The sequence below is a fragment of the Diadema antillarum genome, unplaced genomic scaffold (genome assembly GCF_040938485.1).
Source record: "Diadema antillarum isolate AM-2024a unplaced genomic scaffold, OU_Dant_1.0 seq00000094_RagTag, whole genome shotgun sequence".
Classification (NCBI taxonomy): Eukaryota; Metazoa; Echinodermata; class Echinoidea; order Diadematoida; family Diadematidae; genus Diadema; species Diadema antillarum.
Genome location: NW_027271183.1, coordinates 212,402 through 500,759, shown reverse-complemented (window position 1 = coordinate 500,759; position 288,358 = coordinate 212,402). Strand labels below are relative to the sequence as shown.

Below are 288,358 nucleotides of genomic sequence, written 5' to 3'. Positions count from 1 at the left end.
GATTAGCTCAGAAAGTGCTGCACCTATCAATTTCAAAATTATATCATATATGTATCATGTCACAAAGACGACAGATCTAATAAAATCATAGTGATCAGTCGACCGTGACGTCACTATGACGTCATTATATGAAAACACATTCTCATTAATATCTCATTAATGGAACGGAATTTTTGAATGAAATTTACGTCACATATATTTCATGTCAAGCGGATTCTACCCATATTCTCAAAAATCATCTACACCTTAAGACGTGCGCGTACGCGCGCGTTGAAATATTTGTATGCTCAAATCGAGCTCAGAATTTTTTTGCATCCGTTTCAGACCATTTGCAGCATTTTTTGAAAAATTGAAAAAAATGGACGGACGCGTACGCGCGCGCGCATATACGCACGCACAGCTCATATGCAATATAAATTTCTCAGTTTTTCACACGGATCGGATGTTTAAAATGTCAAGGAATAATTCTACCAAGTTTCAAGTCAATCCGACTCAATATGACATCATACGGGCCAGTCAAAGTTGAAATTCCGCGCGCGCGTCAATGGCGATATACAGTGCAACTATGCCAAAAAAACCGCCAATTATAAATCCGAATTTACTTGTCAGAATGGACGGTGACCCCCCATTTTCTTTACATATTCTGAAAGCTAATGAGTTGTACATGTCATTTCATGCGGTGGCAATGCTGGCAAAATGATTAAAAGATATCAAATTTCTTTAAAAATTAAAAAAAGCAAATTTTCAAAATGACATCATCAAATTTCAAGTTCATTCGAGCGTATCTCACTAACCCTTTGCTAATTTTCACCGAGATTTCAGTATGTTGTAGCTTATGAAATGCTCTTTCATTAATGTAATAACAACATTTTGATTGGATGACAGCATCACCTCGTAAAAATGGATTGAAAGTAATCTTGTCAAATTTGACCAGTTTACGTGTTATCTCTATGGGAATGCAGTTTTTCTGGAAATGAAAATTGACATGACTATCCTTATCGAGCACTAGCTCCCTTACCCTTCGGTGAATTTCTCCCAGATTTTAATATGTTGTAGCTGAGATTTTACGCTACCGTAAGTGTGCCCTTCGTTTTTTCATACGATGTCAGGATCACGTCAAAAAATTTGGTTGAAATTAAAGCTTATCTTTGATGTATTGAGATATTTCTTTTTTTCTGCAACTTTCTTTGCAATAACTCAAGAAAAACAGCCCCTATCTCCCCCATATTTTGCACATGTTTAGTTCATGTCACGTGCATTATTTCATAAAATAACAACTACTTGATCGGACACCATCTTGGGTATGTAAATTAGGGTCAAAGGTCATAGATGTTTCATCCTGTGTCTTGGTGAATACATGTCCTATCTTTCCGATATTTTGCACACGCAAAGACCAAGTTACAAGAATCATTTCACAAAATAACCACTTTTTGCTCAGATGCCATCTTGTCTGTGCAAATTGGGGTCAAAGGTCATAGGTACTTTTTTCTGTATCTTCGTTATGACGTGTTATCTCTATGGGAGGGAAATTTTTTTAATGTGAAAATTGACATGGTTGTCTTTATCGAGCACTAGCTCTCTCACCCTTCGGTGAATTTCTCCCAGATTGTAATATGTTGTAGCTAAGACTTTGCGCTATCGCCAGTGTGCCTTCCTTTTTTCATACAATGTCGCGATCACGTTAAAAAACTTGGTTGAAATTAAAGCTTATCTTCTATGTATTGAGATATTGCTTTCATTCTGCAACTTTCTTTGCTATAACTTAAGAAAAACAGCCCCTATCACCCCAAATTTTGCACATGTTAAGTTCATGTCACGTACATTATTTCATAAAATAACAACTACTTGATCGGACACCATCTTGGGTATGTAATTTAGGGTCAAAGGTAAAAAATGTTTCATCTTGTATCTTGGTGAATACCTGTCCTATCTTTCCCATATTTTGCACACGTATAGACGATGTCGCGAGAATCATTTCACAAAATAACCACTTTTTCCTCAGATGCCATTTTGGGAGTGTAAAGGTGGGTTAAAGGCCACATGTATTTGTTGCTGCATCATCGCTATCTAGTGTATACAGAATTAGTACCAAAGATGGCAGACATGACTCCCTTTTCTAAATGATAATCCAAACATCACACGGCCAATGTCTCTAAACACAGATGAAACCTGTATGGTCATGCCTATTGCGATCAGGACTCGAATCATTGATAAAAAAAAATCGGATCACCTTAATTTGTCAGTAATGACAAATTACAATCTCTAGTCTCTTTTTGTTTTCATAGCTGTAAATTACATTCTCAGGGAATCAGTTGACACCATTGAGGAGAAGGAACTCGACATGAATCCTGGGAAGTCATTAATCGCGACAAGCACAAAATCAAGGGCAGGGCAGTTAGGGCATGTATAGAGATAATATCATATACCCTAGATGTTTAATGTATTACAGATCTTGATTAAGCATATGATATTGCACTGCCAGGTATATAGACTTTTTTAAGAATGCTCATTGGACTTGCTAACCTCTTTTTGGAATGCTTCTGCTAAGGTTGGTCCTCGTATTGCGCCGTCAGATTCCTGCTAGTAACGCGTGGCTGTAGCGTATCGATCGCATGTTGTGTCCATTACACACTGTTTGCTGGCGAACGCAGATTCAGCCAGCTCGGAGCGGGTATACGTCACTCCTCTCGTATCAATGATAAAAAGCCTTGATACAATCTGCTCGGCATGGGAGTTAGGAGAGGGATGAAATTAATGGTATATACATGTTATCTCCCCCGGCACTGTGAGATTACTGACAAGAAAAAAAAGGCTTCGGGTATTTTGCTGATGATTGACGGCATCTTGATCTCGAAGGAGTAGCCTCATGGTGGCCAAGTCAGTCAGGGCATTCATTTTTTATGCAAGGTTTTTTTATTTCATTTTTTTTTAATTTTCATAGTGAGTATGCTGCTTTTAAGATCAAGAATACACCAGTTTCGTCCTGTTATTTGACAACACTATAAGAAATGCTTGATTGTAGCTATAGATAAATGGTTATTCGCGTTTCATTTTTATGCCGTTTTTTTTAAATTTCATTTCCAACAATGCAATGCCCCCCTACTGATAACTAGGCCCCGTATAAACAACAAGAGCAATTTTTCAAAGTCTGCTAATGTACAGCGTATTTGTGCTGTATAGCAGGAATTTTCACATCACACAAGCAGCAGATCGCATTGTGAATGAATTTTATCAGAGACGTTTGTAAGCACAAGAAATATAATGTAATGTTTTCAGAGGACGACACACTGCTGATCTTTCAGAAGCTTCATCTTCTTTTCACTGAGACAGAATCTAGAGAAGATGTGAAATAAGGGAGTAACTATTCTGAAAACAGACAGGTAAACAAATAAACAAACAAATAAAGAAACAAACAAACAAAGCTGCAAGCCCGGCGAAGAAAGACAAAGCTCGTATTTCGCATAAGCTCACACGCTTTTTCACCAAGCCTCAGCAAACATGGAAAACCGAAGATACCTCTGCTATACTAGGGTGTTTGTTGTTTCCCTCCCTTTCTTGCTCACTTCCCTTCTTCTCATTCCTGTATTATAGGGCATTTGAGACACTTCATACGGGCTCGGGGCTTCCGATAAAATCCTCGTTTATCCTCAATGCTGAGGCGTGTCTCCTTGATGACTTCGAGAAAGCGAGCTCGTATTTGTTTTTGTTTTGTTTTTGTTTTTGTTTTTTGTTTTTGCAACCGTTAAGCGCACCCCACCAACACACCCGAAGCGAAACGAACTATAATGTCCGGAGCATCAAAAGGTATCATCATTTTTCATCGGAGCCAATTAAGATCGAGAGAGAGAAAAAAAATGTGTTGCAGGGAGAGGAGGAGGAAGAGGAAGAATATTTGCTTTTACCTCCTGCTGGTTCTTGGGTGGTTTTTTTTTTTTGCTGGTCTTCGCGTAATCACCCTGCTCTAGTTGATCAATGCCTGTCAGCAGCACGACGATCTCTTACGGGTTCGCAGTGGAAGGTGACGCGCTGTCGTCCAAGGCAGCTCTGACTACAGTTCGCAAGGTGTTTATCGTGCATTCGCGATGGAGGATAACATTGATGGAATATCGCCACTAGCATCTCTCTCTTCCTTACAATCTCTCCTCTCTCTCTCTCTCTCTCTCTCTCTCTGAGAGAAACTCTCTCGCACCTACTTATCTATCAGTCGAAACAACTCATCCACAGGGCGAGTTTACGTCAGTCCGAGCACAATGCCCTGCGTCACCGGAGCCGGTCGATAGGGGGCTGAGGCGCGGAAGACACGTATCAAGCTAAATCGCCAAACAGGTAAGTCGCATCCTTGAGGGGCCGGACAACAACGGATGATCAGATTGCGACGGGATTGGGGTTGCCATGACAACGCAAAGCGCGCCCCGCATGGATTGACATTTTCCGATGAGTCGTTATTCACTGCGGACGAAGCAGCGCGTCCTACTTTTACCTGGAAAGGTGACAAGTAGCATAAATTCAAAGACAAGACGCGGGTGAAAAATTGATCTGACATTTTCTCTACCCCGCTTATACTATAGGATATAAACATTCTGTGTTTTACCAGGGCGACTTTCTAATCTTCAAAAATGTGCGTGGATTTCCAAAGGAGCACAAAGTACCTGACCACATTTAACTTTTACGTATACATTATACGTTATAAACGTCGACTATCGAATTCGCTGTTTTCTCCTGATAGTCGGAGAACATAAAGTTTTAACTTTTCTTTAGTCCTAATATATGTATGTATATATATATATATATATATATATATATATATATATATATGTATATATATATATATATATATATATATATATATATATATATATATATATATCTTTACCCGCATGTATATCATATCTTTGATCCTATCCCTCATTAAATAAATCCAGGTACCGTGTAAAGTACCGTGTACCGTGTGAACATCTTGCGATTGAGGTGATGATTGACGTGTCATCAATCTATGAAACTGATCAATAATTACTCACTCGGCCGTTTCTCCAGAAAACATAGTACAGTAGTTGACACCATATATGCTTGAATGTATTTTGTCATGATATCATGCTGGTACAATGAGTTAGTTTTCTCTCGAAAAAATAGTCGAAAAGAAAATAATCGCGACATTTCAAATTGGTGGGTCATCGTTCGCCTTTAATTGGAAAAAAAAAATCACCATCTGACCTGTGGAAGAAAACACAAACACACAGACAGACAGACACACACACACACAGGCACACACACACACACACAAACAGAGGAGAGGGAGATAAAGAAGAGAAGAAAAAAAAAGAGCCAGAAACTTATTTCTCGCACCGCTGTTGGCAATTTTTTTTTCACATACTAATTGCTTGTAGCATTCGTCCAGCGTTGAGCAGCAACGGCAGAAATACCGATGTTTTGAATTACCAGAAAACGCCACTGATAACCCATCTAGGTCTATTCCTAGCACAATGCCATGATTAGAAAAAAAATGAAAAAGAAAGTTATTTTTGAAGAACCGTTGCTAATGAGACTTCGGCTGATCAACTTCAGACATCAGCTGGTCCGATAAAAACCAGGTCTGTCGATACTCGCTGTTCCCAAAATTGACAATGAACGACTTATTTGTCTGCGACATATCTCTCTGCCTGCAGTGTCCTTTCATTTAGCCTAATGATTGTTTTTTTTCTTTTCCACTTGTTTACGTCAATTTTACTTGTATATATAAATATATATATATATATATATATATATATATATATATATACACACTAGATGATATATATAGAAAATGACTGTTTTTCATAATTTCCTTATCTTTTCTGCAACACATGTGATATTCTAATTTCTTGACCAAATATAGGCTACAAAATTCCTTAATGTTATTTTTCAGGCAAAAATTTAAGTCATATTCCTTTGTTTTTTTAACATGTATTGGCTTTCTAAAAATACTAACAACTATTTCCATGCAAAGGAAAACACCGTTACGAAATGACCAATGTTTTCAAACAGTTTACAGGACAAAGTTTGTTTACACTCTGGTCAGTATGTTGTTGCATTTCAAGAAAATAATGGAATAAAGCCAACAAACAATAATAGCATTGGTATATATAATTTTCAAAATGTTTTGAATATGAATAATGCAATGATTCTTCCACACCTCACTTTTTTTAAAGGACAAGTTAACCTAAATATATATTTGAAATTAGTGAATGCAGCAAAAATTTCTAGCATATAGTTCAAGGGCACTTGACTTGCCTCTTTCAGAAAGCAGGGGGAATAATATACCCTTAACATAATTATATCACTAACAAGTCGAGAGAATGCGTACTTTTCCAAAAAAAAAAATGAAGTATTGTGGAATTCTCTTTACATTTTCTTTAAATCGATACTACTAATAATGTGACATAAAAAAACAACAACTAGTATTCTTCACATCCAGCGATGGCGGCACTGAAACTTTAAAATTAATATCTTTTGCATGGATTGTCCGATTTTACTCAAAACTTTCATTGATTTGTTCTACTAATATTGCTGCATTCACTCAATGCACACATGCATTCGGGTGAACATGTCCTTCTGACAGAGTACAGACGTCAATGACCAGAGGTTTTCTTGCAGGACCTGCAGCTTTTGAAAATGTTTCTGCTGCTCTGATTGGAAAGATATTGCACAGAAAAAAGGGGGTTTGTTTCTCTGCCACAGACGACGAGATTGAAAAATACAAATCGTCACGCAGAATTTCCTGAAGGATGAGATGGGAGGGGAAGGAAATTGAAGAAGGAATTGATCGATAAAGATTAATGGACGACCAAGAACGATATATAGCCTTGCTTTGTAGACAGCGGAAAGTGGCGTTCGCCATTGACAATGTCTAATGCGATCAGAATGCGATTGTTATCAATGTGAATAGACATCGACAGAGAAAAATGAGAGAGGGGAAGAGCTAGAGAGATGGGGGGGGGGGGGGGAGACTGAGAGATATACAGTGGGAAAGAGAGTGAGAGATCGAGGGAGGGAGAGGGAGATATGGAGGACATAAGACATAATTGGAGGTATATAGCCAAGGAAGAATCGAATTTTCGCGAGATACTAGTACATGGACATGTCGGGAAGGAGAATCTCATAGGCTTTTACTTTGTGCATACCAAGCATGTCAAGGACGCATTGAATGACAGGAAAAGCATCGGATGCCCCCAGCGAGATTAGATTTCATCACATGCGATTCATATAACCATCCCTTTTTCTTGGTTTGTTTGTTGCTTTTTTCTTGTTGTTTCCTCTCTTTTTTTGAATTTGCAGAAGGATGTAATTTCATTTCGTTTCATTCCATTTACTTCAGGATTTCCAAGAAATAAGCAATATCCCTGAAGCATCTGATGAAAATTGTTTTTTTTGTGTTCGACAATGTGTTTGATATTAACGACTCAAATGTGCCACAATTGTGATCGTTTCAATGGGCAAAATACGCAAAACCTGGTCTGTTATCTTGTTACCAGCCAGTGTTAGGTTTTAAAGCTTTTTTTCATATATCGATTTAAACTTGGCCTGAAGTAATCGATGGACTGTCCTTTTTAGATGTTATGAAGAACAGAAATAATGCTCTGAAGAACTATGTTTATAACAGTATGTCAGAGTCTATCAAGAGCATTTGATACAGTCACGACGGATTCTGCAAGAACTGATATTTTCTCCCGTATCAGGGCAATTACCCCCCCCCCCCCCCCGCTATAAATACTGGTTAGTGAAAAGGTTAGAATGGAGATTAGGGTTAGGGTTAGGTTTAGGGTAAACGTTTGGGTTAGGGTTAGGTTTAGGGTTAGCGTTTGGATTAGGGTTAGGATTAGGTTCAGGATCAGGCTTAGTGTTGGGGTCAGTGGAAGGGTCTGGGGCAATTGCCCTGGGGTAATTGCCCAGGGGGCAATTGCCCTAGACCCGTTTTCTCCTCAAATGTCAGATGATCCATGGTGATTGCAGTCGAGGAAGCAGAAAGATATAGTGACTTCTTGAAACATAAAATAATAGTTAAAGACATGCAGCTCATCGCCGTCCTTTTCCTGTCGTTGATCAGATTATTTTTCTACATCATTCAGCATGCGCAAGTCTTTTGATATGTATCGAGAAGGAGTAGGCCCTTAATGTTTCTCATACAAAGAGTAACACTTTTCCAAATGAGACTAAATCATGACGGTCCTCAATGATAACAACAACAACAACAACAAACTGTAATTATACCCTAGCCCGAAATTTTACCAATTTGAAGGCTAATGTGACTATGTATAGTTACGACTGTCACAAATTAAGAGTCTTGCTTAGTTGTTAATTTTGTTAATTTTGTTTTGTTTTGTTTCATTGCATTTTCAACATATATGATATTAATAATGCTGATAATAATGATAATCATAATAGCAATAAAAATGATAATAATGAGGATAATAATAACAATAATGATAATAATGATGATAAACTGGCACTTATATAACGCATAATCAATTAAAAACTGCTCTATGTGTTTTACATACGGTTCTACAATATCGTTACATTACAATAAAAATAAGTATGTCTTTAGGTTTCTTTTGAAAGATTCTTTGAATGCAAATATACTAATGATACAACAATGCAATGGAAAACAAACAATATATGAACAGTAATACAATTTTGTATATGTCAAGACAAGTACAGACGCACGTTTACGTCAATGATATCTCACGCCCTTTTTTCCGTTTTCTGTTTTTTTTTAATACTGTTGACTCTATAATATGATACAGGAAGTGCTTGTAGCAATTACCAATACTTTTTTCACATTTCAATCATGACTTTCTTAGAAACATCTTATTAACAAAGTATTGGGTTAGGTACGAGGTGAGTCACGTCGCGCAGCTCGAGGAAAAAGGGTAAGCAGTTATCTGTATTTTGAAATGAAATGTCGAACCTACTGTTTGTTGATTAGACAGTTTATTGTTCTTCGGGTGATTCTTGTTATTCAAAGGCTCGTTCATCCGAAGTTTGATAAGGTCCGTAATTCCGATGGTTCTTTATTTAAAAAGACACAAATACCGTATGCAAAGGTGTTCATGAATCAAAATATGAATGGGCTTTGCATTTCAAAATTTGTGGTGTTATTCCAAGGGTTCGTTATTCCGAAGGTTTGTTAGTCCGACCATGAAATGGGGTTCGTTATTTCGAAGGTTCCTTAATCCGAAAATATTTTAAAATAAATTCAATAAGGTTCGTTAATCCGAAAATGAAGGGAAGGTGCGCAGTAACGAACCCTGGGAATTACGAACCTTATTTCGGCTTCAAATTAGCAAACATTCGGAATATCGAACATTATGTCATTTTCGGGATTCCGAACCTCCGGATTAACGAATCTTCGGAATAACGAACTTTCTGATTGACGAACCTTCGGACTTTTGGAAAAAGAACTGTAACCGTTTCTTCGAATGTATATAAAACATGATGACTCGCCATTGCGTCATCATGCGGTAGATTGTCACAAGCCTACTGAACAAAGTTGCTGAATCGATAATGAAATCAAAGTTGAGAAGCGGCATTGTCAAAGAATTCAATGCTATTGCATCTAAAACTCATACGAATTCTTGCTACATCTGCATGCCAAGAAAAAAAAAATGTTTTAAGATGATCGCATCACTCGGCGGAAGACAAGACATAATCGATTTTCAATTTCAATGAATCAGAATTATTATGCTAAAAAAGTATTGGTAAAATATTGCATGTTAAACTGTACTGATGAGGGTTTCGAATCTACAGCGAATAAGTTACCATCTTTCGCGGGAGACCGCAGAACCCCAAGCAAAATGAGGCTAATCTACGCTAAAACAACACTATTCGCTGAAAAGTAAAGTTTTAATATACAGAATGCTTATTAGAAGAGTGGTATGGTTTTTTGTTTGTTTTCATTTTCTATCAAACATAAAAGATGGATGGACACCTATATTCAGTTGCATTCGCTGTCGCTGGTCTTCCATGGAATCTAGTCGTTTTTGTATATGGGGCGACCCACTTCAGCTACTTCTACATCAATAATTTTCCAAAGCACACAATGGCTGATATGCACGAGTCATTTCGAAGCGCTGTTCATTATACATGATTTCACACATGCAGCAAATTTATGCAGACAATTTGCAACGAAGTGCCGCGTGGCTGCCGCTTTTAATGCTGCTTTTAGCTGTGGCTTTATCAATCCTTACGGCAGATAGTTTGGCTCAGGGAATGAACTCTGACCCCTGGCGTCATTTCCTCATCACCACCTAATCAATCACTCACCATTTCCCGCGGGAGGGGGGTCCTCTTCTTTCCTGTTTTCTTTTTTTCTTCCGTGGAGTGTGCATTAATTACTCGCAGGTCTCGATTAGGAGAACTTCATCGCATCCGGGTAACCTGCAAGATGGGTTGACTAGCCATTTTATCGCTCTTTTCGCCGCGCTCGTTTCCATTTCTTCGTCAAGCGCCATTTTCATTACGAGCTCTGCAAGCGGTGCGCGAGCAATTTAGGCGTTAATACGCCCCGATTCATCCAATTGTCTACACTCATTAAGAGAGAATGGGAATGGGGTGGCAAGAGTCAGAGGTAAGGGGGGAGCGAAGGTTGAGTTTAAGAGGGAATTATTAACACCCGTCTGTCTACTCGTTCTGACACCATTGAAACACTTGATCGCAAGAGTTCTTTTTTTTGGGGGGGGGGGGGGACCGTCTCCACCATCCTCGGGATGCTATCAATATTATGATGTCATTCACGAAAGAGAACCAACTAGTTACTCAAAGAGAAAACCGGACCCGTATGCCCAGACGGGTAAGTCACGCGTTGTGAATAGACAGAGAAATCATATCATGATTAGCAATATGCAGAGACACGCAAAGCTAGATGCATGAACGGATTAGCGAAAGGGGGAAGAGAAATATACAGGGATAGATGCAAAGACTGATGCATGGAAAAGTTCCTGTTCAGTGTATATCTTATTTACTTGCTTTCTACTGAGGCAAAACGATTTTTTCTTTTCTGGTAAAAAAAAGAAATGGCATTCCCCGTTGTAAATGAAGTGAAAGCATCATTAATTTTAACGTGTACTGTGTATCTTGTCTATCCGTTTATGCCATTTGCGTGTTTTCCTAGCTCTTAAACTACGCCGAGTTCTATTTATATGATAGATGATGCAAAACCACTGATAACTGTCATTAAACTTTCATACAAAATGTTCATGAAAAAAAAGAAGCAAACAAAACGAAACGAAACGAAACACAGCATAGCGAATGTACACTTTCTTCGCGTTAGTCATGCAACGGCATGTACACCCCAAGAATACTGATGCATGGTTCCACAATGATACGGAGTTAAAAGATCAAAGTTAAACAAAACGGACATATTTATGATCCTTTACAGAACAGTGACAGGACACATTAACATTTGGGAGAAATCTTCCTGTCGTACGCATGTCATGAAGTCACATATACCATAATGCACACAAACACATACACACAAATACACACACACACACACAAATACACACACACACACACACACACACACACACACACACACACACACACACACACACGCATACATACACAAACCCACAAGCATAAGCGCACACACACATATCTAAACATTGCTTAACATACAAGTAAAACTATTGTAACTTTGATTAATCGCCGATCATTGGATAGTAAGGGAGGAGACATTAGTGATATTTTACAAGGCTACTTTTTCTCCCTCTTTGGACTTCGCACATTAACATTTACAAGCAGAGACGGAAGCCCAAACACTCTTGCATTATACACAACCCGGATACACAAACAAAATAAAACGCATCCATCGGACTGTACGCTCTAGGGCCTACATACGACAACGCATAAAAGCGCATCACACTGTTTTTTAGCTGCAGCCACAGGCGAAGACGCCGTAAGCGATGGAAGAGATAAAGTCACGTGATCCACTTCATCCCACCTCCCATTTAGTTTGTCTTCTGTTCATTTCGGGGCGCCACGCGGAAAGATAGCGCCAAAACCACCGCACCATCTTTTCACCACAACATCCTGGAAACCGTCTGGTTTTATCAGGACAGATCATGTTTCGTAATTAGCGGCCAATGGCTCAATCCCTAAACCAGGCCTTAGCCGCCCCACAGGAGAAAATTGCGCCGCTTGTGCGAGTCGCTGACACCTGATACGACTTAGCACATGGCTTTGCCATCGGGGGAACTCGTGAGCATTCAGTAAGTTGTTCCCGATGGTGATGGCCAGACAATTTTGATGACAACAGGAACAAGTGATTATCGTTCACTCCGTGACATAATTATCATGCCCCTCAAATTATATTCTTTGTGAGGAACGAGGTTGAAGGGTTATAATTCAAATTAATTTGTGCTCACCATCGTAGAGAGGGGATATTCCGTGACTTATCGCGGCTAGGAAGGCAAATTTAAGAATGGCCGTGAACATGACACCAGGAAAGAATATTAGATTAAGATAATTTCTCCTTCATTGACTTCGCTTTTGAGCTTCATAAAAAACTTATTAACATGGACTGAATGCACCTATATTTTTCTTATGCATCGATATTATAGTTCCTGCCGGGAGACGTGTACACAAGCGGCTTTACCCCAACTATAATACAGCGCTCAACACTAACTTTCCCCCTCTTTTTTCTTCAAGGTCACCTTTTTTGAATAAAGAATATATATATATATATATATATATATATATATATATATATATATATATACATATATATACATTTATATTTATATTTATATTTCTTTCATTCATAATGGTCACATTCGTTTAATCATGAGATATATTGAGAACTTGGAGAGAAAACTTAAAGAATATATATATATACATACATATATGTTATATACTTTTATAATAATATTGCTTAAATTACGTTGCTTTGATACATCAACAGTGCGCGATGAAGTAATTGCATTTTATAGGAGTGTGATGATATTGATATATTAAGAAGTATTCATGTAGTTATGTTAACGCCATCAGTGATGAGCTATGACGGTATTAAAGATAAAGATAAAGAAGAAGAGACATGAAAACAGCGTTTGCCGCAACGGCAGAAGTACAAGTAGTGGCACAGTAGTAGTTCGCATTGTCAGATATGCGAACTCTGTTACAACAATCGGGTAACGTGTATAGAGCATGCTGACTTGTATGATTGTCGCCTATACCTTCAACCGCACTTATAGCCAAAGTTATGATAATTGAACATTCCGTATGATATTAGATTGCCCTCCCCCCTAACACAAGAATACTCTAATAACAATAACGATGATTATAGTAGTGATAATGCAAAGGCATTGTTTGCCACTTTTACCGGTAGATAAGACTATAGTTTCTCAGAACAATCTTGACCCCAGGCCATCGAGGAAGGGCGATGCTTGTGAATGAACAGATTTCTGAAGTATCTCCGTATTCCCAAAGGGGAGATTGACGGAAACAGGACGAACACATAACCCGAGGGAGGGTTAAGCATTGTTGAAGAGCATTTTCTCTCTCCCCCCCCCCTTTTTCTCACAAAGTGAACGTGAGTTAAACTGTAATGCTTCAAGAAGACGAAGCGACAGAGTGAGAGAAAGAGAGAGAGAGATAATATGTTACAGTCAGAAATATATATAAGCATATGTATATACAATATATACAATATATACAATATATAGGCCTACATAAGAGAGAGAAAGGGAGAGATAGAAATATATAAAGACATATATACGTGTTTCCATACATAACAATAAATCTCTTTATATATATATATATATATATATATATATACATTATATATATGAATATCTCTCTCTTATTTTTATGTAGAGAGAGAGGGAGAGAGAGAGAAATATATAAGGAAATATATGCACAAATATATATTCATATTTGTTAAATCTCTCTCTCTCTCTAATGTACGTATATATATATAGTGTTATATATAGAGAGAGAGAGAAAGAGAGAGAGAGACAGACAGACAGATAGACAAACAGAGACAGAGATAGATAGATAGAGAGAGGTGGAGGGGGAGGGAGAAGGAGAGGGGGAAAGCGACGGGGGAGAGAGGGGAGATTGGGGAGAGAGATTGAGAACCAGAAGAATGAGAAAAACACATACCAGGAGCGCCCTAAGATCAGGTGCGTGTTCTCTATTTCAGAGTTTAATTGGATAGATGTCGAATAATTTGGCTTACGTGAAGGTCACAGGGGGAAAAAAAGGTAAGAAGGAACTAACTGAATGAGTGTGAGCGTCCTCTCATACTTCTCCAGATCAGAAGAGAACACACACGCTGATAAATGTAGATTTTCATCGCAACTCCGTTTAACGACTACTTCGTGACATTTAAATGTCAATAGAGTCTCAGCGCCCTCATTCCCATGTGTAAGGAGATAAAGCTTGGTTTCAGGCAAAAGCATCATCATCAGTTTCTTAGGGCAAAACTTGTTTGATTATGTTAGATATTTGAACAACAGCTACACAGACAGAAAGACAGAGAGAAGGGGGTTAAGGCGATGCTGCGAAGAAAACTCGCCCACGCTCTCCAAAGAAAAGTATCAAAGATTTTGCGCTGAGGGATCAAACCGAACCAACCCTGTTTGTGAGGGTAAAGATGTCGACAACCCCGTTTGCGCCATAGGCCTGGGCCGAGGCGCACATCAGGCTAGCATTCACTTGCGAGGATCAACCCCGCAACGTGGATCTTCTGATCATGGAAGCGATAACCAAGAATTTTTGAGCCTTTACTACCGTAAAAACAAAACTCAAACCTGGCTGATCTAATATTTGTTCTGAAAATAATAGCAATGTCACTAAAAACAGCAGGTGACGGTGAATGCTTTGAAGAAAAAGATCCCTCCTGAAATTGTCGAAAGGCAAATTCCAGCATTGACCATGGTTGATGCTTTACATTTTCCCTCTAACTTGGTTGCGCTTGTCATTATCCATAACTATACCATACCTACTTCTAAGAGCTGGCATGTTTTCCAAACAACACTCAGATTTGTGAGCACGCAATCGAACATAAGTACTGCAAGCAAAAGAGCCCGTTATGACGTGATTACCGGAAAGGGATTTCTGTGGTTCAGTCTCGGCTGAGCCGTGGAGCGGCCGAGATTACCCCCAGAAGTGGTCCCAGCTGGGCCACAGCTCGGCATCGCGTTGCTGTTTACGCCAACTTGTCCTGAGCCGCCTTAAGGGCTTTTTACACTTGTAAAATTTTGCTTAGCCCCGGACCAACGGTGGGGCTAAGGGGGGGGGGGGGGGGGGGCCTTAGCCCCACCGTTGGTACGGGACTATCCTTAGCCCACTTTCTGTTTACACTCGTTTTTGCCAAAGTGGGCTAGCCCCACTGATAGTACGGTACTATCTGGCCCTGCAAAATAGCAGGGGTTAGCACCGCAATTGCGGTGCCAAGCAAGTGAGTGTAAACAGAACGAAAAAATAATCCTGGGCTAAGCGACGGAGACGAAGTCCGACCCTCACTGACCAATCAGAAACGAGGTGATCAAGTGCTGCCGGTGCGTGCGTGTACGTGTACAGTACACAGCGTAATTATGAATATTCATGTGGTTTGGAAAGTCCGGGGCTAAGAAATACGAGTGTAAAAGGGTCAATTTTCTCCTTAGCCCCGGACAAGAGATAGTACGGGACTAATTGGTGAGTGTAAAAAGCTGAAAAAATTGGTACGGGACTAACGATAGTCCTGGGTCAGAGAAAGTCCGGGGTTAAGAAACACAAGTGTAAAAAGCCCTTTATAGACCCAGCTTTGATATACTCCAAAGATGCATCAAATTCTGATGGGCAACGTAATAATCATAAAGGACCCCGCTGACCCAAATGACTGCGGCATCATAGTCGGAGGATGCTTTAAGTACCTCTGAGTTTCTCCCGATCCTGCACTAAATAATCAAACAGCTCTATAAACACACACGTGCACACACACCTACACACACACACACACACACACACACACACACACACACATGCATATATGTGTATAGAGACAGACAGACAGACAGACAGACAGACAGACAGACAGACAGACAGACAGACAGACAGACAGACAGAGAAGGAAACAGCATGAGAGGACTTTATGGGAAGCCCTGTCAAACATTTCTTCGAAGACCCATCAAGAGCATATAGAATTGTAGATATTGATACTCTTTATGCTCCATGCATGAACTGATATGAGGTGTGAGAGGGTGTGGTTGACCCACCTGCCCCGCACCCCTCTTCTCATTTTCTCTGGTTCTTATCCTTTCCATTTCCATTTCTCCTGCTGATGAAAATATTCTACCTACTAGTATGATTTCTGTTTTTTTTTATTTCAACCTGTTTGGTCTCTTACTTTCTGTTAGCAGGGCAATGTAAACATACGCTATTAAAAAAAAAATCTAACCATAATTTCTTTTTCAAAAAGTTATTTTCCCACACTTGCACTATGACTGATTACAATTAAATGATTAGAATTTCTATCTATTCACATTCTTGTTGCTAACTTACTTATAATCAGCAAAACTGAGTTAATCATTAGGCCTACTTGCTTAATTATTTCAGTCGGTTTGCAATTCACATTGATTTTCCCACGCCGATAAAAATAATGCGTCAAATGAAAAAATAAACTTGCTGTCGTTGCATTTGTTAAAACTATGTCAGGAGCTAATATCTTCCCTCCAGCATTTCACGAAGTTGAGCTGGCACATTATAGAGATCACAGTGTTGTTAATATAATTATTTATTTTCATTTTATTATTGATATTGTTAGTTGGTTATTTTCATTATTCATGTTATTATTTGTATTGTTCTTACATATACGAGCGTATTACTATTGTTATCATTATTCTCATTATCATCGTCAGAATTATCAACATGATGATGATGATGCAGATAATTATCATCATATTATTATCACAATCATCATCATCATCATCATCGTCATCATCATCATCATTATCATCATTATATCTTTATCAGAATCATCGACAACATAACTGTTGTCAGTCCTCACCTCTTCTGTACTCTTACTAGTTTTACCACTTTTATCTCGTTGAAGTATTACTTTGTACTATCATTAATGATCGATATATGCATTCATCCTCCTGTTTGATTATTTTCCGCACATGCAAAAAAAAAAAAACCGTGTATCTTCATGTTTTTCTGTTATCTTCTTTTCTCTAAAAGAATATATTCACATCAGACATCAGTCCATTTCGCCATCAAGTCATGAATTTAATAAATTATGACCCAACATCTAGACATATAGACTACAAATAAAAAATTGTTGTCAAGATAGTGGAGGCTATTAACTATATGCCCGTTGGTTGTGAATGCAATCTGATTCCAGAGTCAAAGAAATGTGACATTATCATTCTTTATTTCGCTGTTATTTCCCTTGGGTAATGGAACATGACGAGTATACGTATCACTTCTTATGTTTGTGCGCCATGCACATTTTCTTTAATAGTTCTCTTGCGTCAGATTGAGGATCATATATCTACTCCCAAGAAAATAATGTAATGTTCTCTGAACATGAAGAGTATATTTCACTCTTTAAAGTTAAAACATATCACTACTTATGTTTGTTAGCCACCATGCGCATTTTCTTGAATCGTTCTCTGGCGTCATGATTGAGGGTTATATTATCTACCCCAAGAAAATAAGGTAATGTTCTTTAAACATCATTATCTCTCTCTCTCTCTCTCTCTCTCTCTCTCTCTCTGTCCTCTCCTACGCCCACTCAAGCATGAGGAAACATAAACACGAGTTTTATCTCAGACACGCTTTACACGTTTCTTCCCCCTCCTACCTCCCCATCCATCTCCCATAAATTGACACAATGATGAAGCATGTGGGGGAAAAAAGGAGCAGAAGACTTCTTACTGCCTCGATTTTTTTTCTTTTTTTTTTCTCGCAATAATGCTTTCTATCATGATGCACCCGTTGAGTTTCTCTTCTGGAGAAGTGTGTTGAGGCCCGCCCGAGGTCTCCAGAATGATTTGAAAGTAAGAAACTATAATGTTAAATATCGTTGTAAGTTTAAGCACGAACCATTTTTGTCTTCTTTGTCTTTTGGCTTTATGCAACGCTTAAAGTATCGCGAACATTGAATTTAATATTCAGACCATGTCTTACCTGATAGTTTTCACATTTCATTAGTTTGATGTCCTCACTTTTAAAAAGGGCGACTACAGTTCTTAGCCTACCTCTGATAACATAATAATTAAAGATGTTATGTCTGATTACAGTTTATATCAACGCATCTGTGTGGGCGTGTCGGGGTCTACAGTGTGGTGTCCCCATCACGCCCATGGGCGGCGAGGATACAGTACAACTGGGGTTAAGACACTTCTGCAAAGATCTTTATCTGTATATGCTGCTCTCAATAAGACAGGTGAACCCGACTGCTATGAATAGACAGCTTGACTTACCTTTAAGCCGGATGTAGAGTGATTAATTTGAAGCAGCCAGCCGAAAGTATGCGATGTATATGTTTCCCCCGCTGGAGCGGAATAATGATGAACAAACGGTAGAGTGTGAAATCCTACCATGTTAAAAACATATGGAGCGTTGGCAAATGCAACTGCGCGCATTTGGGGAGTGGAGTCACGAGTCTTATGGTCATTATGCTTCCTCTCTATTTGTGTTTTCGGTTCTCTTTTTTTTCCTACATTATTTTGTAAAACTCAAATAACCAACGCAACGAAGAAAATTAAATGATACCTCAGTGACACAGAAAATGATATGAAATTTACGCCAGCAAAATGATATTGTTTACGTAGAATGTTATATAATTGTTTATTCATTTATTTGTCCATGTGTTCATTCTTATTTCGTGATTTATTGACTTGTTTGTTTAGTTTTATTTATATCTATTTAATGAAATGATATTGTTTACCTAGAATGTTAGTAATTGTTTTTCTATTCATTATTTCATTTATTTGTTCATGTATTCATTCTTATTTACTGAATTACTTACTTGTTTGTTTAGTTTTATTTATATTTATTTAATCATTCATTTGTTTATTTATTTTCTGCTTTCATGTCTCTTCCTTGGGGGGATATGAGGATTAATGTCCTTGGAGTGGACCGTGGTCTGAGCAAAATCGAGTCTAATCCATCAGATTAATGAGAATAACTTGAAATGAGATGGTGGCTGAAAAGTGCAAAGCGGTCCCTCTGGAGCCCTTGAGTCCGAAGGACTTTGTGAAGGAGGCAAAAGTGGGTGCGGCCAGAGGAAGATGAGGAGGTAGAGTTTGTGTGGAGGATGATGGTGGTGATGAACGGAGGAAAGGTGCCAAAGAGGGGGGAGGGGGGAAGGAGGGGGAAATGAATGAATGAATGAATGAATAACTGAATGAATAAATGAACGTACGTACACTGACGTATGAATGAATAAATGAATGAATGAATGAATGAATGAATGAATGAATGAATAAATGAATGAATAAATGGATGAATGAATGAATGAATGAATAACTGAATGAATGAATGCATTTATGACCAAATTTCATTGAAACATACTTTTGATAAATAACAATGATTATACATCTTGATAAAGGGTGCTAACAGATAACATATGCAAATCGAGATGCTTAAGGTGAAGATGCCGATTCTTGTCTCTGACAATGGTTTATACAAGACTGCCGGTGCACCGTGGTTAATTGGTTAGTAAAGATGTGATGAGACTCTACACCTTTAGGTGTCGATGTCAATTCTGGGTAATTGTGCTAGAGGAGGGCTTTAAATTTTGTGGTACATGAGTAACAGAATTGGTGAGAATGTGAGACCAAATTCAACTCGCGGGTCTGATGGTTGATTCATCCTTTTGGGATACGAAAATTTCAGCAAAATTGTCTCTCTCTACTATTTTTTTTTTCAAAATCTGCATACCTAGTTGTGTTTGAGTTAAAAGTAATAGAATGACTTTTAGCTTTTGAAATGCAGCGTCAAAACTTATGGTGCAACGTTTGATATCGAAGAAAAAACCCACTATATCATTATATGCCGAAGTCTTCACGGTCCCTATTGTTACATAATTATGATAAATACTGCCTTTACCTGAGATTTTAAAATGTAGATTATATTTGATATATAGATATATATCACTTCTCCTGCAGTATAATTCTCAGCAATCACTCTTAACATCTGTAAACTTTTTCATTTTAATTGTAGTTATACATGGATGAAAATTTTCTGATTAAATCGAAATCGAGACAAATCTAAAATATCCAAATCTTTCTCCCAGCTTATCAGCTTCACTGGATCGTGGCAGAACAGTAATCAGTAACATAACATAGCATAAATTATCATCACTATACTGCTTCGAAAGATGTACAGAATAATGTTTGGGCGCGGTTTGGCTTTGATAGAGACGACTCTCCTGTTTTATTCACAAGCATGATTGATGATGATGATGAGGTTTTCCAGTCAGCCATTGCTGGGCAACATAATTATCATGCTCTCCGTTGCTCTCTGGCACAATGGAAGAGATAAAAAGGAGGTATAATCCGTGGTGAGAAAGACGACATTGTTCCAGTCAAAGAAAAGCGCGGGAATGCCAGATTCAACATGGATGAATGGTGACCGCAACATCAAACCATTTACTTACGGAAGAAAGATAGAGATAGAGATAGAGAGGGGGGGGGGGTAGGGAGAGAGCAAAGGAAAGAAAAAGAAGGAGAACTCTAGCATACACACACAGAAGCAAAAGCATAAAGATATGCATACGGCAGTAAACAGACGCACACACATAATTCATATATACACTTGAACGTGCGTATAACAAGAGTGAGGGAGGATATTAGATGAGAAATGAAGTACACGATTTGCTAAAAGAAGCTGTGCATGGTAAAAGGAGAAAAGGGAACCTTTGATAGAGAGAGGAAGAGAGGGAGGAGGAGAATAAAAAATGAAATCAAATTAAAATTGAAGCACATTATGCCATGAAAAATTGCTCTTCCACTGAATGAAGTCATGAATACCTGGCCTGAAAGATTAAAAAAAAAAACTCAAATCTAATGACAGAAATACAGAGAGAAAGACAGAGAGAATGGGAGACAGAGAGAGAGAGAGAGAGAGAGAGAGAGAGAATCAGATAGAGGGGGAGAGAGACAGCGAGAGAGAGAAAAGAGAAATATATCCAACCTTGATTTCTCCCTCTTTCTCGTTCATTCTCTGCTCATATTTCTCATCTTCTTCCGCATAGTATTTTGATAATAATGTGTATTAAAGATATTATTTACCATTTGCGGATGAAACAAAGAACCAGCTTTAGTGTTTCAAAATAGTTCTAAAATTTGAGTTAGGGATAGAAACAACCAATGTAAAAATGTTAATCAGTATGATCAAAGTTATTGTTAAATATACAAAATATGAACAATACTGATAATAAAATTGTTTCTAGAATTAACTGAATACAGTTATGATTCATTTAGAAACAGAGTGATTTTTTCTTACATTTTAGGCTTTATAGGAAACGTTTACATGGTGGGATGTTTTGTGATACAACTGACGCTTATCAAATGTGATAACTCAAGCATTTTTTTAATCGCTGCTCCCAATGTTAAACAGTACCTTTAACTAATAGTCATACAGATAAAAAGACCATGAAAGGTGGAAGGAAAAGAGAAAGAGAGAGAGGGGGAGATAAAGAAAGAGAGAGTGAGAAGGGAAGGAAAGAGAGAGAGAAAGGCCGAAGTGAGTGAGGCTGGACGTTGATGTGAGAGCCCACTGGGAAATTACCTAAAATGGATACCTGTTAATGGTGAGGTGCATGAGGGCAGTTAGAGGGGAACAAATTAATGGACCTGATAGGAACACTAGCTTTCCTCGAGAATTATTTTGAGGCACACTCGTGTTCACGCATCATCAGCAACAGTAATGTGAGATTCAGACATGTTTCAAATCACGTTATACTCTTGTATGTGTATGTGTATGTGTATGTGTGTGTGTGTGTGTGTGTGTGCGTGTGTGTGTGCGTGTATGAGATTTGCGTATGTATAATATTTCATGAAATTACCCTGAAAAAAAATGACATGCCGATAAAAACGCCAGCAACAGCAACACCATTTATTTCTTTAGCTCTTTGTTTCATTAAGCAACCGTATGATCTGATATGAGTTAAAAAGAGAACACCGAAATCAAACAAAAATAACAAAAAGATCAAAAGGGATTGTAAGAGACATAGGGATAGTAAGTATAACAGATATAGAAACACATTTATACATACACATGCATGCATACTCGTAGACACATACATAATCATATCTATCAAATTATGTGTGCTTCATATGCGTATAAACATGTACATGATAATGTATACATACGTTAATGTATGATATCGTGTGGTATAATATATACACTTATATGAATATATAAACATGCAAATATATATATTAATTCATATATGTTTATACGTTTTTATCCATTTTTGTAACCTATTCATTCACAGAGAGAAACGGAAATGTTTAACTCAGTTTCCCTTCATACTATTTTGTGTAACCATGAAGATGAAAGGGTGCCTGGGTTATGCGTTGATTTTTTTTAACAATCAGAGAATGGCAGCCGGGCTCATAGAAGATATCCAAAAAACCTTATACGTAAGCTCGTGCTATTACCCTTTAGCCTGTGTATCATAATTAAATTCAGTTACCACGTGCATTGCGTGACTCGTGGAAGTTTGGCGTCAACAGCCCCTAAGACAATAGAAAGGAAAATATTGCCATACATCACGGTATACACTGGTTCTCCTCTCCAGTTTAATGGGAAATTACTTGAAAGAGTTAGGCTCCTGATGAGAAATTGTGTCTTTGCAATGCAAGGCCTAATGCCCCGAGAATGAGTGTTTAATGAGGTAGGGGCGCCTTTTGATTAGAGGGTTGACGTTAACAACACGGCGAAGGGCAGTCACCGTAAACTGCATCGTGCGTGTCATCTTCGTGACACGAATGGGATTCATCACCGTGGATTCAATTTATTGCAGTTTAACCCTCTGCCTGCCATAGTAACTTCCTCTCCGTAGGTATTTGTGTGAAATATGAGCACATTTGACGCGTTGGCGCATAAAAGCTAAAGGAAGGAGGAGATCCCCGGTGTCTAGATTACGTTGCCACACCATAAAATGTTCTGGTATAAAGGCCGCTTGATTGTAAAACCGTGCGACATGGAATGATCTCATTATTCGCACCTCCCTGACACGAATAATCTTACACGAAAATGCCATCAATCAGGATGACGTGTCAACATTCACAATGTTACACACACACATACATGCGCGCGTACACACACACACACACACACACATATATATATATATATATATATATACAGAGTATTGATGTAAGTTGTCCACATGTTGGTGTACTAATATTATCAAAAATAAAACTGAAACCCAATTCATGCTGTAAACAGCAACAGTTTGTTTTGGCACATAAATTTTCGAGCGAAAAAAAAGAAAGTTGCTCGAAAATGTGTGTGCCGAAATAAACTGTTGGTGATTACCGCATGAACTTGGTTTCATATATCTATCTATCTATAATGATAATAATGATAATAATATATATATATATATATTATATATATATATATATATATATATATATATATATATATATATATATATATTGAGTAGGTTGTCCACGTGTTGGCAAGATAACAAAATAAGAAACAAAAGTGGAACAAAGTTCATGCTGTATTCACCAGAGCGCATCCTTGTAACACGGTTGCAATATATTGTTATGGCTTAATTTTTGTTATTGTTCTCTCAGTATCAACACTGAGAAAGGACGTCGAGACGCCTCGAAAATGTGTGTGCAGATATAAACCGTTGGTGAATGCAGCATGAACTTTGTTCCAGTTTTGTTTCTTATTATATATATATATATATATATATATATTATATATATATATATATACTTCAAATGAAGAGAAAGAATTAGGGATCAACCGGTCCGATAATTATCTTCAGAAGATGTGAACTGATTATGTGAAATTTGTAACTATAAGCAGATGCTCTGAAGTAGGAATTTATTTGTTGTTGTTTTTTTAATTTGCAATAGTTAAGAGTATCGCATCTAAGTGCAAGTGCGTGCTTGATCAATCTATTTTTAAACCTAAGAGCAATAAATCTTTGACATAAGACATGCCGTCTTCGTGGAAGTTGCATAATATATATCTTTTTTTGTAGTCAAGCTGGTCTACTATAGAAAATCCAGACTTTTGGGTGGGATGGCAAGTATGTTGAAATACAACAATCTTAATTTGGGTGTGCGCCGGTTGATTCAAAGTAAGCACTGTTCTTCGACATGAAAAGGTCTGATACCAAATTTCATACTTAATCTTAAAGTACCGTACTTAACAATTAAACTTAATTATTCATCAATTACAATAAAAATGTAACTTCAACGTATACAAACATGTAGATGTATGCATATATATATTAGCATAATATTCAAGTATTTATAGGTGTTGATATGTACCTATATGTGATATGTTATATACATGTGGGATATATATATGTGTGTGTGTGTATGTGTATACAAACGTGTGAACTGTTAAGATATAATATGTGTCAGTTCCAAATGTTTGTATTATTGCTAAAAAAAAAACTTCACGTTTCGTTCACTCTCTCGTATCAAGGTAGTCATTATGCTAACCATCAAGCCACCAGTTATACCAGTCGTCTTTGTGACTGTACTAGTCTAATTGAATAGCAAGAGTATGTCACCGACATTCTTACATGCACATTCAAGGTTTCTTCGCGTCCGTGTTTCGACAAACGCATTGCTTTTGCGCATCAGAAGTCACTCCCGGCTCGTCCAAGAAACGGAAACGCGCACTTGCGGCTTTGTCACAACACACTCCTCATGAAGGCGAGTCCATTTGTATTATGCTTATATCCTTTGTCTAGCGTTATAATTAAATACGGCTACAGCCCCATTCGACCCCTTACATGAAATGGAACAGCGTGCTCCCGGTTTGCACTTTGTGTTCGCGCGCCACTTGATACTCGCGCTGCAGAGCGAAATTGGTCGCACTTAAGAGAAGCTTGCGAATATACATTTGCCTTTGTAACTGAAACGGGCACGTACGAGTGGTGCTCCCCTTCTAACAGTTCAAAACGATGGTTATCGTCATACTGCATTTTGTAGCGAGCTTGGTGTGTACCGTACCACTGTGCATCATTTTGACGCCGGAGTATACGTATATACTTTGGAAGTGGCGGCTTTGTTTTTATTGTATGCAGCAGAAACGCTACTGTTGCTCCACTCTTCGTTCCGTGCTATGATTACGAGGGAAGTGGGTTGGCCTTATTCTGGGCAGCCTTGAGTGCTCTCGGTTGGACTTTCGTGCTGTGGATTTGCTCTGTTGGATTCAGCGTCAAAAGTGGTGAGTAGATACGCATTATTTGGCCTTGCTGGGATACATTATGCTTTCAGCGACAACTGCCTTTGCCTGCAAAACTCACCGGTAATGCATTCGCCTCCCTCCCCCTTCTCTCTGGACGTCGCTCACGAAAACCCGGCTTTTCTTCACTATCGATATGCTGTGTTGATAATAATTCATGTGCTTTGCCGGCTCATGTACTTCTTCCGACTAAAGACGGATTATCAAATGTCTTTACTGAATAAACGCTGGGATGCCATTTCAGACATGGAAACTAACATAAGTAATCTGTAGCACAAAAACAAAATCGAACGAGCCTTAATATCTAAGTATAATAACGCTCATTGTTCCATGAATTTACTCTAATATTGATCATCATCATTGTTATTACTGCTTTGCGTTCGTCAAATTGTTTTTTTTTCTTATCTTAATATTAAATTTCGTTTATCAACGTTTATCAACGTCACAATGTTTATCGTACAACGTTACAACGTTTATCAACGTTTAACAACGTTACAATGTTTATCGTTACAACGTTACAACGTTTATCAACGTTATCAACGTTACAATGTTTATCTGTAACAACGTTACAACGTTTATCAACGTTTATCAACGTTACAATGTTTATCGTTACAACGTTACAACGTTACAACGTTTATCAACGTTACAATGTACTCATGTATATGATAGGTCAAAGGTCCAGTTCTATGCATCTGTGACCATACAGTGTATCTATCCTTTGATAAACGTATAAAATAATGAAAATGAGATTGATGTATGTTTAAGACTGCCTTTTTATACAGAGGTAGATGCATTTCCGGTACTAACAATATTGACCGGGTGTCTTGTAATAACTTAACACGTGATCACGTCTCCTCGACCGTTTCCTGATTATGCTATACTCGACGGTGTTTCCGTGTCACTTGATTGGATGTTCGTGACATGGACTGCCTCCTTATCTTCACATGTGTTTTTTATGTTTGTATTTTGTCTACTGTTATCTCATAGGGATTATACGTACGTGTGAGTGCGTGCGTTTCCGTCTAATATACTTCATTTCGCGCGTCATTTTTATTAGAATGCGTATTGCGTCTTCCATCGATCGTTCCGTGAGTTTCGCTCCTGCATTTGTGTTGTTGTTGTGGTTGTTGTTGTTGTTGTTGTTGTTGTTGTTTAGTTTTGGTTTTCTTGTACGAAGAGACGAGAGGGGTGGCCGATGTGTGGGCAATATGTGAAACATTAATTTATAAGCGTGTGAAAGTTGTACATCCCTGCGTATAATGACTTTCATCTCAAAGGAGCGATAACTGAGGAGGACGGAAAGCAATAAAAGATACTGCGAGAAATAAACAAAAAGAGACAGAAATATATATATATAAATATATATATATATATATATATATATAAGAGTGAGAGAAAAGGCTGATTAGGAGAGAGAGGACGTGGAGAATGATAAAATGAAATGTATAATGAGAGAGGGGGATAAAGAGAGAATTAGAAAAGGGGCGGGGTTAAGAAAGAGGAAGATTACAGTTGACAGATAATGAGAGGGAGAGATACACGGAAAAAAATACTTTGCCGAATCTTTGAATTGGTTCTATCTCTGTTTTGTTTTGCTTTTGTGCAGAGCAAAGTGTCTGCTATCTTTTGATTCTCCCCCTGCCCGAAGCCCCCTCAATCTATCCATTTCTTTTAGCCAAGTCACTCCGCGTTAATGTCGACCGGGGGCCCTGCTACCCGCCATTCTCTCTCACTGTATTAACCTTGGACGAGATATCGTGATTTCATTAGTGCGCAGTCGTGCGTCTCCGAGAACCCGGATATTCATTCCATTGGCCATTATATTCATTTGGTGGGTGCATCCATCATTAATAATGTTTTCTCTCGCACCAATCCCATTAATTCACCGCGTGCTATATTGATATTTCGTAATCAATTGGGACTCAATCCACGTATCAATCACGCGAGACGAGGTGGTGTCACAATGTACGAGAAGTTCACATTTCCGTGACATTTTTTTTTCTTCTGGTTCATCGCTATATTTTATGTATCTGAACACACACACGCGCACATACATTAGACAAACAATTAACACGGAAAGCATTTGGCACGATATTAACCATGCCTCAAGGTTACGGGTTAGTGATAAATATTGCTCTAACGAGCATTTAAACAGTCTGGTTAAAAGCGTGACGCCAAGAGAAAAGCGAACTGCATGATGGTAAAAGCGATTTGTTTCGTTTCAACTTTGTTTTTTTGTATTATGTTATGTTATGTTAAAATTGTATATGTTATGTCATGATCGATTGTATATGTTATGTCAAGTGCATAGAGAATTTTGTTAATTATCATGTGCTTTATAAATGTGAATTATTATTATTATTGTATTTCAGGGCAAAACTTGTTTCATTCATCTCTACTCACTAATTTACTACTGATCTACAACTAATTTTGCCCCATCCCACAAAAATGATAAATTGTTCATGCAATTTGCTTTATATTTTCTGTTTATCACTATACAACGTTAGGCATTATATACATATATATATATATATATATATATATATATATATATATATATATAAATTATATATATATATACATATATATATGTGTGTGTGTGTGTGTTTCTGTCTGTCTGTTTGTGTATGAGTATGACAGTGTGTGAGTTGAAGGGGTAAACGTCGATTTTTTTTATTTTTTCTGTGTATAGTTTCGTCGCCAATGTGCTCGACAAAGTGCAATTTTCGCGATAAAAATCTTTGCTCTCTTTCAATCAATTAGTTCTGCCTCCGCCAAGATACACTGAGCGTGGACAACGGTCGTGACAGTGTATGTGCACGCGCTCGTCTGTTGATAAAGTGTTGTTCGATGTCTTTAGCAGCTCTCTCTGTAGGGTCCACATATTATTGTGTGTCAGAGTGTGCGTGAGCTTCTATCGCGGGATTGTGTGTGTGTGTGTGTGTGTGTGCGTGTGTGTGTGTGTGTGTGTGTGTGTGTGCCTGATTGCATGCGGTGTGTATCCATCTGTGAACGACAGTCTGGAAAATTTCAGTATGGGCCGGTTGCCACGGCAACTGAAGGGCGCATTTGAAAACGTGACCATAGGCTGCCAAGGAAGTGACCAAAGCAAAACAGCATGATCTTATATCGGTGCGGCGCGGTTTTACTAGTATGTGTACTTCTGCTGATTGCAACGCTCATAAAAGATGTAAGTACTTAAAGTGCATCGATCTTGTTCCCATGGGAACGATGAGGGATCCCTCCTGGTTTCGAGGAAAGACATTTCCAAAGAATAAACGTGTAGGTGCTTGTTTGGCAGGCAATTGCAAGGAAGCGTTTCGAAATTTCAAGGTACTGTTCGTACTTCCTGTCACGTAGTGATAGGCCAACATTTTGTAACGACGATTCATAACATTTCAAATGCTACATTGTGAAAACACTTATTTTTTTCTCTTAAATCAATGTCTTGATAATGTGATAAAAAAGGTTACGGTTGATTTATTCTCATGATATGATTCAACAGACTGTCTCGTATCCGCCCCTTGTTGTTTCATATTTTCACATTCCAAATTAATCCATATTTTCAAAGTTATTAATAATGGAGATGGTAGCGGCGATTGTGACATCTGCGACAAGATAGAACGAACAACTATTTTGGCATTGGGCGAGGAATGTATGGAGGGCAGGTGTTTTTGTGCTTTTGTTTCAAAGTCAATATTATCGTTAGGAAAAAAACGCAATAGATAAACCTAATAATTTCTTTGCTTTTCTTCAAGACATTACTTGTCTGCTTGTAGGTGAAAATATCACTCTCTGTCTCAATGTCATTATGTACATAGATATATACATGGACACACACGTATGTTACTCAGCATGTAATATATGAATGTATATGAATGTATATATCATTATAAATATATATATATATATATATATATATATATATATATATATATATAGTATACTATGAATATATAGTATATATATCATATATATATGTATATATATATATTTTTTTCAAATAACATGTTTTTGTAATGCCTATATCTACGTTTGTATAGCACATAGACATATATTTTTGTGTGTCTGTGTGTCTGCGATTGCTATAACGATGCCAAGAGGGTGGACAATTTTAATGCCAAATTGCTGCAGACGATCTGGTCCGTGAAGGTTCCATTGCTTAACTGCTGCCTGCTAGAATAACTCCCTCTCCTCCCCGCCCCCCTCCAAAAAAAAAAAAAAAAGAGAAAAAGAAAAGTGATTACCGGATCTCTCTGAAAGGTCGATACGGAAACGAATCGCATGTCGCTTGGCGCGTGGAAACAAAAATGATCTCCTTTTATGTTTCTATTAATCACCCGTAACATTAATCCAAAACGAGCAGGCAAGCTCGTTTACCTTACCGTTGCTTACAGCCTTATGGTAGTTGACAAGCAATCACTGATGGGCGATCAACTGAAAAACATATTTATCACTGGCAAAAATTGCACATCAAGATACATCATTAACTTCCTTATCACTTTAGCGTATTTAGCACTTTGGATAGAATAGTTTCTAATGAAGCGGTGGGGGTTTTTTACGCGACAAGAAAAAATAAAAGGACACTTCTCTTTCGCGATCAGAAATGACGTCTGAAAAATAGTGGCTGATCAGGACTACAATAACGCAACTAGCCAAGTTCGCATCATTCTTCGTATTACATTATTTGAGGCGAGCCTTCTATACGTAAGCTTGATACATCAATTAAATTACAGTTAATGCGCGAAAGCCTGCCAATCTAGCCTATTTGGGTGGTAACGAAAGAGAAGCCCTCCAGCTATCCGCCGATATTGTTCACTGTACTATATTCTTGTGAACTTGCACGCGTATTTACTTCCATTGGCCTGGGAAATCAGTCGATATAGATTGTCGGATTTTGCCACGATATTTCATGTGCTGTTTAGATCAAGCAAAGCTGTGTGCCTTGAAGATATCACTCATGGGTAGCGATTACTAAATGGGAACAATGAAGATATATGCCTACCATACATTATGTGAAGCTACTTGATGATTCGTTTGTATCTGTGTATATTTTCATACACCAGAAATACACACCGACAAACACATACAAGCAAACAAACACATGCACACATAATTACGTGCGTATGTTTTCATTTCATTTCATTTATTAAGTTTCCACAAAAATTACACTTGTAGAATTACATCGATTGATTAAGAAATAGTAGGAAATACGAAAAAAAAAGATGTAATTCAACTTTACATGGCTACTACTTCACAAGTGCCAACTATGGAGAGCACAATGTTAGTTGTGAGGAAAGAACTCGATCCATCGGTACCAAATTGTGTTGGCAAATGATATGTATGACTGAGAACATTAACTTGAAAGACAACTACACTGACAAGATGTACTTTCCAAGTCTGTCTCGAAGCGGGGGGGGGGGGGGGGGGGCTTGAAATGGTATCATGAACGAACATTGGCACGTTTGTTTTTAGGGTTTCCTCTAACCTTTTTTATTGTCCATAACCTTTAACATGGCCCCGTGTCCGATTTTTTTTTTGGTCATCCAAACAAAGGCCAACCCACACAATTCACTTTTCTCTCTTCACTTTCAAGACATACATGGTCTGTTGCTGCGAGCTATATATGCCGAATATGAACATGAATAATGGACTGTGTGGGTTAGCCTTTGTGGGAGCGACCAAGTCATTGGACACGTTATTGACCATGAAACGTTAGAGGAAACACTAAGCACAAACCTACAGTCGCGCAGGCTTTCCTGTTTATTTGACTACTTTCATGGACAGATGTCATCCACTTCAAGAAGACGTTTAACGTTCCGTCATGATACCAGTCAAATTTCGAAAAATTACAACCTGACATAATTGTTGTCTTTAAAGTTAATGTGTTCAGTCATGCCTGACAGTTGTTGACACAATAATAGGTAGAGACCAGAAGAAGAGTTCTCTTTTCCTTACAGCCACCATTGAGCTCTTCATAGTTGACAATCATGAAATGGTAGCCCTTTTAAAGTTGGATTATATATATATATATATATATATATATATATATATATATATATATATATTCCAACTTTAAAAGGGCTACTATATATGTATATATATGTATATATATATGAACATATGCAATACGAATATATATATATATATATATATATATATATATATAATACGTACTACATATATTCATCACATAATATCATTTCACTCCCTCCCCCCCCCCCCCCAGCTACAATAGATTTCTCAAGATATTTAAGAAAAAATATTGTTTTGAATAATGAAGTACTATATTACTCATTGATATGTTGCTGGGCTTTGTTTTGTTTTGTTTTGTTTTGTTCTTTAAGTTGGATTATTTGTATATATATACATACATATATATATATATATATATATATATATATATATATATATTCGTACTGCATATATTCATCACATGATATTGTTTCACTCCCCCCCCCCCCCCCCAGCTACAATAGATTTCTCAAGATATTTGAGAAAAGATATTATTTTGACTAATGAAGTACTATATTACTCATTGATATGTTGCTGGGTTTTTGTTTTTTTGTTTGTTTCTTATAGGAGTATGCCATGTCATAAGAATAACGTGAAATACTAATCCCAACCCTGATATGTCTTTATTAATCTTCTTGACGTGTTTTTTTTTGTGTGTGTTTTGTGTCTTGTTTTGTTTTTTGTTTTGTGTGTGTGTGTTATTTTATTCATTCCTTTATTTATTTTCTTAGCAGACTACACTTCGTTATTTGGCCCCGTCCAGCACTCCCACGTATACGGGAAGTTCAGGTCAAGCTCGCACGATAAATGTCATTCGTCATATATACATCAGCTAAGGATGTTACTCCCATCCATCTAAAAACTGTACGAAAAAATAAAACAGATAATAACAAAAAAACAAAACAAAACAGAGGTTCAACGCCCACTACTCTCCTCGCGCTTGCATTAATCATTATCTGATCTCGATAGATGCCGGTCGCAGGCGGCGCCCTATGCTTTCGAACCCCGGCCGCTGTCACGAGCGGTTATCGCGTTAAAAGATCAGGGCTTTTAGAAATAAAACACGTCGTCTCTTCTTTGTCTCTGCTTGCTTTCGCACCGAAATAAACGTGATACGGGGGCCACAAAAATAGATGTCTCTAACGTGACCTTTTCACTACCATTTTCATCTCAGCACTCCGAATGTATGCTGTTTGGTGATAACAGATCAGCCCTTCTTGCCCCTGTGAATAGTACAATTCCACGCCACACGCTCCAGTAGAGAAAAATCAGACATAAAGAATGACAAATGTTTCACCTAAATCGAAAGCAAAATAAGAATGCTATGTATGGAGTGTTTTAGATTTCCGATGTTTTCACGATTCAATCTTTAGTAACAAACGTAATAATATTGAAGTTGAGAGAGTTGATGATGTCATCATTAAAACACTCTCTGATAAGCCAGTTCAGGGTTAGCTCATGAGCACATTGGTACGTATGACCTTTCTTTTTTCTCAGTCGGTTAGGGGCACTTTACACTTATTTCTAGAGCGACATAATGCATTACTTTACTTAACAATTTATGAGATTCATCGATCCTGTTCAAGCAAAGAATGAACTTGCGTATATAGACCAGATGACCAGAATGATCCGTTATATATCAAGACTTGGGAAACATCTTTTTCATGACTTCCACTGAAAAATCATAACCCGCACTAAATGAATGTCCTCATATTATTTTCACAGTAAGCCATGGAATATATCCTCCTCATCGCATCGATATCAGCCGCATTTACCCTCGGTGTCGTCATCGGGGCCCTGGTGTGCGCCTGCTACGTGCGGAGGCCGAGGCGACCTGTGCGAGGCGAAGAGAGCTGCAGCAGCGAGGCGGACGTCGAGCCCGCGGCTTTCCTTCCTTCGCTTCCCACGCCGGAGGATGAAGGCTTCCATTCCCTGCGCGGGCAAAAGAGGGCGTCCTTCAGGCGACTGGACGCGTCTCTTGACGGGTACATTCTTATATTTGGTATTAGTTTGTTACATGTTTGTTTGTTTGTTTATTTGTATGTATCTGTAATGGCACAAGCGAGTGTTAATACCTTTTTTCGCCATATTTTATTTATTTATTTTTTTTATTTGGCAGGTATAGCAAAAATTGTAAGACTGTAAATCCGCAAGATAAAAAAAACCAAAAAAAAAAAAAAAAACAAGTTTTCTTAATACGGGTAAGTTGGACAAAATGGAAATTATATTAAAAAAATTGTATAACTTACAGTCACACGCTAATATTTAGGGTAGGTTGTTTGCCAACACCTGGAAATCGATGGTTACCGATTGCACACCAAGTCGCAAAACAGAAACAAAATGGTACCATGGTTGGTTACCCTGACGATAAATCGATCGGTATGTCCGTCGGCGTACAACCGTTCGCACGATTTCTCTCTTTCTTTCTTTCTTTTTTTTTGTATGAAATTACACTCATTTCCTGCAAAATTCTGAAGTCACAACACACTATACCCTTAGGGTGAGCACATTCTCGTAAAGCTGTGAGTTAATGCCAATCGCGGTTCTTCGTGTTCTTCGCATTTAATGGAACAATGGCCACAGAACGAGCGTATTATGGCTGTTTGTCTCAACTTGCCACACTCTATGTCTGCCAGAAGGAAACCCACGTGCATAATTATTATCACGTTGAGGTCTCATTACTGAAGACACTTCCACCTGCGACCTGAGATGGCTCTGTATTTGTATGTTGCACCAGCATTTAAAGTAAAATGTCAACTTTTAATCGAACCCCAAAATAAAGAAAATCACATTCACACACACGTACACACACACACACACACACACACACACACACACACACACACACACACACACACACACACACACACACACACACACACACACAAAAGAGAGAGAGAGAGAGAGAGAAAGAGAATATAGTGAAAATTTAATTCAGATTGAGCTGTTGAGCATGAACTAAGAATATTGTCCGCAAACAGAGAAATAGGTTTTAATCATAATTATTGTCAACAATGATAAATATGCAAATCAAATGAAAGGATAATGAATGTGTAGTGATAATAATAATAAGGTCTTATTTACCCAGGGTAGCCTCCTGTACCCTAGTGTTGCCAGGTACCCATTATACACCTGGGTCAAGAGGGACATAGTAGGTAAAAACATCTTGTCCAAGGACGTAAACTCTGGGCGGGATTCGAACTCGGGTCCTCCGATCGTGAGTCGGGAGTCGCATCCACTATGCCGCAGCGCCTATCTGAACAGCTTCACTATCTGTTCTAAATCAATATTTCTCTTAATCAATAATTCAGTAATTATAACCACATCCCTTAATAAAGTCATCGTTGTAAAATTGCGACAACGCAAAAGCAATATTCATTGAAAATAATGTACCCACTTCTTACATTCTCGTCACACAACGACAGTTTATGCAGATTTGTGTCCAAGCGATTAGGGAGAATGTTATCAATATCTATGTTCTGGAAGACTGTTTTGAAATTTTAAACCATTCGATAGCTGTTTTAGTGTTCTCATGGACCTCATGAAACCTTCACCATACAATTTACTGTTTCCACTTTCACTGTACTGGCAGTGACCTGTGGAAGTTAAGTTGAACATTGTGTAGAATTTCGTTTTAACGTATTTGGCACGGTAGGATGACCTGACACCAAACTACATTACCCAGCAGTTGCAGGTTTTCACCCACGTCGAAGATGTGATGGTGTTTTTGAGGCAGTCTTCGGACTGACAGACTGATTTGGTCTTTTTAGGGGTCTTTTGTTTGTTTGTTTGTTTGTTCGATAAAATCGTTCCATTGTTGATTATGTGTTATCTTAGCGTTTTTTGCAGTTTGTTTCTGATATTTAAACCTTCGATCTCGTGCTCATCTTTTCCCAGATCGGAATCGACCACGTCATCGTCCGCGCCTCCCCTGTCACCTTATCCAGCGAGCTTCACAATACCCCGAGGTGAGCTGCAGTTCCTGATAAACCCTCCTACGACCATTAAATCGACATGCCAATGTCGTTGCTAGCAAACAGACGGTCGATGGTATTACTAGAGTTAAAAGTTGGCCAACAAGTGTATTGTGGTTCAGTAACACCGATCATAATGTATGTGTAGACGCTCCTATTTTTCTCTCAGTTTTGGCGGGCATTTATAGTTGTCATCAAAAATGATAATGTTGGGTTCACTGTTAGCATTTTGATAAATGTTTTTGTGTTTGTGTTTGTGTTTGTTTTTGTTTTGCAAGTGATCATACACAGCAAATGCAGCGTTTAAAACATGATTAAATGTGATACAGGACCCTGATGTATTAAATCTTAATGAATGAAATATAATGGATGACGAACATCGCTAAAGGAACAAATAAAACGGATAATCCGGTAAGATATGTGTCACACTGGACACCTTGTGCCTTTCAATACCATGGCAAATTAAGAAAATACAATATCCAAACACTGCTTTGCTGGTCCACAAGAGTTTTGTTTAGTTTCATTCTTGAGAATGCGATAAATTTACTGTGCACTCAGACAAAAACTAAAGCCCCACCATTTTTCTGTGACTGAGCTTGTAGAAACATCAGTAATAGAATAGAATGAGTTAACCTCCCATGCACAAACACAACTAAAATCCGACAGCATACCTGTTTTCAGAGGTTCAGGAAAAGTAAATAGATACATCGGTTATGTCCGTAATTACCTTACTCGGCAAACCTTACAACACATAAACAGTGCTTTTGTGCTATTGCTGCGCAACACAGGTCGGCTGTTAGACATATCTAATGGGAGTGACATTTCTGAATTATGAACGAAACATTAAGTTCGACACCTACTTAACGAAGAAAATGAGAGGCAAGTACTTAACAAGTGAATGGCGAAGGCGCATTATAAGTACGTATCATGACGTGGAAGGTGACAAATCACGTATCTTGTTCACGCAAACGTCAACGTATACGCGTAAATCTGCGCTTGGGGCAGACTACAGATGAACCGAGCACGTTGTTTACAACGTGCATTCTAATGGTATTCCCTAAGCAGATTTCAAAGCAGCCGAGATCATTTATTCATCTTTCCCTCGCCCCCTCTCTCCTCCCGCTCTCTCCTTCTCTCGACTTCTGCCCCGACTCACGACAGCTACGTCGTCGGTGCTCAGCGATTCCAGCGTGTCTCTGGAAAAACCTCAGGTGCCGGTTAGTCCGAGGACGCCCTCTATGAGCAGAAAACTCGACCCCGCCCAGCTGGACCCGAGTTCCCACATGTACAAAGAGATCACGGTAAGGCGGATTTTCGTCCTTGCTCTTGTTGCTGTTGTTGCTGTTGTTGTTGTTGTTGTTCTTGTTGCTGGTGCTGTTGTTGTTGTTGCTGCTGCTGCTGTTGTTGTTGTTGGTGGTGGTGGTATTGTTGTCGTTGTTGTTGTCGTTGTTGTTGTCGTTGTTGTTGTTGTTGTTGTCGTCGTCGTCGTCGTCATTGTTGTTGTTGTTGTTGTTGTTGTTGTTGTTGTTGTTGGGGTCGGTGTATTTTGTCTTAGTTGGGCCTACTGTTGCAGGGTTTGTTTGGTTTTTTTTCGTTGCTGTTGAAAACGTTGGTTTTATGTTTTGGTTTTGGTTTCGATGAAGATAATCTACACTTCGGAGAGATACAGAAAGCAGTCTCTTTATTATCCGGACACATTGCATCTTCAGATTTCATTTATTTTTCTGACCTGGACGAAATGACTGCTGTTAACATCATTTCGCTTTAATACTATTTTGTTTATTGTTTTTCACTACCACACTCAATGAAACAGAGCAAATTGGCGCATATTCCTGTTTATACTGACGTTGTATTCACAAATTTAGATTAATTCTACAAACGATTGCTATCAAACACTGACCAATGCAAAATCTGGAGGAAGATCAATAATAGATATAAAAATATTCTTTCATCCCAGTCACAGAAAAGGAAAGTCTCGCAAGAGGGACCCACGCTGGGCGTCATGAACTTCTCGCTCAAGTACAACGCGGAGATGGGTCTGCTCACCGTGCGTCTCATCCAGGCCCGTAATCTGCAGCCCCGCGACTTCAGCGGGACGGCCGACCCGTACTGCAAGGTGTTCGTCACCCCGTGGGCTACCAAGACGCTACAAAGCAAGGTAAAATGGAGTGGGTATATCATTTCTCTGATACCTTATAATTATTGTACCTTGGAAGAGAAACTGAAGGCACGGTGATATACTGGATAAAGTGTACTTGATACAGTCAATATACTTATCGGAAATCGACTCTGCAATGGTATGCCCCATGTTTTTGAACAACATATCCCTGAAATAGTAGGCCTATATGGTAGGATCGAGATGGTATATTGTACGAACTGGATAGGATTCGAACCAACACTTCCTGTTCTGAGGCCAGAGCCTTATCCACAATCCTGCAGTGCTTCCAAGGTCTTTCGCTGTCTTCGTCAGCACTTCCCGTCCCCCTCTCTCTTTTTTCTCTAAATGATTCACTGTTTTTGTTTATTTTTTTTTTCTTTACTCTCGCCCACAGGTCCATCGAAAAACTGTTTACCCGGAGTTTCGGGAGAGCTTCGTTTTTGACATTCCCGAGGCGGACATCCATCGGCAGACGGTTCGCGTCCACATCTACGACTACGACCAGTTCTCGCGGGACGAGTGCATCGGAGTGGTGGACTTACCGCTGACCCACGTGAACCTGAGTGAGAAGCTGGAAGTGTGGAAGGGCATCCGGGCCCCGCCCTCCGTTCGCGGATCTCAGGTAGCAGCTCATGACTCGATGATGTGATCGTAATTGTGATACTTGATTTTGCCTAATATACACATATAGACTATCTAACTCTCTATCTATTCTATCTATCTATCTATCTATCTATCTATCTATCTATCTATCTACTGTATCTATGTATCTATCTATCCTTCTATCTATTTATCCTTCTATCTATGATAAGTAAATATATACATTAAGGGTGTGTGGTATGTGTATGTGTGTGTTTGTGTGCGTGGAGAGAAAGAGAATCACATTATAATTAGAATTTTCTTCCTCAAGTCACATAAAAAATATGTCACCACGTAAATGTAAATACAGTTACCACGTAAAAAAAAATGTAAATATGAAACATACATTCTTTGTGTGTGTGCGTTGTGTGTATGTGCGTGTTTGCGTTCGTGGAAAGAAAGAGAATTACATTATAATCATAACATACAGCAATGGTTTGTATAAAACAGTGAACGCATTCCTGTTTCTCGTAAAATCGGACTAAAATTTGAGATATAAACCAAAACGAGAGCAAAAGATCACTTTTCCTCCTAAAGTCACATGAAAATGATTTCACCACGTACTAAAGGAGATTGATAATCTTCATGTGACTACATTTTTCGCAAAAGCTCACATAAGCAGTGCCTTTACTAAACAATGAACTAAGTACAGACCTGGCATTTGCGCGTTTGTATGTGTGTATGTGGCTAGGCCTATCTATCTCTGTATCTGCATGTCTATCTATGTATGTATGCATGTATGTATATATGTATGTATGTATGTATGTATGTATGTATGTATCTATCTATCTATCTCTCTATCTATCTACTATGTATGTATGTATGTATGTATGTATGTATCTATCTATCTATCTCTCTATCTATCTACTATGTATGTATGTATGTATCTCTCTATCTACTATGTATGTATGTATGTATGTATGTATCTATCTATCTATCTCTCCATCTACTATGTATGTATGTATGTATGCATGTATCTATCTCTCTATCTACCATGTAAGTATGAATGTATGTATCTATCTCTCTATCTATCTACTATGTATGTATGTATGTATGTATTTATCTATCTATCTCTCTTTCTATCTATTCACCTATCCATCTATCCATTTATCTCTGTAACCAGGGGCTAGTCCAGGAGCTAGGAGACCTCATGTTCTCTCTGTCCTACCTGCCTAGTGCCGAGCGCCTAACGGTCGTCGTGATGAAGGCTAGGAACCTACCTACCGTCAACTCGGCTGAAGGAAAACAGACTGCAGGTTCGCTTTAACTCTTTCTGAGTCAATGGGTCATACAATGTGCACAATTTTTACACACAAATATGGGGCAGGTGATATGATGTGGCAAGCACAGGGTTAAACTGACATTTCAGTTGCAAACTTTGGTCGCTCATCTGTTTGTTTGTTGTTTAAATTCAATCTACGTCGAGTTAGTTTGTTATTATATTTCAAAGCCATAGTTATGATTTTATCGTCGCTATGATACGACATAGGCCTACATTGTAGGGACCTATATCATTTGCATTTACTTAATTAGTGGTGTCATTTTTTGGTTATCATTATTGTTATGCGTATTGCTTTTAACATCATTATCGTCGTAATAATAAACATATTGTTACTTGCTTAATGAGCCTTCTGTTATTCGTCTAGTTTGAAAGTGACCTCCTTTTTAATAATATTCTATATTTTTCTTTGTTGTTGTGTTTTTTATCTAAATCGGAGTCAAGAATACATACGATGATATCTTATATGATCATTTTGCGGATTGTTACTTTTGAGGAGATACAACTTTACATCTTTTTCAAACTACGCTATATTCACATCTGCGTAAGACTTTCCACTGGTTAGCCTGGGCGCCTCTTTCACCATTTCACTCGTGTGATTTAAAACCTCTCAGCTGACCCGTACGTGAAGGTCTCCATCTTTTACGTCAGTAAGCGGCTGAAGAAGAAGAAGACATCGACCAAGCACGCCACCCGCCAGCCCGTCTTCAACGAGGCTCTCGTCTTCAACCTCGACACCGACTTCCTAAAGCACCTCCGCATCGAATTCCAAGTTATCCACGAGAATCGATTCGGCCCCAATGAGGTAACTAAAAATGATTTTTAGTTTTTATTTAAGATATACTCAGGGTCAGTCAGGGAAAATCAAAAATATGAATTGACGAGTACTTCGAGAAACTATTGGCGAAGTCAGTGACCACGGACAGGCTTTGTATATGTCAGCAAAATATCCATGGCGAAAAAAGAAAAAATGACTATATGGCAGAAGGCACGTAGACCAAACGGCGATGAACATTGAAATTGTTGCTTCAATTTTTGTTATCATTTCATTCTCTCCTTATCCCCTATTCTGCAATATTTTCAAACAGTCATTCTGAATATTTCCCCAGAGTTACAGTTATTGTATGACCAAACGACCCTATTTACTCCTGACGGTAATATAATGTCTATTACTGAACCTGCCTGTCTCTTTCTTTACACCTTGTTTATTTTCATTTAAGGACACACCCCACATTTGCATTCCCTTTATCCTCCAAGGACAAGTAAAGAAGTAATGACGATAGAAACAAACGGAAAGAGTACAAAGCAAAGACACAAACGGACAAAAAACCCAGACTAATTGTTGATAAATGTATGAAATACGCTTTTGAATGTTATTGCAGATCTTGGGTCGAGTGGTGGTCGGGCCGGAAGTAGAAGGGGAGGAGCTGGCACACTGGACAGACATGATGCGCTCTGGTAGCAAACCCGTTGCCAGGTGGCACCGCTTGATGCCCTGAATGGGGCGGAGTCAGTGCAGATTGGAGCTAGGGACGGACCACGCCCCCTACCTCTATCTCTCTCTCTCTCTATCTATCCCCCTCTCGGAAGCTTTTGTCTGCACATGTGCGACGGGTACAAAACAAAACAACAAATCATCGAGATTCATGCGCGTTGTGATTGGCACATCGTTCCTGTCGTCTGTTCTGCACTCCGTTCTGGTTATTTGGCGGGAAATGAGTCAGAATTTCGGACTATGATGGAGACTTTATAAGAGGAAAAAAGGGAAACATGACACTAAAAAGCGATTGATACCTTCACTGAGCACGGAAATGATCACTTTAGGGTCGGACTATTTTGAGCATGAATGATGAACGATTGTGAATCGGGATGCTGTGATATGTCAAAAACTGATTAAGAAACATTAGTGAGTGACGTACCATGGAAGTTCACCAACCATCAAGTCAAAAAGAAAAAGTTCTCAAACAGTGAGATAAAGGAATATTTGTGATCTGAACAGTTGCATCGAATTCGTTCGTGCTGGATTGCAACAAGAAAGCTGCAAAGCCTGGAGTATTCCATCATGTTGCGATTGACTAATATTGTGTGGGCAAATACGAGCGCTTCAAACCATCTCGGGAATGAATGAATGCCCTCATCCTCGAGAAAACAAATGCAAAACGGACACAGACTTGGAAAAGAAAAATGACAGTATAGTAAAAGTGTGAAGTCAGATTCCAGTTAGCATTCAAATTAAAAGGTTCATCGTTTCAATTGAAAAGTAAAAAAAGAAAGAAGTGATGGTGTCTGTTTAAGAGAGCTGTGCTATTTTCTGCACGCGGACTTGCACGATGCAGATCGAAGTGTGTTTACTGGATACTACGCATTGCCGGGGGTGGCGATACCAAAAGAAACAAGAAATGTGTTTCGTGAAGTGATGTACTTGAAAGAAATGATGTATTGACACAAACGGTTGTAATTTGTCACAAGGCAATCAAATCGAGTGCTGTTATAATCACAGTCTGAGAGGGAATCGAGAGAAAAATCTATTGACGTATGGAAAATTTGCTGCCGTGATGCACTTCTGTTGTTTTGTGTTTCCTACAATCCAAGTAAAACGGCATCACGCCACTTAACTTATCATTGATGGTTATGGAGATTCCATTTCATTGTTTTGTTTGTTTGTTTGGGTTTTTTTTTTTCTTTTCAATGACCTTTCGCACGTGGCAAAGACTGACGGTCTTCCTCTATTATGGGAGAATTCAACGAAGCCACACCCATGTAGAAACTTAACATTTGCACGGAGTACGAAGCGCTACGAGTCTATTACGAGGTGAATTGGTAATGCATGGGTTAGAATTACAATTCAATGAACGAAAGAACCATTGACTCAGGCGCTACTTAGAAAGTATTATACATTTACGTGAATACATGTGAATAGCTGAATGACGGATATAAGGATATCCGTAACATCATAATACTGCGAGTCGGAAGTCCGCAAAAGGAAGTGAAGATGTCGTGCTTTGAATCAGGATTACGAACGGAATGTATAACATTTCACTACACGCATAAACAAGATGAATGTCTATTCTCAAACACATAAAGACACACACACACATACATGCATCGCATACACACACAAGCACATGATACACGGAAAGGTACTTGTACAGCACAACAAAAAAACAAAACAAAACAAAAAACAACAGGCCATTGCTTTAGTTTGTTATTTCTGCATCACCCAGTGCATTCTTAAAGTTCTTCTGAGAAAATGATGGAAAAGCTGAGTGAATATGCTCAAATTTAGCCGCATTTTTATTCCCTCTGCGTCATTCAGATCCCTTGCCTATCTCCGGAATCGTAAAACATGCATGATTTACGTTGTCATGTTTTTTTTTTAAATTATTGACCACGCTTGATACCACACCAAGCCAAGGCGTAAAACTATTGCTGGAAGATAATCTGAGGGAGGTGAGGTAGCGTGAAGTGAATTAACGCCTCTAAAGGAGAAATCAGTGTAATTTTGTCATTTTTATTTTGAGCTTTCGACTGTGTAAAAGACGTGCCTGTCGACTACCATTTAATCTAAGAATGGAATAAAAAAAGAGTTTCAAAGAAAACCGATATCTTTCTCGTCTATGTGATTTTATGGGGATCAGCAAAACACTGGCCATTCTGCTAAAATGAAGCGATATCTGATTTTACTTGATGAGCAGAAATATCTGAGGAATAAAAGCGTTTCTACATAAGAAATCATACAAATTACCAGTGCAGTCCCTCGAGAGAAATGCACTTTTATACCATGATTATTTGTTTTTCATTTCTTAAAATCGTACAAGCGGAATAGAAGCATTTTACATGAAAAAAAAAGAAAAATACCAGCAAAGTCTGTCGAGAAAAAATACACTATTGTACCATGCTTGCTTGTTTTTATTTTCGTAATATTAAAACGTTTTCATTGATAAAGTTAAAAGCTTGAAATATATGGCTTACTCATGATCATAGGTATACGGCAACAGACTCAGCACAATGTTTTCCTCTTTTTTTTTTCAAGGGATTGGTGTTTTATAATGTAATTCAAGCACAAAGCAGCTTTCATAAAATAAACATGAATTGTACATAATGGTTATTATCAAAAGTACAACTGTTGATGTATTTGCGTCTGTCTGTATGTGTGAGTGTATTGTGTGTGTAGACAATGTTTATTATCTGTGTCTTAGTAAGTCTGCATGTGTTTTCGGGGGTGACACAACATGTGCTCCGGCGGCAATTGCTCCGGTCTTATTTTCTTCAAAGACTTAGGGTTAGGGTTGTGGATTTGGTTTCAGGTTTAGTTTGATGTGAAGATTAGGGGTTAGGGGTTAGTTTTATGTTTGTGGATAGAATTTATATTTAGCTTAGCGTGCAGATATTTTCATGAGAGCAATTCTTGCAGGAGGATATGTCATAGAACCGTTTTTTTTTTGGGGGGGGGGGGTCCGTTGTGGCTCAGTGGATAACACCACGGATTAAAGATCACGAAGTTCCTGGTTCGAGACCATGGCTGGAGCGGTTGCGCCTCGGGGAAGGCATTTTATGCTTATTACCCAGTTTTTCGAAAGGGACTAAAGCCGTAACGTCAGTCCCCTTGGTTGCTTGCTTACAAGCGTTTACACGAATAGTGGTCACGTGAAACAAATCAATTCAACTTAGGTCAACAACCGTTCCTGCTGTTAGCCCTGCCGGAATATATTCAACACCGTAAGTTCTGAATGTGCGTGTAAATCATCATCAGTTTATTTCAAAATTTCACGAAAGCAGGTGTATGTGTGTGTGCCTGTGTGTGTGTGTGTGTGTGTGTGTGTGTGTGTGTGTGTGTGTGTGTGTGCGTGTGTGTGTGTGTGTGTGTGTGTGTGTGTGTGTGTGTGTGTGTGAAGGAGAAGGAGATCACGGCGCTATCTACACAGATACATTATTGGGAATGACAACCATGAATGATCTTGATGAATGAAATTAGATATGGCAGTCGATGATTTTGATAAAATATTTCTATATTGGTGATTTAATTGGAACAAAACGTACTATACACGCATGCGGAAAAATCAGGTTACATGCATGGTACCACGTGATTAACACAAGCAACAAGCAGATATTCCTTACAGCGCCTTGGTGGTTTACCAGAATTCATGCATGATTTCGACTGCTTTTCACCACTTATCCTAAAAATAGCCAAAGATAGTTATTAAACCTCTCCATTGCGTAGCTTAAAAGCGCATTTACATACATGTACGTGGGTTAACATTTTATCTCATTTCCCTATGTATGGATAAAACCAAAAATCAATTGGAAATTGTTTTCGGGTAAGGGAGTACACATGTGCCCTATTATTTCTCTAAATTCTCAATGTATTTCCATCGATTCCTATTTGAGGGGAGACACCCTAATGAAATAACACTACAAATATCCATCCTCTTCTCAGAAACAACACGCACTCTCTGTCAATCATTTATAGAAACTTATTTAACTGGAAAGCATCTTTAATTCACCAGAGGAAAATTGTAAATGACCTCATACGAGAGACTCGTCGCGACATTTACACATTAATTTCAAGTCCATACTCTGCCGAAAACCTACCACAAGCAACAAGAAACAATCGTTACGGGGAGGGGGCGGGGAATCAGATGCTAACTCTGGATCAAGCTTGAGTAAAGAAATCATGTCGATTTTGAGCCACTTCCTTGAGTAGAACAGTCTCACCTAGAGAAGGTGTCAATTTTGATTTATTTCGGTGGGTTACTAAGCTCGACTGGAGAAGAAAGCCTTCTTTGCCATGGACAGCAGGCCTATAACGTTTGTCCGAAATCGCGGCATAGTGGCAATGTAGAGCAACGGGTTAATGGCCGAGTTAAGCCAAACGAGGTCGCTGAGCCGCTGGAACGTTGCGTAGTCTGCACATCCGTTCTCACTGAATGTATTGCACAGATTGACTAACGTGTAAGGCAGCCAGCAGACGGAGAATACGAACACAACGAGGCCCAGTGTGAACGCAGCTCGGCGAATTTTGGCGCCTTCGCGGTTTATGTGAATGCAGGTAGATTTCGTTTGAGACGGCGCCGCGTGGCCAGAAGATCTCTCAGACAACGCCGGTCTTTCGGCCGGGTCCGCTCCATCCCGGCGTCCTTCCGCTGAGCCGTCGTGGCCAGCGGCAACTTGACTGTGGTTCTGCAAATCATGTGCTAGTAGCGTACTGTGGTGTCTCACCCGAATACCGTGGTTAATACTAGAACCAAACAATCGTGAGCCATTTGACTTAAAACGTATCATGCAGTCATTACTGCTGCCACCAGTAGTCTGCTTGTTCGTACTGACAATTTCAGATCTTTGTGATTCATCAGTGTCGATCCCATTCGAAGAACAGTCGCTCCTCTCACGATCCCGTTTCTCTCGATCCAATCGCCCGAAGGTTTCAATCATCGACTTGGTATAGTGATTCAAGAGCTAATTGCCGCGCAGCAAGACTGTAGTTAATCTAAGACGACGTCCGTTGACTGAAGATACAGCATCAAGTTCTCTCCCTCGGATTGAATTTTGCTGTGGCTCCCAAGCAAACATCATTCCAAGATGGTTTCGAAAGAATTCTGTTTCAGTTAGATTTGTACAAATCTGAAGCAAAGAAGAATCGGTGATCTTTCCTGGAGTATCTATCCTCGTGGTGGATGACTGGTGGACACTGAAAAACTGCCCAAGATGTTGCCCGAATGTCATAAACTCCCGGGTAATGACAAGTAGAAATAAGCGCCAACGACGAATATCAATGGTTAATGGACGATGCACGGACGCCATTTATCGATTTCTCAGTCATTCCTATTACATACGCAATTTCGTATTACACCATAATACGAACAGGACAGTAAAGAGAAGACGTGCTTTTAGAATATTTGCACAATCTCAAGTCGTCTGCAACGATGACATCGCTAATTTTTGTACCCGCCAATCATCTGATTGTCTTTTGTGCATTGGGTCAGGTATTGCACAAATAGATTTTGAAGATTTTCCTGCATGAAATTTAAAGACGCAGTTTATATCAACTACATCAAATTCAATTCGTATTGAACAATTGAATGGGCTTATATTCTTTACTAAAAGTACTATATAAAATATAGAACCTGTGACGTATGTATAGGCGCCTATTTAATTAGATCTGTATGTCCATTCCATTCACCTCACATTTTTTCTCTATATCCTTCCAATAGCCACGTATTATGCCAACTGCCTGTCATGAATAAACCTGCTTTTGACTACACAGGATCGGAGTGCCTAAATTGTATGTCCAGTTGGTAATGGACTGACTCGCCGAATACAAAGTGCAATGGGCTTCCGTTTCCGACCTATCAACACCCATCACCCGTCACTGGCTAAAAACATGTCAGAATTTTTAACTTCTGGAGCAAGATGCCCAGTAGATTTGAGGCAGAGCGCCCTTCTCGTAATGGTTACCGGATTTTCAAAAAGCCAGTTCACAGTTAGCAACACTTACTTAGACTGATCTCTGTAAGAGATCAGAGGTTAGCAATGATCTGTTGCACAATGATCTCTGAACCACAAAACATGGACTAATATATATATATATTAATATTTAGAAGAGCAGTTGATGAAAGAAAAGGAGACAGTGGTAATTTACACGTATAGGCCTCTAAGCACTGGCTGCCTGAAGAGTTTGGATCATTAACTTTGGTTGAAGAGAATATGAGCACGCGGCATTCACCCCTATACATTCCGATATGAGTCCACGTAGTTCATTTGACGGGAAGACTTATTCAGTTTTTTCAAATACTTCAGTCGCAAGTCACTTTATCTGCACATGCTCAGATTGCAACTGTGAACTGCCTTTTTGGCGAGTGTCTTGTCTATCAGGATTACGAAGCACTGAAGATATTTCATCGGCAAACCCACAGAATTCACCGTGACAACATCCTTCTTGTGTTAGGCTTCCCATGACGTATGTTGAAACGTACAGCAAAATATATAGTGTGACAACGCATACGAAGTGACGGTAGGGCCGAAATGAAAATGGCGTTATCACGAAAAGTTCGTAATAAAGGTCGCTGCTACTTTCGCGACTGCTCGCGTATTCGTTACCCAACAGATTTCCGTGCGACGTTTAAATATGACAACGTGGGGACGAACACAACCCTATTCAAAACAGGAAGAACGTATGATTTTAATTGAAGACAATAGCGCCACAGAGATCACTTCAAAAGTCAGCGAATTTCAAGGTTTAGATAGTGATGTAGGTACACTGTATATAAACATATAGTGCTCTCACACAAAATAACTGGATTGGTTCCGCAGCGCTTTACAAAATGCAGTGGCAGGTTATCTTATTACCCGTTGAGGACGAGTTCCGAGTATACTTGGACAAGTGTCTACGGAAAATGCGCGTTGTAGCAAAATCAGCCCGTCCTCAATGGGTTAGATAAAGTGAACTTCATCTCAATATCTAAGTTACCATTATTGAATGAAGTGCAGTAAAAAAAAATAGAAATGTAGCGGTTTTATCTATGTACATCTCCATCATAATAAGGAAAGTTGTGGAATTTTGAAGGTAAACATGCATGTTTTCACTGCCAAGCGAGTAAAAAGTAGCAACCATGTTATACAAAATATGATGGAATGATGTCACAGTCTTCAAAGGGCATTATCTATGATTTGCAGATGAAAAAACAAAACAAACAGCTTTAGTGCTTCAAAGTAGTTCTAAAATGTGAGTTATGGATAAAACAACCAATGCAAAAATGTAAATCAGTTCAATCAATGTTAACTATTGTTAGATATACAAAATGTGAACAATAGTTGTAATGAAATTGTTTCTAGAGTAAACCGTCTACAATTAGAGTTTATTGAGAAAAATAGTAATATCTCCTTATATTTTAGGCTTGTTGCGAAATTTTTATATGGTATAGGATGTTTTGTGATACAGCTGACCTACACATATGCATCATATATATTATGTGAAAACTAGAACATTTTTAAAATCACTGCACCCATAATGGTGGACAATATACAAGGGTCTTATTGAGTAATACATCACAAAATTATTTCCTAAATTCCCCTATTTGACATGAAGAAAAGAAAGCTCACATCCTTTATATCTTAGTAATATTTATTGGGTTGCAGTGTGTTGCAATGAGTAATTCAACAGTTTTTATAGGGGGCTAGAGTTCAGGGGCAATATTTGAAAGCATGCTGATTCCACGGCTTGGGGTATTGTCGTCTGTTGTTCATGTTTTGTGTGCATTATACTGAAACGAGCAGTGTCGCCTATTGTTGAGCGAAGACCGTGTCGTAAAAGAGTGATAAATTTGAGAATCGAGTGCAGAGAATCCATAGTGGGTCTTGATTATGATGACACATCTTGAATGTTCTTTGGGGTCACGTTTTGTAAGAGTGAAGGGAGCAAAACTGCAACTCCATACACGCACCCTATTTTTTATTCACCCCACCTTGCAATGAAAGTGATTTGTGACGATAAGCAAACCATATGTATTTTTGAGGCCGTCATCAAAGTCAAGCTTCTGCTTAATATACAGTCTCCTACATTTTGTTCCTAATCATTAGATTTAAGAATTAACGATATTCCATTTGTTCGTGTATGACTAAATTTAAGTATATTACACTATATGATTGGTATATGATCATATATAATTTATACTTTCTTTTTTCCAATGAATGATTAATTTGGAGAATTGTTTGTTACGTTATATATTTACTTTGTGAAAATGCAGAAATCAAATCAAATCAAATCAAATCAAGATATTTCCTGCTGTAGTATACTCTTCATGTACCGGTACTATGCGCTCTGATATGATCATCATGTATTACATATATATATATATATATATATATATGATATTCGCACTGTCATCCCTGAAGAAGAGGAAGGATCCTCGAAAATTCGGATTATTCATTAAGTCAAGATTGGCTATTAATGCATTCCCTGCATTCCTCTGTTGTGACTTTATTATTGCTATATATATATATATATATATATATATATATATATATATATATGAATAACAGCAATAGGTTTCTGCTCGGAGTCCAAGAAAGTATTAATTCACAACAGTAGTTCATATGAAAACTCCGTCAAAACTACGTCTCTCAAGGAGTTTTCATATGAACTATATATATATGCTACAAAACAATAATGAAACACACTGACAGATTACTATATAGGATTCACAATCAGAATAGCATATCTGAAAATTCGTCGGTTAAGTCTCGTGAGTCTGGAACCTGGTCCAATTAACTGAAAGTTATTCATACAAAACAATGATAATTTAGGTATTTACTATGATTTTTCTTCTTTCGATTTTGTTATCATCTTTTCTCACTCATATCTCCAGCATCTACCTCTCATAAACACAACCAACACAGTTTCGATGATGCTTCGTTGATGAAGCTGCATGATGACAATTTTAAGAGCAGCCAAAGCTTCGATATTTCAATAATAACATGAAATTGGTAATAACCATTTATTAATTTAGGGCAACATCAGTTCAATCAAGAGGAAACATGGTACTGATAATCACGAGCATAAAATTATAGATTATGACCTCATCATAAACAGGCATCGCAGCAATTATCATGATACTTATACGGTTCAAAATGGTGGGATTCGCAACACTATATTATCATAACCAAGACTGTTATCATTCCTGTGTTTATCATTATCATTAGCATTGATATTTTTTTGTGAAGGCGACCTAATACATAGATCGCGTAGCCTATGTAATTTTTTATACAGTGTGCGATGAAATGACATAGCTTTCTTGTTTCTTTGCTGTTGCTTTTATTTTTGTTACACACCAAATGCGTCTGATTGTATTTGTAATTTTGTTCACATCAGCATAGAGATCCGTGCTTATAACTTCCCTATATTACACGACCATGAGCAATGTGTAAAGCTGTACTATTATTCTGCAATGTACAACGCTGACTCATTCTTTCTTGCCTTGTATAAGTAATAAGAAAAAGGGTTCATTGTTCCTAAGGGTCGTTAATCCGAAAATATGGTTCGTTCATTATATGAAAAAAAAAGTTCTTTGTTCCGAAAACGAAAAATTGAAAGGTTCGTAATTCAGAAGGTTCGTTTTAAAGACGCACCTTTTTTACATTTTCGGATAAACGACCCTTATGTCATTTTCTGATTCACAAACAAGTTTGGCTTTTCAGCACGTCTCCTCCATTTCCTGCAACTTTAATTTTAATTCAATTCCATCTGCTTATGTGATGCGTATAGTATTGTTAATTTCACGTATCTTTCTGTGTTGCTACATTGTATTGATATGTATTGTGTTACTACATTGTATTGATATTGTGTTATTTTGTGCATGTAAACGTTTTACGTTGTTGGAAATGAAATAAATGAAATGAAATGAAACCTTTGGAATAACGAACATCACCCTTGACGAGGGGAATTGTGGCATAAGGCATCGGTTCATGGATAATAGTAAACAATGCATTAGCCCACAAACCACTTGGCGGCCAGGTAGAGTCTACAAAAATACATTACATTCAGGCATCAAAATTACAGTACAGTATCTCCACGTGTAGATTCATTAAAAAAAAAGTAATGTCAGAGTGAGGTGGTGGAAATTTTTGTGTGTTTCGTTCGAAAATGCTGCATACGTCTCAAGAAAACAAAGTGGCAAGAAAGAAAAAAAAATCATTTCCTGAAATGATACAAGCCTAACACTAAAAACTGTAGGCCATTCGCGTAGATCCCAATAAGCCCAAATTAGAAGAAGTCGTGTAGAAAGAATAATCACATCATTTCATATAACTCGTAGTGTGCCTATAATGTGAGAGAGTAAACCTGGTAAATATACATGTGTGGTTTTTTTTTGAGCGTGTGTTTTTCCCCCGATTCAACTGCTTGAACACTCTACAAGAAATTATAGGAAAGGACAATTGGAAAATAGGAAAGTGGAAGACTGTCAGTTCTCAAAGCCAAACACTAAAGTGGATTCATCGACAACTTTGCATAAAACGGCCCTATCAATACAATACTAACTTGTCCAATTTACGACTACAGCTGAGATTCTACAGAATGAATTATGTACAATGCAACTTTCCCTGCACAAACGAAGGAACTAATGAAGGCAATGTTGCAGAGCTACCAAAACCAGAACAATGCATAAAATCAACCTAACGGAATATAATACTGTAAGCTAGTATACTTCTGCTACATCTTCTACGTAGAGTCTCGTTATTGGCACATTTTCACCTTTTTTTTTTCTTTTATTCGAGCCAATCTAAATGTATTTATCTCTGGAATTTCATTTTCGGTGCTTACTGTCAAGATTTTTTTCTTTTTTTATCCATGCTTAATTCCAATCAATGAGCAATATAGAGCGAAGAAGGCTTGGAAAAACTCCTATTTTGTGTGGAAGCTATTTTCTTCTGTAGCGTCATGGTTTAATACAGAAGTTTCGCTGTTCACAAAACTGGACGATAAGTATACATAATATAGCGAAAACACCTAATTCTTTCATTTTCACACAGTCTTTGGTTCACGGGGGCTTTTGCATCAACACGATTGAGATGTGTTACATCGGAGTGACCTCAGCATTTTGAATACGTGTACCCATTAAACAATGAAAGACAATGAGTGTTGGTAACACCACGGACCTACGTAGATCCATGGTAACACATAATGTTGCAGTTATATCGTTTCGGTTTCCTTTGTAACAAAACACCTATTCATTGAGACGCATGTCACGACATTATGGTATATACGAGAATCTCATTAATGCGCAAGTCCAAGCGAAACATTTCCTCGAGATCTCACTGACCCATTGAACCAGGAAGTGTTATTGGTGAAACAAAAACAGCGAATAGGCTGTGCAATACAAACGTAAAGGATTTGTAAAAAAAAAAAAAAAAAAGTTACAACTGAAAAAATATAAATTCTCAAGATATCAATGTCAGAAGGAGATACATCACCTGATCATATACCTAACTTGCAGATTGAAAGAAGAAAAAATATTTTATAGACACGTTTGATTTCAGTGACCGTAGATGGTAGGTTAATAGACATTTTCATGACAATACATTCCTTTGTGAGTCATGTAAATTTGATTACTGACACATACGCCTATACTTGTCATCAGCTCAAGGCACACACACACACACACACACTATGTGAGGAACTATGCATATAATATACATCAATATCCACTTTAGTTTGATCATCTTCTTCCTATCCATTTAGCTCGTGACAGCATAAAGACAATTAATAACGTATTTCGAAAAAAAAATCACTAAAACTTCAATTGTACAATAGTCGTGACGTCACGGCCGTTTGAGGGCGCTCTACAGGGAGCTTACTGTGGTAGGTATGAAAGACGAGGCTCCTCTAACGCGTGACAGGCGTCCTTTAATGGCGAGTTGTTGTCGAAATTTACCTCGGATGCAAGCGACCGCCCTCAAGGATCCAGTGAATGCTCGTTATGACGTCATCGTACCTCTGACAATTTGTTCATAAATAATCCCACATGTTCTTTGTTTCTGTGCTAGCTTATTGTCTCAAAGAGCCTGAGCATCTCCTTAGTTTCCGTGCGGCGATAACTCCCCGTTACTACTGCTGATGTCGCTTCCTTCTTCGGGTTCGAGGTGTTGCCTCGGAGCTGAAATCAGAAGGGAGACAATTTATTATACCACAATTTTGATCTGGTCTATGAATATTGGGCTCGTTGGTTATGATTACACATACATTCCTCGTCACAAATCAGGGGCTTTACAACGTATTTCATGAAAAAGGTCCTGTATATAATACACGTATGCAAATACAAGTATTGCTGCAATGGCAAGTGTCATGGTAATAACAAGAATCCCGCTTTCTGATTGGCTGTTGCATGAAGACGTTGCTATTCTCTCAAGAGTTGCTATCTTAACGCCTTTTTTAAAATGAACCCTGACTTTTTAGAGAAAGCATGGTATACGAAGGGCACATAGGCGAAAGTAACAGGAGGATATCTCATTGATGTTTCTGAGGTTATATCGCAGTATAGATGATCATTCTTTTTTTTATATTGGTGTCGTTTCTTTGTTTTTTTTTCTTGTTTGCTTTGAGATATAACCGTGATGATTCCCTTGTTCCGCCCAACATCATTAGCAAACTAGATTGTAACCATGGTAACGGTGCCCTGGACAAACCTGGAAAGCCTTGTGACTCAAAGAGGAGTCGGGGGTCGACAGGGGGAAGCACGGTCTCCGGCGCGTGGTTCGGTGAGGCCCCCATCGGTGACGCCCCACGGAAGCAATCGTCGTCGTGGGCGTTGACTGACTCGTCCTCATCGACGTCGTAGTCGAAAGGACGGTAGTTCACAGCTCCATTGGCATCTGTTCGAAGTGCATTTTTGCGTAATTACAGCGACTCCTATTACAAATCACTGCCTTTTCGCATCAAACTGTCACTGCATGGTAAAGTCGCTCACGTTTACTGACAATACTGACTTTCATGACTGACTGACCGATGACTGACAAGAATTATTAAGCATTACCTATAATAATTGAAAAGTAAATATCCGGGTTACGCCGGTGATTAGCTTGTCTTTGCACATGCAGGTCCGCGTAAGATTGCAGAGTTTGTGATTTCACACGAGATGAAATGAAAATACATGTAAAAGAATACCAGTTATAATTTTCGTAATGAAGTTTTTCATTCTCCTTCTTGATGCACGGACACCATTTTTCTGTTGTATGGAGTTGCATCCCTTTATCAAGAATGTTACAACATATTGTTGTGGTTTTATAAGGTATAAATCAACAACAAAGACGAATTTCTTTGAGTCCTGCGTCATTCATATCAAAGTATTCTTCATTCGATTCCAGAATTCTTAGATACCCCTGAACTGCAATTCTTAATCAAGCACATTTGGTTTTATCTGAATTATCATATAAATATATATACAAACACTCAGCAAAATAGAAAAAAAGAAGAAAGTAAACACTTTTTCGAGTTCATATTTTTCATAGAAGATTTTGATGAAAATCAAAATATATGCACGTACCATATTCAAGATAATTCAATTGGCTATCAAGCTAGTGGGTTAATACAAAGAGAAACTTTAAGCATGAGTGAACACATTCATTTGGCAATGCCCTTCAAGATAACAAAGACGACAAAAAGCCAGTTTAAAAAAGGGTGTGTACAGTTCTGGTCGAGGTGAGGATTTAGCTTTTAATTTTTTGCGAGATATTCAGAAACCACTCTATGAGATGTCAAAGAGCATGCAATTCTAAGGGGTATCAAAAGTTTATTTGATGAAAATCTGTTTTGAAATGGCTAAGATATTCAAGAACAAGATGAAACAAAGAGATCCTAATAAAAGGCGTGGCCTGTCGCCTTTTATTATTATCACTTTTTTTATATCTCAGCCATTTGAAAACCAATTTTCATCAAATAAACGTTGAATCCGTCTTAAAATTACATGCTCTTTCGTATTTCATAAGAGGTTTCTCATTATCTCACTAAAGAATGTTCAAAACATGAATCCCCAACTCAACCAATATTGTACAGTCCCTTTAACACAATGAGAGACATGAATGAAATAGCAAAAACAAGTTTGTGTTCTCTTTATCTCTTTATAATCCCAAACAAAAGCAAGGTGGGAAACTAAAGGTGGAAAATACGATTTTTTTTTTGTCAGCTTAAACTTCAAACGACACAGGGAGTAATGGCATAAAGATGATTAATTAAGCAGAATTTCTTTATTTCACTCTTTTTATTTAGTAATTTAAGTTTTTATGAGATAAAATTAAGAACCAAATATTTAATACAATTTTCCTTATTTGAAACAAATTGACATTTCTACCACTTTTTTTATATTCCTTCTTCTTTATTTCATTTGAATTTGGGTTTGACCAAAGATTCTTCATTTTTCTCCCTTGTTTTTGGCCTTTATTGATATTTTGGGCTTCAAAGATGACTGTTATAGAGATCAAAGGTTTATTTTTGCAACTTAGTTCATGTATCTAATCGTGTTACATTTGTCTTTTGTTGTTATTGTTATATGGAAGAGCACTTACGCATGAATGACTACTTGCAATTTTTTGCAATTTTTGCATTTTTTTTAACTTTTGTGCCTTGGAAGAGAAAAACAAAGGTTTTCACTCATGCGTAAAGTTTCCCTTTTAATTGACCTACCAAGCTGATAGTCAATTAAATTACCTTCAATATGATATCTAATACATTAAGTTTTAGCCAAATATTCTATGAGAAATATAAACTTGAAAAAGTTTTAACTTTCTTCCGTTTTTGCTGAGTGTGATATATACAGGAGATTGCAGTCATATATATTCAAATAGGCCCCTACTTCTTGTTCTCCCTTTTTTTAAATTTCTCAATTACTCACGTTCAAGCGGGAATGTCTGGCATGCGTCGGCGAGTCTACTGAACACGAACTGTTCCACGCGATTCTGCAGCAATGAGTCTAGGAAGGCCGCCACAGCATCCGGGCCTTTGATCATCAGCTGATCTATAAAACTTTATATCAAAAAGCAAGAGAAAACATTTTTTCTTTCTTTTCAAAGAAAGGAACGAAAAAAAGATCCCGTCCTGCGCATGCGTATAAAACACAAAACACGGGAATGTACAACGTGACTCATGATGCATTCATGCACGGCGTACGCATTCAACAAAGATACACTATGGTCCACATGGCGGTTTGAATCGAAAGTACGGAAACTGAGGCGAGTGGCGAGAAGCAACTTGTTAAATCTCGTCCATTGTACGCACTTTGATAATAATATTCTTTATATAGGATGACAAGGCTTGAAGGCGACATTCCCGCTTCCCTGATAGCCTTGGCGCTTATCAAGGGCGGGAAAGCAGAAAGGAATCTCATTAAATCCTCGCCAAATGGCCAAATGCGCCGTTGTGTTTCAAATCTGACAATATGGTATTCATATACTAGTAGGCGGGTAATAACGTGATATGCCTTATTGCCTTCTCGCCCTGAACAAAGCGACTTCTAGCGAGTTCCGAGAAGTGACCTTACAGTAATTTTCCGATTTTTCACTTAAAATGATGTCGCCATTTAAAGTTGTTTGCCTTTCCCAAATGGCGACGAGGAAAAGACTACCCCCCCCCCCACACACACACACTTTAAATAGTATTAAATATAAAAAGGAATCTTTTCACTGTAAAACAAATACATATACTGTACTCTATTATCAATAGATTAAAGCAGTTCGCCGCAACTGACGCATTGGAAGGTTCCTTATTATACACTGCAATATTGTGTCGGCATTTGAACATGTTGAAACTCTAATGTATCATTGATCTCAAACTTTTTAATCATCGTCTTAATTTGAATCTAGAATGAATCTAGAAAAACGTGATACAGTCTATTGGACAAATTCTTCGCACTTGAATGGCTGCAAACTCTAGCTTTTCATGGGAAGACAAAAGGCTAATATTTCTCAAACAAAACAATGTTTTGGGGTTGAATAACGGGAAGAACGAAATTGATGTCACGTCCAGAAATGAAATGCGAAATAAGAGGGTTGACTCATTTCCTTGCACACTACATAACTCTACGCCGTTATACAACGCAAACGTCGGTTCTCTAGACACACATAATGCTTGTGTGGATAGATATACAACGTAATCTACGGCTCTCTGAAGACATTATATGCTTACTCACATGTGGATATATAAAGCCTGTAACGGAACCGAAAATCAAAATCTCCGTCAAGGACCATGACATGGTTTCGTCAGCTAAACACTGACCGCCAAAAATAGTAATTTCGTGGAAATGCCTCTCTCATATATCCTTCCGATCCATGATACACCGGTCCACGGAAATTATACCATTTCATTCTATAAAATGGCCTCGCATCCTTGCAAGCCGAAGTGATGTTTTGTAGGCATAAACATTTCCCTGTTTTCCCATCATAATAATTTTATTCAAACAAAGCGGTGCAAGACATAAATAAACTAGCAAATTGGTGATATTAAATGAGACATTGTATCGTGCACTGCACGTGATTCTCCCTTTTCATTTACTACACAACAATTTCTCTCCGAGGGGAAAAAAAGACTTATAGCATTAAAAAGAGCTATCATCTCTAATGCTCTGGTTTAAAAAAAAAGGAAGAAGACTTTTTACAGGAAGACGAAATGCCTACTTATCCCAGTTCCCCGTCCCCCCCCCCCCAAAAAAAAAAGAAGAAAAAGATTGCATGGTGGCAAATTATGCATCTAGAAACTACAGAAAATAAACTCCCAGGTCCCTGGTTCGAAGCCCTTATTGGTAGCAGCGTTCTACGCCCTAAACAAGGTAGGTCTACTTCACTTTATCCTCATTGCCAAATCCTTCGGAGGGGACTACAAGTCGTCGATGCCGTGTTACTTTTTGAACATTGCTTGTTGATGTTAGCAGTTACGAAGACCTAAAACAATCAAGTTCATGAAACTCAAGTCTACAACAATTCACTACAAAACATAGTTTATGTCACAGTGCATGCATGACTGTTACACTGTGACATCGATGATGTCATCATGTGATTCCCAAATTCAACCAATCACAGATCGTGTTATACAAAACGTCACTAATGGTTTATTTATTTCATGCCTACGGGTGAAACCAACCAATCCAAACACCACAGTCTTGTTCTCACCAGTTTACTTTGTCTTCTGACGTCACATTATGCTTGATGAGTTCCACGGTTCTGAGGTCGAAGTGGCGCTTACTTCTGAGGTATGAAAAATGGCGACCAGGATCGAGATGTTTACAAAGGAATGGTCGATTCGCCTCCAGAACCTGTGGAGATATAAAGAAGATTAAAAAATGGAAAAACTGATACAACGAATCTGATAATATTCTGATTATCATCTCCATCAATACTTTTTCCCTTTTCTTCCATCATACTCTGTATAATATTACTTTAATTGAATATGGGGTGGTTGTCATCTTTATAATTATTATCATTCCTAACTTTCACAAAACAACGATAATAATAACAATTATAACAATAATAACAACAATAATAATACTAGCCATTATCACTATGATCAGAATCACTACCACGATAAAAATTATAAATATACAACGTTTACATCGTTCAAGGAGATATATCATTACATGACAGTATTGAGTATCTAGTACACATGTACATGCTAGACACATGATTGGATGCAGAAGTAGAGCTTGTACAGATAAAAACCACTATAGCCTGAAAACAGGACAGTGAGCACATGCACGAGATATTCTTAAATCAAGTCTCATTCACAATGAAATTCAGTAGACTGCATGGCAGAAACGTGTATATACGTGTTTAATACTTTACATATTTTCTTGCCAAGTATACATAACGACAAGAAGTTCAGAAATTACCGAGTACAGACTAAAATATTATGTAAAGATATACATATCTCTGACACAACAGCTGTAACTAAATACGCCTATAAAACTGTAGAGATTGAGAAAATTAGCGAAACTTGACGATTTCACACCTCAACCTTATGTATGTAACCTTGGTATGTACTATTGTGTGTTACTATTGTTACCGTGTTGCAGTGTACTTCATACCTGTCATATGACATGTAATACGCAATGAGACTGTGTGCACTTCCGCACTGGAAATTAACATGTCCGCACTTGTACGGCGCGCACGGCTGTAATGGGTTTTCGCGTATTCATTCCGGAGCTCATACACACCTGCTCAATACGCACGCACGTTGTACTAAGTACAAAATAAACTAGGACTGAGTTAATAGATGCGCGCTAGCTGCTTTGTAAATTGATAACTCATAACTTACGTAAGTGATAACATTAAACTTTGAAAAAAAAATCGATTCCCTTGGACATTCTCGCAATTTATGTTTACGTGCGGAGGTTGCGAAACTGTGGATGTGAGAACTAACAACTGCCAGCGCCCTACTAACGGAACCGGCAAAACAAAAACAAAAACAAGAGGAGTGGACTTCCTGTCACACACTGCTCTCTAACGTTTTCATCGCCCTTCCCTCCATTTCCGCGGATGCAACCTGAACCCATTTATTTTTGTTTCTGTTTTTGCAGTTTCGTGTCCTCTTCCGCTACACCACTTAGGCCCTTACATTTCTATAAAAAATCATGATCCAAAAAATAAATCTTTCCGGTTCATTATTTACATTTAGAGCCTATATGTTTCCTTATGTAATCAAATTATTATGAACATGTATCCCTGATCTTAATAGAATATGACACTTCCAAGTCACTTACAAAATAATATTCATTCTTCATAATAATCTCATATCAAAATAAACTTGTGTTTTCTGATGAAAGATTAGCAGCTTGGTGTCGAAGCTTTGGACATGAATCTTTTGTTATATTTTAGCAATGTTGGGCGTTTTCATATTCCTGGGATTAAGTTATAAACATCATTAAATTTTACTTTCACTTGAAAGACCGTTACTAATTTTTTTTCTACTAAAAATCTAAACGATTACCTGAATTCAACAGACTTAAGAAATCCAATTCAATTATGTTGTAGATGAATATAGCTTTACATCACTTGCATTCCCTTATCATAATTAGTATTACCTCTAAAACTAGCGAACAAATCTAGGGCCTACATGCATATACCTGAATATTTGAGAATATACATATATGTACAATATATTATGTATATATCCAACTCATACAGGCACATGGATATCCCCAAATAAGGACAGACAAACAAAATCGCACATACACACGCCATCAACTGACTTAAAAGTCCTGCATTTGAGTGGGAAGAAAAGGGCAAGCACTGAAAGATGACGGAAAGAAGAAGACGATGACTTTTACGCCAGTCCGTGGCCCGAACTGTGAAAGGATGTAAAAATATCATCTGCACTTCATTCCGGAAGTTGTTGAAGTTATGTTGTATTATAAAATGATCAAGGGAGAAAGCTATGTGTCCCAAATGGAACTTATATCCCATCACTTGCCACCCCCTCCCAGTATACACACATGCATAATTGCAAAATTTGACGGGCGGTTGATACCCCGACAATATTTTCATCCTCGCTCTAAAATGAAACAATCAAGAGTATAAGTGAACCTTTGACAGCAGTATTGGTGGAGATGAGGATTGGGCTTTTAACTTTTTGCGCGATACCAAGAAGACACTTATGAAATAGTACAGAGCATACCATTCAGAGGAATTCAAAGTTTATTTGATGAAAATCGGGTTTGGAATGACTGAAACATCCAAAAACAAAGTAAAACAAAGCAATCGTAATAAAGTGTGGGTCCCACACTTATTAGAATCGCTCTGTTTTGGATATCTCCGCCATTTCAAAACCAATTTTCATCACATAAAAGTACAAAAAATGTTAGAAATCTGAAATTAGGTCTCAACCAAAACTATACGATCCCTTTAATCAAAACAATGATCAGTGGAAAAGAATTCGTGATTAAAGTGTAGGCCCTATGTCATACTCCCGATTAGCTGAGGGAGGGGAATATGTATAACCATGGAGCTACAACACGAAGCTCCGTGGTATAATATCGCAAATAATACAATGCGTTTATTTGTTAACCCTTTCACACGTACAGTGCACGGTATATTGATAGGGGTAAAGACCTGCAAGAGTTGGGCCTATACTATTATGTTCGTGCAAACATGGGAAACGAAAATGGAGGCCATTCAAATATGGAACTCTTTTTTCCGAGTTAGACACCCCGGGTCACTATTATCCAATACTGCCTACTCCACCAGTTTGAAAATACGTTGGTATAATGATTATATTATTGTATATGACATTATTTATGCGTGGGAACATATGAAGAGTTTGTTCGCAAAAACCGATAAGTCCATTTTTGAAGATTTTGAAGTACGGTCTCTGTCATAAAGTACAAAATAGTACCTTTAAAATGATATATTCTTCACTACATATAAAGGTACATTTTTGAAGTTATGGTCAAAAGAAGCAAAAATTTTCTTATTATTCTTTTTGTTTTTCTTGACCTTTAATTGCAAATATCTCCATTTGGCAAATATGGACTTATCGGTTTTTGCAAACAAACTCTTTATAATTAATAGCAACGTCAGAACCGAACATCAGCGGCACTGATGTCGATAGTTTGTTTATTGGTAGTGTATAGTATAGTAGTACATGCAGTAGTAGTATAGTAGTAGTAATACTGTAGTAGTAGTTGTAGTAGTTGTAGTAGTAGTAGTAGTAGTAGTAGTAATAGTAGTAGTAGTAGTAGTAGTAGTAGCAGCAGTAGTAGTAGACCTAAATAGTAGCAGCAGAAAGCAGCAGACGTACTTATTCGGGGGTTTTCCTGTATTACATCGCCTGCTACGTAACACGTCCGTAATCATGAGCAGAGGACATGCAGACATTACACGCGAAGGCACTATTATGTGAGATCGGTGGGAGAACACTCGATCACATTGTCCAAGATTGTACAAGAATATAACATTGTACATGTACAAAGATGATCGACCCGTGATGGCTAGTGTGTGTGCGGGGCTGTGATTCTGATTGCATTTACTATCACAGCGCTCTTATCTCATTGCATTCCAGTTTAATCAGAGTTGCTAAAGTACAAAGATCCCCACAATCGAATGACATTAAATGCAAATATGAATGCCTATGAAAGAACACACACCGTAGATATTTACATGAATCAATAAGCTATGGCCCGTGAAGTTAAATCCTTCGTCTCTACTCTGTGATAGTACAACAGAAAGATGTACGTGTACATGATGGCAGTATATCTGCTAACTATACACAGCCCAGTCGCTGTACATGGTACGTCGCATAGCGTAACAGCGTCTGGTCGGGCTATATATCTGCATGCTTCTACACCCCTACAGACTGACCTCTTCGTACACTCGCTGCCGCTCATCGGGCCCAAGCTGGGCTATGCCCGGGGACATTCTCGGTGTTGGTTCCTGCAACCTGTGCCGCTGACGTGTGTGTGACTCTGGAACGATTCCGCTTCTTGATGGCGTACCCCTGTGGTGACCTAATCTGTTACTGTAGTTTGTGCTGCTCAGCGACGTCGGCCGAGATCTGTTCGTCTGCCGTGAAGGAAAAGAATTCATAGACATTGGGCATCGAGGGAGTGGAAAAGCAAACAGTGTAGAAAACTTAATATCTTGTTGTTAACAAGTCTCTGCCAAACTTCCGCTTTCGATGTTTTCACGCTTGTAATGTGGACTAGTGCTGACGTCACCTGCGGGAGGTGGCGTTGAGTGTCAATACATTTAAGTTAGTCTCTTCTTTCCCAGCGGCGCACATTGCAGAAATTACCGCACGCTCAGTACTACATTAATGATTATGATAGATCAGTTATTAGAAGGATAAAATTTTCGTCAAATATCTAGTCACAGTACACACATCGACTGTAGTTTTTCACGAAGCAAATGTTTACACTGCACAAATATGACATTGTAACATCGCACTCTGTAAGAAATAGTCTTCTGCAATAAGACTAGCAATTCCCGTTTGCCAAGATGAGCACAGTACTGATCGATGCTCGTCGGGGGATTTCCCGTTCATGGGATTGGTGGGTTGGATGAGGGGAGAGGGCGGGCGGGCATGTGCCGTGTCACTGGGGCGCGCTTTTTTTCTTTCTTTCTCTTTTTTTTTTCCCCCGTCGGGCCTTATCGTGAACAAAGCGCAAAATAGTGTACGGTTAGGACCCCTAAGCAAATCATTCCCATGAATGGACAATTCGTAATTGAGGTATAAAACTATATCAACCTGTTGGTAGAAAACATTGCGCAATGGCTGTGTACAAGGTAAAACTACTGGTTTTCCCTCCCTGAAAAGACATGTCTCACGTCTGCGTTGCGGAGTATATTTACCAAAGTAATGCTCTAATTAATCTTCTTTCGCAGTAAAACCAGATACATACAGTTTACTGACTGTGTTAATTCTAAATGCCAGAAATATGACACGGGATTTCGGTTTCGCTTCCAGTACAAATTTGAGACTCAAAAAAGTACTATAATATAAACAAATCATCAACGTTTCCAAGATAAATACATTTTTTTTTCCATCAGCATGTCAGTATAAAGGAGTCGCCAACCAATGAGCATGATGAACACTATATAATATAAGCACTGTGTTGAGAACATTACGGCTCAATAGATATCAGACCTGTATGTTGGGATGTACGTGTAATGGACCACGAAGGTTTAATTCTACAATGTTAAAGTTAAATTGTGTTATAAAGAGTGAAATTAAAACAGCAACATTGTACAGGATTCATCAAAATCGAACTTTGAATTGAAAAAAAAAGAAAGAAAGATCAATTTAGCCGGTGATGATGTCAAATCATGTCTTTCTGCACACAAAACTGTCAGAACGTGCGATGTTCTGGTCGATTTACCATCTATCGCTATCAACATTTCCTCAAAACATGGCGAACTTTGACCTTCCATAACTACAGTGCGTATATATAAAAAAGTAATCCAACTTCGGAGGGCTACTCATTGTCAGCTATGGAGAGCACAATGTTAATTATGAGGAAAGAAGAACTCTTCCTCTTTTAGTTTATACCTAATAATGTTGACAAATGTCATGCATGACTGAGCACATGAACTTTAAAGACAACAATGACAAATCGCACTTTTTCCACGTTTTAGTGTCACATGAAGGAACAATGAATGTCTCACTGAATGGATAAGATCTGTTAATGAAAGCGACAAAATATATAGGCGAGCTTGCACGACTGCAGGTTTGTGTCTACTTGGTCTATGGTTTGTGCTTATAGGGTTTCTTCTAACATTTTATTGTCCATAACCTTTCACATGGTTACCTGTCGATAACTTGGTCACTCCCACAAAGGTCAACCAACACACTTCATTTTTCCTATTCATATTCAACACATAATAGTTCGCAGCGACATGTATTACTGTATTATGTCTTGGATATGAAAAGAGTAAAATGGATAATGGGTTAAGTATTTGTTTGAGTGACCAAGTTATCGACAACGTGGCCACGTTGAAGGTTATGGACCATAAAAGGTTAGAAGAAACCCTTGAATCACAAACTCGAAGTTGTGCTAGCTAGCCTCTTAATTTGACCGCTTTCACTGACAGATCTCATCCATTCATGGAGATTTTCATTGTTCCTTTGCGATAGCACTCAAACTTGGAAAAAGTGCAATTTGTCATGTAGTTAATGTACTCAGTCATGCATGACATGACTGATTGATATAATCTATTTATTACAAAAGAAGGTTCTTCGTATTATTTGATATACACATTGTACCAACTTTTATCAAGTTCACACACCAATCCCTTGCTTAAAAGATAATAAGGTTCTAAACATTCATGATTTATATGATTTTCAATTAGGATAGTTTATGCATATATCTAATTATAATGAACTTCCGAAAATATTATCTGATGAATAGTTACCCAACAAGACAGTCTAACTCACTGCATTTACCTTTGAATAGAACATTATCTGCTAACACAATGTTGACATTCACAAGTCCTAAACTCTGGCATTCATTGGACACAAGTTTAAAAGAAATATCTACGTTGAGTCATTTTAAGAAGCAATTTAGGAATAAACTAACATTATAAACAAGATATTCTGTTTAAATTGATAAATCCTCCTGCTATAGATATTCTCTCCTCTCTCCATCTCTTCTAATTTCTCCTCTCATCTCGCCTTATTTCATCTATTCCCTCTACTTCATATCCTCCCCTCTTATCTCTCACTCTCTCTTAATTGCGGAGCTTCAGTTTTAGTTATTGTTGTGGTTCTGCCATTCCAATTATATTCTGTTTATTTTCATATGTGTCTCATAATGATGACATTCGATTTTTTTTTCTATTTTTTTATCATTATTTTATTTTTCGGGGGACTAAGTAATACAAGCCGTGCTTTTGATTTAGTTTCGGCCAATTTGGTTCTTTTGACACCAAGTGTTGCAAGTGATGTTATATAAGTAGGCCCTGCATGTATTATTGTTTCAATTATTTTTGTACCAAAAAATTGACAACGTATTACATCATAGTAATAGTTCAAATAATCAGCGTAACTTAGTTACGCTATAGTTTCATACGTTTGGGAACTCAAAGTGGATATAGATTCAAATCAATCAACCAATCAATTTGTTGATATAATTAGATATTAATGGAAAGAGGAAGAGTTGCCTATTTCTAACAACCAATATTACGCTCTCCATTGGTAACAATAATGAAATAGTAGCCCTCCAAATTTGGATTACTTTTTTTTTTTGATACGCACTGTAGGGCCTATTACTTTTCTTTTTTTAATACGCACTGTAGATCGCTATTCTGTGTGCTTGCCTGTAAGTTACAGATTAAAGAGACATTACAGACGATTCATATAGTTTTACATCATGTATTACATAGATCGACAGTGCCTTATATAGATTTTGTGGAATTTATTGTGGTCCTTGAGCAGAGAAACCAAAATCATGTTATGAATTTACATCCTATTGTGAATTTTACAAACATTCTTATCCCTTGTCCCAATCACTAGAAACTTTGTACCCAGCATAACCAATACCCAGGATAACCAATATATATGTTCAAATGCGTGTACAAGTCTGAAAATCATCCGGAAGTCTACTTTAAAGCCAAGGTGAACAGGATACAATGAAAATGGACTAAGATCGTAGTTGCAAACAGACTATGCTGCAAACAAGCAAACGCAGCATTACCTGTATAATAATGTATGACCATATTTGTATTTTTGTATTTGTATTTATTGCTTTTCATCCTTTCGAGTTCAAAGTCATCATGCAGAGACGGCAAAATGATGTTACGCGTACATATTTAATTGCCCTACACGTGAAAAGATCATCATTCAATGTTATTGCTAGCATCATTGTAATAATCTTTACCATTGAATTTTGTTTCACACTAATAAGTCAATTACAAATGCACGTTTTACCGTAATTCAGTGTACTCTGTCCATCTGATGTAACTTTTTTGATAATTTTTCCCCATGTTCCACAATTCCATATGATTTTAAGTTTTGATGCATGTTTTCGTTTCCTTGGCTATGTCATGGCTCCAGTTGAAATTGGGTTATTCATTGAATTTACTTTTGTGTGTGCATGTGTGTGTGTATGTCATCCATCCTTGCATATTTACAGCATACGAAACCGGTCTTGCAAGTCTCTCTCCGTTGATTCTTTGTAGATAAAATGTGCAGACATTTTACCTTCCTCTCGTGTTAATCGGTCATCAAGATATTATTTGTTTTTGGTTTGTGTGTTTGTTCTTGGCTAGCTACATGGTACAGCTCGAGGTATCATTGACAGTGTCAGGAGGAAGTGTCATGAAACATTGATCAAGACGTACAAAAATGCCGTTATGGGGTCGCTCATGTACGCACTTGCAATGGCGGATCCAGAGGGGGCCCACCCCTCTTTAATTTTGGTTAAAACAAAAGAAATAAAAAGAAAAAAAAAAGGGGGGATGCGTGTGCCCCCCTCTAATTCTGCAAAGGCACCTCCCCTTGATGGAATTCCTGGATCTGTCCCTGCACTTGTATGTTCACTATAATGTGCAACTTTATTTACATCATTGTGGAGGTCGGTACGGTGCAATGTGAGAGTGCCTGGTTGTAGCACACTGCGGCAGCTGCTACTGTCAAGTGTGTATGTCGAGTTCACAGTCATGTCCTTTTCTTGGCAATATATATACATGTACATAAAGAATTTGACTGCAAAACTATATAGGAAACCCCATTCTTGTTAATTTTTGATATTTTCAATTCATGATTAAAGCTGTTAAAATCAAGAAATATAGATAGAAAATATGGGATATTCTAAATCATATTTTCAATCATATTTCTTGTTATGTAACATGTGAGGCATGGCTGAAAATTTTGTATTGCTCTATGTGATGCTGGACTTACACATGTACTTAAAATGTTTAGAAATGGCACTTATGCAATTTTTTGGATTGAACTCTTCACATGTGTAATGTGACCTTTTGCAGCAAGGGTGGGCAAAACATGATATCAAGCACACAGTCTGAAAATACTTACTTGCCTGTGCAATATACATGTAGGAAATTATATGTGTCTGCTGGGTGGATGGAGCACAAGACATTCAGGATTTGAAGCTTATTTGACAATGCCTATACACACTGTTCTGTATTTACTAATACACACACACACACACACAAACACACACACACACATGTCAATACATTTATATATCTATATCTATATCTATCTATCTATCTATCTCTCCATTTATCTATATATCTATATAGACGGAAACATAGATTGATATGTCCATGTACATGTATATCATATTATATACATTGTATATGAATATGTAAGAAATGCCTCTCTTTAGGGTGTATCCTCCAAAACACAAGGGGAAAAACACACCAAAAATTTTCTGACAATTTTTTTTGGGCTACATTTATACTGTTTCAGATCCAAGTCAAGAGGGGTATACAGTAGCAATCATACAATATAAAATATGTCGTACAAGAGATTCCGATCTTGATGTCTCTTCTTTAAAAACAAATGAACAAACAAACAAACAAAACAGCAAATGGGGCAGTAATGAGAAACTACAGTGTACATCAACATGAAATTGCCAGCGATTGGTAAGGACCTTCACTGCTTAGTAATGCCATCTTCTGCACAACTCTGACTTGTGAGGGCGCACTCACTACGTGCAATCTTCATGATAACAGAGTTTTTAGGAGTTTGTCAAGACTCTTCACACAGACACTGCTTCAGGACTGTATTACATACAGAAGAAAAAAAAATAGTTAACAAAATGTAAGGAAATATTGTATTGGCACAAGCTTCTAATAGTGAGTATCCTCTGGGAGGCTTCATATACATGGTTTACTTTAACCCTTATGTCCTTTGAGTGCCAATTGGTATACAGAAAACTCAACTCGAACTGCATTGTATACAATGTCCAAAGTTCCTGGCACAGAATGGGTTAAATCTTGAATAATAGGATGAGTCTGATGATGACAAATGAGTACACAACGTCACAGATCTCTGAACAACTGCTTCTACATAACAAAAATACAGACAGACATACAGTATTTACAGACATATCTTGAGTGTAGGCTACCAAGATGTGACCAATTGTGCAATACATGTATCTCTCAACATGATCAATTTTACTTCATTGCTCATGTATACAGCTTTATAAACACAGTACAATTCACAAACCTCCCTTGGGTACAGCACAGACAGATGGCTGTAATGAACAAAGTTTCAAAATTACGATCAAAAGTGGCATTTGACAAGTGAAATCGGGGAACTGGGAAGAGCAACCTTCCACATGCTCCTTGACGTTAATCTGAACAGCATCACTGAAAGTTGTCTACGGTTTGGGAAAGAGCAAAAGTCATTACCACATTCTCTATGTGAACCTGTCAAAACATATGGTGTTGGAGATGCATCATTCCATTCATGTTATACACTAGGAAATATGAGAATCACATAAAAAGTGTGGGCTTGAATAAAACTGTGTTGCTGCAAAACATCTCCTTCACGATACTGAGTCTTCGAAATTATACTCTTCACATTTCACAGGACCTGTGTGATACAAGATAAAAATTGCCTGTGGTCTGCATAACAGAATGAGGCAGCAAAATGGCTGAACTACAACTTAATGACAGCATAACTGGCAAAGATCAAGAAATAAAATCTGCAGCATATTCCTAGATCACATAACAAATTATTACCACTTATTTGGCATTGAAAAAAAAGGTTGAATAAAAGCAAACTTCATCGGCTAAATCCACAAATACAATGTGCTGCTCATTTCATGAAGTACTGTATACGCCATGTTTTTAGCAAGTCTAATTTTTTTGTGAATCGGAACTTCCAAACAATTTTGTAAGTGGTTAAATTCACGATTATGAGTACAGTACTGAATGGAGAAATGTTTGCGTGCACGTCACATTCATGTCAGGGTGAGAGTTGACTTTTCTGTGTGTTTTTGAATTCGGAAATAGCACCCAACTCAAGAAAATCATGAAAAAGAAACATACTGTATTAGGCATAAGTAGCATTCCTTTTCTTTTGCTATATATCTGAAAGTGCACTACCAAGTTGCAAATTGTGATCTAGCTTGCGAGAAGTAATGAAGTTAACGTCAATGCATAATCAAACATATGATTCTATCAATATCATAAAAGCAACACACTATACCGCCATCTCTTTTCAAAGGGATAGCACACAATTACTGCAACAATTCCAAATTGAAAACGCGAGATGCATAATGTGGAAGTAACTGGAGTGAAATAAGTCACTCAAGGAAATGTCAACTACATTGTATACGGAATAATTTTCCTCATATCGCATCTCAATTTGCTATGCATTTTTGATATGACTGCCAAATAAAATTTCTTGTGTGTAGCAGGTTTTTTTTTTGTCTGTTATTTTTTTTTCGTAGGACTGTACAGAACTTTGTTAAAAGTATTTTCCCATTGATCAAAACTGCTAATCAAAATTTGAGAAGTAAAATATTATTCCCTGTTGTACATTGATACTAGAATGTAATCTATCTACAAAATAGCAAATTTAATCAAGAAATCGTTACGAAATGTAAAACAGACCACCATAACACACTTTGTACATTATGTCTTCCTTTCAGACATTTTTTGCACAGGTGCAATCTGGAAATTCAATAACCTGATGTATATCTGCCGCAAAATGTTCGAACTGGAATGAGAGAGTTTTGGAAAGAAAGCATGCCATGTTCTTTGGGGGGAAAAGGCGACCTACAGGAAGCAGATTTAACCATTTTGACCCACTTAAACCGAAATTCTGTAAAACCGATAGAGTATATATATGTGGCATACCAGGTTCCCCTGAGCAAAAGATTCATGACAACCAACTGTGATGATAGCCTTTGTTTTGACATAACCTTGTCACCCAGACACTTCATCCACAACACTAAAATCTTCCCCGAAGTCGAGTAACTCGTCGTCACTGATGTCCCCCTCAAGGGATTCCCGATCGCTGAGAACCCCTGATGGAGGAATAGTAGCATGGCTCTTTGCAGGTGGTGCCTTAGGCGGGGATCTCTGCACCCGAGAACTCTCTCTTGACGATCGACCTGTGGGAATTCGTCCAGGAGAAGCACCTCCGAGCGATCTTCTTGGAGGAGAAGCACTTCCATGCGAACCTCTCGCCGGAGAAGGACTTCCATGAGATTGCCGCATGGAAGAAAATCTTCCCGGAGATCTTCTTTCTGGACCTCTACGCACGGGGGATTTCCTTGATGAAGGTTTCCTTGCTGGTAAATGCCTATCGGGCGATTTCCTTGCCGGAAAATTTGATCTCGGTGGAGGAGACACCGATATGTCTGACCTTGACTCAAAAGGTGGAGGAGATCTGGACTGGAAAGGTGGAGGCCATTCACCCGGGCAACTCTCAGGCATCTCTCTGTCATGTGCATCTTCCGATCTGCGATTGCCACGCCTCCTACCACGCCTTCTGCGTGGCCGGTCATTAGTCCATCCCATGTCAAGGTCCTCTTGTTCTGGTGGCATCCTGGTGTCTGCTCTGGGAGGCAAACCCTCCTTGTAAGCCTTGGCTCTCCTCCGAGCAGCCCCACTAGTTTTCGAGAAATAACTCCTGTTATGGCCAGTGTCTTCCCTGTTGTTGGAGCGACTGTCCAAGGGCGGTCCATCCATGACCTCTGGATAAACCTCTCCTTCCCTGTAACGTCTGGAGAAATAGGCTCTTTCCTCCTCCTCTGCTGCATGCCTCTCAAGCTCTGCCTGCATCTGCTTCTCCTTCAGCATCTCATCCTGGAGGCGCTTGCCCACCAGGAAGAGTTTCTCCTCCTCCCGCTGCATCTCCAGCATCTGTTGTCGCATCATCTCCTCCTCGGCCCTCAGCTGCTCCTTGAGGATCTGCTCTTTCTTCAGCCGTTCCTCCTCAGCCCTGAGGAGCTCCTGCTTGATCTTCTCCCTCTCCCGCTCTTGCTCCTTCTTCTCCTTCTCGGCTTGGACCAACTGCATCTCTTCCTTCTTTAGGCGGTCAATCTTTCGCTGCTCCTCCTTCATCCGTGCCTCCAGCATTTCCATCTCCTTGATTTTCGCGGCCTTCTCCCGTTCCTTTTCCAGCTTATCTTGGAGTTCTCTCTCCATGCGCTCCTTCTCCTGCCGCCGCCTCTCTTCTTCCACTGCAGCCTCCTGCTCTGCAAGGAGCTCTGCCTGTGGGTTTGTGGCGTGCTGAATCTGCTCCTTTAGCAGCTCCTCCGTCAGTCGCTTGTCCCGAGGTCGGTCGGGGAGCAGCACCGCACGCAGCTGCTGCTCGTCAGGCATTCCTGGCAGCTGCGGCACTTGCAAACTTTCTACAAGCGCTCCTGGTTGCAGAGGAAGTGCTCCCTGTAACAGCGGCTGGCTGTGAGAAGCCTCTGTAGACACTTCTCTCTTAGTGCTCGAGTCATTAAAGACTTTAACGAGCAAACCTACATAAAATAGACACAAAAAAAAAGGCAGTGAATATCAGCATAAATGAAACGGCAAGGAACATGCGACTCACCCTTTCCACTCATAAAATAGGATGCAGCTTCCAAAGAAATATACACAACATACAAGTCTGCATCAATTCTGATTTCTGTTTTGTTATCCCTTCTTAAATGATCATTAACTTGCATATTTTTTAATGAATTGTGGCTCCCATTTTCATATTTTTGAAGACCGAACTGTAAGTTGCACAAGACTTTTCTGTTATCAAATTATCATATGAACCTGCAATGTTACCTCTCGTTAGTTAAAAAAAACAAACAATGAGTCATTAAATACTATGAAACAAATAACAAAACTCAAATACATCTTCCAGATACCAATCTTCTTCAATATCAGCAGATGACAAGGGCAAGTTTGGTTCTATGTATAGTAAAAAAAAAAAATTACCTTTATTTCCTTTGGCTGCCTTTGATGCTTGGTGCTGCTGCAGCAAAGAGTCATGCTTCAACCGCGTCTATAGAGAGAGACAGACAAAACATTGTATTTATGTCGCCAACTAATTACTCATTACTCTTTACAAAGTTGGATTCAAATTTTCAGCATACATTTGCCATGCCCTTTCATTTCATAAGAAACTGGTTTGACTTCATTCTGAACATTTTCAAATGATATGATTTTTTTTTTTTTTACGGCAAAGAGGAATTGGTTGAAAATGAGTGCTCACGTGTACAGACATGGAAGGTACATGACTCAACTTACACACATGAAAAAAAAATGTATCTAGCCACAGACTAATAAGCATAATTGAGATAGAAATGTTAATGTCAAAATATTGCTTTTACAGGCTTCTGGGGTGTCTAGACCCTACCTTCGCACAGATCTTTATTTATAATTGGGGTTGGGGGGGGGGGGGGAGCCAAGTTCTACAATGGTGAATTCCCACTACTATCTAGTTGTTGTAATCATGATCATATGAGCGGACATGTAATTGCACTATAAGGTTGCCATGGATCACAGGACAAACTCACACAGGAAAAACAAGGAACATATCAACATGAATATCAGAGATAAGCAGATGATAGTTATAAGAATTATAGAATATCATCATGAACTGGCAATACCAGTCAGGATAACACACAATTTAGACAAGGTAACAATATTTGATCCTCACATCCTTCCACTGGTTTTGACACAAAATATTTACACAAAGCATTTTCCCAGTAAGTTAGTAGCATTCACACAAATTCATTATTGCTATTTCCTAAAATAGTTTCAACAATGAAGCCACACAGTACTGCTGAAGTTGGTCACAAGTTGCAGGTTTGTTTGTCTGTTTGTTTGTTTTTCCGGATTAATGCGCTTAGAAACATCAGTATTAAGCTGTAAAGTGTTATTCATTATCATAATCATTCACCATTTTGCTCGCACATATGGGAGTGCAAAAAGTACATGCAATGAAGTATAACTGCATTGAGTTTCATTCTGTGGCAGATTACTGCCTGCTGCGCACGGGGCACGAACAAAGATAATCGCTTTGATTTACACATCTTTGCACGACATTGCAATACAAAGCTGTTTTAGTAGGGGAGGGGTTGGGGGAGTTCACAGACCCATTTTATGAAAAAGGGCATGTCTGTTTCATTTGAGGTCTAGGGCAATTACCCCCTGGGCAAGCACCCCGGACCCTTCCCCTGGCCCTAATCCTAACCCTAACCCTAACCCAAACTCCTAACACTACACCTAACCCTAACCCTAATCTTTACTCTAACCTTACCGCGTACCAGTTTTTAGCCAGGGGGTAATTGCCCTTTGAGGGTAATTGCCCGGATATGTTCAGCTGAGATGTGGTACACTCTAGGGTATTCCCAATGTTGTACTTGTTGCTGTAAACACCCTCACATGCACCACATCTCTACGAACATACTCTTACCTCTCCATTATATGTATACGAGGATTAATTTTAATACTCAAGTGATTTTCCATGAAAATGTTATCATTCATCATAATTTGCCTTAAACAAACAGATATTGCGTAAGTGTATCTTTGTGGGTAAGCTAGTGAAAAACTTGTGAAGTGACAAAGAGGGCCACATTAAAGGGAACCAAAACCCAAAGAGAAATGTAGATTGAGTGAAAGCAGCATCATCAGTAGAACACATCAGTGAAAGTTTGAGGAAAATCGGACAATAGATGCAAAAGTTAAAAATTTTTAAAGGTTTGGTGTTGGAACCGCTGGATGAGGAGACTACTAGAGATTATGACGTATGTGTGGACAACAATATAAAGAAAATATAAAGGGAATTCCACAAAAATTCACTTTTCTAGCATAATGAAAGAGCACTTGACTGACTGCTTTCAGAAAGCAGGGGGAGTAATTGCTACCCTTAACATATGTCAGTATCAAGTTGATGGAATGTGTAATTTTCATGAAAAATGAATTTTTGAGGAATTCCCATTATATTTTCTTTATATTGTTGTCCACACATACGTCATAATCTCTAGTAGTCTTCTCATCCAGCGGTTCCAACGCCAAAACTTTAAAATTTCATAACTTTTGCATCGATCGTCCGATTTTCCTCAAACTTTCACTGATGTGTTCTACTAATGTTGCTGCTTTCATTCAATCCACATTTCTCTTTGGGTTTTGGTTTCCTTTAACAGCAGCAACGATACTCACAAAAGACTTGTTGATGTGTTTGTTGCTCTTGCAGTGCATATCGTAGGCAAGCCGCCTGGTGTTGAAAAACTTGGAGCAGACCTTGCAGAAGAAGCCAGTCACTGGAATAATGTACTGGGCTCCTGTACAGGGGTTTACAAAACATGACACAACTTCTGTGGATATACCACTCAAAAGAGTGCAGGCCGAAGATTCACTAACATATTTTTAAAATTTTCATTCAACCCCAACTGCATATTTTGGACAATGGACAAGAAATATGCACATACAGCAATCCTGCTTTTTTAAAACCTTTGCCACATATACAACATCTTCCTACAAACTTGCTGTCCTAAATGAGCTCTAAAACTCACTGTTACCCTAGTTTATAGAGGAATCAGTATATCAAAATCAAACCTACAATGCATTCATTAACCACCTGGGGAGAATTTCAGCCAAACACCTTCCAGCATATGTATGCAAAATCTAACAACAATAAAAATACCTCCTTCTACCAAATATCAATCTATATGCCCTAATTAGAGGGGAAAAGTGTGAATAAAGGGTCACAATATATTCATGGATGCAAGTACTATGAAAGAGGTTAAAGCCTGCCTCACTTTGAGTTTAGCAAACTTCTATGTTCATATACTGCTGTCTATTATTAAAATCATACTCTTCACATACGGGGAATTCTGATATTCAACGCTATCATAAACAATGTGTAGCAAAGAAGAGAGGCTTTAATATGGCAATGTTGTTTTGTACAAAATTGTGTGTATACAAGAATCAGTCTTACTTTGTATTTTGAGATTGCTTTTGTATTCTTGTTTGTATTGTTTTTTTCACTTTCTGATATGGTGGTATAGAAACCAAAGCTAAATTTCAGCCTTGTCCAACCCTACAATAAACACTGGGCATCAGCCTTGTCCAACCCTACAATAAACACTGGGCAATGCTGTTGCCCTTCATTACAGAGACCCAAAGGCAATACAGCGGGGGCACGATCCTCATCCTAGGGTGTTGCTACAAACTCACCAATCACTTTGTCGGAATCAACAGACTCTTTGCTCACACTGGGCTGTAGAGCAGGGTCCAAACCAGCACTAGGATCAGGTTCTACACCTCCTGATGGACTCAACTGACCATCACTGCTTCTACTGCCAAATAAAAGGTGGAAGTGAGCGTAAGGATAAAAGAGAAGGGAAAAGAGAACACAGGGTGAAAAGGAGATCGGGACAGAAGAAAGTGGAGATGAGGAAGGCAGAGGTGATGAAGGAAGGTAAGCAGAATGAGCAATGCAAATTAAAAGTTTGAAATCTATATTTGCAGTGGAAAATAACACCTACATGTAACATGCTTCTGAATACCTTCACTCAAAGTCCATGACAAATGACATGCATGCACCTTACAGTCACCAGAAATGTGACGAAAGAAAACATAGTAGAAAGGGTGTTCAGATAGAACATCAGGTATATTCTATAGAAGAATGTGAATTAAAAGGCACTGCAATGTACATACCAAATGCTCACATATATCACTGAAATAATAATACGGACATATGGATCAAGCTGTACTTAATTCAAAAAGATAGTGAGCCACCTGTATAATCAGAGTAATAAATCCTGGCAAAAAAAATACAGGAAACACAACTTTTGAACAATTGTGCTAAATAATGAATGACATGACCACAATGAAGTCTAAAAGATGTATAAACCAGCCTACAATTTTGCAGACAATGCATCAATTATCCAAGGCTAAAGTCTATTGGAAATGGTAAAGCAATACAAAAAAAGCTGTTTAATTAAATGGGTGACCAACGATCATCCTGTGATACTTTGCTTAATTCACTCCTGCAATGATGAATGATTAAAACACATACTGTATGAAAAAGCATTCAAAACATTTCCAGACAAATTGAAACACACATTTATACTACTCGAGAGATGTTGGCATGCCGAGTTTACACTTCCACACAGTCTTCTCAGTTGTTTTCACATTGCAAAGAAATTGTCACATTTGAATGGAGAAGGAGGTTAAGTGAGCATGAGATGAAGAAACTTCAACATTCTACAAGCATGGGAGGCAATTCTCAACAGTCTCCTAGCTGTTATTACAGTTCTAGAAGAAAAGATATAGGTATTTTTTCTGCTCTACATCACATAGATCACTGAATTGACATATAAGTTCTTTGGACAATGTGACATCTCTTCTGCTTTTATCTCACTTTTTTTTTAAACAGCTGCTGAGAGATTAAAGTACCTCTCGAGATGAGAAGAATGAAATAATACCGGAGTCCATGTTTATGAAAAAGCATTATACACATCATTTGAATGTTGTTTTATTGTACTTGTTTTGTCAGGTACAATTAGAAGTCTACACATAAACAATCAATTAGCCTCTACCCTTCAATGTATGTTAAGAAATTACTGTAAAGTGGATATTTTTGTGCTTAGCCAGGGTCAGAAGACTTTCGTGTGTTTTCAATTTCGCCGAATCAAGACATCACGCACAAGAACATATGGCAAGCAAAAATATTCTTGTGCTTTTATTTTCGCGCTAGTTTCTGGTTGCACAAAATGCGCGAAAATTTCCACTTTTACAGTAATGATATTTGCAGCAAATGCAAAAAATGGCCATGCCCCACAAATTAATCCTTTGAGTGGAATGAACATAACTGGTCTCTGCTATGTAGAAGAAAGTTTTTTTTTTTTTTTTTTTTTGGGGGGGGGGAGAGTAAGTTAGAGGTTGTTGTTTCTTTCTTTTCATTGGTCTTTATTTTGCTGTTGTTATTGCTATTTTTTGAGGGGAAGGGGATATTCCTTTTTGCTTCGATTTGTTTCTCTTTTATTCTCCTTTGTTTGCTAGTTCTCATACGTATCTAGCTTGATAACTAAGTTCAGACAGCAAGGCTGAGACAGTCCTCCATTCCAAGGCATCTGCATCCAATCCAGTCCAGGGGGCCCACTTTCTAGATGATGTTTGCAATTATCATAAACTGCAACAATTGCTTTTACGATGACAGCAGCGAGGAATCACATTGTCAGTTGTGAGAATTTCAGTCAGGTTTGCAATGACTGTTACTACAGGTATTGCATTTGAGATAATTGCAAACCTCTTGAGGAAACAGGCCACAGCCGCTATAAAGCATATGTAGGTAATGCTTCTCTAGCAAGCATCCACTGTCTCCAGTACTGCTTCCCTGGGTAATACCATTACAGACGTCATCAGAGGTGATTCGTTTTTCGCACAAGCACTAGCTTAGACCACAATATTTCATTCTGTGGTAAAGAGGAGACACCCAGATCATATTCTCCCAGTCCTCAAATAACATACTCGATAACAAAGAGCATGTCTGTACATATAGGGGACTAGGCTCAGTGCTTGAAGAATGCACCTCGGAGGTGCAAGCTTGTTGGTTCAATTCCTGAGGAGATAAGCTGGTGCCAGAATTTTGCCACACGTTGGCAAGACTGCTCTGCTCTCCCATAAAAGTGGAAGGCAGTCATTGCGGCAAAGGCAAGTCATGTATCAACCGAAGGAGGAGGAGAGGGAGAAATGGAGAAAGAAGAGGAAAAGGTAGTGTTCACACCAGTTTATTTGTTCATCAACATACAACTGACGACTGACCAATTGCAGGACTCACATTGAGAGACTGACCTTTGTCTCATTCTTCAAAGATGTAACACATACAAATGTAAGTGCATAAGTAAAAAATTTCAGGTCATTCTCCTACAATGCAAGGGGCATGCCCTAATGGTTAAAACACTTCAACAGTATTCTCATTTTCCTCTCCCATTCTCTGCAATATCTCAACGAATGACTAAACAGTCATACCTGGCGAGTTCAGGATGCCTATGCTTTTTCCCCTCTCCTTCATCTTGTTACCGTTCTCAAGAATGCTCTGTCTTTTTCTTCCACTGTCACTTTGCAACAACAAAGTGTGACCATATGTCCAATTCTAGCACAGTGTATTGCTTTCCTCCCTCCGTCTCACAGCCGCCGTTCTAAAGCATACTATTGCCACGACCAAATGGACATCAACCCGCTGAGGGCAGGCTGATTTTGCTACAACATGCATTTCCAATACACACTTGCCCGAGTATACTCAGGACTCGTCTTCAGCAGGTTAACATGCTTATGGCCAAGCATTTCATGAAGCATAAATATAGGACTTCAGTATTCAAGATGTGACTCGCTACCATCACAAGGATCTGGCAACATGCTGAATTCACTGAGAAAAAAAAAAAGTTGTTGGTCCAGGAAAGGTGAGGCTTACAAAGGCACATAGTATGCAGAAGGATGGCTCTGATAATCCTTGGAAGGCTTCTGGCAAGTAGTGATATCATCAGCACTGCAGGAGATAACATCACAAGAGTGCATCCAGCATGCTAGCAAGTATGCACATGAGGTTCAGAAGCACTTTGCATCTTTCCCTCACTGCAAGATTAGAATTTCACAAAGTGCACTGATGCCTGGCATGGTTGGTATGGAACAGCGAAGGCAGAGAGGCGCCCCAGTCAAACTTTCTGAGGATCCTCACCCCAGAAGATGAGCCACGCCAATGTTCCTCACCATCATACCATTCCTTCCCCGTTGCGGGCAAAAAGACAAAGCAAAGCCCACTACCATCTCACAGATGGAACATTAGAGTGGTGGCCAAGAGTGTGATAAGAGTCATCACTGACACACCTACAAGTGTAGATGATTCCACTTTACAACACTCTGTATAGAGCAAGGTGAAAACTGCAGTGACGTGTTTGTATACTTCACACAACTCCGAAGGAAACAGGTGAACGATTTCGACTCCAAGACTTTCCTCCTGGTGTTTTGTGGTGTTTTGTGGTGGTCCACAGTCCGCAGACACATTGTTCATCACAAAAACATAGTGAATAAGAAATACAAAACAGCAATGTAAAACCATTTTGCAGCACTTTGCAGAATATTTTGAGCCATGAACATTCACTCATCTATTGAGGCATGTTGGGAAAGCATCTTTCTTCTTTTAATTTCTGTTTATTTCACTCTTTGGACAAGGCTTCTCAGCTGGTTTCATTCCCCTGGAATGTGTGAAGACACAAGATCGACTGTGAAGATCACAGATTAGTTGCCCACGTCTGGTACACCAGACATGTTCACAGAGTATGCGCTGATGACCTCAGCTACATTCTGCCAAGATATTTAAAATATCATCATTGAATGGCTCAACATTTCAGCTTGAGTACTGGTAAAGCAGCGACGCAAAGATGTGGCTGCATGCCAGCGTACACCCATCAAACTTCACAGTGGTTCCATAGAGTAACTACGGAGAGAGCAGAGCTCGATGCTATTAAATCTCAAAACAGGAAGTGTTTCTACATTCTCTCGTCCAGATATAAAAAAGATACACTTGTATTCAAACTTCAGGGGGGCTCCTTGCAGAATCAGGGTGACTTGGCATCCCTGCAGCAACATGATCTTCAGGAAATAGTCTAGGATACTGGGAGTCACTTTACAAGGGTTCCCAAATAGGTGACTGTAATATATGCATCTCAGTTGGAATATGACAATTTTGATTACATCCCTAACTCATCCTAACAAACAAGACAGAAAAAAAAGGACCAAGAAATATCACTCTCCACTCATGAGTGATTCCTTGAATTGAGATCTCAAGGGACAGGTTCCATACTGTCAAAAGGGTCGTCAAAATACATACTAAGGCAAGCAGGGCAGGGACAGTCTATGCCTTCTGCCTCATTCTTCAATCCTATGACCCTAATTGAGACACAACGACTTCAGTCTTTCTGTTTTCCCCTCACCAACTGTCTTCTGGAATTCTTGATCCAAGAAGCCCTTGGGGGTGCACCTTACATTGGTATGGTATTCTCAACTTTGTGTATTCTTCGCATGCTGGCAGAGAGAAAAGTTATGAACTGAAGAACACACACAAAATATGAGAACTCTAATGCCTTCTTTCACTCAACACTAAATTCACGCCAGTTAGATACTGTAAAACCAAAAATGTTTGCATGCATTTTAATTCTACAAATTTTGTGAGAACCAAGATTCGTGAAAAAATGCATGTGAAAGTTCTTGTCTAGACTATATGCACTGAATGCCAGGGGCAATTCGTGAAAAGTTCCATGCCGCAAAAAAAGTCACTGGCACCAACTCGCAAAAATTTCATGCTGCAAATATTTCTGGTTTCACAGTAGCTGAAATTGGAAAACTGTAACAATAAACAAAACACAAAAACAATCAAGAGCTGTCAACATGCACTCTACATTATAATACATCTTTCCTATCATCTTCTGCTCTCAGAAATTGAAAACAAAAAAATCTTTTTTAGAACTGCATACTATTCTGCTTTGAATCACAATGAAAGTGCTGCCACACACAAAAGTTTTCTATTTCACATTGATCTTGCACTCATCTGCATTCTTATAAATTATTATTTTATTCAATATATATTGGAAAGTATTGCCATAGTTCTTCACCTTTTAACACCCATGCAGGTATGATAGCAAACTTATCCTTCTAGGAGAGTTTAAAAAAACCCAACAAAACAAACAGAGATTCGATGCAAACTTGCTTAACTTTTGATTAGCGAGCCAAGAACTTTTCTTGAACAGCTCTTGGTCCATACTTACTTCATCCTGGACAAATCTCCTTGGGGCAGAGTTGAGTCAGTCAAAGGGCCTAGCAAGCTCTGACTGGACAAGCTTCCCCCAAAGGTCAGACTGGAGGAAGTGCCCACGACATTCTGACTGGACGGAGCGTCTGACAGAAATGGTATTGTGGGGCTTGAAAAGAGCTGACCAGCTGAGAATGGATCGGCCAAGGCAGCTGCAGAGAACTGATCCAGTGGTGTTTCAGAGAAACTCTCACCGATCATGCCCGCTGCGCTGCGTGGTTCGGTCTGGGCACCAAGGTGTGGCAGATCACCTCCAGGGAGAGAGAACAAGTTCCCCTCCTCGTGTCGGGAGGCAGCACCTCCTACCTGCTCCAACAGCTGCCTGTGAAGTGTATGCTCTGCGCTCTGGCCACGCTCGCCGTATAGCTGGGTGTTAAGAGAGGTATGCACATGCAGATGTAAAAGAAGCATGTTCCCTTTTTTCTAACCATGACTCAGTTCTATCTGATATCACAGGCTTAGATTTGTTTGAGGTACAAAGACCATTATGTGGGGAATGATAAAGAGATGAAAACTTGCAGTCATGTAAAAATGAAAACTTCTTTGCACTTTAGTAAATGAATTTGGATGACAAGATACGATTAGGAAATCATATGGCTATCTTATCACGGAATAAAATTCATTCATATGCCTTCTGGTGTATCTCAAACTTGCTTTTAAAACTAGGTGCAATATACATGTACATAAACCATAAACCATAAACCATGGTACCAGGAATGCTCTGATCGAGGTATCAATCTCACCTTCTCCTGGTCTCGAGAGCGGCTGCTCATGAAAAACTGGTCCTGGTTTATAGGGTAGCCACCATCTTCTGCAATACGACGCTCCATGTGCGCAACAGCTGGAGCAGTCTGCTTCCGCATATCTGTATCAGACCCTCCCTGGAATAACTCGAGATCAAGGAGAGAAGGGATGCTAGTGCCCTGCTGGGTATTTCCTGCACTATCTTCAGCATCATCTAAATCCATGGGTTGCTCAGACAGATCATCAAAACCACCAGAGACCTGTTCCTCACGTCTCTTGTGGTGCTCCTGCGGAGGTCTCTGAGCCGACTGTCGTGCACGGTTCCACCTGTCATCAACTGATCGCTGTATCTCAGATCTTGGGCGCTCTCCCGTGGCATCTCTCTCCATGCGGGGAATCTTGGGCACCTGTGAGGATGATCCATGCCTTCCAAAGACGTATTCCTCCCACTTATCTTGGGCCTCCGTGTCTCGACTCTTCTTCTGATCAGGCCTCAATACATCATGCCCTCCAGAATATTGTTGCTCATGTTGGAATGACTGATCCCAGCTCACAGTAGCTCCACCGCTGCCTCTGCGATCGTCGTCCCTGCCTTTATCCTCAAGTTTCGACCAATCTCTTTGGACTGGGCTTCTCCGTCTATAATTGCGCCAGGACCGATTTCTTTGCCGACGAGACGTTCCTGAATTTTGCCTGATTACTTCCGTGGCCCTTTCCGCCACCTCCATTTTTCTCTTCTTCTCTTCATCCATTTTCCTCTCTTCCTCCACTCTCTTCGCCCTCTCCTCTTCCAATTTTCTCTTCCTGTCGAAAAACTTCTTTCTCTCAGAACGTTTTGTGTCCTTTTTCAGATAGTTGATTGATGCTAAAGAGTCCCACAAGCTCTCATTTGCTTTCTGCTCTTTACTTGGAGGCTGCTCAGAACTGGCTGGCTGCTCGGTACTCTGGGCCTCCTGCCCTTTGCGGCCCCTGTTTCTCTTGGGCTTGCCCCTCTGCTTTTGATTCCCTTGGCTGTTCAGCCCTCCAGGCTCCTTCCCTACCTTCCCTGGTGGAGGAGCACTGGACACCGGAGTGACTGACTGTGGGTCCGGCTCCCTATTCGAGCTGTCAGTCCGAGAGGAATCTTTCTTACGGTTTCGAGGGTATCTCTTGTAATCCCACTCACGAGATCCTAGTGAAGATTCCCTTCTATCTCTGTCTTCCTCCCCTGGCGGCAGTGGCTGCTTGTTCCTGGAGCCAAACTGAAAGTCAAGGGCAGAATTACATGATTGAAGTCAGACATTCCACCATGAACTTCGCTCAACAGCAACAAGCATCAGTTCACGCATAGCTTACCAATCTCCACGCGCCTACACTGATGCAAACTTGGAGGATAACAGAAAAGAAACAGACCATGTACAAATTTGTATGACATGGCTGAGAAATTGAATGGGGACATGGGCACTCCATGACATACACAAATACAGTGATGCATCTGGTTCCACTATTTTCCGGGGGGGGGGGGGGGGGGGGGGGGGGTAATTCTGCTACGTTCACTGTCTACCAACGTGATCCTTCATACATGACTGGAAAAGGAACATCATAGGGTTTGATTCCAGCTACCCAACAGGTTGCTGGGTTGAAAAGCTGGAAGAACTGAAGAAAGCAATAATGCAGAAGATGATGATGGAACATTCTTCAGGTCGCACTTGCAGTATCATTTGCTGTGTTGATGGATTAGCATGTAAAAAGTTAGAATGTGTAGAACTACAACATTTCTACAAGTGTATATTGAGTGTAGCATGAACAACGACAACAACAAAACAAAACAAACACAAATAGAAGCAAAACATGAAATAATCCAGAATGCTCTGGAGGGATTTTTGTCCTTCGATGGGTTCATTCAATTGCTTTTGAAAAAACCTGCAATAAACACAAATAAAAGACAATATGAAAGACAATGCAAATACATGGACACATGGACACATACACACACACACACACACATATAAACATTCTTGGCAGTTCTGCTTGTCTCTGGAGGCTCAGATCATCCTCCTTTTTGAAATCTTGTCATCAGCTTGAGTAAAAGCTCTAAATGGTAAGAGAGAAAACACAACACAAAACAAAGTCATGACTAACTAGATATATCGCTACGGCGACTGATATGCCTCCGCCATAATGCATGGTTCTCCTAATAGGTCTATAGTACAATGTCTTGACAATGTGTGATGACAGTTTCACACAATTGGCAAAATATTAAAATGACAGGTTTGCCACAAATGTGCTGAATGTTCACTTTCCTAGAACTAGGTTCAATTGGATGAATGATTAAAATGTCAGAGTGCAGGTATTTGGGGAACTGATGATATTTATTTGACTTTTGACCCTTTTATAAGTTTATGCATTGAGTAATTTTCAAGGTATTGAGAAAAAGTATAATTTCAGTATCAAATGGGAAAATAGCATTATCTAAACCTGGCCTTTGACCTTTGACCTCACAGTTCCAAAGAGAATCACTGTTAGGTTGAACATGCATAAATATGTAAGTTTCATGATGATACCTTGAGTTACTTTTGAGATATGGAGGAAAAAGTGCAATTTAGCACTTTCACTTGACCTTTGACCTTTTGGCAAGAAACTTCCCACAGAATATATGCAGTATTGGGTAATACATGTATACAGCAAGTTTAAAAAAAAAAAAACCTTCAGGCATTGCATAAATATAAGGAAAGTGGTGATATTTGAGGAGTTGACCTTGACCTTTGACCCCCTGACCTTTGAATCATGACCCCCAACTTCCCTAGATAATCACTGCCCGTTGGAACAAGCATAATACTAAGTTCCATGAAGATACCTTGAACCATTTGCGAGATATGGAGAAAAACATGAATTTTCAACCTTGTTTTTCACAAAATAACCTGTGACCTTTGACCTTTGACCCCGTGACCCTAAAATCCAAACAAAGTATTATCCCCCGGGATATACCCTCATACCAAGTTTGATGTAAAACAACCACACGGTTCTTGAGATATCGACAAAACCAAAACGGGACGGACGGACGGACGGACGGACGGACGACCCGAAAACATAATGCCTCCGGCCACTTCGTTGGCGGAGGCATAAAAAGAACCTGGTCCTGCTGTTCATCAAATCATGGTTACAGTGTCACAAATCTAGATCTAGGGAAGGAATGACAGAACAATTTTTCACATGTGAGATACCATCTTTGAGTCACTTTTTTTTTTGAGAGAGAGAAAAAAAAAATAAAATTCAGCTCAACATAACTTATGTCTTATCAATTATCACAGTTATGAAATCTTCCCACAAGCACTGATGATGTGATGAGCAGATCCTATTCCTGGTAGCACTGTGACAAACAATATTTAAATCCAGGGTTCCCTATCATACAAATTGTACCCTTGACGGACGAGCACCAACATCAGCCTTCAAAGCACTTAAAGGGATCGTATAGTTTTGGTTGAGACTTAATTTCAGGTTTTTATCATTTCTTGGTGAGATAGTGAGAAATCTCTTATGAAATATGAAAGACCATGTAATTTCAAGAGGGATTCAATGTTTATTTGATGAAAATTGGTTTTGAAATGGCTGAGATATCCAAAACAGAGCGATCCTAAAGAAGTGTGGGACCCACATTTTATTAGGATCGTTTTGTTTTACTTTGTTTTTGGATGTTTCAGCTATTCCAAACCCGGTTTTTATCAAATAAACTTTGAAATCCTCTTAAAATGGTATGCTCTGTACTATTTCATGTGTTTTCTTGGTATCTCGTAAAAAAGTTAAAGCCCAATTTTCATCTCTACCAATACTGTACCTTCCCTTCAATGAAATGGGACAGAATTTGCAGGCACAGGTCAAGTCTTCCTACGCTGCAAAGCTAATGTTCTGCATCATAATAATATGTGTCCAAATGACTTTGTTTTCACAGAATTTATAAATATTGTACATTATTTAGTGAACCAAGGATACATGTTGAGCCTGATGACATACAATATACAGATATGTGCAAGCCACACACACACATAGAAAAAAGATGGTTTAATATAAAAACAAGCTCAATTTTTTTTCAGCACTTGCTCAGTAAGTCCAGCAGTCCAGGTTTTTTTTTTTTTTTTAATTTTCATATTCATTCATTGCATACATACATGCATGTATGACAGTTTGATTTGTTGTTTTTTTATGACTTCATGTCATCAGAAAAACTTCTGGATAACCAATATGACCTGATTCAGAAATAGCTTTGCAGATTTTCGCTCATACAATTATAGATTGTACCAGACATACGAATATGTCAAAAAGTGTTAAGCAAGGACTTAATACTGACAAGAAAACAAGAGAAAGTTTGTATAAAGGACTACAATTCCTATTCTCACATGAGTACCTTGTCAGTGTATCATCTTCTTTGAAGGAGTATATTCTATACTTGCTATGCTAGCACACTTCAAGAGCCCTGATATTAAAGAACAAGTTCACCTTCATAGACATGTGGGTTGAGTGAATGCAGCAACATTAGTAGAACACATCAATGAGAGTTTGAGGAAAATCAGACTATCCATTCAAAAGTTATGAATTTTTGAAGTTTCTGCTCTGTCGCGGCTGGATGAGAAGACTACTATAGCTTGTGATGTCATATGAGTACAACTATATAAAGAAAGTAAAAAGAAAATTCAAGATATTCTCACTTTTCTCACATAATAAAAGAACACTTGACTTTTCTCTTTCAGAAGTCAGGGGGAATAATATTACCCCTAACATAAGTCAGTAACAAGTCGAGGAAATGTGCACTTTATTCAAAAAGTCAAGTTTTGTGAAATTCTCTTTTTATCTTCCTTATATCGTACGCATGTGACATCATACACTGTAGTAGTCTTCTCCTCTAGCAGTGATTGCACAGATATTCTAAAAATTCATAACTTTTGAACGGATTGTCGGATTTTCCCCAAACTTTCACTGATGTGTTCTACTAACATTGCTGCCTTTACTCAATCCACATGTATATGAAGGTGAACTTGTCCTTTAAAGGTAGGGAATCCCATTTGCATGCCTTAAATGAAGAGTTGTATAAATACAGTGGTATGTTGAAGAGAGCATCATTTTAGAAACTCCCATAAAGTATTGAAAGTGGAAGGTAACATTTAGTACTTTTTATTGACCGTTAGATTTTGAATTGAATTTTTTTTCGGGGCTCACCGTAAATTCCAGTACCTTACTAGGCTACCTTTGCAGACCCATGCACTGCATGTGTGTCCATCATGTATATTTTGTGAAGAAAGTTCATCAAAACTTACAAACATTTCTATATACATTCTTGCCACACACTCTATATGTTATTACATCAGCTCTTACACATTTAGATTTGTGTTTATGGATAAATAATACAGAAGACTGCAACAAAAAGGCTTAAGTGTGGCTGACACACAGAACTACTGAGTAGTTGAGTTTTGTGCATTATTCAAATTGTAGATAACTGTTGACTTCCAAGTTTCTCAGCAGTGGCCTAAATAAGTCCCCTGAGGTTCATATTTAATGTTTTGCTGCATTTTTGGAGGTCTGTAAAAGGTATCCCCTACCTTTAATGTCTCCCTACAGCTGTATAATGCACTCTGAGAGTGAGAGGTAGAGAAGAGAACAAGGGAAAGAGATTGGCATGCCAATCGGTCAGGCTCGTGCCATCTGATACAATGTCCTCAAATTGGCAATGCAGGGTGATGACAAACCCAACTGGACAATGAAGACGGGGGCGACAGGGATTTGTCGTGTCATCACCTAGCCAGCGTTGTCCAGGTCGATTACAATGAAAATGTGTGGTAATTGCCGAACCAGTGAGACGCATGTAGCAATGGGAGGGCATTGGGGTAGGGAAGTGAACACTTGTTCAGTAGCGGAATATTCCTAACAGCTCGAAATCTCATACAAATGTAGCTCTTCATGCAAATTGAAGTCACTAATGAAGTACTTACAAAAGTCTTTTGCTCTTCATCAATGAGAGAATGGACTCAATATAGGGCTGCCAACAGTCACACAACCAAATTTGAGGGGGGGGGGGGGGTTCAGAGCAAAGAGATACTTCAGTGTCATAGGCATTTCAATGGACAAATATAATTCCTAAATCAGGGAAATTCTGATATTCTCTTAAATCCAGACATGAGTGACTTTTTCAGGGATACGTCCTGCAGAATGAGGGAGACTGAGCAGCTCTGTTCACCTTAACAAAGTTGCATTTTGAACTACAATAATATCATGTAATTCAAGTACAGTACATTTATATGTTTTATGTACAGGGCAATGTTCTCTATGATATCAACCAGTTATGCTGCTCAGATTGTACTGCCAAACTTTAATCTCAAAGGCACTGTTTACAAGCAATGTTTACAGTTCGAAATATCTGAGCTGTGTGGTCGTACAGTACATGCTTCTAGAGTCTCTGACATGCATTGTAGGGTTGGATAAACTCAGTTTATCAATATATTCAACATTTTCCTTAGACACTGTTCCTAGAATAAACAATTTTGTTGATGATCTACAGGCTTGATATTTGTCCATGGTTCTTTGATAGTGACAGCATAATTGCAAAAACTTTTCCTTGTACTTTTATAATACCTGCCTATGGGCAGATACATACAATGTACTGTAACTACATGTATCAAAACATGTTTTTATCATGCACTGTAACATTCAAAGCATAGCTCGGATACATACATGTAGATCCAAAGTGAATGGCATATGCTATTAAAAACACTTAAGTAACCCTGTAAAACCATGAAGTTTTGTATGCATACATTAAACTTTCGCGAATTTCGCGAGCCAAGATTCACGAAAGTAAAAAGCAATTGAAAGGTTTTGTCTACACTTGTAATGAATTGAACGCCAGTGACAATTGAAATGAATTAAACTGAATGCAAGTGACAAGTTTCATGCCGAGAAAAAAGCTGTTAACACCAATGCGCAAATGTTTTATGCCGTAAATATTTCTGGTTTCACAGTACACAATGAAATTCAAGACATTATTATCAGGTAAGGAGGTTGACATTTGCAAAGCATGTTCCATGAATGTCTAATAATGGACTATCCACCTTCACTATTAAAAGATGTTCTTATCGTTTTTGTTTTTGTTTTTGTTTTTTGTTTTGTTTTGTTTTGTTTTGTTTTGTGTGGGTTTTTTTGTGTGTGTGTGTTTTTGTTTTTTGTTTTTTTTTTTTTTTTTTTTTTTTTTTTTTTTTTGGGGGGGGGGGGGGGGGTTTCAGCTCTGTTATGTTTCTGTTCTCTCTCATTTCCTCACTTTCACCTCCAATCAGCTCCCCCGGTGGGAGAGATGGAAAGAGGGCTGGGAATGTCCAGGCATTAATGTCAAGGAGGTTCCACAGAGCTACAATTTGTGATCTCAGAGCTGATTGTGAGATCAATGCATCACAATAGGCAAGATAATTTCCTAAATCAGGGAGGCCTAGTATTTATTCTTTTGCCTGAACATGATAAAATATTTCTATTTCTTTTACTTTTAGGAGTTTAATGCAAAATCAGAGAATCTTGACAGTTCTTGTGGATAGCATTTACTCAACAAAAAAGGAAAACAAGAATATGATGCTTGGCAAGTGCAAAGATGGAAACAGAACTACTTCAAATATTCAAAACAACCACTCAATAGGACAAATGGACAGATAAGAGGTAGTCAAAGGAAAAAGGAGATCTCAGTGAGACATGTATCCTCAAATTACGTAATGTACATGTATGTATGTCATCAGTCCCCTTTGCTCAAAGAAACACATAAGGGCAATTCCGCGGTTAGTAACGTTACATTTTAGGGACATTCTCATGATTTAGATTAGACTCATTTCTCTATCTATGTCGACTCAAGCGAGTTGTCGACTTATGCGATGTCGACTTAAGCGAGGTTAACTGTAGTTTAAGTCATATGACATTAACTCAAATAATACAGTGTATTAGTTGAATTCATGTTAATTCAAGTCTAGAGACATGGATTTTTTTTTTTTCTTTTAGACCAGTTGAATGTCTAATCTCTGCATTGTTCTGAAAACAAAAGTCTGTTCGCTGTACCTGAAGCGTAATTAACCCCGACAAACCATTGTATGATAATTTCAAATTGGGACAGGAAATTTGAAGCGATGGCCTCAATTGTTTTTAACACTACTTTCCACACAAAATGCTGTGCTGGCTCACAGATTCCATCAATTGCCCCTTCCCATGGGAAGTGGTTAAAAAACAAAAAAATCGCTCAATGTGCACCTTGTGAGCCTTCTGTAGTGATGCGAATGCTGTAGACCCCCCCCCCCCCAACATTTCCCGCCACGATTCTGCAACGCGCAAAGATTTTGCCGCATCGTCTCATGACTTTTTTCATTGAAGTCTCCCGCATATTTTGAGACCAAATTTGCAACGTCCGGGTACACCATTCTGCAGTTATGTAATGTTTTGCATAAATGCATGTCGACCTGAAAACAGCTCAAATTCATGATATCGTGTGCAAATCCAATGCAAATTAAGTTTTTTCGTTAATTTGATATTAATTACATTGTTTCAACCTTTGACCAGTGAAATTAATCAATTGTAATGTCGATAAGCTTGAAAAAGTGCCTGCAACAAATTTTGGCAAAAAAACCAATAGAAAACAAAAGGTAAAAAACATTAAAATACATAAGAAATTAACAAAACAATAAAAAACAAAAGAAACTGATTTTGATTTTGCTATTTTTTTTGCAAGAAAATTGTTTGATGTGTCTTGAGGAACTCTTACACAAAATTTTAGCAATCCTTCAGTCTTTTTTATCGAGCTATCTAGGTGAAAATATGATTTCATGCGCAAATTTGCATAATTAATTTACTAAAAAAAGAAGCCAATATCTTTTTACTGTATGACCACGTAATCTTGTAATTGACATCTGGCTCTATCATCAGGTAAAATTTTGCCAGACCAGGACCTGTCCATTGGAGTCTTATTCACTTATTTCATGGTTAGTAACGTTACAATACACACAGGCTGTGGTTAGTAACGTTACGTGGTTAGTAACGTTACACATTTTGACTGCTGTTATTTCTAACTTCTATAATGATTAGTAATACTTATTTCTATATTTCAGTTAGTCATTGGACACAGCAGGAAAAATTGAAATATTATCATTCATAGACACTTTATACTCTCTGGAGGTAAATAATTTCACTTTTTGGTTAGTAACGTTACATGACTGTCCAATGGTTGGGGAAATGCACACGTTTGCATTTCGAAGACATGTAAGTTGATTTTACTTAATCTATCCATGAAAGCACTGCATTGCCGCTATGAATTCAATATTTGTGGCTAGAAAATGGCATTTAACTTGACAAGCTATCTTCTTTGCCATTATGGAGATTTTGCTGATGAAATTCAATCTGAAAGATTACTTGTTCAAAATTGGTGAATTCAATACCTAAAACTATCAAGATACCCTGAAAAATAGTTTTTCCTGAATTATCAATGTGTTCTTTCTGAAGTCAAACACAAAAATCCAAGGAAAAAACCAAATTGAAATTTTATGGTCATGTCCCTCTAACTGCGGAATTGCCCATAAGGACAGGGACAGTCCCCTATCACTACAGTATATCAAAAAAAAAAAAAAAAAAAAACAATTTTTCTGGAGAGAATTATGAATTTGCTCATTGATAATACCATTCAATGTCATATCATTACAATCTTAACATCACAATACACAATTTCTTGCCACTGGAAAATCAGAAAAGTCTTTCCCTGTAGACTGAAGTTTGTATTATGTGCATACATAGAATACTTTCACAATATAAAAGTACTGAAAACTCACATTCTATTCCATCTTGTACTCACATTGAAACTTGTCCTCGCAGCCAGAAAGAAATATTCCAGCCACATCCTAGCTCCATGTGGCACTTTCAAAACTTCCAGGGGAGTTGCCCGACATTACGCAGTTCCACAGAGTTTTCACTGTCACCATTGTATGCGATTGTGTAAAAAGGTGTGTGGTGTGTGTGTGTGTGTGTGTGTGTGTGTGTGTGTGTTCGCACATTGGAGTTGTTTGTGTATATCATGTGAATAAGATATAAAGAGACAGAGATGATAACAAAAAGAAAAGAGGGTGACAGAGAGAGAGATGGAGAAGGAAGAGAGAGAGAAGATGAATAAAAGAAGAAAAGGAGAGGGAGAGAAGGCAGATGGTGAGCGTGCTACTGAGAGTGCAACTCCATGCGTACTGGAGGAGTATAAAGTGTGATGCAGAAAGTGTATGTCTTATTTGCCCAATGGGAATAGGATGGATGGTGCTTGGGGTGGGGTGACAGTCAACGGACATGGGAGGGGCAGAGATCGGCTGTGGTAAGGGTATCTGTGTTCATGTACGTGTTTCATTAGACCAACTCTCAAAACAATGAGAGGAATGCAGGACCAGTCGCAGTAGATGGGCTGATGTTTGTCGGTACAGTAATTACTAGCCCCTGAACCTTGCGTTTCCATCTGTTTGGACAAGAGCCATATTACACTCCAACGAAATGATATTACGTGAGGTTCAGTACATCTGTGGTGCTACAACTATGACAGATATGAAGTTTGTCTCACTGCATGAGAATGTGGAATGGTTAACTAATATTTTCAAAATGTACAATGTATGTGTACCTATGCTCTGTCAAACCATGGAGGTTGCACCTGACAGCGAAAACATTTGCCTTTAGGAAGGCTGTTCACACATATCTTAAACAAAAACTCACCCATTTAGGTACACTATGCAAAACTGATTCCAAGCAGTAAACTGTACACAATTTAAAATGAATAGCTTGTAATACTACACAGTATAGGGAAGAGGAGAAAAAGAGAAGAAAAGAGAATTTCAACAATTAAACTAGCTGATATTGATATAGTGCCTTTTCTACTGGATACATTTCTTAACTAACCAACTGTATTGTAAGAGCACTGTGGTAACAGCGAAGCTTACCATTATCTTTAGCATAACTTATGACCTAATCCAACTTGTTCGTGCTATCCCATTGTACTGTGACCTACACTACACATACACATCCTGACCCCCACACCCTGTCTTGAACTGTCATATTTTACCCTTGGAATTATTCTGATGCATGGAATGATCATTCTCATGGGCACACATCTAATGTTATCGCAATGCATTCACACATGCAGACTGACTGACAGCCTTATTGATACAGGAAAGCAACTTTGATAAGCTACGATACCTCCAAGTATGGATCCTACATGTTGAAGACTATTAAAGGGATCGTATAATTTTGGTTGAGACCTAATTTCAGGTTTCTGACATTATCTGGTGAGATAATGAGAAACCTCGTATGATATATGAAAGAGCATGTGATTCCATGAGGAATTCAACATTTATTTGATGAAAATTGGTTTTGAAATGGCTGAGATATCCAAAACAGAGCGATTCTAATAATGTCTGGGACCCACACTTTAGTACGATCGCTTTGTTTTACTTTGTTTTTGGACGTTTCAGTCATTCCAAACCCGATTTTCATCAAATAAACTTTGAATTCCTCTTAAAATGGAATGCTCTGTACTATTTCATAAGTGTTTTCTAGGTATCTTGCAAAAACTTAAAAGCCAAATTCTCATCTCCACCAATACTGTACTATCCCTTTGATACAATTATACTGGAGGAAGGTAGAGTATGGAGGAGAGGCGGAGATGTGATCCCTGTCCACTCGAACTAGTATCCTCCTCCTCCTATACGTTCTAGACAAATGGTGAGCGAGTGCTTTTCAAGAGAAGACGCCCTGCTGCGCACTGCTGATGAGACTAATGATCGACTGGGAATCCACTATTCGTGTCGTCATTATTCATCTTTCGACAGCCATCAGGCAAGATATTTCTAGTGCCAAAATGCACCCCACCTATTCAAAGGGGATCCAGTTGCCATGAGGGGGCGGCAATACGCAATGAAGATGTTTGGATGTGGAACACATCTGAAACTAATTTGGCATCATGCAATATCAAATCTTCCTTTACAAATCAAGAATGACTAGTATAATATCCATCGATAGCTGGCTGGAGAATATCCCTTTTGTACTACTGGTCCTAATTATGTCATCAAATTGATACACTATATCTTTATAAAGACTGCCATCTTGGCCAGTTTGAGGAACATTCTAACAAATCAATGATGCACAACAAAATGTGGCAATCGGGTCATTGGATACACCATTCTCTCCCCCCCCCCCCTTTTTTTCTCTCGCTCTCCCTCTCCATATCTTCCTCTCCACTCCTCTCTTTCTCTCCCCCTCGTTCACTCTATCCAAGTATCCCCAAGTCTGTCTGTCCACATGTCTTTCCTAATCCCTCCATATCCTATCTCTATTCCTCCCTTTTCTCCCTCCTCTCACTTTCCACTCTTCGTTGGCTAGTATAATCCCTATGATACAGTGCCGAGGTTCTCCGTGCAGAATGATCACATGGCTAGATAGATGACAGACAGTTCATGAACCATCTACCAATCCATATTAGGCTGTCTTACATGTCAACTTCAAGTAGGCCTATACTCTTGATGCTCTACCCTTCGACCCTTTCTGTGCCATGAATTTGGACAGTGTGTAATTCATAATGCTTCATGGGATTTTCTGAGCCAGTCTGCACTAAAAGCACACACAGGGTTAAGCACTTTCCATGCATTAACCCATTACACAAAGCAACTGCATATGCATTTTTGTGGTCTTGGTGCAGTTACTGGTTATAACAATTCTTTTAATTTAGTGTTATTGTTTCACAAGGCAAAGTTCATACCTCCCTTTTATTTGAGCTCCTTTGTTCATAGATGATTGCTTGTTTTAGTCACAGAATTGTCAAAAGTCACTTAATGCATTCCATACTGAATTCTGAAACCCTCATAGGCGTAATACACAGGCCACCAGGTTACTGTATGAACGGGTTGACTGCTAAATATTCTCAAATTGGCAAGACATTCTACAAGACATTTGATATAACTTATTATAAGACTAACATATTCCCATTTCTCTCTCAGAGTAATTCAGAGCTGCTGATTGAAACATGACACAATGGTTATTTCTGCAGCATCCCCCGCCCCTAGGGACTTGATTAGGTAAAGCATATATTGCAGGACACTGTGAAGCTCATTTACCAGGTTGCCCATGGTCAAAGCCCACAGTTGGACAAGTAAAACAGGGATGGTCACTTGCCCTACTAAAAGTAGTGACCCTTGCCTGAATGCCCACAAGGGCAAAGGGGGGGGGGGGATTATCTTTGTAGTGCTCAGGAGAAAACAAGCTACATCTCTTTACATTTACTGTCAAATCGACGGCAAGAATGGCCAGCTCTGGTCCTTGTCCATGATTATCTTAAAAACCATAATAGGTATTGTAAACACATACACAACAGCTGATAACCACTACAGCTCCTGCTTATTTATCAGCGTTCAGACCTATTTTGGGGGCAGCCTCTCATCATGTAGCAATGGGTTAGTTAGAATCTGGCTGTAAGTACTTCACCTTCCCCACGACATCAGCAGGGTGCTGGGTCTTGAAATTCTTCACACTTTGCAGCGGCGCAATTGGGTCATTCCATGGGGTTGGGCCTGCTCTAGATTTTCATGTTGTGCAGGGAATAAAAGTCATATTCTGAAAATTTTATCAAATAATTGCTTGTGGTTTGTGGTTATTCTTGGAGAGAGATGTGTGAAGAATTATTTGATGAATAAAAAACAAGCCTGTGTACAAATTTATTTTGTCTGTGACTGTTTCATTGTTGATGTCTCATGGTTTTTTTGTGGTACCAGTTGTGACAAAAATATATGCCATTTTCATGGCAATGTAATACAGAAATACACAACCTTTCAGCATTATGCCTATCATAATTAAGAGAGGCAAGGTGACTTCTACAAAGACTATAAGGCACATAAACATGTGTCACAAAATAAGAACACCAGAGCATCTTGAAGCAACCTCATACCGATGTTACAAACGAAGTCCGCGGCGATTTTTGTTGTAACATCGGTATTGCATGGTTTTACATACACTTATAATCATAATATGATCAGAAACTTGATTTCTATAATTAGACTCATATTTTAGGAGTATTACTGTCCAAAAATTAGCATCAAAAAGCTCCAAATAAAAGAGAAAACACAGAACATATTACCGTACTTCCGTCCGAAGTCCGGCCTCTTCGTGTAACATCGGATAAGAAAGTCGCGCTCGCGACAAAAAGAAGAGCTACTAACTTCAGCAATCGTATTTACGTCACTGGCAGTACTTCCCCAACGGCAGGAAGACCACTTACAGCCCGTTCACACCTACCTGGACGGCGCAAGACCCGTTTTTCTGCTGTAGTCCGTGTTACATCGGTACGTGAATTTCGATGTTTCCGATCGGGAATTTCAATGTTTCCGATGTCAATCAGTAAGCTTGTACGCTATTTTACGAAGTAAATAACTTTTGTCACATTTTGTAAACTGTATTGGAGGAAAAAAACGATATTAAAACCACTAAACTGGCCAAATATACGGTGGACGATGATGCCGTTAACACGCTGTAGTCCCACATACTGAGATATTTGTTACTTGTTCATGTTCGTAATTGTGATCGCCAAATTTCCCCTTTTATGCCCGTCTCTGCAAAAGGAGCATGTGTTCCTCTCTTAGAAAACCGTACAAAAGTATGTCCAGTGTATCTTCACGGCAATATAACATTATTTTACCTCCCGATTCTTGTGAATTTTGGACCTTACTTATGTCATTCGTATCTACCAAGTAGATGTGCTGAACGTTAGTACGGTACTATGAAGTTGGAATACGTAGACGTCCAGACTGCGTCTGAGCTAAAGAAAGAGTTTGCCCAATTTTGTTGTTGATATTTTGGGAATTAAGAGCTGTCAGATTCTTTCTCTTGAACAGATTTACAATGACAGTGTTTTCCTTTCAAGATTTCACTGACCTGTTAAGAGTGTTAGATGGCTTTACGGTGCTCTGATGAAGCAGTACATGGGTTCACTGTGTCCATTCCACGTTCACCCACTGTAAAGTCTCAAAGCTAAAATGCCAGTTTCGTATTCATTTTGGGTAGGTAATTGGTAGGAAATAGTTCCATATGTACCGCAATCAAAATTGGCATAATATTGGTCTATCCTATCCTAAAAAGAGGGCAAAAATTTTGAATTTGATGGGGATTGAGTACCGTAAAAAAAAAGGGGGGGCCTAGAATTTTGTTTGAGGTCTATTTGGAATAGGACCGTAACCGTAAACCTAACCCTATCCCTAACCCTAGCCATGACACTGGGGGCAGCGCCCTGCCCTTGGCCTTGCTAGCTTACATAGATGTGAAAAAAAAGATTAGCGTAGAATATGAAAATGATTTTTTACATGCTATATTATTATTAATATCATTAACATTACTGCTGTACATCATTTTAAGCGTAACCCATATTTTTTTTTTTTTTTTTTTTTTTTTTTTGGTGGATGGTACACATGGAACTGTAGCCAACTGGTATGACAAGAGGTAGAAAGGTAAGCAAAATTGTCCAAATTATTTAATTCCATTCATATACACAGATACATCAACAGGAATATAAAGAGTACACAGACACAAATTTTCTGTTAATTCTTTCATTTTATTTCTCTTCACACCTTTTGTCCAGTTTGTCGATGAATCTGCCATGGATCCTCCTCTGCCGCCGCTACGTGATTAAACTACGTGAAAGAGTGAAAAGGGCACAGCCACAGCACTCCACAAACAGAGAGAGGAAGCTGACAAAGCAACACCAAAGAAGAGCGAACATAACAAACTAGACAAAAAGAAAACTGCACGGAGGGAAAATGGACATCGTAGAAAAGAGCAGAAATTAACTTCAAACGTAGAACATGGAGAAGACAAGAAAACTTGTATGATTTCTCTTTATTAGTTTTCATAGTTGAGTTGACAGTTGATGAAGTTGTTAGTCAGAGTATATAAGGTCAAATTGTGTAAGGCTCGACATCATTCTTCTTCTTCTTATTAAGTCTACCTTCTTTCATACCAGAGTTACAAAGAATTGAAGTCTGTGTAACATAGGTATTGTTCCAAAGGTATACAGCAGGTATAATTCCAAAGAACTGTTACATTAGTGTTATTCATGGGAACATACATAAAGTCTATGTGTGTAGGTTTTAACATCTGACACCACAACAAAGGAAATCAGTTGATATGTCGTAATGTACCTATGTTACGAAGACATACTGTCCGTGTAACATAGGTAGTATACTGTGGACAAGGTTGTAGTACGAAAACCCCTGATGATAACAATAAAATCATGTTTTCACTTGAATGTCCATACAACTCACTTGCTTCGACTGTAGTTTTTTAAAGAATATTGTTATTGTGTCACTCTTGAGGAAAAAGTTAAACCTTTGCTTAAAATTGTAAATGGTTCGTAGAAAAAACATATTAATGAAAGTGTCTTGCAGTTGATATCAGAATGGACAATCTTACTAATAATGATCTCATGTGCCTGTCAGATAACATGTTGATGTGTTATGGTGGAAAAAAACTGGGATATGTTCATTGTTATCATTTCAGAACACAAAATTATTGAGGATGTCACAAAATGAAGTCCATGTAACGTAGGTATTTGTCATACCTGTTTACCCATGCTGACTGAAAGTGTGCGAAGTAATAAACAGATTTCTAGTGGAATAAGTTGAAGAATGGGAGTAACAAATCAGGGGGAAAAAGAAAATTTCAATTTACCCAACTTGAATTTTCAACTTGTATGTCACAATTTCAGTCCCAACCCCATGGAATTACCCAATTACAAACACACTGAATAAACTGGACTACGTGGTGTTTGACCTATTTACACTGTGTGAGGCTAATATGCTAAGGAGAATCTCTACATGCCCATGAAGAAACTATTCAAAAATTTCCCAACATCCGTCATTACCAGCATGTATACAGTCTGACCCCTTTACCAGGAGGAGGATTCTAATGCTAACTGCTCATTGTGCATTTATAAGCAACTGCCGTGTATTCTATTTTTTTTAAAAGATATTGTGGTTCATAACATTTTATCCATTGTATACAAAGATACATGCACATCCAGATATTCATTTTGTTTATGCCCCCTCAGTTTACTCCATATCCAAATTTGCAAAAAAAAATTCTATGAATGGCTCTATTGCCACAGGCAGATGTCACACAGTTGACCACTGGATAGCCTTGTTTCCAGACATCAATACTCATTCATCAAAACTGACCATTCATCACACCAATAGCTTAATACACACTCTAATGCACAAAGATGAACTTCGGCTAGATGAAAGGGAAGAAAAAAAAATGACCTCGGAGAACTTGCACAAACTGCAGATAATATGAATGCATTATACTCTAATATCATTGTTAATTGTCAAATGCAGGATGTGATGTGATGTTCAAAGGAATCACAGGTCTTAATGCAATGTTCATATTTAAATACAAACATCTTGAGGAAAACAAATCAACAAGTCTGAATGCAGACTATCCAGTAAAGCCGGGCTGTCCAGTCCAAGCTAGGGCTATTTCAAGTATTCTCAATAGGAAGGAAAGAGATACGTTGCCATACTGTATCTACCATGTCATTAGAGAAGTATCACTTCTATCTACATGTAATTAGCAATTTTGCAGTCATTTTTGTGCCATGAAGGGGGGGGGGGGGGGGGGATGCCCCGATTTTAACTCAAAGACAAAACATTTGTATTCATGGTCCATTGAAAATATCAGATGACAACCTTCCCTGGAACAACAAGGCTCAAAACTAACTTTTTCTTTTGGTGGCTCGACAACGGGATTTGGGGGTCCATTTGGACCACCAAAACATATCTTTTCTTAAAAAGTAGTGGCCCAACATCTAATTCTGGTGGTCCTGGGCCACCGTTAATGCCGAGTAGTGAACAAGCAACCAAAGTTGTGAAGGCAAAGTTGGGCAGTGAGAGATTAAAACAAGACGGGAGCAGACAGGCAGATTGCCCCCAGCTTGACTGATGAACAACTGGTCAGGGCCAGAGAATGGCATGCCTTTAAATGTCATGCCAACAAACTCTGCTTTCTGCTGCCTCGGGAGGGGAGCGAGAGAGAGAGGAAAATGGGTGGGTTGATGGTGGAACCTTGTCTATCTAGGAATGATTTATCTCTTGTTTGTATCACAACTCTGTAATAAGCTGTGCAAGTTTGTAAGCGTTATCAGCATCAAAGCAGGGGGGATTACATTATATCATGGGGGAAATTAGTAGACGGTCGAGTTGTAGTGTGTGCAGTAAATCATTCAGTACAGCCAGACAACAATTATCCAGAGGAAAAAAAAAATAAAAAAAGGTCATATCTTCCAGCAGGAGATTAATGATGTTCCAATTAGCTGACCCTGGGGTAGGTCTGTACAAATTTTCAATATGACAAAGTTGACAGCTAGTAATACCCAAATTATCATATTATACGTAGTCATGTAATGAGTGCATGGGCCTGTGCATTCTATGTGTACACGGCAATAGAAAGACACATACTATGTGTAGATGTATACACGTACTTCTTCTTTTCTGTTATGTGTTAATTTAAAGGACAAGTTCACCTTCATAAACATAAGGATTTAGAAAATGCAACAATATTAGTAGAACACATCGGTGAAAGTTTGAGGAAAATTGGACAATCGATGCAAAAGTTATGAATTTTTAAAATTTTTGTGTTGGAACCGCTGGATGAGAAGACTACTACAGCTTGTGAGTCATATGCGTACAACAATATAAAGAAAATGAAAAAGAAAATTCAAAATATTTCACTTTTTTCGCATAATAAAAGAGCACTTGACTTGCCTCTTTCAAAAGACAGGGGGAATAATATTACCCATAACATTTGTCGGTAACGAGTCAGGGGAATGTGTACTTTTTTCAAAAGATGGAATTTTGTGAAATTCTCTTTATATTTTCCTTATATTGTTGTACGCATGTGACATCTAAGTTTTTCATACACTGCAGTAGTCTTCTCATCCAGCGGTTACTGCACAAAAACTTCAAAAATTTATAACTTTTGAACGGATTGTCTGATTTTCCTCAAACTTTCAATGATGTGTTCTACTAATATTGCTACATTCTCTCAATCCTTATGTTTATGAAGGTGAACTTGTCCTTTAATGAGAAGGACCAACAAGGCTTTTCTGTTTTTACTTTGTCATTTTTGCATTGTCTCAAATGCACATAAAAGGTGCTGGTCATGCTCAGTATCCCTTGACTGAAACAAAGTCACAGGAGACATTTATAATTGCAGCAAGAGATAGCATTTGAGTAGCCACACACAACAGGGGGCATTTCTACCTCACAACGTGCACATTCCCTGTGCTATCGTAATGAGCGCCTGATTGACATCTAATGAAGATGAAGCACGCATTTATTACAGATGCAAAAGTCAATGCACAGTACCAAATACTATTTTATGAACCATACACTCAAAAACTACAAGTACAGTTTTTCCTACATTCTCTTTCTCTCTCTCAGGTCAACGCAATCTCCTGGCTCACTCGCTCAATAGAGACTTGAGACACTATAGTGATGAAGGACTGCCCATGCCACTGTGTAGCAAGCCATAGAGATCAAAGAGTAGTAATACCAACTGAATTAATGTTTATTCAACTAAGAAAATTCATGAGGTAGCTTATGTGGTGATCAAATGTTTTAAAGCTACCACTGCATCTAAGGTTAGGAAAAGAAATTATCAAAGATACTGTAAAACCTGTAAATTTTACAAGGGTGTGATTTTTGTGAATAATTTGAATCAATGTTGGGCCACGAATTTAACAACACACAAAAATATTGCCACATGCATGCTAGGGTATGTATGAGTATCTTGTGCACTTATGATTGTCTTGGTGTCAAATCGTGAAAGGACATCTCAAAAAAATGTCTATGACCTCCTCATTCACAAAAATATCTGCACACAAAAATAATGTCCTCTGCTTTTACAGTATACAGTAACATACAGACAGAATTTCATACAGACAGAATTTCATATGTCACAAATTCATTTTTCTTGGAAAGGGACATCACTTGATCAAACTCTACTGGAAGACATGAAAGAAAATATTTGCATCAACACATCTCTACAAAGAGTTGAGGGAATGCATGACAGTTTAAAACCCCTTTACCCCCTTTAAATGTTTTATGATTGGATAATGATCCAGCGCCATGCCGACACATGCCGCCGTGGTCAATGAACTTCCTTGGGTGAGCCAAACTTTGTACTATTACTGGGACCAGGGGCACTGCCCTCCAAATATGCAAGGCAAGATAGTCTCAAACATCTGATAATGATTTCAGCAGAGTGTTTTTGACATTAGATCCAGAATAACCTAGTTAACCTACTGCCGATGGGAACCCGGTTAGCTGGGACTTTGGAATCCTGCATGTTATGGGTTCATACAGCATATATACAAACATGGATGTCAGAAATATTATATGATATCATGTCTTTCCATAACAAAACATAATTTCTTAAAAAAAAAAAAAAAAAAAAATGTGTGCAATTCTTCGGCTGCGTCTCATTTATTATCTTCCCTCCTGGAACACAATGTACTTCAAATCCTACAGTAAAAAAAAAAAAAAGAAGAAAGAAAAAAGAAAAAAAAAGGAAAAAAAAGAGGAACTGCATTCTCGAATCCCTCTTAGCCAGCAGCTTCATATACCAGTACGAAAACACACAGAAAGGCTCCACTGAGTTAATCTTGACTGTGAGCATACATGCACCTATATCTGATGTGGAGAGGAAGGGTTGGAGCTTAAAGCGTTATTAAAAACAGAATTATAAGGTAGGAAGGTACACTGTAGGTAGGTAAGTGGGAAGACCCACTGTAAATTTCAAACAGGTTTCCCTGCATTCATGGTACTGGCTCTCCCTTACAGCTGTTGGCTAGAAAATCTGTTCCATGGAAAAAAAAAGAAAAGAAAAAAGGCCATAGAGGGAAAAAAAAAAGAAAAAAAAAATCTGTGGCTAAGAATGGGATGGTAAATTCATGTGACAAATGTTTCCATTCAATATTGATATCTTCATTGTGTGCAATGAGAGCATCATGCAAAAGCCAATTACAACCTAAAAGCTAATCACAAAAAGGGATGAAGCACCAAGAAAAGGTTAGTACAAACCACAGAATGAAATATTTCATGACGAAGAAGACCCACGTATCATGGACAGGACCAGGACGAGAACAAACACACACACAAGTACATTTACAAACAACAGGTTCTTCTCTGCTGTCAACGGCCTACAGACCACCATTTTAAAATGGTGTGCCAGATCAGGAACATGAGACGGTTATCACAAGAGCAAAAAAAAAACCAACAACACAACAAACTAAACACATTAAGAACAGAACAATTCCAATGCAGAATGTGTGAAATGAAGGGGAAATCCTACCTTGTCATCTTCTTTGGAATAAAGGCCAATCTTCCATCCTGGTGTCGTATTCACTGTTGGTGACAAAGTGAAAGAAACAAAATAAACTTAAAACTGGAACAAGCATCCCCCCCCCCCCCCAATAAAAAGGAAAAGAAAAAAAAGGATGCACAAAAACAAAAACAAAACAAAACAAAACAAAACAAAGAAAACTGTTGGGATTTTATTTTTGCTGTTTTCTACTGTCTCCCCATGTACAGGTGACTCCTGTTTAAAAAAAGTCCTCAGGACCAGCAGTTTTCTTCTATAATATCAAAATTCTGTTATAATCAGAGAGGTGGAAGCATCAAATTTGTTGTTTGCATTGCATGCATAATGCATTAAAGGACTTTGTTTTTCTCTATACAAAGTTTTAATAAAATCTTCGTTGCTGTCAGGTGGATGTGCTTGTGGTAGCAAGCAATGAATAATCATTACATCACAGATGCTTACTGTATGAGCCGAAATTTTCACGTACAGATATTTTCGCGAATTGCTACTTGGAGGACATTTTCGCAGGTTGTTAATTTCGCGGTTGCGAGGGTCTAACTGAATTTATTTATTCGTGCCTTGTTATTCTCGCGGTCCAAAGGCGATTCGCAAAATTCGCAAAAAATAAAACCACCGCGAAAAATTTCAGCTCATACAGCATCTCAGTGCATCTAAATATATACCAATGTGCCAAAACCAAAATGATATTTTTCTGCACGGTTATTTACCTTCTTGTCGGTTGGGTAACCGACGGGTTGCCTCAGCGGAAGGGAAGAGCTCATGGCCCGGTGGTGGCGGCTGGTTTCCCGGGAAGCGTTCAATGCCCAAAGCGCGGTCACCATCCCTGTCAGGTGGATGCCAGGAGGAGAAAGAGGACGCACCCATGCCTGCAGGCATAGTGTTGCTCATGCTCATCACCTGCATGGCGTACAACTGGCTCTCCAAGGGATCCATATGGGGGTCGTCCATGACTGCACATTCTAAAAGGTGGGTTGTGGGGGGGGGGGAGGGGTGGGAGGTGGACAACAAAATGACAGAAGGTTGAAACAGGAGCGATACATAACGCTAAGTACTACACTTTGAAAGAGTTCACTTTGAACATTAAAATACTCTATGTCCATACTTACGCAGAATAAACCTGAACATTGATGTCAAAAGTTAGGCTGTTTTACAATAGTAAAGAGTCCTACTGCTATCAATGGTGTAACAACTCCTACACAAAAATGCTTTTAATAGAACTTGTGAACTCAACCTAAGTTCAAATTTTGCTATTTTGTATCAATTGTCACTAATTTATGTTTGAAATTTGCATATCTATATGTTATTACGGTGTCTGGAGCATTTTTGTAACTTTTTAATTTCTCTGAAAAATGAATTGTGAACCATTATATATGAAAGAGAATTACATCATTAAAACATATATTTCAAATTTCATGTCGAAATGATGTTTCAGTCTCGAGAAAATTAACTTTAAAGGGGATGGCTAGTAACCGATCAGTGGGAATCAGCGGGAATACTGAGGGATGATTGTTCCAATCCTTGTGGGATTCATTTAAGAGTACATTATATATCTACTGTTATGTGAAAATTATTTGCTTCAGAACGGTCTCATATTCAAGTAATGTGCAGTTTAATGTTTCCAGGTTAGAGTGCCTGGTCAGTGACGGGGCATTAATCTGCACATTACTTGAATATGAGACCGTTCTGAAGCAAGTAATTTTCACACAACAGTAGATATATAATGTACTCTTAAATGAACCCCACAAGGATTGGAACAATCATCCCTCAACATTCCCACTGATTCCCACTGATCAGTTACTAGCCATCCCCTTTAAAATCATAGCAATATTACCCCCTTTTTTCTACGAGCAGGCATGAAAATGTGTCCAAATCATTACGCCAAAAAGTTGCATTCGCGGGTGGATTTCCAGCGATCGGACAATGAGCGAACAGCGGTTAGAAAATATGCGTAAGTGCAGAAGCCACTCCCCCACAATGTTGTCACACCATATGTGCTGTGTGTGTGTGTGTGTGCAGGGATGTGTGTGTGCCGTGCTCGCTACCCTTCACACACAGCGCAGTTGTTTACATTGCAGACCCACGCAGCCCCATCATCGTGAGCTCGCTAGCGCAAAAGCATGCGGATGCATGCTGAAACTTGTCAGCTAGCTCTGCCAGCATGCAAACGATGATGCCTAATGCGCCCATGATGCCTTTACCAATAACCATGCAATGGCATAAACCAGCAAAGTGCAGCCTCGCCATCAGCACCAGCAGTACATGCATCAGCTGCATGCAGTCTCTGCTGTACCTTGACAGCACAGGAAGCGTGTCATCCAGCATGCAGCAGCCACTTGCGTGAAAATGATGCTAAATTTAACCACCATTCATACGACCATTTATTATACAAAAGAGCCTCTCTCAGTCTTTTGAAAATAATCTCGATTTGAAGTTCAGTAACAAATATCGGTATTTGTATTAGCCTACTTGATCGTACTCACAGTATCCTGCTCAATTGTGCCTTCCATGCGTAAGCCTGCAGAAGGAATTGACTGATCATTAATACGAGCTGAGGCTCAACTTGTTTGTTTGCGTGGTTAACTCGTGATCATTCCAAATCCACATACTGTTTCAGCTGTACAATAAAAGCCAGAGTCAATGTTTGTGTTTTGTTTGTGAGTGTGGTTGTATTCTATACAAAGGCATTTTGATGGACTTTGAGCATTATCATTTTTGTAAATCGTTGAATCAGTGGGTATATAACAAGAAATATTGTGCGTTGTATGCATGCATGCAGCACTGCAGTCGACCGAGGGTAGCACATTTTGCATCGCAGTCGACAGTCGCAAGCGGTTGACAGCGCTAGCGCTGTGTACTACAGTGTACAGTATATTCGCAGCGAGTAGCACGGCAATAGGCGCGGCCGTATGTATCACACACAGTACACACACAGCATGCACACGCAATCCAGCTTCGTGCAGCGAACGCAATGTGGCCGTGTTGCGTGTTGAATTTGAATATGCATGAGCCCCAACACGCAGAAGTTACCATGGATTCTTGCATACGAAGCCACGCCTAAAGCGTTCGCTGCAGCCGAAAAATCATTGCAAGGGGTGTTTTTCAAGGCAAAATCCACAGCCCAAGACGTGGAGCTAGCGAAAAACTAACCGCACCATCGGATTCAGCATATCCAAAACTACTCACATGCTACACGCTGGTGCAAGTATCGAAGCAGACGCTGAGATATGAGGGTTAATGTGTTTCTAATGACATTTTCACCAATTTATTGTTGGATTCATGTACCAGCGCTGTAATACAATATAGAGGAAATCTTCCTCTCTCATATGATACCAAATTTGTTAGGATTTGATGTCAGCATGGACTGTGGAAAATGCAATAAAGGCAAAACCCGGCTCAAAATATGCCAAAATCAGCGCACCGCACATTTGCACGGTGTTCTATGGTAGGTAGCGCACGATCAGACACCCTAATGTTATCCAATACAACATGATAAATTAATATCACAAACCTTATGATGTAATTAGTTAATTGCAACTGAAGTGTACATGTATATTGAATAAGGATATCATAACACACGACTGACTCGAAATGCAGGCAGCTACAGTGACTGTCTCTAGACCTCAAAGTACATGTAAAGCAGCAATTATGTTTTATCAGCTTCTACGACAAACAAGTTACATTCTACTTCTATTTTGTTGTTGTTGTGGGGGATCAGGGGTATTGGGAAAATCATACCAATGCCAATGTATGGGGGGGGGGAGACAAAAGGTACAATACATGAACAGTAGATTGTATCTTTTGTGAAAAACACACAAATGTTTTTTTTTTTCCGAATTCTTCTGACATCACTGCTTTGAATGGTTTGTTCTGGACTGGACACTGTGGAGATTTGTCATAATATGGGGCATTATCTCTGCATCTATCCATGCCATGATGCATGTACTTACAGCAATTCTGCAATCCAGATTGAGATGGGTCAAGCTACCGGTACGCCTGTATCGCCACTCAGCACAGATATTCTGCAGTATGTCATGAAAGAAGAATCCTTCAGTCACATATCTGCAGGGAGGAGAGAAGAGAGAAGGAAACATCACAGGTAGATTAGACTTTCATGTCAATTGATGCAAACTTCATTAAAAAAATTCATTAGTGTTTATATACTTTAGTATCCACACAAATATGTCTCGAACTCCGGAAAACAGAAATCATACCAATTGTAGGAAATATAGCGTACTGTACTTCCAATTACTCATGTAAATCTGAACCAAAATCTGTAGTCTGGAAATGTTGATATGACGTCAACTTTTCTTTGTTGACTTACGTTTAAAGTAGGCCTACATTAGCGCCAATTCATCTTGCAGTAATGCTTTAATTATCCGAGAGGCACAAGTGCACCAAGCACGTGCATCCCTCGTAGATGCACTGCACTGGAGCTCACATCATCACACAGACAGTACCTAACAGCACCGGCGACCCCAACACATTCATGTCGCTGGCCCGCACATGCTACAACACTCTGCACAGCACAGCCCTCTCTCAAGGACAGCGTCTTCGCTTTTGGGAGAGTTCTCATTTCAAGCAAGATTCAAGCAAGGTTCAAGCAAGCTAAGCTTGAATCTGTTGTCTCTGCTGAAGAGTCTCCGTCTACAATGTATATATGCATCATTGCATGATATGGTGCAATTGGTAAGGTACTCCATAGATAGGCCTACAATTGTACCAACTTATTTAACTAGGATAGGCATGGCAGGTAGTGAGAAATCTGATTCGGATGTAACCGCAGCAGCCACCCCATACGGACATATTATACGTACCGTGTTGGCGTTACAGCGCCCCGCGACGGGGTTAATACGGATGTAACTTACAGTACCATTTATTATTAGGCCTAACACTAACACATTAGGCCTAAGATGTTACCTGGTACTACAGAGACTCCAACCCAAAGCACCTTCTGATCTGGAGATTCTCCCGCCTGAAACCCAGAGCAAACGGGAGACTCCAAGTTGATGTGTGCGAAGCGCGAAGTTCCTAGGGTTCTAGATGCTCTCTGGTGCTATCTACGGCTTATTTTTTTCAAATACAATAGCAATAAGTAAGAAATCCTTTAAAACGGGAGACACAGAGCCAGGGCGGGAGAAATTAAATCTCAAACGGGAGAACGGGAGATATTGCAAAAATGGGTTTTCGGCGGGAGATCTCCCGTCGAAAACGGGAGAGTTGGAGTCTCTGGTACTATGTGATTATGAAAAAGGGTGGGTCCTACCATCGCTTGTGTACCACAATTTTACAAAGCAAGGTCAAGGACTTGACAAAAACATGTCGTCAATCAATGTTGTCATGAAGATTGATTGTCATCAGTCATTAAGACATTATCACTCATTACTATTATTACACACATAACTGCACATTTTCATGCGATAGATGGAAATTTATTAAACGAGAAGGCCTACCACTGCCGTACCACACATCTACCGACTTCACCAGTCAAAGCCAAAGAACAAGGTTTGTGCAATATTTTTCTGGGTTGCTGTAAGAATTTAACCCCACACTCGTCTCCGACACAATCATAAACTTTACATTACATGCAACACAAATAAAATTTAACACTACACAGTTTCTTACAGATCTCCAGAAATCGGTAGTAACGTCGTTAGTGACATGCCTAACTTGTTACAGTTAGTAGGCCTAACAGTTAGCGTTAGTGCCTCTGTTTGGTGTAAGTAATTTTCTGGTAGGCCTACCACGGGTATGGGGATATTAAACCCCATCCACAGCTGCTGCACGCAGCGATCTGTGATGCACATTGTGCTCAGCAGACTTTCGGCAGCATCCCCATCCACAGGTGCACAGTCTCCTGCTAGCTAGCTACCCACGCCTGCTCGCTACGCTAGCTCTTTTCTCACCTGAAACAACCGATCAAGCATATCTTTTAAGAGTTCATATCACGATATTATGCCGAGTTCATCTACAATTACTGCCGCAAATCGGCTACTAGTATCTGAAGATACGATAAGTTTGATTTTACCTTCTATTTTTCGTTTCTGCTTGACATCTCGATCGGTCCTGCACGCGGATTTCATTGCACATCGCACGCTGTGCGCACGCACGTACGGATGCACGCAACAGATTCTGGATGCACGCACGCCGCGTACATGCATTCATCTGCATCGCTCGACTCGGTCAAGGGTTCAAAAAGAGAATGAAATATATTACGTGACGTAAATTTCATTGAAAAACTCCATTCCATTAATGAAATATGATTGAGAATGTGTTTTCATATAATGACGTCATAGTGACGTCACGGTCGACTGATCACCATGATTTTAGTTCGATTGCCGTCTTTGCGACACGATACATATATGGTATAAGTTTGACATTGATAGGCAATGCACTTCCTGAGCTAACCTCTGCACAACTTTTGAGGAGAAATAAAGAAAGAATCAGTACAGATACAGAAGGTGATCCGAAGGATACTCGGATCACCTAATAAGGGGGAGAGGAGGATAGAAAGGGGAAAATTTAACAGATTACAATCATTTATTAATGGAAAAGTTGAGCAATTGTATTCTTTGCTCAACTTTGCCACTAATAAATAATATTCATTTCTGGTCGGTTTTCTGTTTACGTTTGATTGTAATCATAATTGCTTACAAATCTTTGCAGGTGAATGCACGTACACATTGCACACACACAAATCCTAAAAATAATGTTTAGAGTATAATAACTTTTCTTAGATTTTTAAAGGGATCGTATAGTTGTTGAGACCTAACTTCAGGTTTCTAACATTTTTTGGTAAGATAATGAGAAACCTCTTAAAGAATATGAAAGAGCATGTAATTCCAAGAGGAATCCGACATTTATTTGACGAAAATTGGTTTTGAAATGGCTGACATAACATCCAAAATAGAGCGATCTGAATAAAAGATGGGACCCACCTTTTATTATGATCGCTTTGTTTTACTTTGGGGTTTTGTTTGGTTTTTTTTTGTTGATATTTCAGCAATTCCTAAACCGAATTTCATAAAATAAAATTTGAATTCCTCTTGAAATAGTAGGCCTATAATACTGGTCTGTATACTATTTCATTCTTGGTATCTAGCAAAAAGTTAAAAGCCCAAATCTCATCTCCACCATCCCTTTAACCGTGTGAAATACTCAATGAAAATGTTCTTGAATGTATTTTGTATCGCAATAGTGTAGCGCTGATTTCGTTCTATAATGATGTATAATTGTAAAGTACTGATACTTTTTAGTTCATGTATTGTGTAGCCCAACGTATATGAGGAAGTAAATACAATGATATTGAATTTTTCATCAAAAAGAAAAGAATAGGAATGTACGTGAAAGATCTACGGCGAGTCAATGCGAATCAACGTCCGATGAAGCCTCAGTGCAACAAAAAAGCAGGCGAAAGCCCGCATAGGTACTTTGATTGTAAATTAAATTCGCGTCTGATAGACCTAATGACCCATTAATATAAAAAAAAGAAAAAACAAGTATGATAGCTTAAAGGGGTAGTACAGTATTGGTGGAGATGAGAATTGGGCTTTTAACTTTTTGCTAGATACCAAGAAACCACTCAGGTCAGTAGGCCTATTATAGGCCTACCATTTCAAGAGGAAATCAAAGTTTATTTGATGAAAATCGGTTTTGGGATTGCTGAAACTTCCAAAAACAAAGTAAAACAAAGCGATCATGATAACAGGTGGGGCCCATCTTTTATTCAGATCACTCTATTTTGGATATATATATGTCAGCCATTTCAAAACCAATTTTCATCAAATAAAATGTTGGATTCCTCTTGAAATTATACATGCTCTTTCATATTTCTTCAGAGGTTTCACATTATCTTACCCAAAAATGTTAGAAACCTGAAGATAGGTCGCAACCAGAACCAACGATCCCTTTAACCGCTAGGCTTATACTACGAGTATGAGGTGAAATGCATAGAGTCCTTGAAAAAAAATCGCGTTATATTACACGATCGCCGAGTGAGTTGCGCTTATATTTGGTGTTTTCAAGAACGTCGACATTGCGTGCAAGAAATGTGCGATTATAAGTCAAGACAGTTATGCGGAAAACCAACATAACATAGAATAATCATGTCAAAAATTCCATATTATATAATTGTGTGCAGCACACTCACCAATATTGCATCAATCGTGCACCAATTACAGTCTCATAATTATAGAGCATATGTATACGCTTTCCTCACTAATGTGCATGGTACAATTGCATCTGATTGCTTCATGAAAGACCATTTTTTTGGCGATATGATTGTAGAAAGAAACAATGAAACAAGAACAAAAGTGTATTCAAAATGCTGCGAGGCATTAGAATAATTCAAAAAATCCAATTTGATTATAGGTAACTATCTTTGCAACATTATATGACCTGTCATGGAGCAAACATTTATGTTGCTTCCCCAGCCTCGTTATATTCACACAGGTCCCATTATCGTTATAAGGTTTATTGCCTCCTTTAATGAAATAAGAACATTATAGTTTCATAATAATCTTCTCATCCATTTACAGGGGCGGATCCAGGAATATACGGCACTGAATTAAAGGGGTCGCACGCGCCCCCATTTTTTCTTTTTGTTTCTTTTGTTTTGAAAAAAAAATAAATAAAATAAAGAAGGGCGCGCGCCCGGTGCGCCCTCTGGATCCGCCTCTGCTTTATGACACTTCAATATTCTCATGCTAAGCCTATTATGGTTATCCAGCGATCAAACGGAAATCTGAAGTATTTCTCTCGAAACGCACCAAGTGTATCGATCCATGAAGATATACGTGATTTGTCAGCAAAAGACGGATCAAAACACAACTATAATCGTCATATCCGCACAAACACCACACAAACACACACCCACATTACACACACCCACACACATGCATACACAAGTTCATCGGCATACAACGTCGCAAAAAAATGTTATAGGACCTATACTTATTTCTATACAGTGATAGTTCCTATTGGGTGAGTCTGAAATTGAGGGTCCATATTGTTAAAAATTGACAATTTTATAGATTTAAAAAAAAATGTAATGACAACAAGTCATTGACACACACAAACACAAACAAAATTAAAGCGTATACTTCAGTATGATTATTGATTTTTGATAGGTAGATGAGAGGTGGCAGAAAGTTCTCCACGATTCTTTCCTTGATTGCTATTGTCGCCTGAAATGTGTGCTATTATTCTTGAAATGATATAAGTGAATCATAGAATCTATATACCTCTGATAATATCTGGTGTCATAAGAAGCTTTGTCAATGGTAACCACTTCGCTAATGCTGACGACAATCAAACAAATTCATCTGTCATTATTTAGTCGAGGGGACTGCAGCTTTGACATTATTAAACAAAACAAAACAAAAGTAAAACAGTTAACATTGTGGTTATGTCCACTTTGTTTTTATTGTTGATTGATTTGTTACTTTATTGTCCACTCTGGAAATTCTCTGTATACATTGGATATCACAACAAAATAAACATCAAATACATCACAGGTATACACCACAGACATTATCACAAAATACGAATGAAACTAACTTATATTAAAATGCAATAACATATGCACCATAGCAGCATAATACAAAAACTATGTCACTTTTATACAATTTATTCAACTCATATACATAATTCTTATAATCATTAATATCGTCTCCTGCATCATCATATTGTATAAATAAGTGACATCATGCACGTTTTATTGGAATTCCTAAATGATTTGGGATCCTCACGATGTGTGTAGATTTCTGTAAAGAGACTAAGAGATCAACTAATAATGTCCAGTTGTCAAGCAGTCATCCACAAGTAAAAGCTAGTTTTCTGAGTACTTGGTAATAACATCTCTGCGGTATGGACAGACTCCCTCTGTTGTTTTTCACCCCAAAGAGTGCCGCAGTGTATAGCCACTTTTGGGCCACTCTTCACTTGCATTAAACTCATCATCCACAATACACCCAGGTTCCTTCATGTCTGTTCGTCCTTGTGACATTGAAACAATGTTCACTCAGCATGCAAATGAACGGTCCTTGAACAGATTTTTCGCTCTAGAACTCATAACTCTCCCCTTTAAAAGATGTCATCATAAATGTCTCACCTCTTCAACAAGTGCCAGTCAGATGCTGGGGAAAAAAATATTGTCCCAATTCATAAAGAATCACCATCATCATTGAAAAAAAAAAACACCCCAACAACTTCCGATCGTTCTATAATACTGATCATTCCACAAAACTCCCGACGCATTTTGCATGTAGACTCTTATAGATGGATTATGTTAGGCAGTGGAAAATGAACTGACTCCATAAAATTTGGAAACCGGAGCTACGTATTATAGTTAAACATTCTGAATTTCATTCATTCAATCAAAAATGCCCACAAGCCAAAGGCTGTGATGACCATCATGGGATGGGTCTAACGAATATATTGCACTAAAACTATATATTTACAGTGTATTTAAATTTGATTTGGTTGAACAATGTTGCAATTGAAGCATCTATGTTGTGGGGACAAGACGTGGATCGGATCACTCGAAAAAAAAAAAACACACCACAAAAACAAACAAGAACATTAATTTACCAGTAGGGCCTATATGCAAAATTAATCAATGTGCCGCTGCGTGAGCATTTCATGATATTGATTTATATGATGCTTTTGATAATATAAAAACAAATCGTTGACAGTTTTTATAGGTCCTACTTGTTTCAAGTATAAACAAAATCATTATTATATACATCATAAACATAATATAGTTGTAGATCGTGCAATATACCACGTATACGTTCCCGGAAGCAATGATGACTGCGCAAGACCATGTGTCAAAGTATAGTGCTGCTGCTATTGGCCGCCGTCGTAATTAAGTTGCAACAATATATAGAAAGCCCACAAAAATTAAACAATATCATGTATGAAAGTCACATAAACTTATACAAAAAATACGTGCGAGTTCAATTCTTGACACATCCGTATAGGCCAATAAAGGGTGCAATTAACAACTCTGCAGAAAGTTCGTATACGATCATTACTTGATTGGCCCCCACCTATATTATGCACAACGGCGAAGCCAGGATTTGATCTTGGGGTGGGGGGGGGGGGGGTGGGTGCGGTAAGTCTGAGAGGGAGCGAAGCGACCGAGCCCGAGCGAGAGGAGCAAGGGGGGGGGGGGGGGGGGCTCCAACGGTGAGACCTTTTTGCATTTTGATGTTGTAAATGGTGCAATTTGATGCATGTTTTTGCGCGTTTTATCGCTTTGAAACAGTCCTACTTGTTTAAGGTAGCAATATATTTTCACGTCGATTATTAATGAACAATTTGGCTATAAAATGGTATCATTTTAATAAACTTCTTGTATTAATTCTTACACTGAATATCATGAAAGTGAGTGAGGGGGGGGGGGGAGGGTGCGGGAGGGGGTGTCCCCCTCCCACGGTGAGAACTTTTTGCATTTTGATGTTGCAAATGGTGCAATTTGATGCCTGTTTTTGGTTGTTTTATCGACTTGAAGCAGTCCCACTTAAGATGAGGTATAACAATATATTTTGATATAGATCATCATTGAACAATTTGCCTATATAAAATGGTATCATTTAGACAAACTTCTATTCTTACAATGAATATCATGAACGCTGTCTGTTCAGCAATCAAACAGAAAAAGCATACACACGAGGGTGTATAGATAAGGAGCATTTCCCTTCCCACACGAAGGTGATTTTGCATTTCAGACCTGAAATTCAGCGATTTGGTGTAAACATTTGGTGCAATACTTAGAATTTTTCCAGTGCCAAATAATAATGGAAATATAGGGCTTTTCAGGGAAGTGGTAAAATCACGGTATTTAGCTCTTATTCCCAATGTGCATCATCTCTGCGTAAATGTACAAAGTTCAATGAGGTATAGGGGAGGGGGTTTTGTAACCCCTCCCGCTCGACGGAGCTTTTGCGTTTTTAGAATTTAATAAAGCGATCTGGAGCACACTTTTTGTGGAAAATTCGGAAATTGTCATTCCCCAAAGTATACTAAGTCTATAGTGGGTTACCAAGCAATGGAAGGGTGGCAAGATCTAAAGATAGCTCTCCCATATTGAACAATCTGGCGCACACTTTTGTTGGAATATCTGGAAATTTGTCAATCAGAAGAGATATGTATAGCAAGTCTGTGGAAGGAGATTCTGTATAATAAATTCTCTGATTGCAGTTAAACGTTTTGGTGCACACATTTTGTGGCATATTTGGAAAAATGTTTATGCTCAAAGTGATAGCCACAGTCTACTTGTATGCATGAGGGGCGGGGAGAAGGCGTGGGCGAGTGTTGTCACCACCCTTCCCGTGCGATTGAGCTTTTTTTGAGATATCTCGTATACGCAAATTTGATTGAATATTTGTGAAATTATTTAAAAAAAATTGATCTGGGGGAACTGAGGGAGGAAAGGGTCGATTGAAAGGGGGTATTCCCCTCGTATATGAGGGAACTTTGAGTTTTCGGAATATAATTGATAAGTCTTGTGCACTGAGAATTATTTAGAATTTTTTTTTTTTAAAATCAAAAAAGTGTACTAATGCTAGGGAAAGAGGCACAGAGGGGGAGGGTTTTGGAGGGGGATACCCCCTCCCAAGCACGAGAGATTTTGCATTTTTTGAATTGTAATTCAACAATCTGGTGCACACTACTTGTCTTAAAGAGAAATATTGAAAAAAAATTATGATGTTACATGATGAAACGTTGAAAGGGAGACCCGTTTCATGTACATGCATACATGCATTTTTTTTTCCGCCTCCCAAATCCCCGGTCCAAATCTTGGGGGGGGGGGGGGGGGTGCGACCGCCCCCCTTGGCTACGTCAGTGCACCTACAGCTTGCACGCGCATCGTAACAATTTTTATGTTTATCGCGGAATGGCCAGAAAGTGATTAAGATGAAAAAATGTCACACTATAATATCGAAACAGGAGGAATATTATAGCACCACCACAAAAAGAGCCTGTTGAATCACGCGCGTTTAGTGAACAAAGGTCTAGCGATATTGTAATATTGTGGAAAAGATATGAATAAATAACTTACGTTATATTATTTGCATTAATACATTAATGATAGGTGAAAGGTCGTGTAGATATACAGTGATTCAGATTAGGCCTACGTGAGAAAGCGGCAAGGCTCTTCATTCGATAGCTCTATTTCTTTCTTTCGTTTTAAAGAGACTGCGTGCGTATTATGTTTGCACTGTACATTATTCTGCAATGACAAACATTATTTTCAGAGTTTTTTTTTTAAATAGAATCTGACTCAAAAGATGTGATTAGTGGCAGCTGCATGTGAATGATCAATAATTCTTTTCAGTTTTCTTCTTCTTCTTCTTCTTCTCCTTCTTGTTGTTATTCTTCATCTCCTTCTTCTTCGTTTACTTTACGGAAACAGATGGTATTGAGAGGAGAAAAAGTCACTCTTCAGTTGTTGATGACGGCCATTACGTTGTAACGTTGAGTTTAGATTCTTCTTTTTTTTTTTCTTCTTCTTCTTCTTCTGCATTATATATGCCTCCTTCAATAATCTGTAGTTACAGCTTATGCCTACTTTCTATTTTTGGTATCTGAAATATCGATAGCATATCGATAGCCTTGTTCTTATATCGTGATCGATCGAGCAAACATATCGGATCGGAGCTCATTTCACAGAATTTGTGTACGTACGTGCGTATGGACAGCCACAACCAGAACCACCCGGTGAGAATTACTCGATTTTTCTCCTGCTAAACAGAATACCTTTTGGTATTTTGCTTCGTAAGCTCCTTCTGGATATTATCAGAGTCTGAATTCCGATGTCAAATTATGATCTATCCATCTGCTACGTGAAATTTAGTGCCACGGTGAGTGATCTCTTGACTAGGTGTGTTACACTGTGTAGAACAGTGCTACTGCTAGCTAAACCCGACGTGCGTCGACCGAAAAGCAGTGGCCGCCTTGCGAAGCTCGACGGGGATGTTTACCAGTGCAGTATGTGTGCACTCGTGCAGTCAAATGTACACACTTTTTAGTGTGAGCCAATATGGTTCATTTTTGAAGACCTCTGGAGGCTCTGTATGCACTGTATACTTCAGCTGGCCAGGAAAGTTTGGCCATTCTGTAATGCACCTGTACTGTAGTAGTAATACCAAAGTCCAAACTGGAAGTCCTGCTGTAAAGTGTTGCTAAAAACTTAGCTGCAGTTCTTCTTCTCCTTCTAAATTTACTACGATTGTACTAGAACTACTAAGTTACTAGTCTACTGTCTGAGTACTGAATACTAGGTTAAGTCACGTCTGTGTATGTTTGGCAATTTGCCTCCTTCAAAACAATTAATTTAGATTAGGTTTAGAATCTAGGCCTAACGTTAAAGTTAATGGTCTGGCTGATTCTAGCACATAGCAGATTAACTATACACAGCCCAGTCGCTGTAGGTAGCGACACAGCGTACTAACAGCGTCTGGTCGGGATTGTGCACTTGTGTCACTGTGTATGTTCACCTGCTGTAATTCACGTTAATGGCTTTGTTTCAAAAAGTCCATGATTAGGGTCTAGATCTATAACATCTGTTTCATGTATTAGAGTAGGATTAGGACTATCTAAACGTTCTGTCGTTAGATTGTCAATGGATTTTATAGGTCTAATGATGATAATATTATTATACAAGAACCTCAACTAGAAATCTAGTACAATGTAGTAGAGGAGCATTTGGCCAAGTGAAAGGTAACCCAGAAACCCTGTGGAGTTCTCTTGTGCATGCTGTAGATAAATCTAGATATTCATTTATCAACTTTGATTAAATAACTTGTTTTATTTTAGAATCTAACATATTTCACAGCATATGAATGTAAATTATTAAACCCAATTGTTGAGTATCAGTATTTAAGATATTTCTTGCTTTGTGATCACTCATGTACAGTGTATTATTGGGTATCATAACTTAACTTCTAAACAACAAAGACAGGAGTCAGTTGGGAAAGCCCACCAGCATTTGGTCACCTACCAGAATTCGGTCACTTATCACTAATCAAAAACCAGCAAGTTCTATTGTCACAATACATGCAGCGCAAATCACATCATTCCACATACATTACTGGCACTGTCGTTCACAACAGGATAGCTTTTCGTCCCCTCCAAAAATCCATCCAAGATCCCAAATTTCGCCATCAAAAAACAGAATTGGCGTGTTGACTTTTAAGAGTCAGGGTCGCCGTAAATGTGCTAAGAATTGAGAAATACGCCATTCTCACAAGAGAAAATCACACAAGTGCGATTTCTTGCTTTTTGCAAGCTCAGACTGAGATGGTATCCGCAAAATTGCAAAAGAAAAACAAAATCTCTACTTTCCGATGCCGTGACTATTTATAGGGTCTACCTATGTACAGGGGTTGAAGGCAAAATTGTGCCGGCTTGAAAGAATTCAGTCACCAACGGGTGCCTCAACGTCCCCAATGCAATTTTGCACCAACAAGATATGGTGCTGCACATTTTTCAGCGGCCTTGAATGGGCATTGACATTGAACGCGCATATCGCCTGACTGAATTTTGATCGCGTTAACCGTATTCTGGGGGATTATCTAGGTGATAATTTTGGGATTTTGTGAAAGTCCATGATGTATTTAACAAATTAAGATTTGAGATGAAGAAAATTTGATATATTATTTACTATTTGATATACATTGTTGTGGATATGATTTTGATATGTATTATTTTAGTTTAAAAAATATTGCAGAAAAGCTTAAATGACCGAATACTGTGGGTTTTACCCTATTGTTTCTATTTGGTGTGAAATGTTCATAGTTATACACTTAGATAGTTAAGAGTGTTGTGTCATATTTTTTGTTTGTTTGTGGATTCACAGGCCACCTAATTGTGTATTACTGCCAGTCCAGTCACCTTTGAACTTGTCATAATTCGGTCATCACACACTCTGCGGGATTGTTGTCGCTGTTGGGATGTGAGCACAAGTGGAGTCAGGTAAAACATGATTGTCAGATGACACAGATGCAATATGCATCAGTAAACAAAGTGGGTTTTATGCCTGTACAGTTTGATAACAGTTTGGTATCAATCTCATTTTTGTTTGTTAGTTTAGATCTGGTAACGTAAGTCTGGTTGTCATCAAATTATATGGAGTACAAATGTAGATAGATACAAACTCTCCTTGATAGAGAGAGTAAACGTTAACTATTCAAGAATCTAGGCCTCTGTATTACACATATCCTGACTTATTTTGTATGAAGTGGTGGCTGATCCAGGCGGGGGTGCACCAGGCGCGCCCCCCATTATTTTGTTTTCAAACAAAAGAAAAAAAAAGGTGGGTGGGCACATGCACCACCTTTAATTTTGTAAAGCCACCCCCTTTACGGAATTCCTGGATCCGCCCCTGGTACAAGTGTATGACCAGTGCAAGTCTCCCTAAGTGTAGCAAGATAGCAAACACACAACTTGGCATGGCCTTATCACACCCTCTTAAAGAAAATGATTTAAAAAAAAATATGAAGCAGAGAGATTAACAACAATATACACTCACCTACATGCATTCAACGTGTAGCTATACAGAAATAAGGAGATGAAGAACTGCATACAGGTCAACTGGTACATTAGGTATCCTAGAGCTCACTTAAGCATGAAATGCTGTGTGTGGCCTAAGTCAACATGACTGCCTTTCTAGATACCATCAGTTTTCATACCCTTCTTGTATGGTTGGTTGTACACGCATGACCTCTTACTGGCCTCTCTGCAAGATACCGAGTGAGAGCTTATAGATGCCCAGTGTGAAAAGGTCAAAAGACTACTAGTACCTGTTACAAACATGATAATCTCCCACGATGACTTGTAGGATTCCCTTCCTGACACACTTCAGTAACATGTACAATATTGTATACACTTTAACAACATCCAGTAATCTGTCTCCTGCATTTGTATGTTGAGATACTGGGCCTCTGATAGTGCTCACATACTGCCTATTGTAAAGTGTAGTGTGTAGAGAGCCCAGGAGAAAATATTGCCAGAGAAGTTGATCCACTGGCTAGCTTGGGACAGATACAATGTAGCATCGTGAGTGAAAAAATGTCAATCAGGTGTCTACATTCTATGGTGCTGTATGCACTATAAACCATTAAAATTAATACCAGTACTGTAAAAGTGGATATTTTCGCGTGACTAATCTTTCGCGCTCAGCAGGGTAAGAAGAGTTTCGTGTGTTTTTAATTACGCGGAATCAAGACCTCAACTACTGGAACATATAGCACGCAAAAATATTCGCGTGCTTTTATTTTCGCGCCAGTTTCTGGTTGCGCGAAAAGCGCAAAAATTTCTACACTGCGATTATTTCCACTTTTACAGTAACTCCTTTCTCTAATTTCCTCTAACAAGTAGAAACTGTATAATAGCTTATAAAGTATTTCCATTCACTACTAGTATTCACATGTGTCCGCCCAATTTGTGTGTGTGTGTGTGTGTGTGTGTGTGTGTGTTATTCATTTTGTGAGTTGGCATCTTCATTTAAAGAAAAACCAAACACACATACATGTACACACACACATACACACACACCAATATACACACACATGTCGGCATTGTGCTAGAATTATAAATGAACTAAGAAATTTTAAAGTTAGAAATTGTAGTTAATGGCCTAAAATTGTGGTGCTGGTGTCTGGAAGATATTTTGAATCAGTCACAAAAATGACAAGAAAATAACTGTTCAATAATAAGATTTAAAAAGAAATAAACCTTACTCTCGAAATACTTCATGTATTCTGTTTAGTTTGTCTACAATGTACATGGTATAAAATTTTAGGGTATTCCCCCATGCACAGAGGGGAAGTCCCCTGGAAGGGGAAGTCCCCTGGAAATTACTGTATACAACTGGACATCCTGAAGATAGCCAAGAGTTGAAAGCAGTCCATAGCTTATTTCAGGACTTAGTGAATTGCATCTGTGCAATCATGTTGCATGGGAACAGTCATGAACAGTACAATGCATTACTAGTATGTGATTCATGCCTGTCATTATCATTGTGTGTTTCTGATGCAGTTTGTATGTGAAGTGCTTCGCGTGCAATTATGATAAAATTGCCATTGGACCATGTGTGATTTATCACCTCTCTGGGAATGTTTGTCACCACTTTGGGGACTGGAAAATAATTTTCGAAAAGTATGGTAGTGTTCTCAAGGAAAGTGTGGCCATTAAGTGTTGTACAGTTAGTAGTGCTTTTTTTTTCTTTCACGCTCGGAATCAATTCATAGCTTGGAAATATGATCTACATTGTAGCCGCTAAGATTCCAAACCGAACTGTAATACTACACCTGTAGCTGCAGAAGATCATTTGAAACAAATAAAGTACAGTGTATTCTTTATACGGAAAATATACAGTTTATGTTGACAGAGTGGATAGGAACTTTCTTTTGACTGTACAGTGTTCTTGCATTCGAGTTATACAATTAAGAAAAAAAAGCCCCAGAAAACAGTAACTCACATGTATACTACAAATACTGTAGTATCATGCTTGTGTACACTAGTATGTACATTGTACATGTATGCAGTGTGATTTCACAACACACACACACACACACACACACACACACACACACACACACACAAGTACCAGAAGTTTTGGATGAGTGTGCCATATTTCATTTGGAATGTAATTACTGCATCAGCCTGTCCAACATGTAGAAGGAAAATGCATTTATAAAGTAAAATATTCAGACTGGTAGCAGTTTCAACCCCCATGTAGATAGATAGTGAAAGTGACTTAATGGTATAGAAATTTCTCTATTGTATATGACAAATGAACCTCGATAAGAAGTGCTTGGTTAGAAATCCCTCCTAAGAAGACTTTAAAAGCTACAGTAAGAATGTACTTTGTTCCTGACAGCTTGCATTCAACATCACCATTGTGTGCAGCCTACAATTGTACGTTGTAAATGGTGATGCAGATTAACCTGTCATTTACTGGGTATTCCCTCTCGAACTTCTGGTTGGTTTTTTTTTTTTTTTTTTTGTGCATTTGCACAAAGTGCTGTCATTTTCATTAATGACAACTTCTTGAGGAATGCCATGTCCATGGTTGGGAACCATGTTATTCCCAAACATTCCAAAGTGGGTGCATTTTATTGAAGAAAGAAGCCTACACTGGTATGTATAAAAGGTATAGGGCAGTGTACAACACTGTAGTGGATGTGCTCAGGAGATTCAGTGTACCTTTCTACATTCTGTACATCAGTGCTAGTGGTTCCACCTGTGCACTAATCTAGTGAATGCTTTTAATGTCCTACAGCACTATAATACACACCACACTGTTAGAGTGTGTTGTACATGTGTAAGATGTGCAGAAGCCATTTAGCTTGCATTGATGTACTCTGATATACAAAATTTGTACAGCAATGACACATACATACACACATTGTAGTATAGCCAATTTGTTGGCAAAGGAAGAGCAATTTAAGTCAACATGAAGCCACCAGAATTCACAGTTTACATTGTATATCAAGTTGAAAGTGCATGAATCTCTTTCCATTAGGGAAGCTAACGGGGAACTACAGTGTATACTGAACATCAAGAGTGCAGAAAACACATCCACAATGCGTATCACATGCACAAATTCATGTCATGCTCTGAATTGATGGGGTTGTACAACACAGAGCACCAAGCATACTTTAATGTAGCACGTTTACAACACTGTACCTAAGACTAATCCTGGACTCGGTGAAGTTGGAAAATCATTCATGCTGCTTTCCAGTCACATTGGAAGACCATTTTCAAAGTCTGCTCTTTATTGTAAGTATTTTTTTTACTCTGGCAATATGTGTGTGGGAATAACGCAGAATTCCCATGTAGTTAGTCAGCCCTGCGTATTGTCCTGTGCTGAATAGACGATTTGTTACACTATTGATTGACCCCACTTGGCAAACAACAGACATGAAGAATGGCTTTGCTGTCCTCTGTATTCTATGAAGATTTGTGATGCACAAGCAGACATGGTTCCTTTGAAATGACCGCCATTGATCGGCTTTGGGACTGGAAAAAAAAACATGAATATTTCTATTCAAGTGCATGGCAGCATGAAAGATTTTACAACACCCTCCAGTTCTTGCAGTATGCTTTTTCATGGATTCTTCGTCAGTTTGAAATTGTATGAATGTTCTTAAAGGGAGAATGAAACCCAATGGATCGAGGGAATTTATCAATATTATTCATGGAAAATGAACATTTGCACAGAATGCCTCTCCTTTATAGAATAATCTACCCCGGAATGTAAGACAAATTACCGGCATGTGGAAATTAAAGTCTGCTATGATAACACATCTTTTTACAGTCCAAACAAACATGAAACTCTGTGCCATTGCAATCTTGCAATATTAAATCTCTTTTTAATGAAATTTTTATAGCACATATCAAGTGAATTTTCCCTATGCACTTTACAATATTATCACAAAACATAATTAACAAATTACTTTCAATACACACACACATACACAGTAGCAAGTCAAGAAAATGTGTACTTTTCATCAAAGAATAAAATGTTGTAGAATTCTCTAAATAATACTTTTTGCAGGTGTAGGGTCTGTCTTCTCATCCAGTGATGGCAGCACTGAAACTTTCGAAAATTTTCCTTAAAGGGATTGCACAGTTATGGTTGAGACCTAATTTCAGGTTTCTAACATTCTTTGGTGAGATAATGAGAAACCTCTTATAAAATGTGAAAGAGCATGTAATTCTATGAGGAATTCAATGTTTATTTGATGAAAATTGGTTTGGAAATGGCTGAGATATCAAAAAAGAGCGATTCTAATAAAGTGTGGGACCCACACTTTATTACGATCGCTTTGTTTTACTTTGTTTTTTCATGTTTCAGTCATTCCAAACCCGATTTTCGTCAAATAAACTTTGAATTCCTCTTAAAACGGTATGTTCTGTACTATATCATAAGTGTTTTCTTGGTATCTCGCAAAAAATTAAAAACCCAATTCTCATCTCCACCAAAACTGTACTATCCCTTTAAACTTTGCTCAAATACGTGTAAGTGTTCTACTTATATTGATGCATTCACTCAATCCACTTCTATTGGGTTTCATTCCCCTGTAACATACAATGTACACAATGTAAATACAGGGCACCTTACTATCCAATGCATACATGTAGTTTGAATTGAGCCAATCCATGGATAGTTGGTACATGTACCAGTATATTTATTCTCTGGAAATTGTGGATGGTACGGTGTACTAGTCAAAGGTCATTTTAATAGTCCAGTGTCAATTATGCACACTTTGTTCGATGGCCTACAACTGTAATACAACCTGATTACATGTATGTATATAATGGTGAGAGTTGCATACATGTATTACAGTGTACTTAAAGCCAAAACATAGCTCTGGTGCGCCAGCAAAATTGTCAAATTTCGCTCGGAAATCGTACACGTATGCCTAAGAAATGAGTGGAATAATGCTGTATTAACAAGATATTCATTGGGTAATGACGAAAATGCGAAATATTAACCAAAAATGTTCGCATCTCAGAACTTATCCGATCAGGTTCAGGCTAATTCAGACACGGGGACAACTCGGCCTCACATTGATGACGGAGCCGAATTGTCCCTCTGTATTTTACAGTGTTGTACTATGGAAGCACTTCGCGTTCTGGCTGGTCGCAGTTACGGGCCGAGTTAATAAAACGCGCGCATCAAAGAACCTCTGGCGCGCCTACAAAAATGAACATGCACCTATGTATAGAATAATGGCGATTACAAACTGCGTATATGTCTGATATAGGGCCGAGTTGTCCCCGAGACAAAGTCAACCTGGATCCTTCTGGAATAATCCTTCTGGTTTCCTTCTGGTTTCTTGGTAGACTCTATCGATATATTGCAAGCAAATGTGAAATGGTGCAAGACGGGTTCTCAGACCCTTACCAGAACTATGTTTTCACTTTAATACACGTATGAACTTATATTCAAAATTTTGTCATCAAAGCGTTTTCCAGTTTTACAACAGGTGATGGATGCTGACTGTGTGTACACACGTTTGTAGAATAATTATCTCTCTGAATAGAGAGGGAGTTGTAAAGAAAATTGTACAATGTACAAGATGTTCACAAAATGATATTCTGTTCAAATGATTCTGGCAGATTGCAGCCCTTTTCCATGAAATTGAAACAGTTATAAATCAGCACTTTCTATTATGAGCCATTACTGTTTCAATCATAATTTGTTTCAATTTTACTTATTTCTTAATTTTTCTTTTTAGTCTAAAAGAAAAAGCATAATGTATTGACATACAGTGTTAATGTACAAATGACATGTGATTGTCCAGGCCTACAATTGTATGGTACAGCGTGTACTTCACTACAGCAAGAAGAACCAGCCACTATAAAAGTCTTTGAATTTGAAATTTGATTTTGAATTTCAGCTGCTCGATAAGGCCACCAAAAAATTACATTTTTGGAAATTTGGTGGCCCGACATCAAATTTTAGTGGCCCTGGGCCACAGTGCTACAATTTGTATGTACTGCTGATGTCGAGCCCTGTGTAATGCAGAATGAAAACTGGTTTTAGCAGACATGACCTTTTTTCCCTTGTGCCAAAGCTAGAGCTAGAGGCCAAGTGAACAAGATGCCTAGTGTCCTCCATTTTATTTTCACTCGCTACTATTTCTAATAATAGGATATTCAGTGTTATTGCCTTGTTTACTCATTTTCCAATGGCTGTGACATTTCATGACATCTCACGTTGTCTGACATTGCATTAGCAAGGAAATTCTGTACCTCAGTTTTCATGAGCCATTTCAACTGAAACTAAACATGGATGTACAGTATCTTCACAATTTAGCGATAATATTGGTCAGTAAATTTGAGGGCAAGGTTTTTAAAGATTAATGGCAGTATGAAATTGGATGCAGCATTTGGAGGTGTGAATCATCTCTTGATGTATAAACTTTGAAGTGGAGCCTCTTGAAATCAGTGATAGAGAAAAGATACAGCTTACATACATGACATCTGAATATTCGATTATGAAATGGCTTTAAAGGCTAAATATGACAGAACAGAGTTGAATTCAAAACAATGTGCAGATTTCCCTTTCCCTTCCTAAAAGTTGGCTCTTTTAGAAGCCTGTCATGCTATGTAAATCAATTCTGGCTAGAAGTTGTTTCGTATTTCCTTAGATGCCTTGCTTAAATAGAATTTCCACCAGCTCGGGCTGGTGGGGGAGTGTTTGCAAAGCCGAGCCGAGCACCCAGCTAGCTCATCGTGTCAAAGCAGAGATGGAAAAAGATACATTATGGGCAGCTGAGACATGACCTTGAGTGGAGCATCACGTCCACGTTGAGCCACCAAAACGTGATTGATTGGAATCTGTGAATCTGTTCTCTCAGCACAGCAATGGCGGTATAAATAGATGTGTCACGGTTGTCTCTCAGTCACTCTCAAATTAAAAGTGATTATCATGGGTGGACTCTCCACACAGTTAGCTATTTGAAGATGAGCCTTCTTCTGAGATATTGTAATACACGTGTATCTTTCGTTCTCCTGCTTTATGATGAATAGAGGTTTAAGTGTCATATCAAGGGGTGATGGAGGTGAAGTTATCGCCACCTACTTTTGTACAGCAGCATTTCATTTGTTGACATTCCTTTCATTGAAGAGTGTGACAGCCATCTGCTGTACTTGTCATGTTGGTGCATGTGTATGTGTATGCATAAAACATGATCAGAGTTTTCTGTCTTAAAACTGCTTTACTGATACAATATTTGGACTACACATGATGTTCTGTTGTTTTTAGCTGTACAGTTGATATTTGAACCATGTGATTGCCAATATTGAAAACAGTCTACTAGCTCTGTTGTATTACAATTATAAGTCTCCCAAATACATTGTATCACAACAATTTTGTGGCTACTTCTATGAATTTAAAAGTATTTCACACCACAGTCACATGTTTTAGTTGACACAACACTCAATGTACATGTGATGTACAATTGTATGTTTGGTTTCTCACTGAGAAATAAAAGTTTGGATTTTGTTTTGTAGTGATCAGGGTAAGATACTTACATATGATAGTGGAAATATGTGATATTGCTGTTGCTTCTTAGCAATGTGCAGTCAGACTGATTTTATGCAAGTATGCATATTGTTATAATGCAAAAAGTTACTTTTTGGTAATTTTGCAGCACTTCACACATGTATGCAGAAGAATACCTGTGACATATTTGTTGTCAAAGTGCAGTTACATAATACAAAGAGTGAGTTTGCAGCTGTGTTTCCATATAAGGTGATTTCACATCTACTGCTGCTAAACAGTTAGCACAAATAGCACTGCTTACATTGCTTTGAGTGATAATAATCAAATCAAGAACGTACATTGTCTACCATATTTCTTCTAAAAGAAAAATTTGTGTGTATGAGGTGTTCAAACAAAATGATGGTATGATAAACATCATACATAATGTATCAATCACAAATTCATGGTAGACTTTTAAAGAGTACAATGTAGGTTATTGTAAGGTTAAAAGGCTTTTTTGGCATCAATTCTATGTCTATTCATTTCAGTTTTCATGTTTAATTCATGACCTACATTAAAAGCTTTGACACTTCTTTCATTTGACAGACATACATTGTACATTGTACAATATGTAATGAAATGTGCCAAATTTCTGTGTTATCAGTAGGACAGTACTTGAATTTTCTGTCATTTTCCAATACCTACGTTGTATGATCGAAAAAAAGAAGAAGAGGAAGTCATTCAAAATGGTTTACTGTACATAATACTCATTCATTACCACCATCTTTACAGAGGAACCTAATGAAACAAGTGCTTCCAAAAGCTGTTCCATACAGACTATGTACATGTATTAATGGAGTGTTCCATATAGACGATGCATTAATGGAGTGTCTGTGAAATTCATTTGTTGTTTTAGTTGGTTTAAAATATGCATCCAGTGAAAACCGATGTTTCTATGTCCAAATGGTGGCTGATTGAAGTGGCACAGTTGTAATCAACCTGTGTGACCTTGGTCAGAAAAAAATTGCCATAGTGGAAACACATTTAATAGACTCCATTACTTAGTACTCTGTTGACTTCCTGGTGCAGAGATGGTACAGTGTATGTGAAAGTGCACTTTACCCTTAACTTCTGTGGGAGAATGTAAAGTCAGTGTACAATTATGCACCAAAATAAAAAGTGTGTAACCTACATTGTACAATATGTACAATGTACTCTGCAACTTGTGTTGTAATTGTGAATGGCTTTTAAGCTATTGAGGAATTTGAAGGATGCAAGAAGACAAATTGTGCTTACTTGCTCTTGCTTTGAGGCTGGATTAAGACTAAAATTGAACACGTGAAATTGAATTGCATGTTATCTACAATGTACTTCATACAGCAGCAAGAGCCAGTGTATTATACTTCATTCACTCAACAAATTAAGTGTAATTGACATGACTCGGATATTTATGAGCTGATAATGAAGCACTTACATTGTACGTCTGAATTTTATTTGGTGTTTTTTTTTCTCTTTTGTGCTGTGATGTAATGTATGGAGAAACTGTTGTACAAAATGCTATAGTCTAAAAGCACCAGCCAAAGGAATCATGATACATTGTACATGTTTGTGTTTAACACAAACAATGTTGAAGATGAAACTGTCCTGTACAATACACAAATAGCATACCAAAAGAGACAGGGAGGGGAGATTAAATAACAGCTGTCCTTACTTTTGTTTTGATTACAATGTAAAAATGTTGAAATCTACACAGTGTAGGTTTCGATTGCTGTTTGATTGGACTGCTTTTAAATGTATCGAAGAAAGATGAGTCTTTAGAATAGATTTCATATTGCATTTTGCATAGCAATTAAAGAAGTAATGACATGTATATAATACTACTGCAGTCATAAATCTAATTATTGTTATGGACATGGCATTGAAAATACTGATCATTATTATTCATGAAATTGCTCCAATTGTATTGCAGTGTACTTCTCTAATTGTCATTACTGTTATTTCTGCTATGTTAACAATTTTTATTATTGAAATTGCTATAATGTATTAGTCAGTTATTGGTTGTTGCTGGTAGAATATCTTTATTCACAATTTATGTGCACGAACTTGTCAACATTATCAGTGACCATTTGTAGGTATTTCATTCATCTTGGAGGGTTGTACTTTCTGTTTCTAAGAAGAATCAAAGGTTTTAAAGCACATTTTTAACTTATAGTGTGTAATTCAATACTAATTGATCCTCACTTGCTTATCAATATTGTACATGTAATGTACACTTATGTGCACTAGCAATGGTTTTGAAGGAAGTGGTGTAATCAAACATTGGTCATTCCAGTGAATTGCGATTGCAAGTGTGTGTCAAAATGTACACAATAGCAATGGGTGTACAATGTGCACCTTGGAACCTGGCCTTTCGGTACCATTCTCTATTCAAGCAAGCTGTTAGTATCTGTCTCATGTTGTACTCACTGTCATTGGCAGACATGGGGGGGGGGGGGCAGGAGAAAGGGAGACAACACCATATATCACCATGTCAATATTTGAGTTCTCTTTCAAGATAAAGGGTGTTAACATTGCCCACTGAATCAGGGTGTTTTCAATGTCTCATTTGACAGATTTATCAGTCCATTTTCTTCTTACAATGTGATAAACTTCTTTTGTTTGTGTGAACAGGACAGTTTGCCCCTGCATAGCTCATGAGATAGCTGATGATACAGTGACCTTTAGCAATGAACTGGGGTTATCAGAAATTCCTGCAAACCATGTGTATTTGGCTTCCTAGTACATATATATTTCAAGCTCGTATGTTTGTGATCAGCTTTGGACATTTCAGTTATATATGAAATGTATAGATAAGTACACATAACATGTGTAGCAACCTGGGGGCATTTCATGAAGCATTTTGTCCGCCAAAGTTGTCGGACAAATTTGCTCTCAGCCAATCAGATGCAAGGATTTGAGTAGCTTGTAACAGTTTGTCAGAAAAATATCCGACCAAAGCGCTTCATGAAATGCCCCCCTGGTGTCAATCCATAAAGCTTGAAGGTGAGTAAGGTTCATGGTCTTCTGGGAAATTGAAAGGTCTATAGGTCCACCATTTGAGGTTTGGGAAAAAAACCTGGAAAATACCCTCAAAATAAAAGCGAAAACAGAACAGTGGATAGTACAGGTTGTTGCAATAGGACATGACACAAGGGCATTGATACCACATGTAGTCTGCAGTCATAGCTTCAGGTGAATTATACAAGATAATAGGATAATGTACCCACAGCTTTGTCTGTGGTATCATTGATGCAAAGTATTATAATTTTGTGTGCCCATTCCAACTGGAAAAGGTTGGAACTTCCTCTGTGAGAGAAAAAAAGGATGGAAGATGTGGGGAGGTAGAAGAAAGACAAGACTGAGTGAGATGGAAGAGTTAGACTATAAATGGGGCAGAATGTAGGTCATCCCCGCACCAATATTGATCAGTGGCTTTCCCCCGTTGGAGAAAAGTCACACCCCAAGCAAAGCTGTTTCCCTGCCGGACTGTTCTAATGGATTGAGTTCGGGGACTTTGAAACTGCAGCTGTGATTTTTTATTTTCTCTTTTATTTGCCTTTCTTCCCGGTTTGTTTCCTCCATTTGATTATATGGTAGGTAAGGCAGGAAACGGAGTTTTTCTCTTCTTCTTTTTTTTTTTCATCCTCGAGTTTATGTACCGGTACTGTAAAACCTTGACAGTAAACCTATAATTTTCAGAGTTTATGTTAGTATTCAGTGGTGAAGCCTTTTTTTTTTCTTGATAGCAGCATCTGTAGTGATATACATAGTGTACTCCATTATGTGGGATAACTATGGAAATTTGAAACTTCAAAATTATCATAAAAACATCAAAGACTGCTGAAATGACAGTTATAGAGATGAAGTGAAGTGAGTGGCCATACTGTAAGCATTGAGCTTCTTTGATGCAAAGTTAGGATCAACACTGTCAAATATTGTGTGTGTGCATGTGTGTGTGTATGAGTGTGTGTACTGTACAATGTATGTGTAGTGGTGATTTGTAATTTTTGAAATGTGCTATTCATACCTCACCTTTTAGAGCTGCCTTGATGATGTATTTTGATAGATCTCAGTAAGATTTTAATCCTTGTCCCATTTTCATTTCTCATCAGAAGCAGATATGAAACTCTCAGTGGGAACCTGGAGCGAGCATGATATTTAATGAAAAGGATATAAATTACCCATTTCTCGGATGCTTCAAGCTACTGGCAGTTTGAACAATTAATGCCCATGAAATTTTACCTGTAGTGTTATCGTGTTATTTGAGTCTTATTGCAATTTTGATGACTTCCGTTTGTGTCACTAATAAAATATTTATGAGGCCACATACAACTGTAGGTAATATTAATTTTTTTAGAAGTATGGGCAGAGTATTCTTCTGGGCATGGAGGTCAATAACAAAATTAGAACATGATGTTACCTCTTTTGGTCTTGGCCATCACAGAGACATGTAATTCTCACAGGTGAAAAATGCTTGTATCATGTGCCTACAGTTTTGGTTTTCAGTTTGCATGTTGTTTAGTTTGCAAAAAGCACCCGACTCCTAAAATTTCAAAAAATAAATCCCTCACGAAATATACGACTTTCATGTGTCTGTGTGTAAGCAGGTTGATGTACTGTTTACATACATCAGAAAAAGAGAGGGAATAAAAGGTCCCTAAAGTTTCCCCCACTTTTTTATGGGTGAATAAATCTTTTCTTCAAATTCTCTGCTCACGAGGCAGGCGTTTGTAGGACTACAGTAGCTGCATCAGATCCAAATCCTTTGAATGACCTGTTCAGGGTGTAAGTGCATTATTTTGAAATTTTAAGCTTTGTTATTGCTTGATATGATCAAGCAAATCATGACCTAAATTTGTCCCAGAACGTGGGCTTCTATGTTGGATCCAGAGCAATATTTGGTAAACAAAAACTGCATGAAATAACGTTTTTTACAAATCAAAATTTGATTCATATTTCTGAATGGTACTGCTGGATGCTTATTAAAAAGAATTAGTGTTCTTGCATGTACCTGATCAGATAAGTGAAAAAGAAGATCATGGAATATCAACATTGAAATGTCAACGTCCCTACAAATCATTTAACATTTCAGAGTAATACTTCCTGTGATGTGCACATACATGATGTGTAGGTTTTCAGCAGCTCATGTTAAAGGCAAAGAGATAGGTCCTATGACTTGATCCCATTTTACTTCAACATGATGTCAAGCCCTCATCTCCTAATTTTTCTCATAGTTTATAGCATGTTGGGTTCTCATACATTTAATGGTTGCCAGCTACATAGGGTAGGTACCATTTAAAATTCAGCATGCCCAAATGCAAAATTCAGGTTGATCCATGCAAACAAGCTCATGGGGGTATGTACAGTAGTATCCTAGCAGCCACATGAAAACAAAACAAGCAAACTACATGTGTTGGGTGGTACATTCTTGCCCAGCAGCTTTGAAAATCCACAAATGGGGTCTGGTGTAGGACCTTATACATATCCTACCGGTAATCCCCAAAGCTGTGGCACATGGAATGGACTGGGTGATGAAATGCATGCTTATTGTGGCCCATTCCTTGGATGACTAAGGCTTGTGAATCATGGCTAAAGGTTTCCAGCAATGCACTGAGGTATACACGCAATTTCATTTTCAATGCAATATGTTGAGTCTGATGGCTAAAGGTTTCGAGCAATGCACTGATGTAAATACACAATTTCATTTTCAATGCAATACATACATGTTGAGTGTGTACAGTAGATAATGCAAAATATGCACACATAGTATCATCACACCACACAAAAAGTTAGAGTGGCTTTGATGGGATGTTCAGCTGTGATGTATTTTCCTATCTCAAATAGAGGAGAATTGAGATATTCATGATCTACTACAAGTGGACCTTGGTTCCAAGGACTTGTAAATAATTGACATAAATATCAAGTGAGTAGTGCAGTGTGGGAGAAATGGGAAAAAAAACAACAAAAAAACAAAAACCTAAGTTGGAGAGAAAGGAAGAAAAAGTTGAAAAAAATGGTACCGGTATGTTCATTTGATGTCCTCTGTAAATTAAAGTGATATCCTCAGCATGAACAAGTGCAAATTGACACTGTCTGCAATTTTGATTTTTGTACAGTAGGCCTACAGAATTTTGAAAATGAGATAGCAACGAAGGGACCAGTACAGCCTGGCATAAAAAATAATAAATGCTCCTGCTGAACAAAGCAAATAACGGAGAATAGACCCCCATAGTAGTGATGATTATGTGTATTGCCCCGGATCTATAAAATGCAGCTGAACTTTGATCTCCATGACCGCTGACCCATGCTACTGTATTTCAGTGTAAAGGTTATTTGCATTCGGAGGATGTAATGGGCATATATTTAGAAAACAAGGTTTTTGTACATGCCAAGTTCTTACTTATTATCAAGGAGGGGGGGGGGGTAAATTGATAAAGAGTCTTATACTGTACCCCCTGTTCAGACGCATGCGAGTTCATACCAAAACTTGATAAAGAAACAATGTATAAAGAATCACCATATAGCCGACAGACCGTTCAGACGCTAATCTCGACAGTTCTGGAAAACGTCGTATAGGCCCTAGATGTGCAGTTTCCCACTGCGCATGCTGTTATGGTCATGTGTGACAGCTGTGGGTCACCTTTCGTGCGCGCTCCCATTAAGCCCCACCCACTTATACCATTCAATGGTCGCCATACGTTCAGACGCACAATGGACACGATGGAATGCTGATTGGTTATCGAGTTCTAGTTCGAAACAATGCTTTGACCGTCGTTTCGTTGTACTTCGTTTCGTTGTACGTCGTTTCGTTAGTCAGCGTTCAGACGTATAAATTCATCGTATGACTATACCGTTCTAGTATAAATTTTTTGCGTCTGAACACCCTGATAATCATACAAAATGTAGATGAAAAAAACTTTAAGCAAAAATTTAGTATCAGCATCATATTTGTTTGATCCCAAAATACAGCATGATAATTTTGAAGGTCAATCCATGTAGCTCCATGTTCAATCTGAAGGTTGTGCATATACAGTATCTGTGCAGAGGGTTGGCTTTAAGTGGCATTTTTATGCCTCCATGCCCACCCCTCCATTCCACAAGTAAAGAAGGCAGATATGTTCATGGATGCAGAAGAACAAGGACAAGAAAATACCAAATGCTCAAACAGGTGACCTTTTCACAATTTTCTTGTTACAGTTCGACCTCGATCATCCGGCCTCCTTTATCCGGCAATCTCTATTATCCGGACTGTTCACGCAGTGAAGGACTTTTTTTTCATCCAAAAATTGAGAAAAAACAGTGACTTTAAACTCAATTAAAATTTCTACAAAACTCACACGACTTACCTACAATATTCCCGACAGAACTAACATAAATTCACACCACATTATCAACGTAAAAGTAAGCAGTCATCACCACCGTTGCGGGGTACGCTATCTGCCTAGCTGCCAGTGCACTGGGACGGCAGCTTGAATGGCAGCTATAAACATTAACATTGTGTCTCCCATATCCGGCCAATTCGCTTATCCGCATGAGCGCCGGTCCCGACATGGCCGGATAATCGAGGTCGAACTGTATTTTGCTTGGGTGATATTTGTTTTTGTACCTGATACAAGGTTACTTAATTCACCAGTGATTACATGTACAATCAACAGCTTTAGTTACAATTGGCTTGAAATGTTGAACAAACACACATAAGACCTACCTCTACAATTGTTTTGTTTTGTTTAGGTTTTTTTTAACAGAATACTTAGCACTTGATGTATTGTTTGGCCACTGCTGTTTCAGCTGGTCAGTAAAATACATTTCCTCCTGAAATGATAATGAAGTGTATACATTTTCCTGAAGAATTTATTTCATTTATATGGTGAGTTCACAGCTTGGTGCTGTGTTAACACTCTAGAACAGCAAATAGTGACTGCATGTATATTAAATAGCCAGTGTGTGCAGTATACTGTAAAACATGATATATTCGGGCATGAATTTTTCGCGAATTGGAGCCGACGGCCTTTTTAGCGGCATGAAATTTTCGCGAACTGGAACTGGTATTCAATGCATATAGTGTAGAAAAGAACTTTCGCGTGCATTTTAATTTCGCGAATCTTCGCGCTCGCGAAATTCGCGAAATTAAAATGCACGCGAACATTTCTCGTTTTACAGTATTTCAAGAGAAACCCATCACACATATCTTCTTGCAAGAATGACCAACATTGTGGTCAGTCATGCATTGTAAATACAATTTGGTGAAGTTTATGGTTGATGCTGATCCAAACTGAACAAGACTCAAATGTTAAAGGCAATCGGTCGTCGCAGGCGATTCGCAGCTCAGTAGAAAAGCACGACAAGCTGCTCCTCCCGTTATTGTACCCCCGTACGTACCGAATGCCGAACACGACGCTACGCAGCGCACCAGCGAAAACCAGATGGGGCACGAGAGCCGTGCGAGCCGTCCACTGTAATTTCAACATGGACGCCCGAATACCTACCGAATGGGGCCGAATGGGTGCACGCACAAAACCGCACAACAGCCATGTGCATGAAAATCTCTCCTACGGGTCCCCGTCGCGACACAACAGTAGAGCTGTGTGGTGTACGTACGTACGTATCTGGCTGCAGTCTCTGTTTATTTGCACTATGGTGCCAATTTCAGCAATCTAAGCAATAATATTTTAAAATGTCTGAAAATATTATATAACAATATTTTAAATCATTCATATATTACGTTGTTTAATATTTGGTATTTATAAATATGCTTTGATGAAGAAATATTAAAACTCTAAACTTCATGTATAGCAAGTTGCAATGCTCATGGCCATATGGCGGGTTGTTTTGATCTCATTGGCAATTGTCTGCTGCGTCAGCTGTGTTACAGTATGTTGGGCCGGATCGGAACATAACAAAGTTGGTATAAAGTCGTCGGTACCGGTATGTCAATATCAATAATGTGTGTGGTATGCGTGTACTGTTTCGGATTAGCCTTGGCTTTGGTTTAGTAATGAAACCTCACAATGGAGATCAAAACAGCCGTCCAACTCGAGTAAAACGTATCTACTTGTTTGACGCTATCGACGAGTGGAGAACGCAGAGAGACGTGTTCTTAGCATGCTTAGGACAGGGAGGTTTCCTCTCACCTCCCTGCTTAGGACAAGTAAGAGACCAGTGGCAGAGGGGGAAGCTTCAGCGTCAGCGTGCCGATGAAAAATTTGCTTTCCACTTGCTGGAGTTGCATGAACAGTTTTGCAGGAATTTAGAATGTGCAAATTCGTGTTACGGCATGCACGGTGGAATTGTAATGCCACGTCTTACGCCAATCAAGCAACCCCAGCTGACCAAGTCAACAACTTCAAGGAATCCAGATCCAGATGATGTGTAAGTAACGTTAGAAGTCTATTACATGAATCAATGATTGAAGTGGAATGACTTTTTCTAATCTATCTTTAACTGCTAGGGCCTTTGCGTTTCATCGACAAGTAGGCCTATTTTTCTATGTATAATTCCGCGAAAAACTTCTCTAAGTTCTCATTTATGTCAAATTATGATAACGCCGTAATCGAAATGACATTTGCTGGGTCAGTTTATCGCTTCTTAAAAACTGACCCAGCAGTAGGCAGCAAATGTCATTAGTCAGGGAATCGCAAGTAGTGGTAAGTTTTTTGTCATCACAGTATTGAGAATTTAAAGTATTTCATGTGCAAATGTAGAATCTAGATAGATACAGAGAGGTCACTTTCCTGAGCAGCTAGCGTCAACAATCCAGGTTAAATTTGCATAGCCAGATTTCATGGCTGCGATTCAAATACTGTTTGTCCCCATTGATTTAACTGTATAGCAAAGTCTCCTCTTTCATCATATTTAGGGGCCCTACATTTTAAGTTTGGTTAAGGAATTTTGATAAAGATTGTAATTTTCATAAGCTTGGCAAAAGTTTCAGGCATCTATGTTGCATTTATAGTCAAACTTCCAATGCATTTGGTCCAATAATTTGAAACCAAATTCAAGTGATCCAGTGAAGTGTACATCTTTTCATGTGAATTTCTACAAGTATGTTGAAATGTAAATTCTGAAGAAAAAAAAATTGATCCTTTACAGTTGAAATTCGTTAAAGTTTGGTTACACCGACAGTGTCAGGTCAGTGGTAGTAACTACAGAGTTACAGTAGTGTACGTACAATACCCTTACACAAGTACGTGAAAGTTACAGTTTTATTTACCTTCACATCTTCATATAGGAGTGTCTAATAGGGATGTTGATTGGTGTGGAAGTTGTTGATGAACAACAGTTCATAAGAATCCATTGTTTTAATTCTAATACAGATATTGGTCATAGGTCAAGGGGCAATATGAACCTATCAGTTTGTAACATGCTAATATGTACAGGTATGAGCTTCATCAAGTACGATTAATTGGTATCCGTGGCACATCCCTTATTTGTAGATCAAAGGTACGCCTCTGATTGGTATTTTAATCAGTGTTTGGTAGAAAGCTAACCCATTACAATGGCTTTGCGATGTTACACTGAGTTGACTATGGACAAAGGTCTACTGTCCGCGATTTTCATTAATTTGTAGGGCATTTTTCACACATAACCTCAAATACTGATACCTGTGATAGGTTTATTTATAATGGTTATCCTTCACACTGTATTGTTGAGACAATAGTGTTCTGTTTGTTTGTGTAAGAGGGAGATAGACAATAATTTCTTTATGCTCCTGTCTGAAGAAGGCATTACATCTTATTTGTCATGTACTTATCTATGAGTTTTAATGTTCACTTTGTGTGTGTGTGTGTGTGTCTTTTTTTTAAAGATTATTCACACCAGGCTAAGCTGACAGAACTATAACTGTGAGTTTACCTAGTCAAATGAAAGGGTTTCGGCATTGCTTCTTACATATAGTATATATATTCCAGGCAGGTGATACAACGCTCACCTTCTTCATATTAGTTAGTAAAACAATGAAGAGTGCAAAAATACTGCATAAATGTGCAGTGCAACTGTGGCCGTTGGCCGTTGGCCCTGCACGGGCACAGTCGCTTCCCCGTCCTGAATTTATGTACACACGTCAGGGCAAGTACATGATACAGGCAGGGTCTCCGACCCAATCGTCCGCGTTCAGAATAGACAACTCGGCGGTAATATCCGCTACCCATGACGATGTGTCATCGTCCATGATGGCCACCCTATCTATTATAATGTGGTCTGCACTCATTAATCTGATCTGATCTGATGATTACAGTATAGTTGACGAGTGACGACGATCGACGATGCGATGAAGAGAATGCGTAGTCGTACGAAGTATACGCAGCTAGCTACTAGCTCACGCGAACATCACTCACATTACACAAAACGTACTGTCCCGCGCTCAGCAAGCGAACGCGAGCAATCGAGATACTATAGTGCGATACATTGCTTTAGGGATGTCTTGCGCACACACACATTTCGCTTCGTAGCAACTTCGGAAGCGAGTTTCCGTGCTGCCGCCCGCGGCTGAAATATGTCCATGTATCCTCGCGACTGGGTGTCTTTAATGCTGAGAGATACAAGTACAAATTGATGCATTCATGAGACCACATTTTACGTTATCAGACAGTTTTATTACATCTTCACTTTTCGAAAGTGCATTTCTTTGTGACTACGTGAAGAAACCAAAATCCCCCATTGCTGTGCAGCCATTTCATATCTCTCACAACTATCCACCAGAATTACTTCATTCATGCGGCAATGCCAGACTTCAGGTAGAGAGAGAGGACAATTTTCATATTAGCTGCATCGATCCCAGCCAGCAAAAATTATCTGCTTCTAGCTGACTGGGCATAAACACACTTGAGTTGTGAATGCAGTGAGTCGGCGTGGTTCATACGAACTCTTAAAGCCATCGACAGGAGCACTTCACTGCTAAAAGGACATGCAGGAGAATAGAGCCATGAAGTAGACTTGTCAAATGGTATTTACTGCATGAAGAGTGCGTGAGGAATGGTGAAAGAATGTAAATGTAGCTTTTATAGACCTACAGTAATACACAGTGAAAGGGCATGGTATACTTGACCATGCTTCCCCTCTTCGACGTCAGGGTAATGTAATCTTGCCGACAGGTCCGAATGAAATCCATCCTGCTGCATCTGACAGTCGAGTCTAAACACTGAGAGTCGGCCAAGAAAAGAATTTGAATGGCTTGTCCCGTCCTGGGCAAATGTTACCGGGAAGTCGTCCACTGGTGCTGTGATGAGTGCCTCGTACATGTAGGACATCATCATTGCAATTACCTACTGGTTGCCTGCTCTTTTGGATGTTGTTATTGGACCTACTGGAAAAAGTCTTCCTCCCGCCTCCTCCTCCTCTTCTTCCTCCCGCCTCCTCCTCCTCTTCCTCCTTCCCTGGCTCTTCCTTCCCCTCTCCAGAAGAATGCGTCTAGGCTCTGCCGTTGAGATTGGCGTGGAACAACTGGGCAATGCCATCTGCCCGGGCATAGATATACGGAAGATATTCATTATGTCAAAGTAAATCAAAATTATGATGGGGTCTGTTATGACGGACATTGCCTGTTCCGCCTTGATTTATGAGTTTGTTTGCGTGCCGCCTTGTTTGTTTGATGTAGCGGGAAAGGGGACGAGTGACAAATAATGATGAATACAAGTTGGAGGTGGGGTATGCAAAGAATAATCTCTTGTAGTTCAATATGTGAGGATAATATTCATACAAAATGTAGAAAGCATGATGATCATATTAAGCATGGCCAACTGGTGTTAATTGAATATCATTTGAGTATCTTACAGATCATACACTATGCTAGACTTTGACGACATTTAACATTTTGTGAGCGTTCTGTGCTTTACACGCAAGTTTACACCAGCAAATGTTTACTTGCTGCAGATACTACAAAAACTTTAGGCATTGTGATTCACATGTACATGTAGAATTGAAAGAATAAACAAAACTGAAGGAAAGAAGTGAGTGACATGCATCCTATGGGTGGAATGTTTTGAAAAGGTACTCCTTGTGAATACAGACTGTGTAAAACTTCTACAAGCCTAACCAGAGATACAAAGTTGTATAACCACCATTTAAATTGCATTCTGCATCAAATGGGAAAGAGCTAAATGCTCTTAACTGATGAAACTACTCTTCTTTGCATGCCTGAAATATAAGAGCATTTAATAGAGACCTGTGTTTTTTTTAGTCGTCATAATGCCATAGAGTTAGAATCAGTAAAAAGGCTTGTACAACTCATAATCTTATTATGTTTAATAGAAACATGAATGTTGTGAATTTGTAACACAAATTGAGTTGCATAGACTTCACATATTTCCATTACGATGATGGCCATTGTCTTTATACAGACTGCTGTCATATGCAATCCATTTAGATCAATTTACATGATGACTGAGCATTAGAAAAATTGGCATTTCCCAATATGAGAATGCTGCTTCAACTGCTAGCTTGTTGTGAAGTCTGTGTGCGTGTTTAGAGATATCAAATTATCGTCATGAAAATGGCATATGACATGTCAGTGTATCATGCATCCACTGTCTGGCCCGTTCTCTTGTAGGCAGTGTTGGGGTAATTGCCTTTTTTTCCTATTCTCTTATGTTGTTTCTGTTAGGATGTACGCAGGCTGTTATCTTTAGAAGACCTATTTTGCAATCATTCTCAATTACGACTAACTGTCTTGTGAAAGCTGCATTTGATATCTGTGCTGCTCTGCGTCATTGTGTGATGTATGTGTGAGGAAGGAGGATAGACAGAAGAACAGATCACAGATAGATTTTGAGAAGGAGTGGAGAAAGGCAGAAGGAGAAATGGTGCAGAGAGAGAGAGAGAGAGAAAGCAGCCCTGCGAGCGAGACTCACCGGAGAGGCTGGTTGTTTGGTTTCTTCGGAGCTCTGGCTGGTTGCTTTGCGCTTGCAGACACGTGAGCATGTGCCCAGCATCTTCTCCTACCTCTGGGGCACCCAGATTTTTGAGATGGCTGCGAGATTATGATGAATTCGAGCAGTATGTGCAGGGAGGACAGTAAACGGCTCAACAGGAAGGCAGCTCTCTTTATGATGGGCTACAAGGAGAACTATTTTGTGATAGAAATAATAGCCAGAGGAGTTCCCTTTTTACCAGCCCCTCACAAACTGCCATGAAATCTTATCAGAAGATGGCATTTGGTATTTAGAACACCCACCCCACTCTTTCTTCTTTTTCTCTTTCTTTTACTTTCTTGTTACAATGATTTTTTTGTTTGCCTAGCAATTTATCGGTCTTGCAGTAAGAAAGCATTCCATAATATCTCTGTATCATCTTTGAATGATAACCAAAATGTCTTCCAGATGGTGTGTAATAAAAAATATTTCTCAAGGATACAGCATTGACATAGGTTACAAATGCTCATTTCAGTTTTACGTTATGTCCATGAATCAAATGTAGTAGCGTCTCCTAAAATGCAGAGATGGGTTTGTTTATGAAAGCTGCCCAAGGTCTTGATGTAGAAATGTTTATGATTAAGGCCCAATTAATTTTTAGTTATTTTGATGAACACACGTTCAAAAAAACTCATAAAACTTTGCTGTAGACCATCGTTTGAAATACCAAAACAGACAGTGAAACAATGTATACATTTATAAATTGCATGCTGCAAGTTGCCTGAGTACTCAGGAATTAACCATCTTCATAGGAAATTTCTCCTTCAAGCTATAATGGTGGTTCTGTATTGTCAGTTATTGTATATTTATTAGATGTATACAATGAGCAATATATTGCTGCCCAGCTCAAAACCCTCAAAAACTTACAGATTAGGATTTTATCTGTAATGAACCAAAATAAGTCATTTGGTTGACTGACTTGAATTTTTTGTTTGTCTTTCCTGGGAGAGTAACATTTTCTCTTCCTACTGTCAAAATGTGGCGGCTTAAAACAAAACTAGAAATTGAGATACAGTGTATTTGCAGTTTTGTAGTTGTTGTTGTTTTTTGGGGACCATATTTTTATGGGACAGGCCCTGCTTCACTGAGAAATGGATATTCTGCTCAGCATGCCTTAGTGACCCCAGCCTTTAAATCCTCTTTTCTCTCTTTTCGATGAAACTACACCTCTTTCTTTTTCTCTTATTGCAATTACTTTTAGAATAGTTTATATGATGGTCCAATTTTAACAAGTTATACATTGTAATTCTAAAGCTTAGAACTTATTCTGATAACTATGTAGAAAAGTGGAAATTCATTCTGGCCTAGCTTTTGTGGGTTTCAAGCATGCTACATTTCTCACCTAAAATCAGAATTGAGGTACAAACAATTTTATGCATTTATGTTTTTTATCAGCTTATCAATTTGGGGGGCTTGATACTTAAAAATTGATTCACGTTTATTGTGACTTCAAGTTCAATATACATGAAATGGTATACATGTATGCCCCACTACTATACAGATGAGGGAAAATTCATGATTGTTGCAAGGTGCTTTTACTTCCACTACCACCTACTTGTGAAGGATTTCCATTGTATGCCCCTCTACCAGGCAGGGAAGGCCTCTTATAATCCCCCAAATTATTTACCTGCCACGGGGTCATATTCTGTGGCATCTTTTGTTCAGTACAGGTTTGTTTACAGGTATGGGGGTAGTTATATCAATCCTTGCTGCAGACAAAATTTGTGCATTCAGGTATATTGCAGCTCCGTGTGATCTCGGGGAACAATTTGTGCACTGATTTCTGTCAGTATTCCTTCTGAAAGTGAAACTAAAGTTGTCCATGACAATGTTCTGTAAAACTGTATAAGGCATATATTTCGCGAGTCTAAATTTTCGTGAATCAGGAATTCCCGACAATTTCGCGAGTGGTTAAATTCGCGATCGCGGAGTCCTGTACTGAACGGAGAAATGTACATGTATGCATACGTCACATCCACATCGGGATCAGAGTCAATATTTTCGCATGTCTTTAATTTCGCGAAATTCGCGAAAATAAAAACCTCGCGAAATATTCGGCGTATACAGTATTTCATTTCTATTTTATTTCGTTGTCATTGTGTGTGTGTGTTTGTGTGTGTGTGAGTGTTGTTTTTTTTTTTGGGGGGGGGGGAAGGTTGGAAGGGAGAATAATCCATCTCCCACTAAAGGGAAAAATAAATACAAGCCTCACACCTTTTCTTTTGGTTTTTGCCCAAGTGTGGCTAGTGGAGTTTAGATCTCTTTCGACTCACTTTAAGGGGTTACAATGACACTTTTAGTTTACTGCCACTGAAAAAAGAAAAAGAAAAAAGGTACTGTCAAAGTCTGGTTTGCAGTGTGTTTTAGTTGATAAAACCTGACTGGTGTTTGTTTGATGCTCATGTCTCGTTCACAGCACGGCCAGAAGCGCAGTAATTTTACATATTCACTTGTTATACTTGCAAAATGAGGCTGATATGCTACATTGTATGACTCACAAAAATAACATTCCCTCTTTTCAGATGACAAAGACCATTAGCAAAAAGCTCAGTATATACTTTGTGTGATGCTGAATGAGCACAATACATTGCAGGTTACAGTTCTGTTTTATACTGCCTGGTGTGTGTGTGTGTTTTTTTTTTTGTAAGTGAGTGATAAGTCTGAATGTGATCGATGTTCACCTCACGTGACACGACACATCGGCTGGTGAGTGAGACCCAGCAAAACATACACTTTTGAAGGCCACTGTTGCTCTGTCGAATCTCCTCACGTTTTCAGACCAGCCATCATCTTCACTTTCATGAGTACTATTTGTCTGTGGTATTATCAGTGTGTATGGTGGGCACGAAGGTGTCGTTACAGACAGCAACGTGCGAGAGGTAAACACCGGCCGTGACAGTGACTGGCTTCTCTGTGATGCATTGTGCCATTGTGGCACTGCATCGACTCGCCTTGTTTTTGGTCGCGCCGGAAAATTGAACGGGCGTCATTTTGGGTTTCCATATCCATGGATCATAAATTACTTCTGTATCACTTCGATAGTGTGGCTGGACTGCAGAGCAGGACTCTTGTTTTCGCTGCTTCCCAGGGATTACGAGTTATTGTGAAATATTGAAGCAACATACAACAAGCTGCATCAGCCAAATACAGAACTGAATGCTCTAGTTTAGTTCCCCTCCGTCTCTCTTTCTCTATCTCTCTCAGAGAAAGGAGGCATTGGAATTGAAGGGAAAGAACAATTCATAAAATCTCTCAATATTTTGAGATAACGAGTGCACGTCAGCCCTCACTATTTTATTTCATAGTGATGCATGAGCTTGGGTTGCCATATCCATGAGTTTGTCCTTTTTCTTTGAATGGGAAAGTCAGATTTATGTACACATATGTGGAATGATAAAGGAACTATCAAGGAAATATCAGGATACTTTGAGATCAATATACTATTTATGGGGTACAGTTGTTAGTCAGAAGGAAATTTTTCCATCATACAATATGAACTCTTTCTCATTTGGAGACACATTTGATGCTTTATGAACACCATTTCCCACTGAACCTAAGTCTCCATAGCAAGGCAATTAATTCACTACAAATAGTGTATGTTCATTAATTTGTTTCAACGCTCCATTTATGCTGTACCTGTGTCTCTTACCACAAGAATGCAACATGCATTGTCCCATGTGCATTCATCTGTGTCTGTTTTGTCAATGTTCATCATGAACGTGAATGCAGTACATGTATACAATAATCTATATACTTGTGAGCTGAAGGAATGTGCAATGTTGAAATTATTGATTTTTCCAACACTTCAGCCTTGAGACTATGATTTCAAAAATAATTATCTGTACATTTGCTTTCTAATGTATAGTTTGGGTTCTTTTGCCAAGAAATATGTTGAAAGTTAGGAGCTAAAGCTTCTACATAGAAGGGCAAATTGCTCCTCCAATGCATCATCTAAAGACCTTTATTCATGACATTATATAAATTTTAACTTTTACTAATCATTGTTTAGATCTTCCAATTGATATAGTTATGATTTGTCTATACAAAAAAAAAGAGAAAAATGTACGATCTAAACTTTCAAACTGATTGAAATGGTGAAATACTGATTCAGTAATGTGACATCTACTGGAAAAACATTGTCCAAATGATTTCCAATAGGCAGGGATGCTCTATATCTGCAATGATTGACAATTAGGATTTATGATGTCAAAAGTACAAATTGGGATTATTTTGACTTATTTTGATTTTTTCTTTTTTTTTTAGGCCACTGTCATATCATTGCTCTGTTCTGAGACTTGTAGGCCTATATTATACAGCCCATAATCTGCCTTTCACAATCCTCTTTCTGGGCCATTATCTCAAAATGCCCCTGACTTGAATACAAACCGGTATAAAAGACAACAGTAATAGCAGAATGTTCTGCTGTCATAATGGTCCCCGCATAATCTCTGATAGTGATGTGGGCACAGTGCATTTTCATTTCGCTTGGAGGTGGTGATCTTCTCTGATCAGTATATGAAACAATAACAGTGACTAGCAAGGGACATGAATATTTGACCTCTGCAGTCATCTTGAAGGAGGCTGTTTGAGATGGGTCCCTTGTGCAAGACCACATCATGAGAACCATATCAGCACACCCACACAGATCCATAGCAAAGTGAATATGTGTAGAGGGCAATTATGCCAATTATGTCACCCACCCCGTGCCGACGCATCATCGTCAATCACTACGTGTCAATGTCACCAAATCATAACCCATACCATCATTACACAGCGACCTCCTGCTGATGGCTTGTGTTGCCGGCCTGAACTCTGGGCCAATTTGTTTAAATCATGATGGTACTAATAGTATTCTGCCAGGGGTTTTCCCCCCTTTCATAGAAGATTCCTTTGTAGATGCCTTCAAGTAGAAAGCATCTGCATGGATCAGCCTAAATTTGGTAATGGCAGTTTAGAAATACATTGTATGTAATCTTATCCCAAAATAGTGCTTGATATTGCGTTATACACATACAGAGACAATACTGAATAAATGTGATAAAAATGTTATAAATGGCTGACATGTCTGTTACAAAGATTATTCCATATAATGATATCCTGGAACAGTTGATCTCCAACAGTACGTCACAAAGTAGCATGTTTGTTGGTGATGCATGCACATTCAGGCAATTTGCCTAATCTCACTGTTCACCAAGTTGAGGTGAATATTTGATAAGAAGATCTAAAGCATGAATTCACCACACCCCCAGTGTTTAGGTGCAGACACTTGCTATTACACACAAACAAATTAAGAATATCATAGTAAAGCAGCTCCTTGTTTCTGATTAGAGTTCTAAGTGTTATGATACAGCTGCTTTCTACCAGGCTCATTCTCATTGATACATTTTTCTAACTGCAAAATTCATAAGAATGTTTCATGCTCCATGTACTGCACGATGGAAAATTAGAAGCTTTATTGTAGAAACGTTACGAGGTGTGCCACCATAATCTTATGCACAAAATGGCTCAGCAGTCTTAGGTGCAGCTAGGGATGTGTTACAACCAGACCAGCTAGTTGCAATTCACATTCCATGTGTGGCATTGGGGGATACTGTAAAACATGATATATTCGCGGCGTGAAATTTTCGTGAATTGGAGCCGACAGCCTTTTTCATGGCATGAAATTTTCGCGAATTGCCACTGGCGTTTGATGCATGTAGTGTATACAAAATCTTTCGCGTGCACTTTAATTTCGCGAATTTTGGCGCTCGCGAAATTCACGAAATTAAAATGCACGCGAAAATTCCTCGTTTTACAGTAATCAAAATGTAAAATGGATGCCATGATGTGACCTACAAAAAAAAAAGAGTTACCATGGTATCATTTATATGAAATGAGAGGTCTTACCTCACAGTAATTGTCACAGTATACACCATCACCTGATTAGATTGTGCTGCAGTACTTGATATTTTTGGCAAAGTTTCAGATCACTTTTTGGGTCATTTGCTGACTGTCATTGCAATGCAAGTTTTCTAATTTTGCAATATTTTTACCGTCCAGTCCTAAAGATTGTCCAGTGTGAGTGGCCCTAAAGTGGAAATCTGCTTGAAAAATCACCAATTGCATAACTGAAATAGAAAAAAATAATGATAATGATAATAATGTTGATGATTATGATAATAATAATAATCATTATCATCATGATTTCCAATGAAAAAGAAGCCTTTGTTTACCCAAAGACAATACACTCTGTGTACTGTCTTTGGTTTACATCATCAGCTTCCTGCATGCTGTGCAGCACCTCAAGGAGAGCACACGCTTTAGTGGGCGTATGCAAACCTCAAGTACAAATTGTCACTGGGGCGACAAGACCTTGTATCTACAAAATGTCAAATGTTCAGGAAAGCCAAAAAACATGGTGGCCAAAGCACTATAGTAAATGGGAAACCTTTCCTTTGACATGCTGTGGTGGCTTCATTTTGGGAGTAAAACAGTTGGGATTTGGCCAGGACATCACTTAACCCATTATTTGACCATTTATCCAAAAAAGTCATTGTCACCAAAATTTCAGATACAAGGTCTTGTCACCCCAGCAACGAAATGTATGTGCAGCTTGAACTCCCAAGTTCATTGACCTTATTTGCCAGAAGATAAAAAAAATCCTTCAAAACTTCATAAAAATTCCCGGATTACTACCAAACTTCAATCTACAGTTCCTTGTGCCATTATCAACTTTTTCTGCAAATTTCATCCAAATCTGTTCACTACATCTTCAGCTATTTTGCACACAGACAAACAAACCAATGCTGGAAAAAGTAACCTTGGCAGAGGTAGCAATAATGATGATAATGATAATAATTATGGTGATGATGATGATGATGATGATGATGATAATAATAATAACAATAATGATCATAATGATCATAATAATAATAATATAGTACTCATACATGTAATAAAAACTGTGGCAAGGGGAGGGGAGGACTATCTGCTTCCACCATTCCTTGAAAAAAAAAAAAGGGTCATTGCCTTTGCAGTGTAGAAATAGAAAATGAGTGGTAAACACGGGCTGGCAAAGACGTGACCGGCAGCCACTTCAGCGCTGTACAGTAGAAGGCACTGTACTTTCTCTTCCAGATCACAACACGATATACTATTTCAGTTATGGCCACCCTATCTGTGACAGGTCATTTTCCTCTATTATGAAAGGCACAATTCCATTTTTGTAATTTGATCCCCCGGTTATCGAAAAAGTGGGCACGTCTTTTGTCCCAGCACAGTTTAAATTATTCCCTGGTCCAGAGGAGGTACAATGTAGCCCACTTTTCGCAAACCTTCACATTCTCTTTGGTTTTGTTTTTGTTTTTTTATTTCGGATCTGGATCTGGAGTATTGCATCCTTCCAGCAAATTTCGAAAATTATGATCTAGAAATATAGATGTACAGCGGCAACAAACTGGATTCTTTTGCATATTGTGTCAGACATTCTTTTAAATTCATTCACCTTCAGTTTAGTACTTGTGTGAGTAAATATGGTATTATTTATGTAGCCTTTGCTTTGCTGTGTAGTGAGCCTATTGCATAGTACTAAGTTTATATATTACTAAACATTGTATTGACAGCATACCGTACACTGTACTTGTCCTGTCTGAGAGGCATGAAAGCATTTTATGAAATATGCACTTCATTCTTGTCTTCAAAATTAGACCAGTAGCCATTTTGTAAACTTGAGAACTCTTTCTATACTCTCCTGCTTCTATTGCTGCTATTACATTGTATGTCATTCATTTTCATTTGTCTGTTAGTAGTAGAATAGCAATCTCTCCAGTCTTCCCCTAAAGTCTATGTGTCATTCCAACCAGTAGCTGCTATGAAGTGCAAATTGGAAAATGATTATAGGGAATACATACAATGTTTATCTGTTGCATAGATTTATGAGCACATTCTTGAAAGTGTCATTAATACAAGTTTGTAAATCCATATTCGAGGCTATGAAAAAAAATGTTTGATAGACAATGTACCAAATATTAAAGATAAATGAAGAGGAAACATAATTTTCTTCTATTCAGCATTTAAAAAAAAAGTCTTTAAAAATTATAATAAGTATATGATATATTAATGCACTTCCAAACATCTTCACTAACATGATAGAAGATTTGTAAGCTATAATCTGTGGAGTTTCTATAAAGAGCAAATCTACTGATACTATGTTTATTGTTATGATTATTCTACTCTGACATGATGGAAGATTTATAAGTTGTAATCTGTGTAGTTTTCTATAAAGAGCAAGTCTACCGTGTTCGTTATTCTGATCATTCTACCATCTGTTGTATTCTCACGTCAAAATCTTGTCTTCGTGTAAACAATTTTATACAATAAAAGACAAACCAAGACTGTAGAGACAGAGTCCTTTGGATTCCAAGGTGGAAAAGACTGCAAGACAAAATGTACAATTGTAAACACATGCATAAAAACATTATTGTGGTCATTTGAGTATTATGAACGTAATAACTTCTGACGGCACTTCAAAAATAGCCAAGTTGGTCATGTGTACGTGACTTTTACAGGTACTTTTTGTGCATCACCAGGAGGCCACTCCTCAAATACTGAAGACGTGAACAGTTTTATTTGATTTCAGTGGCTTCATTGGTGTCTTCAAACCAAACAGACATTTCCTACATGCCTCATATCAAAACAGCAAGGACACCATGTTTGTCTGAACATCCTCCAAGAAACAGGAAGTCCTTTTTCTTTTCTTTTCCTTTTTTTTTTTTTTTTTGAAGCAAAGGAGAAACACTCTTTATCTTGGCAGGGATTTTTTTTTCCCCCAGTGTGTACATTGAGATGTATTATTTTGTATGTAATAATTTCATGCCTTTCATAGCCCCGTAAGTAAGCTGTTCACTATTTGTGAATCTGATCAATGAAGTTTTCTCATTTAAAGACATGAGCGTATGTGTATCAAACTGTATAAAACATACCAGTTTTCATGTACATAATGTGATAGAACAGTGCATATTGGAGTGATAGAACAGTGCATATTGGAGTGTATAGTGCCTTACTTCGTTTTTCTTTTTCTATTTTCATCATGATGTCATTGGGACATTGTGAAACTGACATGCATTGCAGTGAGCCAGTACACCATGCATGACATTAAAAGACCCCAAATAACTTTTATTATTTTTATCTAGCACTTTTGAGTGACGCTGTGGATTGTAAGTTGCACAGCTGTTGTAGTGTCTCATGGATGTAATTTTATGTACTTGTAGTGTCTGTATTTGGAAGATATTGCTTCTCTAAACAAAGATTTCACTTTCATAGTTCATCATCTGTGGACTATTAAACTTTCCATGAAATCATACTCAGAAGTGGTTTGAAGAGTGCCCATATTGTGTGATTACGAAGCAAAAGGAAAGTGTGTTCATGAACATCTTTTCAAACAGAGGAGAAAAGAAATTACCACTCACCAGTGTCTCTATGCAGTGTTGGTGCAACGATCATACTGCCATGAGTTCGCTTGAGAGCATATGCAATCAGATGCATTCGCAATGAAGCCAGGCGTTTAATCACTCTTGAATTTGTGCTAAAGCAGTCTCGCCTGCGCACACGATTAACCTTGTCCATCTTTAGATGTACCCCATGCATCCATTTGGCCACGTCATTGGCATTTTTGTCTTGTCGTTGAAACATGTATTACATCAGGACCCCTGTACAGTTTGTAGACCTGTTTTTTCGTGTAGTGTCATCTGTTGATGAGGCCTATGATAAATATCAGAATGAATCATTGGTCTTTCTTACATTTCTCATTGAGTATACATACAGTACGTATGAATGTGTTTTTATTACCCACGCCGATGAAAATCGGCAGGGGGTTATGTAAAGGGTTCCGTATGTTTGTTTGTTTGTTTGTTTGTTTGTTTGTTTGTTTTTTTGTTTTTTGTTTGTTTGTTTGTTTGTGTACAAGATAACAAGAGAACGGGTAAACGGATTTGCACGAAATGTTCAGGGAATGTTTGGATAATGACAGGAAAGAATCGATTAGATTTTGGTGATAATCGGTTGACCCTTGCAAATTCTGTGTGACCTTGAAGTTTTGACCCCATGGTATAGTGACCATTCCGAAAATTTCCCGTTTCTCACTTTGCGATTTTCCGCTACCATACGAACACATAAACTCCCCAACGATCCGACTTCGCTGCTCAAATGTTCGTAAGAATTCCGAAATTTACGTTTAGGCCTATTTGAGGGACTATGTCCTTCTAGATTTATGAAAGTTCGTTCTCCGTCATCACAAACTGGCCCGTATTTTGATGATTTTTCAAATTAACATTGATTGTTTTTTTCGTTGGAGGAGCATTTTGCTCGGTCGCAGTCACACTGCACGATATGCGTGCTCAATATCAATGCGTGTGCAAGGCCGCTGAAAATGCATCGCGCTCTACACTGTTGGTGCAAAATTGCACCGGGGACGTTGCGGCGCTCGTTGGTGGCCGAATACTGGTGCAGTAGACATTTGCATTCAACCCTTGCATTGAATAATTCCCGTAGACACTAATCATAGGGGTAATTGCCTAGGGGGTACGTAAATTTTGTTTTTCTTTTTTGCTTTTGTGGATACCATCAAAGATCGTACACTCATACGACCTTTGATATTTGATGATTTTTCAAATTAACATTGATTGTTTTTTTCGTTGGAGGAGCATTTTGCTCGGTCGCAGTCACACTGCACGATATGCGTGCTCAATGTCAATGCGTGTGCAAGGCCGCTGAAAATGCATCGCGCTCTACACTGTTGGTGCAAAATTGCACCGGGGACGTTGCGGCGCTCGTTGGTGGCCGAATACTGGTGCAGTAGACATTTGCATTCAACCCTTGCGTTGAATAATTCCCGTAGACACTAATCATAGGGGTAATTGCCTAGGGGGTACGTAAATTTTGTTTTTCTTTTTTGCTTTTGTGGATACCATCAAAGATCGTACACTCATACGACCTTTGATATTTGATGATTTTTCAAATTAACATTGATTGTTTTTTTCGTTGGAGGAGCATTTTGCTCGGTCGCAGTCACACTGCACGATATGCGTGCTCAATGTCAATGCGTGTGCAAGGCCGCTGAAAATGCATCGCGCTCTACACTGTTGGTGCAAAATTGCACCGGGGACGTTGCGGCGCTCGTTGGTGGCCAAATACTGGTGCAGTAGACATTTGCATTCAACCCTTGCATTGAATAATTCCCGTAGACACTAATCATAGGGGTAATTGCCTAGGGGGTACGTAAATTTTGTTTTTCATTTTTGCTTTTGTGGATACCATCAAAGATCGTACACTCATACGACCTTTGATATCATCACACTCTCGGCTTGCTATAATCAAAATATCCCGCAAGAAAACGGCGTATTTCTCATTTTTAGCGCTTTTTCCGCGACCCGTCGCGTAGACAATACTCTTAAAACTGGACTTAATTCGCGCGCGCTTGGAAAAGTTCCGATTCTGCACTTTTGACGGTGGAATTTGGGATTTTCGATGGATTTTTGGAGGAGACTTAAGGACTTTCCTGTACGTGAATGAGTGTTAATACCGTATGTGTAATGATGTGATTTGCGTGTGATGTGACTGTAGAACCAAAGATCGTACACTTCAGTGTACGATCTTTGGTAGAACTCACTGGCTGGTGATAAAGCACACTGGCAATTAAGTGGCCGAATTCTGGTAGATGACCGAATGCACATTATGTTTACCCCGACTTTGTACTTAGGCGTGGGTCTGCCGCCTTTGACGGCCCCTCTCTAGTTTACACTTTGTGAATGTAAAGTAGACTGTGCACTGTACATTATACAATACTGTACAGGAAGTGTGCCATTTTGATTATGTTACAGCATACTTTTCTTGAATTGCATGAATGAATATTTTGAATAATTGTAAGTGAGAGATAGTCTAGTTTATGAACATGATGAAAAATAAAGACTTTATCACAATCGTATCAGGTTTCACAAAATGTCTTGTTCAACCCTTCCTCTGCCTCATTCACAATTTGTCACATTCACTGGAATGCTATCTTTGCTGATTGGTATGAATATCTGCAAACTAACTGTCAACAGAGAGGGAATTACCTACAATGTATGATGATGACTCCAGTCCCTATTGTGTTACCATGGCCTTGTTATTGCACTGATGCACATTGTTATACCTGAGCGGGCAGGGCTATATTGCAGTTGATAGGTGATTAGAAAGGATACCTGTATACAATGTACATACTAGTCACCAAGGGCATGGGGACAATGTTTAAATTTTCCCATGGAGATTGCTTGCATTTTGTCATTTTTGTTGTTGTACTGATTAGTTCTTTAAAAATGATTGACTAATATTGAAAGTTTCTTTTTTCTTTTGATTTGTTGTTTATTAATTTTAACTCTTACAGTAAACACTGAACATCTTCGCCATAAACTAGCGTGCCACATTCATTGGTCTTTCTTTGAAACCATGTCTCTTCAAACTCAGGGTCGCATACAGGTTGTACGTGCTGACTTGCAGTCCAGTATAGTCACTGTGCATTTTAGTAGCATAATTATGATACACTCATGACCTCTCTTGGAAGGATACAAATTCAACCTTCACGACCCACCACTTAATCTGTGTAATTGTTGTGCACACTGACTCCCGCTATGCCTGCAAGCACAAACAGAGCTGCATCGAGAATGGGTGGTCAGTATCCTGTTGCATTCTTTGACATCTGATGTGAGTGTCCAATCTCTTCCCCCCCCCCCCCCCCCCCCCCATCCAAAGATAATGTTCTGTATGCATCCTCCATATGACACACGATGTGCCTCTTCCCATGACTCTGGTCTAAAGTTGTAATTTGTCCCCTTTCTCTTTTCTATTCCTCCTTGTGCACAGGATGAGTTTGACCCACAAGCCACTGCGGCAGCTCTCGATGTCCAATGAGGACTTGCCCAACGGTGGTAGCAAGAGCAAGAGTGATGGCCCCAAGGACGCGACGACCAGCCCCAACTCAAATGCCAAGGGCACCTCCAGCCGGCAGTCAAGTCATTCAGAGTCACATGCAGGGGTGAGTGACACATAGGATGACAGTATTTGGGACTTTTTCTCTCTTTTTTTTTTGGGGGGGGGGGGGTGAGGGGGAAGGGAGAGAAAGAGATTAGAATGTTTCGAGATGATGGGGAGAGAGAAATGCAATTTCATTCTGGGAGAGCTGCCACCGAGAGATATATTAACATCTTAGGAAGATAGGCTTTGATGCCTCTGATTAGACACTTTTTGCAGTCATGGTGAAACCTGCAATGAGCCATATTCATGAAGCAATATGGGAAGCAACTTTTATGATTTTGTAGGCCCTCAAGCAAGACAATTGATCATTTTGGAGTGTTCTTTCTATCGATCATGTGTTCTCCATTATTCACTGGTATTGTGGCTCTTTATTGGCTTATCTGAGAGAGAGAGAGCAACCCTTATCATGGGATTGGATTTCATTTACTACGCTGATATGTGATACATGATGCATTTGTGCTTGCCACATCAACTATTGGTCATTGTGCTGAAAGGAGCTTGATTCAAATTCCTACCCTCATCTCTGTGCAGTAATATACATTAGTTACTTAATCCTTCATCCTGCGAGCAATGTACTGTACTCTTGATCGTAATGAACCGTGTGTGACCGCACCATACGGTATACGTGGTCGTCCTTGGTTTGTGGAATTTTAAAAGTAAGTTGATATATACTGTTTTACATTAGCAGAGAAAATGTGGTGTCAAATGTCACAGAGGAAGGCAACGTCACACCGCTTTCTCCGAATTATACTTGTACTGTAGTACATGTGAGACAGAGTTGTGACGTAGGGATGTACACATACCAGCCTCGTGTCACGATGATACAGGATCAAATTTTTTAAAGGAATATAGACTTAGTGGGCTATGTCCCGTGCCACGGTCAAATTTGAAAGAAACCAAATTGATCTGTACCACTTGTACTTCTTTTGCAGACTTTTATTATGTTGTTGTTGACTGTGATTTTAGCAGCAGACTGTGATGTCAATGATGACCTTTGTGTTTTAAAACACAGTGCAAATCTGCCCCACCTCTTCACTTTGCTTTCAGAGCATACACTGCAGAATTTGAATTGTTCAAATCATCATGCTGACAATATCTGTCCAGCATAATTGATGCACACTTTCTCTATTGGCTTTATCAGAGCTTTAATTGTTTACCTTGAGGCACATGCTGCATACTAGTTTGTCATTCTTTTGATGTAGATGTGTTCACTTTATATTAATGTACATCAGAAATTAGTTTTAAAAGACATTTGATACATTTTCATCAGATTCTATCGTCAGTGAAAAGCACTGATGATCATGTACACATGATATTAGAGGTGGGCTATAGAGGGTGACATTTTCAGAACATGCTCATCACACCTTAGTTTGATGACTTTTTGCCTACTGACACCATTTTTGAAAAAAAGAACGAAAAAAATGCAAAATCCGGGGTGCCCCGGCCGAAATCATAAAAAATCCAAGATGGCCGCCGTTTCGGCTTTAAAAAGACATTTTTAGCCATAACTCGGCTATTTTTTGGTCTATTGTGATGATTTTGGTGTCTTACCCCATGTTTTAGGGGTCAGGGAAATGGATTATCATGATCATTTTAGTGGAAAACCTAAGCTTCTACATGAAACTAACCTTTTCCCCATATTTAGGGTTAAATTTCCTTCTCCTTTACCCCTACCCCAACCGCCATTTTTTGCACTTTTTTTCAAGTCATGTTAACTACCATACTCTGAATAACAAGTTCTAGCAATCTTTTTTTTTTTTTTACTACCGACAATACAGCAAGAAATACACAAAATAACTTACGGTATACATGTATGTGTCATGCCAATACTGGTATGTGGCTGGTGCATTCATAATGCATGGTAACTGTGGAACCAGTATTGTATACTGTATCTGCTTGATAGTGTCCATTAACATTTTGGTCCTAAGACCTTTAACAATATGAATAAATAGATATAATAATAAATATTCCTTCTCCTTTACCCCTACCCCAACCGCTATTTTTTGCACTTTTTTCCGTTTTTTTTTTCAAGTCATATTAACTACCATAATTTTAATAACAAGTTCTAGCTATCAATGTGGTGTTTTCTTGCAACAATACAGCAAGAAATATACAAATAACTTACATTATACATGGTTTACATATGTGTCATGCACTACAGGTCTGAATACCAAATGTTTATCAGCACTACAAAGCAGATACAGTATAAGCACTGGCTTCTGTTACAATGTACCATACATCCTGAATGCACAAGCCACACTATACCGATATGTGCATGACACATATGTAAACCATGTATAATGTAAGTTATTTGTTATTATTCATTATTATGTTTATTTATTTATATTGTTAAAGGTCTTAGGACCAAAATGTTAATGGACACTATCAAGCAGATACAGTACAATACTGGTTCCACAGTTACCGTGCATTCTGAATGCACCAGCCACATACCAGTTTTGGCATGACACATACATGTATACCGTAAGTTATTTGTATATTATTTGTTGCTATATTGTCGGTAGAAAAAAAAAACAGATTGCTAGAACTTGTTATCAAAAGTATGGTAGTTAACATGACTTGAAAAAAAATGCGGAAAAAAAGGCAAAAAAATGGCGGTTGGGGTAGGGGTAAAGGAGAAGGAAATTCAACCCTGAATATGGGGAAAAGGTTAGTTTCATGTAGAAGCTTAGGTTTTCCACTAAAATGATCATGATAATCCATTTCCTTGACCCCTAAAACATGGGGTTAGACACCAAACCCATCACAATAGACCAAAAACTAGCCGAGTTATGGCCAAAAATGTCTTTTTAAAGCCGAAACGGCGGCCATCTTGGATTTTTTACGATTTCGGCCGGGGCACCCCGGATTTTGCATTTTTTTCGTTCTTTTTTTCAAAAATGGTATCAGTAGGCAAAAAGTCATCAAACTAAGGTGTGATGAGTATGTTCTGAAAATATGACCTAAAATTGACCCTCTATAGCCCACCTCTAATGATATATATTTATTGACCATCTCTGAAGCATAATTGGACACATTTCAAAGCATTGGCCTAAGCTGTAATCAGACAGGGCAGATGTTTTAATGATATGAAGTTTTGCAATGAAAAAAACTTTGTTTGTTTTTTTTTTTTTGAAGGGGGGGGGGGGGGCAAAACTGATATGAAGTAACCACAAGTTTCATCTGTGTGACAGAGTACTGCCACAGGACATTTTAGCAAGCTGGTGTAATAAAGTCTATTGAATTCGCTCAAATGCCTGTTGAAGGTACATGGAATTACAGGTACGTGACTAGCTAGTAACTGAAACATATCTAGAGCTGATTCCACAGCGGGATGGACGGTTTCTGGACTGCTGTTTGTTTACTATACTTGTACAATGTATTGTTTGTAGAATCTGCCCACAGTCTCTTAATAGCCATGGTGCATTTAAGCACCAAGGAACAAATAAAAAAGTAAAAGCAAAAACTAATTTCAAAAGTTGTTAGGATATAAAAAGAATCTTTCTAGGACTTCTGCATAGAATGTGTGAATTTCCATAATGAATTTTTCCTGAGGCATTTTATGCAACAATGCTGAACAGCAATTTGTGTTTCTTAGAGTAAAAAGGCAGATGATTACAAAGGCAGTCTCTTGTGTTTTGATAATTTTTGCCAAGAGACATTATCAGAGGGATCAGATTTTATGTAATGGAGCTGTTATCCAACAGAGTGCACCTGTTGTAAACCAAATCAAAACAAACCCTGAGCCATTCCACTAGTGCACCCCCTTTCCATTGTTGTCTCATTTTATGGTGTCATTTCAAGTTGTTAATGAGCATTGAATAATGCATAATCAGGGGTCTCCTCCAATACCATTGCATGGTGCTGTTGTCATCCTTGGCATCGGCTACAAAGCATTGCTTTCAGGCTCCAACCATAACATGTGGGTGCTCTGTGAGATTAATAGATTAGTCAGCATGCTGTCATCGTTGTATGCCATTCCCAGCAGGCACGTCTTGGTTTCCAAACATTTGTCAGATGTTCTTGAATGCAAAATCACTTTTGGTGCTTCTCACAGTGCAATACACAGCCACTGAGCTGAGTCACGGTTGAGTACTAAATGGGTTTCCTTGTTAAAACAGAAGACTCCAATGGTATCTGTGCAGCGGCCATGCAGGTACGACACATATTAGATGAGGTACCAATTGCATTTTATGTATAATGATGAAAGGCGGAATATCTTTCCTACCGATCTAGTGTTGATGGATGGTGGTAATCAGTAAGGTTAAGTGACCCCGACGGGATATTTTGTGAAAAATTTCATGCTCTGCAGAGAGTTTCAGTCAGTTTATACCATTCTTGGTTATAGGAGATGCAGTGGTGATTGAGATAGGTTTTAATCTACAATGTAGATATTCGCTGTGATATTCAAAGTGCTATTTAAAAAACGACATGTTACTTGAATATGTTGCATATATCCTTTTCTATTGTGATTGTACACAAGGGTACCATATGAGGAAAAGTTTCACATCCCTATGCACATACAAGAATTATACAAACTATACTATGCAAGTACAAAATGTGATATGTAGCGTGACTTCTTTTTTTTTCAAGTTCAACATGTATTGTTGTATATAAATTACAACTTCGATTTTTTTATCTAGATAGATAACCAGCTATTAAGTCTGTAGTGTGTTGTTTGATACTATACACAAGCTTTGCATAGTATTATACACAATTGATAATGAAAAACTTTTACACTTCGAGGTTTTGTTTTTTTAAAGTATCGGATGCAAAATATAGTTTATTTTGTATAAATTTGTCCAAGATATATACATGTAGATGCTGTCACACATAAATTTGAAGGGAGCAAAAGGTAAAAGAAATATGTAATACCATTTGAATGTCATAAATTCTGCAACATGACCTCTGTTTTTAAATATCACGTGGACCTTCAAAATGTAGCATTGATCATGAGACCATGCCGTGACATGTGAAAGACTTCCCATGTTTTTTGTAACCAAAGAACGCTGGATACCATTTCATTAAAAAACATAATTTTGTTTTATAAATCATAAACAGCATATTGTAACATGATATATCCTTGATACATGCCCCTGAATCTTGACTACCAGGACTACCATCTGTCAAGAAAAATAGAAATCAATGTTGCACCATTGAGAAATTAAGAGTATGGCATGAGCAATGCCAATCATTTGTGACAAAAGTATTAATTTTATGTCAAACGACTTGTAGACTACATGTATATATGCAAATAAGTCACAGCTTAAATAAAAATGATTTTTTGATTTATTCAGATTTGTTTAATGTTACCTGAAATGACTTGTAGATGTGCAACGGGTCACACGTTTTTGAAAAACAGAGTTTTTATTTCATTCAAACTTTTTATCATCGATTGCTTTGAACAGGTTTACCGCATCCATGCATGTACAGTAGAATTGATTCTTTCCCTCAGTGCTTTAATAACGCATGTACAACATACGTAAATTGTTACATGGCTAGGATAAAACACAATCAAGGTAGAGTGCCATCCCTCAGTGCATGCCATGATATGTCATCATCATTAATTTTGTCATACTTCTTCAGCTTCAAAACAGAACAGATTTATTGCTAGGATTTCTGAGGGATCTTCAGATCTAAAGACAAGATTATGCTCATCCTAATGGTTGCGTCGCCCAAAGACATGTTTACTGACGAAGAGAAATGAAAGACAAACAAATACAGAGTACAGAAATAGCAACAAGAAAAGAGAATCAGGGAACATGGAATCCCTGTTTTGCTGAAGCATCTTTATCATACTGTAACAAAGGCGGTTGTATAGACCATTGTGGTGTGGGTACTGTTTTTATGGTAATTTCTAACTGAGAGGCTTCAAGTATGCCTTTTAACCAAAATATAATTTATGCACTGACATAGCAACGCAACTGGCTCATTGCATACATGTACATGTAAGTCATTGAGAGTGCTTTTGTTCTTCTTTGGAAGCCCCCCAGACATGGCCACCCCAAGTTACGGGGCTCTGAAGTCAGATTCATCTGTGGAGGGCTCTGGTTTTCATTGCAGTTACTAGGCACCAGATGATTATATGCCCCTTTGAGATGCAAGCAATTACTTGACTTTCTCTTTAAAATGAAGCGGTCCTCACTGGCAGAACCTTTTAGTTAAAGCACAAAGGTTAAGGGAGAAGAAGATGCGTTGGAATTTTCTGAGATAACAGTACCATTTGTAGCCTGCCCATTTTTTTTTCTTTTTTAAATCACAGTGTGTGCCTGTTATATCTTGCTCTCCGTAAGTGGCAACATTTTTTTAAAATATTTTATTGAGATCTTTTATTGTGGCTGACTCATCCCCCAATATAAATTTGCCATCACATCAGCTTCAAAGGTTAGGCAGAGTGTGTTTGCATGTTTCCTCAGGGGACTGATCTTTGTATTTGCTAGCTAAAAAGCAATCTCTCTCCCACCCTCAACATGGTTTGTATTCAAATCACCCCATACACATTATTACTGTCCAAACTTCCTCCTAAAATAGATAGTAACAGTGAGGAATTTCTTGTGCTTAGAATTGTTTTATCAACTCAATATAAATTCTGTGTTGTGTCCGACATTACCGAAATATCTTGATTGAAGTTCTGTTGTAATGTTGTGTGATTTTGATAAGATGCACTTTGTTTATCCACTTTGGTTGATTAGTGCCGTTTTAGTTCAAATGATAATAGTTCATTAAAGCGCTCTTAAATCAAATATTTCAAGTTTCACAAAGGCACAGGGAGCAAAAATGATGAAACTTGAGATGTTTAAAGGGAGATTCTATCTGTCAGAAATAAAATCCTTAGTTGTTAAAACTTAAGGTAGTGTGAATATAGATGTAGCATCAATAGACATTATGTTTCTATGATGATACTATGTAAAAATATTCAAAGAATTCTACATTCTAGTTTCATGACTTGTGATGTGTTGAATATCCAATGTAGTTGTGCAAAAACAATATACAGGTTATGCATTCTGTTTTTAACAGAAACAGACATTTTGCTGTAAATAACGGTATAACTGTCATTGATTTTTCAATGCAAATATTAAGCAGAATATGAAATGACATCTTGCTTACCAGCCACAGTAGATGAAAATTAAATAGTGCTGCTCAGAAGTTTGTTTTGCTTTGACTTCCTATCATGATCCAGAACCTCATGAAATAATAACATCTAGATTAACTGCATTATTTAGACGGTCTCCATTACACCAAGGCATTCACTGCCATCACAAAAGTCTGTCTATAAATATTATATGCACATATTGTACTCATGATCAGAACAAAAGTGAACATCTCCGAAGTGATGTTCAGTGTAGTATGCCATTAGGTGGACTTAGAATTCATTAAAGGGGATGACTAGTAACTGATCAGTTGGAATCAGTGGGAATGCTGGGGGATGATTGTTCCAATCCTTGTGGGATTCATTTAAGAGTACATTACTATGTTGTGTGAAAATTATTTGCTTCAGAATGGTCTCATATTCAAGTGAAGTGCAGTTCAATGTTTCCAGGTTAGCATGCCTGTACAGTGTTGGGGTGATCGTGAACGATCGCCCCAACACTGTACAGATCAGTTACAGATCAGTTTTATTGCACTGATCAGTTACTAGCCATCCCCTAGGGATCGTATAGTTTTGATTGAGACCTAATTTCAGGTTTCTAACATTTTTTGGTGAGATAATGAGAAACCTCTTATGAAATATGAAAGAGCATGTAATTCTATGAGGAATTCAACATTTATTTGATGAAAATTGGTTTTGAAATGGCTGAGATATCCAAAAAAGAGCAATTCTAATGAAGTGTGGGACCCACACTTTATTACGATCGCTTTGTTTTACTTTTTATTTGGATGTTTCAGTCATTCCAAACCCGATTTTCATCAAATAAACTTTGAATTCCTCTTAAAATGGTGTGCTCTGTACTATATCATAAGTGTTTTCTTGGTATCTTGCAAAAAGTTAAAAGCCCAATTCTCATCTCCACCAATACTGTACCATCCCTTTATCAAGTGTACACAATGGGCATGTGCAGGTTTAACTCCTTTGGGACCTGAATTAATGTCAGAATATAATGAACATTATGCTTTCCAAACAACTTGCCAGTGCTAATGAAGGGTCAGAACAGGTTCATCGATGCATGCTAGATGATTGTAGCTGAAGCCATTTTCTATCTTGCAGACATCAGTCACAGTTTATAGCTTTCAGCCTCAGAGAAACTGTGCCACCACATACACGTATATGTATCATTTTGTCAACAATGGGGAATGGATGGCGAGCTGTCACAGAAGAAAAGGGGAAAAAATGGTCCATGGTTAAAACTGAATTTCATCTCGCCAAAGCTCTATGTCAGAGCAGCTGGAGAAAGCCATTTTTACTCCACCAATTCAAAACCTCGTACTTTCATATTCTCCAATTTCTATCAAATATGCATGGCACATAGAAAAATTGTTTAGCCATCTGGTATGCTCAGATCAAAACTGATATAAATTGCTTGTTACTACGAAAAGAAAACTAGTCTTCTCTTTATCAAATTTCAACCAGTGTTCATATGACACTTCTTCCTGAAAAAGAAAGCCACCCTTTTGAAAAGGTTTAGTTACATTTAAAGGGCAGTATCAGAAATGATGCATGTGAGAAAATTTGGCAAAATCAGACAGATGCTATTATTTGTGTCATATTGATACATCTCTTACACAGAGCATGGCATTTACTTTGTTCTCAATTTCAGAATTTGCGTCTTATGATTGCCTTTGATGCTCCTGTGTCTGGTAATGTAGAAAACTTTAGGGCCTATCTATCCTCAAGGTATCTAAGGCAGAACAACAGATTGTGTTTTTGAGGGACATTTACAATGTACTAAGAGTGTTGACAACAAGCTAAAACTTTGTCTACAGCTACAACTGCCAAGAGGATTAAATAACACTCCCTTATGTGGCTGCTGTTTTTCCCCAGGGCAGAATTTTGCTGATTTTTTTTATAATTTCTTTTTATATTACAAGCAGTTTACTAGTTTCAGTTTTGAAACAGCTAACCTGTGGGGTAGAATGGTATTGTTACAAACAATCCATATTCTTGCAGTTTTATTGTTAAAATACATTTGTAATACAATGCAGTATGAGAATGTACTCTTCAGAGTTCTGTCAGATACATTTCTGTCGTTTTGTGTGTGTGTGTGTGTGTGTGTGTGTGTGTGTGTGTGTGTGTGTGTGTGCGTGTGTATGTGTGTGTGTGTGTGTGTGTGTGTGTGTGTGTGTGTGTGTGTGTGTGTGTGTGTGTGTTCTTTGTGGTTGATACACCACAATTCTACTCAGAGAGGCAAAGCAGGCAGGATTCTTTTGGTTTCAAAACAAGTATGTATGTGATTCTTTTTCTTTTTCTGTTTTCTTTTTAGCCTGAGGGGATGCAGAATATAACTGAGCATGGCACAGTCATAGCCCTACAACAGTTGAAAGTCAAAAATTTCAAAATTAATGTAAAAGATATGGATTATAGGAATTCCCGAAATGATAATGTAATATGAACCGGCCTTGGGGGGGGGGGGGGGGGGGGGGATTCAGCATTTTTAGATGAAGGCAATATGGTTCTTTTGAGGGCAGTTTGATGTCTTATATCCCTTGAACGTAGCTTGTCCATATTAGTCTTATTAACAAAATCAGACATCAGGAGCAAACTTGAAAATATTAATGTAATCACATCTGAAATTGCATTCAAGGGGAAAACAGATTTCTGACGTGGTTTCTAAAGCGGGGTTCCCACTATCGTGCGATCCATTGCGAACGCCACGATTGGACATTCGTAACTGATCGTGGAAAATTTGTTGATCTCGTCTGAAATTTCACGTTTGGATACGAGGTTATGCGAGTCAATACGTGTTGGTACGCTTGGATGCCGGATAAGGTCACGATTGGTCTATTTCAAGCGATACGATCTGTCACGATCTGGTCTGCCGTTCAAATACGATCCGACAGGATTGTCCTGATTGAGTTCACGATTGGTACCGATCTAACATGACCATTACGATCAGGATCCCCGATCTGGTACGTGCAGCAACGTACTGATACGTTCCAATACGAATACCGCGAACCAATACGGGCTGCTGAGATAAGATACGATATCTTTTACGATCGGGATCAGAAGCGACCCCCATGTAAGGCGCGATTGGACCCGAATGGGAATATTATAGTCTGGCTGACGATGGATTTCATTATTTCCCTTAGATTATGCAGAGCGATTAGGCCCATTAATTTTATCCACAACCATTGATGATGGCAAGGCTTGACAAGTTGACGATGATGACAACGTAACCTTTGCAGTATCGCTAATGACGATTATATTATCAGAGAGAAAGCAGCACCCAGGCCAGCCATAACCTCAGATATTCCCTCGTCTAATATTAAACATAAAGAAATTAATAGAATATTAAATCGACATGCTCACCCTCCCTCCTCACAAAAAAAAATAAAATGAAATAACGAACCCAAATGCATAAGATCAGATGATTGCCTTTCTTCCCCGGAAAAAAACAAAACAGCAAGACAAAATGACCTTTCTCTCCAATACATGAAGAAAATACTTATATGATGAAATGGAAGCTAAGAAAGAGGATGGGATCATTTTGAATGTTATGTAACATAGTATTATGTGTTATATACGCTCGATATAAGAAAGTTGGCCGAATGGATAGTATTGCTAATGTGTTCGATTTCATATTCGCAAAGTGTATATATCATACGCCTTTTTATTTCAAAATGTCGTTATTTCATTGGTTATTAAAAGTTTGGTTTATTCGGCTTGATTTGGTGTTTTACTTAACAATGTTTAACATAACTGATACACACATATAACAGTAAAGTGACTCCCTAATCAATATGATGTCACTTTTTAACAAAAGAGGAGGTTTTACGCAAAATTATTTCGCAGGGTATATTGCTACACTTATTGAATAACTAACTGTGAAAAATAATAAGAGTGATCTTCATTGTCATAATCATACGAGTGATCTCACATCCACGACAATGGTCACTTTTACATTTGCAGTAATAATGAGAATTGAAAATAACCATTTTCCTCTAAAATTATGCTCTACCAAACATACAAAAAAAAGACATTGAAAAGTGTCAAAATAGATGTAAAGGGGTCAAACGATGGCTGATGAAACAACAACTCTTAATTACTATGTACAATACACAAACAGCAGGATACTGCACCCCCCCCCCAAAAAAAAAGAAGAAGAAATACTCTGTAATATACTTTAAAAAATTAACCACTTGCCTTTGATATGTACCCGTTCAAGCACGATTCATTAAATTATTCTCATCTTTGTACTGACGTTAGTCAATACGTGCAGACATACAATTGCCATTTTATTTTTGCTCATTTTTTGTTTTCGTTACAAAAGTTATCCCATATCCTGTTTTGTGTGTCTGTATAATGGTAATAGCAACTCATTAATGAAAACATCATTAACATAATGTATGAAAACATCTAAAAATCTGTAAAACAACTTCCATTTTATGAAACCATTTAAAAAAAATGATTTTGATAATGTACCTTAAAAATTACGACAATTAAACCCCACACCGTCATACAATTTACCGTTTGGAAATAATAATCTAAAGATGCAGGCTACCACCTATCAGAATACAAAATAAATCAATTTATGAGTAAAATAAGGGCAAATGGGCAAAAAATAATAGTAACAATAAGCGGAAGTGAAGTGAAAAAGTCGATCCCAATCAACACGATTAAGAAGCACGATTAGAAGAGATTCGCTGCATTTGGATACGATCCTAGACGATCTGATGCGATGATCACGATCAAAAACTAATCGTGTTAATCGTACAAAATTTTTGAACTGTCCAAAATTATCCTACGATTAACGCGATTGCCACGATTGACCTTAAGATCTGATACAATCTGATAAGACCATCACGCTTGCTGCACGATTAAGACCACGATTTCAATCGTGGCGCCAATCGTGATAGTGGGAACCCCGCTTAATGCGGTTTATGATATGAAGATACAATGTTTCTATACATTCGTAGAAAAGATCATTCAGCTGCATGTTTGACTCATGACTTTGATTAAAAAAAAATAGAGAGCTTTGTTGATGTGACACAGCCTAAAATTATTATCATTATTATTATTATTTTTTTTTTTTTTTTTGGGGGGGGGGGGAGGGGTAGGGGGCTTGACTATATAGTGTTTTGTGTACTTGCAATTTTATACTAAAGCAAGCTCTTTTGGTATTAATACAACACACCTGCTTGTACCTGTCACTACAGTCCGGATGATGGGCAAAGTTATGTGCCTTGTGTATCCTCCTGAACTTTGTTCAGAATGTGGTTCAAATGTGCCTTCACTGCACACTGCATCAATTGCATTGTGCTGAGGTAGTCAAGTCTGACAGAGATTTGATATGGTGAGGCTCCCTCTATTGGCAAGTTTCTGACATTCCGAAGGAAGAAGCCTGCATACAGTGTACTCCCTATTCTTGCCTCCTTGACTGAACTTTGAAAATCAAACTTAAGCAGTGTCATGTTTGTTTTGGATTGTCATGGCCATAAAAGCCAATATTCAGAAATTTCTTGTTTGCTGGTTTATCAATTTGCTACAGTGGAAGACTTATGAGCATTTTATGAGCTCGAGGAACTTTGTTTATTGCAGTCAAAGACGCCATGAGCTTGTATACTGCAAATAGGAGAATTGTTATCGTGAAGCAATTGCTGCATGAACACAAACAGGTCCTTTCAATCCAATGCATTTTAAGGCCCAGTCAGTTGATAGTTAAAGTCTCCCCCCCCCCCTCCCCCGTAAAAAAAAAACAAACAGGAGGGGTAACTTCTTTCATGTAATCTTCATATGTTCAGTTTGGCAGCTTATTTCACTGAAATATTGCTTGTGAATAACCTTGATAACTGAATTTAATTGAATTGAATCGAATTGAATTGAATTTATTTGTTCAGCATAAAAGAAATCAAAGAATGACAACGATAAACAATCATGACAAGCACAGAGTAAAGACGGATCTATGGAATACTTATATGATAGGCTGAAGGGAAGCAGCCAACGAGGAATTAAAAGTTTCCTTAAAATCTGGCCGACCCAGGTAAGCATAAGGAAATGCATTAGTGGTAATCATTTTCATATTCTTTAAACAAAGAGATGAACAAATATACAGATGAAAGAACAGAAAAAAAAAAATACAGCAATGATACACGAAACACTACATTTACATTACAAAGACAGTACAAACACAAAGTGAGTTATAATTATTAGATGAAATAATGCCAGCCAAGCATGTCAAGAAGTTGATAGGAATGATAATTTTGTATGAAATTCTCCTTAAGTTTACATCTGAATACATTAAAAGAGGTAACTTTACGAATATTGTCTGGTATTGAATTCCATATTGATAAGCGAACCTTGATCAAATACAGATTTCTGATATAATGATGTTCTTACTTTTGGCATGTGAAAATTCTCAGCGTTTCTGGTACGGTAGGGATGAATATGGCAACTTAAAGTGAAATAATGCAGCAGAGAATTGGGTAAAAGCTTTCTGTGCCATAAAAACATATGATTACCTAATCTATCTTAAAAATAGCATTAAAATCTTTTTGGTATAAAAATGACTGATAATGTTTCCCTTGTGCTATATGTGTGTATGACTGCAGGCTATAAAGATAGGAAACTATAAAATTTGATGTTAAAAAACATTTGCTATGGAGAATTTTCTTATTCAGCAAGTCTGTTGTGTTGCTGTGTACTCTATAAAGGCTGGCATCAAACTGAAACATGTGCATATTCCTGGAACTGGAGAAAACCACAAACTCTATGTTTTGGTATAGAGAAAGATACATGTAGTATGTTGGATACTGTAAAACATGATATATTCGCGGCACGAAATTTTCGCGAATTGGAGCCAACGGCCTTTTTCGCGGCAAGAAATTTTCGCGAATTGCCTCTTGCGTTCAATGCATATAGTGTAGATAAGAAATTTCGCGTGCATTTTAATTTCGCGAATCTTGGCGCTCGTGAAATTCGCGAAATTAAAATGCACGTGAACATTTCTCGTTTTACAGTATATTCCTATTAATTTGTTTTGTTTGTGTATGTGTATTTCAAAAGCTTGTCATAGGTTGAAATAGCATCTGTTTAGTTTTGTAACCATTGGTGAGTCAGCTACAATTTTTCATAGAAGACAGGTGAATATCCCATTGGAATTTTTCTTTTTTTTCTTTTTCTTTTTTGAGGGATTGCAGTACCCGGTAATGTTATGTTTAACATTCGACACTTGTTTAGCTGTAAAGTTTCCAAAGTACATGTGTACAAACTTAGATAAAGACTGATATCATCAGTATTATCTATTTGCAGAGTTTTTCCACGAACTGCTGTTACGAGATACGTTTCTTGTACAGAAGAGAGAATTTGCTTGCTTGAGACACTTCCTGCGAGTACTGAGTGCAGGGAACATATTCCCTCGTGTGAATCATAAGTAAATGAGATCATGGTTGTTCATTACTCAAGATTCTTGCTAGTGTGTATTTCGTGGGGTTGCTCACCTTCAACTCTTGTGAGTGCAAAGGGTGATACTGATTGATCACTGTAGACAGTGTTGGCCTTACACGATGAACAAGCTCGTAAACACATCTCTTACTTAGTTCTGAGCAGTGGAGGAAATAGATCACAGGGACTACTAGCCTCAGTGCTAATCCAGTCTCTCCCCCAATCAAGAATAGCATTTCCTGGTGGCTGCCACTTAATTAGTGAAGGGAGGAGGAGGGAGCAGAAGAGAATGAGGGAGAAATTTGTAGAGGAAGGACCGATCAGCAGTGAATCATCCCGTGGAGTCTCTGACATGTGAAGGCATTCCGGGCTCCGGCGAGTTTACGTGAACAACGAACGACGTACATACGCACGAGGGGTTGGCCCTGCCAGCCCATTGCTTTAATTAACCCCAAACAAAAGCGCTATCTGTGTCTCACGTGCTGGCAAGCGGGGAGAGCGAGTGGCAAACTGCGTGCCTGTGTGACTGGCAACTTGTGAATGCGCCTGCAAACGTGATTGTTGTTGCTGAAAGCGGAATGAGCCGTAGCACCTCTGCAGACGTATTTTGTGGTAATGCTTCCTAGCTTTAGTACAAATTGTATCTTCACACTTCAAAGTACTTGGATTCAGCGTGTGACTACCAGATGTATCCTTGCCATGATATGAGAGTGAGTACTTGTGTGTGACGAGTCAAGCTGCGATTTGCAATGAAGTTACCATGGCAACACTGAATGCAACCAATTGACTAGATGCTGTGCCATGCAGTATAAGTGAGCACAATGATAATTACTGTACTTCTGAGAGCACTGATCTTGGAGCAACCCAAAACTGTGTGGCGGGGAAACCTTCAAACATAAAACCTGGTTTAACATACCATATGAGGATTGTGAACTCAAGTTTGTGAAGAAACATTGGTTGGAAGCCAGCTGGACTAAGCACTGTACTATTGCAAATGACAATCATTGACTACGCAGAAGCTAGTGTACAGTCACTTCACATCCACTCAAGTTGGCGGGTCTCTTCTGCAGTGGTCCATGCACTTGAAAATTCATCGGGACTGTGGTCGTTTGCAAGATTTGCTTGCCCTTGTACATGTAGTGGATTATAAGTGTGCTACCTCACGCAGGCCGCATACTAATCAGGTGACCAGTGTTGACCTGTGGGGATACTGATGTGGTAGGATGTATACGGAAACACACCAGGAAGTGTCCTTTACTTGTATCATCCATTTCTGTGAATGCGCCAATTGCTTTCCCGGTTATCTCACTTCAGTCGCTCCACGTTAATTGACAACAGAAAGACCCAACGCGTTAATTCCTGTGACTCGTTGATTTTATAGTAACTTAGCTGTGCAAATGAGAATACTCTGTGATATCTCTGCTCTTACATCAAATCCACCTGTAAGGACAGGACACTAAGGCAGGAGTCATAGCCACAGCATGGCAATATCTTTTCTGAGAGTACTCTGCTTGTGATAGTGGATTGGAAGTGTACTGGAAGGAACTCTTTGTGTGCTTGAAGAGCAGAAAAAATGAATGCTGATTTTCACAATTTCCTGCAATGAGGATGCACTAGACACAAAGCTTGACATCATCATCTCCTATGGTTTTGTTCAGCCCACACTGATACAGTGAAACACGGATTCATACGTTTTGTAATTTTTATTTGTCTGATATTTTTTAATTTCTTGAATGAGGAAAGTTTGTGATTGGAGTCTTTCTTGATGTTGGAGCATATTCTCCAGAAATGGCTCAGCTGTGGGAGCGAGGATAAACGCAATACCATGATGGGTCTTTGGTATGAGGTAAGACAACAAATTCAATCTATGTCCCTTTTATCTGGAGATTGATTCCTTTTTGACTGACAAGAAATCATGTCAAGTTTGATTGGAATGGATATCACTTTGCTATTAATACAACCAAACATCAACATTCTGTAATTTGGAAATGAGAGGTAGGACGTGCAGAGGCCAAGCTATGAAATGCGTTGTGATTTACAAATGATATGACCTACACATGCTGGTCAATTGTATGTTTCACAGAATATATTGTTATGGAAGAATATATGATATTTTTTTCCAGCATAGTCTGCAACATGAAGATGCATTCACAGATTAGTGAGCATGTGCTTGGTGCCCCGTGAATTGAAGGGGATACACATGTTTCATATTCACCCACCGCCCCCCAAAATAGCCACACGATGGCTCATTCACCAGTATGATAGGGGCATGGATAGTATCATACATTGTGTTCCAATCCCCGCAATGATCATGTGATCTTCAGTCATCCGCGAGTCAGATCGCTGTTTCCATGCGCCTTGTCACAGTGTATGTCTGGGAGTGAGAGGAAGTGTGTGCTGTGGTATAGACACCTCAGCCCCCGAATTATGACTTCAAAGGGACACATCAAACTTTCCAAACCCTTTACATTGTCTTCATCCTTATTTCATCATTTGTCTGATTTTCAAGCGTGAATGTGTCGAAATGTACAATTGTATCTCAGGATGGAGCTGTCAGTTGGGTTTTTGTTGAACACTATTATTTGCCATTTTCATACAGAAATTGTGTCTTCAAAAGTTTGTAATTTCTGATATACTGAAGAAATATGCCACTTCCTTGTAAATGATACTTAAAAGTCCTCCGTGATCATGTTTGAAAATGCATCATAATATTTCCACTTCCATTGATTTCTAATTTGGCAGAATATCTCATACAATTGTACGTAAATGGAATCAGGGAACACTATCTGGCAATTTTATTAGAATTTTGCTTTCATTCTTGTGTTCTGGAAACGTCATAATTAAGTTACAGGTTGATATTTGGCTAATTACAAGATTTTTTTTTTTTTTTGATCACCAATTGCTGTAGCTACTTGAAGAAAAAAAAAAGTGATTTCTTCTGCAAAATCGGCAAGAAAAAAAACAGGGTTGAGATTTAGTTAGCATCATGAGGAAATTAAATCTATTTGATTATGAAGTTCATGCAGCATGAGTAATGGCTCATTAATGTATTTCATCACAGAAATTTTTGTGAGGTTTAGCCTCTGAACAGTGTTTATTGGACTGGAAATGTTAAAACTAAAATGAAAATTGCCATTTTTGGTTTGTTAACCAATGAAATACATGTAGTCATATTCCAAGTCTGTGATGAACTGCCCTCCACTCTGAAGCAAAATCAACAAAGTTTCAAATTAGGCAGTCATGTTCTGATACTTACAAAATGGATAATGAAACAACTGAAATATCACACCTGTTTACATTATTTACTGAGATGTACTAATTGCGATTTGAATATACTCGTGTGAAAAACTGAGTAGATGTGTTCGAGTAATCCCGATGCTTTATAAAAAACTTGTAAAAAGTGAGAAAGGATGTCACGTTTTGTTCCTCCCTGCCTTTTCATCAACATGATTATCCTGGTGAGCATTATACAGCAGGTGGGGGGGCAAAGAGAAGGGAAGTAGAAACTTAAGTAGCAAAGGTCAGAGAAAGGACCCCTCCCACCTGCTGACCAATCATCCCGGTCACTAGCTGGTTTAGTTGCAGCCGAATGCATAGCAGCTGGTTGCTAGCTGCTCGTTTCCTAGCAACACCACGAATAAGTGTATGGAGGAGCTGTTGTTTTTCTGGTGTGCCCCCTTTTATTGTCTTTTTAAAAGATATTGTATGGCATGTCGATTTTTGCGTGTATGGCAATGAGGAGCGTTATTTTGATACTTTATTTTGTGTCAAGTGGAAGTGTTATTGTTGACCAGGTACTATACATACTGTACACGTATTTGCTCTGTTTTTCTATCTCCCTTGTATCTGCTGTAGGGTTCCTGTTTAATGCTGTGGAAAAAAAAGCAGTTGACAATTAAGGCTTTCAAACTTTTGAAAAGGTTAGAAAAATATCAAAATCTTTTACATAAGTAATGTAACTCTCACATGAATTTTGAGTTGATATATTTACATAACTTGCACACAAAAAATGCAGTGAATTGCATTACATAGGTAGTGTTTAGAAAGGGTAGAACAAAGAGCAGACTTTTCTTGAGTGTTGTGAGAAAAAAACAAACAGTTCAGCCTCTTTATCTCAGAGAGTCAAAGTGAAGGCATTCATGTGGTGTTTGAGTTCAGATATTTGTAGAATCTAGTAGTGTGGGGGCGCTGTGGCATAGTGGATAAGACTCCCGACTCCCAAACGGAGGACCGTGAGTTCGAATCCCGCCCAGTGCTTACATCCTTGGACAAGATGTTTTTACCCACAATGTCCCTCTCGACCCAGGTGTATAAATGGGTACCTGGCAACGCTAGGGTAATAATAATAGCAGGGCCCTCTGGTAGAGCAGTGGCAACACTGAAGAGGCTACCCTGGGTAAATAAGACCTTATTATTATTATTATTAGTAATGGTTCTTATATTTATTCATGCATTTATTCATTTATTCATTGGTTTGGTGATGGTTAATTTCCTTTTCTGCCAGGTCTTTTGAAGTATATGGGTGAAAAATGTTTGTATTTAACAGTGCCATCTACTTGAGATGTGAATATAAGAATATTTCACCAGTATCCCTTCTCTGGAGTGATTGCCCTTTGCTCTTTGTGCTGTACCAAGTACCACTGCAGTAAAGATACCAAATATTAAGTTGATTTAGATGGGTGGCTGATCGTCATGCTGAACTTTACCTGGTCACAAAGAATTGGTCATCTCTGCCTTGGAAGCAGTACAGTTTTTCCTAATATCGGCAGAGACTCCAACCAAAGCACCTTCTGATCTGGAGATTCTCCCGCCTGAAACCCCTAGCAAACAGGAGACTCCAAGTTGATGTGTGCGAAGTGCCAAGTTCCTAGGGTTCTAGATGCTCTCTGGTGCTATCTAAGGCTTATTTTTTCAACATACAATGCCAATAAGTAAGAAATCCTTTCCAACGGGAGACACAGAGCCAGGGCGGGAGAAATTAAATCTCAAGCGGGAGAACGGGAGATTTTGCAAAAATGGGTTTTTGGCGGGAGATCTCCCGTCGAAAACGGGAGAGTTGGAGTCTCTGTATCGGTCACCGTTTAATCTGTCTTTCCTTCTTCTCCAGCTGACTTTTTAAATCCTACTATGTATGTAGAAGAGTAAAACCTAAAATTATTGTGGTATTAGTGTCTTGACCTGTTTCTTCTGAGTAAAGGCAATTCTCAGTGGAGTGAACTCATGGCATACCCAGTTCCTGAAAGTGATGAGTTAAACGTATAGAGAGGTAAAAGTGGTTAATTGCAATGCTTTGGCTGTATGCACTGTATGTTTAGTGGGTTCAAAATCAGGGAACCTCTTCCCTTCCTCCTCCATGCCCCCCCCCCCCCCAAAAAAAAAAGATTTGTCCTATCACCGAGTATCAGGGGCCCATTGCCTAAAAGTTACTATTATGGTAACTTTGCTAATTAATGGTAACATCTATGGAATTCTTGATTTTGATTGGCTGTTGAGTATCGTTGCCATGGTAGTTACATTTGTACCATTGGATGGCAAAGTTACCATAATAGTAACTTTTATGCAACGGGCCCCAGATGTTTAATTTGAGCATTGCTCCTTCAAGATCAAAGAGACTGCTATGCAGCTGCGACATCTTCCCATTAGGTGGAGATCTGGTACATTGACTTTTCCAGCTGCTGGGTAAATCACACTAGGAAATCTCCTCTCAGGTACTCTCATTACCCCAGCCCATATTACTTAGAGGTTGTTGGCATCAAATCATAATTCTTAAAGGGATTGTATAGTATTGGTGGAGATGAAAATTGGACAAATAGGAAATGGACATTTGCCGAGTGTACCAAATGGGATAATGCAGACTCACACCCTTAGTTTTGGGCAGTACAGAAACAAACTACTGTATACGCCATATATTTCGCGAGTCTAAATTTTCACGAATCAGGACTTCCCGACAATTTCGCGAGTGGTAAAATTCGCGATCGTGGAGTCCTGTACTGAACGGAGAAATGTATGGGATACGCGTATGTCACATTCATATGTGACAGTGCACCTCAAAACAAACAAAAAGTCGCCAGACATGAATTTTTAGTTAAGACCATATTCTGAAAGAGCAGACTTTAAGCTTTAAAATGATGTATAACTCTAATCAAATGGACTCTCCTAACCTATCTAAATATTGGAAAGAAAGCACAAACTCAGGAAAAGTGTCAACTGAGAAAAGAGGCTCTGAAGTACAGTGTCTATTCAAGCGCTTAATCTTTACCAAACCGTGCTGGCTGTGCGATGAATGGGACAAAAAACAGGAAGTAAACCACCAGAGTAACAACAATGAAGGGATTATCAGATTAAACTGAAATTAAGCATGCCTCATTAACACATTCTGTCCATAATTAATGCCAACTTTCAAATCAGTAGCCCTATCCTTTGAAAAGTTATTAGAGTTGAAAGTGAAGAGTGTGGACAAGGTTTTTCAGAAATGAAAAAGGGATTCTAAAGACACACCTCATCACACTATTCTACCTAAAATGTTCGAGATAAACTGCCAAAAAACACACTTTCCTGTCTGTTTTATGATACCAAATTTTAGCATAATGTAAAAGAAGACCCGCTCTTTCAGAAAATATGAAAAAGTCAAGTTCGGCTAAATTGACCCATTTCACTTATTTTCAGTCCTCACGCAAAATCAGTGCGTGCGACTTTATGTTCGTTTTGAGGTGCACGGTCACATATAGGCATTAGAGTCAATATTTTCGCGTGTTTTTAATTTCGCGAATAGCAGCTGACTCACGAAATTCGCAAAAATAAAAACCTTACGAAATATTCGCCGTATACAGTATTACCTGATGGTAACTACATTATGGGGAGCTTTTCTTTTCATGGTTGTTGAGTCATAGACCTAAACAAGATTAAGCAGATTTTGATGATCCAATACTGTTCTTTAATCTTGGAGAAGAACAATTTTTAGGTGATCCGAGTATCCTCTCGGATCACCTTCTGTATCTGTACGGATTCTTTGTTGGTGGTTCTTCTTCTTCTTCTTCTTCTTTCTTTATTTCTGGACAAAATTTGTGTATCGATTAGCTCAGAAAGTGTTCTTCTTATCAATTTCAAACTTATACCATATATGTATCATGTCCCAAAGACGACGGGTCTAATAAAATCATAGTGATCAGTCGACCGTGACGTCACTATGACGTCATTATATGAAAACACATTCTCAATCATATCTCATCAATGGAATGGAATTTTTCAATGAAATTTACGTCACATATATTTCAAGTTATGCGCATTCTACTCATATTCTCAAAATTCATATTTTCTCTTAAAACGCGCGCGTATGCGCGCGTTGAAATATTTGTATGCTCAAATCGAGCTCAAATTTTTTTTGCACACGTTTCAGACCATTTGGAGCATTTTTTGAAAAATTGAAAAAATCGGACGGACGCGTACGCGCGCGCACATATACGCATGCACAGCTCATATGCAACTGAAATTTCTTGTTTTTTTACGTTTATCGGATGCCTGAAATGTCAAGGAATATTTCTACCAAGTTTCAAGTCAATCCGACTCAATATGACGTCATACGGGCCCGTCAAAGTTGAAATTCCGCGCGCGCGTCAATGGCGATATACAGTGCAACAATGCCAAAAAACCGCCAATTTTAAATCCGATATTACTCGTCAGGATGGACGGTGACCCCCCATTTTCTTTTCATATTCTGAAAGCTGATGAGTTGTACATGTCATTTCATGGGTTGGCGATGTTGAAAAAATGATTAAAAGATATCAAATTTCTTAATAAAATAAAAAAAGTAAATTTTCAATATGACGTCATCAAGTTTCAAGTTCACTCGAGCGTATCACACTAATCCTTTGCCAATTTTCACCCAGATTTCAGTATGATGTAGCTTATTAAATACTCTTTCATTAATGTAATAACAACATTTTGATTGGATGACGGCATCACCTCGTAAAATGGATTGAAAGTAATCTTGTCAAATTTGACCAGTTTACGTGTTATCTCTATGGGAGTGCAGTTTTTCTGGAAATGAAAATTGACATGACTATCTTTATCGAGCACTAGCTCCCTTTTGCTTCGGTGAATTTCTCCCAGATTTTAATATGTTGTAGCTGAGACTTTGGGCTATCGGTAATGTGCCCTCCATTTTTTCATTTGATGTCGGGATCACGTCCAAAAACTTGGTTGAAATTAAAGCTTATCTTCGATGTATTGAGATATTCCTTTCTTTTTGCATCTTTCTTTGCAATAACTCGAGAAAAACAAGCTCTATAAGCATAATATTTTGCACATGTTTAGTTCATGTCACGTACATTATTTCATAAAATAACAACTACTTGATCAGACACCATCTTGGGTATGTAAATTAGGGTCAAAGGTCATAAATGTTTTATCTTGTATCTTGGTGAATACATGTCCTATCTTTCCCATATTTTGCACACGCAAAGACCATGTTACAAGAATCATTTAACAAAATAACCACTTTTTGCTCAGATGCCATCTTGTCTGTGCAAAGTGGGGTCAAAGGTCATATGTACTTTTTTCGTCTATCTTCGTTATGACGTGTTATCTCTATGGGAGGGAATTTTTCTAGATGTGAAAATTGACATGGTTGTCTTTATCGAGAACTAGCTCACTTATCCTTCAGTGAATTTCTTCCAGATTTTAATATGTTGTAGCTGAGAGTTTGGGCTATCGTATTATGCAATTTGTTTTTTCATACAACGTCGGCATCATGTCAAAAAACTTGGTTGAAATTAAAGCTTATCTTCGATGTTTTGTGATATTTTTTTCTGAAACTTTCTTTGCAATAACTCAAGAAAAACAGCCTTTATCACCCCCATATTTTGCACATGTTTAGTTCATGTCACGTACATTATTTCATAAAATAACAACTACTTGATCGGACACCATCTTGGGTAGGTAAATTAGGGTCAAAGGTCACAAATTGTTCATCCTGTATCTTGGTGAATACATGTCCTGTCTTTCCCATATTTTGCACATGCAAAGGGCATGTTACAATAATCACTTCACTAAATAACCACTTTTTGCTCAGATGCCATCTTGGGTGTGCAAAGTGGGGTCAAAGGTCAAATATACTTAATTCTGTATCTTCGTTAGTGGATACGGAATTCGGTACCAAAGATGGCAAGTCTGACTTCCTTTTCTAAATGAGAATCCAAACATCACACGGCCAATGTCTCCTCGACACAAATGAAACCGGTATGGTCATGCCTATTGGGAGCAGGACTCAAATCATTGATTTTCGAAGAGATCGGATCACCTAATTTGTCAGTGTTGACAAATTCCGGTTCCTCTAGTGTTAAACTTCCCGTTGTCACAAAAAAAGTTCTTTCTCCTCAAATGTTGTGTAGAGGTTAGCTCAGAAAGTCCTCATCCTATCAATGTCAAAATTATACCATATATGTATCATGTCCCAAAGACGACAGATCTAATAAAATCAAAGTGATCAGTCGACCGTGACGTCACTATGACGTCATTATATGAAAACACATTCTCATTCATATCTCATTAATGGAATGGAATTTTTCTATGAACTTTACCTCACATATAGTTCGAATCAAGTTGATTCTACTCATCTTCTCAAAATTCATCTATACTCTTAAAACGTGCGCGTACGCGCGCGTTGAAATATTTGTATGCTCCAATCGAGCTCAAAATTTGTTTGCACACGTTTCAGACCATTTGGAGCATTTAAAAAAAATGAAAAAATCGGACGGACGCGTACGCGCGCGCACTTATACGCACGCACAGCTAATATGCAATATAAATTTCCCGTTTTTACACTCAGATCGGATGTCTGAAATGTCAAGGAATATTTCGACCAAGTTTCAAATCAATCCAACTCAATATGACGTCATACGGGCCCGTCAAAGTTGAAATTCCGCGCGCGCGTCAATGGCGATATACAGTGCAACTATGCCAAAAACCGCCAATTTTAAACCCGATTTTACTCGTCAGGATGGACAGTGACCCCCCATTTTCTTTACATATTTCGAAAGCTGATGAGATGTACATGTCATTTCATGGGGTGGCAATGCTGAAAAAATGATTCAAAGATATCAAATTTCTTAATGAAAAAAAAGAGTAAATTTTCAAAATGACGTCATTAAATTTCAAGGTCACTCGAGCGTATTTCACTTATCCTTTGCCGATTTTGGCCCAGATTTCAGTATGTTGTAGCTTATTAAATAGTCTTTCATAAATATAATAACTCAGTTTTGCTTGGATGACGTTATCACCTCGTGAAAATGGATTGAACGTAACCTTGTCAAATTTGGCCAGTTTACGTGTTATCTCTATGGGAGTGCAGTTTTTCTAGAAATGAAAACTGACATGACTATCTTTACCGAGCACTAGCTCACTTATGCTTCAGTGAATTTCTTCTAGATTTTAATATGTTGTAGCTGAGACTTTGGGCTATCGGTAGGGTTCCATTTGTTTTTCATACGATGTCGAGATCACGTCCAAAAACTTGGTTGAAATTAAAGCTTATCTTCGATGTATTGAGATATTTCTTTCTTTCTGCAACTTTCTTTGCAAAAACTCAAGAAAAACATACCCTATCACCACCATATTTTGCACATATTTAGTTCATGTCACGTACATTATTTCACAAAATAACAACTACTTCATCAGACGCCATCTTGGGAATGTAAATTAAGGTCATAGGTCATAAACGTTTCATCCTGTATTTTGGTGAATACATGTCTTTTCTTTCCCATATTTTGTACACGTAAAGACCATGTCACAAGGATCATTTCACAAGATAACCACTTTTTGGTCAGATGCCATCTTGTCTGTGCAAAGTGAGGTCAAAGGTCATGTGTACTTTTTTCTCTATCTTCGTTATGACGTGTTAACTCTATGGGAGGGAATTTGTCTAGATGTGAAAATTGACATGATTGTCTTTATCGAGCACTATCTCACTTACCTTTCGGTGAATTTCTCCCAGATTTTAATATGTTGTAGCTGAGACTTTGCGCTATCGTTTCTTTGCCCACTCTTTTTCATACGACATCGAAATCACGTCGAAAAACTTCGCTAAAATTAAAGCTTAGCTTCGATGTATTTTCATGTTTCTTTCTTTCTGCAACTTTCTTTGCAATAACTCAAGAAAGATATTCCCTATTACCCCCATATTTTGCACATGTTTAGTTCATGTCACGTACATTATTATAAGATAACAACTACTTGATCGAACACCATCTTGGGTAGGTAAATTAGGGTCAAAGGTCATAAATGTTTCATTCTGTATCTTCGTTATAGTGTATACCGAATTTGGTACCAAAGATGGCAGACCTGACTCTCTTTTCTAAATGAGAATTAAAACATCACACGGTCAATGTCATTAAACACAGATGAAGCCTGTATGGTCATGCATATTGCGATCAGCACTCGAATCATCGATTAAAAAAAATCGGATCACCTAATTTGTCAGTGTTGACAAATTCCAAGTCTAGTTTATTTTAAAGTTTGATTTCTTTGTGAAGGACTATTCCTCTAGGATGAAAGCTGATGACCGAATGATTTTTGCACCATGGCAATAAATTAAATGTTTTTGCAAGTAAGTGGTGTGTTAGCAGTTTGAAGTTCACATTATGAAGTTCTGTTCCTAATTTTTACTCCTACTTTTAAGGGAAGGATTGTCGGCTTAATGTCTAGCCGAATGTGCATCAGAGTCATGAATGATGAGGTTGAAACCAATGTTCATTAGTTCGCTCCCGTTTGAGTAAAACAGAAGATGAGGTGACAGTGATACGAGGGGGAAAAAAATACACATAAAGTGTCAGTCTTGTGCTCAAACTGAGAAGCAGTTATTTGCCTGTGGCAGTTGTATAGCCAGTCTGTCAACTCCAGGTAGCGTCTCTGTAAGCCGAGTCCCACGAAGTCTTAGGCCTAATGACAAATTTCCTGCCTGTTTTAAGTCTGGAGAGAAAGTCCAAAAGGTGTGCAGTGTACAAGCAAGGAAGAAAGCGAGGAGGTGTAATACTACTGATGAAGCGTGACTTGCACTGCATTTGTAATTACGATGCCATTCATAATCAGTAATCACACTTCACTTGCTGTAGTTTATTTTCAGAAACTGTAGCTCTGCAAATCTTTTCTACATAGGTGTTATACATTGCATTTTCTAGTGTAAATTTGGATAATTGTCCAGTTTCTTTTAGAAAGATATTGTGTTCCAGAAGTATAGGTTTTTTTCTGTTTGTGTTCAGTTGTATGTGTGACATTAAGTTCATTCATTGTCAAGTTCAGCATAGGCACAGTTTTTCAGGCAATCATTTCTTGAATACGAATGAAATACATGCCTTTCAGTTTGGCAGACTCTGCTGCCTGCAATTTTTTTTTCTCTCTCTAGAAAGATACAGTAGATGTTTTGAGAATTCATACCAAATCAGATTGTAGGCCTACACAGTATCTCTCTAAATTTGTAGTAAAGCATAGATTCCAGAGCAGCATGAATTTAGTGAAAGAATTGTCCCCTGTTGTCAGGTTTGTTTTTGTGCAAAGTTTTTTTAGTCTCTTTATGAGTTCTCGCCCATCTACCACAAAAAAAGTCTTGGAGCTGGTAAATTCATTGATAGTAGTCCATATGTTTTCTGTAGCTGCTCGACAGTGGTATTGATGTCAATGCATCTAATCACACAATGTTGGAAAGATAGTACTCTTCACATACTGGGCAAATAATATTCCACTTTATAGTAGGAGTTAGTATATTAATAGTACAATAGCTTCGACATGACTTCATATGCATGTCATCCTAGTTTGTATGTTCCTTACTGTTAATGCTGACATATTTGAGACGTGTATCTCATTTTATTCAGTTTTACCTGTGATTATTTTGATATAATCACATCACAAGTTGAAGAAGATGCAGTTGTTTGTGTGCTTGTGGTGTCAAAGTTCTCAGTCAGTGTGCGTCATCGCAGAGTAGGTCACAAACAACAGTGTAGCTCCATTTTAAACTAATCTTGGCTGTTCTTATGGCGTGTTCTCGTGTGTCAGAAACAATTTTGTTACGATACATGGGCGATGCATTCCCCCTCTCAAGGAAGGAGAGAAAAATCACCTGTTTTTGGCCCAACCATAATGATCCATTGTGAGTAATGAGGCTGGATTCCCAGCCCAAGGTTAATGTTAGGGTACAAACAGTTTTTGAGCTTCTCCAGCGAACTCAAGACAATAGGAACAATCCACGCCAACGTCCATCCACTTTCTCCTCCACTGTGCTGCCGTGGCAGTCCGCTGTGACATTTATTAAGAAGGGTGGTAGAGGGACAACCTCTCTTTAGTGCTCTATCTTGTGGCAGCATCTGATACATCTCTTCTTCCCTTTGAACACAGTCCATAGTCATCAAGGCCTATTCATAAACGCGTCCAGCATGCACACATACAGCCGAGTGTGCCATTACAGGAAGTGGATGCTAATGACACAATAATGGGGTCTGGGTTCGCCCGTACCGTGCTGCTGCTTTGATGTCATCTTTTGCAGTTTAGTTGACTTTTAGCACACCTTCTCTCTGCTCCTTCTATGGTAGAGGTAGAACTTGGAGAGGCAATCAAGGGGTCTATTTATAGCCTACTACATTTCCCCTGTTCCCTGCCGGCTTGAGAACACTGGCCACAGGTTTGACACACGTACCGAGGTAGGCTTGGCCTTCACTCCAGTATTTCGTGCCGAACGTCGACAGGTACGCCATTGACCTGAGACTTAACAAAAATTTGTGCATTTTAATACCTTATTTAGCAAACCAGCCTTCCTTTAAAGACGTCGGATCAGAAGCATTTCTATTTTTCCACCCAATAATACATACAGTACGTCTATTAATTAATTGACTGTCTGTCGGTAAGTACTCATTTGACTGGAATCTTCTGCCTTCTTGCAAAGCTCGTGACTATGCGGAGACTTCCCTCGAGATTTAGCCTGGCAAAATTTTCGGATTTAACGAGTTATGATACATAGTCATGGCTGACCTTGAGTGTGCTGTATGTGTGTGCAAGCATAATGTGTGTTTATGTGTGGTGTGGTTGAAGAAGTACCTAATTATGTGCAATGTGGGCAATCAAGGTACACACTTCAGTCTTGATGACTAGAGAATTCGAAAACTTTATGATGTCGTCTTTTTTTAAATTTGAGTTGATGCTTGTTTGGAACATCTCACTGTTAGTCTGTTATGACATCTGCTTGTGGCTTACACTTTTGTACATCCTAGATTTTAGGGACTAAGATGTCTGAAAGTGCATGTCTAAAAACAAAATCAAGTAATGGCTGTGATATTTGAGATGCTGTTTCAGACATTGTTACAAGTACAGTTTGTAGTTTCAAGTTTTCTGGCCTCATACTGTTGAAGAGAAAAATATGCAGCAATGGTATCTCTCTCTGTCTCTCTCTCTCTTTCCGTGGTAGAGTGATACACTCTGTTAAATAGTACATTGTACACTATACAGTCAAAGTAGAATCAGAAATGAGTCAGCACCTTACAAATCCTACCTCCCAAGTGAAGATGTTCTCATTGATGTTTCAGTTTTGGTGGTTGTCAGTGTCTTTATACCAAGTGCTGCTCACGCACACAGTCACGTTCATTAGTATATATTCAAGACGCCAGGTCCATTATCAAAAAGTGGCCACCCTTGGGGACTTGTTGAGAAGGCTGACTACTGATCATTAACGTAATTAATTGAGAAGATCTCGTACATGCCATCAATTTTCAAATGCTAGTTTGTTCCGTGTTGTACCTGTGTACAACAAAGTTGTAGCTGTGTGTAGCAGAGTGAAGAGCCATCTTTCTCTATGCCGTGGCCCACTGTCATCCCCAACCCACTGCCGGGTGTATGTGTAATTGTGTGTGGGGGCGTATGTGTGTGTAGAAATGCAAGGGACATTGTCATTATCAATATTAGTGTGATTAATTTCCTGGTCAGTCAAAGCAATTCTGGCATTTATCAAACAAAATAGGAAATTAATAATTTGCAGGAAAAATGACTGTAAGGAATTTAAAGCTTAATTTGGGGAGAACTGAGAATAGAGTCTGGTCTAGCAGATGCCTGACACATACTAGCAGGTTGTATTATAGCACTAATAATGGCAAGAATAAGCAAGAAGTTCATAGATTGCGGGGGTTGTTTTTATTATGCCTCCGCCACGAAGTGGTGCCGGAGGCATTATGTTTTCGGGTTGTCCGTCCGTCCGTCCTTCCGTCCGTCCGTCCTTCCGTCCGTCCGTAATGAATTTTGTGGACAAGGTAACTATCAAAACCTGTTGAGGTATCCTAATGAAACTTAGCATGTATGTGTATTAGGGTGTGAAGTTGTGCCTATCAACTTTTTGGTGCACATGCTGAAGGTCAAAGGTCAAAAGGTCAAGGTCAAATACATAAAATTTCAAAATTTCCACCATATCTATTGAATGCCTGAAGATATTTTCTTGAAACTTAGTGTATACATGTATTACCCAATTAAGATTCTCTGGTGAAATTTGGGTCATGAGGTCAAAGGTCAAAGGTCAAAAGGTCAGGGTCAAATACATAAAATTTCACTATTTCCACCATATCTATTGAATGCCTGAAGATGTTTTCTTGAAACTTAGTGTATACATGTATTACCCAATTAAGATTCTCTGGTGAAAGTTTGGGTCATGAGGTCAAAGGTCAAAGGTCAAAAGGTCAAGTAAAAATATTAAAACTTCTATTTTTTCTCCGTACCTTGGAAAATTGTTCAAGGTATCTCCATGGAACATAGTATATACATGTACTGACTGGAAGTGATTATCTAGAGAATGTAGGGTTCATGGGGTCAAAGGTCAAGTGCAACACTTCAAAATTTTACTATTTCCCTCATATTTATGCAATGCCAGCAGGGTTATTTTTTTTTTTTACATTTGGTGTATGCTTGTGTAACCTAATAGAAATTCTCTGGAAAGTTTTTTTTTTCTTCTTTTTTTTGCCTCAAAGGTCAAAAGGTCAAAGATCAAGTGAAAGTGCTGAACTAACTTTTTCCTCCATATCTCGGAAGTGGCTCAAGTTCTCTTGAAACTTAGTACATATTATGCATGTTCTACCTGAAAGTGATTATCTTATGAATTTTAGGGTCAAGGGCCAGATGAAAATGGTAACAATTTACTATTCTATTCAGAAATTGCACTTTTTCTCCACACCTGTACCTTGAAAATTACTCAATGCCTAAATGTATGAATGGGTCAAAGTCAAGTTAAAGTCCTTAAATCCCTGGATACATGCTCTCCTATTCACCCAATTAAACCTAGGTCAAGGAAGGTGAACATTCAACACATTTATGACAAACTTGTCATTTCAATATTTTGCCAATTTTGTGAAAATGTAATCACACATTGTCCACATGTACTATCTACACCTATTAGGAAAATCATTCATTATGGCGGAGGCATACCAGTCGCCAAAGCGACATTTCTAGTTTTTCTTGTACTGATACTGGTAAAAATAAATTAAAGTATGATTGACTAATGTCTAGCAAAATGGTTCATAGAAGGTATGCAGACAAATGGTAAATTTGAGTACCAGTACTTTCTAAAGACATTTTATTAAAGAAAATCTGCTGTTATAGTGTTCCTAAACCAACAGTTATTTATTCATTTTTTATTTGATTGATTGTGCATGAACTCTACACCTTCTTGACAGTACATCTGTTTCTGTGTGTAGAATTGTCAGGTATTATATGTTTGTTTGTTTTTTGTACTTTTGACGGGAGATGATTTGTGTTATTAATTGCATAGAGATCTTTTTAGCATACTTACATTGTATTTTAATCAAGTATTCAAATCGCAGTACTCACTCGATAGTCGTAGTCTTTGACGTTAGCATGCTCTCTATTCATACATCTCGTAGAACCAGGACCATTGCTATTGCCGTAATGTGTAGAATGTGTGTCACCATGCCATTCAGCTCTGCAGGCTTGTTGGTTGTTATTATGGTAGTTTTTAATCATCTTGGCCATGAACTGCAATAATATACGCAATGATCCAATTTTACCTTGTCATGATGCAATAAGTTATGAATAGCAATGTGACTGATTTAGATGTTTTTTTAATAGACTGATATCAAAATAGTATGGGCACAGTGTGTTGCCCTCAGCCTGCCACGCACACAAATTAGTGTTGATAGTAGAACCTGCCAAGTACTCTGCCAGTGATCGTGTTTCAATTTCCCTCCATTACAGCCTATTTTTGGTTTTAACCACAGGTTTCAAGTTATAAACAGAACATACGTAGGACGACGATAGAGGTGTTAAGCTTTGAAGCGTAGTTTCAGTATTAAAATCATCAATTATGTTTATCATTGTCAAACCAGTAAGAAGTCAAGGAGTACTTCTTACTCAAAGAATATGTTGTAAAAATTACAATGTTTTTCAGTAGTGGACAATCAGAAGCAAATTAGTCATTGGAGGCTATTGTGGATAAATAGAAGTTGCGTTCAATAATAGTCACACCTTGATTTCAGTGAAACAGGGTATCTTTGCTTGTACAGTTTTTAAACTTTGATTAATAAGCATTTCAACTATTTTGTGTTTAGGACACTTACTCTGTGGCTGTGATTATCGAGGTTAAGAAAAACAGTCGTCCTTGATTAAATTTTGTAAATTTGTTAACAAAGAATTATTTCATGCTTGCAGTAAATTTGCTCCATTATTGATTTCAGAGCAGCTTTAGTATTGGAGTTGTTATTTGGGAGGCCTGATGCTATATGGCATTATCATTAATTAAAAATGCATGTCTAATTTCAGTCATATTACTTTGCACTGTTAAAAGAATGAAAATAAAGTTTGAATAGGATTGAATTGAATTGAGATAGTTCTACATCACAATAGTACATTGTAGCTGCTTTAACTGTCCTCCTAGTAATCTCTATATTATAAACATGCTAATGGATCTATGAATTGCACAGTACACAAAGATATTTTTATTACGTGCTTCATGCACTTTTGTGCTTTATCTCACTATTATTGTTATTATTTTTTAAATTATTTTTTATCATCATTGTCATCATCATCATCGTAACTTTCATTAATGGATCTTATCTGTATTCTTCTTTTGTTAATAATAGACATTTTTTTTTCAAAATGATGTAGAGGAAAAGGCTTTATTCCATACACACATAGTATATAATACATAAGGTTTGAACATATAATCCTTAAAATACCTGTATTTTGTGGGCTTTAAAGCCAATTCCCATGACGTGGCATTTTAAGCTCGTGACACAAGATAAATGCCGTACTGCTCCTGATTCCAATCTCGAGCCAAACTCCATCAGTGCCCGTCATGCCACACCTTGGCGTAACAGACAGGGCTTGCCGAAATCGGCGGAAGACGGAGGAAAAAAAAAATGTCCCTGGGATGGCTTTTTTTGGGGGGTAACTTTTCATTTTATGTACACGCTTGTATCTTATGTTCTCACTGACATGAAGGCTTATCTAGCACAGACCGTGTATACCATAAAGGTCAGACATGAACAACAGTCTGCCGATCTCTTCTTGTAGCTCCCTCCTCGCGACTCTATCACAATATCCAGTGGCTGCACACTAATAGGCGACCCGTTAGTCACGCTATTTCCTCAAACGCCATCTTCCTTCCAATCTATTTTCTCTTTTCCCACTTTCTGTGTGGGACGGGAATCTGTATTTTGCAGGTTATGTTTCTCTTCCCCCCTCCAGAGATATATATTTTTTTACTTTAAAGGAGGAAAAAGCCACAGAAGTATCAGTGTCTGGTTTGGATGCGATTTTTGGGATTCGAAAAAAAGGGCTTCGTAATTGTGCCTTCTTGTCCATCTAGTCTATTTTTAACTTCTGAGATGTGAACAGTACAGTAGGTGTGGCATATTTTACTAAGGCAAACGATTGATTTCTGACTTTGAATGATGAGACAAGTGTACAATTTTTCCATCATCTGGATGTGAACACCATATCCTTCAGTGCTAGTGCCGCTGAAGAAAACTCCATCCATACCTTCTTTAATTCAAAATCCTTGTTGGCCTTGCTTTCATTCCCTCTCCCCCCTTTTTTTAAAGAAACATTCAACAATAATTGACAATACCCTTTGAATTCTACATTTTCACTGTTTGACTTTAATAAGAGTGGGTGGTGTTTTTCTGTCTGTCCTTTTTTTTTGTCTTTATTTGTGCTTTTATATGCTACAGCATCTTTTGAACATTCACCAGTTTGTTCATATGGATTTGATGCATTTTAGTTTCTTCTAATTATGTGTTCATAAAACGTCTCCCACAGTCTCATACCCTGTGATTCCAAAGCCAAGTACTGCAAGTTGAAGATCAGCTGTATGATCAAAACTTATGAGTTGAAAGTATCTATTTTAGGTCAATCCCTTTTTCAGAGATTTCTTCATCTATCTGCAAATGCTGCATGTGCTGTCTCCAGTCAGAACAAATTGATATCAGTCCAATGTGATGTTTTTCATTTTGTCCACACGTGATATTCATGGACGGCAGAAAAACCATCTGACAGAGATTTAAAAATCCATTAAATATTTACAGACTTGAAGGAAGGTTTTAAGTCACACTCACCGGAATCGGTGAGGACCTCAACACCCTTTGCGACCCCGAAGTTGTGACTCTGGAAAAGGTCACTTGATAATCTATCTCGATCATCGAGTGTCATCGGGGGATATGCTTTTAACTCCAGGGTGTACTTTTTACGATTGAACCTCGTGGAAAATAGAGATGTGCCTTTGAAATCCAGATTACATGTGCGTGGATTAACTCTTGCGTGTTTGAAAAACTGCCGAAAGGTGGGGGTGGGGTTGGGGGTGCCTAACTCCGAGCTATCTCCTCTGACTATATTAAAAGTGCTCGTCTTGAAATACTGTATTGATGTGTCATTGTTGGGGATTAATCTAAGGTGTGGTATACATAGGGGATCTTGTGTGATCTACGGTTACAGCTATGGCATATTTCTGACCAGAGAGGTCATCTGCTTAAGGCGCGGATCAGTAATACATACAGAGTAGAACATAAATATACAATACCACACATGTACGCGCATGGATTACAGCAGTCATTCAACATGCGAGATTAGTTTCCATATCACCATCACAGGAGACTGTGTCGTGAAATTGAGTTCCGATGAGAACTGAGAGAGAAACACAATGCATATAATCTACAATACATGTACGTATATCTTGGGATGAATATCCGAGCAATATTGGACTTGCGTCAATAACTAAGAGAATTCCAATCATATGAATGTGAACACGTAGGTTTATGGGCACTGCCTCACATGGGTACATCAAAGCATATCACTTTGTAGTGTAGGAACTTCCTTTTTATATTTTGTATGTGATGTGCTGTTGTAGGTGACATTTTCATGAAGAAAAAAAGAATCAAATGTTCACTCTTATCTGCGACACTTGTTTCACTGCATTAATTTGAAGAAATTCTCCCCTGTGAAAACAAGAAACTACATTTAATGAGGGACTTTCAATTGAGAATACATATGTTACTGTGTTAGTATTAGACAAATGTTTTGAAAGTACCAGTGAGGTGGGTTTTTTCCAATATCAATTACATGTAGATGAAATGAAGGTTTACATGTTCTATCCAGGTGATTATGTTGATAGTTTTTGGACTGAAAAACAATAAATGATTTTGATAGAAAAAAAAATATTGAGATAAGATTAATTTTACCATCTTGAATACGCCTATCAGGGAATAATGATGATTCCTTTGCCAAGGCTGTTTATAGAGAATATGAATCGGCATACAAAGATTCTTTTTTTTTGCAAACTGCCAGAAAGGTTGCGATGAATGCCAACTTTAGAACCTCCTATTTTATACCCCATTTGAATGCTTTTTTATTGTAATAGATATCAAGTGATCATTTGTGCTGCTTGAGTTCTGACTTCCCTCGCAAGCAGAAAAAAAAAGAACTTGTCAGATTTAGCTCGCATTTCTTTTCAAAAGAGTTTCATCAAAAGAATTATTTGCTTTTGTTCTGTGTATGATGAGTTTTGAAATTAAACGGCAGAAATGAGATACATACAGGCCTGCATTGTTTATTCTGAAAGTGTCATTTATTGCCAAGTTTCATGATGGAGAATGAATAATCTAGATGTAAGAGTCCCAGAGTACAGTGTGCCATTCAATATTGTCTGTGATATTGTGTCAGATTGAATGTACATAGAACATGATATCTTCAGACTTCAACCCATGCTCACTTTCCACTGTGTGGAAAATCTTGGCAGAAAATCTGTTAAATGCAGTATACTTTTTTTTTTCAATAGATTAATTTTCGAAGTCAGATTGATAGTCGTTCATACACAATCGATCTACGCATGGGATAGCTGACTTGATTATTTTGTGCGTATTATGAAGATTGATCAAGTTCAGTTTATACAAACAAAGCATTATATGCTTGAAATTGAGCCTACCAAACTCACTTTTAGTACCCGTATTACAAATACAGTATATATGGAGTGGACATTGTCCTGTAAATGACTGTATGATATCTAAAAGCTGCGATGTTAATGTGAACCCATCATTCTCATGTACAATATTTTGTGTATCATTTTCCCCCCCAAACAGAACCACAGCGAAAAAGACCCGGCCGTCGACAGCAGGTGGACACTGCCCCGGATGAAGAGCTATGACCGTACAGTGTTCGACATGCTGCGGGTGCAGCCAGAGGAGTTTGCTGTGAGTAGATAGCTCCCCGCCCCCTTTCACCCCTTCACCTTCCATCAACCATACCATTGAACTACTGTCCATGCAGCCCCCATTCCCATAGCCTCCTTTCCCATTATCTGTGGCAAAAATATGATCCCCCTCCCTCCCTTCTCTGTGCCCTATTAAACTCTTCTACAACCCTGTTACCCCCATTCCTTCCCTCTCATCCACCTGATCAAATCAGCCACACCCAATACAGTTGCCATTCATCCCTCATCTATTACAGATTCTGTATGATATTTTGGCCATTTCATTGTGTTTGATCATATAAATTGGAAGGTGTTCAGTTACTATGGTTACTATGAGCAGTTTGAGCCTATTTCTTGTCTAGACTGACACTTCAGCTCTTTACGCTTCCAGAGTATTGAGGGAGAAAATCCAGTTCAGTTCTTCCATTAGAAAGTACTTTGTTTCTGGAGTGATGCCTAGAGCTATAAAATGGTGTGTTGTTCATCCCCTCGCAGTCTCGTGTCCCATTCGTGTTAGCAAAATGTGCAGATTTATATTCGAACTCTAGACATTTGTAGAGCAAGGTTTGGGAGGGGGAAGGGGGATTCCAACTCAATTCTTACCTATTTTCTATTTTTAAATATTTTCACAGCATAGTATTTGTATCATCTGATTCTCCTTCCCCCTTTCGCATTCAAAAGCGTAAACTCAACCATGACTTCAGCTGCGCTTACGTGGGGGCCTGTGTGACTATTTCTGGCTCATTTCTTTGATTCAGGCGGAAGTCATGTTACATCACACAAGGGACTTTTTTTGTCTCTCTCTCTCTCTCTCTCTCTTTTTCTTTCCCACTCCCTCTCTCTCTCTTCTTTCTATTTTTGTCGGGTGATGATTAATCGTTTTATAGTCTGTCAGTGAAGGGTGCTGGCGTATTCCCGCCGACAAAACGGCAAACGTAGAGAAGCACAGGAAATCAGTGTGGATTTCCAGTCAGGAGCCCGTGATCGATGCGCTAGTGATCATCATAGATCTCTAGAAAGTCTAGAAGAATCTTTGTTTTGGTTGCGGGAATGACCTTTGAGATAGATGCGGTAATCGTTCAGAGTGGATTTTTTTTTTCATTTATACATGTAGCTATGATATGTAGTTGTGCAAACTTTATGTTGCCAGGGTAACAGCATTTTATTTTAATGAAAATCATAGAAAGTACCAGTTTATTTATCTAACTCAAGATAAAGTTTGAGCACTTGACTTGAGATGTCGCACATGTGACTAACATAATTTTTAGATGAGCAAAACACATCTTTATTCAATGTTGAACAATGCATTGCCATGGTAACAACTTTAAAAAAAAATAAAAAACATACAAAATTACTGCTGGTTGAGCCAACTCCCCCAGTTTTAGGTTGGGGTGTTAATCACATTGAGTGATAGTTCTAGTTAAATATCATGTTCCTGTCTTTACATTTGAGGAGTTTGATTGCAAAAGGAGCTAACTCCATTCTTGTTAATTTGAGATGTGTGTGATTTCACCTGCTTAAAAAAAAAACAAAGGAAAAAGGAGAAAACAATGTATATTTTTAATCATGACTTTTAGAATATTCCTTGTTTTGCGAAAAGTGAGGTATCATTGGAAAGGATTTATTTTGCTCTAACCTGATGATTTACTTACTTCAAAATGTTTGAAAATTACGCTTTAACCATTTGTGATCACACTCTTCATTTATATGTATGTGTAATCTTTGTGTATGAAACTTCAAAAGCATCAGAAAAGGGGGTAGTTCTAGTTGGTCTTTTTACTCTGTAATTCTTGATGTTCACTCAATGTATGTTAATCTTCTCATTCGCAGACCCAGATAACTCTCCTGGATTTGCCCGTCTTCAAGGCAATAACACCGGAGGTGAGCCTAATTTTTGATAGATTAGAAGAGGAAATGGAGCTTAGGATCTTTGATCGGTTTATCGTCTAAACTCTGCCTGCTATCTGCATCACACGGCATCACCAACTTTCCTAGCACCTTAATCTGCAATTTTCAACACGATATAACTCATTCAAGGACGGTCTGCAGACTGTACTAATGATCATTCAACATGAACATTAAATCTATCATTGATTGAGAAGAGCTACATTTAGCCTTCTCGTTCCCTTCTTCTGCACCAACTATGACATCAAAATTTGAGGGGAAAAAAATCTAATTATAGCATTTCCCCCGGGGAAATGAAATTTCGCTGATACGTACACCTTCATTATCTCACCTTCACTCTGTAATACTGTGTGCTTGCAGCAAATGTTTTGTGCTCATTGATTTTTGCTAAAGCAGCATTACCTGTTCATGGGTTCATGCATGTTTTTCTTTGATATCGTTCTGTGATGGGAAACTAACTGATGCAAGCATGATGGTGGGGGGGGGGGGGCAAAGGATATGTAAAGTGAGAAGAGAATGGCTGTGGGTCTGTTTCTCAGTTTTTACTTTCGGGGGAGGACTAATGAGTCAGAAATCTACTAAAGTAATTCGTGCCTCGAGTCATTCCTGTTGTCCTGTTTGGCATGTCTTGTCTGCAAAGATGGACAATGCACTTTAAAGAATAGATGTGTGTGAATAGTCATGAGTAAATGATCAATAGTCCAGTGGATAACCGGGGAAATATGCAAGAGCTTAGTGATGCACACTTTATTTAAGAAAAGGATCTGCTTCTGCCGCCCCCCCCAAAAAAAAACAACAACAACAACAAAACAAACAAACAAACAAACAAACCCAAAAACCAAAACAAGCAAAGACAACAAAACCGAAGTGGTGCATAGAGAAGTGTGGTTTAGGACAAAACATTAACTGATATTCACTCGAGGGCTTTCTTTGGAGGTAGATCTTTGCATTGATCCAAGTTCCCCTGGAGTGATGTTAGGCATTCGGATGTTCATGTTATCTTGAAAGCCTTGTTATGCGTTCATTTTATCCCATCCCACGCCATTCCTCCCTTCCCCCCCCCCCCCCCCCCCCCGGCTTTTGTTTTTATATTTTAACCCGTTGAGGATGGGCGGATTTTGCTGCAACACGCATCTTCCATAGACACTTGCCCGAGTATACTCGAGACTTATTCTCAACAGGTTAACAAACCAATATAGACTAAAAGAGACAAGAAAAAAACAAACTTGTCCTGTATTTTAATGCAAAATATGACATTTCAAACATCATGCTCTGCCATAGCAATGCCAGGAATTGTGCAGGATCATTTTCTTTGATCATGTAGAGAGGCAGTTTTCATGCACTGATTCAGAGATGCTTAGAAGTGTACCAAACTTGTAGCAACTGTGCTATTAACCTGTTGAGGACGAGTCCCGGGTATACTCGGGCAAGTGTCTATGGGAAATGCATATTGTAGCAAAATCAGCCCGTCCTCAATGGGTTAAAGATTCTGGGTTAATCTTAAGCTCTTGGCACTTTGTTGATTTTGTTTCACATTTTTTTAACCCTTAAAGGGGATGGCTAGTAACCGATCAGTGGGAATCAGTGGGAATGCTGAGGGATGATTGTTCCAATCCTTGTGGGATTCATTTAAGAGTACATTATATATCTACTCTTGTGTGAAAATTATTTGCTTCAGAACGGTCTCTTATTCAAGTAATGTGCAGTTTAATGTCTCCAGGTTAGCGTGCCTGGTCAGTGACGGGGCATTACACTGCACATTACTTGAATATGAGACCGTTCTGAAGCAAATAATGTTAACACAACAGTAGATATTTAATGTACTCTTATATGAATCCCACAAGGATTGGAACAATCATCCCTCGGCATTCCCACTGATTTCCACTGATCAGTTACTAGCCATCCCCTTTAAAGTGACATATCACTGTTGTGTGAACGTGCATGAATGATGCAGTTCACAAATGCACAGGTGCTCACATTCAAACAGTGATATCATGATCGCTGCACGCAAAGCGTCGGGGGCACCTTTTCTATCGGGCAAAGACCACAAACAAATGAATCATTCTCTACAAGACTCCCCATCAGCTCCTTGGAGGGTTCGCCATAATAACATGCGGCACATAGATAAGGGAATTTGTATTCCTGGAAATATTTTGCCATGTCACCCGAACGAGCATATTGTATCACCCCAGTGTCGATATTGAAACAGTGTATCACTTTAAGGAGGTGTCTGTTTTGACGTGAAAGGTTTAGGTATCCATTCCAAACTAAATTTTGCTCCACTCGTGGGATATTGCTGCTGTAAATTGAATCCTATTTGCTGTAAAACCAGTGTTGCCCCGACTCTCGCTTTATCAGTCTGGAAATTAAAGTGAGCCCCCAAAATTACCCTTTCTGTGTGGAAATGAAAGCAAAAAAAAGATATTTTATTGAAGGTTCTGCAGCTTTGAAGTGATCCCTCAATCAGTGCAACAAATATTTGAGTTTGCAATCTGCTGTCTCCTAAAAAAAAAAAGAAGAAAATCCCCAATCTTCACCAGAACATGGCTTATGTTGAGTATAAGCTGTTGAGTACAAACCCAGCACTTAAAGCATGGATGCAATGGCATCAAACTCCCCATGTTGATTTTGTTGTTTTGTTTTGTGTGTGGGTGTGTGTGTGTGTGTGTGTGTGTGTGTGTGTGTGTGTGTGTGTGTGTGTGTGTGTGTGTGTGTGTGTGCATGAGGCACTTTTCCAATTTTGGTATAAAGAGTCTATTTATAGGGGACTTTAAATGTTATTTTAAACCTTTAGGGCAGATTGTGTTGTAGGCCATGGCTAGATCTCTGCCAGATCAAGCATTTCATCCCTGTCTTAAAGGTTATCACTTCTTTTTCAACTTTGATATGTTGTCAATCAAAAAAAAAAGATATTAGCAAAGATAAAGGGTACTATTAGCAGATATCACGTAATGGATTAATAAGGTTTATATGTGCTGAAGCGGCAACATTTTTTTTTTTTTTGCATGTACATATCAGGGTATTCAAATTTCATGTAAAAATATAGTAACTAATATCATAACTAGTCATTTCATCCATCCTTGCCCTTTTACCCTTTCCAGGCAATGTAGACAAATGAATAATAAAAATGAATGAAAACAAAAGAAACGCAAGAAAATATTCATAAAGTACTCTTCAGACAGAGAAAGCCGAGCCTATGAAATTCATCTTCAGATCCTTACATAAAGGAAGCTTATTACCAATCAGAGCAGCAGTCCTGATAAACACGAGGATATATTACTGTTGAAGTTGAGGCTGTGCCACTTGAACTAATTAGGGTCTCGTGAATTGGAAAACAAAACTCGACCAATTTCAATGGCGGCACAAGGCCACGCTGGACAACTCTGGCCGGTCACTAATTGGCCACACCAAAAACATCCTCTTCCCCCACTCCCAGTGCCGTCTGGCTTTCGGAGGGACAGCGCCGGACCCTATAGTAAAAGCGGTGATGCCACGTCGATGACGCTGGTCACAATAATCTGTAACTAATCAATTAGCTCGTTTCCTCCCTAGCCCATTGAGGAGGGATCTGAACCCACCAATGGCAAAGAGCAGGTTCCCCCGTAACCATTGTACAGGTGCAACACATTTGCGGCAAACATTATGATTTGTGCTTCAGAATTTGTCACGCCCCTTCTTTGTTTTTCGAGTGAGTTTGCTCTGATGACGTTTGGTATATCTGTCATCAGTCCTGACGATATGACTGTACCTACATTTGTACGTGACATGTGGTAAAAAGAAGGGGAAAAATTGAATCACCTACCGTTCGTAAGAAATTACTGGCAATATGCAATTTCAGAAACAAAGACAGGTATTAGAAGAGACAGATACATTGTATGTGTATTATGGGAAGATAACATTTCCTTCCCTTTCAGTTTATTTCTGTCTTCATATTAGACCTTTTAGCCATTGTGTGCATTTTTAGATGGATCTTTTTATTAGGAATGCTCATACCAGGGCAAAGAACAAGTCAAAACAGCAGAACAGAACAGAACAGAACATCAAATGTTGACTCACTCTGTCTTGTTTTTGTGATGTCATTTTGATATGCAGGAGCTGAGCAGCTGTGCGTGGTCAGGGAAAACCAAAAACAATGTCTGTCCAAATATTGTGGCCTTCACCAGGAGATTCAACCAGGTAAGGAAATAGTGGCAGCCCCTCCTAGCTTATGTTACTGACCTTTTTTTTTTCAATGTTGATGAATGAATACATATTGAAAACAAGCGAGTGATTGGATGGCAATTTTGATTCAGTGTACTTGCCTTTAGAGAGAAGGAATGAGACAATGTATCACAAAAACACCGAGGCACCTTTTCAGTTGCTCTGTTCATTTGTTTCTGGAATGCATGTATCTAGTATTTTTGTCACTTTTTGTCTGTATGCCCCCCCCCCCACCTGTGGCATTTTATTGGGCAGAGGAGGAATCTTTTGATGCCAGTTGCCACTTGTGTGGCCGTGTCTGTTTAAATCGGGCATGTGGCTGTCACCACTTACGTCAGCACTATCTTGAGTTTGTCATGAACTCGCCTTTTTGCGTACACTCTGCTGAAATCCCCCACCCCCACCGAAAAAAAAAAATGAGAAGAAGAAATCAGGTAACGTATGTGGCGACCTCGATTCTTTCTGGCGTAATCTCATCCAAAGCGATGTCATCTGCAAGGAAAACAAGGGGCAAGGGGAGGGGGAAGGGGTGTGTGCACTCGGCAGCTGTTGTTTCTATTTCCTTTGCTGACTCGCTTCGAGGAATCGGCAGACCTACATGTATATACCCCTCCAAAAAAGTTTTGTGGAAGTGCGTTGCATAGGAGTGCTACGAGGACGACGGCACGGCCCGCCCCTAGAAGCGGTGCTCCGTTGACGAGCGCAGTGACGTCACGCAAACCCAAGGACTCTGGTGTGCTAGTCATGGTTGGTGTAAAACCAACCTGCATTGTCCATTGCTCCGAGCCTGGTCTGTCACCGTTCCGATGCATGTGCCACAGAAGGAAGATTGAATTAGACTCAAATCACCGGAGTAGATCTCAAAACAATGCATCATGTGATAGTGACGTTCATCCACATTTGTGCTGTTGTTGTTTTTGTTTGCACGTGTGCTCCTCCAATGCTTTACCTGCAGTACACACTCATACACTGCAAAGGTTTTATACCCAATTTCCTTCAAAACCGCGGGAAAGCAGGTGTAAGCAATCAATGAGAATTTCTCATAGTAGGGAAAACCAACAATTACAAATATTTAGCTTCTGTGTGCCCTGAATACTTTCAACCACAACAACTCAAAGCAGGCCTAGAAGATAATTTGGGACCCCCCGCAAAAAAAAAAAAAGGCAGTCCTACAGTCACAAATTTGCCAATTTCTGCAAAGTTAAACAAGTCTGTTACAGAACAGGATGAAGGCAAAGTACCAACAGCCAGCAAACAAGCAAACAGTGATTGACAATGATGCCTTCCATTTAAAATTATGTAACCCAAGACTGAGCCAAATTTACAGTGCACAAGTCTTGTATACACTTTGTCAATACTTGAATGTGTTGGACTCAGATATTACTAAGTGAAGATAATCAAGACAACCTTCATTTTTAATCTCCTATTAAATATGAAACCAACAAGAAGTGAAAGGTGGGTAAGTGCTAGTATTGATAGCAGTAGTAGCGATTATGAAAAATAACAATGATGATTATACTATTTTACAATATTGAACATGATGATAATAATAATGACAATAAATGATAATAATAATAATAATGATAATGATAATAATAATGATAATAATGATAATAATTATAACAAGAAGAAGAATAGTAATGATGATAATAATAATAATAATAATAATAATAATAATAATAATGATAATAATAATAATAATAATAATAATAATAATAATAATAATAATAATAATAATAGTAATAATAATAATAATAATAATAATAATAATAATAATAATAATAATAATAATAATGATAATGATACTAATAATAATAATGTTCTGTCGCTTATGTCATCATTATCATACACTGTAGAAAATGTTATTTTCACATTGCATTATCCTTTTTATCCCGTGGTGCCAATAAGTACCTGAATTTTACCATAAGGAATTGGTTATATGCAGTTGAGTACTGTTTGTTGGAAAGCCTAATTTTACATGAGTGGATGATTCCACCACTAAGGCTAACCTCAATGTTCTTTTCTTTCTTGCAGGTCAGCTTCTGGGTGGTACATGAGGTCCTCATCACACAGATGGCCAAGGCCAGGGCAGAGGTCATAGGTCACTTCATCAAAATAGCCAAAGTAATGATTCACTTTATTTCTCAGTGAATTCAAACATACAATCATGTTTGTAGCCCACGTTGCCTGTAATGACCTATTCATCTTTGCCTGTTTCGTCCAATACTATTTCTTGGAACCAAGACATTGTATATGATGTTTTGCATAACTTTGCTCTTTATAGGTCAGGCAAGCCTCAAAAGCCAATATTTGGCAAACTTGTGTTTGTATTTATGAATGACTTTTGAGTGGCAGAACAAAATTCTATTTAGTTTAAATGCTACATTATGTCAGTGCTTGGCCGAGGCAAATATCATGAATCTGTCTGCCTTTTTGTTCTTTTGTCCATTTTCCTTTTAAGAAGAAACTTGATCCCAAGTAACCTAAAACTAAAGGTTGTCCTAACGTAGTTGTGCCAAGGCCATTTAGTTGGTCCTGAGAGGAAGCGATGACTAATTTATTCTGGGTCATGTACGTGTGAAAGAAAGTGTGTTATGCGTAGAATACCACAATGTTGTAGCAGATACAGGACTATAGTCCTCATGTGGCCTTTAAACTAAATGTCTTTTCTTATGCCTACAATGATCGAATTTGACAGAGGAATTGACTGGTTAAATGAATGCATTTGATATCACATGATATAAGAATCATGTCAATTTGAATTAATTGACTGTATTAGAGACACTTGAAACTAATCTTCATTTTCTCCTTTGCCTCCTTGTGTGATGTTTTGTGAGCTCTTTTCATTTTATTTCTGTGTTTAAAGAATATACAATGTATTAAAGTAACATCCATGTGGCTGTTACAAAGGCTTTGGGCTTAAGATGTTAACTTTTGTTCCTTATTTTTATCCTGTAGAAATTATTTGACATCAACAACTTCCACGCAGTCATGGCAATCATCTCGGCATTACACAGTGCGCCTATTTTCAGGTTGACGAAAACGTGGAACGTGAGTATGAGGAGCATACCTACACACTTTTAAACTCTCATAAAGTTGGCTAATTTCTCCTGGAAGTTTAACGTTACAACTGATGCACATATCTTGCAACAATTAAGCTTCTCATAAACCAATTTTTTGCAAATAATTAAAAAACTGTTGTTCTCTTCTAAGATGTAGTCGACAAAGTTTGATTTTGAATGTATTTAAAAAAAAAATTGCCAAATTCCCTCCTCTTTCTGGCATTATTTTTCAAACAACTTTTTGAAAAAGTCATACTTCTTGGAGCAAATATCCCATATGTGACCTATGATTATTTAACACTGAAAATGGTTAGTACAGTAATCATGCTTTTCAACCACATTTGTGTGTTGAAAACAGAGAGAGAGAGAGAGAGAGAGAGAATATGAATTCAGAGGAGAGGTTTATTTGTTGGAATCAGAGTGTACACATCATGATAAAGATTAATCTGCGCCCTAGCCACAAACTTGTGTGAAATTCCACATCATCTTGTGTAGAGAATTCTTCTTTTCTTTAGACACCCTTGACAGTTGTGATGTAATTTAGTTCCTAAAAAACACACTCACACAAAGAGAGGCTGCCCTGCTTCATGGTGAGGATTAAGCAAGGTATTTCCAAGGGAAGGCTGTAATGAGATATCTGTTAAAACAGGCAAAAGATTTGATGGAATACATGATATTGTTTTGACTTCCTTGCAGCTGGTGCACAAGAAGGAGAAGGCGACGTGTGAGAAGCTGTCCGATCTGATGTCGGAGGACGACAACAGGCAGAGACTGAGGGATCACATGGATGCGGTCCGGTTGCCATGCCTACCGTATCTAGGTGAGTCTGTCAGCATCCAGCATAGGGATGGGAATTGAGGAAGAGAGTTGGTTGTGGGGCGGAGGGCAGTGGGGGAGTAGGAGAGAGGGCTTTGTCTTTTCTGCTATGGTGCATAATGGTTTGTAGGTTTGATATCTAGACCCTCAATCAGAAGGTCATGGGTTTGAATTCCATTGCAGCCCATCACTATTTTCCCTTTGTGGTAAAATGACTATCAAAATTGCTGCTATGTCAAGATGTTTATCTATTTAACAGAGCACCATGAGAGACAACTTAAGAAATGATAAGTCAGCAGTTAAACTTTTTTCTTAGCAATAGGAAAGTAATATTTACTTAAGCTCCCAAAGATCTCATCACATGCTCTCTAGAAATGGATGTATCATGGATATTGTTATTTATATATAGAATTTCTTTCTTCTTTTTTCAGCACATGGTTTCAGTTGTTATTAGAACTCTTATTGTAATTTTCACTATCATCATTCTCTACATCACCAACGTCAACACCGTACACAATGTTAAAATGTTGTACTTTGTAATCATAATGAACAATAAGAGAAAAACTTTCCCCTAGAGCCACTATAGTTGTCATCGTGGGAGCTGTGCTGATGGGAAAAATATTCTTACACATTCCTTCATCTTTATTTTGTCTTACATTTTCTATTCCAGGCATGTACCTCCAAGACCTGGTCTACATAGACGTTGCTCATCCCAGCACTGGTGGGATGGACAGTGACAGCAGGTCCACCAAAGTAAGTGGTCATGGGTTAGATCCTCCCCCCCCCCCCCCCTCCACTCCCTCTTTTTTTAGTTGGAGGGGGGGGGGGGGGTGGAATTTTTTTCAAGATTTACCATAATCTTATCCTTAGAGCATAGACATAGATTAAAGTGCATACTAGTTGCCTGTGCTGTTTGCTTCTTCTGTTGTTGGTGTTTTTTGTTTTTGTATATTCGGTGGACTTGGATAGGGAGAGTTGCACCTTCCAATTGCAGTTTGGAATACTTTTGTGTGTGAGAGTGTCAATTTTGGTGGCTGATATCATCCACAATAATGTAGGAAATAGCGTTAAAATTTGCTATTAAAGTTTTCCTTCTCTCAGTAGTTTGTCAGGTTGTAATTTTATGGTGTCTAGCTTTCTACAAAGCTTGTGCTCAGAAGATGATATAAAGACAGGTGCCTTTGCTCTCACGAGGCTCGTCTGGGCGTACATAGATCTAACACTCGTCTTGCCCATCGGTAGATCATTTTGTTATTCAGCAAACTGATTCACATTGTACAAATCATGACAGTGTGATTCAGTGTGCCCACTCTGAAAGCAGTTACAAGTGTATTCAGCTGTAGTGTATGCTTCTACTCTGCCTGTAGCAAGGAAGCTGGTGGAAAGGGTCATTGCACTAAATAAGAGGGTATCATTTGTTGAATATCTCGCACCTAAATGCAATGTATGTAGAGTAGCATACTGGCAGGAAGCCACCTGTGATAATAGACATTTACAAGATGATACATGAAACTTGACTTCCTCTCCGACCAGATGAACAACATCTTGAGGGTGATCGCCGAGCTCCAGCAGTCGCAATATGACTACGAGTGCTTGCCGTACGTCCAGAAATACCTCCACTCTGTGCGCTACATTGAGGAGCTGCAGAAGTTTGTTGAAGAAGACAACTACAAGTAAGCCAAGCCGCCGGCATGCATTGGATCGCTTCCTACTGCATGCGCTCGATGATGATGATATTCTGTGATGTGAACAAACCTTAGAAGTTGTTCTCCGTAGAGATTCCAGAATTCTCTGTTCTGTCCTTATATTCAACAGTTTTGTGTTTATTTGTCTGTTTTCTTCCAGACACCATTTGCATTAGAGAGGGTTTGTTTTGTTATGTTGTTTTTTTTTTATTATGTTCCACTTTAGCATGAAGTGTAGCTTATTCAAAAATAATCTAGTGTTGAACTTACCTCCAAGTGCTTACTGATCTAGACTTTAAAACTGGAGAATGAGTTGAATACAGCAAAAATTACTTGCTAGATAAATCAATATTTGACCACTCATTTCACAGGACATGTATTTTATTTTATTTTTTTTTAGAAGAGTAGTTATATGAATTAGCAAAATATCTGTCGTGCTATATTGTCTGTAATGTATCTAAAGGATTGCAAATTTTAACATTTTAGGATTAATTGCCACCTACAGATTGTCAATTCATGAATTGTTACTATCATCTGTTTAACGTGTCATTATGCTCTTGTCATATTTTGTGTTGATTCATGTTTTTGGGTAACAGTATAGCTTGATAGCATCATAAGCATTAGTAATTGGAATGTGCTATTTTTTTTTGTCTTTTAGAAGCCACTATCATTATCACTTGCATCATTATTGTTATCACCATCATCATCATCACCACCATCATCATTATTATCAACTTTGGTTTTAGTCTTCATTTGTTTAAATGTCGTAAACATACTTTCTAATCTTTTTTTTTTTTTTGGAGGCTTTCTAATAGTTTGTTTGTTACCAGGTTGTTGGGGTTTTTTGTCAAAAACGAAATAAAAAATTAGTTTGAGAATGAATTTATAACTAAACTATTTTTTACCCTTCCTTCACTCCTTCCCTGCACAGAATTTCATTACAACTGGAACCAACAGTGCAATCCAAGTCCAAAGATGAACTTGACCAAACAGGTAACTCAATATAACTCTGATCTGTTTCTATTGATGTTTTCTCTCCCTGTTGCATTTGATGTGCATGAAATATTGTCGAGCAAGTCGATTTTAAGATGTATTTTTGTGTTCGGAAAAGCATAGGAAATTGCGCTTCTGAGTATGCAAGGTAAATGCATGACAAAACTCTGTATTGTTTTGAGCAGTATCTCTTGCTTTGATAAAGTGTCCCCTTTACATATTGTGCACATTTTAAGTTCTGTTTTGTATACGTTTTGAATGTACACTTTTGTTTATGTATGCTATTCACTCATAGAGTCTGTTGTTTTTATTTGAATGATACTCCAACAAGTGCACCGAAAGTATATGTATTTGTGTTTGCACCGTATTAGATGTGTGAGTGCTTTGAAAGTTTAAAATGATATGTTGAGGCTTTTGCTGTATACCCTCACACACCAAAATTTATAAGTGTAAATGCACAGTTGTAGTTTAGACTTGACTATTATATTAGTTCAGTCATCAAGCAAAGAAATTGTGTTTGTCCACTCCAAGTCGTATGTTGTCATTTAGAATTACTATCAGGTTTAAGAGTGATTCCAACATAAATTGGTAGCCTTAAGACCACAAATTTCACGTTGGCACCCTCAGCTGCTATAACAGGAAAGTATGATTTGTACACTATGCCTATATATTAGTGTTGTTATAAGTAAACTGGGTCAGAGTTCTTTTGATAGATACTGACAGTGTACAGGGATACGAAGAATAATTCACACCTCACCCCAATATGTTCCTGATTACTATTGTCGTTTTATGAATAATGCGAATGAAAATGTTCATGTTTAGAGAGTTTTGTTGATAGAAGTTGTAGTGTATCAATCAGACACAGTTATTTTTGCGTCTATTCGCTGTTAAGGAGATTAGGAAACAGGAAGGATGATGGTTCTGTATCAATAGAAGATGATTTGGTATAGAAGATACTGTGTGACTCTGCCCTTTTCAAAGTTTTGAAACTTTTCATCTCTTATATTAGCTTTTGCTCTTTATGTTTGTGTCCTTCTTTGATTGAAATCAAGTAACTGGTATGTACAAAAAACTATTGCGTTAATGAAATATTCTTTCTCCCACTGATTGAGGCTGCACCCTTTGGAATCCCCTTAATTCTCCTTTAATATACTAAAAATGGTGTCTACCATTAATTGTTTTGAAAGTGGATCTTTCACTTGTCTGGTATCACAGTTTGAACTTTATCAAAAGCCTCTAGTGATAACCTCAGGCCTTGTGTTTTTCCTAAACTTATCTGGTGAACTTCTAGTATGTGTTGCTTGAAGATTTGTGCAAATGTGTGCAAATGTCCACACTTTAACAGGCCAGGAAAATTTGATTAATCGCAATTTAATTTATCATAATAAAGTCAATCAAGGTATTCTTTTCCACTCTCTTTCTTTTCTTTTTGTTCTTTCTTTCTTTCTTTCTTTCTTTTTCTCTTTTTTCTTTCTTTTTTTCTTTTTTTCTTTCTTTCTTTCTTTCCTTCTCTCTCTCTCTCTCTTTCCACTCTCCTTTATAGGTAGGGAAGGGATATGTCTAAAGGAATTTTATGTGAACTTATGAATAATTGCATATTATTATATGCACATTTTTGGTACTATTTTTTTCAATTATGCATACTTGCCAACTAATAAGATTTTATCAGATTCAGTAAGTTTTTTACATTGAAAATAGCAAAATAAGATTTTCTGTGAGAGAAATAAGATTTTAGAAAAATATGTAGGTATACCTTTCATGTGTATTTTCTGAAGATTTGACTGAAAGTAAGATTTTTAACTTCAGTTTGCATATAAAATAAGATTTTTGCAATCCACGAGTAAGATATTTCATCTTGAAATGTTGGCAGGTATGAATTATGTCACATATGGTGCATCCTACCAACAATTTGCATCCTACCAACAGTCATAGTGCCGTTGTGAAAACATGCTGTTTTAATTGGTTTACCTGGAAGTTCTGAGTGTGCTTAGACTAAGCTTTAAGGTGCCCTGATTGAAGGTTTCTGCACTTCCTCCAAGTTTTTACTGGAATTTGTTTGGTGAGAGCTGTCTAGAGTTTTGGCAGGATTGACCGAGAACATGAGGAGTAGGGGAATGGGGATGATTGTGTTATACATTTCAGTGCAGTGTTTCATGAAAATTGTCAGTCACTGTGACAACTGTTTTTAAGCTATTGAAATTCTTTCATCTGATCAGCTGAGAGCAAATTTGTCAGTGAAAATCTCTGGCAAAATACCCCCCAGGTAATATGATAGGTCCATTTGATATTTCATTAATACTTAAGTCTATGTTTCCGATTGCAGAATGCATTACTTTTGTCCTAGGATGTAATTCTGAATGCACACTTAGAGAGCACTTAAGTCACAAACTTCCTCTATCCTATGGAATCGTCATGTACTTTTCTCTATGTCTCTTTGAGCATGCGAGTGAGTTTTCTGAGTTGGGTATGTCGTCTTGCTCGCTGCAGTCTGCGATGTCTAATGAGTAACACACTTTCCGTTCGTTACATGTGAAACACCCCTTGTTTGATTTCTTTCTGCTCCTCTCTCGCTTGCTAGAAGTCCAGTCGGTTTCCCTTTTTTGCACTCCTCCCGTCCTCAATCTCTCTAACCTGACAGGTAGGTAGTGACCGATGACTATTCGCTCATCTGCCTCTGCTCCTTCTCCCCTTGACCGTGTGGTGGACATTCTTACTTTGGACCAGAATTGACCAGCCAAACAAAATGCTTGTAGTCACGCCACTTTCAAGTGTGGTAGTCAGACTCGAGGACATTTGTATACAGTCACTGAAGATTTGATCAAACTACTTACAATACTGCATAATACTCTATTTGAAAAACGAGCAAACAAAAGCAAAAAAAAAAATTATGTGTAATGTGCTAGTTTGTGGTCAATTCTTGGGAAAAAGTAAGTCATGGTGCTAACTTAACATGCGTGATTGGCGTTTTCATCATCCATATTTCCATTTTTCACAGGGATTCAGTCACATGGTTTTTCAAACATGGAATAGTTTGCAATTTCTAGATATTTTGCACATTACCTGCAATATGATACCAGTATGCAAATGAGAATTGGTGAATGTCTGTGTGTAGTACTTTGTGCACAGAAATTTTATAAATAGTATGGAGACAATTAGTAAAAGGTGAAATTCATCTCCCCAGACTGGGCAAAAATGTCAATTATGTGATCATTACCACCTGGACAGTACCAATTGTTCATCTCTCTGACCATTGCACTCCATCCATAAATTCAAATTCTCTGTGGCATTGTATGATATTGCTGATCACAACAGTAATGTATTCACATTAACTTTTACCTAGCAGAGTGTTAAACCAGTCGGTGGTGTGTTCAGTGTGTGCAATTTACCATGTGTACCTTTGTGTGTATATGTCATCTCACTCTAAATCTTTTAAGAATATTGTTTATTTCTTCTTCTTTTTTTTTTGGGTGCTTGAATGCATCGTATGCAATGCATGATTTGTGACTTTAACCTGCTTTGATGTGCTCTCTTCCTTATAACCTACGTAAGTTGATAGAATATATCTCACACATGATAATGCATGCACGTGAATAAGCCAATTCATGTCTTTGTATGCGTATGTGTGTGTTTGTGTGTGTATTTGTTTATTTTCATTTTGTTTCTGCTCAATTCAACCATGTTAGATCTTATACAATATGTATGTTTGAATAGTCCTGCACAAAAATATTCTCTGTCAAGCCCCGAGATTACAAGAGTGGATATTCTTAGACAATACCCGGTACTGCACTGTTTACTTTCGCAATTGTGCTATATGATTCCCAGGACATAATCTGTGTGAGTTCATCTGACATCAGCACCCAGTCTCATTTACATCTGTACTTACGTACAATGGCCATGTGTCACCGCTTGCTAATCTCTCTCCGTGTGCAATATCATCCCCCTCTTATTCACACCGCCAGAATCTCATACGATACGCTGACTCACAGGCATCGTCATGCTCTTGGCATAGATAAAGTTGACAGGAATAAACCAGTATGATGGGAGGTGGGGTGGAGGCAGGGCCTACTTGGCTTAATTTCTATACTTACAGCTCAACTTTGGGCCTAAACATTCACTGCACAGTGACCCCTTTAATCCCCTCTATGGCTTTGATGTTACCAAGCTGAAAAGTTGAAAATTACATCCAGATATGCGTACAATAAAAAACCAAGGCATCACCATTGGATCTTGTACTCCAGCTTAGAAAGAGTATGACCATAATGAAGCATGTCTACCATGCCTTGTCTTTATCATGTGTGTGTTGAGGGTTGATGACTGATTTGCATAAATCTTAGCACAGGACTCATATCATCATGCTATGACATTGGAGGGATCATCATTTTCATTTATCATGTCATTGGGTGTATGCTTTTTTTCCCCTTCTTGTTTTCATACCTTTCAGGGTTTTTTGGTGCATCCAAATTCATTCTGGTCCCAGTCCATCATCAGGTCTATTCAGTGATGAAAATGAATTTTACCAACTTCTTGTTAATTCCTAGTCAATTCATATCATATTCATTTGCCACAATAGCTTTATACATGTGTGAACATCTACTCCGCATAACCTGCTCCCAAATATGATTGGTAACTCATGTGCAAAGATTTTTTTTTTTCTCAATATTAAGACAGATCATTGTACATGTTTATGACAATTAGAATTGTTCTTATCATCATTAAAGTAGACCAACCTCAGAGTTGACATGAAATTGAAATCCATGGAATAATAATAAATTACCTGTTTGTTTATGTTGAATATTTACCTCCCTATATTAATGCAATATCAAATTTTGCATTACCAGCTGAGGACTGGCAAAAACATATAACTTACATGTGTATATAGAGTTTATTCTCATGATATATCACTTTCAAATATTTTTCCATGTAGACTGTACTGTACAAGCCAAACATATAAAAACACATCATCCAAGAGTATATTGAATCCATACATCCCGGTTGTACTTGTACATCATGAGCCGTGGTACCCACATGGTATACAGACATTCTTACATTTGCTTTGGGGAATGGTACAATGTTGTATAATTATGCTTTCATGAAAAATCAGAGCATTTCATGTAGATCATCTCGGTTAATCAATTCCTTGTCTCTTATGTCGTGTTTACAGACAGTGGTGGAGGGAAGACGAGCTCGATAGGGAAGTCCAACCCGTCAACGCCTGTCATCTCAGCCAAGTTTGTACCTGGCCACCGGAAAACGAAAAGTTTAGGGGCAAAGTGAGTAGAATTGAACCCCCACTCAATCACTGAAGCACATTTGAAAAAACATTGATTGTAGCACTGATAGATAATCCTTGTGTGACCAGATTTGATTTACGATCGTTTTTATGGGATGACAGTTTTATTTGTGTCTGCTATTAGCATAATTGTCACTCTATTCTTGCCATGTTCTTGTCTATGATGTACACGTATGTAAAATTGTATTCTATGTATACCTTTTGTGTCAGCATCTGCTTAAATGCAATTATAGACATCAATAGCATGACTTCATTTGTTGTTGCTTTTTTTTTACCTCCATGTCTGCAGTGTTCCCAACCACCTTGGTCCTGCTGAGCCTTTAAGGTAAGACTGTCTGCTCTTTTGTTCTCTTTTGTTTTTCTTGACAAACGCAATGCGAAAAAAAAAAAAAAAAATGACTTGTGTATCACGAGATGTGTAGTTTTCTAATCAACAGATACATGCTTTAATTGTGCCTTTGCTGTCAGAGTCTGTAGAGAGTATGATTTATCAAGTCTTCTTCACAGTTTACTTTCATATGACTTTTGTTGGTTTTATATCTCAAGAGTTATTAATTTCTTTAAAATATTGTGGTGTGCATTTCAGACGTAATGACTGCAAGAGATGAAATAGTATGCAACAAGTAAAAGTTTTAACTCCTGTGTCCTCTTGAACTTTACCATATATTTTGCTTTGCTTTGTTAGCACTCATCTTATGACAGGAGTTCCATTTTTTTATTGAAAATAGTTGAATGCATGTAAACGAATCTTGCGTGTGTGTTGCAGCAGGTGCCCACTTGGCAGGCAGTTTAATAACTGTTTTTGTTTTTGCTTCTGGTCACATTTGAAGCTTCCCAAACACAAACTTTGGCAACGGTCCAAGGCACTTACTGGACGACAGCCTGTTGGAGGAGACAACTAGCTCAGTACGACCGTCCGTGTCCAGTTCAATAGAAGGTATAGTCAGTAAGCAAATATACCATGCACTGAGAGGCTCATATAGCTGAAATTATGGATTCTAAGGGGGCAAGAATAGCGTTATTTTTGAAGTGCGCACCTCCCCCCAAAAAAGCGCAATTTCTGTCAACAAGAAATCCATCATTTCACTTGTGGCTGGAAACAGTGCATGACATATTATCCCCTATTCAATGTTTTGAGACAATTAGAGGTTGACCTAATTAATTTGATAGTGTGTTGTCACAGACCGAAACATTGATGGAAAAGTGATTGATATTGGTAGGAGAAAACCCTGTATCTCTATGGACATATCTTTCATTGGTGAAAGAATTACACATGCTAATCCTGTTGTTAGCTTTGAACACAGGTTGCCTGTGTCTTGCATAAACAAAAAAGAAATTGTATCAAGTTTAATTTTCCTCTTTTCAAGAATTTACTATTCTCAAAGTTTTCATACACTTAAAACAGAATTCTACAGGTTTCTGTCATATTAAAGGTGCATGGTCCCGGTGTTTTAGTCAAATGCGTACACGGGCGCACGGCGCAAGTTTCCTATAGAGACCTACGCTATCGACTCCTCTTTAGCGCTTACGCTTTGGCCTACTTCCCCGAGTCCGAAGAAGTCCGATCCACTGTAGTCAGTGGTCCGATCACAGTTCGGCTCATGATTCGGCTGAGGGGGATGACAGCTTTAGCAAACTTCTTTTGTGATGTCATGATAACAAGCACATATGCACGCACCCTGGCAATCCTACAGACATCGCGCAGAGAAGACAACGAAGGCAACGTTACTTAGCAATACCTACGCGCTTTACTCTTGATGACAGCTCAACGTCGGTAATCTTCGTATCAATGCTAACGGTGATCGGCAATATCATCAACAGCGCCCTCTACACTACCGGGACTATGCCCCTTTAAGATGCGTCATCTCATGACTATGCCCTGGATTAGACATTGAGATTATTGTGATCTTTTCATGGTGTTCTCTGTTTCCCACAGGGAGCAGCGAAGGGTCAGAGTTCAGCGATGACCAGGACATGTGGCTAAACAATGGGTACGATACAACTGCACATGTGTACAATGTCTAATAGTATGTCCGATATCGATAGTGCTGTCAGTATTCAGTATGGTATCAGTTGTAGGATTTATGCTAAAAAAGAAGCAAGTTTTGAATGAATTAACTTGACACTTATGAGGGTTCAGAAGTCTTACCATTGTGTTTTTGTAACTTAAAGGGATGGTACAGTTTTGGTTGAGATGGGGCTTCAGGTTTCTAATGTGTTTTGATGATGATTTTTGGAGATAGTGAGTAACCTTTTATGAAATTTGAAAAAGCATGTGATTCTATTGAAAGATGAACTCAAAGTTTATTTGATTGAAACTGGTTATGAAATGGCTGAGATATCCAAAACAAAGTGGTCCTAATAAGAGGTGGGACCCACTTTTTATTAGGATCGCTTTGCTTTACTTTGTTTTTGGATATCTCAGCCATTCTAAAACCGATTTTCATAGAATAAACACTGAAGTCCTCTTAGAATTGTACGCTCTTTAATATTTCATGAAGTGGTTCCTAAGTATCTTGCAAAAAGTTAAAAGCTGAATTCTCACCTCAACCAAAACTATACCATTCCTTTAATGGCACCTCACCATTGCCGATATGTGGCTATTGTGGGTTTATTTTTGCTTGATGATCAAGTTACACGTCATTGGTTCCCCTTCATCTGTGATTCATGCGCAGTAGTCATCATGCTAATTTGTAAATGGAGAAGACAGTAACAAAACTGTGACTCGCCCTTTCACAAAGGTGTCATGTGAGTTCATATAGCCAGGCCAGAGACAATGGTGTATCTCTTCTTTCTTTTTTTCTTTTTTTGCACATTTCCACTATTGTTGCAGACACTGAATTAGGTTGAAAAAATATAAGCTAATCATGAATCAGAAATTTTGCTATGAAGGATATTAAGCAGGATGAGATCAGGAATAGTTTAATCTATAGTTTAAGCAGTACATTGGAATTCCGTTGGTGGTATTCTCTCATGCTTTTTGTTTTTGTTGTTGTTCTAACTGATTTGCTGACAGGGGTGTGACAGAAAGCTGTGAAGACCTTGTCTCCAGTATCATCGACATCCCACAGAACTCCTTTGTCCTCAGCGGTAAGCATTTATGGACTCTGATAAGCTCAGTCACCCGCTGGATAATTTTTTGTTTTCATAGTTGGGAGATTCCCTCTTCCATTGATGCAGAGTATCAAAGGAGGAAACTTGCAGATTGTTATAGATTTCCGCAAGTATTTTTAATGTTTGTGACACCTGTGCCAGACACAACATGTACTCCGAAGAGACTGGGAAAACTCGTAATTGTTTGAGATTTCCGCAAGTATTTCAGTTTTTATAGGCTAAACTTTGCCAAGCAACGCAGGCACTCTGAATAGATGGGGACTGAGTGAGCTCATCTCATTGCAAGACCCACTGCGGGGAGCAGTCAAGTCTCCCTGGCTGAAGAATATTTATTTCTTTCCATCCTGACAAAGGAAAAAATCCTTTTGTTCTTAAATCATACCTGTTGTAAAAGCTGCCAACAAGTTTCTGATGGAGTCAGCAATGTGGTTTATTGACGAGTGCCCGTCACAGGGTGTGACATGACCTGTAGGGTGCAGTGTGTATCACATCATTTGCATCATAATATATCATATGACAATATCTGTCTTTGAACTTGTCCACCACTGATGTGAACTTCCACTTGCAATGGGAGAATTAGGCAATCAGCACAGAGTGCCCACAAGAGGGCGCTATTCGTATCTCATTTGCTCCTTCACAGACTGTCAATTTCTCTTTGCAAGAAGTTTGTGATTCTCTAACTACAAAGTAAAGAGTAGTGCTTGTTTCCTGCTATTTGTCTGCATTCTTCTTGCTGCTGTTGAATGGGGTGCACATGCATATTTGCATTTTTTTTCAAACATTTAAAGTAAGAGCATTATCATTCTTTCACACCGTTTTACATTTTTTTTTTTTTTCAATGCAGCGTGTCTCAAGAGGAAGCCAATCAGGAAAGCGGGGAGGAAACTTTCCGTGACGTCATGGACGAGGTTCTGGGTGGGGCTGTGGAGCACGAACATGGTCCACTACGCCGCCAAATCCTTCAGCTCCATTGAACGATCACACGTAAGCCACCATCTATCCGTAGAACATTTTTGCAGGTGTTATGTAGGATGGTATGGTATCCCATTGCATGATCCATGCATGATCCAGAAACAGATGATTTGAAACATATACTGTACACGATGTACATCTTGCTAGTACACTTTGTGCGAATTAGGGGCCTGTAAGATAATAGCGTTAATGGTTGAATTCGCAATCCAGAAACATATTGATGGAATGAGAATGAAGTATTATCCCTTTTCAAGAAAATAGTTTGCACTTTTCCTCCTTGGAGATGATATTTAGAGTAATTGTGTTACAGGAGGCAGTATTTTCAGTTGTATAAAATTTAGCAGCTATTGGTCGACTCATCAAATTAGCAACAGAAACAAGACTGCAAAATATACCATGTATGCAGTACAAAATTTGGAGGTTTACGCCAGTGTATACTTATCCTATATGTACCAGAGCCCCATCCATGCGTTAAATTTTCTTTGTGGGGTGCTCTGTACCAGAGACAAAAGCTTTTATTGTCTGGAACACCTGCTCAAATCACATCCCATCCTGACCACACACAAGTGGGTATGTCTGACCATGATTTTGACCCTTGGTCAACTCAAACCCTCTGGCATGTTAACCCGTTGAGGACAAGTCCCGAGTATACTTGGGCAGGGGTCTATGGGAAATGCATGTAGTAGCAAAGTCAGTCCATCCTTAATGGTTTAATCAAAAGAGTTAGATTGCAGGCCAATGCAGTCTGGCATCCCAGCTATACAAAATGTTATAAAATAGCTCAGAGAGGTTTAGGTGAATATGCCTTGTACTTGCCACTTTGATAAAAGGGATTGGGATCAAAATCTGTGTGTGTGTGTGTGAGGCTTTGTGCTACTTTGTTTAATCTCTGACCAGTTGGGTCAAACTCTTTTGTTATATGAAACTCACAGGCATATGCTATTGACCCTCTGAGGGTTTTGCCTAGATTGACTCTTATTATGCAAATGGGGGTCTTTGGGTCTGACAATGGGAGCAAAAGAGGTCTTTGTAATACAGTAGGGCATTGTCCAGGCAGCTGCCCAGTCTGGCTCTGAATGAAATCAACAATAAAGTATAAACTAGTACCATGAGTAATCAACAATAAAGTATAAACTAGTACCATGAGTAGTCGATGTACTGCATGTTGTAGGAGGTTAGTTCATGTAAGCTGCTGTCTCAGTGCGTGGTAGTCTCACTCATTGGTTAAGGGTTAATATCTTGGGGCGTTTCATCAAGCGTTTTGTCTGATATTTTTTATTTGCTCTCAGCCAGTCAGATGTAAGGATTTCAGTACCGGTAGTTTAAAACAGTTTGTCAGAAAAAAAAAAGATATCTGACAAAATACTTCATGAAATGCCCCAGGGATGAACTGTGAATATGGTAGGATTTGTAAAGTTTATACATTTTCATAAAATAATGACATCGGTCACAACCATGTGAAAACTTCATTAATGATTTAAAAATAATCCAGTCATGTTTGCTGTCATGCTACAGCCATGATTCAAAGTGCTGTAATACATTTGATACTAGAATACTTTTCTCTCCCCCCCCCCCTCCCATTTGAGCTACAAATGAATGAACTCATGGCTTGTGAAGCCCTCAGACCCTGATTTTTTTATAAGTGCTGGTTTGCCCTTTGACACCTGTTGCTTTCTGTTCCCCCACAGTTCAAGTCTAAGCCGTGCAAGATCCTGTCCATCACCGACTGGCTGGTCACCATGCCGGACACCAAGCACAACAACGTGTTTGTCCTCACGGATCCCAACACAGGTACGGTGCGCTGCGAGCGCAGGATCTGGCGCATACGGCATGACAATCACACAGATGTGAACGCTCCACGGCATAGGCAGACTGTGAATGTTTAACCCTAAAAAGGCCGGGGGGGGGTTGAATCAACCCCCCCTCGACATTTTTCGCGACTTCTCCGCCGCGCGAAATTTTTTGACCGTGCCGTTCGCTGACTTTTTACTTTCAAGTCTCACGCATCTTTTGACACCATTTTCGCGAAAATCGCACATACCGTTACGACGCTGCATGACGTTTTATACATGCCTGTCAGACCGAAAATGGCTCAAAAACGTGATTTTGTGTATAAAGTCTATGCAAATGGAGTTTTCTCTTCTTATTCATAAAGATATGATTATTTTCACTTTCATAGGCTGAAACTAATTAATTTTAGCATAATTATGCTTGAAATAGGTTCTGTCATAAATTTTGTGGAAAAAAAATGATAAAACAAAAGGTCGATAAAACAAAAGGTCGAAAAAACAAAGAAATGCATAAGAAATTCATAAAACAATGAAATACATAAGAAATTGATTTCGATACCAAATTTTTTTTTCAAGTACATTGTTAGGAATGCTACAAAGAATGTTTTCACCAAAAATTAGGATTCTAGGAGCTTTAATTTCTGATTTAGAGCAAAATGTATGATTTTATGTATATATTAGCATAATTAATTATTATGACGAAAATTTCCATTTCTTTTTGTATAGCTTGGTAGAATACGCCACAGGTAATGCACGTGCCAAATTTCATGGCGATTGCGCGATCAATGGCCGAGATCTCAGGGGGGGGTTGAATCAACCCCTCCCCGGCCACAGAACACCCAAAAAAGCCCGGCCTGGTTAGGGTTAACATCCCATGTGGTTTATGTAGTGATGTTGGGAGCATTAACATCACAACTGCTCTACAGTTAAGGAGCATGTGCTCCTTCTTCCTATAAACACATTTTATCTCTAATCACATAATCTATGACAACATATTAATGATACTGTGACTAAACCCATTCTCGCATTGAAGGGAAAAAAAAGGAGAGAAAAAAAAACATAAACCACAAGATAATTGGCCACATATTACCAAGAACCTAGTTATTAACATACATTGTTTCTATCAGTCATACACAGAACTAGTGCAACATTTTCAGGGGTAACTCGGATAGAACATAAAATGGAGGTCGCGTGTGTGAGAGAGTCACAACTCATGCACGTAAAAGATCCCGCTTCATTCATTCATCGCAAAGAGCAGGATGTTTAGCCCGGTGAAGTGGTCCTGCCTCACATCCAACTGGGCCCTGTCTTATAAAACTTGTGATAGAAATCACTCAATCACAAATCTCTTGAAAGCAGCAATCAATCGCAACCTGTGATTGATTGATTGCAGTTCTCTGTCTTAATTTCAATCATAACTTTTTTTATAAGATGGATTTGCATTCAATCGTAAAGTTGTGATTGATTTGAATCAATCACAAGTCTTTATAAGACGGGGCCCAGGACTCCACGGAAGATCAGCTTAGTGTAGCTGAATATGGGCTATCCAGCCGTCTTCTCAGATAGAAATGAACAAACAAGCCCTGCCAATGAGTTCTGTAAAAAGATATGAAAAGAAAGACTATAATTATTTTCTACAACCAATAATGTGATACTTACAAGATATTTTACTATCTGCCATATCAGGCTAGTGAAATTGATGTGTGAAGTGATTGCTTTTGACACTTTCTCTATCCATCTTTATGTCATCCTATAGGTAACAGCTACAAGTACAAGGCACAGAACTACTCCGTGGCGTGTGCCTGGGTCAGACATCTAGACGAGGCCTCAAAGAAAAGGAAAGGCCAAAAGGTGAGATATTGCTGATGTCTCAGTCACAGAATGATCTTGCGAGATCAAACCAGAATTCTATAAATTGATCGGAAAGTTGTTGGCTCTTATTCAAAATCCATTCACCCATCATAGCTCTCTCAGTGACTCTTGTTTAAATCATAGATCTGTTCTGTAAATAGGGTTCTTTAATCTTTTCTGTGCATTGAACGCCATGCGGTGCAGAAAACCTAATAGCAATGTACACACTGTACACACAAGAAAGGGTTCAATTAAATGATGTGACAACAGAGAAATATGTAATGTTCCTTTTCCCATTTATGTGATGTGCTGTGCTCTCTGTAAATACTATAACTGCTAGAAATACAGGTGACACAGGGTGCTGCATTTCTCAATGCGTTTTTGATTTCTGTACTTTAAGTTTCTGTCGTTTGGCATGTTGTTTTAGAAGTGTGCATGAATAGGGCTAAGTGCTCATGCAGAATTCTGAGGAATTTATTTTTATTTTTTTCACTCATTTTAAAACTCCAGTTTACCTGAAAGCAGTTGGTGTAGACAAGTCTTTTAACAATTTTTGGTGTGTTACATGATAGATGCCTGTAGCACATACATATTAAACAAAGAATATTTATACACTGGCTATGTGGATGCGCAGTGAGTTTGATATTTTGCAAAAAATTGAATTACGTGGCATAAACATAAAGCTGTCTTTCTTCTGATTCCATGAAATTGTTCTATTGGTTAGCATTCAATGTCTGTAATGGATGCACCAATGTAAAATCATCGCTTCAGGTAGGGATATGTTTTTTTCATGTATGTGACATATATCCTCTTACTTAAAAAAAGATTAACTTTGAATCTTTCTTCTTTCTTTCTGTCCACAGGCCCCGTTAAATCTGATGAGCTTTGAGTGACGCATGGAAACGACAGCTCATTTTGTTGTGACGTCAGAGACTATTATTAGATGAACGTAGTGTTGTTATAAAAGACTACTATTGGTGCTTCCACACTTTTTGCCATGGTACTATCGATACTTGTAGCGTGGGGCAGCTTTGTGTTTGTGTGTGAGAGTTCCTAGTCCTACTTCTCTTGTTCCTAGGTCTCACCTGTATGGATCCTCAAGATAGTTTCTCGTGCTCCGGGATATTTGCGTCCATGAGCCAAAATATCCCTCTCTGTTGTTGGAGGCCTATCCCGGGGCGAAATCTGATTTGACGTTATACCCTGGTGTGTGTGTCATCACTGGTCTGGTCGCTCAAACGTACAGGTCTTGCTGGGCAAGACGTTGGCCCGGCGCCGGACGAGTTTGTGTGAAAATCTTTGTGATGCGTCATCTCACTTTGTAGAAGCATTTGAATGCATAGTGTGACTTTAAGTGTGTGTGCCAATTTTTTTCTTTTTCTTTTTCAAGGAGCGTCACTTATTGAAGGTTTAATGTACTGTCGCCTGCTGATGAGACTCAATATGCTACTGTAAAACCAGAATCATTTATGGCATGAAACCTTTGCGAATTGGGGCCGACAGCCTTTCTTGCAGCGTGAAATTTTCACGAATTAGCAACTGGCATTCAATACAATTGTGTGGACAAAAAGCTTTTTGCATGCATTTTACCTTCACAAATGTTGGCTCCTCGCAAAATTTGTATAACTGTCTGGTTTTACAGTAGCTACTGAAATGGTTTGAGTTTGGTGGTTGTTTGTTTTTTCCTTTTTTATTTTGGCGGTAGCGCACTGGTCATTGTTTGAAAAGCAGAAAGCCGATATCTGAAGTCTTTGCGCGTAGTCTTGCTTCCTGTAAAACCGTTTCTTTTGTGGCTTTTGTTATTGTTGTTGAAATGAAAGTAAAAGTTTAATGGTAGCTGACAACTACAGGCAAGTTTCTTTGGATATATCCTGTCATCTCATAGGTTTAAGACTTGCCAAACATCTTCACAAAAGAATGATATTTGGTGGGGAAACTGTCCTTTGTGATCTAAGACCTAGAATTGCCTGCAATCAAAAGAAGAAGAAGAGTTTGACCCTCATGACAAAGACGCAAAGAGCATGGTGGATCTAAATTTGAGAGTTATATTAGAACTCAGTTCACTTGAGCAGTCCAGCCTCCAATTTAGTGATGATAGACATTCATTTATTCTAACACCAATGCTCTCATACCATTATTTTCAATAGTGCATTGTACTAATAAAAGATTTTATATCACTTTACAAGTTACGTGAACAATACGCACTGTGAACATATGATATTTCTGATCTTTCTATGGAGGTTAGCAAATGTAGAATTACGAAAGTTCTCAGTTCATCTGACCATCATTTCAATCACCAACTAACAAATTCCTTTAAATATGCTATTGTTATGTTATTTTGTCTTTTACTTTCTGTTCCTTTCATATGATATATGCAAGAACATGTGGGACTGGTACTTAGTTTGAATGAAACGAAAATTTGAGCTCAAGAAAAGATAGGATTCAATCTTATAACCACTGGCTGAAAGGTAGGCGATTTCTATTTGCAAATAGATTTTTCTGTAAAACACAGGGTTATTGAATTTCATCCTTAACATTGATTGTGAATTGGAACAAATGGAGAACTGTATTAAAGCAAGAAATATTCCTGGCATGAATTTTTTGCAACTTAGAGCCGCCATCATTTTCATGGCATTAAATTTTTATGAATTGCCGATGGCATCCAATCCATTATAGTATAGACAGGAACTTTCATGTGCAGTTTGATTTCATGAATTTTGGCTCTCGCAAAATTCCTGAAATTAAAATGCACGCAAACATTTCTGATTTTTCAGTATACACTGTCGCTTTTATGTGTGCTATCAAACTTACTTTACCATCTGAGTGAGTCGAATGAAATTAATTTCCTATCTCGCAGGTGTAATTGTCCATTGAGGACTTTCGCGAATGCAGTAACATTTAAGTACAGGAACAACTCTCTTTCCCCGCTAGCAGTTGGCAGTGTTTGAGTCAGATATATAGTTTCTTTTAATAGTGCATTGCTAAGTTTTCAAGTCAATGGTCTGCACGATTGCCCTATCTCAAAGTTCCAGTGACTCATGTCTAGAAGGTAAAATGCAACACTGGAGACAAAACTTATGAAATAATGCTTGACAAAAACTAATGCTGTCACTGCGGTGAGATTGGGTTATCCGAATGCATCTTATAATCATTAATTTATGTGTCGTCCATTTTTTTTTTAAAATCTATGAAAGGGGAGGTGGATACTCCCGTAGCAAGATGTGTAACCTGTTATATGTGCAATAAGAATGTATAGTTCTCGAGATGGCTGACAAGTATGTAATGGTATATAGTTAGATAATTTGTACATTTTGCTCTCAGTTATAGTCGAGTTTTAAATTCCAGCATCATTTTTTCATTCAAGTCTTCCTTTCGCTGTGTATTTCTCATCTTAAGTGCAGAGGTACTGCTTTTGTTTTGTTTGCTTTTCTTTCTTTTCTTTCTTTTGTGAGTGTGAGCTTTATCTTTGTGAATGTAAAGATTATTTTGATTGCCACGGGAAGATACAGCTGTGAAGAGATACACGTTCACAATGTGAAAGGGCCTAGCCCAGGACTGTCAGGTCACTATGGTATATTTATTGCGTATATCCAAGATTTGAAATAGGGTGCATTTGTGCTCAATTTGCGATGGAAGAATCAGTGTTTTGAAACGCTGATCCAAAACGCCGTTCACAGGGATACATCTTATCCTCAATTCTTTAGAGCTTGAGAAAAAGCTGATTAGCAAATATGCACTGCACATTGTTGAAAACTTATTAACCCCTTTTCTTGAGCGTAATTGATTTTTGGGTTTATGCTTTCCCAGAACATGTCATTAGAAAAAATTGTCAATTGTAAACATGATTTTAGTTTATGTTTTCAGAGTAAGCATGATTAGAGAAAGTCATATATTGTAAATGCACCTTGTTGCGTATTTTGAAATGGCGTTTATATCAGAATGTGTCAGGACACAGCCTTATTGTGCCCTAAACATATTTCAAAGCGCTGATTGCCAGCATGGTCAAACAAAATTTAAGCATAAACACAACCTGAGATTGATCAAGTCATGTTTCATTCTGCAGTTGCAAGAAGTTTGCATGCACAACATAGTGTGTCATCGTCTCATTCTGGATGTGTTCAATGGAACTCCAGAGCTTTATCAACAAAAACAAAACAAAATAAACAGAAAAACAGGAAGAAATCTTCATAATACAATGTCTTGTATCACCACACGGTAGATCACTTTGTCTTCTTTTTGCTTTTTTTTTTTTCAAAACGGCAAAACTTCTATTCAGTTTATGTTAGTTATGAATTTGAGCACATATTATTGATGTTTATGCAATCTGGCTTTTTGATTTTTTTCCTCAAGAACATATGTGATGCATCATTATGAAAACCATATGATGTCAGGAAAATAATGATAATAATAATATTTTTTTTTGCGGATTTTGACAGATATGAAGTTGTTAGATGCTAAAGCTCTAATTTGATGTATTGTTCACCCTAATTCTTTGCAAGGAAAATATTTTTAAAAAGAACTAAATCATATGAAAACTGTAAGGGTTATATTGCTAAAGTCGGCTTTACATGCAGTTTTCGTCCCTTGTATGATCTCCGACTTTCTACGGGTAACATGATGACGCACCACATATGACTGTATGATCCCATCTATTTATGAGAATGCAAGGTTGACCAGCTGAAAAGCGGAAAGTAGACAGATATCCAGGGAGGCATGGTGCATTACCACACATCGTGCGAAACATAGATTGGCCTTCTGGAAGAATAAAGATGAGATGTGTTTCTGTTAAACAGTTTCCACTATTTCACTATTCATTAACCCTTTGAAGACCAGCCCCGAGTATACTCAGGCAGGTGCCTATGGGATATGCGTGTTATAGCAAAATCAGCTCGTCCTCAATGGGTTAAAGTGCTGACATTACGCTTTCATCAGTGACTACAAACATCAATAATACAAGGCTCACATGAACCCCAGAAGACTTTTTTAATGCAGCTTCTACCAGCCATTTATATCCTGAGCCATAGTGGCAGTAGACAACTTGTAGCAGGGTGATGAATCACTAAATACAGTTTTGTGTCATGTTTTGTTTTGTTTTGTTTTGTTTTTTTTATATTTGAAGATTGGCGCAGGCAAACATGCAAAAGACAGTTGCTTGAGGAGAGACATGTTCATCCAAGATTTTTCTTTTTTCGAGGTAGCATATTCATGCCCGAGATGTTGAATTGAATCTGGTTTTGTTCTTGTTTTTTGCCACAGTACCTTCCATGTGTGTGAGTTTGTTTGTCTGCAAGAGGGTCACAGCGAGACCGTTGGGTTTGGTCCAATGGTCACTGAAGTCATTTGCAACTACCTGAAAAGTGAGAAATCTTGTCAAAATCAACATTGGGACAATTTGGTGTGAAAAAATAATGCAGCAATATATGTCAATGCAAGATAAGAATGAAGTGGGGCATGTTTAGGTGATCCTTTTTTTCTTTCTTTCTACTTCTCTTTCTTTTTTTTCCTTTTTTCAATGTGACCGGTTTGGCTCATCATCCCAACCCCCGTGACTCAGCCATGAATGCCAGGCAGCGTGTTTGAGAATGTTGAAATATGCAGTACTACTACGAGTGTGAGAATACCATGCTAAAAAACAAGCAAGGAGAAATAATGTACAGTGTATCATAGTTTGTCATTAAAGTATTTGTTGATTTATGAAGAATGCCGGAGCAGTGCTAGCTAGTTTTCCCCTCTGCCTCCTGTTCACCTTTTCACACAGGCTTTGGTCGATGTTGTTTTAGCTTTTTGTTTTTCTCTCGTGTGTAAATATTCAAGGTGTCAATATATTTATTCACTTTAAATTAAGCAAACTCCACCCCACCCCTGTTTACAGCTCATATCACCCATGTAAATCATTTGAGTCAATCCATGTTGTTGTATTTTTTTAACATGCTGCATGCTGGTATCAGCAGCCTGTTTACATAATGTAATGTTGTAATGAAGTCATCTCTCTGTAATTTGAGAGAAGATTACATTTTCTATCTTGTTTCTTCTACTTTCTCTCCTGTCTGTTGTTTTTTTTTGTCTTTTTTTATTTAATATTTGCCAACATATGTGAAGCACTCCAAAGTGACAAGTCCAGTTTTTGCTCTTATTCCCAGACATTTCAGAAATTGAAATCCTAAAGTCAGAATGAATATAGAGTGATGTAGCACTTTATTTAGCAGTCACATTAGAGGAGAATGTTCGGCTTACTAGACTCGCCTTATATTCCATGTATGCAAAATCTAACTTGGCAGTCCATGAGAGTAGTGCAACTGACAGCAACCAACCGATGAATGCAGTAGCTAAATTGGACAAATTAATATGAGATTGTTAGTCCTTATGTTCAGCATTTCCCTGGTGTCTTAAAAGAGTGGTCCAGGTGACAATAGTGTCATGCTTTCTTTTGCGATAACTGCAATTTTGATTTGTCCTGGAATTGCTAGTAATCTCATGCTTTCTCTGTTGTGCTGCTCAAGGCTAGTCAAAGATATCTTTTCGTACATCCTTTAAGGAGAGGGGAAGGATTTCTCCCAAACAATTCAAGGAATATATCAGTCATTTTTCATTCATGATAGATGTCTGTAATGCGCAGATGATACCACATTCACACGACCAAAGCACTTGTATAGGATCTACAGTGCCATCTGTGAGACGACATAATATGAAGATTCAAAACATGGAACTTGTTCATTTTTTTAAATTACTGTCCGATTTTGTGCCAACTCTTCCCAATCTGTGATCTTTTCAGATTTCCCTTGAAAATTGTGTTTTCATGAGCTAAATATAATTTGTTGGTATTCTCAGCAGCATAGCATTATTTAAAAACAGTAGTATTCAACATCATGGTCGTAATGCACTCCTATTCATCGTAGACATCATGCATCATTTATCCTTTTTTATTCAAAGGTCTGTTATCAGTAACAGTCACACTGTGCCCGCCAAAACAAAAGTCCATGAAATACTGAAGTATTAGTATTAATATGATAAAAAGAATGGTAACTTTCACACAGAGCAAGGAGAAAGAGATGAATTAAGAACTCCCGTTCTTGTATGTGGATAGGTTCACGGGAATATATTAGATAGGCATTTTTCCTGCTGCCGTGCCACATTCGCATGCCATTTTTTCCTGTGTCAACACATGGAATATCTGCAACCAAAAGGGGAAAATGTTCTTGTTGTTAAAGGTGGAATGATAATGCCATCATGGAACCATAACTTGTCTCCATGGTTACACAGTTTTAAATCTTATCCATGTTTTCATTTGAATGCAACATCCTTGAGATTTGTGTCTTTTTTTTTCTTTTTTTTTTACTTGTGACAAGAGAACAGTGTTTAGTAAATTTGCTTGCCGTCGCAAACTCATCCCAGTCAATTTTTCCCTGCGCAGTTCACACAAAGTGCAAGTGTGTAGGAACTTGAAAGATGGAAATGTTCATCATGGATTTTATAGTACGTTTAGGACTCAAGATTGATGAATAGCAGTGTGTCCCTATGAAGTCTAAAGGCAATGAGAACAATTGGACAGATGGGACCATTAGATTACAGCCTGAAACAAGATGAAATCACACTTTGTAAAATGATTGTGTAATGTAACATTATTTGTAAGAGATGAAAATGAAATGTGAATGATCACATTAAAAATTCAACAGTATTTCTAACTTCTCATGAGTGACTACGTCTTTATCATGTATACCTGTCTCGTTTTCTTAATGTGTATATGTGTGTTTGTGTGTTTGTGTATTTAGTTCAGTTTCTACTGGTTTACTCAAGTCAGCTGAATGCAGTTCTTCAGTGTGGCTGTTCAGATGTTTACCAAGTATTTGTGTGTGTGTGTGTGTGTGTGTGTGTGTGTGTGTGTGTGTGTGTGTGTGTGTATCTGTATTCAACTCCCTATATTCAGAACATAGTTTTGTGCCACAAATATGCAAACTTTATTACCAACAATATTCTAAATACTCACACCATCTTGTGGTGGTGACATCAATGATGATAATGATGGATTGAAAGAGGAAACTAATCTTGTATATTGTATGAATCATACATGTAAATGCATGAATACAGGGCTTGACATCAGTGGGTGCCCTGTGACCCCCGGGTCGCCCAAATTTTGGTCCTGGAATCAACCTTCGAAGTCACAATGGGGAAATCTTTCTTGACCTCCGTAGGTCAATGACAGCTAAACAAAAAGTTTAGAATAAAAAAAAAAGACAAGAATAATCGCCTAATAAAGAATCCAAGACTGCTGCCTTTTCATGGCGATATCAGAGCAATCGGATATAGTCAGGTCGCTTAGTGAAAAGCTTACTTTACTCTCTCAGATACATAGATACTGAGTTATTTTCATGGCATGAAATTTTCGTGACTTGGAGCCGACAGTCTTTTTTGCAGTATGAAATTTCTGCGAATTGCTTTTGCGAAATTTTTATGCCCGCAAAATTTTCTGCAAAATGAAATTCAGCATTTATACCATGAAATATTTTGCAGAGGGCTCCTACTCAAATATCAATTAGTAGGTCCTGAGGAGTCAGCTCTCCAAATTTGGTGCTTTTATCCGCTGTGTAAAGGTACAATCTCAAAATTTGACGTTAAGCGACCTGACTAATGACCCTTTGGTCTATCAGAGGACACTGAACACAGTAAATGACTTTTCAAATATCCAGAAATCACAAATTAATGCATCGAAGTGTCTCCCTTTCCAAAGTGGCTCCTCCAAAATCCATCATTTTTGTATTGAACTATTGGAAATCCTGTCTAAATAGGATACTCCCTCATTTCTTCAACAAACAACGTTAGAAAAAAATACGGTACTCACTAAATGGAACCGCATACATATGTAAAATATAAGCATACCCCCCGCTGATGGGTTAAATTCTCCCTAAAATGGACGTACCTCAACATCTTTTTACTTTTCACCACATGAAATAACAAAATTATAATTATATATACAGATCGTCACATATCCGTTTATTGAGCCGAACTGACTGCTATATCACTTTACTTGACTTGGATACTGTAGCAAAATATAGCTATACAGTATGTCCCCCCCAAAAAAAAAAAAAAAAAAAAATTACAACGGGGCCCTCCGCAATGATATCTATAAAAATAGTGAATCAATCTAAATACAAATTCAGGGTTTGAAACTATAACTCATTGCCCACATCTTACAGAAAACCCCATTCGATTTGCTTCAGTGGTCAAAGAGAAATGAGGAATTTTGTAGAGGATGTCGGAAATCTCTTCTGTCCAAATTCTCAGTGTCTATCATTCACACACAAGAGCATTGAATTGCTAAAATTGGAAGAATCAGACTCATGACATGCTTTACAACAATCCACATTTCTCTGTGACCGCTTAACCAAATTGAATGGGATTTTCTGCAAAATAGAGCTAAGATGTTATATTTTAAGACCCTGAAGTAGCACTTAGACAGGTTGATCATATTGGGTGTTATCAATTCGAAAAGCTGATTGTAATTTTTGGGGCGACTTACTGCAGTATGTCCCCCAAAAATTACAATCAGATTTTTGCATTGATAACGCCCAATATGATTAAATTTTTTAAATGCTACTTCAGGGTCTTAAAATACAACATTTTAGATCTATTTTGCAGCAATCCCCATTCGATTTGGTGAAGCGGTCACAGAAAAATGTGGATTGTTGTAAAGCATGTCATGAATCGGATTCTTACGAGTTTAGCATTTCGATGATCTTGTGTGTGAATAATAGACAGAACTTGGACAGAAGAGATTCCCGACATCCTCTACAAAATTCCGTATTTCTCTTTGACCACTAAAGCAAATCGAGTGGGGTTTTCTGTAAGATATGGGCAATGAGTTATAGTTTCATACCCTGAATTTGTATTTAGATTGATTCACTATTTTCAAAGATATCATTGCGAAGGGCCCCGTTGTAATTTTTTTTTTTTTTTTTTTTTTTTGGGGGGGGGGGGGGGGGGACATATACTGTACATGTACGCGATAGGGGGCCTATACCGGAACAGTCATTATTTTTATCGACTCTCTGAGTACATTACAGGCTGTAAAGAAAGCAAAAAAAAGGAAAAAAAAAAGGAGTTAACTTGATTCACAAAATCTTGGTAATGTGCTCATCTGCATTGCCACTGAGTAAATATTCATTTTAAACTGGATCCTACACTGTGTGATCACAGGGACAGCTGAGTTAACAGGGAGCTGCTAAATATATAATGTTCTGAATAAATCAAGTGAAGATACTGAAATTATTTTGATATTTAATATTCTCATAATGAAAATGGCAAAAATGTTGGGAAAAATCACACTACCAGTTAAGATGTATGCTAAAAAGTGTTCTAAATCCATGAAATTAATGATGAATGTAAACTACATGAAATCTTATCTTCTTGACAGATACAATGAATCCTGATGGTTTTTTTTTTTTTTTTTTGTATTACTGTACTTCAGATGAAATAACTTGCATAGTTATAAACATACATTTTTGTGCATAATGTGAGTCTGTTTTAAGAATAGCAATTGGGACCTTTTTCAAATTGTTGTTCACTGAGGTCCTACTGTACAAAAGATTTGTGTGACATACAACTTGTGTCAAATATTTTGACCTTGCTTCTGTGTATTGAAATTTGAACCTGTATATTTTTTTAATTTTTTATTTTTTACACTCTGAAATTTGTCAGAGGGAATACATACATGTTGTACATGTGTTTCCACTGTTGATAAAGTTCCATAAATTGTAATCTTTAAATACCGGTAGGGCTGAGTGTTAAATTCACATCTTTATGAATAATTAGATATATGTAGGCTTTTTGATATAATCTGCTTTATTGGTTTTACTTTTTTTTTCCATTAATTAATGCTGAGCTGCATCTTAGTTAAGCACTGGATATCTTGTAAGGCATTGCCTTTATTTCACCCTCTTTACTCTTGTCCCTGTAACTGTGTGTCCAAGTCCAAGTTATTTTTTTTTCTTCCCATTATTCAATCCCTTATTCTGTTTAAATACATGTTTTGTTTTTTTTTTAACATCTGTTAGTGTGCTTTCTCCCCCCCCCCCCCCACAATTATCATTTCATTTTCGCATATTGTATGTATATATTGTATATAGTTTTCAGGCTGAATTTTCCAGTCTTGTGTATCTGGTGTTTTTTTGTTTTTTGTTTTGTATCTGTAAATAGGAGTTTCTGCAATTTACAAGCTTTGCTTCTCAGCAGGACTCCTATCTTTTCCACTTTATGTACTAGTATATGTTAACTCTTTTTAGCTATCTGTCATGTTTGTGTAATCATTGATTTCTTGTCTTCACCCAATACCGAGGTATTACAATTTCTGTAATTTGTTTTCTTGGTGGCATTGAACAAATAAATTGAATTGAATTGAATTACAGGACTCGGCCAATAGCGAGCTTTAGATATGCGACGCGAACGCCAAGACGACGCTAATTAGGCCAAAAATAGCGTTCTTATTACACACGAGCGCGAGACAGCTGTATATTCATATCCAATCCGGAAGGCTGCGTCGTTCGCGTCACAGAGTGGTCATGTCATAGAGGTGTTCTTAGTATATATCTCTATGGGTCATGTACAGTACGTCTGGTGACACTGCTGTACTGAGTATCCTCGCTTAATTCGTCGATAAGTTTAAATCATATTTTGACTTTACACAGTGTCCAGATCTTCATAGCGATAGGGATTAATGATTACCAAGGAGACGCCATGGGTTATTCTAATAAATTAACTGAAGAAGAAGAGATGCTGCAGAAGAAATTTGCCAAGCTTCGAAAGAAGGTAAAAACTGTGTGGTCCCACACTATTATATTGCTGTAAGGTGTACTAACTAGTACCGTATACCGTGCGTGTAGTTCGTGGTAAATAATAATAATACTAACAGTTACATTTATGCATTTGTGCATGACATCTAAAAATATGGTCTGTCTAGTTCACAAATCAATGCCTGGAATTTCTCCTTTGACTTTGACATTTCCTGTACCTGTAGGGCCAGATTATGATTATACTATAGTTTGATGATAGTCATTTTGATTTTAATTTTGTATCTTTAAAATACTTTAGATCTAGCCGTAAGTATATCATTTAATTTTCTATCTATTTTATCTAGTCTAGAGCTCTAGTATCTTAGTTTAGTTGTTACAACACTGAATATCTTCTGCCAATCAGGTGGTTATGAATCATTCATGAGAAAAGAGATGTCAGTTCGGGAAACCCACTCACAAGGGGGGCCCCTCCTTATAAGTAACCCGTCCCCCTTATAAGTAACCCCGTCCCCCTTATAAGTAACCCCCGGGGCACCCCTTATAAGGAGTCTCCACGCTTTTTTGCAATGCAACGCGAAAATGAAAGGACTGCGGCAATTCGCTTGATTATGTCCATAAAGCTTCACAAGTTTCCTAGTTACTCACGAAATTTGAGCAAAATCGGTTTGAGGCATCATATCTAAAATCATGGATTTAAATGCGATGTCAAACGACCCATGCGAATGCTGAAATGCGAGCAATTACTGGCGTGAGTGTCGCCAGGCGCGGCGGCGCGGCAATGGGTGATTTCAAGTTCGGTGCTAGTGCTAGTGCTAGTGCTATCTCAGCACTAGCACCGGCGATAAAACCGAACTTGAAATCACGTCGGTGTTGGGAGTTGACCTCAAAATTATGACGTATTTCCGGTTGCTGGTGCTGGGCTCGGTGTTGAATGTCGTCTGCTGAACCGAGCTCCGCCGATTGTGTCAGCGATTTACGTGCTTTTTCGCCATTGACTAACACTAGCCCCTAGGGATTAACATTTTCGTCATTTCAAGTTCGGTGCTGGTGTTAGCGTTGCCGTGCGAGACTCATATTCACGTCCATAATAGATGCACGTTTTACGTGCAAAGTCTATGCTAATGCAGTGGTCGCCCACGTAACGTACACGAACACTCTCGACATGGCTTCATAAATCTGAGCCTGGGAGCAAAATTAAGATAGTTGTATTTTGGGGAGTGGATGAAATTTGTGGCATTTTAATATTTCTTCCCCACTATGTCCCTAAAACTAAGCAATTATGGCTACATCTTTTAATATTTGACTGTAATCACGCGCAATCACTTTTTTCGTCGCGCAATTCCCGCGGAGCTCGCGGTGCTGTGATTCCAACACCTAGTGCTGGTAATCGATAATTTTGATCGGTATCGCCTCGTTAATCTGACCGTCGGTGTTGGAGCTCGATTTAACGCTGTTATTCGGGGGCTAGCACTAGCACTAGCACTAGCACCGAACCTGAAATCACCCAATGCTTGAGTGCAGACGTGGCGACCGAGTACCGTACTCAGTCGCCACGTCTGCACTCAAGCATTGCCGCGCCGCCGCGCCTGGCGACACTCACGCCAGTAATCGCTCGCATTTCAGCATTCGCATGGGTCGTTTGACATCGCATTTAAATCCATGATTTTAGATATGATGCCTCAAACCGATTTTGCTCAGATTTCGTGAGTAACTAGGAAACTTGTGAAGCTTTATGGACATAATCAAGCGAATTGCCGCAGTCCTTTCATTTTCGCGTTACATTGCAAAAAAGCGTGGAGACTCCTTATAAGGGGTGCCCCGGGGGTTACTTATAAGGGGGACGGGGTTACTTATAAGGGGGACGGGTTACTTATAAGGAGGGGCCCCCCTTGTGAGTGGGTTTCCCGAACTGATGTGTTAATGCTCATTATGACTTTTACTCCAGAAAAAGGCAATACAGCAGCTGAGGCAAAGTAAATCCAACCCACAAACTCCAACAACTCCCCAACCCACAGCAACTAAAAGAGGTAGGTATGAATTTATTGAAAGAGGTAATGAAGAGGTATTATTAAGAGGAATGGTTGAATGAATGAATGAATGAATGAATGAGGTAAGTGTTGCCACTAAAGTAAAAATCTATAAAGATTTTGTGTAGGCTGTAATCATTTTTGCTTACACTACAGGCTGCTTGTTAGTTCTAAAGATGTGAAAGCTCCCTTGTGTCCTGGTGTGTGGGAAGGGGATGGACTGTATTAGTACAGCACAGGGAAGATGCACATGGCAAAAAAGAGACAGATACCACAAATACAGCCAGTCACACTGTCTGAATATTCATTTTTTCTTACTTTATGACTGAAAATGTTCTCGTACTTCCCCAAATAGTGCATACCAGATCATTATCCAACCCACTTTTAGAATAGTATCAATTCTAAAAGTACAAAAGCTCCACACCATCCCCCCTTGGCCTTGGTCCATCTCCATAGACTTCATATATATACCTGTGTAGTGAAGATGCACATGTGGAAAAAGAGGTGACAGATATTATACCTTTGCCATTTGCAGTGCCCTGAAATATTAATTTTCCTTACTTTTTATTGAAAAATTTTCCAAACATTTCCCCCAAAAGTGTGCATTTAAATATAGATCGTTGAGTTTTAGTTTTAAGAATGCATAATCTCCCTCATCTAGGAGGGTGATACCCCCTCACACACCCTCTCCCTGCTCAGTTGCTTCACTCCCTCACTGGCGGAGTGTCCCCCCCCCCCCAAAAAAAAAACAAAACAAAACAAAAACAAAACAAAACAAAACAAAACAAAACAAAACAAAAAACAAAAAACAACAACAACAACAACAACAACAACAACAACAACAACATTTGAACATAATTCTTGTCCCATTAGAAAAATATTCCTGCATATGGTTATGTCTGTGACTTATAAAATACAAATTTAACTAATGTTGTCCTACATTCTAAATGAGAACATATTTATACATAACTGGTCTTGAATTGTTACAACTAAGTGAAAATTGACCGATGTCTAAATGATCTAGCACTCTCATCAACTGGGTGTTGAGTTGGCTCAGTCGGTAGTGCATCTGCCACACGATCCAAAGGACCCAGGTTTGAACCCGAGTCTGGACTGAGCAATGTTGTGTGTAATCATACCGTCCCCTCTGGCAAGAGGCAAAACACTCTGTCCCTCGGATAGAACATAAAATGGAGGTCCCGTGTGTGACAGAGTCACAACTCATGCATGTAAAAGATCCCGCTTCATTCATTCATCGCAAAGAGCAGGGTGTTTAACCCGATGAAGTGGACCTGCCTCACATTCAACTGGACCCCATGGAAGACTAGCTTTGCATAGCTGAATACGGCTATCCAGCCATCTTCTCAGATGGAAAAATGAACAAACAAAATTGATAATCATTGAAATGGGATCTTTAAGTAAACTGAAATGCAGCTTACTTCTCAAATTTTTAATTTTTCCTGGTCTGTTGCTTTGCTTCCACAGCTCTAGATTCTACCGCTTTCGCAAATCAAAATGTTGGCCTGTATCACATGATGGTTGTCTGTAAAATGGTTGTTTCTTAAAATGCTAGTTTCAAATGAAGAGTAAAAGAGTATAGTATGGTATCCAAAGAAAGAGAGACAATTTAGAAGGATATTTACAACAATTATGTCTTGTTACTCTAATTTCTGCAGATAAGAACAAACTTTGTAACTCAAAGAACGAATTTATCATTTTGCAGACTGAGCCCTCTCAGATGTTGCACTATGTTTGTGGAATCAGTTCTGTGTTCGTATCTGTTCCATGCAAACATTGGATTCTTTCAAAGCTAACCTGAAAAACAGTCCTTTTCACAAAAGCATACACCACACAGCTGACACAAGTTTGTAATTGTCTGTAGCATATTGCATTGTTTCTCCTTGTCCTCCTATTTCATAATGTGCCTCAGAATAATTTAACTATGGGTAGATGGTGCAGTAGAGATGCCTATTTTTGTTATGATTATGATTTTTATCTTGTGTGTGTGTGTTTATTTGTGTCTTGGAAATGTCATCTGAAAATTTTGTTTCCCTTTTCCCGTCCCTTTCTCAACAGCTGCTGAAACAAGCAAAGAGGATGCCAGGGAATTGGCTAAAAAGATCCTTGCTGCCCAGGTATGTGTTTTTACTCTTTAAGTGCCACATTTGCACGCCTGACTTAGTCAATGGTGTGCAAAGTTCGCATATTTTGCTCAAACGCACAAACCTGCCCAAACCTACCAGTAAATTGCAAAATGCTGCATTACAATGGAAGCCTCATTTGTGATTTTCTTCCTCTAGCACGTGTAGCTTGCATTGAGTGGTGATTGAATATCATCAAATGGCGTTTGCTATTGGATTTGCGAGTAAATTCTGAATTTCTGTCACTGTTTTGTGTGCCTGAAGGATTATAGCAGCTACTGGTAATTTCAAAGAAAGATACTGTGTAAGCTGTTATTTTCGCAAGGGTTTGATTTTCGCGAATTTTGCGAATCTCGGTTGGATCATGAATTTAACAACACGCACAAATGTCTCCTTGCACTTTGTTAATAGGGCATTAACGTAAGTGTCGGTGTCGATTTGGGAAAACAATATCTCGCAAAAATGTCTATGACCTCGTCATTGGCGAAAATATCTGTACGCGGAAATAACAGCGTATACAGTAAACATAGATTTGTCATAAAATTTACATCATATCAAAGCTTGGCATTTTCTCTGCAACTTTGCTCTTTGCATGTCCAGGTAACAAAAATCTATAAAAAGTTACATAGATTTGAAAAACCAAAGCATGCCTATGGTGCAGTCTCAAAATAATGTGGCACACAGGGGGTTTACACTGTGGTGCATATAGAGTTGATTCTCGAGAAATGTGAAGTGTGTGATCAAATCAAATCAAGTTTGAAGTTGGAATACCTGAGTAAAAAGAAGACTTCATGCAGAACCATTTATCAACAGGATCATGTGGTTATCCCCGACTATTAATGCAATTTCAAAATGCATGTGAGCTGTAGTATCAAATGTTTGCACATAGGAATTGATTTTGGGATGCATTTGTAGTACTTTTCAGCTTGTTGATGATGAGAAATCTCTGTTCATTAGAATTATTCATCTTATTGGAATAAAAACAAATTATACACAATGTACAAACCAAGGAACTATGCATTTTTATTGTTCTCAATCAGCAAGCAAAGCAGACAAAGCAAGAAAATAAAGAAAAAGGCTTCAAGAGATCTCGCAACCTTGAAAAGAGGCTTCGTGATCCAGACAAGTCCAGTGGAGCTCCAGCATATCAACCTTTCAATGCCTCGGGGTCAAGTCCTCGGGGGTCAGATGACCATTCCTCTTCATCAGGGGGAGATATGAAGAAACACAAAGGACTATATGACAGGTAAAAAAATGGAAAAGTCTTGCTATTGCCATGAAATATCACCACAATGAATTTTTCTTCAGTTTGAAGGAGTGTGTGTTTTTCACTTTTTTAAATTTAGTTTTCATTATTATTATTATTTTTTTTTTTTTTACTGCAGTTTTATAGGACGGAGCAGCTGGTCGTTATTTGGTGTGCGAAAAATAGTATACAAATAATGAATGTTTATGAGTGCAATGGACGGAATATTTCATGGGGTGAATGATGAAATGATCCATTCAACGAGGCGCAGCCAAGTTGAATGGATCAAACATTTCATCTTTCACCGAATGAAATATTCTGTCCATTTCACAAATGAAAAACATTTATTATTTGTTTTATGTAACGCCTAAAATGGATCCTTGTCATTTGACGTATTATTGATTTAGAAACAAGAGAGAATCTGAGCGCTTTCCGCTATTGTGCTGTAGCATACACACTGCAAACGCAAGTGTTTTACACGCGTAGTGTGCCGGGCTCTCAGCGAGCGTGCAATGAAGCAAATCGTAGGGATCCAAAATTGCATGGTAAATGGAGCCACGATTGCACGGATGATGACGTCATAGTGAAATGGACCGAATGATCAATGTCAAACAACCAATCAAATGACAAGGATCTCTTCAGACGTTATATACTAGGTGATTAAGATTTCCGGATTCACCTTTGATGCTTAAGTACTTACTGTTTGAAAAGATATGGTGATTTTATGATTTTATGCAGTCACACCCAATGTGACTGCTTCTTGTTAAGCAGTCTGATGTTTTGTTAGTTAGTTAGTAAGTTAGTTTGTTTATTTGTGTGTTTGCTTGTTGTTGTTGTTGTGTGGGGGGGGGTTTGAGGGGGGGAGGGGGGCTGTACAGCACACTGTGTTAAATATTTCAAATCAATCAGATGAGATACTGCTGGAGTAGACATTCATGTTGTAGTTATCTATGCCTTTGATAGTGAATTTTCTTCCTGCTTTCCCCACTAAGCATTTACTTTGATATCACATGCTCACATTTAGAAGCCATCACCTGCATGCACTCACAACTGCAAGCAGCTTTTATTGAAAGATGCCATTAGATGGTAGAATGACAGTTACCCAGATTTTGCCTGAACCGCCCTCTGGTTTGGCATTGAAAATGAAGGAAATCACTCCTATAAACCACTTGATATTTTGTTTTACTGCCATGGCATTTTACAGTTTTCTGAAAATTAAGATCAAAGTTTGCTGTTAACCCTGAATATGGGATGATGATAATACCCATTTAATACCACACAATCTGTTATTAACAAGTTTAGATAAGCCCTTTTTTTGTCATAAGACTCCCATAGATTTTCACAAACCACAGTTGTTTATCTAAAAGATTGGGTGCTCTGAAATTTTATTCACAGATGTATTATTCTATTAAACAATACAGACACATTTGCTATTTTTCCGGTTATTCTCACACAGATTTGTCAGCAAAGGGACATTGGAAGATGAAAAGCGAGAATCCAGTAAGTTATCTAGTAGATATGTGGTACACTTGTAGTGAGTAAAAGATGATAAGATTTTTATTGTACAGTGGGTAACTCCTCAAGACCAAGGTACATCCTTTGTAAAAAAAATCAGTTTACAGTCTATGTTGCAGTTAATTATCATGTAACCCAAGAACGTGTCATTGTGATCAAACTGTGATGTACATATTATTCTGTGTATCTGTTGATGAATACCAAAGAATGATATGGACATTTGAAATGAAGCAGAATTAGATGATCAGCAGGGACTTTTCACCATTGTTATCTTCTTGCGGGTGTAGGGCAATTACCCCCTGGGCAATTACCTCGGACACTTTGACCGTAACCCTAATCCTAATCCTGAACCTAATCCTAACCTTAAGCCAAATTCTAACCCTAATTTTTACTCTAACCTTATCACTACTGGGGGGGGGGGGGGGAGTGGTTATTGCCCTGATATGCTTCTTGCATCTGCAATCCTGTGAGGGACATCCTAACTTGGCAAATACTCATATTCTGTGTCTTTATCTGTAGCAATGTGAAGAATTTTCAGTCTATCAATCCTTGAGGAACTGAACTCTTTGTTTTTCTTACACATTTAATTCCTATATTCTATGTTTGCATGGCTGTTCTGTTATTTTTCTATTGCAATGTATATAATATGATGTCAGTTATTGGATTAATGAATAATGGCAATAAGGATACAGAATGTGGTAAAAGTTTATGGAATAGATGCCAACTGCTGCATTATTCATTAGTATTCAATCGTGTTCACTTTCCTTACAGATCAAGAGACGTCATTCAGCGGAAGGCGGCGAGGAAACACGATATATGTCTACTGTCCAAAGATCAACCAGGAGCTGTGCAAGGAAACATTCTCAAAGTTTGGCTCCATCGCAAACATCTCCCTGGAACCGGACAGAAAGTACAAGACTAACTGCTACGAAAAATGTTCTAAAAGTTTAAATCATATTTATGAAATTGTTTCACTCTGATTTCGTGTAATGAGATTCCCCCCCCCCCCCTCCCCACTGCCTGCCACAAAAGTTGGATGTTTTTAGCGATATGTCGACAAATTGAAGTCTGTCTCTCAAGATGGGACTATCTGATACAAGTCTAAAAGATAGAATGCATGCAGCTGTGTTTCCATGTGCCCTGTGGTGGTCATTATAAATGGATTATTGTTGACCACAGTGAGGTATCAACACTTTAGATCATTTACACTGGAATTTTACTGGTACTCCGTTAAGAAAAAAAATCTTCCTTGAATCAAATCAGAAGTAAACCTCCTTTCACTCTGAATGTTTGAATTCATATGATGTCATGTTTTGTGAGAAAAACTCGTGCAATTAGACATTTTTTTTTTTTTTTGGGGGGGGGGGTAGGCTAATAACGCTGGTCATAAGAAGTAGTATTAGTGCAATGCAATTTTTTTTTCAAACTACAATGTATGTAAGTATTTGACTATTGCGTTACCCATTTCTGATGTAATTTTGTCAAAAGATCTGTGTAGTTCAATATTTCAAGCATATGTTTCTAAGCTAGTTGCCAGTGATGTAACCACCCAATGTAAATGCATTTGCTTCATGGCTGCTATTCATGATCCTCCGTTTTCTTTCCAGCTGCGCCTTTATCACGTTTGACGCACTGGATGCGGCGGACAGCGCCATCGAAGCGATGAACGGCAATATGGTGAAGGGCATGACGCTGAAGGTAGCTCTTGCCCGGAGACAGCCCTCCCTGGAGGCCGTCCAGAACAACACCAACTCTCCCTGGACAAAACTGGGTGAGAACACACTGGCAAATGGCATATAATTCAAATTTGACCATGCATCACAAACTGGCAAAACGTTGCCCGACTTGATTTTATTGGAGGACTCAAAAAAAGGTGAAAGGGTCAACCCAGGCAATCTTTAGTTTTTCATATTTTCTGAAAGAGCTACGTGTACGTGTATTCTTTTTCTACATAATTTTTAGGTTTTAGGATAATAAAATGAATAGGAAAGCATGTTTTTAGCAGGTTGTTTTTAGAACACTTCTTTGTAGAATAGTGTCACTAGATATGTCTTAGAGGCCCCTTTTCATTTCTTTAGAAATTTCTGTAAACATCTTTTACGTGGTCTTCACTTTCAACTTTAAAAACGTTTGAAAGGATAATGCTACTGCTTTGAAAGTTGACGTTAAGCATGGACAAAATATGGTTATAGAGCATGCTTAATTTCAGCCTAATCTAATAATCCCTTCATTGCCGTCCCTCCACCCCCCTCCCCCCGGCTCTATCATCTACTGAATGTAGGGATAAGCATAGTTACCCTTCCTTTCCAGTATGTCTTAATGACTCTTATGCTAAGAACGCATCCTACTTTCGATTTTCATTTTATCATTTGATGGTCAGCAGATGTGTTTATTTTTTTTTTATATCCCTGTCATGTTTGAAGTGAAGAAATCACTCATATGAATCAGTAAATTTTGTATTAATTTCTGTTGTTTTGTATTTTTTTCCCCCTTCCAGCTGGTGGCATAACCAAGACGAGACACAAGGACCAGAGGGAAGTTGTAGTATACGACAACACATTTGAATAGATGCATATTGGACTGGCTGTAAAGGCAAGCTGGTGTTATGAAGCTGAAAATTCAACTCATCGTGCCAGCAAGTCACTTCAGATTTGTGACAACAACAACAACAAAAAAAAAAAAAAAAAAAATGCTTAAGCAGGCTTCAGGCACAATCTCACTGTAAACTACACGTATAAAGATATTCGGATGTTTAGCCTTTCCATTTGCACTGCAGTGAAAAATTGTGGAGTTTAAGAAAAAAAGACGAGTTCTTGCCGCCACTGTGACATACGAGCATGATTCGAGCATAATTGGCTGGGCAGTTTATTGCATGCAAATGGCGGATCCAAGCACCCAAGAGGAAGTATTGTTACAAAGTTTATTAATATGTTTTTGTGATGAACATTCTCAATGCAAACTGTCACAGTGAATTTAACGTCAAAATGACACTCCAGTCTTTGACTTTTTGGGTGTCATAATTCTTCACTATCAGTGTGAATGGCTCACTCTTAATCGCAACCATGTACACCATGAAAGCCATCTTTAAATCACAACTGGAATGCAAAGCAGCCATGAAAATCTACCAGCATTGGAACCATCGCATCGGCGAGCCAACTTTGAGGGCCCACTATGTGTAAAGCCATTTTGGAACAGGATTCACCTGTTTTGATACTAACATGGAATGCCAGACTTCTGCAAACCGCTGTGGACTCGACACCACGCGTCAAACAAGAAGTGATTTACGCCATCTGTACAACATTGTGGACACGAAGCCATCTACGAAAAGATCTTCACTCTTTGTCGAATCAGTTGCGATAAGGAGAACCCTCGGTTTAAAGTGTGGCCTGTGAACCATCATTCACAAATTACCATTGAAATTTGAGCCACCATTAATCCATTAAGGACAAGTCCCGAGTATGACCAGGCAGGTGTCTATGGGAAATGCTTGTTGTAGCAAACTCACGTGTCCCTCAACGGGTTAATATTGTAGTTATGTACAAAGTGTTTGGTCAGCTGCTTTTCTTGGTTGGCGATGAGAAGTGGCAATTATTCCTCTGCGTACTCATTTTCTTCTCTTTTTTGAGCTAGATCAGCTGTGTTTTATGATTCAACTAAAATCATGCATTTTCCCAGAGAGGTGCATCAATGAGACTGGATTTAGTAGGAGTTATTACACCCTATGACATCCTACAAGAAACCTAAGATATCTCTGTCTTACTCAAAGCAATTTTAAGTAGAATCTATCACCGCTGAAACCCCAGTGCCTAACCAACTTAGGCAATTATTCTATCTATGCGAGGTCAACTTCAGCGAGGTTGACCGCATGTGCCGAAGACATGTACAAATATTTATTCCAGTAGCTGTGAATGCACACATGGGTATGTTGAAAACATACAAATTATGAAGTGACTCCTTTATTTTCTGAGGAATGATTTTCAACCTTTGTTGTTTCTGGGGGGTTTTTTCAAATAGATAATCAGTGTCGAGTGACTTCACATTTTTTAATTTAAATTTAATTTTTTTTCTCTATATCTGTGGTGCATTGTATTCTTTGAAAGATTATGGCAAAAGGAAAATTAGCAAAATTGTTTGTGGCAGTTCACCATGATTATGTTGGCAACATTAAGCCTGTTCTTAAGTCTTACTGCAAATTCAGTGTTTGTTATTATTATGTTTTCTTGCAATTTGATTTCTCAATTTTGTAAATAAAATGTAACATATGTGTAAACAAATGAATTGCCAAGTTAAGTGTGCTACCTTTGTTTACCATTAATATTTCATTTATTTGCAGTCTGTCATCCAGATTGTGTGTATACTTGCAGTGCACAAAACAACAATTTGATTCTTTCAGCATCACACAGTCATATATACACGTACACTGTATATGAATATAATTTTTATATATACATATATGTATATATATATATATATATATATATATATATATATATATATATATATATATATATCGTCGCTGGGGTGACAAGACCTTGTATCTGCAATTTTGGTGAAAATCACTTTTTTGGATTAATGGTCAAATAATGGGTTAAGTGATTTCCTGTCCAGATCCCAACTTTCTTACTCCAAAAATGAAGCCACCACGGCATGTCAAAGGAAAGGCTATCCCATTCGCCACAGTGCTTTGGCTGTCATGTTTTTTGGCTCTCCTGAACATTTGACATTTTGTAGATACGAGGTCTTGTCGCCCCAGAGACGATATATATATATGAATATATGTATATATATATATATATATATATATAGAGAGAGAGAGAGAGAGAGAGAGAGAGAGAGAGAGATATATTCCTCTACTTGCAAGAGCAGCATTGTCTTGCTTCTAGCTGCCCTGGGAGGTTATACATCCACTAATGGCATTTCAACCATTGCGATGGAATACTCCGTATTTCCTTCCCCTTTGTACTGTATTGGGTTCCACTTCCACAGAGGGTACTAACCTTGGGATTTTAGTCCAACATAATGGGATTGCCTAGTCAGAAATAATGAACCGCAGACTTACCATGAAAACATTGACATAATGTGACAGATTTCACTTGTATGTAATATTGATAAATACAACTTGCTTTTCTTGAAAATGTACTACAGACTGTACTGTATATTTCTATTGGTTGATTAAGTTAATCTATATATACTATTGATCAAGCAAACTATCAAAGTGGTAGAGGTCATAAAAAGAAAAAAAAATGCTGAAGACCATGTTCACTAAAATATGCCAACACAGATACAAGTTTGAGAGACTAGTTCACTGTGTATGTAATGTTCACGACCAGCACAAATAAACATACACACAGGTCCAGTCTATTTTTCTTTTCTGTTTTCAGCTGTTCACTTGCATAATTTCTTTATATATGATACTTCATTTTATGTTATCAAGACCCCCCCCCCCCCAAAAAAAAAAAAAAAAAAAACCAACAAACAAAAAAACCCTAGATAATCAAACACTGTATCTTCTTTCTCACTGGCATCTTGCAAGTATACTTAGCTCTTTACTAAAGAGCTGATATCTTTGTTTACTTTTCGACCTTTGACCTCTTCACATAACCTTTTCAAATCTCTGACTCTCCTCGCTTTTCACCTATGACCAAAAAGAAAAGACAAAGCAAATATTTAGCATGGTAAATATCTTTTATTCCAAGCATTGGCATCTCTTGGTCAGTATGGGCCTCTAGCCAACCGACTGATTTGAAAAACCTGTGTCACACATTCAGAACATACTCGTCTGAATTCGTTCTCACCCGATACAGCACATATGCGTGTTCTCACCTTAAACTGAGAATCCACAATCACCTCGTGAGTACAAATACATACATCACAGCTTGCCCCAAGAATTAATTACAGGAGCATCCTACCAATCTGAAGGAACATTCAAATACTAATTCACAATTCAAAGCAACAAAACAATACATTTTTCAGAAACTGCGTAACCAAGCATGGAAGGTTTTTGTTTGTTTGTTCTTTTAAATCTCTCCTGTTTTCTTTCTTGTTGGTCATATACAACTATCAGTGATGTAGAGTTTCCAGAAATTATAATAATCGGTCCTTAATATTGAATTACGTAAAATAAATGGCGGGCAGTTTATCATTGACGTTGACATATTCCCAAGGAAAGAATAAAGATTGTGCAAAGTGGTAGGAAGAGAGCGAACAACAGGATATGTTGTAGATACACTGTACTTGTCTCGTACAAAGTCTTCATGCATAAAACATCAATGTGTGGCAGTAGATTATAGGGTCACAATGTCAGTGCAATCATATGTGTGTGTGTGTGTGTATATGTGTGTGTGTGTGTGTGTGTGTGTGTGTGTGTGTGTGTGCCTGTGTGTCTGTGTCTGTGTATATTTATATATACATATATATATGAAGAGAGAGGGAGGATATACTGGTTTTATTTAAAAAATCAGTGAACGTGGCAAAATATTGATCAGCCATGGTGCACGCATAAATGTAAGCTATTATTTCAGGAATATTGTGAATTCAGTCTTTTTTTTCTCTCTCTTTTTTGAGTGTTGAGGTTAATTCTTGTAAACTTACTGGTAGATGAACATAGATTACTATGCTTTAAAGACAAAACTTTTAAACATAACGTAGCCACACAGATCTACTAGTCGTTTCTCCTAGCCTGTCTTCCAATGATTTCATGGCTACTCGCTTGTCATGAGGAAAGCATGTGACAACTCTAACTTGGGGTCAAAGTTTCTGTAACATCTAACATCTCTTGTAAATGATCTACATCATTACATACCATCCCATCGAGATTCTAAATCACAATATGGCAACTGTCATCTTTTTTTTTTTCCTCCAAGAGAACAATTAATTTCCTCTTCAACATTGCTATGAAACATGTCTGCCTATGCACATGTAGTCACACAGGTAATGTCATGTTTATCTCTTCAAATTACATATATATAATCATAATTATATATATTTATACTTGATGCTTATACACAATATTAAAAGAAAAAAATGGACAACAGCTGATGTCTTTATGGAATGCATGCAATAGTTCCATCAGCCATATTGAGTTCAAAGTCACAAAATATGCAAGTAGCTGGCCACATTAGATACATTGTAATGATATGAGCAAGGCAGTCAAGTGTAATAAAGTCTTGACTAAAGACTGCACGACACTCGTGTAACCTATAATACCTCACACTATGGGACCAGTATTACACAATGTACATACCACGGTACACATAAATCAATACATCCCTTTATAAGCTGTGAATTATTATTTCAAATTTGCAGAAGTGAGTGTCTTTCTCAGCAAATCAGACATGGTGCTGCTGTGCTGGTATTGCAGAACTTTCTGTGAAGAGACTAGACTTCCTCTTCAGCAGAAGCACAACGTAAACAAAGGCAAAATAAAGCAAACGCTTTCGCTGAAGATGAAGATAAGAGGCAAAGATGCCAAGTTAAAGTTTGCTTCTTTTGCTTTGTTTTCTTCCCTGTTCCCAGCAAAAGTGGTCCTGTTCTCACACGTCCGCAAGTAACGATTTCTGAATGTAGATTTTTGCAACGTGGTGGGAAAACTGTTCATTCTTGCATGTGAGCACAAAAGATTGTTACCAGATAATTCTCATGATTACAAAAATCAGTCCTTTTTTTTTTTAAACTCTCATAAAAATTTGACCTGCACAGCATGTGTGAACAGGACCCAAACAGAACATTGATTTCTTTTAATCCAATAATGCAAGTCGCCACGCTATGTCTGCACACTTGGGTGCTCAGGGTCACACTCACATTCTATAGTCATGCGTAGTCTTGAGAGTCAGAGTGCTTCATTTGCAGCTGGTGATACACATATACAGTGTATATATATTTTTTTTTCTTGCTGCGTGTGAACAGTGGCAAATAACGTTGGTTTTAGCATCACGATGCAAAAATAAATAACTCTTGCATGCGAATTCGGCTCGTGTGATACAATGCATTGGACTTCTAAAATATTTCCTAGGATATAGACCTCCCAATATGTTGACTTTATGCCAAATCCATTATTCTGCAATACTGACAACGACGAAACTTTTGCTTCACATCTCAGAGCATCATATCTAAAAGTGTGTCACGTTCTGCCTTATTCTGACTGGTCTGAAGAGGGTAAATTTATGACATTGTTTCAAACAACATACTAGAGTTGAGCCTTTATGCGTTGGGGCTGTGGTCGTAGGACCCAAGATACTTCACAGGTGAAACACACACAAAAGCTCAGGATGCTCAGAATAGTCTTTCCATAAAGTGATATCATGAAATCTTGTTTGATAATTATGCAATTTGAAATATTACATGTATAATAATTATGGTATAATAATACAATGAAAATATGAATCAATTGTATATCTGACAGATAACATTCAGGTGTTAATTAAATATCTACTGCTGAATAATTCGGTTGTATGATTTAGATGTCATTGCTTTTCATAAGATTAACTGGGTGAATACTAGTCATACCATTGGGCAAAACAGTGGATATTCATGTTCATGTAAGAACAGTGACAACGTAAAACTTTTGACAGGAATAAGTGTATGACCAATTCCTGAAAAAGCAAAACAAACAGCACGGCTGCACACTGAAGTTTCAAATTAACATAATAATACCGGTATACATACAGTGTACTCCCATTATAACGAACATGGTTAAAGCGAAATTCCGGTTAAAACAAAGAAAAAATTCGGGCTGCAACGTTATCCATTCTGTGCCTTTTTATTGTTTATTTGTTCGGTTCATAACAAAATTTCGATATAACGAAAGAAAACTGCTGGTCCCGAGGATTTCGTTATAACAGGAGTCCACTGTATTACATATTGGGAATAAATCCTTGTATGCCTCATATGTTAAGAATTCAAGCATTTTACAAATCATCCACTGGAGTTAAGTTTATTTATGTAATATAGATGATAAGATAATTTTACAAATTACAGCAACGTATTTGCTTGCCAACAAATTTTTTTACCGGTACATGATTGTGCGTAAAAATTTAATGTAAATTAACATCGGTACGCCTCCACAACTAGAAGCTGTTCTTCATGAGATTGTCCACAGCTGTACTTCAGCAGATTGTCCATAGCTGAGATAAAAGGACACATCTGCCATCACTAAAGCTATGAATGACAGAAGATGCCAACACACAGCTGGACAAGTGAAATTGATTCGACACAGATTCGTAGTACAGCGCAATGTTTCGATTTCCACACTAAGCACGGGTGAATACACACGAAATGGATAATGATACAAGTGGAAAATTTAAATACAATGGAGGGGTAGGGAGCCTAACATGCACCAAATATATTGCACATAGAGAAAAAGCTCAGAACATATACATACATGTGTTGACAGACGACCAAAAGTCTGTCGTGACAATCAATGTCAGTGGTTGGGAGAAAAGTTTTCTCAAAATGAACAAATCTTGTGAAGTCTTTTCTCTCTGTCGTATCATGTCCTGCTGCCAAAATTGTTCATCATGTTGCATTGCAAGTGAGGAGAGATATATCTCTATAACAGTGTATACTTTCCAAGCGAGTGAACTTGAGAGACTCTTTTTCTTCTTCTTTTTTTTGCCAACTATCCCATCATTAATGAAAAAACGAAACAAAAAATATTAAACAACAAACAGAAGCAATGCAAGTTACTTTGAGCGCTCCTGCTCCAAACAGAGCCAATCGAATTAAAGGCACATAGACCCGGTGGGTGCTGGGGTGCTACTGCCGATCACCATTAGGATGATACGAAGATTGCCGAAGTTGAGCTGTCATCAGGAGAAAGGATCTAGGTGTTGCTTGCTAGGTAACGTTGCTTTCGTTGTCTTTTGCGCGTCACGCAGTCTGTAGTGATGCCATGGTGTGCGCTTCTTAGTATGACGTCACAGAAGAAGTTCGCTCAAGCTGTCATCATCAGCCAAATCATGAGCCGAACTGTGATCGGACCACTGACAACAGTAGATCGGACTTCTTTGGACTTGGGGGAAATGGGTCACAGCGTAAGCATTAAAGAGGAGTCGATAGCATAGGTCTCTGTAGGAAAATTGCGCCATGCGTTCGCGTATGCATTTGACTAAACCACCAGGGCTATGTGCCTTTAACAGCACCACGCAAACACATGCCTCCATTATGCCAAGAGCAAGCTAGTGGAGTATGGAGGCAAGCTAATGCTTGCTCATTAAAGCACTTAATAATTATCATGAGATGGTTACAAGATCCTACAGGTCCTTACATAGCTACTTTCTGGCTCCATGCTCAAAAAGAGATCAGATACTGATTTGAACAACATCACTGAACATTTACTTTGTTCATAACAAATGAAGATATCCCATGTTAAAAGAAACATATGAGTGCTACACGTAATGGAAGAAAAACGAATGTCTGTGTACATGTACGACACACAACATTTTTGGGAAACAAATTAATAAAAATTATGTTTACAATGTGATTAATCAATATAAAAGAAAAAATAGAAAGTGAATAACCCAAATAATTTTGAACTAACGATTCTAATGGAAATATAATGTCCATTCATTGGATTTTAGTCTTACCATATAAATGAGAGTTTTGTGGCTAATCCCAAGCGCCATACCATGTGTTTTTGTGACATACAATGTAAAACATCTGATTTTACGACAGCAAATTCACTCACGAATGCTACTGAACGTGAAGAAATTACTATACAATGTAGCGGTTGTACCCCAACTATATACCTATCTTGAAATCATAGATATCAAATGCGTCTGATTTGCAGTTATCTTTTACTGCAGTATGTGCTGCCAAAGACCTTTAATAACTGCCGTGGCAGCAGTGAGCTGTTTAAAGTGCTCACTAAATTGTTGTGATCATCTGCAAAAATTAAAAGCATGCGATATTCATCTTACCCGGCCAAATATTACAAAGTTTTTCACATGAAAATTTCCTCTTTGACAGAATGTCTTCCACACAGTACAAAGAAAAGAAAGCCATTGTTCCAAAAATTTGCAAAGGAATTAATGATACTGATTAATCAGATCCCAAGCACCACTACACAGCATAGACATCTTTCGAAATGATTATATCGGAATACAAAAATGAATATTCCTGATTAAGTATGAGTCCATAGGCAAATGTATAATGTATTAATTGATACTGTGTGCTCTCTAGTTTTACGTCCACTAGCGATCATTAAAAATAAAAACTATTTGGCAAATATCCATCTGTCAACGGTCTGGTATTCGTCACATTTACTGTTTTAAATCTTGCAAGCTTTAAATATGACTTGTAGCTGACTTAGATCAAACGAATACCTTTCCAGCTCTCGTCCATTCAGTACACTTGCAATTAATATTCAATGAACAGTTACATAAAATAGGATCATTTTTTTTCTCATCTGTCTGTCTATATACAACCATTGTAATGTACAATTTCTTGTATTTTTGTCTGCGCATGTCTCAGATAGAGGTGGCTCTCCTGAAATACGATAATTCATCTCCATGGTACTTACATATATACAGTAGCCTTCTTACCTCCTCCCCCCCCCCCCCCCCCTTACAATTTTCATTGGCCCTTTCACACCATAATTTGACATGGGCACTATCAAATTTATTATACAGTTGCATTGGTAGGATAGGATTTCAGTTTGCCGCACAGAAGATCCCCACAGTCCATTCTATTGTCAAATCGCTGTCAAACACAAGCCAAAAGCCTTTCTGAACTGGGCTTCCGTGTTTGTTGATAATCTGCCATGCAACTTTAGTTTTGCTTTCCAAAATGTGGAATGTAGGTTAATAAATTTGGTATGTTGTCATGATAACTACTCAAAAATTTCTCTTCCAAAAGCCACAACCATAGAGGTAAATCATATCTTGCGAAAACATAAACACACTAAAATTATGCAAATTTATGTCTGACATGCTGCTTGCGAACTGCTACAGAGCACATTGAAGATTGAATTGGTTACAAATGTTTTCCTTGGTTTTACCAAAAAGATAACCATACTTTGGTGAAGCTCTATGTACATGTCAAACCATCCATATGCCCGTGATATTCAATTTCTTTCCCCACTAATTGAGCACCAAGTATCTTCACATGCACAAAAATAAATAATATATATCTTAAATATTTGTCCTACTCTACAGTCTTACGCTATGTTCTGTGGTAGTGCAAAATAATGGCTCCAGTTGGGTAGTCTATGTGATGCAGACTACTAGCAATTGTAAAGTCTGTTCCCTTCCAACAATGTCAGCATATTGAACAATTCTCCGCCACGAAAGCGTGCAGTACACTTTCCTAGAAGGAGGCGTAATCGAAAACAGGGAATGGAGTCTCTAATCTGTCTCTTTCTTTCTGTGCTTACTGTTTGTATGTAATTTACGATCAATGCATTTGAACGATAAGAATATTTTGTGGCCAGCACAATCCTTCCTTTAAAGTTCTTATACTCAGTGTCATATTTAAGTGGCTGGGAGTTACAGGGATAACAAGTACATTAAGCTTCGTTGCTCCCATGTGTTAAGCACGGCGATCTCATCCTAGCTCAGAGTTTCAAGCCACTCGCATCAATATACTTTCGTGGCACGTCCAAAGGGCTTGAAGCTTGAGCACTGCCATGGGCAGTTGCAGAGGCGAGTCTCACAGAAAGCAGAGCATTCCTTGGCTTCACCTTACGATCATTTCAACAGACAAGCAGGCTCTGTTTGCTTGTGCTGCGAGCTGCTGCTACCTTGAGGGCACTGTTCATGCGTGCTATGGCATGGCGTGGTGGGCACAGAGCTGGCAAAAGCAATGCGCAAGACCAAACTTGACCTGCTAAATATCAGAAAGTGTAATGAGACCACTCGAGTCGCAATGGCATCATGGGGCAAACGTTGAGCTTTGCTGGAATATTGGAGTTACCGTGGTAGCAATCACAAGTTTAAGATTGGGTTTCTGGTGGTTCCATGGCTGAAAAAGAGGGGGAGGGGGAGATGAACCATCGCTGCTACCACACATTTGATTCCGACTGGGGGAGCTTGACCACGCCCACACCCCCACCCAGTCTCCGATAGTTCATACTGCCGCACATGCGCCACGACTTCGTGTCCGGGTCGTAGACCTCCACCGTCTTGAGGTACGTCGTTCCGTCAAAACCACCCACAGCCATGAGCCTACCGTTGACCACAGCAAGGCCGACCTGTGAAGGTTCAAGGAAAGTAATATCAGCTCAAATGAGATGAACATTCTTATAGTACTGACATAGATGTTCTTTGTGTGTGGAAACCTGATGAAGATTATAGTCATTTCTTACTTGCTCAGGACTTGCCTCCAGTATATCTGGTCAAATGATTCAAAGATATAGTCTCAGTATGTGCCATAATTACACATTTTGAGTAATACTTTTTGTTCCAGTAACTGTGTGCTTTCTTTCAATTGTGGTCTTTTCCTGAATGAAGCGATGTGAGAGGAGGTCTTACCTTTCTGTGCCAGGAGTGCCACTGTGTGACAGACATGGCGCACTAAAAGACTCCATTATTATTGTTGTTGTTAGTTGTTGTTGTTGTCATTGTTATTATTATTATTATTACTTATCTATGCCAATAAAAAGAATAAGAAAAACAAAACCACTCTGTATCAATATCTGAAAGTAAAATGTTCCTGCTCAGAAATGTCTGATCTTTCAAGATAAACTGTATGAGACAGGGAAAGAAATTTTTAGCAAAATAGTGGCTGGCTTGTAAACTGAACCATCCTGAACTGGAAAAAAAGCTGTTCCAGGAGCCATTTAATTACAGTAATCATTGAATAAGAGCCAATCACAATGAGATGAACATTCTTACGGTATGGACAGGTCTGACAGAGGAATCAAATGTACTGTGTGACATTCCATTTCTCATGGAAATAGTCTACCCAACCCAAGATAAAGCACAGACATGCACACACACACACATGATATCCTTACAACATTCGACATACTAGTTGATTAACAGACAGGTCATAAAAAACAGATAAACAGACAGACAGATGGACATACAGATGGAGAGACAGAAAAATAGAAAGATAGTGTTAGATGGATAGATATATAAACAAATAGATAGATACACAGACATAGAGATATGGCAGACAGAGAGATAGAAATTACCACAGAAACATATTACACAAAGTTCTCTGCATATTAAAGAGAATGAGACACCTTTTATCAGGACTGACACCCACAATGTCAAGAAATGATGCCAAACTCAACTCACCCCGCTCCTTCTCGAGTTCATCGCAACGATCGGCTTCCATGTGTTGGTGAGGGGGTCGTAGCGCTCGGCGCTACTCAGCTCTGTCTGTTCGTCACGCCCGCCCACCGCGTACAGCATGTCGTTGTAGACCGCACACCCGAGGTGCTTCCGTTTGGTGCCCATCGGCGCCACGGGCGTCCACTTGTTGGTGCGGGGGTCATACTTTTCAACTTTTTATTGGAAGAAAAAATTAACAATCAAAGAGAAATAAGCACTCGATCTCTTCAACATTAGCTACCATTTACGAAAAACCCCAAAGTTTCTGTCAACTATGAAGCTAACAGATCCTCAATGTAATGTCTTTCATCTAGGGGCTCATGACAGATCTACAGAGGTTCTTTTTCTCTACTAAATGAACATTGGTCTTCTTTTTCCTGTTATATCCACCGGCATTGTCTGTGCTTTTTCAGTAATCTTTTAAGATACTACGTCTCACCTCCAAATATAATAGAAGTTTGAAGCTGTGCACTTCCTACTTATGTATGGCACATCTTGAAACTTACCACAAAACTAAGATTCAATTTTCAGAAATATTATCTTATCACAACATTCATTTTCAAAAGTTCTCTGCCTACTTATACTAAAGCATGAGTGCACAGCCTGAAATCTATTTACCAGAAACCTTGCAGAATGATGGAAAACAATTATTATTATCATCCATATCTGGGTTGAATTCTTAATGCAGCCAAAATCTTCCATTTCCAATGCTAACATCAATCCACTAGGTTATGTGCGGTCACACTTTTCCACATTTGCACCTTCATTAAGATTTTCATCTACAGCAAGATTAAACATGGACTTCTATTTGAAATCACATTCTACTTCGCTTCAAAGTGGTATTGCACTTTAAAGTGGACAGCTCCACCCTACATCTGGTGCATGCGAGGAAGAGAATTTGCCCCTTACCTGTGTTGAGAGGGGAGGTGCCGTCTGACCCCCCTACTGCATACAGGAAGCCCCCTAGGACTGCTACCGCCACACCCAGCCTCCGGGTGCTCATGGAAGCCACCCGAGTCCACCTGTTTGCATGGGGCTCATATCTATAAACACAAGAAATAACAACAAAAAACAAAAAAACACAAACTTGCATCTTATGCACAATTTGACAGTTTATCAGGCTATAATGGCCACATCTTTTGTATCCTTCATGAATCTCACACTTTGATATTTCTTGTAAAGCATCATGACAATGGTTGTGTCAGTTTTTTTACCAATTAAAAAACAAGGCAAGATCTAAATACATGATGCATATTCATGAGATATACATGTAGACTAGCATGCATTATGTTTATTTCATGTCAGTCGTGTCAATACCTTTTCTGCTTCCTATGTAATTGATGAAATTATGGTACATTCTTCAATTTCTAAGCACAAAATAGTATTTGGTGTCATAACAATTTTTTCATATTCTCACTAAAAGAATCCATATGTGAGAAAGCACTCACATTCTGACAGTGCACTGACACATCCGGCAAAATTGTATGGTGATGACCTCACTGTCTTATCTCAATATGCAAATGTGAGAAATGTGAGAAATGTGAGAAAAATTTCAGAACCAGCAGAAATTACATAACTTTTTTTTGTCTACTTCTGATCAAGCTTTAACAATTGTTTGCTTGAATTCACTCCTTTTATCAAAGTCAACATGAACACAGACTCTAGAGTTTCCCATTAAGTTTTCTCATCATCTCTGCTTTATCTGTGATAGCCCTCTCAGCCTTATATATTCTTGCAGCGACTGATATCTACTCAGCATTATGATAATGACCCCTCCCCTCCCCCCAACACCAGTACAGTACTCTCCGCATAATCGGGTAGGCTCGAGCAGAGCGTTTCTTACCCGATTAAGCGGATACCCGATTAACAGAAGAACACGTCTCACTCACAATAGACACACACAATGTGTGTGAACATGTATTTTACACTGCACCAAACACCTACACTGTATGCCTAAACGGCACATCATACATAACTTACACTTGCTCAGTCACGAACAATAATTTACACAATGTGTGTGAACATGTATTTTACACTGCACCAAACACCTACACTGTATGCCTAAACGGCACATCATACATAACTTACACTTGCTCAGTCACGAACAATAATTTACACTCATTTTATGGACAAATATGTCTTCAGAAAACTTTGTCGTTTGACTGTAGGCTCTTCGCTAACATGCAGGCGTTTTCTGAAATGAACACGTCTCTTTGCGTGCACTAGTCACGTAGAACGTCGGGTTACTTTTCGAGAAGTGACCGGGGAATTAGGAGCTGGTGCACGGCCTGATTCTCGTTGCAAAGTTATTGCATTGTGAATGTCGCTGCGGAGCACGGGATGAGCGCAAGTGTGTTCAACTCTTGTCTGTCTATGCAATTGTGAGTGTCAGTTACACGTGTAATGTTCGTTTCCGTGTGTCAAGTCGGTACTTGTACGTGTGTTTTCATGTTTAATCACTCCCCGAATGATGAGTCTTCTTTGCAAATTAAGCAGAGAATGCAATTAGCCGTGGAAAAATTGACATTCATGATTTCTTAGTGTTATATCTGCGATAACATGTGGGTAGAAATAAGATTAGAAGACAATTATTTACCCGTTTATGCAGAGAGGCAACCTGATTATCAGGTAATTTTTATGTGCATTGGAACTGATTTTGAATTCACTACCCAATTAAAGGGAGTACCCGTTTAAGCGATACCCGATTACGCGGAGAGTACTGTATTAAGACACACCAGCTGCTTGCTACCCCCTCCCACAAACCTATGCACACCCTCTCACCTCTCCACAATGTTGAGACAGGACACCCCATCCTGGCCTCCCACGGCATACATGTACCCATCCAGCACCGCCACGCCTACACTGGTTCGACACGTGCTGGTGGGGGCGACGTCGCTACTCCACTGGTTAGTCTGGGGATCATACCTGTATTGAACGAGAAAGGGCACTCCCTGATAATTTGTGTTTCTTGCTGCTTTGTTACAGCTATCATTTTCCTCCCAACAATGGTAGGTCTGAGTGGGTTTCAATATATCGACTTCACAAAGGTTCGTGAAATATATGGGTTGCAGACTTAACTAGAACACTTGTTTCACTGTAGGCACAGTCCCAGGCAAAGGAAACTATGCTGGTAAACAAAATGATACCAAAGCAATACAAACAATTTGGGTGGACACAAAATAATGAATTCAAAAAAGTCTGCATTCACGGAACTGAACGACAATCGGACTTGAAATCACAAATTCAGAGAGCAAAGCAGATGGACAGATTGAAGTCCCTCTTGAGTTGAGTGTGTAATGCACATAAGTACATGCTACACAGGAATGATGACTTTTGCAGCTCCTATTTGCACCTGACTGCTGTATAGTTTGAATGGAAAGAAGTGGAGTTAATGAAGAGTTACAGATGATGCATACAGTGACTAAATCATCACAATTCTTCATCATCTATTGGCCACTGTTGAATACGATTTAACATTCAAATTTCATTTATCTCAATTTGGAATAACTGGGCAATGCCTAAGCCTTGACAGATATTGGAAGAAAATGGACGAAACACTAATAGTTCTCATGGGTGTAAATTGACATAAGCTTCAGCAAGCCAAATATGATTTGATTTGCAATCTTTAGACAGTGGTTGAAGCTTGCCTACAGAGGGGAACATTCTCTCATAAAGAAGATATTGCATCATTTACTGTACCTCTCTATGCTGTTGAGGTAGGATGCACCGTCATGTCCACCCACGGCATACAGAAGGTCGTCGAGCACGGCGATTCCCACACCGCAGCGCCTCTTGCACATCGGCGCCACCATACGCCACTCGCCGCTCTGGGGGTCGAATCTCTCCACGCTGGAAATGGCATCACCGCTACACCAGCCGCCAACTGGAAAACACAAAAAATAAAACAAGAAACATGCAAAGGGATGCTTTGAATGACTAGTCACACATGCAGTGTCCTCTACATTAAACGGGTTTAGCTAGCAAAGTAAGCCATCGTATCATTCATCTGACAACAATAGCACATGATTAGTAAAGCATTATCCGGAAGGTACAGAAGTATAACTTGAGTTTGATGTCCTGTCTGAATACATAACTCTGGCTGCCACAATAAAGTTGAACAGCACCACACTTATCTTTTCAAGATCAAACATTCTGATCTTGGGTTATTCGTTTCTCAAACTATTATTTTCCCTCTTTTTTTTGGGGGGGGGGGGGGGAGGGGGTAGGGGGATGGGAATAAAGGAATAAACAGATTTGTTCTTATTCAATACAGTCTCCATCAAAGTGTTTACATTTGCACTGACAAAAATTATCTTCTCTCTCTCCAGATGGATTCATTTATTGTTGCTATGTCTGTCAAAGGTTGGTAAGTTTATTACCTGTTGGGAGTAATCTTTATCATGAAGGTGCATTATATACAAATTTTCATATGTCTAAAAATAGGTTCATTACAATACATTTGACATCTTCAAATTCAAATCATATGTCTAAAATATAGGCTGATAACAATATATTTCAACATCTTCAAACTAAGACTCATCAAAGTATTAAAGGACTAAATTGTAGTACCTGCGAAGAGCACCTCTCCACATCGTATCGGCTTGCGTGGCCTTGTCCTGGGGCCCTGCATGAGAGGTCTCTCCTGGGGAAGGAGTAGGTAGTTCTTGGCCTCATCCACCAGGTCTCTGCAGGCCTCGTCGCTGCGGATCAGCAGGTCCGAGCTGACCGTACCCACCAGAAATTTGGGGTTGAGGAGCGGCAGTCTTACATGTTGTAACACCTGGAGAGATGGGTTAATTTGATGATGATAATAATAAGCAATTTGAAGATTGAGAGTTTGAATTTATGCCAAGTTGAGAAAACAAAGTAGTTTCAAATATTTCCAGCAATCTTGTTAGTCTTTGTAGCACCTAAAGTCAAATTGCCTTGCTCAAAATCTTGAACAAAATGTAACTGTGTACCTATATCTATGTAGTGAATACTTCTCTTCAAAGCTATTCCGTAACCTACCTTGGAACATTTGACTGCCAATATGCAAACGTTTACCAAGAACATGAAACCCGGATAAGCCACACATCTCCCTCATGAAGTAAAAAATAATATTTGTCTGTAATACACAATTGTCAATCTACTAACATCATATAACTTTGACGTTTCATTTTATCTATTGTTTTTATATTTATCCTGAAAATTTGTTTGTTCTCCAAAGTTTTGATGTTTTACACTTTTGTGTCTAACTTCTGTTACTTTCTTTTATTCTTGTAAAAATATTAAATAAATCTTTAAAAATCTTCAAAAAAAAAAATTTCACTGTAAAAAGTCTCCTGCTAATTGCAAGCTCTTACTGTGGCTTAATCAATTAAACAAACAAACAAACAAACAAACAAACAGACCTCTGCTAGGTGCGCCCTCCTGTCTGGGATGCTGTACTTGACCCAGGAGATGATGGCGTTGTACACTTGCTCCTCGCTGTGGACGTTGAGCTCGTCGCTGGAGATGATCTCCATGAGTTGGTTGACTGGCAGGAGCATGAACTCCTCACTCTCCATCACCTTCGTGCCATGCAGGAAAAAGAAAATGATAATAAAATGTACATTGCACATGCTGTCAATTTCAAATCCTTTGCTGAGTCTGGTCACAAAAGTTGGCACAATATCTGGGGCCCGTTGCATAAAAGTTACAATTATGGTAACTTTGCCATCCAATGGTAACTTCCATGGAATTCTTGATTTTGATTGGCTGTTGAGTATTGTTACAATGGTAGTTACCACTGGATGGCAAAGTTACCATAATTTGAACTTTTATGCAACGGGCCCCTTGTATCAACAGCTGAAACATCTTGTGATCAGTTTCGACCTTTAAAGTATGGTGCTTATCTACAAAGGTGACAGTGAAAGACACCAATATCCTGTACTTGGCATGATGTATATTGGACTGTTAGGAATGTGTTGTCATGTGTGAATAGCAAACTGAAGTGTAAAGAGGACAACTGTAGATACAGCAATCTACTCTTCACTGCATTTGTCAGACACTTACTAGAAACCTATCATATTGACCAAGATGAGAAGATTGAAGTTTATTTTAGATAAAAACATGTCTGTCTTATTACCTCTCATTTTGATAATTTGGAAACTATTCCTCATTGTCAACATGTGCTTCAACACTGGTAAATACTTTGATCTGACAAACAATCAGGTGCTAATGTTTACCATTTATTTCACACTGTTTTTCAGTACAATCTACTTCGCATTGTAAACTTCATGTTCACTATATTACGTGCAGAGGGGAATAACATTCATACGCACCTGGAGAAATTTGTGCTGGGTGAACTTGTCTGCAACCCTGAGCAGATCTCGGCAGGCATGCGTGTCGGCAAAGGCCCTGATGCCGAGACAGTTGGATGGATCGAGTTGGCGCTTCAGAAATTCGCAGCACGCCTCCTGGATCTCGGACAGCTGCAGGAGGCATGCGGCCGGCAATAGAGTCTGTACATTGCTCTCCTCCACTGTCACGGTGGACGTGTACGCAAAGTCCACGAGTGCCTCCATGGCACGCTCGTCAATGTCCCTTATTGTCACCTCCGTCTGCCTGCTCTCGGCCAGTTCCCCCGTGAACATTGCACGAAAGTACGGGCTGCAAGCTGAGAGAATTATCCGGTGGGCATAAATCTTCATGTCGTTGACGTTGATCACAACGTCGCAGAGTTCGCGCTGTTTCCGCAGTATGTTCGTCATCTCCAGGGTGTCCTTCGGGTGTCGGTCCGACACGTAGACAAACTTGGACTGCTGGGGCTGCGTCTCAAATACTTGCTGTGCTCCTGCCATGATTACATTCATGGAACCTGAAGTCTGCACAGGAAAAGAAATGAGTAACATTCTTGGTTTTGTTGTTTTCTCTTCTTTCTTTGGAGAAAAGTGAGAGCATTGTGCCTCTACAGGCTATGTATAGATGTTTTCCTATACATTGTACATCTAGGACGATTGCAGGAAAAGCGGCAAAAGGCTAGTGGACGGCACAATTCATGAAGAAAGTGCACCCGTAATACCTACAAAGTGATTAGTTTCCTGACAAATTTGAGTACCCACATACTCTTTCAACAGTTTCATTGTGGAATAGTAATTTGGAATATATGTACAAGATCAGGTTAGTTCTGATTTTATTTTTCTCTCTATGAATATTTGTAAAATGATGTCAGACTTCACCTTCATGGGGCTGAATCGTGCATGGAGAGGTGAGAGCTGCAAAAAAAAGCCCCCAAAATTGGAATCAGGCCGATAGATATGGCAGCCCTGCATTGAGCGAAACATGCTGGCGCCCATGTTTCGGTGGGTTGCTGCACATGAGTTGATTAAAACTCAATTTTTGTCAAGAAGCACAGACAGAATTTTCTCTTTTCATCATCAAGAGTGGACATGTGTGAGTAACAAAAAATCTCGTGCAAACTTGTGACAATTTACATGTCAGATGTGACATTCATGAATTAGAAGTGAACAGGGGGCCTCATGAGCACTCCAGGGGTGCTCATGAGGAGGAGGGATCCATATGAACAGGAGCTCCCTCAAAAGACAGTTTCCCAGACTGACATACACTGCCTTTTTTTAAAAAATTAAAGTTGTTAGGCTGCATTAGGCATAATGCACCTGTCAACGTAAAGCCCCATCCTACTATCTGCGGACATGGGTGCGTCATGGTCATTCTTTTGGATGACCATATATGTGGTTTTTTAAGCACCCCTCAGTTAATTTTTTTGACCGACAAAACAATGAAAGTGATGCACATCTCAGTCACAAATACGAGGGACATCCTTGGTAAATTGAAGCATACCAAAGTCAAAGTCTTGACGCACACATCTGTAAGTATGGAAACAATTTTTGCATGTATTTTGAAAGCATTAATTTCATTTTACTTTGTTTCGTTAACATAATTTGTAACAGTTCTGGTTTCTCTAATACCCTGTATCGTATTAAGTCACTGTGCCACAACGATCCACATTCTGTGTAATCCATAGTTTTATACCAGCTGTGTGTGTGTGTGTGTGTCAGTGTGTGTGCCAATGTGCAAAAGGCATGCCTTGTGTGTGTGTTTCTTGCTCGGTTGAACACAATACATGTAGTTTACATTTGATGAAGGAATCATGGTGTCTGTTACAAGCAGAAAACAAATGAGTCTGCTTCAATTACTTTAACACCCTGTTCCCAACCCCTATAAATCCATGCAATTTACACGTGTGCGCAAATTCCTATGCCCTGTGGCTTTGCCTGTCGGCATGCATGGGTGTCAAGTTTCCCCCTAGCTATCAATGTTGTTTTTCATATCATTATCTTTTAACATTTTGCTTCACCTTACAAGAGACACATATTTGCTGTTGTTTGCAAGTGGACACATATTTGCCGTTAGGAAGTGGTTTGGTGTTTGCATTTTTTTTCATCATTCGTGTGATCAGTGCAAGGGTGGGAAAAGGGGAAAGAGCAGGGTGAGCCAAGTACAAGATGAGAGGGGCCAGGGAGAAGGGAATCAGAAGATGGAATGGTCTGCTCAGGTGAGTTGTCTTTAACACTGGCAAATCATCAGTTAACTAGTATTACAAACACAAGATACTATGGCGTACTTAGGAAAGCAGAGAATTAGGAGAAGGTAAGGAGAGAAAAAAAGGCAGAAAATGGACAACGGGATGACTTCCATGCAGACTCAATATAAAGCATGTTACCCTTGATTCGACCGTTTCCATGAATAGACCACTCTTACGAATATAAATTCCCTGAAATTCATGAATAAAAAATGGCCCAAATCAAGTGCGAAATTCAAACTATGCAACTACCTCCACACTTGTTCCGAAGAGCACAACAGTGGGCCACATCGTCGGACCCCAGAAATCACTGTCGCGACCCTTCCAGGTGAGCTCGCATACGCAGTTCAACGGGTAAGTAACTGGTAAGTAAAGTTGCATAGCAACACATATACTTGTTTCATTCCAAGTTTCGAAGTTACTAGTCCGCTTATCTGCATTGAATCTGTACAGCGTGTACACCGACAATGATGGTGGCAGCAGTTTCTGAGATAACTTGTGCGTTTACCCGCTATCTATATTTTGCATGCCACCGTGCCAGAATTTGCGATATTCGACATGGTTCGACCGCGACGTGTATGCGTTGAATTGCTAGCACAGCGTTTCGTCCGCACGTGGCACGCGCACTAATCCATTCATGGGCGGCGCACTAACCCATTCATCGGTGGCGCACGGCAGTACGTCGCGATTTCGAAGCATAGACATATGGGGTCAAACAATGATGGCAGCGCAGGCGTTCGAATCATGCATGCTATTTTGCTTCTGCAATTTAGGCCTTCGAAAAATGGGTAACTTGCTTTTTTACTTTCGTTACACACAAAGCCATCTACGTTTGTATCTTGCTGTGCCAGTGCATTCAGCATGAGCAATTTAGAATGCGTGCACACACAAACTGATACATGTACATACCTACACGCAACACAAGCATGTCGCACACAGCACACAGGAGATCACCAGAGATGAGCAGGTAAAACAGGTAAACATTTAAAGTACAGTATCGCAATCAGCGCACAATACACGTAAAGCGCACGTTCATCAAGAGGCTCATACCCCTGGGAGATGAAATAACCAAACATGTGCATAACATATAAAGTTATGTAAAAAAAAATAAACATCAACATGTGTCCAACTACAGTTCGACCTCGATTATCCAGCCATGTTGGGACCGGCGCTCATCCGGATAAGCGAATTGGCCGGATATGGGAGACACAATGTTAATGTATATAGCTGCTGTCCAAGCTGCCGTCCCAGTGCACTGGCAGTTAGGCAGGTAGCGTACCCCGCAACGGTGATGATGACTGCTTACTTTTACGATGATAATGTGGTGTGAATTTATGTTAGTTCTGTTGGGAATATTGTAGGTAAATCGTGTGAGTTTTGTAGAAATTTTATTTGAGTTTAAACTTAAAGTCACTGTTTTTTCTCTCAATTTTTGGATGAAAAAAAAAGTCCTTCACTGCGTGAACGCGTCCGGATAATAGAGATTTCCGGATAGAAGGAGGCCGGATAATCGAGGTCGAATTGTATGGAGTAAAATATCCCGTTTGCGGCAGTTTAAGCATTGTTAAGGGTTTTTCCAACTTGTAAACAAATCAGGCAAAGTATTTTCAACCATTTCATACATCATAGACAAGATTATTCATTAACACAATTGTTTTCACGAAAGAAATTTACCATTGACCAACGCAGTTTTCATGATTTACCAGGGCAAAACCCGGCACAATTTTCGCCGATAAGGGCGATATGCGACATAGTATTTCTGCTTACGGCACGATGTACAATCCCTATGCAATACGCGCGTGCTCCGCGATCTTTAGCTGAACACCTTCACATGTCTCGCGAACATTGCGTAAGCGCCAATTCCCATTGCGAAAGCACATGAAAATTGCGGGCGCACATGCATTGGCCGCAAACAAGATTGCAATTCTGGCGGTGTTGTTGATGTCTTTCTCGTGTTTTTCTCATTTTTTACGATGGTAACATCCACTTTCCGAAAAAAATGGCGGGCCACATCGGCTCGCGAAAGTTCTATTTTACGTGAGGATGTGTTTTCAAAATCCATGAACATCGAGAAAACGACAAAAAATCCAGTTTCTTGGACCATTGTTTCTTAACTGTTATGTTAAAGGACAAGTTCACCTTCATAGACATGTGGGTTGAGTGAATGCAGCAATATTAGTAGAACACATCAGTGAGAGTTTGAGTAAAATCGGACAATCCGTTAAAAAGTTATGAATTTTTTAAGTTTATGCTCAGTCACGGCTGGATGAAAAGACTACTATAGCTTGTGATGTCACATGAGTACAACGATATAAAGAAAGAATAATGAAAATTCAACATTTTTCCATTTTTCTCGCATTTCAAAAGAACACTCGACTTCTCTCTTTCTGAAGGCAGGGGAAATAATATTACCCTTAACATACGTCAGTAGTAAGTCGAAGAAATGTGCACTTTATTCAAAAAGTGAAGTTTTATGAAATTCTCTTTTTATTTTCCTTATATAGTTGTACGCATGTGACATCATACACTGTAGTAGTCTTCTCTTCCAGCAGTGACTGCGCAGATACTTAAAATATTCGTAACTTTTGAACGGATTGTCCAATTTTCCTCAAACTTTCACTGATGTGTTCTACTAATATTGCTGCATTCTCTCAATCCTTATGTACATGAAGGTGAACTTGTCCTTTAAGAAGTATACTTGGGTGACCCGCACCTCGTCATAGTTAATGTTTGCCCATATTTGAATCACATTTCGCTACTGAAATTCTTTGACATCCAACTCACATACAGGAAAAATGCTGAAAATTCCAATGGAATCACAAGTTCACTGATCGATATTGAAAATTTGCAGCTATCGTCGTCAAAGGCGAACGATGCGAAAAAGTTGCGCGCTAAGGAAGGGGCCCGCAACTCGTCACCCGCTCTCCCATAGACTTAGCACGTAAAAGACGTTTGCGGGTGACCGTGATGTCCCATAGACATACACGTAAGAGATGCGTGTGGGTGACATATAACACGTATTCCTATAGGCAGTATAGCCCTTTAAAATGTCAGATTTTCGCGAAAAACTGTTCGGTTTTCACCACAATTTGCTTGGTTGTGGTAGTCCTGCCAAGTTTCAAGCGTAAAGAACACAGTCCCGGGCATACATTTTTGTTCAGTGCGCTCAAAACGATTTTAAGCGGGGTGACGGTATTCGGGCCCCTGACGAGGTGCGGACACATGGCTATACCGAAAATTTTATTTTGGATGCGATATGTTGTCATTTAGGTGAGAAAATTTCACTTTCGTCAGAGATCATGCCTATTCTATATTGGTTGGTTTTTGTTGATTGCTAGTGTGTTAGTATATGTGTAGTGTGCATGTAACAGTGCAATGCTGTGTTTAGCGGTATATTACCGTGTATGTTGTACCTGCCGCGAACGGCTGCACGGCCGCTTACTGCCGCAGTTACTCTATATATTACAATGGTTAACAAGAGTAAAAAAAAACTGCCCTTCTTTTCTCAAGAAAAAAACATTTGCCAACAAAGGCAAAGCGGCATTGATGTTTATGCAATTACGAGAGCAGATGTGGGATAAAGTACTGTATGCCCTACATCTGTATAAAATCTAGACCTCACCACCCCAGTTATGGTTAAGGCAAACTGAGATTCGTTGACCTGTTGTTGTATCAATGGGTCCGTAGCCAACACAATCATTAGCACATGGGACCACTCAAATGGGCTTGGTTTCCTCTTCATATCCATACGATTAGTTAATGTGATTATTTGCCAATAAAATGTTCTTAAAATACTTTAACATGACATGTAAATATGGTAGAAGTAAAAAATCATACTTACGATATCAAACGTCAGTCCTTCTGAAGTCAGACAACTAATAGTTTATACATTTTCACCAATATTTCGGACTGCAACAGAACAAGAGGACAAGAACAGCAAATTTTCTGGCTCACTGCGCATGCGTGCTGCATTAACCTTTTTCGCGATCGGATACGTACAGAAACAAATCGACATCGCATCGAAACTCGACGAGCTAGCTAGCTGCACGCGTGAAGCCATAGCATAGTCGTGAGCTAAAGTCGCGTGGTTGTACGATCATGTACGATTGCGCTCGCATGCATGCTTCACACATTTTACACAGCTTGCTAACTACTAGTAGCTAGCGTATATCGCATCGGATGCATGGCCGGCTTTTAGCTATCCATCAGCGCAGCCAACATCGTGATAGCCTAGCTTACCGAGTGAGAGACAGATTCGTAAAGAAGCACAGGCTGATTACAAATATCACCGAGACTGTTTGGCGTTGGAGTGATTTCCAAGTATGGTAAGTTTTTGAGCGTAAAAGAACCAGGTCCACAGTTAGTTACACTCACTGAACACTGTTTGAAAATACAAATTTAGGGTCCTACTAACCACTGCCACTAGGGTACTGCACAGTACAAACGCCACCAGCCGCAGCCACTGCGAACCAATGCAGTGGCAGTGCGATCAGACCAAAGCAAAGCAACACAAGGAAGGGTAAAGCAAAGCTGCGGATCACTGTCCTCTCTCTACCAAATTCCGGAGTCATTGGTAGCGGTATAACTGGTAGGTAGTGCACTGAGTGAAAGCTTTTACATAGTATACTTGGGTGACCCGCACCTCGTCATAGTTAATGTTTGCCCATAATTAAATCACATTTGGCCACTGAAATTCTTTGAAATCCAACTCACATACAGGAAAAATGCTGAAAATTCCAATGGAATCACAAGTTCACTGATCGATATTGAAAATTTGCAGCTATCGTCGTCAAAGGCGAACGATGCGAAAAAGTTGCGCGCTAAGGAAGGGGCCCGCAACTCGTCACCCGCTCTCCCATAGACTTAGCACGTAAAAGACGTGTGCGATGACCGTGATGTTCCCATAGACATACACGTAAAAGATGCGTGCGGGTGACATATAACACGTATTCCTATAGCCCTATTAAAATTTCAGATTTTCGCGAAAAACTGTTCGGTTTTCACCACAATTTGCTTGGTTGTGGTAGTCCTGCCAAGTTTCAAGCGTACAGAACACAGTCTCGGGCATACATTTTTGTTCAGTGCGCTCAAAACGATTTTAAGCGGGGTGACGGTATTTGGGCCCCTGACGAGGTGCGGGCACCTGGCTATACAGAGTGACCAAAAAGTAAAATAAAAAAGGTCCCATCATTTTGAAGTTGTCTTGTTTAAAATTACATTACAAAGCCCTGCCCCTGGCGCTGTACTGACGTCGCGACAGGCTGTGCATGGCATCTGGTCTGGTTGGGCTGCCCGGCTAGTATTAGTAGTAAGTAGTATGGAAGTATAAAACGAGCGCGAAAATTCATGCTGCGAATAGACCACATATTTTACAGTATCTCCGATGTCCTAACGATCTTTCGTTCAAGTTTGAAGTAGCCACTAAAATTGTTCGGGAATTTTGATACCACACCACTTGGCTTATTAGTCTGGTATTCAGTAACATTCAGCAATGATCTTGATTTTTTTTAAATTAATAAAAAGAAATTGCTTGATCAGAAAAGGGGTCAACACTGTGTTATGAATTGTTTATTCTGTGTGTGTGTGTGTGTGTGTGTGTGTGTGTGCATATCCTGTTGTGTGTGTCTTTCTGTGTGCACGTACACTGTAAGTTGTAAATTCTCTCAAAATTTGTTTTAATATGGAAATATAATGCCAATGGTTAGCTTCACCCAGCCACTTGATACAAGTAAAATTTTGCAGTCTTCAAAAGATTGTTATTCAGACATGCATGCAAACATGAAAAAGTTTATGAAAAGGGCATCAAAAATGCTGGGGGAATAACTCTACCAATGGTCCAAGATATATCACAAAACCACCCATGATTAGATGTTCTTACTTCACAAACTAGACAACTTCAAAATGATGGGACATTATTTCTGACTCACCCTGTACCTGTATAACTAACTAGCTAGTAGCTGGCCTTTTCACACCAAATCATGCCACCTTGTCTGCTCAGTACATATCTGGATGATACTTTGTAGCTTTGCGACTCTGATGACATCACTCTCTAACTTGATGGGGTGACAGGTTGTGCCTACAATGTACCAGTGCAAACATGGTACCAGGTACTCAATGTCAAAAGAACTTACATCTAGGGGATCTGGATCTATATCGGTCTTAATACCACTTTTTTTTTTTTCTATCTGTCTTTTGCCTATCCACTAGTCTACATAATTTCCCCTGATTTAAATAAGAATCGAATTTGAATGTCACTTGCAGGTAACTGCAGTAGAATTGATTCTCTCAAATGGAAGAGTGGATTTGTTCTTATGGTGTAAATTATGTTTTATGCATTATTGTTCATATCATGCACAGAAGAGGGTTGAAGCCATTCCCTGTCAATCTCATAATTCTTTGCAGGATCCACCCGATGCTTTTGGGCAGTGGGTTGAATTATCAGACAGTGCAAATTGTACTTACAAGTGCAGTCATTGTTCGATTATGAATTGCTGTTACAATGTATTTCAGTGCATGCTGTAGTATCTGGTATCTGGTACAAATAGTGCTGTTTTCAATTTTATCAAGTCCAATTTTATCACATTTTCAGGCATCCGCTAGCTCAAAGTGGATTGAAAGTTCAGTATGCCTGACTTGTTTTCCATACATTTTTTCTCCAGGAAGATATTTTGTTGACAGTAATACCAGTAATTTATCTATATTTTGTGAAAAAAAAAATACTTGCAAAACTTCTAATAGAATGAATTAAAGGGGGAATTTGTAGGAAAAGTTTCTGTGAATATGTGCATGTATAACTAATAGGCCCATTGTGACATGATCGATGAGCGTGATGTTTGTGCATTACCAATTGTGTACAATGCAAGTAATCTACTGTAAAACACGATCGCGCCATGAAAATTTTACGAATTAGAGCCGATGGCCTTTCTCGCAGCATGAAATTTTTCATGAATTGCAACTGGCTTCTAATGCATATTGTATAGGCACAAACTTTCGTGTGCATTTTAATTTCGCCAATGTCGGCGCTTACGAAATTCGCGAAATTAAAATGCACGCGAACATTCCTTGTTTTACAGTAGGGCCTGCATGAGCAGTTTGCATGCCACCCATGGTCCAAACAACTTGGTATTGTTTTCCAATATCATTTAATGTATTTAAGTGTGCAAGGAATGCCATATATACATGTACACTGTACATGCATAAAAATGATCAAAATGTCCTTCATTCACCATTACCTGTCAGATGAAGATATTTTCCAGGGGCTTCTATGTAACATTCACAGTCAATACTATTCATTATCCCTTTCTGTGTTGCTTGTTTGATTGATTTTCTTTCACTGCAGTTGTTCTATTCCTTCTTCAAGTCCCTTGTGGGAAAAGATGTGGTTGTAGAGTTGAAGAATGACCTCAGGTATGTCCATTTCGATTACTTGCGCCCCTTTTGTCATTGCTGCTAATCAGTGCTGTGAGGCAAGAAGACCTCTACATACACTCATGACACATCCAACATTCTTCCTTTTTGGAAATTGATTTTGCACTCGGAAGACTGTTGGTCATGATATTCACTTACTGTTAAAACTCTTTGTCAGATGTGATATCCTATTGTTTTGAAGTAGAGGAGAAAGAGGGGAAGAAAACAGTGCCTTTTCCTAGCATCTTTTAAATTCTCATCAGTCACTTACTTAATAAGTAAGTGACTGATGAGAATTAAACTAGAAAAGTATAATTTTGAAAGCCTGGATTGAATACTGGTAAGGCAAAGCGAGCAATTCTTTAAAAAAAAAAAATAAATAAAAATATACAGAATGTTCAGCCCTTAGAGAGACATCATGTTTTTAATTTTTAGGATAAATTCAGTGATGTTGTAATTGACATTATGAAAAGGAAAACAACCTTCCTAGTTAAAGTCTAAAAAGAACCCTTTCATAAGGATTTTTTTTTTTATTTTTTAAAGATAAACTTGTGACAAAACATACAATCACAATCTTTACTTCATAATTTGTTTTGAGCACTCTGGCTTCAAATTATTTCATAAATGTTTCTCCCCATTTGTCAGGTCAGTGGCTAAATAAAATTATTTTGACCTCTTTATCATCGTCAATCTTTATACCCTCTTTTTTTTCAAGGAAATTTCACCTAATGGAGGTGTATCTTTGTAGCACTGCATTGCAAATGATATGTGTATATCCAGGCAATAGCTAGATAGATAATGTATGTTTGTGTTTTGTGCTTTTTTTTTTTTTTCTTGTCTGCAGTATATGTGGTACGCTGCATTCTGTGGATCAGTTCCTGAACATCAAGCTGACGGACATCTCTGTAGTCGACCAAGACAGGTATCCACACATGGTAAGTTGTCTCTTTGACCTCTGACCCTTGACACGCAGAGGGATAGCGCAGTTGTTTGTCCAGAGAGCACTTCAGTGATAAATCAGTTCCTTTCAAATCACATGCACCTGAACTGACTAAAATTACATGTTTTCAAGTGGAAAAGAAGTGCGAGGAAAGTTAGAATGGAAATGGCAGAAAGATGTAAAAATCAAAAACTGGTTAAAAGTTGATAGGCTACCAGCTCTTTTTAGGAGTTTTATCACTATAAAACCCACATTAGTAGCATTTGATGATCTTTGCAGTTAGTATTTTCAGCAGTTAAACTAAAGTAGCCTTTTAAATATATACTGTTAAAACATTTTGAGCAGATTTTATAGTCTGGATTTAATGGATATTCATCTGAAAAAAAAAAAAACCTGTCGCCAAGCACATTTAAGGTGAATTGAGCATACAAGCCAATTCTCAAACCCTCTGCACAGTGTAGACAACAGTTTTTGTGTTTCAATAGTTTTGGCTGCTGTATTTATTTTTCTGCAAAAGAGGGCATTAAGAAAGTCTTTTTAGGAAAACGAATGTTATACCACTGTAAGGTCTGTAACACATTTGACAGTAATGGAAGTTTGAATATGCCTAGTTCCTGCAAAGTATGGACAAAAACAGTGTGAATCAGTATGGCATGGTATGGTTGGGTGAATATTGAGGGAACTCATGCTTAGATGGTATCATTCCCTTTCTATGATGTGTGCACCTAAAGTGGCAACTGGCTGGAATGTTCCCCAGGAAGTGGAGAATGAGCACTGTTTGTGTTAGTACGGAGTGGAAATAATTTGTAGGCAAATCCCGTGTTCAGGATGCTAATAGGAGTATGCATGTGCCTAGAGCACTCTACATCTGGATTGGATTCGGTGAATTATAAGTCATTATTATTATCATTCTTTATGAATTTATTTACTGAGAGAAAACTTTGTGTACCCTCTGATTCAGCATTGTCAAAATGTACCTTTCCTTTTTTTACTGGCCTGTGTACATAATTTCCTCCGCAATTTGTTTACAGCTGTCAGTCAAGAACTGCTTCATAAGGGGCTCGGTGGTTAGGTATGTTCAGTTGCCGGCGGACGAGTGCGACACACAGCTTTTACAGGATGCCGCTCGGAAGGAGGCCTCTCAGAGCAAACAGTGACCTCCTTGAGACAAGACTATTGACTCAGAGACGCTGATCATGAAAACAGTGATGTCATACCCCGTGTGTATGGATGCTGTGTGATCCATTATGAGAGATGCAAACTGTGCATTAGGAAGCCAGGAGCGAGCCGCGACGTGGGAAGAGAAACACACTGGGGGATCTTTCATGTATTTTTCTCTTTTCCTTTCATCAAGTTTTTACTATTCTCTGTACATATTGGTGGATCACTGACACAAGAATGGGAAATGTTATGTTTGTGCAAAGTAGAAATTGACAACATAGCAAGCATGATTTCAAGTCATCCAGTACTCAGGTATTCTACAACAGAAATCTCACTCCAGAGTTACCTGTATTACACTTTATCTTACTGTGGTATTCTATATACAGTGGTTAGCATGATCACATATGGATAACGAAGAAAAAGAAGAAAAAGGAACAAGGTCTAAATAAGGATCAAGAGACATAACCTTTGCAGAATACACACCTTGGTTGATAATTCATCAGCTACAAATGTTTGGAATACAGTAGCTCCGTTGTGTTCATTTGTTGTTGTTTTTTTTATAAATGAAATGGGGTTTTTATAGCAAAATATAGTCATGAATGAGAATTTGAGTCCACATGAAGTCAAAGGGGGTTTGTGACTGATCCAAATGTCAAGGGAAGAGTAGTCTCATGATAGGAGGCTGTGATGCACTATGGAGTATGAACCTTTCCTCACATGCAAGGATGCCAACCTTGTAAATATCATTGCAGTATTCCAAAGGCTGAAAAGGCTTTTTTTTTGGGGGGGGGGGGGAAACAGTACAGTCAAACTTGCTAAAGTTGACCTCACATAAGTCGAATAATAGCCTAAGTCAAAGGTCTTTTCAAGTCCTCTTCTCTTGATACTATATTGATTTTAATCCCTCATAATTGAATTTTCTCTTAAGTCGAAGCTATTTCTTCAGTTCAAATAGATTTGACTTACGCGAGGTTGACTGTATTGTTACCTTTCCTACATGAACACACTTCAGAAAAAACACTATTTTCCATGAAACCTACAAATTTTTTGCAAAAACCGTACAAAATACTGCAACAACAAAAAAAGTAATTGCCAACTCTGAACATGTCATGCCCATAAGCTGTATAAAAATGTCTATTTCCCAAAGCAAGTCACAAGCTGAAACACCACTGTATTTCAGTAAGACAGCAAGAGAAGAGTGTGACCATTTCCCTTGTTGTGGAAGCCGACATGAAAGCTCTATGCACACTTGAAAGGAAACAGTGAAGCTCCAGTGTGGCTGAGCAACATCAAGCTCCCTCCTGAAAAAAGGAAGCAGCTTCTAAACCCCCCATTACATTGGCCATCATTCTTTCCATTAGACCGCCAGCCCACTGATTATCTATCAGATTCGGAGCCAGTCCAAGGCGAAATTCACTCCCTTGTTGTCAGTACATGTATTTGTGTGGTATTTTTTTCCATTTTTACTTTCCACTCTAATACCAAATCAGATATTTGACCAGGAAGCCGTTTTTGGGCACATTATCTGAAAGTGAACGCATTGAAAGTGCCATCAGGAAACTGCATTTATTTGTATGAAGATGTAAATAAAAAGGCAAAGAAAAAAAAAAGATTCACAATTACCACTCAGTTCTTGGCTGTTATCTGTGTTCATGTTCATGTTCACAACTAATTTATGCTACGACATAGTTGTCTATCATGTTGTTGTTGATTTTAATAGCATTATCATTCAGTGTCACCTTTGTCAAACTCTAGCCCGATTTCAAGGCTGTTAGAATATTAGCGTGTACATACCCCATCCTCATCCCTATCCTACGACAACAACACATACATGGTCTGTCCATTATTATGATGGTTTCATTAGTGTTCGATCAGCAACCAACCCATGACTGCTTAAAATGACTAGCCACCCATCACTCTGTAATAAAGTTAGACCGCTTCTACATGTACACGTACATGTATTACAGTACACCAGACAGCTAGATTGTTTAACACGTGCCAGTGTGTGTGTGTGTGTGTGTTTGTTTGTATGTGCAAGCATACATATGTAAGTACTTTTGTGTGAGAATGTCAAGAGTCACTCACAAAAACAAGCACACCAACAAAGAAAAGGAATTGTTAAAAAAAAAGAAAAAAAAAGAAAAAGAAAGTGGTTCCTGAGCCTATGTTTTTTTCATACACAGTTACGAACGAACAGACAGCAGTGATGAGCATCACAGCAAACTCTGCATGACAAGTTATAGGAAACTTGTAAAATCTGGGTCTCATTTCATAAAACTTGTTATCAGTAACTGCCACATTTCTATGACAAATTTTGCTTTCAGCCAATCAGATGCAAGGATTTCTGTAGCTTGTAACAACTTTCATAACCTGTTATTGATAACAGGTTTATGAAATGGGGCCCTGGTCAGCTGAACATAGTAGCAAGCATACACCAGGGAGGTCTTCCCAACCTCCCTGCATAGACAGAATAGATTTTGTAGTTTCAAGTTGCCTTGCGCAATACCTGTCAGTAATGGCTGAAGTACTGTACATGTAATTCAAAGCAGTTCTGAATTTGTTTACCCCAAGTGTTCCATTAAGTTCATTTCACCAAATTTAACAAGTTGTCTACCTTATCAACTGCAATGTACCAACATTTCACCACATCACAATATTTTTAGATACACAGACAGACAGACACACACACACACACAAACACACACACACACACAGTACCTTTCTAAGGAGATTGCCATCATAAAGTATGTAGAGAGCCGAAAGATATACATTTCTAAGTCCTCTCTTGAACTTCTGTAAAATCTCTCTCTCCCCACGATAAGAGCATTTCGAGACGAAAGCCTGTTCTTACAGCACATCACTTCTCACATCCACCACAACTACTTCAGAAATCTTTCACTTATACAGCAACATGAAACATATTTTGGAGACTAGAATGACAATACCTCGACAAAGACTGTACATACAAAATACATGTACAATGAACTGTATTTGCAAACTGTACATGCAACTTTTAATTGTAGACTTGTGGTTTTATAACACAGTAGTAGTACACTGTACATGTATTTGCAAATAAGCTCACCCCTTTTTCTGCAAGCCTTGTCAAATCGATATAAGTACAGGCAACTCCTGTAATAACAAAGTCCTTGAAACCAGCAGTTTTCTTTCATTACATCGAAATTTTGTTAAAGCTGAACAGCAAAGTTCATATTCTAAAATAAATACATGTATAATCAATGTAGACGATTATCTTGGACTTGATTTTTGTTTTTCTTCTGTGTAATGAGGATTAAGTTATAACCATGTTCATGACAATGGGAGTGCACTGTAATTATGTGAAATTCAGCTTGTCTTGTTTTTCAGCACTTAAAATCTTATTTTCATCACTGAGTGCTGAAAACTTCATGTGCCTATGACTTGAAAATAAATATCTAGAAATCTCGGTATTTCACTTGACGTAATGAACTGCGAATTTACATTACACTGCCGCAAGTCTCAGTGACAAAGAAACCAACAAAAATTCCCCCATCCAAACATTTCCCCGTTTCTCACAAGGTTGCAATGGTAAAGCCCTACTCAGACATGAATAATTATTGTTTTTGCTATTCTGAGTCCGCTGACATTCATTCCACGGTGACCAGGGTACCTGTGGAAAAGCTGCTCATTTTGATGGGATGCATGTAGATTACGACTGTAAAACTGGTGCAAGTTTGCTTCCTCAGTGTCTCTGAAATCCAGGATGAGGCCATTTCTAACCAACCATCAGGCCTTTACTGTAGCAGTTGTTCCACATGAAACCCCAGGGGTATCTGAAAGGCCAGCATCTGAAAACTTCAGAGTCTGACTGCGATGTTATTGTAACAAAGGTGTGGCAGAAAAGGTGATCGACAACGAAACCTAGGGTGTGGTCACTGCATTCTTGTGAGGAATGTTACGGGGCTTCTGAGCATTTGGAAATTTCATCCTGCGTGACTTGACATCCAATAATCTTGAGAGGGAAGGGTGCACAATCCGCTATTATGATTTTGGGGGGAGAGTGTCCACATCCAGACTTGTGATCTCCAGCGTTTCCTCTTCTGTCAATGCTGAACGTACCTTTTCTCCTTTGGCTGCCATTATCTCCTCAATGTTCCTGTATGACAGACAGACAAATCCAGAAGATTAAGACAAACAACTGCAGTGTACTCCCATTATAACAAACACAGTCATAACCAAAATTTGTTACAGTAAAGTTAAAATTTGGTTTCCAAAAGTGTCATTTACATATCTTTATATACTTTCTTTGTTTGACTAGAAATGTCAATACCATTACAAAAGAAAACTGCTATCTCCAAGGAATTCATTGAAATGGGACTCACCTGTACATCATTCCAACACTTCATGACAATACATGAGAAATGAATTCTTAACCAATCACCCCTGCAAAACAACTGTTTTTATTTCAACAACTCTATGCAATGTTGAATAATGATGTGGTTAGCATACAATTGAAGAACTACACATAACCAGTGAACCTCCTTAATGGGGATCTGACATCCTCCCCCCCCCCTTACACACACATGTTAAAACGACAACATGAAGACACATGCAATCGTTTAGATCATTTATTTGGGCGTCTTAGTGAAATAATGAAATATGTCTGTATGTCTTTTTGCACTTTGTGTAGGAGAATACAGTGTACTTGTATTTGCAGAATATTCCAGCTCTCGAATTACAGATATCTCTGTCAGGTCAGCCTCTGACATTACAGCATTTGAGAGTGAGAACTCTACATTGTAGACATATACATGTATTTACCTTCCTGCCCCCTCAGCTCCCTTGAACCAATCAAGGTTGTCCGCAATGAGGTGGTTGCTGTCGCATCCGCTGCACCTCACTATGACCACACCCTTTTCATAGGCCTGCTTTGAGATGGAGCGTGCTGTCCGTGTTCCACACACTTTACAGGTGAAGGCCAGATGGAGCTTTCCTGGAAAGGCATCATCATGTGATTATTAAGCTAGGTGTGCTGTGCAGTGATTCCATTCATTCTTTCTAAACTAAACTGAGGAAACCCTCAGAACTGTAAAAAGTCCACATTTTCTGGGGATTTTTATGTTATGTAATTATTAAGCATGCATTATCTAATGGATGAAATCTCTTGCATTCCATCACTCGAGCAAACACAAAAGGTTTAAAACAAAATGTGAGCGAAGATAGTTGTTTTCATCTTGCACATAGGAAAGCCTCAAATGACAGGGAGACAGATAAACTTTAGCCTATTGAATTGAAGATATCAGATGTGCCCTTGATATGAAAAAGATTATCTTCCATCACATCATGAAATCGTCAGTTGGTTTCCATCACGAAAACTGTGAAAGGCAATGTCCACTGAAATGCATTAATGGATGGTTAAGACCTACTGCAAAAGGTACTCAGTATAAAATGTATTAGTTTCCACTTCAAGCAAGAACTTGAATCAGTAAATATCAATTTCATTCATCCAGCCAATGCATTTAAACTGATGCCCCATAAAGTGACTTTTCAATGCTTATTCCTATTATACAGACAGGAAAAGCAAACCAGAAATGTGCTTGGTCTGGATTAAGTAGGATACCTTGGATCTTTCCTAATGCTTGCTTCCCATCCTCACTGCTGCCTTCTCCACTTGAACAAACCCTTGATGGCGCCCTAACATTGACATGTGGTCTGTGTCTTCCTAGCACCCAAGAGTCATTCTGATGATTACACAGTCCTCCATTCCGTCCTCTCACACAAAGACATGGTGACGATGTAGCTGTCCTGGCTTTGATTTTCGATGATGAAAAAGTTATAAAGCCAACAGAACAACTTGTGGCCCGCACAGGTGGAGTTCTTCCGTGGATGTTCCAAAGTGTTCTTGTAAAGAAACAAGCTCCAAGTCTGGTCACTGCACTTACAGATTGTGACATTGTGAAGTATTTTTCTTTCCTCCTTTTGAGTGTTACTCCTTCTTTGTACTCATCTGGAATTTTTAGAAGTTTAACTCCTCATGATCATGTCCTTCAAAAAGAAGAAGAAATGATACATCATCGTTATCACAAAACTACATATGGCATGACATCAATATTCAGTAGACCGATGGTATCTGTCTCTTCACAATGGGCTTCTGAACTGACATTTATGGTCAGCCCATCATGTCCCAACATCAGATAAGAAGCCCATCCGGAAGAGACAGATACCATCGGTCTACAAACATTGTTCAATTGAGCTTTCACAAAGCAATATCCAGACAAATAGAACAAGTTTGAATACTACGAGAATATCCTATGTGACCCGCTACAACAAAAGGATCCTAAAGTTGCTGACGGGTGAGCAGAGAAAATCAGTTTGAAGTCAGATCATCAAAATCCGTCAAAACGTTTGGATTTCTGTTTTTGACATAATTTTATAGTCTAATGTATCTTTTATCATCTACCGAAATTTTGAAGCTAAATGATCAAAGGAAAGGCAAGAAAATAGCGTTTTTCTGGGCCATGATTTTCCGACTTTCAATGGAACAGATAGGTGTCCGTAGATTTGGATTTAGCGCCGCAGCTAGACTTCACCCCTAGCAACAAGGGAGTGATCTCATTGGTCAGTGCGTGGCATCCTGGTTACTGATTGGTCGTGCGTAGACCGTTGGGGCTAAGCTTGAATGAGCATCACGGAGGTTGCTAGAAGCGTACCTTCTATTTTCAACGGTGAAAACTGTCTTGCTTCCCCTTGATCCTGATAGCATCGAAAGGAAAACTTTGAAGGCCGTTTTCTCGAAATGCTGATTTCCTAGACCACTCGACATGCGCTAATAAAATCATTGATATCTCCGCAACCGAGTACTTTTATGAGTCATGTCAGATATGACATTAAAGGACAAGTCCACCTTCATATACATGTGGGTTGAGTGAAGGCAGCAATGTTAGTAGAACACAGCAGTGAAAGTTTGGGAAAATCCGACAATCCGTTCAAAAGTTATGAATTTCTAAAATATCTGTGCAATCACTGCTGGAGGAGAAGACCGCTACAGTGTATGATGTCACATGCGTACAACGATATAAAAGGAAGATAAAAAGAGAATTTCACAAAACTTGACTTTTTGAATAAAGTGCACATTTCCTCGACTTGTTACTGACTTATGTTAGGGGTAATATTATTCCCCCTGACTTCTTAAAGAGAGAAGTCGAGTGTTCTTTTATTATGTGAGAAAAGTGAGAATATCTTGAATTTTCTTTATACTTTCTTTATAACATTGTACACATATGACATCACAAGCTACAGCAGTCTTCTCATCCAGCCGTGACTGAGCAGAAACTTCAAAAATTCATAACTTTTGAACGGATTGTCCAATTTTCCCCAAACTTTCTCTGATGTGTTCTACTAACATTGCTGCATTCACTCAACCCACATGTCTATGAAGGTGAATTGTCCTTTAAAGTGGAAGAGTAAGGGAATAATGGCATGTCATTTTCAGAAAATTGTCCTCCCCCGACTTTTGGATCCTTTCATTGCAGCGGGTCACCTATCTCCATCACGCTGATTCATGGTTCCCCTTTCTCCCGAACACCAGTCTTCTTCTTTAGTCAACCATCTTAATTCTTTCTTCTTTTTTATATTAAAACAGATCTATGGACTATAGTAATGTATTGTAAATTTGTACTAAGTGAAAAGGAATTCATGATCAGAATGACTAAAAAGTATTTATGAAATTTTATAGGCTTGGCAACTTCCTATTCAAAACAAACTGAATGAAGTCACCAAAGTGAATGTTTAACGTTAGTGAATTGTGACAAGATTTGCTAATGAAGGACAGTTATTTTGTCATTGCTTACTTTGCTGTATATCTTGTTTGCCTATTCCCCTTTTGTTGTCTGTCTAGACCTTGTATTAATTTGCATTAGTTTGCTTTTCAGTACTGCCTCGCAGTCTGACATTAATTCAGTTAAGTCAATGATATTCAGTTGTCACCTCCATGATCATCGCTTCACATACCTTTCCTCTTCTTTAGTTTTGTCGCCTTCATTCTTTCTCTATTCAGGTATGTTCATGCATTCCATCCTACACCTGATTCTTGAGTTAAGCCCAGACAGCTCCCATTCTTACATAATCACCCCTGCTTCCATCATCTCATGCTCTCCTTTACTTTAATTGGTTGATTTATTGAATTGGACTCTTCTACTTTATTGAAGTCCTCTGTTCCATTTAGTTCCATTGGTTGCTATAGATAATTTGAATATATGTAAATATTGGTTATGTAAATTATGTTCATGAAGAAGTTTACTAAGGGCGAGTTGCCCTCAGAATAAAGCAGAGCACTACCCAGACTTCATTGACTCCAGTTCATCTTTTTTTGCTTTTCCGAGTTATCAACATTAAGTTATAGTTATCTCCCGTCTTACAAATACTCGTTCTGTTAAGTTTACAGGATCAGGATCGAGAACATTTCTTAATAATTTCACATTTATTTTGACACGCTACACTATTCCTTTAATCCTTGTTATCTTTTTAATCTAACACTAACAAAATCTACATCATGCGCATTCCAGGCGCAGGCCCACAAGTAGAATTAGGTAGTGGTAGTGCATCTCATCTCATCTGTACTGTTGTCCCACATACTTACATCTGTGTCGGCAGTGCCTTTAAAGAAAAAAAATACGTGGTTTTCAGGGGATTTTGCAGCTTCTTTCCGTTTAGCAGTCCTCAAATTCAATCTGAAATCAGCTTCAGTATCCTCTGCAATAGTGTTGCCAGTAAGTTTACCGCAAATCATCTACAGGGAAGTCGCGGAGAGGTGATGGTTTGTTTCCCGTGGTTTAACCGAACTCTTGGATGCGGGACGCGGACGGACGACGCACGTGAGTGTATATACGCACGATCATAACATTTTATTACGCAATCCAGTTTAGCATTGACGTGACTCGGTACTCGATCAGCGTGGAGGCGCAGCGTGCGAGCGCTGAGCGCACGCATGTTACCGTATATGTGTGTTTGTTGGTGTTCTATCAACTTCTAGTTTCTCATCAGACATCACATCGGCGCGGCATCACCTTCACACCCACCGAATTTCTGATCATACATAAGGAAGAACTCTTTCTTGGTTTAATACTAAAATCACACTTTGCAACATGAATGCATCGTCCGTCCTGAGTTCTTCGAGAAGTGCAGTTTTACAGCTCAAAAACAAACGATGTTTTGCTGTTCATAAAGCTGTTTGGTTTTTCGGTGTTAGGAGATGTCACGAGCGTCGTGGGAACGGTAAGTAATTTTAGGCGAAAAGCAAAAGGCAACACGAGTTGACGAGTTGGGTTAAGTTTGTCTGTAGTACATTGAATTAAGATGTGTTTAGTCTTATTCTATTCTGCTGAAGATAAATCAGTAAATAAAGGGCTGATGCCAACTGAACTTCCAAGCAGTAATGACTGTAATTTCTACGTAATTACAAGTTTACAACTAGGTGCGGGAAACCTGGTCATATTGGGGGGGGGGGGGGGGGGGGGGAGACCTCCTCCTGTTGAGCGTGGTCAAGGTGCTCATGAGGCCCGTGGAGCGAAATGCCCATGATGAGGCCCCCCTGTCCACTTCTCATCCACCTCACATCTGACATATATACATCGTCACAGTTTGCACAGTGATTTTTAGTGACACACATGTCCACTCTCCATGCTGAAAAGAAGAAAAAAAACACATTTGTCTTCGCTTTTGACAAAAATCAAGTTTTCCGTGATGTGCAGCAACCCACTGAAACAGAGCGATAGATGTTGACCTGCCAGCTTTATGCCTTTAGTTTAGGTTGACAATGTTCACTGACTTTTGTTGGATTTGCAGATGGCTATCCAGATGAGACAATGGCAAAGCCTAACATGGATGGTCTCCTGTATGAACATCACACTCCCACTACAGCCCTGCAGAAGATCCTTCTCACAGCTGGATCTGGTTTTATGTCGCTCTACAATCCTTACAGGCATGGTAAGCAGGGCCGGCAGAACTAATTTTTTTTTTTTTTTTTTTTTTGGGGGGGGGGCTTGGGGCCCCCCCTTTTTTTTAAGATAAATACATATAGGGTCTATTTTGTAACAGAGACCTTAGTGCGGGTAAGAACTTTTTTGTTTTTGTTTTTGTTTTTGCTTGTAAGCCAAAGAAACCGGAAGTAAGTGGCAGCAGAAAGTTGCGCTGGGGGCCTTTTTTTTTCTTTCTTTCTTTTTTTGCTTGTTAGCTGATGAAACCCGGAAGTGGTACCAGAAATATAAACTTGGCCCCCCACTTTTAAGAACACATTGAGGAGATCTTCTCCTCAATACATCTTCTTTTTTTGGTAGTAATTCTGTCATACATGTATGTACATGTAGTTTGAAGATTAGTGTCTATTCTCTAAACAAACACAGAAGTTTTCCTTGGCTGTTTGCTTTTTGCTTTAAATACATTAGTTGTATTGAATATTTGATGTGTGTGATGTGTGTGATTATTTCATATTGTTTTGAAATGTAATATTTTATACTGTTTATATATATTTCATGCTGATCAGGCTACTCTGGATAAAGAATTGCAATAAATGAATAAATGAATAAATTGAATATTTTTTTTCACCTTCAGTTTCATTGACTTTTATCTGTATTATACAACACCTGAAAAGATTCTAGTGATGCGATTGGTCAATTGCTCATCATGTGACATGCTGTCGCTGTTGAGCCGGGAAATTGTGTTTGAGCGAAAATGGGTCCCACACACCTGACGTCACCAATCTACATTGACTCTGACATTGTTAGATTCATGATCAATTCATAGTATTCATACCATTTTACACCTCTGATGTCACAATAAACATAACTTTGCTGCGCGCACTCAATCACATACAAGCGCATTCAGTCACTCATTTTACTGTCATCAACAAGTCCAACTAATCACTTTTGTGTGTGACTGACTACACTGTGCCACCCATTCACCTATTACAAAAAAAAAATGGTTGCAATTTCTGTACTAAATTCAAAAATCTGTGTGGACTTCATCCGTTGACCTCCAAGGTGTCGTATAAAACTCAAGATTGAGCACTCAATGAAAGATGAAGTGCAGTATTCAATTCGGCTTTGCCTCTGAATAGAGCACCTACATCTTTCACCTCGTGTGAAATCTTGTGCCATTCACTATTTGTAGCAGGGCTTGACATAAGTGTTTTTTCTCTTGTGGCCTCATTTGGGCCACTACAAACTTCAGATATGGCCAGAAATAAAAGCAAGCATAACAATCCAGTTTGAATCCTTAGTTACCCAATTGGACCACTGAAAGATAGCCGTTTAGTGGCCCTGAACGACTACTAATGTTGAGTCCTGCATAACATATTGTATTACTTTGTCTTTATGTTATGATATCCTGCTTTTTACTGATGTTCTTTTGAATGCTTTTGTGAAATGAATTTAGATTGAATACAATTTTACAAGCCAACCCAGAGCAGGGAGGGTTGTATTGAAACAAGGTTGCTGCCTACTAGTAGTAATGTGAACTATATTTTTTTTCTGCTCAGATATGGTAGCAGTGTTCGGAGAAACAACTGGATTCATAGCACTTCCAAGACTGTATAGACTAATGAAAGAGGACCCAGTGGGCAGAGAAATACTCAAGTGAGTCAGGGGCGTCACCAGCTTTTTTTCAAGGGGGTGCGTTTTGACCCGAATGTAACGAAATTTTTTTTTTTTTTGGACCGACATTTGGAATATAGGAAGCTCTCAATCCCTAGACTTTTACTGTTGTTGAGGGAAACCAAGCGGGGAAAGGGCACCGGCGTAGCTAGGATTTCATCTTTTACAGTAAAAAAAAAACTACCACTTGGAGCTATATTTTTTCGCTTTGGAAATAAGGGGGGGGGCGCACCGGGCGCAACTGCCGGCAATTACTGGCAGCAACATCAGGAGAAAGGCATAACAATTAAATGCGAGCGAGCGGAGCGTGCGAGCTTGAATATTTTGACATTTTACAGTAAAAAAAACAAACAAAAACCTGACGTTTGTTGCTATATTATTTCGCTTTGGAAATAAAGGGAGGGGGCGCACCGGGCGGAACTGCTGGCAATTACTGGCAGTAACATCAGGTGAATTGCATAACGATTAGATGCGAGCGAGCTTGAAAATTTTACATTTTACAGTCCAAAAGCTGCCGTTCTTAGCCATATTTTTTCGCTTTGGAAATCAAGCGAGGGGGGCGCACCGGGCGGAACTGCTGGCAATTACTGGCAGCAACATCAGGTGAATTGCATAACGATTAAATGCGAGCGAGCGAAGAGAGCGAGCTTGAAAATTTTGACAATTTACAGTAGAAAAACTGCCGTTTGTAGCTATATTTTTTCGCTTTGGAAATTAAGGGGGGGGGGCACCGGGCGCAACTGCAGACAATTACTGGCAGTAACATCAGGGGAATTGCATAAAGATTAAATGCGAGCGAGCGAAGAGAGCGAGCTTGAAAATTTTACATTTTACAGTCCAAAAACTGCCGTTCTTAGCCATATTTTTTCGCTTTGGAAATTAAGCGAGGGGGGCGCACCGGGCGGAACTGCTGGCAATTACTGGCAGCAACATCAGGTGAATTGCATAACGATTAAATGCGAGCGAGCGAAGAGAGCGAGCTTGAAAATTTTACATTTTACAGTCCAAAAACTGCCGTTCTTAGCCATATTTTTTCGCTTTGGAAATTAAGGGGGGGGCACCGGGCGCAACTGCAGACAATTACTGGCAGTAACATCAGGGAAATTGCATAAAGATTAAATGCGAGCGAGCGAAGAGAGCGAGCTTGAAAATTTTACATTTTACAGTCCAAAAACTGCCGTTCTTAGCCATATTTTTTCGCTTTGGAAATTAAGGGAGGGGGCGCACCGGGCGGAACTGCTGGCAATTACTGGCAGCAACATCAGGTGAATTGCATAACGATTAAATGCGAGCGAGCTTGAAAATTTTACATTTTACAGTCCAAAAACTGCCGTTCTCAGCCATATTTTTTCGCTTTGGAAATTAAGGGGGGGGGGTGGAGCGCATGCCACCGGGCGCAACTGCTGGCAATTACTGGCAGCAACATCAGATGAATTGCATAACGATTAAATGCGAGCGAGCGAAGAGAGCGAGCTTGAAAATTTTGACATTTTACAGTAGAAAAACTGTCGTTTGTAGCTATATTTTTTCGCTGTGGAAATTAAATGGGGGGGGGGGGGTGCACCGGGCGCAACTGCAGACAATTATTGGAAGTAACATCAGGGGAATTGCATAAAGATTAAATGCGAGCGAGCTTGAAAATTTTGACATTTTACAGTCCCCAAATTGCCGTTTGATGCTATATCTTTTTTTGCTTTCGAAATTGAGGGGGCGCACCGGGCGCAACTGCTGGCAATTACTGGCAGCAATACAATCAGGAGAATTTAAATGCGAGCGAGCGGAGCGAGCGAGCTTGAGAATTGTGACATTTTACTGTCTCAAAACTGCCGTTTGTAGCTATATTTTTTGCAGTAAGGGATGGGGCGCACCGGATGGAACTGCCGGCAATTACTGGCAGCAACTTCAGGAGAATGGCATTACGACTAAATGCCAGCGAGCGAGATTGAAAATTTCTACATTTTACAGTACAAAAACTGCCGTTTGTATAGCTATACTTTTTCGCTTTGGAAATTAAGAGGGGGCGGGGGGGGGGGGACGCCCGGTGCGCCCCTCCCCCTGGATCCGCAACTGGTAGTCAGGGGTGTCGGTTTATGTTCATGACTGGGGGAGGTATTTCCAGCGAGGTGGCGTCGAAGTGACCAAGTATGGGAAGGATGTCAAAATCTATGTATATCGTCAACACTGTATAGAATACACTTGTACTAGTAGATATGTATAAAATCAGTGTTGCCAGAACCAGGGGTGCGAATTGCTTTTGCCCAAGATTTTTTTTTTTTTTTTGTCCCCGATGTAAAATTTCAAAAAAAAAAACAAAACAATAGATAAAAAATAATAATCATTTAGTGTCCGGCGTTGAGATCGCTCGCAGACTGAAGTTGTTTTTTTTTTTTGTTTTTTTTTTTCAGGCTGAAGGGGGGTGCGTTCGCACCCAACGCACCCCCCCTGGTGACGCCCATGTGAGTGAGTGCCGTGATTGAAGCATTGATCAAACAGTGGTCCCAAAAAATGAAAGCTGAAGTTTAAAACAGGTCAAGCTTGTATATTTGATGTTCAAATTTTATCTCTTCATTTTTATTTTTCATATCAAGTTCGATTCATGATTGAAGTGAAATTAAACTAATCAGCATGATGCTCTTCAGATTTTTCCCATCTCAATGTGTATGAAAATCTTCTAGCAAATCTAACATAAACTTGAAATCACCTGATTTTATTACTAATACTTATTTTTTATTTCTTTTGTAGTGCAACTAACTTATCGTTTAGAACAAGTGAATATTTTGTGTCATGTAGTATAATTAATCAATTTCTAATGTTAAAAAACCATCTTCAGATGTGAATGTGACAGAACTTCTCAGTTTAGAGTGGGGTTTTAACTTTGTCATGGTAGCAATAGAATGCACTTACTAAGGCTTAAAGGTATTGTTTTACCTTTGGGAGCAGTGATTTAAAGAAATATTCGAGTTATCACATTTGATGCATATGAGTACTCTGTAGGTCACTTGTATCACAAAAAGTTCATCATGCCATATTGAAATTTTGCAATAAAGCCTAAATATACAGAGATATCACTATTTTTATCAATAAACCATAACTGTAGACGTTTTATTATTGAAACAATTCTATTATTAACTATGGTTCATTGATTATACTGATTGACATTTTTACATTGGTTGTTACTATCCCTAACTCACATTTTAGATGTATTTTGAAGCACTTAAGCTGGGTTTTTGTTTCATCTGCAAATGGTAAATAATGCCTTTAAAATGTGCACCGTGCCATCTTTAATACCATTCACCCTCACTATTTCTCTCTCTCTCTCTCTGTTTCTTGCTCTCACAGGGAGAGACCTCGCATCAGTCACAAGACTGTTGATATGCAATACCTGGCTGGTCTACCAGATGACACATTTGGAAAGATGTATCATGATTTCATGGTGTCCAATGTGAGTTTCATTATTTCTTTGTTTCTTTGTTTCAGTCATTTAAATAGGAAATCCCAACTGAAATTTTTGAACAAAAAAATTGTGGCTTTCATCACACAGTCTCAATGTAGTAGTTTGCATTTGATAAACTTAATTCAAATTGATGGTTTCATTTTTGTGTGTATGTAAGTTAAAAAGAGAGACTCATTCGCAAGAAGTTAAATGTATCGTACTGTTGAAAAAAAAAAGGAGTATATGTAATACACTACATGATGACAAATATCCCTTAAAACATCTTTTATGACGTTTGAGTACAGGTGCACTTTTAATAGCACATGGCCCTGATACTTTGAAGCGGGAATAGATATTTTAAGTTTATGAAAATCAGATCTTTAGCAAGTCAGAACATGTATGTTACGTTGTATCAATTCTCCATAGAACATCTCAGCTGATACAAGAGCACCTGTGCGCTTCGTCGACGATCCAGACCTAGCGTATGTTCTCCAGCGTTACCGGGAGGTCCACGACTTCTACCACACCCTCCTAGACATGCCCATCAACATTATGGGGGAGGTGGTTGTGAAGTGGTTTGAAGCGGTCCAAACCAGATTGCCCATGTGTGCCTTGGGAGCCATTTTGGGCCCCATCAATCTGTCGGGAAGGTAAGCCTTACTGCAGTTCGATATAAATTGTGTTTAATGTGTGTTTTTTTAATATGTTGTTGTTGAACCGGTAAGCCGTTCCAGAATGTGAATCATTATGGACTGAGTAAGGGAGCTATCGGAACTCTTCTAATGCACAGTCTTAGTTATTACCTCAGCCCAGGAGGTTATGTTAATTTTTGCTGGTGTTGGTTTGTTTGATTGTCTGTCTGTCTGTTTGCAAAATAACTAAAGATTTGTAAATATATTTGGATGTAATTTACAGGAAAACTTGATGACACAAGGAACAGATGATTGAATGTAGTAGTGATTCAAATCACTGTCTGGATGCTGAAATTGTTTTTAATTGTTTGAAGGATTATGTATCAATTGTAAAAAGGGCCAAAAAACAAAGAAATTCAAGTTGAATGTATTTTAGATGCACATACAGTACATGTACAATCACTGAGTGAGGCACACACATCAAGTGGTGGAGACACTACAAAGGATTTTTTATCATGGAGAAATAGAGCCATTTTCAGCATATACATTGTATGTGTGTATGAATGGAAATTAACTGCTTTGTGGAGGTTTGCGCTCTCAGAGTGCTTTTCCTAGTTAGAATATTAATCTGCTAGAATGTCTCTGTGATTACCCTTGCAGCGAGAGGCGGGAGCTGCTCACACACTACGTGCCGGCTGTCTTACAGATGGCGCCGAGGTCGAAGCTGCTCCTGAATGTCTACTTTGAGCGGCACTGGGAGACTCCCATTGGGCAGCTGAGGGAACACATGAGGGTTTACCCACTGAGGAAAGCATGACCGTTGACCCCGCATCACTGGAGTGAGTGACTACTCTTAAATCTCGAGAGGAACGCTGTCGTGAAAGAGCATGATAACTCATAACGGCATTCAGGAATACCTGCATGGAGAGTGAGTACTGTCGGGGCCAATGAGGTGGAATCCGTTGCAACTGAGGAAACCGAGCACTGATTTCTAGAAAGTTTTACTTCCTTGAAGACTGCATTTATATCCTCTATTGATGTCATCTCCTACAACCATGTAGGCAATAAGCCAGTTCGGGGTTGGCTCATGGGCACATCGGTACAAATGACCTTTCTTCTTTCTCAGTTGATTAGGCACTCCACGCGTTTTCAAGCGAGAGAAGGTATTTCAGTTGAAACAAAGGATGAACTTGCGTAGACCAGGTGACCGGAATGATCCATCAATTAGCACTTTGGAAAGCATCCATTTCATTATTTTGCATTGAATGTATTAATAATCTTTTTCTATTGATATTGTCAAATATCACTTTTGCTGTCAGGTGGATGTGCTGGCAAGCACCACTCATAATGATCACTTGAATAATCAGTACATCACAGATGCTTATCTCAGTGAATAAAAAGCCAACATGCTCTGCCGGTACAGATGACCTTTTTCTGCTCATGCTCAAAGTGGAACCCCGAACTGGCTTATAGATAATGCTATGTCAGAGGTTTGGTATTATGCAGTTTATGTACAAACAAATTTGTGTTGTACAGTAATCTCTGCATAATGAGGTACTGCTCTTTTGGGTACTCCAGGTAATTGATGCATAGGCTTAACAAATGATTCCAGTGCATGTTATACTTGATGGCAGTGCAGAGTTACTGTATAACAAGCACAGGCAGAGTGTCGTGCAGTAATCCCATCTAAGTGTTTCCCTTTTTATCATGACAAAACCTTTTGTGACCTTTAAAATGACCCTCCTTGAACTTAGTGATGCTAGTGTGGTGAACTCTTTCCTTTTCTGAAAATGTAGCAAACGCCACATGTATGACTCTTGGATTGTTCTGATTTTTCTGATCATTTCTTTGTTGTACTGATGGAGGATTTCTGCGGCATCTTGCGATGTGAATCACGTCCAGAGGAAGACCGATGAAATCCCAAAGTATTTTGTTGACAGTATCATAGCAGTTTTCACATGGAGACTCTTGAACACTTAAACAAGAAGTTGCACCTCCGACCTCGATTTTCCAGGTCATCAACCTGTCCCAGAATCTTCTTTCTCTCAGCTTTCATCTGCTTCACTTACCTTTTGAGATAAGCTTTCGGAATTAAGCGTGAAAATTCAACATGTAAAAATGTTATTTTCTTTATATTGTTCTACACATGTGACATCACAACCTGTAGTAGTCTTCTCATCCAGCAGTGACTTAGCAGAAACTTCAAAAATTCATAACTTTTGAACGGATTGTTCGATTTTCCTCAAACTTTCACTGATGTATTATCTTGCTGCATTCACTCAACCTGCATGTCTATCAGAAGATGGTCCTGTCCTTTATGTTGCATTGATTGTATTTAGGGTACAATATGTAGTGTTCTTTCCCGAGCAGGACCTAACTGTTAAAACGTCAAAAGGGCACACCTTTGGAACACAGATATTTCCTGGGGGGAAAAAAATCACTTCCACTTTCTTCTTGAAAAGGATCATATCTTGGTCTCCTCGTGTCATCATTAGCAAAATCTATCTCACCCACAACCCCCTTCATTCTTGATGAGGTCTAGGTCAATCTATTTTGAAGTATGTCTACATGGTATAAAAACAGGAGACAACTGAAGTTACAGCACACGCAAAAAAATGATACTCACTAACATTTTCACAATCGGTGCCCCTGGCACTGTTAGTGTGTTGTTAAAACATCACCACTACTGTTATTTCTGGGCGGCCTCGAAATGTTAGGCTAACAGCCCTTATAGTGATTTCGAATAACAGCACGCTTCTGTGAGGTCAAATCATTGCTATCAGTACTGTTAGTGCGCTGTCTGTGCTAACAACGTTTATGAGTTGCATTCAAACAAGTGTAGGCATTGAAGTGAGAGAGGATGAGTTTTAGGATGTTCAAATTATGTTTAAATAAGCTGAAAATAACAAAATCTTTGCTATTGCCAATTTTGATCAAAATACATTAATTGTATATCGCACAATATTTAAGGTAATTTTCATGAATGTGGGATAGACCTAGTCTAGTATTTTGATAATACTAAAGCATGTGACATTTGTTACAGACTTGTTCTGTTTAATTTCTGACATGATGATTTATAATTTGTGATTCATTTGTAATAAGAACATGCTGAGAATAGCTGATATGTATATACCTTTGAGTTGTCATTAAGACAAAGACTCCTCTCCCTCCTAATCACAGAGGTGAAAAATCACTCTTTGATGGATGTCTAATTCATGGAGTTTTTCCTGGAGTTTGGTTCCAGAGTTGTTGCTGTAGGCAGGTATTATTGTGGAAGATGATTCCAGATTGGTAGTATCCAAAATAATTCCCGCACTGAAAGTCACCATTTGATGGATGTCTACTTGATGAAGTTTTTCTTCTAGTTTTGTTTGTGCGTTGGTGCAATAGGCCGGTAGAATTGTAGAAGATGATTTCGGTCATCCAAAGTCATACCTGCACTGTATTGTTGTCTTTCTTTTGTGGTTCTCTGTTAAAACCTGTTTATTGTGTTTCTCTGTTATCACTTGTATTGTTTTGCAAATGCCAAATAAATAATAATAATAATAATAATAATAATAATAATAATAACCTCTCAAGAACGTAAACTTTGTAATAGCAGTTGCAATTTTGCACATAATAAGGTAATCTCTAATGTAACATGAGCTTTTGTATCTTGATAAATGCCAAATTGATTCCGCCGCACAACATTAGTAATATACGTATACTAGTAGTATGCATTATTACGAGTCCGTTTTTAGAATGCGCGATATTCAAATGAGATTATCTTTTTGGGGGACTTTTCTTTTTAAGGAAGTATAAGACAATGTATTAAGAAAAAATGAGTAATAATGATAATGATAATATTAATGATATCTTATATAGCGCATAATACAAGCTTAAGTTTCTATGTGTTTCACATTCATAACATTATGCATAAACAGAAAAAAGTATAAAAAAAAAACATATCAAATAAACAAAACTCTCTGTCTTTATCACAGAGATGAAAATGTAGCTTTGATAGATGTCTAATTTATGGAATTTTTCCTGGAGTTTGGTTCTGGAGTTGTTGCTGTAGGCAGGTATTATTGTGGAAGATGATTCTGGATTGATAGTATCCAAAATAATGCCCGCACTGAAAGTCGCCATTTGCTGGATGTCTACTTGATGAAGTTTTTCTTCTAGTTTTGTTCCTGTATTATTGTAGTATGCTGGCAGAATTGTAGATGATGATTCCGGATTCATAGCATCCAAAATCATGCCCGTACTGTACCATCATCCTTCTTTCGTGGTTCTCTGTTTGAACCTCTCAAGAACGTAAACTTTCGCAGTTGCCATTTTGCATGTAGTAAGGTAATTTTGAATGTAACATGAGCTTAATCACTGAGGTGAAAATGACTCGTTGGTTCACCTGGAGTTTATTCAGTTTTTCCTGGAGTTTGGTTCCAGAGTTGTTGCTGTAGGCAGGTATCATTGTTGAAGATGATTCTGGATTGATAGTATCCAAAATAATGCCCGCACTGAAAGTCACCATTTGCTGGATGTCTACTTGATGAAGTTTTTCTTCTAGTTTTGTTCCTGTATGGTTGTAGTATGCTGGTAGAATTGTAGATGATGATTCCGGATTCATAGCATCCAAAATCATGCCCGTACTAAACCGTCATCCTTCTTTCGTGGTTCTCTGTTCGAACCTCTCAAGAACGTAAACTTTCGCAGTTGCCATTTTGCATGTAGTAAGGTAATTTTGAATGTAACATGAGCTTAATCACTGAGGTGAAAATGACTCGTTGGTTGACCTGGAGTTTATTCAGTTTTTCCTGGAGCTTGGTTCCAGAGTTGTTGCTGTAGGCAGGTATCATTGTAGAAGATGATTTCGGATTTGTAGCGTCCAAAATCATGCCCGCACTATACCATCGTCCTTCTTTAGTGGTTCTCTGTTCGAACCTCTCAAGAACGTAAACTTTCGCAGTTGCCATTTTGCATGTAGTGAGGTAATTTTGAATGTAACATTAGTTTTTATGTGCTTCACATTCATAACTTTATGCATTTGAACAGAAAAAGTAAACAAAGAAACAAAACAAACTAGCAAAACTTTATCTGCTAAATTGTGTTATCTGTAAGATGAAGATTTTTTTCTGTCCTTATGAGAGAGGTGAAAATTACCCTTTGATGGATGTCTAATTTATGAAGTTTTTTTTTTCTAGAGTTGGGTTTGACAGCTGTTGCTGTAGGCAGGTATTATTGTAGAAGATGATTCCAGATTTGTAGTTTTCAAAATCAGGCCCGCACTGTACTGTCGTCCTTCTTTAGTGGT

General features: G+C 38.5%; 9 protein-coding genes across 9 annotated transcripts; 5 read left to right on the top strand and 4 right to left on the bottom strand.

Annotated features, from left to right (window-relative positions):
- The first annotated feature begins 4,194 nt into the window (after positions 1-4,194).
- Positions 4,195-40,998, top strand: LOC139726615 (synaptotagmin-5-like). The gene is made up of 9 exons (XM_071637603.1): positions 4,195-4,326; positions 33,164-33,419; positions 35,332-35,402; positions 36,570-36,709; positions 37,366-37,566; positions 37,961-38,188; positions 39,329-39,461; positions 40,099-40,289; positions 40,867-40,998. Exons 2-9 carry the CDS (start codon positions 33,166-33,168, stop codon positions 40,981-40,983), a joined length of 1,335 nt encoding a protein of 444 aa, XP_071493704.1. The 5' UTR covers positions 4,195-4,326; positions 33,164-33,165; the 3' UTR covers positions 40,984-40,998.
- Positions 40,999-51,450: 10,452 nt separating this feature from the next.
- On the bottom strand, positions 51,451-62,371 carry LOC139726637 (uncharacterized). The gene is made up of 5 exons (XM_071637627.1): positions 62,315-62,371; positions 58,133-58,275; positions 55,864-55,994; positions 53,663-53,848; positions 51,451-53,133 (listed from the first exon to the last, which is right to left on the bottom strand). Exons 1-5 carry the CDS (start codon positions 62,369-62,371, stop codon positions 53,054-53,056), a joined length of 597 nt encoding a protein of 198 aa, XP_071493728.1. The 3' UTR covers positions 51,451-53,053.
- Positions 62,372-70,351: 7,980 nt separating this feature from the next.
- LOC139726636 (uncharacterized) lies at positions 70,352-109,480 on the bottom strand. Its single transcript, XM_071637626.1, has 10 exons — positions 109,426-109,480; positions 107,348-107,459; positions 104,108-104,359; positions 103,371-103,423; positions 81,974-83,215; positions 81,187-81,596; positions 75,596-75,717; positions 74,579-74,700; positions 72,350-72,416; positions 70,352-71,901 (listed from the first exon to the last, which is right to left on the bottom strand). The coding sequence occupies exons 3-10, from the start codon at positions 104,346-104,348 to the stop codon at positions 70,352-70,354; spliced, it is 3,807 nt and encodes a 1,268-aa protein (XP_071493727.1). The 5' UTR covers positions 104,349-104,359; positions 107,348-107,459; positions 109,426-109,480.
- A 7,621-nt stretch (positions 109,481-117,101) lies between these two features.
- Positions 117,102-218,409, top strand: LOC139726627 (ras-specific guanine nucleotide-releasing factor RalGPS2-like). The gene is made up of 21 exons (XM_071637618.1): positions 117,102-117,265; positions 119,263-119,378; positions 154,221-154,392; positions 190,530-190,640; positions 192,470-192,520; positions 196,637-196,720; positions 198,779-198,868; positions 199,703-199,795; positions 200,503-200,626; positions 201,293-201,375; positions 202,156-202,295; positions 203,239-203,300; positions 208,462-208,570; positions 208,880-208,915; positions 209,421-209,527; positions 210,527-210,581; positions 211,607-211,680; positions 212,549-212,688; positions 214,365-214,467; positions 216,223-216,317; positions 217,181-218,409. The coding sequence occupies exons 3-21, from the start codon at positions 154,222-154,224 to the stop codon at positions 217,208-217,210; spliced, it is 1,758 nt and encodes a 585-aa protein (XP_071493719.1). The 5' UTR covers positions 117,102-117,265; positions 119,263-119,378; position 154,221; the 3' UTR covers positions 217,211-218,409.
- A 9,512-nt stretch (positions 218,410-227,921) lies between these two features.
- LOC139726614 (negative elongation factor E-like) lies at positions 227,922-237,648 on the top strand. The gene is made up of 8 exons (XM_071637602.1): positions 227,922-228,116; positions 230,046-230,127; positions 232,204-232,262; positions 233,309-233,514; positions 234,971-235,014; positions 235,801-235,939; positions 236,637-236,800; positions 237,527-237,648. Exons 1-8 carry the CDS (start codon positions 228,045-228,047, stop codon positions 237,595-237,597), a joined length of 837 nt encoding a protein of 278 aa, XP_071493703.1. The 5' UTR covers positions 227,922-228,044; the 3' UTR covers positions 237,598-237,648.
- Positions 237,649-246,632: 8,984 nt separating this feature from the next.
- LOC139726612 (kelch-like protein 20) lies at positions 246,633-261,812 on the bottom strand. Its single transcript, XM_071637601.1, has 9 exons — positions 261,710-261,812; positions 255,608-256,150; positions 254,696-254,854; positions 253,872-254,082; positions 253,002-253,185; positions 252,084-252,227; positions 250,212-250,345; positions 249,267-249,475; positions 246,633-248,215 (listed from the first exon to the last, which is right to left on the bottom strand). Exons 2-9 carry the CDS (start codon positions 256,136-256,138, stop codon positions 248,024-248,026), a joined length of 1,764 nt encoding a protein of 587 aa, XP_071493702.1. The 5' UTR covers positions 256,139-256,150; positions 261,710-261,812; the 3' UTR covers positions 246,633-248,023.
- Positions 261,813-262,083: 271 nt separating this feature from the next.
- LOC139726611 (U6 snRNA-associated Sm-like protein LSm2) lies at positions 262,084-267,628 on the top strand. Its single transcript, XM_071637600.1, has 4 exons — positions 262,084-262,193; positions 265,208-265,275; positions 266,120-266,210; positions 267,247-267,628. The coding sequence occupies exons 1-4, from the start codon at positions 262,191-262,193 to the stop codon at positions 267,370-267,372; spliced, it is 288 nt and encodes a 95-aa protein (XP_071493701.1). The 5' UTR covers positions 262,084-262,190; the 3' UTR covers positions 267,373-267,628.
- A 3,765-nt stretch (positions 267,629-271,393) lies between these two features.
- LOC139726635 (uncharacterized) lies at positions 271,394-273,306 on the bottom strand. The gene is made up of 3 exons (XM_071637625.1): positions 272,973-273,306; positions 272,174-272,345; positions 271,394-271,508 (listed from the first exon to the last, which is right to left on the bottom strand). The coding sequence occupies exons 1-3, from the start codon at positions 273,304-273,306 to the stop codon at positions 271,394-271,396; spliced, it is 621 nt and encodes a 206-aa protein (XP_071493726.1).
- A 3,172-nt stretch (positions 273,307-276,478) lies between these two features.
- LOC139726610 (ubiquinone biosynthesis protein COQ4 homolog, mitochondrial-like) lies at positions 276,479-284,519 on the top strand. Its single transcript, XM_071637599.1, has 6 exons — positions 276,479-276,625; positions 277,196-277,336; positions 278,886-278,982; positions 282,340-282,442; positions 282,860-283,083; positions 283,726-284,519. Exons 1-6 carry the CDS (start codon positions 276,496-276,498, stop codon positions 283,880-283,882), a joined length of 852 nt encoding a protein of 283 aa, XP_071493700.1. The 5' UTR covers positions 276,479-276,495; the 3' UTR covers positions 283,883-284,519.
- The last annotated feature ends 3,839 nt before the right edge of the window (positions 284,520-288,358 follow it).

Coding starts and splice junctions, on each gene's coding strand:
- LOC139726615 (XM_071637603.1), top strand. CDS start 33,166: ATGGAATATATCCTCCTCATCGCATCGATATCAGCCGCATTTACCCTC. Junction 37,567..37,960: donor CCAAGACGCTACAAAGCAAG/GTAAAATGGAGT, acceptor TCTCGCCCACAG/GTCCATCGAAAAACTGTTTA. Junction 40,290..40,866: donor ATCGATTCGGCCCCAATGAG/GTAACTAAAAAT, acceptor ATGTTATTGCAG/ATCTTGGGTCGAGTGGTGGT.
- LOC139726637 (XM_071637627.1), bottom strand. CDS start 62,371: ATGTCCCCGGGCATAGCCCAGCTTGGGCCCGATGAGCGGCAGCGAGTG. Junction 55,995..58,132: donor TCAGAAGACAAAGTAAACTG/GTGAGAACAAGA, acceptor TTTGATATAAAG/TTTTATAGATCAGCTGATGA. Junction 53,849..55,863: donor CCAGACATTCCCGCTTGAAC/GTGAGTAATTGA, acceptor CACTTCGAACAG/ATGCCAATGGAGCTGTGAAC.
- LOC139726636 (XM_071637626.1), bottom strand. CDS start 104,348: ATGGACGACCCCCATATGGATCCCTTGGAGAGCCAGTTGTACGCCATG. Junction 103,424..104,107: donor GTTACCCAACCGACAAGAAG/GTAAATAACCGT, acceptor TGTCACCAACAG/TGAATACGACACCAGGATGG. Junction 81,597..81,973: donor GCTCTCGAGACCAGGAGAAG/GTGAGATTGATA, acceptor CTTAACACCCAG/CTATACGGCGAGCGTGGCCA.
- LOC139726627 (XM_071637618.1), top strand. CDS start 154,222: ATGAGTTTGACCCACAAGCCACTGCGGCAGCTCTCGATGTCCAATGAG. Junction 200,627..201,292: donor GCCATGCCTACCGTATCTAG/GTGAGTCTGTCA, acceptor TTTCTATTCCAG/GCATGTACCTCCAAGACCTG. Junction 208,571..208,879: donor ACGAAAAGTTTAGGGGCAAA/GTGAGTAGAATT, acceptor CCATGTCTGCAG/TGTTCCCAACCACCTTGGTC.
- LOC139726614 (XM_071637602.1), top strand. CDS start 228,045: ATGGGTTATTCTAATAAATTAACTGAAGAAGAAGAGATGCTGCAGAAG. Junction 233,515..234,970: donor CACAAAGGACTATATGACAG/GTAAAAAAATGG, acceptor ATTCTCACACAG/ATTTGTCAGCAAAGGGACAT. Junction 236,801..237,526: donor CTCTCCCTGGACAAAACTGG/GTGAGAACACAC, acceptor TCCCCCTTCCAG/CTGGTGGCATAACCAAGACG.
- LOC139726612 (XM_071637601.1), bottom strand. CDS start 256,138: ATGAATGTAATCATGGCAGGAGCACAGCAAGTATTTGAGACGCAGCCC. Junction 254,855..255,607: donor CCCAGCACAAATTTCTCCAG/GTGCGTATGAAT, acceptor CATGGCACGAAG/GTGATGGAGAGTGAGGAGTT. Junction 248,216..249,266: donor TGAACTCGAGAAGGAGCGGG/GTGAGTTGAGTT, acceptor GAACCTTCACAG/GTCGGCCTTGCTGTGGTCAA.
- LOC139726611 (XM_071637600.1), top strand. Junction 265,276..266,119: donor GAGTTGAAGAATGACCTCAG/GTATGTCCATTT, acceptor TCTTGTCTGCAG/TATATGTGGTACGCTGCATT. Junction 266,211..267,246: donor AAGACAGGTATCCACACATG/GTAAGTTGTCTC, acceptor ATTTGTTTACAG/CTGTCAGTCAAGAACTGCTT.
- LOC139726635 (XM_071637625.1), bottom strand. CDS start 273,306: ATGTCACAATCTGTAAGTGCAGTGACCAGACTTGGAGCTTGTTTCTTT. Junction 272,346..272,972: donor AGCATTAGGAAAGATCCAAG/GTATCCTACTTA, acceptor ATGCCTTTCCAG/GAAAGCTCCATCTGGCCTTC. Junction 271,509..272,173: donor GGAGCTGAGGGGGCAGGAAG/GTAAATACATGT, acceptor TCTGTCATACAG/GAACATTGAGGAGATAATGG.
- LOC139726610 (XM_071637599.1), top strand. CDS start 276,496: ATGAATGCATCGTCCGTCCTGAGTTCTTCGAGAAGTGCAGTTTTACAG. Junction 278,983..282,339: donor GTGGGCAGAGAAATACTCAA/GTGAGTCAGGGG, acceptor TTGCTCTCACAG/GGAGAGACCTCGCATCAGTC. Junction 283,084..283,725: donor CCCATCAATCTGTCGGGAAG/GTAAGCCTTACT, acceptor TTACCCTTGCAG/CGAGAGGCGGGAGCTGCTCA.